Source organism: Chelonoidis abingdonii, chromosome 4 (genome assembly GCF_003597395.2).
Source record: "Chelonoidis abingdonii isolate Lonesome George chromosome 4, CheloAbing_2.0, whole genome shotgun sequence".
In the NCBI taxonomy this organism is placed as follows: domain Eukaryota; kingdom Metazoa; phylum Chordata; order Testudines; family Testudinidae; genus Chelonoidis; species Chelonoidis abingdonii.
In genome coordinates this window covers 147,830,973-148,087,796 of record NC_133772.1, presented here as the reverse complement: position 1 = coordinate 148,087,796, position 256,824 = coordinate 147,830,973, and the positions used below count along the sequence as shown (strand labels likewise).

General features: G+C 43.0%; 1 protein-coding gene across 1 annotated transcript; it reads left to right on the top strand.

The window, feature by feature from the left end:
* The first annotated feature begins 41,396 nt into the window (after positions 1-41,396).
* On the top strand, positions 41,397-200,546 carry PRKCH (protein kinase C eta). Its single transcript, XM_032789194.2, has 14 exons — positions 41,397-41,764; positions 72,312-72,375; positions 112,445-112,595; positions 113,637-113,671; positions 114,947-115,035; positions 117,852-117,981; positions 119,398-119,525; positions 122,894-123,037; positions 123,879-124,052; positions 143,479-143,633; positions 175,312-175,450; positions 176,409-176,597; positions 197,435-197,578; positions 199,564-200,546. Exons 1-14 carry the CDS (start codon positions 41,402-41,404, stop codon positions 199,708-199,710), a joined length of 2,052 nt encoding a protein of 683 aa, XP_032645085.1. The 5' UTR covers positions 41,397-41,401; the 3' UTR covers positions 199,711-200,546.
* The last annotated feature ends 56,278 nt before the right edge of the window (positions 200,547-256,824 follow it).

Sequence of the window (256,824 nt, the reverse complement as noted above, 5' to 3'; positions counted from 1 at the left end):
ACTGCAGCCAGAGATGTAATTTATCTAGCACTAGGTATTTGACAGTCGTCACAGGAAGCCCAGCAGAATGATATTTAGCACAACTGTGCTGCTAATAAATAAGTAGAAGAAGGGATAAAGTACAAAGTGCTAAACACTGCAGGGGAGGGGATAATCGCCTGTACAATATTTTTGAGCACACTGCATCAGGCTTCTCATCTTCAGATTCTCGAGCTGCCAGCAGGGCTAAGACATGAGTGATTCGGAGAATGAGCAGAACTTCAAGCACGACAGGTGGGAGGAAGAATCCGCGAGTGACAGGCACGGGTGGGAACATTGATCTCCGTGCGTGCTGAGGGACGAGATTTGGCGCGGGCTAGTCTGGGCTGCTACTCGTGTATAACAGGACTGTTCAGCGCGAGTGGGCTGCTGTTGCTTGGGCAGTCGCGCAAATTCGGATTCAGTTTGGGTTGAGTACCACTCACATTCTGCTGCAGTGAGGCTGTCTATCATCTTCCTTTTAAGGAGTGGGACAAAGCAGGCGGCAACTCTATGTGTTAATCTATCACGATTCAATCTGCTCTATAAGGTGTTAACCAAGTAGTATATGAGTCTCATATCTTTTAAACTGTATGATTTATTTCCACCTAAACGATTCACTACAGACCGACATTTCAACAGAGCATCGCCAAGCATCAACTGCATCCGTATTGTGTGTCTTCATGAGGTTGAGACTGTTCTGTTATCCACCAGTAAACTATTTTTTTATCATACTCTATCCATCTGCTGTCATCTGAGCTCTCTTCCATTCAATCCCTTCTGCCTAAAGCAGCTACTTTCTGCTACTCTTCTCTCCCTGTCCTACTTGTTTTCGTTTGACAGGCACCAGTCTAGGTTCCGGTTTGTTTAAACTGGAACCCGGCTTTTATCATAAGGTGGTGTTGCAATGCAGTGGACCCAGTTTCATCTTTTACTTTTATCTAGGACAACTCTTTCCGCTTCTGTCCCATATCTTCAGGCACATAGGTAGCTACTGAAGCCTGCTGTTTACCACCAATATTTATAACAGGGGACGGCACATGTATTTTTTGTAGGTTCCTTGCAGTGTTCTTCAGTGTTTACTCTCTTCCTGTACTGGTGTCTCTGGCTGCTCTGCCATCCTGCAAGGGCGGTGGGAGCATTCCAGGGTGTGTAGCTTCTTTGTCTTTTAACTCTTTCTTTGTTCCTGTTACTTGCCCTGCTTTTTCCATTTTGTTTGGTCAGCATGCCAGCATGCCTGTTAAGGCATCTCACTGCCATACGACAGTAGTTGTAAAATTTTTTGCTTCTTTTATTTACTACTGTTTTTCAGACCTGGGATTCTACCATCGCTCATATATGCAGTCCATGTTCCCCATTCTTCATTTCATATGGACCCCCCTTACTGGCAATCCAGCGGGTCCATGAGTTATAAAACTCCATGGGGATGAAAAGGGAGGGGATCAGGGGGTTCCCTAGCTCGAGTTTGCTGCCATGTTAGATTGCGATCTTCTTGCCACGGGAGGTTCGCTTACTCACCCAGATCAGTGGTCGGGGTCACCAGTGTTGTCCAGGGTGTTGTCAGATGCTTACAGTGTGGTGCTCTGCTGTCTCCTGTTGGTATACTCGGCTGCGTGCGTGTGCTCACCCATGTGCTGCCCCAGCTCCTGCAGATAGCTGATGCAGCAGACCCGATGGAACCCCCAGGGACCAAGACTCTAGTAGGTGCAAAGTCACGTCTGCTTAGGTTATTGCGATCTTGGACATCAATGGCAGTTCCCTATAGGTTCTGAGCCTACATTCAGGGCATACTATAGAAAGTGCCTCTTGGCATGGACCGGCCACGTGGCGGGACTTTCCACTGCCCCCTCGGCGGACAAAACATCGCCCAGGGATACATTCTTATACACAGGTACAAACAAGTTACACATCACTTCTGACGTATTGAGGTGCAACCCTCTACACAGTAAGGTACAACCCTCTACGTAGATTGGTTTGATCAAAACAACTCTATCCATCATTTTCCCTTTTTGCCCCTGTCATTGGATGAGTCAGTCTGTTCCTTGTTATCTGTGTGGAATGTGCAAGTATGTGAAAGCTTTGATCTCTTAGGTTGTTAGGTACACTTTAGGTATGTACCTACTATTGTATTATCATTGTACTGCTGTATTATCGCTGTACAATATGTACAATGTGTATAACCTTGCTAAACTGTTTAACCAACACACAGGTAAAAATCAACAAACAAATGAAAGCCAACACCATGAAGGCAAGGAAAAAACAAATTGGTAAAAAAACTAACTTACATAGTAACTACAACTTGGGTAAACAAATTGCCTGATAGTACCAGTCATAATTTGGGTCAGTGACACTGCATCCTAACTGAGGCACATGTTATTCAAAACAATCTTGTTCAGTGTCTGCGCCTGACACAGCAATATTTGATAAATTGGTTACTGTCTGGTCAGTAGGTTATCTGGAAGACAGCATCCATAAGAGACAACTGAATCTACATCAATCAATGGAACAGAGAAGTTACCCACTGCTGTTTCCTGCCCAGTAAAGCTTACCCAAGGGTGACAACCAGCAGCAAGGGTAACCTATAACATGAATGGACAGTACTGTGTAGTAACTAATTACAATATGTTTATATATAAAGGCCCCAGTGGTAGTGTCACTACTCCAAATTTCTGTTTTACTTCTCACACACACTGTGGGACACATTGTCACAATTCCTATCCCAGTATTTTAACACATTCAGCCTACTACTAATAATGAGAGGGGTGGTCACTGGAATTGCCCTAATAGGAGTGTGTTTCTGTCTGTGTCACCAAAGTGACAACAACATGTTACATGCTGACGTTTACAAACTGAATTTTTCATAAAGAAAAGTATAATTGGGAGCTTAGAACAATGAACGTAATAGTTGTAAAAGATAGTAATGCAAAAGGTACGGCCTAATGATGTGGTAACTCTCCATCCCTGGGTCTCCTTACCTCAAGATTAGATGTCTTTCTAAAAGACATGGGGTAAAATTTTCAAAAGTTTTCATACAATTTTCATAAGCCAAAGTCCCATTGACTTGTAATGAGACTTAAGCTCCTAAATACTTGTTACTTTTGAAAACGAGATTTAGATGCTTCTGGAATTTTACCCATGATCTCATTGAACCGCAAGTTGTTGGGCTGGAGTTAGGAATCATTGAGTGAAATTCTACAGCTTCTGTTGTGTAAAAGATAAGCTAAGATGATCGTAGGAATTCCTTCTGGCCTTAAAATATGAGAATGAATCAACTGCTGTGTTTTGGGTATGGAAAAGCCAGCTGAAACAGCCCTGCATTTTTTGTAATAACTGAATTATTATATGTAGTTTCTAAGGGCTGGAAAGTTAAATGATTCTCCATTTAGACTCATTTTGTGTGTAATTCTTTTTCCTTGGCATTCACAGACATAGCCTTGATCCTAACTCCGTTGTGATAGACTATTAATTTCCAATTCCACTCCCACTAATTAGTTTTCCAGGACCACGGCCCTATACTGTCTGATTTTGGTTTGGAGACTGTGATTCTGCAGCATTTTGGAGACATTCAGGACTTGCATGGTACCTGAGTAGGAAGAGTCTAGGCTGCTGTTATTTTTTATTTTATTTTATTGACTGATTCATATTGCTGTAGCAGCTAGGAGCCCAGTCATAGACTAGGATCCCATTGTGCTAGGCTGTGTAGAAGAAACGCAGACAAAAAGATGCTCCCTGCCCAAAGAGTTTACAATCTAAGTTTGTGACTTTCAAAGTCAATTGCCTTCCTTTCCATGACCATGCAGGTTGCTCAAGGCACATGGCTAAAGGTTAAAAAAAGCATTAAACTCTCCTAACCAAATTACAGCTTCTGTGGGAATTTTACTTTAGATAGAAAATTCTAATGAGCAATGAAACAAGACCTGGTTCTCCTCTTACTCACACTAGTGTAACTACATTTCCCTCAGTGGGAGTGACTCCTGATTTATACTAATATAAAAGAGAGAAGAAGAGGACCCACAAAATCATCATCATTCATTATTGTGACATCAGATGTTTGGTGAGAGAAAGTGGGAGGCAGCCATTCGTTCATAACTGCTGCAAAGAAAAGAGAGGCAGAACTGTAATGTCTTGCAGTACCTTTAAAGCAGGATTGTATTCATGTAGCACTACAAGCATCCATGTACCTCTGATCTGCAACCGCTTCCATAATGCTTTCCTCTTGACCTATATTGATACATAAATGGTTAGTCTATATATAACCTGCTGATCAGCATGTCTCCTGCCCCCTCTGCATCCAGTCCACCAAATATATGAGTCTGTTACTGACCTAGAGTGGGAGCCATGACTCTCTAGGTCCAGCAGTAGAAACTCATGCTTTCAGCTCTGGAAATCCCCAGTTCAACTTCCAGTGTGTTGTCCAAGATGGTGGCCACTAATAAGTAGGAGCTTTTCTTCAACTTGACCTGCTTTGGGCCACAGATGCTCAGAATAAGCTTCCTCTGTCCAGAGAAGACTATAACCAACTGGTCAGCATATGGTGGGTGTTCCCCTCTATTCCCAATCCACCAAGGATACATTCCTGCTACAGATATTAACTGTAGAGCCCACTGCTTACTTTCAGGTTGGAGGTATCCAGTTCAAATCATGGCATCTTGACCAAGATGTCAGCCTTCAAATAGACACAGTCCAGTTTTATTTTCTGGAAGTGAGCTGAAAATTCTAATAACCAGACCCATATTCCTATTAGGGTTGGATTGAGAAGCAGCAAGAGTTTGTTATTTTTAAGAGAAAACATGATAAATTAGACAAGAGTTAAAATTAGAGCTGACTGAAAAATGGAATTTCCCTCATGCAGGAAATTCTGATATTTCAATATTTTATTTAGAATCTCAAATAAGCAGGGATGAAAAGTTGAAAAATCAAAAATGTGGGGAAAAAAAGTCTGAAAAATTTCTATTCAGAAATGTCAATATGTTTCATTTCAGGTAAATTCAACTTTAATCTGCGTCTGTCTGAGTCACTGCAGAGCCTTATGGGAGTTGTAGTTTGGATGCCTCTCCTCCGGCAGAGAAACTGTGGCATCATTGGAGCTGTAGCATGTCCAGAAAGCCCAGCCCATAGGGGAGAATAAGAGTGTTAGGTGCCCAAACTACAGCTCCCTTGGGGCACTGTGGTGGCTCAAATACAGAGATTAACATGGATCTGAAATTCAACATTTTTCTGCTAAATTAACATTTTCTTATGGAAGAATATTTCAACAGAAAATTCCTGAACAGCTCTAGTTAAAACACTAGCTACTTCATGAAATAACACCTAAGAATTTCTGAAAATCTCTTGTACCAGCTGATATGTTCTCTTGCTATGTCTAGATTGATGACATTTTGAATGCTGAATAACTTCTGGTGACACCCACCAACCTTCCAGTATTGTAGCTGTGATACTGTCCATATGAGATGGTGGTCAGCAATTCCTACAGTGGATTGGACAAAGCATGCGTTTCGTCAGCGTCAGGGAGAAGTGTCTCCCTCTTTTCCTATTAACCCCCCCATATCTATTGCAATTCACACCCCAACAGTCTGCACTTGTGTCTGAGTTCCCCTATGACTTCCTTATAGTACACTAGGATCTTATAGAGCAGAGGATCTTGTTTCACATGCACATCTGTCTTTTTAGAACCCCCATCACCACAACAGCAAACACTTGGTTCTAGTGACCTTCTGCATCAATAGCTCCATCTCTTTGGGGAGGGATAATGATTTTCCACATCTTGGCAGAGGAACATGCAGAGTCTGCCTCATGTTCCATCACCTCAGAGCCAAGAATTTTAGAACAGGCATTGTGAAGGAAGCAGCCTTTAGGGCATCAGAGAATGAGTCAATATTGTTAAATCTGTGCTAGTTTTTTGCTGCATCTTCATGATATCTAGTGGTTTTTACTGAAATGAGATTTCAGAGATCTGTCCATCTTAGGTAATTATATGGACCCCTTTACCACAGGATGTGAACACCTCAATCTTTCTAATATACCTATTCTCACAACACTGCTATTATCCCTATTGGGGGATAAGGCACCCAGAGACTATATGATTGGGCCAAGGTCACACAAGAACTTGCTAGTGGAATAGGGACTTGAACATAGGTTTCCTAAGTCCCAGGTTAGTGCCTTAACCATTGTATCATCCTTCTTCTCTATAAACACATAATTTTTTCCTGTCTCTCTATTGTTTAAGGTGTAATGGAGCAATGAGACCGTTCCACATGCAATTTGAAAATCAGTAAGGTGGCGATATATAGAGAGGTGCTTTCAGAAGATAGGAATTGGAAAGAACCTCTGGTGCTACCAACAACTGGGCTGTGTGATGGGGAAGAGAGATGGTCATATTGGGGTGAGCAGAGGGCTTGGGATGGGGCAAAAACAAATGCAGGGTTGGACTTCTAAATCCCTGGGTGTTGAAAAAATAAATAATGGCTCCACCTTGTGCTCCTGCTGGATTTTCACAAAGAAGAGCTATTAAACTCTGAATTAGGAGCAGAAAGTGATATGTTAATGGTTCTAGCTTAAACAATATTTGTTATAAATGTTTATCACTCTTGAAGATAGACAATTTCTTGTTCCTAGCAAGGTCACTAGTTTAAATCAAGAAAGTATAATACCTCTGAAAGACACAGTTTATCCATCCTTTGGGAACCACCACTGGATTTTAGAGTAAATAAGGATTAAGAAACATGTTTCTTATTTAGATATGTGTGTGCATGTATTTTCTGCTCCCACATTAGTTACTGCCTACATTTCTGTTGACATGAACAGGAGCAGGGCACAAATATCTCAAGTGGGGATGGGTGGACCTCATGAAGTTTGGAGAACTACAAACCCATCACCCTATTTTTGAGATATGACTAAAGAGCTAATTCACCTTTGCAAACCTTGTGTTGCCTGCCTACCCATTTCCCTTGCCTCCCTAGTTAAGGAGATTACATTTCGAAACAAAAAGACAAACAAGTTTTCTCAGGAGCCTGCAATACAATTTAGGTATTAAAGATGCCATAAATGCAAGGTCAGCTCAGGTCAATGCCCTCTGCACGGTGTGTATGTGTGTATATATATATATAATAGTGTTTATTTTTCATGAGACTCTTTTTCTCATGTGCTGTCTGTTTTTCACAGCCTCTCTTTGCTTCTGTCTCTGGTCCAGTTATCGTTTATTTTTCAATTGTATTTGCTCCTCTGACAACTTCTGTTGCTTTTGTCACAGTCTCTCTTTAGAAATCAGGAATCCAATAATGTCTGACTCTAACTTTCCAGCCTACTGCATTGGAATGGTTGCAAAATTAGGTAAAACAAGTTTTCCCATTCTTAGCTTTGAGAGAAAGGCAGGTGAATAAACCAATGATAACTGTGCTAAAAATTGGGATTGCCTCAAACTGGGGCACCACTGAACTGATTTTCTTCAAACATGCCTTTTTTGTAGATTCCATTTTGACACTTAATAATCAAGCCAAGTCTGAAGACACTGTGTATGGTATGTAAGGTTGAGTAAAAGATTCTAGTTTGCATTATACTAACTGAAAAATAATACATAAAGATATGAGAGGATGTATATTCAGGCATGAGCAAAAGAGGAGAGAGTTGAAGTTGAGTTTGCAATCTTACCTCTGCATTTTCTGACTTCTGTGTACTTGATTTCTCAGCCTTTGGGCTATGGAGAGCGAGGAGGGTAGGCTGTATGGAATTAGATGATTGTTTTTTGCTGTCCCTGAAAGTAAATATTATGAACAGAATTTGGTGACAATATTTTAAATGGGGTTGATTTCAGATTTCCCTCGTTCTCTAAAAAGTGAGAATATTTTTGAATTTTCAAAGTTTCTTTTTTAAAAAGCTACCTGCGGTATTTTTGTTTCTGTTGGAGCTTGTAAACAGTCCATTTTTATTTTACGTTATTCTATAAGTATTAAAATGGAAAGATAATAATTAAAAACCAAGGAGGGCAATTTTGAACATGGTCCTAAAGAGGGAAGTGTTTCCATCTTCTTCACTGAGATTTGGTCTTGGCCCATAATTTGTCTGATTTAAAGATCAGTGAAATCAATAGAAGCTTTTCCACAGACCTCCATTGTCTTTGGTGTAAGCCCAAGGAATGACAAGCCATTGGACTTTTACTTAAAATCTCAACTTATTTTTATGTGTTGTGAATGGACACACCCTCTGCTTCTTTGTTGCCTAGAATAAACTGTCTGCCCTTGAATGTCGACATTTTCCTTTTAAGAGGATGATGGAGACTTTAGCTTTCTGCTTTAGCAGATTGTGGACAATGTCTTTCTGGGCTACCCATTGACCACACATGAATGGCTAATGCCCCCACCTGACTATGTAGAGATACAGAAAGTGCTCAGTCATATTGAATATTGAAATATTGATCAACCTTTGCTGATATGTTCAATTAGCAGGCTTGTCAGGGAGATCCTGATTTTGGTGCCTCAACCTTACTTCATTTAAGTCAATCATTTCCTATATTCAACAGTGGGATAAACCAGATTCCTTTGCTTTATTTGTCTTGGCCTACTGTGTCTCTTTATGAGGAAAATGGTCAAAATCAAGTGCTTCCTCTGTGTACTTTGACAGGAAACACTACTAATATGCTTTCCTTTTGTCGTATGCCTTGCTCTTTTCTTGTTTAAATATTTTCAGTACAATGACATATTTATTAACCCCCTTCTCTCCACATGGGGTCAGACTTTGATTGGCCCATCTGTAAAGACTCTCGGTTAAGGTGGGTTTTCCAACTAGAGTTAATAATATTACTACTATTCACGTAAAACTCTGAGACAGTCTCTTTAAAAATGGAACACGTTTATCTAAAACAGCTGGTTAAGAGAGCGCGAGGGCCCAGTTAGAGTTGGTGAGGTCAGAGGTCAGGGTTAACACCAATCTCTATGGAACTTTGAAGCTGACATTTTACAGATTATACGTGTCTCAGTGCACAGTGGGCATGGCATATAAATTGGACTTAGAAGCCCCTATTTGTTCTCTGTCTTTTTATGAGCCCACAGAGTTCTTCTTTGAAGCAGCACACACAGAAAATAAAAAGTCATTTTAATGTTGTGGAACTATTTGCAGTAAATCATGTTAACATCCTGGCTGATGCTAATATAGCAATGGCACCTTCTTTTAGCCTCATACCGTGACTCAGCTACGACAGACTGCCTATGCTTCCCTCCACAGAAAATCCCTTGGCACTATAAACCGCTTGCTGTTGTATGGCATTCTAGGACTAGAAGAAAGTATCTGATTTCAGAGAGCTTGGATTGAATTCTGGAACTAATTATATCATTTACTTTGTGGAAATGTTCTTTTTAATTGCTAGGTGTTTTAACTGGAAAATGGTGAATGCTGGAGAGCAACAAGAAACAGGCACTCAAGAGAATTCTGCTGGAGGCACGTTTGCCACCTAATTAATTTTCAATAAATGCTTCCAATAGGTAATTTGCTTTTGACCAAATGTAAATCAACTGGAGACAAATAGGGTTAAAATTAGAAATGTGTGATGGGGACAATGTTTATGGACAAAATAACCTGGCACCCCTACAAATAATTTGCTGACAGTACCAGAAAATTGGACCACACAGATGTTAACAAACACTCAATACTGAGGTAGTTAAAAATTTGATGAAGGAGGAAAGAACTGGCTAGAAAAAAGATCTGGTAGACATAGAGTCAGATCTTCCATTGGTGTAAACTGACGTCGCTCCACTGAAGCCAATGCAGCAATGCCAGATTACACCATTTGAACACTTGGCCCCTACAGTTATCCTTTTAATGCTACTATTCAGTAATTATGGGCCAGATCCCCCAGAAAGTCATCCTGTTGACATTAGTGGAACTAGTCATATAAGAGCTACTCATGTGAGGAAAGGTTGGTGGGGGAGGGATCGGTAAATGCTGACCAGAGAACAACCTGAAATTAGAGACTCACTTGACTGCAAGGTACCTTTAATGTATCTTGGCAAGACTGATTTTATTTAAACCTGAACTGTCTTTGATGAGCAAGTTATCAGTTATCTATTTCAATAACCTACTTACCTAAGGAAGCAAGTTCTGTTACCTAACTGTTCGTAAATTGAAAAGGTATTCCTAATAATATAAACTGTATTCTCATTGTCACAGTAGTTACTGGTTGTGACATGAGAAAGGTGAGGCCATCCTCCATAACAAATTCTGACTTTTTTTGGACATTCTGACATGTAAAACACTATATCCAGTTATGGCACTGTATTAGGATAAATTATACCCAATTACATAACTGTTCTGGTTAGTCTAGGTATTGTTCAGAAGCTGAAGTGCTATCAATTAATATCATGATTCAGAGTGGCTGGAATTACTTTACTTGTTATTTTCTGGAACTTTAAAAGACTGTTGAATCCTGCATTATAAATATAAAAAATTTAACCAAACCCACTACATTTGCTGCAATGATTTAATATAGTCAATGATAAAGCACAGGGCTGGGAGTCAGGATATCTGGTCTCTAATTGCTTTGTGAATGTGTGCAAGCCACTTAACCTCTGTCAGCTGGGGATGGTAAGACCCTTTTCACATGGGGGCATAGGTGCTGGAACTAAGCGTGATGGGAGTGCTTCTCCACCCCCTCGGTTAAAGTGGTTTCCATCATATAAAGGGTTTACAGTTTGATTCAATGGCTCTCAGCACACTCACTCTCACTCTCCATCCTCCCAGTGTCCCAGAGCTTGGGCTCCAGCTGAGCCTGAATGTCGACAAAGGGTTTTTCGCCCCTCAACCTGGGCCCTGCATGCCTGAATCAGCTGACCTGGACAAGCTGCAGCCATGTCTTTTATCCCTGTGTAGACATACCCTTAGTCACACTGGGAGCTCATGTTCAGCTGATTATCCACCACGACCCCCAAATCTTTTTCAGGATTAGAATTCCCTCATACTGTAAGTATGGCCAACAGTCTTTATTTCCAAATACATACATTTGCAGTTAGCTGTATTAAAACATATATTGATTGCTTACACCCAGTTTACCAAGCAATTTAGATTGCTCTGAATCAGTGACCTGTCCTCATCATTATTTACCATTTCCCAGTTTTTGTGTCACCTGCAATCTTTATCAGTGATGATTTTATGTTAAATAGAGTAGGGCCAAGAACCAGTCCCTGCAGGATCCCACCAGAAGCATACCCACTCAGTGATGATTCCTATTTACAGTTATATTTTGAGACATATCAGTTAGCCAGTTTTTAATCCATTTAACATGTGCCATGTTAATTTTATAGCATGCTAGTTTTTTAATCAAAATGTTGTGTGGTACCAAGTCAAACGCATTGCAGAACTCTAAGTATATTATATCAACACTATTTCCTTTAGAACATAAGAACAGTCATACTGGGTCAGACCAAAGGTCCATCTAGCCCAGTATCCTGTCTTCGACAGTGACCAATGCCAGGTGCCCCAGAAGGAATGAACAAAAGAGGTAATCATCAAGTGATCCATCCCCTGTTGCCCATTCACAGCTTCTGGCAAACAGAGGCTAGGGACACCATCCCTGCCCATCCTGGCTAGTAGCCATTGATGGACCTATCATTCATGAATTTATCTAGTTCTTTTTTGAAACCTGCTATAGTCTTGGCCTTCACAACATCCTCTGGCAAGGAGTTCCACAGGTTGACAGTGCATTGTGTGAAAAAATACTTCCTTTTGTGTGTTTTAAACCTGTTGCCTATTAATGTCATTTGGTGTCTCCTAGTTCCTGCATTATGAGGAGTAAATAACACTTCCTTATTTACTTCCTCCACACCAGTCATGATTTTATCGACCTCTATCATGTCCCCCCTTACTCATCTGTTTTCCAAGCAGAAAAGTCCCAGTCTTATTAATCTCTCCTCATATGGTAGTTCTTCCATACCCCTAATCATTTTTGTTGACCTTTTCTGAACCTTTTCCAATTCCAATATATTTTTGAGATGGGTTGACCACATCTGCACGCAGTATTCAAGATATGGGTGTACCATGGATTTATACAGAGACAATATGATATAAACCAAATTTGTAATCTCATCAAAAACGTATCCTATTAATTTTACAGGATTTATTTTCCACAAACCCATGTGGATTTGCATTTATTATATTACTCTCTTTTAATTCTTAATTGAGTCTCATCTCAGCTGCTCCATTATACTGTCAGGGATTGACGTCAGGCTGACAGGCCTATAATTACCCAGGTCACCCCGTTCAAGTATTGGCACAACATCTGCCTCTTATTCTTAAAAGTAGCCCTTATTTCTGGGAGTAACCCCACTGAAATCAAAATCTACTGGTGCAAATAAGGATTGCAAAGTCAACTCTGCACTTCTGGGTTTGAGCAGCCACTTACAGAAAATATGGGGTATTGTCTGGCAGCAGTTATTCATGTGAGTAGTCCCTTTGACTTCTGGTTTGAGGAAGGGGTGCTGTACTGGACCCAAGATCTTTTATAGATTGTTGAATTAACAGAGAAAATGGGCAGGTCATTGGTACTAAGTGTTTCCAGTGATCCTTCATATTCACTTCCCCTAGATAAAGAAACGATCCCCTGGGACACAGCCTCGTGTTTCTCTCTCTCGAAGGTCACAAATTGAGTACTGAAACATTGAGAATGATCATGTAAAATCATTGCAAGAAAACGAGATCTATTTTGTATTGTCCCAAAGTGTTTCCTTATAATCATAAACCATGAGGTGTTAAAGGGGTTAATAGGCTCTCAACTCATTGTCAACTAATTATCTTTAAGGTGTTGTCATCACATACTAATCACCAGGCTAAGGCCAGCTCCACCACTGGGAGGTGCCCAAGCTGAAAGTAATTCATTTTGAAGTGACCTTCTCTCACCTAACAGCTGCTTAGTTGGTTAAACCATCACATGCACCCCCCTAAAAAAAGCTTTCAGGAACTTTCATCTTTTTAAAAGGGCAGGAAACCCCCCTCCCCTCCAATAAACTGGTAGCCTGGTTAGCAGTAGGGGATAGCTTAAGGCACCATGGGTGGCTAAGATGTATGAGAAACAGATGTAAGCTCTTTGGTGATAGTCCTGCACTTTCTATTTATGGACAAATGAAGTAGGCAATGGAAGGCAATCAAAAACCAATGATTGCTCTCTAAAGACCCAAACCATAATAGCTAAGAGGAAGAAACATTGTGTATTGGACAAGGGGTGGGGCGGCGGGGAGAAGGAGGAAGTAACTTTGATTTTGTAGGCAAAAGCATGGTTGACACGTAATTTGCTGTAAGAAGAACAAACTAACACAGCTGCTACTCTGAAACCTGTCATAATTTGCTGTGATAGTTGTGTGGTTTTTGTTTGTTTGTTTGTTTTTTAATGTATTGGGTATGAATATAAAGGACTCCAATACTAGTTCTTATTTCTGTCCACCATTGCTTTTCAAATGCTGACTGGGTGCATTCAGTTGTGTTTCATTTGTTTGCATCTGGATGGGAAAACTAGACTCAAACATAAGGGATTTATTTTTTAACTAAAATGATGGGAATGAGAGTAAAAGAGAGAGCCTGGGTAAATGGGGTAATCAGGAAAAGAACTGTCATCCATTGCCAAATTCAAACTTAGCTGGGGTTTGACGTCGACATCTGGATTCATTAACTTTTCCTGGTTTTGCTACACTAGAACCTCAGAGTTATGAACACCTCGGAAATGGAGGTTGTTCATAACTCTGAAATGTTCGTAACCCTGAACAAAACATTACGGCTGTTCTTTTAAACGTTTACAACTGAACATTGACGGAATACAGCTTTGAAATTTTACCATGCAGAAAAAAAATGCTGCTTTTCCTTTATTTATTTTTTTAGAGTTTACGTTTAGCACAGTCCCCACCCCCCCTTTTTTTTTTTGTCTTTGCTGCTGCCTGATTGCGTACTTTCGATTCCAAATGGGGTACATGGTTGACTGGTCAGTTCATAACTCTGGTGTCTGTAACTCTGAGGTTCTACTGTATTTTCTTTACAGAAAACTAAGATTCAAAGCTGAAGAAATAAATTTAAATGCCTTTACTCAACACCTCCTGGCAGGGAGATTTATCCTTTTTACTCATCTTCTGTCCTGAGGATGTAAGTTTGCATGATCATTTATCTCCTAAGGAGCTTGAGGAGTGTGTGTTCTGCCTTGTGGCCTGACCTCTTGACACACAGAATGTGCCGGCAGGTAATGGCATGGAAGAAGAGATTCTCTTCGCAGGCATTTTAACAGCCATTTTATATTTGTTCCTAGGACAACACCTACTTTTCACTTAATATGATAAAAGTGCAAATCCATAGGCCTAATTTAAATGTGCCTTTATTCTGCAAACTACAATTCTGCAGCAGAGACAAGGGGAAAACCAAATCACCCTCCCAGGATGGGTGTTGTGGCCAAGAAGAATCTCATTAAAAATCAATTCCTCATGTCCATAAAACAAGTTTATTTTGTCTTGCAGGAGCCTGCTGTTAGCACTTACACAGTTCCATTGTGTGGAATTCTTGCCTGCTAGTTTTATGCCAAACTGCACACTGAACCATTAATGAGTTTCAATTGTATGCTAAGGTTCTCAATATTTTTGGTGTCATTTACTGCAGGTTATTATGCCAGCGTGTGGTATCTTATTACATATGTTATTAATAATGATCACATGTTTAGGTTCTGAAGATTCAGACAAGACATCCAATATTTACATTTTGTAAAACAGGAAATGATCAGAGCAGGAATGTGATTGGCCACCAATGGCTCCAGCTGTGTAGGTATTCAGCATTAACCCTCACAGGTCAGGATTTACTAGCCAACTGTTACAAAAATATAATGCAAAACACATTTTATAAGCACAAAAAGACAAGTCAATACAAGTTAATTAGATACTGACCTGCCTTTTGCAGGTGAGGGTGAAAGGCACTTGCACTTTGACCTTGTGTTTCCAAATATATACCAAATACCCATACTTCTCAAGTATGACCACACGCATCCCTGCGTGACCTTGGGCAAATCACTAAATCTCTCTGTACCTCAGTTCTCCATCTGGAAAGCGGAGATAATGATAAATACTTCCTTCATCTGTCTTGTGTATTTAGGACTTGTCTACACATGTAAATTAATCCAGATTAAGATAGGATGTGAATTTAAAGAGGATTAAGAATTCCTGATTAACTCCATGTGTGATTGCCCTTATTCTGGAGTGAGAGTGCCTTATTCCAAATTAGTTTTATCCAATGGATCTACCCTTCTTTATTCCACACCCTACCTTAATTTCTTGGAGCTAATGTGGAATAAAGAACTTCGCAATGTATTTCATACAATTAGCCCCAGATTATAAAATCTTTGGGGAAGGGACAGTCCTTCTGTTCTGTGTTTGTAGAAAAGCTAGCACAGTGGGGTTCTGGTGCATGGCTGGGTCTCCTTGGTGCTACTGAAATACAAATAAATAATAAATAAGCTTTTTCTTCCTATCAAGCAATTGGAAGGTAGGTTTTCTAAATTGTATTTTAACAACAAAATAAAATGTACTGCACTCAGAAATACCATACATGACCGTCACCACTAAAAAACACAGTTCATTATGTAAATTTAAGATGCTCTACCAGTACTGGAAAAGATCTAATTATCCCATCTAGTAGAGGGCAGGGTGGCACACGGCTAATGTGTGGCCATGAAACTGATAACATTTAGTCTTCCATTACATCTCTAGACATGCAATATGTTGTAGTTTATTGCTATATTTGCCTTTCCCATTATACAGAATTGTAATTAATCCTTATTACATAGTAAATAAATTATTTGTAAAATATAAATTATTATATTGGTTAATGAAAAACTTAAATGATATTACTTAAAACATTGATATATTTTGTCCTTTTTGAAAAAAAAACCTACAAATTATTATTTAATGTTAATTTACTGCCATAATTTAACAGCACTGAAGTGGAATGTCTGTATTCTGGAGTAGCTTTAAAAAATAAATAAAAAAAAAAACATTTCTGGTTGCCCCAGTGTACGTTTAAAGGATTCACAAAGAAGAATTTGTAAAGACAAGGGTTTTTTTTTATTCTTTGAGAAGAGGCTGAAAATATTGTTCAAATTGTATTTGCTTTTTTTTAAAAAATTGTTCGCAACTTTAAATAATTTGCACCTGAGGCTAAAATATTACATCTAAAATATCAAAATATGGAAGTCTAAAGCTGATTTCAGTGAGTGGCTGGTGATCAGCACCTTTGAAAATCAGGTTATGTTTTGTGGGGGACGCTCTCAAAGGCATGAATGCAAGTTAAACATCCAACTCCTTTCAAAGGGAGTTGAGCCATTTGTGTTTTTGAAAATCTCTTCCTAGGTATCTGATATTGGGAAGCCAAGTTTGAAATATGTGGCCTATCGTTTCTGTTCTGTTAGCATCTCTCCTCTGTTTTCAATGCTTTCTAACCTGCTGATTATTTCACAGGTCTTCCTGTAGAAGATCAGAAGCCTGCACACACTTCCGAGAAGACAACAGGAGCCACTGGGTCAGGTCAGAAAGCTTTAGAGAAGCAGCACAATCCACTCTTTATTGCTGCTACTTTTGCTTGCTTCCGCATCCCCACTCCTAGGTTGGCTTGGGGAACGACTGTTAAGGCTGCCTCTGAATCTTTTCTTCTGTTCTGGGAAACAAGTTAACATAAACTTTTATAGTGCTTCCCTAGAAACATATATTACTTTAACAAAATAAAACTACTTCCCCCTTATCAAGCATTATTCTTTTACATTTACAATTTGCCTGATGTACAGGAGTAATATTCCATGTTTGCTACAACATATACGTTTATGACCCTTCTGTGGCAGATCAGACTAAACATAATTCATTCACAGCTACTCAGTGCTCTGGGAAATAAACCCCTGAACTTAAATAACTATGGTGTGACCTCTGTAAAATATTATTTATGGTTGAAGAACTATTGTTATGTACATATCAAGATGTGCCAAATATTATAAAACAAACACTCGTCAGCAAAGTTCACTGTTTACTGGCCTGTTGCTCATGGCTTTGTTTCTGGTTATAGTCCTACAAATATCTGAAAATAGAAAAAAAACTTGGGTTCCTTGTTAATTGGTAGGCAGTTCCTATTGTGGACTTCTCTGGATTCTATTACAAACCACTCTAATAAAAGGAATGCCACAGTATCGCTAAGCATTCTAGCTGCATGCAATACATGGTGTTCTGTAAGTGGAATACACTGATTGCCTCAAGTCCACAGCCACTGCCAATACTATCAATAGATGACTGTAATTTATCTGCTATTCATTTCTATAAATTAGTTAACAGAAGGCAGGGTAAAAACGCCAAATGCATATGCAAGGTGTCCAAAGGGAACTCTGAGTTCTGTCAAGATCGGTGCCATGATTTTTCCCGTCCTAGGTGGCAGTGCTCCTCCTCTGAGTATTCGGCGGCGGGGGGTCCTTCCACTCTGCATCTTTGGGGCACTTTGGAGGCGGGTCCCGGAGTGAGTGAAGGACCCACTGCTGAATTTCTGCTGAAGACCTGGAGCAGTGGGACCCCCCGCCACCAAATTTCCACCAAGGGCGGCAAAATCCTGCTCCCCAAATCCTGCCACCCTAGGCAACCGCCTAGGGTCACTTAGTGGAAGCACCAGCCCTGGGTTCTGTGTTTGTGTTTTCTTATTAAAATCCAACTGTGTGTGTTTGTGTGTGTGTGTGTGTTGAAAAATTGTAAGAATTTTCCACACAAAAAATTCAAAAGAAACAAAATATGTTCATTTTATTCAAATTTGTTGCATAGAACTTTGCAAGATTTTCAGAGACAAAATTTTAAAAAGTGGTTTTATTGGGGGGAAAAATATGTTCCCCCCCTTTTTGTCCCTTCCTTTTTTCAGAGACAAAAGTTTGAACAGGCCAGGATCAAACAAACAAGGACCCTTCCCCCAGTTTCTCAGTTTTTAATTGTTTAAAAAAATAATGAAAATTCTGTTTTGGTCAAAAAGTAATTTTTCATTTCAAAAAATGGTTTGATGAAGAATGTTCAACCAACTCTAGGCGGGCAATTTTGGCAGCTCTCATGTTTTAGACTATAGCACTGATACTATAGCCATTTTTTTACAATCAAGTCTCCCACTGAGGTCAATGGAATTTAAATGGGACTTCAGTGTTTTGCTCAGTAGGGATAGGCTTACTGGGCGTGTACTTAAGTGTTTTGCTGAATCATAGTCTAGGCTGACCAGTTGATGATCTTTCTTGACTAACTGCCGTGGTGCTGTAGAGAGTCTATATGCACCATCTAGCAGAGCTCACTGACGACTGTATAACTTATTTTTTCCTTTAGTTCCATCCCATTACCCAGCTACAGCCCTTGAACTACTCAAAAAAGTTCTTCTCAGTTGCCACTCTTTTTGCTGCAAGGCTGTTTGTTATTAAGAAACAAAAGGTTGTTATGGGGTTGATGTCCTGTCCTCCATCCCCCCAATATCCTGACTCAGAGAAAAATTGTCCTGTCCGATCCAGAGCTCTCACTAGTGTCCAAGGAATGGCATGGAGACAGAAGAGTGTGAAAGTGAAGACTCTACACAAAAGAATAAATGGACACAAATCTGACATTAGGAATCATAACACTCAAAAACCAGAAGAACACTTCAACCTCTCTGGCCACTCAGTAACAGACTTGAAGGTGGCAATTTTGCAACAGAAAGACTTAAAAAACAGACTCCAAGGAGAAACTGCTGAGCTTGAATTGATTTGCAAATTAGATACCATTAACTCTGGCTTGAATAGAGACTGGGAATGGCTGAGTCATTACACTACTTGAATCTATTTCCTTATGATAACTATCCTTACACCTCTTGTCAACTGTCTGTAATTGACCATCTTGATTATCACTACAAAGGTTTTTTTCCTGCTGATAACAGGTCATCTTAATTAATTAGCCTCTTAGAGCTGGTATGGTATCTTCTCTGTATGTATATATATCCTCTTCATATATGTTCCATTGTATGCATCCAATGAAGTGGGCTGTCGCCCATGAAAGCTTATGCTCAAATAAATTTGTTAGTCTCTAAGGTGCCACAAGTACTCCTGTTCTTTTTACAGATACAGACTAACATGGCTGCTACTCTGAAAAGTGAGGACTGCCAGGCAGATCTGAGAGGAGAAGTTACCAGAGCTAGAAGGCAAATAAAATATTTCTATATGATACAAAGGGAATTAGATTCTTCACCACTCTGAAAGAGAGTTTAATATTTGAGAAAGGGAAATCCAAAGACTTGGTATAGTTTTGGTTTTGTTCCAATCCTAGGAGTTGCTGAGCACCCTCAGTTCCCACAGAAGTATGTAGGCGTTGGGTGTACAATGTCAGGATGAAAAGCAGATGGCTGCGGTAGCTTTATCTACTAGCCTAAATGCTCAGCAAACTTCTGCAAGATGCCCTCAGAATCCTGCAGGTGCACACACAAGCACTAATTTACAGGCATACATATAGTGATGTGAAAATACAGAGCTGTATGTGGAGTGTGAATTGCGCATGCAAATTGATGCCACTTCTGTGGGCACATTGTTATTAACCCAACTGAAAGTGTAGACTTATGTGTATTTGTGATGCTTCTTGTGACTCGCTGTTGCATTCTAACTTAGTTGGATTGTCAGGACCTGATTTTAAGAGGGGCTGAGCACGCACTCATGATTTCCCCCATGTATGCTGCTTCAGCTTCTGTTGACTTTCATTGGTATTTTGGATGATGAACATGTCTGAAAAGCAGGCTGAATACATGTAGCCTTTGAGGCATCTGGATCCAGTGGATCAGGCCCTGGATTGAGACTTAGGAAAACTGGGTCCTATTCCTGGCTCTGCCACTGATGTTCTGTTTGACCTTGATGACTCACCTCTCTTCTCCGTACCTGTTTCCTCTGAGTCTCCCACTCTTTGCCTTGTCTGTTTAGCTTCTGAGCTCTTTGGGGCAGGAGCTGTCTTTACTGTGTGTTTGTACAGCGCCTAGCACAATCATAGAATATCAGGGTTGGAAGGGATCTCAGGAGGTCATCTAGTCCAATCCCCTGCTCAAAGCAGGACCAATCCTCAACTAAATCATCCCAGCCAGGGCTTTGTCAAGCCTGACCTTAAAAACCTCTAAGGAAGGCGATTCCACCACCTCCCTAGGCAACCCATTCCAGTGCTTCACCTCTCTGAGTGAAAAAGTTTTCCTAATATCCAAACTAACCCCCCACTGCAACTTGAGACCATTACTCCTTTTCTGTCATCTGCTACTACTGGAACAGTCTAGATCCTCTTTGGAAGCCCCTTTCAGGTAGTTGAAAGCAGCTGTCAAATCCCCCTCATTCTTCTTTCTGGGTGTAGAGGCTCTCTACACAAACATCCCACACACAGATGGAATACAAGCTGTCGGAATAGTATCCCTGATGATGCCACGCACAACTGGCTGCTGAGCTCTGTGCCTTTTTTCTCACACACAACTATTTCAAATTTGATGACAATATATTCTCCCGATCAGTGGCACCGCTATGGGCACCCGCATGGCCCCACATATGCCAATATTTTTATGGCCGACCTGGAACAATGCTTCCTCAGCTCTGTCCACTCACACCCCTTCACTACTATGCTACATTGATGACATCTTCATCATCTGGACCCATGGAAGGAGGCTCTGGAAAAATTCCACCATGATTTCAACAGCCTCTACCCCACCATCACCTCAGCCTGGACTAATCTACACGGAGGTCCATTCTAGACACCATGGTGCAAATAAGTGATGGTCCATTAACACCACCTATATCAAGTCACCGACCACTAGCCTACCTCATGCCTCCAGCTTCATCCCGGGCACATTACACGATCCATTGTCTACAGCCAAGCACTGAGGTACAACCGATCTGCTCTAACCTCAGACAGAGACCACACCTACAAAACTCCACTAAGCATCTCAAAACTACTACCCGCACGAGGAATAAGGAAACAGATCAACAGAGCAGACGTGTACCCAGAAGCTCCCACTGCAAGACAAACCCAAGAAAGAAACCAACAGGACTCCACTGGCATCACACACAGTCCCAGCTAAAACCCCTCCAACGCATCATTAGGGATCTACATCCCATCCTGGACAATGATCCCACACTTTCACAGCTTTGGGGCAGGCCATCCTCGCCACAGACAACCTGCCAACTGAAGCATATTCTCACCAGTAACTGCACACCGCATCATAGTAACTCTAGCTCAGAACCAATCCAAGAACAAAACATCATACCAACTCTGCCCACATATCTACAGCAGCGACACCATCACAGGACCTAACCAGATCAGCCACACCATCACCGGTTCTTTCACCTGCACGTCCACCAATGTAATATACGCCATCATATGCCAGCAATGCCCCTCTGCTATGTACATCGGCCAAACTGACAGTCTCTACGGAAAAGATAAATGGACACAATCAGATATTAGGAATGGCAATATACAAAACCTGTAGGAGAACACTTCAACCTCTCTGGCCACACTATAGCAGACCTTAAGATGGCCATCCTGCAGCAAAAAACTTCAGGACCAGACTTCAAAGAGAAACTGCTGAGCTTTAGTTCATCTACAAATTGATACCATCAGCTCAGGATTAAACAAAGATGTGAATGCTTGTCAACTACAAACCAGTTCTCCTCCCTGGGTTTCACACTCAACTGCTAGAACAGGGTCTCATCTCCCCTGATTGAATAACCTCGTTATCTCTAGCTTGCTTGCATATATATACCTGCCCCAGGAAATTTCCACTACATGCATCTGATGAAGTGGGTATTCACCCACGAAAGCTCCATGCTCCAAAATGTCTGTTAGTCTATAAGGTGCACAGGATTCTTTGCTGCTTTTACAGATCCAGAGACTAACACGGCTACCCTCTGATCCCATCCCCTGGTTTGGCAGTCTATATAGCAGACCCCACACGGTCACCCTTGTTGCTCACACTTCTATATCCTGAACTCTCGTAGATCCGTTTTCGCACCCGGAGCTCTGAGCAGTTAGCTCTCTACATACAATGCACCTCCGCCACCTTTCCTGCCCTGCCTGTCCTGAACAGTTATATCCATCCATGACAGTATTCCAGTCATGTGAGTTATCCCACCAAGTCTCTGTTATTCCAATCACATCATAGTTCCTTGACTGTGCCAGGACTTCCAGTTCTCCCTGCTTGTTTCCCATGAAACACTGGAGCCCAGCTCTTGTTTGGGCTCCTTAGGTGGAACTATAATACAAGTAATAATATAGCTCTGAAAGTTGGGTGTGTGTATGTGTCTTTCATCACTTTAATAAAAATTTTTTTAAATGCAGGCCTCTGAGGGCTACCACTTCTTCCGTAACACCCCAACCTCCAGTTCTGCCTTCATTCAATTTGAAATTATATCCGTGAAATAAGGAAGAAGCCAGATCTCGTAGTTGAAGGCACAGGTTTATATTGTATGTGCATGTCCATGGGGCTGGTCTAACTGAACAGAATCAAATTAAAATGCTTCATAAAATTACACCATTTTTTTCTGTAAAACTGGATTTTTTCCCTTTTTTTTTTAAGGGGCCTGGATTTCATGTTTCATTAAAAGCAGCATTCAGCAGACTTCCTGTTTTCAAAAATTATGGGGTGATGGTACCCCCTAGTGGAAGATTAAGAGAAGTCCTGCAACAATTTACTGTTTGCAGTGTTGGTCCCAGGATATTAGCAAGACAAGGTGGGTGAGGTAATATCTTTTATTGGACCAACTTTTAAAAGTTGTGCGAGAGACAAGCTTTTGAGTTCTGTGTAGCGTGAAAACGTGTCTCTCTCACCAACAGAAGTTGGTCCATAAAAGATATTACTTCACCCACCTTGTCTTGATTAACTGTGACAGCTTAATCACAGCATCTCCAAGGGAAGTGCAAAAGTTCCACATGCTGGTAGGGTTTTTAAAGCTAATGAGAAATTAGAGAGATGAGTGAGAGGTGTGAGACCTCTTCCCAGCCATACACTCCACCCTGTGAAGGGTAACAGGATTCATTACAACACACCCTCCTGCCTGCTAACCCTCAATTGCCCACTTCTCTTTAAGTGGTCTCCTAAAGCATGTTTGAACCCCTTATTGCTTAACCATCTGTTCCACTTTATATTTATCCTGGGCACCACAGGCGGCTCCAGGTACCAGCATGCCAAGCGTGTGCTTGGGCTGGCAAGCCACGGGGGGTGCTCTGCCGGTCGCTGCGAGGGCGGCAGGCAGGCTGCCTTCTGCGGCATGCCTGCGGAGGGTCTGCTGGTCCCGCGGCTTCGGCAGACCTCCCACAGGCTGCCGCCAAATTCGCAGGACCGGGGACCTCCCGGAAGCAGCCTGCCTGCTGTGCTTGGGGTGGCAAAATGCCTAGAGCCACCCCTGCTGGGCATTCTCGGAAGAAGAGCTCTGTGTAGCTCAAAAAGCTTGTCCCTTCCACCAGCAGAAGTTGCTCCAATAAAAGATATTACCTCATCTACCTTGTATGTCTTGTGGTGTATTTGAGGGACTAGATAGGCCCCCATTTCCTTTTTCTGGGGATAATTTTGCGCTTGCAGATTTGAAGGTCCTGATCCTGCACTTGGATCCATGTGGGCAGATCCTTGAGACCATACAGAGCCCCACGGAAGTCAGCTCTAGGTGGTGCACAAAGCAAAGTAGTCTAAGAAGTAGAACTTCGAGGAGACAATCTGGATCACAGAAAGCAAACAGTTGCATAGATATTGGGAGCCTAGTTTACTCCCCAAAGATGATTGAAAGGTAAAGAATACATTTGAGAATTTATATCTGTGTGTTTTTATTCCACCTGGTCAAAAATTTTCACACTAAATATTCTTCTGACTGATGTCTTTTTTTTTTTTGAAAAATGGAACTTTGCACAAAAATTGCTGACATCCTTCTGAAAAATTTTAATAATTTTAAATAGAATATATTTATTGAAATTGTGTTTAAATCATTATAAAACATTTTTCTTTACCAGAATCACAGGTTTTGGTAACCAAAAATGATCACATAATTAAGTAGAAGACAATATTCATTTACCAGAAACTGTGATTTTTGGTATACAAAAAATGTTCATTGATGATTTTGAACCTGATTTTGGGAAACCTGTTTTAAAAATGAACAAAAATGTAGCTGAAACTTTAAAAAACAACTTGAAAATAGATTCATTTTGAATCTTCTAAAACAAAATTTCCCACAAAACTTTTTTCCATTTCATGATTAGTTCTGTTTTTTTAATTATGTTGTTCTCAATCATGGTATCCAAACTCATGTAACATGATTTGAATTTCACCAAATAACACCAAAAATAGATCTTAAGTGTAGACAATAGACATTTGGTAACAATAGACTGGATCTTGCTTCCACAGAAATCAGTAGAACTAGAGCTGAGCTACTGTCTGTCTGCAGCAAACCTTTAACACAGTCAGTGGTACAAAATTTAATTTGGATTTTCGCTTATGTCTGTGTTTGTTTCTGCAAGCTTCTTTATTAAAAAAAAACATTTCACAGTATATAGTTCAGAATTGGTCAAAGGAGACAACTAGCTAACATATATTTCTTTATACTATTACCAAAGGGTGCTGTACTTCGCTTCTGATGGGTTCCAGCATAGGCAGAAAACTCCAGCAAAGTGGCAGTCATTCAACCACTGGGAGAAGAGTCTGAAAACATAATAAAAGCTATAGCAATTGTAATTCAATTATACAATTTATTTTGATAATGAGATGCACAGGAGGCTGTATTCCCACACTTGGAAATCCTTTTTTTATCACTTTTCCAAGTTATATTTACAAAACACTTCTACTACTACACATCTACCCCGACATAACGCAATCCTCGGGAGCCAAAAAATCTCACCGTGTTATAGGTGAGGCTGTGTTATATCAGGGTAGGGAGAGGAATCGCTCTGCCTCCGCCTCCTCCCTGAGTATGCCACCACCGTTCCACTTCTCCCTCCCTTCCATGCTTGCCACACCAATCAGCTGTTTGGCTGGGCAAGCCTGGAAAGGGGCATGGAGGGAGGGGAGAAGCAGAGCAGTGGTGGCGTGCTAAGGGGAGGAGGCAGCGATGAGCTGGAGTGGGGAGTGGTTCCTCTGCACCCTCCGCCTTGCTGCGGCCCCCTCCCCCCCAGCTCACCTCTGCTCTGCCTCCTCCTACGAGCACATTGCAGCTCCACTTCTCCTCTCTCCCAGGCTTGCCGCGCCAAACAGCTGATTGGTGCGGCAAGCCTGGGAGGGAGAAGCGGAGCTGAGTGAAATGCTCGTGGGAGGAGGCGGAACAGAGGTGAGCTGGGGTGGGGGGCCCCAGGGAGGGCCACAGCAAGTAACGGACGGGCGCAGAGGAACCGATTATGGTAACACAAATTCATATATAATGAAGTAAAGCAGCCCAGTCCCCCGGAGCACTGCTTTACCGTGTTATATCAGACCGCATTATATTGGGGTACAGGTTGTATTAGATTTCAATAGAACAAGTGTGTGAAACACGTTGGGTTTGGATTTTTTAAAGAATGGTAATATGATTATGAGATAGAGTCTAGGGCCAGAGAAAATAAAGAACATATGAATAGCATGTCTGGATCATGGACTCTGATCATTCACATGTACGTTATCATGCCTGACATCCTTTTATTTTGCTCCTTAATTTGCTGTATTATCGGAGTTTATAGGAATATGGTAGTAACCCTTTACATTGTTTGTGACTCCTCTGGTAGTGCTCGCCATGTTCTGTGTTTTGGAAGCCACCAGTTAGAGCAGCGATACAAATATAGCTAGGCCTTTCATGTTTGTGTGCACAGTTACTTGTAACCCAGCTGTGCTGGTATGGTTTCTTCATGTTGTTGACCATTGTGTGAAGAGCAAAAGACCCAAGATATGTTTACAGCTATATCATCCTGATGTAGTTCATGCACATTTGATGTCATGGTTCATTTTGAGAGCTTACGGGCTTGATCCTGAACACTTTGTACTTGATCCAGCAGAGCACTTAAGCACACATTCTTCAATGGATGAGGCTCCGGGGCTATTGAACTGCTGGATGGAGCCAAAGGGCTCAGCACCTTGCAGGTTTGAGCTGTGAGTGTACAGCATTTGCAGAAGGAAGCTGTGAGATTATAATTATCCATAATTAGCTAGTTACAGAATAACTAATATTTTTTTCTTTCTTGGTAGTGGGTGAGTTTTTCTTTGTATTCATTTAGACAAGTGCTAAGCCCCACAATATGTGGATTTGTGACATGAAAACAAGGCTATTTTGTTTTCTTACATTACAGATAAAATAATCTAAATTAACCATTACTTTCCCCATAGTAATGCTACAATATTTTAATATACTACCTTGTATTTTATTTGAATACATCCTTATTTTGACAACTGCTCAAATAAACTAAGTGTAACAAGGATATAGAGTTTTGCACCTCTTTGCTCATTGAGGACACTATTCAGCAAAGCATTTAAATTCTTCTCTAATAAGATATGCTTAAGTACTTCCCTGAAGTCCAGTCAAAATCAATGGGATATAAGCCTCTGCTTGAATGCTTTGCAGAATTGGAATCTAAGTGGTTAATGGTCACCTATTTAAGAGGACCTAGCCAGTAAGCATTTCTGAAAAACCCTAGAACCATTTAAGAATAACTAAATTGGTTGGGATTTTTGTTTTTCTCACTTTACTGTTAATGAATTGCAAGTGTCAGCATCTAGAGTAAACACACTATAGCTGTAATATGAAGAAGGGACTGCTTAAATTAAAGGCATAACAGCAGAAGGCATGGATGTGACAAACAATTTGTTGGTAACTGACTATGTATAATAGACACCATAGCCAACATATGAAGGCATCCTGAGTACACACAATCAGCTGACGGGAAAGTTAGAAAAGACGAAGAGTGAGTAACTAAGGACCTGATCCAACTCCCACTGAAGTCAATAACAATCCTTTCCACTGACTTCAATGAGGGGTGGAAAGGGCCAGTTTCTGCCCTCTCAGCAGCAATATTGACTCAAGTAACTCAATTTAAATCAGTGTGAAAGTGGTGTGTGATCAAAATCAGGCCCAGAATGTTAATTTCAGCGTTTTCTGCTTTGTTTTTCAAGTGGTCTGTCAACTGAACTCACATTGTAAATGAAAAGAATATGCAGGGTGCAATACCAAAGGGATACTGCCAGTTTAAAAATGATAAACACAATATTTACTATTTTATTAATAAAAACTTAGATGGTTAACACAGAAATTTAAAAAAAGAAAACTTTTCACTGCTCAGGCTGATTACTTTTTGCATTTCCCCCAACTTAAAAAAAAGGAACATATAAACAAATGAGCACAAAATATTAAAAATCAAAGAATTAAGCTTAGTGCTTATTCATAGTCAGTTTCACTTTCAGGTTCTCACTGCTTAGCTGGCAAATAAAGGCTGTTTTTATTTTATAAACAATTGTTTCTAGTGGAATGAAAATCATAAAATATTTCTGTTGGCTTTATAGTACTTTTGATTTTTTTAAAGCAAACTTTAAAGGTAGGGCTAAATTTGAGTTCTTGTCTCTAGGACTATCCATTGAGGTTTAATTCTGCATGGAGAAGTGTTGCTAATTGTCCTGGTTTTATCAGGGGTCTTATTACTGATGTCTTTCTTAAAGCCTCAGCTGCTGGATTCATGCTATTTTGCAAGACTTTGTGTTCATTTAAAAAATAAGTCTCTAGCTCTCATACCTGAGGAGAAATGCTGGAAAACATGAACCAAGTGCACCTCAAAGGTTCAGATGCCAGAGGGCAAATAAAGAGCCCCAAATGAATTTTTTTTTTAAATCTCATGATTTATTAACTGATGCCATGATTTCTGGTGATTGACTTATGATTTGTGAATGCTTGGGCTAGAAATACATCTATAGGCCCCAGTGCTACAAACACTAACATAAAATGCATGGGAAGTTCCAGTGGGACTATTTACATGCACATGGATTTTCAGGACTGGGGCCTTAGATTTAGTCAGAGATTCTAAGGCCAGAAAGACCATTATGATTATCTCGTCTGCCATTCTGAATAACATGGGCCACTGAATTTCACCCAGTAGTTCATGCATCAAGCCCAACTGTGGGAAAAATGAAAGACATTTTTATGTTTGAATGTTGGACTTTTGTTAAAAAAAAAAATTAAAAGAAAGACCATGAATGAAGCAGCAGGTCCCACTTCCTTTTGGCTTGCAGTAGGTTATGTAACTATTTTTTATCCCATGGTTCTCTCTGTGTTTAGATTAAACAATTGCTCATCAGAAAAAAACCCAGAAAGAGCTCCAGTGGGCAGCATCTGGAATTTCTCTGGTTTAGTGTGGCAGTTCGTTTGACAGGATTGGTGTAGTGAGCAGGGACTGACTTGCAAGTGTTTCTTAAATTGCTAACTAAAATCTGTTCTCCAGCGTCAGTCACGTTTGGGCTAAATTACAAATAAAGGAGTAACATGTTTTGCTTTAGTAGAGCTTATTTCTTTCTGAGCAATCAGCTTGTTCTCCAGTGTTTCCTGCACAAGCAATTATATCTAATAACTCACTTGCTATTCGCAGTTAATGACCATTGTTTGTTAATGGACCAAGACAAACAAGAGCAGTTTACTATATCAAACAGGCCATTAGCTGTATTGATGATTGGCTTGTAGGAGCTAGTGCTCTGATAAACAGTATTCTGCAGTTGATAATGTGACCTTTTTATAAAATTACATGGTGTTTTGCTAAAAATAAAAAATAATATGGATTGGGTGAACTTCCAATTTAGTCCCAGCAAATATTTATACATCTAAAATGAGTAAAAATGGATATTGGACCAGTTTTTGCTTTCAGTTTGTAGGGGTGTAAATCACAAATAATACCACAACTTCAACAGAATGTCTCCAGGTTCACATGCATCCAAGGATCTGAACCTGAAATACTAGAGTCAAAGGAAGCATTGTCATCAGCTTCAATGAACTTTGGATCAGTTCTGTAATTATTATTATTAGAGAAGAATTTGGTCTTTTTTTCCAGCAACAAATTATTCCACACAAGGGGTAGTTGGTTTAGCAGCTGTCATTATTCAGAGATATAAGAAGCACCATTACAGAAAGAGCTGTGAGAAGGAAGTGGTATAAATAGATTAAAATTAATAGAGGAACTAAACAGAGTTAGTTCCTGGTACCTTGAACTGTGCAGCTGTTTCTATTTGATTGTAATGTATTCAACTTCAGTTCCATTTACAAGAAAGGTCAGTAGCATTTCTGAAATAGTAGCTGTGAGAGCCAAGGTATTCCAGTCACTTACTGCCTCACTTGTGAATGTAACCAGTGTTTTGTATAAATTTAAAAATAGGGCTAGTTGCATACTGCCCTTAACATGCCAAATGGGGATGACACCAAATTACTTGAGAATTATTAGTAAAGGGAACAGCTTACGCTTTGGGATGATAAAGAGGTTTTGTTTGTTTTGTTTTCTAGATGCTGAATGAGCATGCTCTAATTTTTGTATAGCTTCAGTGTGAAATGGGGGCAGAATAAACCATAAAGTTAGAACAAGGCAAAGCCAAATGGTCTGGCTTTGTTCTCAGAGACAAAAAAAACAGGTTTTCTAAATAGCACTAACAATACACATAAGAGGGAAAATACATAAAGTTATATTTAAGATTACTGTGACTCAAAGAGAAAGTGCAAGTGTATTCTCACTACTTCGCTTCCTTCTATGGTCATTTGCACTGAGGAAACAAAAACTAAGCCAGTTTTAAGAGAGAGCATTCCTGAGTAGCTCACTTAAGGCTAGATCATTCCCATTAGGTACAGCCCAGCATAAGGGGATGGGGCAATGCTGCACAAGTCAAATGGAAGCACGAGAAAGTGTTCTGCCTTCCTGGACACTCCTATGCACAATAGGAACATGCCCATCTCTACTCTCCTTCAGGGCTCCTTGTCCAATTCCTTGGCCGCGGATCTCAGCATCTGTTGGAGAAAAATAGACAGGAGCGGTGTTGCCCTGAGTGCACGAGCTGCAGTTCTTCTCTGACTCTGAGCTGTGCGTGGCAAAGTGTTATGGCAGTTGTCACCAGATGATGCGGTTACACACAGTCTTACAAGTTCTTAGCAAAATCTGAGCAAATTTTTAATCTTGGAAGAAATGCTGCATTATTGTTGTTTTTTTCTGAATTTTTTTTTGGGAATATCATAAATATAAAGGGAAGGGTAACAATCTTTATGTATGCAGTAACATAAAATCCCTCCTGGCCAGAGGTACAGACAGAGGTACAGAATCATTTTGCCTGTAATGGGTTAAGCCGTTGAGTTTAACCTAGCTGGCACCTGACCAGAAGGACCAGTGGCAAAAGCAGATACTTTCAAAACCGGGGTGAGCGAGAGGTTTTGTTTGTGCTCTCTTTGTTTATTCCCTCTGGATATAGAGAGAGAGACAAGCAGGTAAACCACCTCTTGAAAAGATACCTTGAAATGAAACATCTAAAATTACAGAACTTGTAAGTAAAGGCAAGGAAATGTGTTAGATTATCTTTTTTTTTAGCTTGTGAATTTTTCCTATGCTAAGAGGGAGGTTTATTCCTGTTTTTGTAACTTTGAAGTGGAGCCTAGAGGGGAATCCTCTGTATTTTAAATATTTTTATTACTCTGTAAAATTACCTTCCATCCTGATTTTACAGAGGTGCTTCTTTTACTTTTTTCTTTATAATAAAGTTCTTCTTTTAAGAACTTGATTGATTTTAGTGTCCTAAAAATAAAGGGTCTGGTCTGTACTTTTATTAAAGGTAATTGGTTGGTATATTATTCTCAAACCTCCCCCGAAAAGGGGGTGAAGAGGTTTGTGAGGATATTTTGGGGAAATAGGAACTCCAAGGGGTCCTTTTCCTGAATCTTTGTCTAAATCACTTGGTGGTGGCAGCAATACTGTCCAAGGACAAGGAAAGGATTTGTGCTCACTTTATATTTATTTTTTATTACAAATACTTGCACTGTAAAAAAGAAACAAAAAGAAAGTGTTTCAATTCACCTAACACAAGTACTGTAGTGCAATCTCTTTATCATGAAAGTTGAACTTACAACTATAGAATTATGTACAAAAAAACCTGTACTCAAAAATAAAACAATGTAAAACTTTAGAGCCTACAGATCCACTCAGTTCTACTTCTTGTTCAGCCAATCGCTCAAACATGTTTGTTTATATAGGTGGGAGATAATGCTGCCTGCTTCTTGTTTACAATGTCACCTGAAAGTGAGAACAGGTGTTCACATGGCACTGTTGTAGCCAGATTTGCAAGATATTTACATGCCAGATGCACTAAAGTTTCATACATCCCTTCGTGGTTTGGCCATCATTCCAGAGGACGTGTCCATGCTGATGACAGGTTCTGCTCAATAATGATCCAAAGCAGTGCAGACTGATGCACAGAGCAGTCCCTAGGGGACAGTAAATTGGGGCGATTGCTCCAGGCACTGCACTTTGGGGGTCCCCACTGGCCAGCACAATTGGACAGCATGGCATGGGCAGCAGGTGAACCGCTGGCTGTGGGAAGCTATCCCCCAGCCCCGCTCCTTCCACTTGAGGGAGAGCATGTGCGCCAGGAAGGTAGGCAGCATGACCCCCAGCACCGGGAAGGCGGGTGGTGCCCCCGAAGCGGGGCCATGGGGTGGACGGAGTGTGGGCAGGGCCATATCTGGCTGTCTGGGGAGGCACCCTAGGCCCTGCACCTCCTTGGGGATGGCCCTGCCCGACGCATGTTCATTTTCATCATCTGCATCAGATACCACCAGCAGAAGGCTGATTTTCTTTTTTGGTGGTTTGGGTTCTGTAGTTTCTGCATTGGAGTGTTGCTCTTTTAAGACTTTTGACAGCATGTTCCACACCCCGTCCCTCTCAGATTTTGGAAGGCACTTTGGATTCTTAAACCTTGGGTCGAGTGCTATAGCTATCTTTAGAAATCTGACATTGGTACTCTCTTTGCATTTTGTCAAATCTGCAGTGAAAGTGTTCTTAAAACCAACACCATGTGCTGGGTCATCATCCGAGACAGCTATAACATGAAATATATGGCAGAATGCGGGTAAATCACAGAGCAGGAGACATACAATTCTCCCCCAAGGAGTTCAGTCACAAATTTAATTAACACATTTTTTTAAAATGAGCGTCACCAGCATGGAAGCATGTCCTCTGGAATAGTGCCCGAACCACGAAGGGGCATATGGATGTTTAGCATATCTGGCAAGTAAATCCCTTGCAATGCCAGCTACAAAGTGCCATGCGAACGTCTGTTCTCCCTTTCAGGTAACATTGTTAATAAGAAACAGGCAACATTATCTCCTGTAAATATAAACAAACTTGTTTGTCTGAGTCATTGGCTGAACAAGAAGTAGGACTGAATGGACCTGTGGGCTCTAAAGTTTTACATTGTTTTGCAGTTATGTAACAAAAAAATTCTACATTTGTAAGTTGCACTTTCATGATAAAGAGATTGCACTATAGTACCTGTATGAGGTGAACTGAAAAATACTATTTCTTTTATCATTTTTACAGTGCAAATATTTGTAATAAAAAATAACAAAGTGAGCAGTGCACACTTTGTATTTTGTGTTGTAATTGAAATCAATATATTTGAAAATGTAGAAAAACATCCAAAATATTTGATAAATTTCAATTGGTAGTCTATTATTAACAGTGCGATTAAAACTGTGATTAATCACGATTCATTTTTTTTTGCGATTCATTTTTTGAGTTAATTGCATGAGTTCACTGTGACTAATCGACAACCCTAATAAAAAAACAATGACTGGGTCTGATACAAGCTCTGCTGGCAGATCAGTTGATTCCATGAGAGAAACAGGGGGGCAACTATTAAACTACTGAACCTGTTACATCTGCTCTCTCGTCAGGAGTGAAGAGGAGCCCTGTGTCTGAAAAGATCTTGAACCTGCCACTCCAGCATGCCAGGTGTTGTGAGAAGTGGAGTGATGGAGCAACTGGAGAGAGTAAGAGAAGAGTGTTGAGGGCAAAGTGAGGATCAGCTAATGGGGAAAGTAGGTGAGGGCGGGGAAGACTGAAGGAAGCTATGGAAGGACCAGATTGAGCGTACAGGGACAGAAAGGCAACAGTCATAGGGAAGCTTTTGCGAAGAGGGCTGCTAACAGGGAGTTTCGCAAGGGAGTTCTCCAGGTGAAGGAGGAGCAAATAGAGGACCCTTGAGGTAAGTGGCTGTTTGTAGTGTGTGTTTGTGTTTGGGGGTTACTTGCTGTGTGCTGAGCTTGTTTGTCTGTCTGTCTGTCTGTTTGAAGGACCATGTACTGTGACTGGCAGTTGGAAGCTGTGAGCTTCAAAATAAGGTTTGAAAGCTAGAAGCCTCTGTTAATTGGCTGAGCCTTAGTCAGTGGGCAGGGCTATCAAGGCGGCCAGGGTTTTATAGAGCAGTGAGCAAGCAGCCAGGAAGCTTTGTGACCAGGGCTGCTAACAGGGAGTTTCGCAAGGGAGTTTTGAAGGGGGCAAGGTTCACTTGCTGTTCTTTAAAACCTGTAAACTAAACTATATTCAAAACGTCTTGATTTAAACAATACCCCTTCATTAACTAGATAACTGTAGGAGAGCACGCAGGCAGAAACCTAGCAGCAGAGTGGGGGCTACCCAGTTTATTGTGCTGAGTGCCTCATGTATGATTACCTGCCCTGTGGGTGGGTGGCATGTGTGTGCATTCGGTGCAAGGAGTTCCTGGCCCTCAGAGACTGTGTACGGGCTTTGGAGGCCAGGATGGCAGAACTAGAGGAGCTAAGGGAGGCAGAGAGGTATGTTGATGAGGCTTTCCGGAACACTGTAGAATTGTCCCACCTCCAGTCAGACAACCCCTGAGCTGTTGAGGAGGATGAAAGGTCCATGGAAGTAGAGCAGTCAACGGGAGCAAAGAGAAACTATGGTCCCATATGAAAAGAGATAAAAGAGGATAGGACTTTTCAGCTTGGAAAAGAGGAGACTAAGAGGGGATATGATAGAGTTATATAAAATCATGAGTGATGTAGAGAAAGTAAATAAGGAAAAGTTATTTACTGGTTCCCATAATACAAGAACTAGGGGACACCAAATGAAATTAATGGGCAGCAGGATCAAAACAAATAAAAGGAAGTTTTTCTTCACACAATGCACAGTCAACTTGTGGAACTTCTTGCCTGAGGAGGTTGTGAAGGCTAGGACTATAACGGTGTTTAAAAGAGAATTGGATAAATTCATGGAGGTTAAGTCCGTTAATGGATATTAGCCAGGATGGGTAAGGAAGGGTGTCCCTAGCCTCTGTTTGTCAGAGGGTGGAGATGGATGGCAGGAGAGAGATCACTTGATCATTGCCTGTTGGGTTCACTCCCTCTGAGACACCTGGCACTGGCCACTGTCGGCAGACAGGATACTGGGCTAGATGGACCTTTGGTCTGACCCAGTATGGCCATTCTTATGTTACCATAAATGTGCAGAGAAAATGAAGAGGAGGAAGTGTGAACTTCCAGATGGGGCAGGGTAGCCCCCACCCCTGCCAGAGCTCAGAGCCCCGCATCGCAGCTGCTGTCCCCCCGGGAGGGCAGGCGGCATGGCCACAGCCTCCCCAGCTCTGAGAACCTAGCTGGGGCCACGACACGGGACAGGAGAACTGGCAGGACGGGGCCTGGGGACAAAGTGTGGGCAGGGCCGCACCTGGCTGTTTAGGGAGGCACAGCCTCTCCCAGCCTATGATACCCGCCACCCATGGGAAGAGGAAAAAAGCAAAAAGTGAGAAAAAGAAAACAAAAGTTAAAAAGAGTAAATGGTAGGAAGGTGAGAGAGGTGGAAAGGAAAGAGTAGAATGAGGAGATGGAAAGACAGGAAAAAAAGAGCAAAACCTCTTACAATTAGAAAGATTTGCTTTATTTACGTACCATTTTCCATTTGCCCAATTATGTACAGTGTCTGAAATGAGGGAGTTCAGTGGGATGGGAGTAATCTTTAGATTAAATGTAGCCAGAGGGCTGCAGGGGGAGAGTTTTGAGGCTGACTGGGGGGGCCAGACTAGGATTCCCACCAACCAAATCCAAGTCCTGGCAACTGTGGATCTGACCTCAAGATTAAATAAACTCCAAGATTCTTGAATCCATCAGAGGCTTCAGTGAGACCAAGACAGAATCAACAAGGGCCTATTTACCTTAATTTGCCATAGCCATTCTACTGGATACTCTCATCATATCTAGCACAGCTAAGCAGAGTCAGGCCTGCTCCTGTGCTTAAACTGGATCCTTCGAGGGACCAAACTTTCTTGTATTGCAAAGATCACAAAGTAAGTCACTAGAAAACTCCAGTCAAACAACTGCAGCAGAGAAGGTAGGAATCCATCCAATTCCCTACAATGAGCTGTGAACTTCAGAACTTAATGAGGAGTATTTAAATACTGACTTTACTGGAGATGATTTTTATTTAAAAAAAAAAAACCAAGCATGCAATATGCCAGTCTAGGAAAAATGTCCCCGCTTGCAGCTTTTCAAAAAGTCCTGTATTTCTAAAGACATGAGCCTCACGCACCTTAACTGACTATGCAGTGTTAATGTCAATGAAATGTCCCCCGAGATCCACTAATCATTGCAAAATCACGAAAGAGTACCCCTTTCTGCTTATGTACTCAGATTTCAAACCACCAGAGGACTGAAGTTCTGGAAAAGCCCTGAAAGGGGAGCAGTGGGGGCAAAAAACCTAACTGGCTTTAAAACTAAGCTTGATAAGTTTATGGAGGGGATGGTATGATAAAACTGCCTTCAATGGTGGATAGCCAATCTGTAACTGCTAGCAGCCAATATCTCCAATAGCTGGTGATGGAACACTAGATGGGGAGGACTCTGAGTTACTACAGAGAATTCTTTCCCAGGTGTCTTGCTAGTGGGTTTTGTCTACGTGCTCAGGGTCTAACTCAGTGGTTTTCAATCTGTGGGCTGCAGACTGCCTGGGGTCAGCATACTACACCTCTACCCAGATATAACGCGGTAAAGCAGCACTCCGGGGGGGCTCCCGAGAACAGCATTATATTCGGGTAGAGGTGTATGTCTAAGGGGTCCACAAAATGTGACTATGAAAATAAAGTTTCAGAGTCCAGAAAAGACATTACATTTCTCTGATCAATCAAAAGTATGTGAATACCCCCTACTTACATGTCAAAATCAAAGAAGTGTTGTAATTACCATAGAAGCCCACAGTTTAGCACCCTTTCTCGTGCTGCCCCAAATGCCATGTCGAGCAGGTGTAACATTTATTGTTGAATTCTGTTCAGACAGTTTTCAGTCTAAGACTTCTATGGTAGGGGTGCATAGACCACAGGATGAATTTCCAAAGGGGTCTGCACCTCCATTTAAAATTGTTTAAATATCCACAAATGAAAAAGGTTGAAAACCACTGCTCTAACTGATTGCCATATTTGGCGTTGGGAAGGAATTTTCCCCCAGAGGTGGACTAAGGCTTCCTGGGGCCCTGGGCCAGAGAAGGTGGAGGGCCCTCCCCACCCCTTCTGCCTGTGGCCCCGACAATGGCCCAACCATATTCTGCCCCTTCTCCCATGGCCCCGCCCTTGTTCCACACATGGTCCCACCTCATTCCACCCCAACTGCGTCCCCCCGCACTGTGACTCCAAGACAAAGAAGCTCTGTCCCCCTGCCCTGGCCCTGGGGCCACAATGGGGAGTGAGAGCTCTCCCAGCACTCAGGCCATGGCAGGGAATGAGCACTCTTCCAGTCGCAGTGCCACAGTGGGGGTCTGGGTGCTGGGGCTTCTCTGCCCCACCTGCGTAGGTGCTTCTGCTAGGGCTCCGGGCTTCCACTGCCCCACAGCAGATTTCTGCTGGGGGCGAGGCACCTATTTTTTCAGGGCCCCCCAATTGGCCAGGGCCCCTGGGCACAGGCCCCATCAGCCCTTTGGATAATCTGCCACTTTTTCCCCCTGGTCAGACTGGCAGAGACCTTCGGGGGTTTTGGCCTTCTTCTGCAGCATGGGGCACAGGTCACTTGTAGATGTAAATTAGTGTAAAGGGTGGATTCTTTGCAGCTTGAAGTTTTTAAACCATGGTTTGAGGACTTCAGTAACTCAGCCAGAGGTAGGGATCTATTACAGAAGGGGGTGGGTGAGGTTCTGTGGCTTGCAATATGCAGATCAGACTAGATGACCACGATGGTCCCTTCTGTCCTTTAAGTCCTTAAAGCAAGGTGTGGGGGCCTAGAATTAGTATATACATACAATCTATTGCCCCACCACAGTTAGGGAGGCCATGTCATTGAATTCATCTTTTATTTCCTGCACATCGCCCAGAATGACAAGCCTGTACAGCTGAATACACTTAGTGCCCTTGCACACTTGCGTGATGCCTGCCCCAACTGTAGATTTTCCAACACCAATCTGATTGCCTAGTGCAGGGGTAGGCAACCTATGGCACGTGTGCTGAAGGCGGCACGTGAGCTGATTTTCAGCGGCACTCACACTGCCTGGGTCCTGGCCACTAGTCTGGGGGGGCTCTGCATTTTAATTTAATTTTAAATGAAGCTCCTTAAACATTTTGAAACCTTATTTACTTTACATACAACAATAGTTTACTTATATATTATAGACTTATAGAAAGAGACCTTCTAAAAACATTAAAATGTATTACTGGCACGCCAAACCTTAAATTAGAGTGAATAAATGAAGACTTGGCACACCACTTCTGAAAGGTTGCTGACCCCTGGCCTAGTGACTGATCGCAATATGATTCCAAGCTTTCAGGGAGTGATCGTTTCTTCACTGTCAAAGCAGCTCTTGTTTTGGTGTCTCTGCACTGGAGAGCTGGGGTGCGCTCAGCATGTATTTATTCCTGCTCCTGTATTTTTCACTTCATGCACCTGATGAAGTGGGTTCTAGCCCACAAAAGCTAATGCCCAAATAAATTTTTAGTCTCTCAGGTGCCACGAGGACTCCTCGTTGTTTTTACTCAAGGAATGTAGCTTTCTGCATCTGAAAGTTCCACGGCCATTGCTGTTCATCCCAGATTGGCATCATGATCAGGTTCCACCACTCACCGCTTGATTCACGGGCCCAGAAATGCTGTTCCACTGTGTGCAGCTGGTCAGTGAATGCCTGCAGCATCTGGTGATTTTTATTCACTGTCCACATCATCCATACATCAGTTTTCCCATTTTCAAAGCTGTAGCCCTGGCCGCTGTGGTGGTTGTTGTAGCTCTGCAACTGTAGCTGTTGTCTCTGAAACAGATGAGACCTTCACTGATTTGTTCAGCATCCATGCGTCTGACAGCAAGATGGTGGAGAGACTGAAAACAGTCATGAGGAAGAGCAGATTACGGAACAGAGGGAATTGTGGAAACTTGGCCACCAACTCCCACAATTCCTTAAGAGAAGCGCTGGTATCCCACAATACACTGCAAAAATTACCTAGAAGGTAGTGTGCCGTAAGGTGGCAATGAGGGCACTGGGATGCCTACCCATGCTGTCACTAAGCATATGTCTACACAGCAACTAGACATTTGCAGCTGGCCAGTGCCAGCTGACTCAGGCTCATGGGGCTCAGGCTAAGAGGCTGTTTCACTGCAGTGTAGACTTCCAGGTTCAGGCTAGAGCCCTGTCTCTAGGATCCTGCGAGGTGGGAGGGCCCCAAAGCTCAGGCTCCAGCCCAAGCCTGGAAGTTTCCACTGCAATGAAACAGCTCCACAGCCTGAATGCCCTTGAGACTGAGTTGGCTGGCACGGGACAGCCGCAGATGTCTAGTTGCTGTGTAGACACATTCTAACATGACCTGGTGCATGGGCAAAGACAGCTAAACGTGAACTCACTCTCATGATATACTGATATTGGTATGTGGGCAGGTGTTTCACCATAAAACTTTAGAGTATAGACGTGGCATAAATGCCAAAGCCCATGGTAATGGTACATTGCATTGTTAATCACAAAATGCAGGCAATGCAACCTTTAAGGCTAGAATAGCAAAAACATTTTCTATTCCTGTTTTTCTGGTTAAATGTGTAGCTTTAATATTACTATTTCTGTTAAAAAATGTATGCAATAAAACACAAGATGTGCAATGCTTTGCACAGGCTAATGCAATGTTGCTGCTGGATGATTTAACTCTTGCAATTCTTGATTTTTTGCATTGATATGGATTGTTGCATATAATTATATAATAGAAATCCTTCCCACTGCAATCTGCTATTTGATATTTCCTGAGATAACATGAGACAGTGTGAAACTACTTTGCAGAATAGCAACAGGAGAAACAGCATAGTTTTGTAATTAGTAAGGTTCATGGGAGTCTTCAGGACACAAAGCATGGCAGGTGCACACACTTCCATCTGGAAATTAAGAAACCCTCCCAGCCACTGATCACTAATGTGCGAATTAAACCATCTTACTTTCCACTACACACCACAAAACCAAAGCTCAGGTTAGGGCACTTTTTGTCAGAGATCACAGGAAAGATTTAGCCGTGAGAGGGGTCAGGAATGAACACTGTTCTCTTTATTCTAATATGAGTAACCTAATGTCCTTGTTCCACAGTCGAAGAAAGTGATTCACCACTGGCACATGGCTCCTCTTTCCCATCTGTGTCCCAGTATGGGCTTTAGGGTCTGGCTACACTGCAATAAAACAGCTGTGGCTGGTCCATATCAGCTGACCCAAACTCGGACTCCAGAGCTCTAAAACTGCAGCTTAGACATTTGGGCTCGGGCCGGAGTCTGGGCTCTGTGATTCTCCCTCTTTATGGGGTCTCAGAGTCCAGGTTCCAGTGTGAGCCTAAACATCTACACTGCAATTGTACCACCCCCAGCAGCGGCTCCAGGTACCAGCACTCCAAGCACGTGCCTGGGGTGGCAAGCCACAGGGGATGCCCTGCCCGTCTCTGCAAGGGTGGTAGCCAGGCAGCCTTCAGTGGAATGCCTGCGGGAGGTCTGCCAGTCCCACAGATTCGTGGGTATGCCGAAGCCATGGGACCGGCGGACCTCCCACAGGCAAGCTGCCGAATCCATGGGACCAGGAACCTCCCACAGAGAAGCCGTCAAAGGCTGCCTGACTGCTGTGCTTGGGGCAGCAAAAAAGCTAGAGCTGCCCCTGACCACCCTGTAGCCTGAATCTGCTGACATGGGCCAGCAGAGGGTGTTTAGTTGCTACATAGATGTACCCCAGCGGTTCTCAAACTGGGGGTTGTGACCCCCTCAGGGGATCGCAAGCTGTCAGCCTCCACCTCCAACATTTATATGTTAAATATTTTAAAAAGTGTTTTTTTTTTAATGTGTAAGGGGGGGTCACACTCAGAGGCTTGCTGTGTGAAAGGGATCACCCCTACAAAAGTCTGAGAACCACTGACTACCCCAGGAGGGCAGAGGTGGCGTTTAGCTGCGGAGCGGATATACCCCAGGAGGACAGAGCTGGCGTTTAGCTGCGGAGCGAACGTACCCGGGAAGGGCAAAGCTGGCGTTTAGCTGCGGGGCGGATATACCCCGGGAGGGCAGAGCTGGCGTGTAGACGTACCTGGGAGGGCAGAGCTGCGTAGCCTTTCCAGGTTGATCACGCTCCGGTCCGTGGATCGGGAATGGTCCTATTCCACGTGGGGGTGGGAGCAAGTCCCTGCCCACAGTACACCAGCGCTGTCTGGCCTGGCCTGCCCTGCCCGTGCAAGGTGCGTGCCTGCACCGCGCTAAGCGCCCAGCACTTGGCTGAGCTTCCACCTCCGCCCTCTTCCTGGCAGGGCTCCCGCCCCCGGGTTACACAGCTGTGATAATAACCCCCTGTCCCACGGGCAAACAATCACCCCGGGACCCGCCGCCCTTCTTCCCCGGGCTGGCTGGGCACAAGGAAGCGGCTTTTCCAGCCGCTCCGGTGGGAAGCGGCCCAGCTCACGCCCCCCTCCCCCGCAGCCTCCCCGCCCCGCTCCGGCCGAGCCGGTTCTAGGCTCCTCCCCGCGCTGTCACACTTGCCTCAGGTGCTTCCTGCCCGCCTGGCGCGCAGGGGCAGGGCCGGCGATGCGCTCTCCCGGAGCCAGGGCGAACCCGGGCGGGCTTGCGGCAGCCGGAGCCCGCCCCCCCCCCAGCGATTGGCGTCCGGGCGGGCAGGGGCGGAGATCCAGCTGCTGCGGCGGCTGGCTGGTGACTGCTTCCCGCGGGAGGCGAACCCGGGCGGGCTTGCGGCAGCCGGAGCCCGCCCCCCCCCCAGCGATTGGCGTCCGGGCGGGCAGGGGAGGGGTGCGCCAGGCGTGGGGGGCTTGGGACCGGTCTCCGGCTGCATGGCACAGAGATGCGGGAGCAGGCGCTGCCTGCCCCACTGAGGAGGAGCTGCTGAGCTCAGCATCCCCGCCGGCGCTCAGTTAGTGCCTGCCCCTTTCGCTGCCCAGCCGGCTTGCCATGGCCGGGGGGGCCATGAAGTTCAACGGGTACATGAAGGTGCGGATCGGCGAGGCGGTGGGGCTGCAGCCCACCCGCTGGTCGCTGAGACACTCGCTCTTCAAGAAGGGCTACCAGCTGCTGGACCCCTACGTGGCGGTGAGCGTGGACCAGGTGCGGGTGGGGCAGACCAGCACCAAACAGAAGACCAACAAGCCCACCTACAACGAGGAGTTCTCCACCCCCGTCACCGATGGCCGTCAGCTGGAGCTGGCCGTCTTCCATGAGACCCCCATCGGCTACGACGACTTTGTGGCCAACTGCACCCTGTGCTTCCATGACCTCTTACACAGCACAGGCAACGCTGACAGCTTCGAAGGCTGGGTGAGTAGCTGTCCTTCCGTGGGGACGTGAACTGCCCATGGAGTGTGTGCTCACATCTGCTGGCATGTACATGCCCACACCTGTACACCTGTATGTATGCACATGCAGCTCTGCGCTCACACACCTACTTGTATTCTCACCAGTACATGCATTCTGCATGCAAGTGTGGCAAGATGTTTCTGTGACTGCCACCATGTTTTCCAACCCACTGGAGATTGAACTGGGGACCTCCAGGGCTAAAAACATGAGATCAAGAGCCCATGCTCCCCAGCAAGGAGCTGTAAAAAACGCATATTCTCTGTGAATATGTAAGTAATGCACACTCACTAGTGGGTTATGCATGCACCTACAAACGCTCATACATATGTGTATGCTTGTAGTTAATTGCAAAAATGCACATGAGAGAGGTCACATTTCTTTACAAATCTATATCCATATACCTGTGGATGTGCGTGCATGCTTTGAATTTAAAGCAGTTACAGGGATGAACTTGACAATGCCTGATCATGCATAAATCACATACATAACAGCATAAGCAAAACATCAGTAGTTGCAAGTTTCCCCCCTTCCAAGTAGGTGCAACTTGCATTCTTCCTCCTCATTCTTTTTGCTGATACAGACTAACACGGCTACCACTCTGAAACCCGTCAGAGCTATAGTTCATGTTTCAACCCTAACGATGGAATAGATGATATACAGAATCATAGAAATGTAGGACTTCAAAGGACCTGAGAAGGTTATCTCCCTCTGTGCTGAGGCTGGATTAAGTATTCCTAGATCATCCCTGACAGGTGTTTGTGTAGCTTGTTCTTGTTCTTCAGTGAAGGGGATTCAGTGGCAGGGATTGAAAAACCTGCCTCAAACCTGATCCAGTGCTTAACTATGCTTGGAGTTAGCAAGTGTTTCCTATTGTCCAATCTAAATTTCCCTGACTGCAGCTGAAGCGGATTGCTGCTTGCCCTACCCTTGGTGGATTTGGAGAACAATTAATTGCTGTCTTCTTTATAAGAGTCTTCAAATATATTAATGGCTCTTATCAGGTCCACCTATTTCCCCCCAGAGTCTTCTCTTCTCTAAACTGAACATGCTCCATTCTTTCAACTTTTCCTCAGAGGTCAGGATTTCTAATCCTTTTATCACTTTTCCTGCTTTTCTATGGAATCTTTCCAGTTTTTCCACATCTTTCTTAAAATATGGTGCATAATAATTACCTCTGTGTCAGTTAAAGGATTTCCTGCTTTCCTTTCCAGAACTAGAATATAGGGAAGGGAAGTGTTTCCATCTAGCAGTAATTTACAGTGGAACAAGAAATGCTTAATGAAAATACACAGCATTCCAAGTAGACAGATTGTGGAGGAGTTTAGATATTCCCAGGAGGAATTACAGTAAATAACTTGTTGAGACCAGACAGTTTAGTGAGCATAGTCAAAAAACCACCACGGTCAAATCAGACTGATACATGGGGAAGAGAGAAGTGTCACTAGAGAGAACAGCTAGATGTTGGGATCTTATCACAAGAGAAGCTGCCAGTGCTTTCCTTTCTCAGTTCAGCATTGTGGCTGAGAAATAACATTATGTATTGAAGTACCAGAGAGACCATTATATGTCTGTAGAAAAATACAACATTGGTGCTCCACATCCTGCTTATTTATTGTCAGCACCAACAGTGTGCTAAGTATTCTCCAGCCAAGTGTGAGGTTTCACCATGTAGAATGAGCAGCTGAAATACATAATGGACTGATGAAAAGATAAGACAAGGGAGGAACCTCATGCGGTGTGACAGCATTTTGGTTCACACCCATTTTGTCAATCTTTTTATTAATATTGGTTATTAGTTTTGTTGTCTGTTTCAATATCACTTGTTTTAGGTGGAAGGGCTTGAGTCCTCCTTCTACAATGTATGGGCTACACACCCATAGATATCTGTGCAAAATCTGTATGTGCTGCTGCAGCTACACCATTGTAGTGTAGACACTGGCCACAGTGATGGAAGGGATTTTTCCATCGCTGTAGTTAATCCACCTCCTCGAGACGTGGTAGCTAGGTTGATGGAAGAATTCTTCCATCGATCTAATGGTGTCTACACCAGGGCATAGATCATTTTTAACTACATCTCTCATGCATGTGAATTTGCCACGCTCCTGAGTGACATAGGGCTTGTAGTCTCTACTGGGGTAAGTCGACCTAAATTATGCTACTCCAGCTATGTGAATAATGTAGCTGGAGTCAACATAGCTTAGGCAGACTAACCCCGGTATCGTCACTGCACTGTATCGATGGGAGACCCTCTCCAGTCGATTTACCTTACTCTTCTTTTCAAAGAGATGGCGTACTGGGGTCAACCATAGAGCACTCTGCTGTCGATTTAGCGCAGGGGTTGGCAAACTTTTTGGCCTGAGGGTCACATCTGGATATAGAAATTGTTTGGCAGGCCATGAATACTCATGGAATTGGGAGTTGAAGTGCAGGAGGTGGTGAGGGCTCCGGCTGGGGGTGCAGGCTCAGGAATGGAACCAGAAATGAGGAGTTCAGAGTGTGGGAGGGGGCTCCAGACTGGGGCAGGAGGTTGAGGTGCAGGAGGGGTAAGGGCTCCGGCTGGGGGTGTGGACTCTGGGGTGGGACTAAGGATGAGGGGTTTGGGGTGCAGGAGGGTGCTCTAGGCTGGGACCGAGGAGTTCGGAGGGCTGGGACTGAGGGATTTGGGCATGGGGGCCAGGCTCGGGGGTGCAGGCTTTGGGCAGTGCTTACCTGAAGTAGCTCCCGGAAGCAGCAGCATGTTCCCTCTCTGGCTCCTATGTGGAGGGGTGGCCAGGTGGCTCTGTGTGCTGCCCTGTTCACAGGCGCTGCCTCTGCAGCTCTCATTGGCCAGGGTTCCCAGCCAATGGGAGCTGTGGGGGGAGGCGCTTGGGGCAGGGGCAGCATGTGGAGCCCTCTGGCTGCCCCTATGCATAGGAGTTGGAGGGGGGACATGCTGCTACTTTCGGAAGCAGCGCGGAAAGCCCCCGACCCCGCTCCCCTGCTGGAGTGCATTGTGGGGCAAACCCTGATCCCCACTCCTGGCGAGAGCTTGAGGACTGGACTAATAGGGCCAGCAGGCCAGATGTGGCCCATAGGCTGTAGTTGGCCACCCCTGATTTAGAGGGTCTTCACTAAACCTGCTAAATCAACCCCCGCTGCAGTTGATTGCAGCAGCGTCGTTCTCCTCATAGTGAAGAAAAGCCTGTAGCTAGGCTGATGCTACTAAACTTAGACTGACCTTTCTACACTGCTGAGGTCTGTGAAAAATTTTGTGCCCTATGCAATATAGTTAGGTCAGCCTAACAACCACTGCAGATGTAGCTAGGTTGATGGAAGAATTCTTATCTAACATATCTTCAGATATGTTTTAAAGAGAATGGTGACTAGTTGTTCTCCATATTCATTGGATGTAGGACAAGAAATAATGGGCTATCTGCAGCAAGGGAGATTTATCTTATATATTAGAAAAATCTTCCTTGCTATAAGGATAGGTGTGTACTGGAATAGGTTACCAAAGGAAGTTGTGGAATCCCCATCGTTGGAGATTTTTCAGAGCAGGTTAGACAAACAGCTGTCAGGGATGTCCTGTGTCAAAATGGGGGGAATGGACTAGATTAGATGACCTCTTGGGATCCCTTCCACACTACCTTACACAGAATCATAGAATGAAAAGTTCTTTATAGCAGTATAGCTTATTCCCCTTCCTGTGTGGACATAAGGTATACTGGTATAAACACTTCTATACCAGTGTAACTGTCCTCACTAAAAAAGGAGGTTGTACCGCTTTAACTACAGCAGTATAATAAAAACTGTACAACTTTTGTGGGTAGACAATGCCTAAGAACTAATATACTCTTGAAAGCCATAGGAAAGCATAGTACACAGTGCAAATCTTGCAGTCTGTAATTAGACAATTTAGGGTGCTTGAGTATCCAGATGTGGAAAGAAAGGCATCTTTAGCAAGTAGTATGTCACTACTACTTGTCCTTGTCAGTTAGTGTGATTATATGTGATTATTTGCTTAATTCATAGCAATTTAGGCCCTAAACTCTTACATATAAGAGTAACTTTATGCATGTGAGTTGTCCCAGTGCTGGGTATCAGAATGGAATACTGTGTTTGGGGTGTATGTTGAATTTCAACATTTGGAGGATCTTAACTTTTCAGATGGGTTGATTTGCCAAAGCTTCTCTGCTAAACAAATATTATTACAACCTGAATATTTCTGTAATTGCATATTCATTATTAAGCAGGTGTGACATTCATCTTGCAAATTTGTCAGAGCATGTTAATAGGGAAGATTTGTAGTGAGGCTCTGCTCTCTTTCTCTTTTTTGTTTACCTTTTTTAGGTATGTTTAATGTCTCCTGTTAAGTGCCAACATGCCTTGTGTATGAATAAAGTGAGCATAGCTATCTCCACTATCATGTACCTTTGGGTGCTGAGTGGGTGTAAAACTCTGCCAAACCTGAATGGCAGCACTTTACGCTTGCTTTACACAGGTGCATACAGCTACACCAGGTGCAAGGCAATGGAGAATCAAGCTCATCGTTATACTCTGGATGCTGTTATGTTGTTATGTGCAGTGTGATTACAATCCTGGTGCTCCAAGAATTAGTTTAAAGCATTTGTTGAGCTTTGCAGACATTTGTTTAAGGATTTTGCTTGTAGCTCAACTACGAAGCCTCGTTTACTTGTCCCTCTGCTGACAGTCAGGTGACAATGAAGCTGTGTCTACACGAGAGATCTTACGGTGGCATAGCTGTACCGATGCAGCTGCGCTGCTGTGAGAACTCTCGTGTAGCCGCTTTATGCCAACAGAGAGAGCGCCCCCGTCAACATAATTAAACCAGCACCAGCAAGAGGCGGTAGCTATCTTGACAGGAGAAGCTCTCCCGCCAACAGCGCCGTGCACACTACTGCTTATGCCGGCAAAACTTATGTTGCTCAGGGATGTGTTTTTTCACACCGCAGAGCAACATATGTTTTGCAGACATAGGTGGTAATGTAGACATGGCCTGAGACACAATAATTCAGAGGTTTTCAAACTGTCTCTTATGGGAGAGCGTAAGAACGTTTGGGGGTCCCAGCGGCAAAGCAAGGCAGCTCTGGATTCAGCCTGGTGTGGTGGGACTTGAAGAGGGATTACCACCTCCACCTTCTGACTGATCTCTCTTTGTCTGGTTTGGGGAGGCGCGACCAAAAATTGTAACTCAAAGGGGGAAGCAGGGGTTTGGCTCAAAAAGTTTGAAAACTGCTGACACACATAATGTAAATACTGAAGTTTTAACTGAATGGAGAAATGTTTACAGTAGCCAAATATCTTAGTACCAAATATCTTCGTATTCATTCCTATGAGACTTATGTAGTAGCTGATATACAGTAACTTTTAAGCATGGACAAATAGTAATTGTAAGAGCATGTTGGAACAGCATTGAATTGTCATAGTTATTAGGGAGGGATTTAATTATTGCTACAAAGGTTGTCAGTCTATAGATTTAGCTCATAGAATTTTCAGCACTTTTACTCACCAGCCTTGTTAAACTACCTCAAACTTTTTGTTAGCTTTGATCTTGAATAGTGTGAAGGCAAGGGATTCACCTGCTTAAACATCTCTAAAACCACTAGGGGAAAATACACAATAGATGGACTGTTAGATTGATGGGCTTGAAACTGCTGGCATAGCTTGAAAATCTTATTTCCATCTGCTCCCATGATGGATGCTTGCACAGTGACTTGTTAGCAGTCCACTTGGTTGCAGTGTGGATGAAAACTAGCCTCACCCTTCTTGTATTCCCTTGAAAAAACCCTTTTAAATTTCTTCTGCAGCCTTTTGTAAGGTTATAATTTTCTTGGAGCAGATACAAAAATTTTGCCCTTGTTTTGAATGTGATCAGTAGAATAATAATTATTTATTTATTAAGCATCAACTGCTAAGTGGTGTGTGAGACCCAAAGGAGGACACAGTCCCTTCCTCAGGTCTTCTACAGTCTAGGTGGGCAGACAGATGACACAGTGAACTGGGTGCCCTAGAGGATGGTTGTTTTAAGACCGAAAACTATGAGCCAGTAGGAAGTTGAGGGTGCTCAGCCTTTCTGATTCAGGCTACTGAGCATAGGTTGTTTGTTGTATATTTGATTTTTGTAGCCTTTGACAGCCTATTTCCTGACATGGGTTGTCATTTGGACTTTGCAGAAGTGGATGCTAATATCTAAATTGTATCATAAAATTTATGAATCTTACTTGGGTTATTGCTGATTATGTACTATATAGATTATATTACTTTTAAACCAACCTTTGTACTGTTGGATAATTTAAGCACTATACCCAGATGTACAGACACTCTTTTCTTAACCTGTGTATTATATAATTTTAACATCAGCTTAATAAAATTTCTGAATCTGTAAAGAGAGATTTGAATGATGGGCAAAATGCAAAATCTGACTGTTGGGTTCAGAAAGAAGTTTTAAAAAGTTGATAGGGTATTTGCTTACCCGTCCAAGTCAGTCTGTTGCCCATCTTTAAAGGCAGGATGACCTCCTTCTTGCAGAGTTGGATCAAATAGCCACTCATTCCATGTGGCAACAACTTTAAGATGAAGACTGACTAAGCTAAACAGAAAGAAAGGGTGGCTTTCGTGCTACTATATACCAAATTGGATCAGAGGGAATATTAGTGAAACTAATTGGAGACCCTGGTTAGAGAGTAAGGGTGTAGTTCTGGACTTTATTAATCTGGTACTGGGGTCAGAACACACTTACACAATAGGACCAGTCATGTCAGTAAAGTCACTTCTGGGATGAATGTTTGCAGGCCTGAGCTGCTGGTCACTGTTTTAGAAGAGTCTGCTTGTTGAGAAAGGGAGCTGAGGTTAGGTTAACAGTAGAAAAAAGCTAGCCAAGCACCTTGGGGTGGTTTCTGTAGGAAACTGAGTTCTGTAGGACTTTTGTAGTCTAATCTGATGGGGCCTCTGTGTGTTTGCATTTATATTAAGCCTTTACCACAGAGGCTTTTTTGTAAGGCTGCATTTTAGCCAGCATGATCTGGGTTTTTGATTTTGAGTGATTTCTGAGAGATAATTTGGTTTTGACTTATTTTGAGCTCCAGGCAATAATGGGCCACCCAGGGGCTTGAACTATTGAATGGCTGAAAAACCTACCAGTTTATAGTGTAATTCAATATGAAAGAGTATCTCCTTACTAAGCTGAATGAACAAAATTCAGTTGTTTTCCCTCTTGCACATTATACAAGTTCCTTCCTTGTTCTATGTTTGAGTGAGTTGTTGTGCTTCACTAATACAATCAAGAAATCCCCAGAGCTTTTGTGTAACCATGGAAAAGGACAAACGGAAGAGACATCAAATAAAATCAGTCTCTAAGTATTCCTGTAAATGGTTCCATACCAAACACCACACTTCTCTGTCCACAAAATCTTAGCCCATTTGGAAATTCTGGGATATACGCAGCAAATAATTATGGCTCATAATCATAAACCTTTAAGTGAGGCAACCTCTGATTAGTGTGAAATCTTGGTTTTTAATATCAAGGAGACAACATCTGAAGTGGTGGGTTACCAACAATAATTATCATGCTCCAAACTGCAAAGTCTTTAGACTAGTCAAAAATTGAAGGATCAAGTAAAAACATCCTGGTTTATTTTTAAGGCAAGGTTTACACTAGAAAAGGTTTGTGATATAGGTATCCCAGCAAACTCTCCTAGTGTAGACGTAGCTTATATTGACATTAAAGTGCTTTTGCTGGAATAACTGCAGTCACACTAGGACTTTTGCCATTACAGAAATGTTACGAAAAAGAAAATGATAGCTGCTGCTCTTTTATATGGTGCTAGAGCCTATAAAGGCTTCAGTCAGCACTTCATTGTGCTAGCTGATGTACCTGTGAATAAAATAAAGACATTCTGTGACCCAGAGCATTTACAATCTAGGGCTATGACATTCTGAAATAGGTGGATAAGCAGACACATGGGAGTGGTGGATGGTGGAACAGTAGAGAGGGCCTGGGTATATTGGACAAATTAGTTGCCTCAGTGGACAAAGTAGTTGCAAGTGGCTGCCAGTGGTGGTTTGTAGGCATCATGGCAGATATAGATATTTAAGGAGGCCCTGAGGAGAGGAGAAGGCAGTGATTCTATGAATTTTGATGGGACATTCTTCCCAAGCATCAAGGGCATTCATTGCCATTAGCGATAAGAACAAGTGGCCTTAACTGGACTGTGACTTAGTAAGCAGTCTCTTATTTTTCATTCTTCCGGAAAGTATTTGAAATGTTTCTCTCACACACAGGACTGGAAAGGACCTTTTGGGTCATCAAGTCCAGTCCACTCCTGTCACAGGTAACACCGTCATATAATCTCATTCATGAATTTATCAAGCTGCATCTTAACACTAGTCAGGTTGTTTGCCCCCACTATTCAGGCTGTTCCAGAACCCCCCTCTTCTGATGATTGCAAACCTAATTTCCTGCCTAATTCTGATTCTGATCTAATCCCCCATATAAATAAGGAGTAACACTAACACAGTTAGTGGTGTAAAACTGCTGTGAGATAAATCAGGCTCTCTGCATTCTTTCTGGCATCAATTTTCTTTCTTTCTGGCATCCATTTTTAAGGCCATCCTAATGAATGTCTTCCTCCTCTTTTCGCACTTCATTGTGAAATGTCAGTCTGTAGAAAGTTTCTTTGTTTTTAGCTAGACGCGTATCATCTGTGGCATGCGATTTCGGAACAGAAATCCGGACACTTGCTTCTAATTTGACGCACATCAGCCTTATATCAGTGTGAACCCATTGACCTCAGTGGAACTACTTCTGTTTTGCTGTGTTGTCCAGATAGATGGGGCAATTTCCTGTGGATGTGAAAGCTATTGTATCAGAACAGAGATTAGGAATTGTATGTAAAACATGAATGTAGACCCTGCCAAGATCCTGATCCTGCAAGCTGATCTGGTGAGCAGAACCCTGCATCCCTATGGAGTCCTGATGATGTTATCTAGGCTCTGCTGGAAAAAAGGATCTGTGTGCGCAGATTAGTTTACAGGACTGGAACCACACATAGGTGCTCATTCATCGCTTTATTAATAATGTAGATTTAACAATAGTGAAGAACCCAGTGCAGAAGCACTGAGCACACTAGAGATAATTACATTTATAATTACCCCCAGCAGCAATAAATAGTAACAAATCAGATCAGTTCAGCCCACAGCATCAAATAATTGGCAGGAGACAAAAAAATTATTCCAGCCAATAAAACAAAATAAAACGAAAGTATCCTCTCTCCCCTCATCCTTCGCAGGAACATGTTTCATTTTTCCCTCAAACCCTTGGAGCATGCCTGGAAGATCATCAAGTCAGGCTGTTTCATCCCAAGGAGGAAGCAAGTTCTAGTGTCCTAGGGCCATCCCAAGAACACCCAGCCAGCTGATTTTTCTCCTTTATTAGCTGTCTGTATCTTTGGCCAGTATGTCATAGTGAGAAAAGTGATCTCTCTGATAGGCAGGTCTGAGGATGATGATGATGACATTATTTGTATTATCATAGCACTTAGCAGCCCTAGTCAGGGACCAGCATCCCATGATCCAGGGCACTGCACAAGCACAGAACAAAAAGATGTACCTGCCCCCAGGAGCTTACAGTCAAAGTATAAGACAAAAAACAACAGATGGACACACGGATGGGGGAGTACCAGGAAACAATGAGACAATATGGTGATCGGCAGTGGTCTCACCACACCCCAGCAGCCTAACTGCTGTTAAGCTTTTTTTTTTTTTTTTTTTTGTAGGTGTGACAATAAAGGAGATTTTTAAGGAGGGGTTGTGAAGAAAGATAATGAGGTTGCTTGCAGATGGTTACTGGAAGCTCTTCTCAACATGATGGGCAGCATAGGAGAAGTAATGGTGATGGAGGCTGACATCATTGGCCAGTTGGAGGTGGGAAGGTGATCTTTTGGTGCAGATGAGAGAGGATAGGAAGTGGGGGTTGAGCTGTGGAAGACAAGTATCTTATGTTGGAGTAGAGCCGGGGAGCTAGTGAAGGAATGTAAAATGAGGAGTGATGGGGTACAGTCGGCTAGGAAAATGTTTTTTAGCCATAGCTTTCTGAATGGAATGCTGGCAAAATTGCATATGTCAAGGGCAATAGAAGGAGTTGCAGAATTGAGATGCAAGACAGTGAGCCTGGATGAAGTTTAATCATGTGACGAGATAGGAAGGGAGTATTTTAAAGAATTTTAGCAGAAAAGAATTGGCAAGATTTAGAGTAGCCTGGAGTGAGGACCTAGCGAGAGTTCTGAGTCAAGATGCTAGAGACAGGAGTGACAGGCAGGTTAGGTGCTGTCCACATAATCAAGAAAGGAGGTGTCAGCAGGCTTGTGGAGGGCCTAAGGGCATGGCCAATACTTAAACTCTTCTTGGAAACTACAGGAAGCATACAGATACTGCAGCACTGTTGTCTTTTTGCAGGACTGGCCCATTTAATTTATGTCTTTATCTTTAGAGGCCATTATCTTGTTGGATTAGCAGAAAACTTGTTTACAGTGTTCTGATGTGTGAATTCTACAAGAGTTCATGCCTACATGTCTCTGTGCTAAGATAGACTGTTGTCTCTCCAGAACATATTCACTATCTGTCTATTTTGAACAGGGCTTTCAAACACTCTTCTAATGGTGTTTCTTGCAACTTCAGGCATAGTGTGAAGTTCAGACTACATTGCTCAGGCTTCCAAATATTTTCAATCCATGGGGGACTCAGATTGTATCCTCGGAAGTTGTTTCGCTTGTCATTTGGTTGAGATTACAAAATGGCCTAGGTCTAGACTAGGAAAATATGCTCTAAGGCAGTTAGCTACATAATTTATATTAATGTCTTAAAGAATAACCTGCATGTAGATAGTAACAAGGTTTAATGTATTAGCTGATCATGGTCAATCCGAGTTCCCCAGGTTAACTATAACTCTATTAATACATTTTAAAATTCACTGTCTTGTCTCTAAGTAAGTGCTAAGAAGGTTTCAAAACCTTAGCCTGTTTTCCAACACACTCACTTTCCTGGGTCAGACCAGACATGGAGAAATATACAGTGTGAAGTATTCTTGCTGGCACAAAATATCAACAGTGACAAGTATTTTTCAACATTAGAACTATGGGGCGGGGGGATCTACTATTAATTTTGACATTTAGGCCCTGATCTAGCAAGGCACTTAAGTAATATGTACTTTAACATGAATAGTCTCACTGAAGTCACTTGGATTATCTGTTGTACTTAGTGCTTTGCTGATCGAGGCTTAGTTCTGAGTTTGTCATAATTCTGTCCTAAGATCAGGCCAGCCACTTAATTTTTTTCTTTTTGTTCCATTCATCAAGAGAAAAGTCAATTTGTGTCTTTCTGGCACCTCTTTTACCCCCCCCCCCCAAAAAAATTCAGTTAAGCTTTTCACAGGAGCCGTAGTTATGGCTGTTTTTTTGAGTGTTCATAATGTGTTTCTGGCATTTGCTGTAACTCTGGCATTTCGTTGTCACGTAGGGTGTATTTGTGTGTAGCAATAGAGGAGATGAGTATATATCTGGTACTTTAAAAAAAGTAATCTTAGTTCTCTTACTACAAAATGAGTTGCATCAAAATGATTTGTTGTGTACCCTATTTTTTCAGCAATGTCACATCTCACTTAAATAAACAGCTTCTGAAGCAGCTGCTGCTGCCTTGAGCAATGTTAGGGGAGGAAGAGATACGGAACTTTGCTTTTTATACAGATTTTAGATGCAGGATATCTCTAAAGTCTGGGGAGAATGATTGCAACATATCTTTTGATGACTAAATTGCCCAGTAAAATGCTCGTCCAATAACACATGGCTTCATTAATAATGATCTAGACAGCGTAGCATCAACAGAGCGTGTAAAAGACAAAATTTCACTTGTGTTCAGGAAAAAATGGCTGCAAAAATAGTTAGCCTCAGAAGAGCTTCAAAGATAACAAAGCTGGATGTTTACTATAAAGCATTACAGACAGAAAAGAGTTTTGTTTAGCCATAAATTAGCGAGCACTTGCGAGTTTTTAACAGCGACCAATCCTCGTATTTCAGCTGGCGTCTTTTACAATATGTTAGGCAACAATTTCACAGGAATGCACTCTTTACATAGACTCTATTGTGGCTTGCTGTGCACCGCAGTCATGGAGAGCTAGGTGTTCTGACACTTGCAGTTGGACCAAATTTTCATCCTTGCTATGTTTCAGTAGTTATTAGTTGTTCAGATCTTTTTATGAAAGATTGTTAATTAGGTGGCTGATATATTATGTAGCACGATCATCCCAACCTTTCAAAGCACTTTTTCACAGTAAGAGGACCTTTGCATAATGAAGGATCAGTTAGTCGAGGTCGTGAGGACTGATTCTGGTGCGGTCTTCAGCATACTAGTAGCGTCAGTGATTATTCCCGTTACATGCTGTGAGGCTTACCTTGATTTTCTAATCTTATCTATGCTCGAAAAATGTAATTCATAGGGTTGTGTGGGGTACTTTGTGTTTAATTTCGTTCTTTAGAAGACTTTCATTAGCGCTATCAATGTGGATTGCAAAGGAGCATTACCATTTGATTTATTTTTTCAGTATTTTAACGGATGATGTACATGCATCTACAGGGTAGATCTAATCTTGCTTATAGGCTGTATGTACAGCATCTCAGTGATCTTAAGCAATTACGGTTGAGTAAAATCTTCTTTAAAAGAAGATTATGAAAATGTACTCTAGAGGCTTCTCTCCTCTGATAATGAAACTCTATAGCTATACTCTAAATGGATTTAGAGGTTTAAAAAAAATTCAGAGATGAAGGTCTTAGGGTAAATGGACAAAATCAGAATCGGAATGGCAATACAGAAACATGTAAGGAAGCCTCAACCTCCTGAAACATTAGAAGACCTTAAGGTGGTATCCTGCAGCAAAAACTTCAGGACAGACTTCAAAAGAGAGAATGCTGAGCTTCAGTCATTGCAATTTGACCTATCCGCTCTGGACTCAACAAAGGACTGTGAATGGCTTGCCATTACAAAACCAGTTTCTCTCCCTTGGTTTTCACACCTCTACTGCTAGAAAGGGCCTACCCTCCCTGACTGAACTAACTCGTTATCTCTGCTTACTTGCTTAGATATATATACTGCCCTGGAAATTTCACTACCTGCGTCGACGAAGTGGGTATTCACCCACGAAAGCTCACCGCTCCAAAACGTCTGTTAGTCTATAAGGTGCCACAGGATTCTCTGCTGCTTTTACAGATCCAGACTAACACGGCTACCCCTCTGATACCAGATTGGGAAGCGTTCCTTCCACGGTGAAATTTCCACTTATTCTACTAGCTAATGTTTAGGAGTCTGTGGGTAAAAAAGTGTGTTTTTATCAAATAAAGGATTGACGCCAAGACAGACTCTGAGCTGCTTTGGCAATACAGCAGGCACCAGCTGTGTTAAGCAGAGCATATGACAGTTTTCCTCTGAAGTATGGAGGTGTGGCAATGAACGCTACCCATCTTCCACTGGGATCAAGGTGGAGCTTTGCATGCTGCAACTTTTGTCCCAGACAAAAGTTTCATGTTAAAGAGGAGAGCATTGGCTGCTGCACTTGGAACTTTGCAGGCCACTCCACAGTTTGGCAATGCCTGGGTTCACGTAGGAATGTGATGAGCAATAATAACCTTACATCCTTCAGTAGCATCAGTGTATGTTAACTCTTCTCAGTCTGCTTTGGACTTACAGAGAGAGCTCACAAAACTAGGTGACTGGGCAACAAAATAGCAGGTGAAATTCAATGTTGATAAATGCAAAGTAATGCATATTGGAAAACATCCCAATTATACATGTAAAATTATGGGGTCCCTCCCGCCTCTCAGTGTCCCAGAGCCCGAGCCTGAACATCTACATCGCAATTAAACAGCTTCTTAGCCCAAACCCCACAAGCCCTAGGCAGTTGGCACGGGCCAGCAGCAGATTTTTAATTGCAGTGTAGACATATGCCCTATGGCTAGGGGCTTTCATTACTAACACCAGTCGTATCTCATTTTTGCAAATGGAGGTTGAACATCAGGCTTACATACACTAGCAGACCTGCAGAAGTCTAGAGGCCCTCTTTAGCCCCTTCCCATCTGAACACAGCCACTAGAGTGGTAACTGTGACTATTAGTTTGCAAAGGCACAATGAGATCATCTCGTTTGTTTTTTCTTGACTACATAACCATGATCCCAGAGTTAATGGTACTAAAAATTGCCTGAGGGTCTTGGCAGTAGTTTCTTATTGTACATCTTAACTGTTGAGGTTCCAGGAATGTTTTAAAACTAATCTTTGCTACAGAAATATGGAGCATAATGTCATTATTTAAAGTTTTCCATGTAGAATATCTTTTTAAGTGTCACTCTCTTACACCTACTTCACTGATTTAACTTTTTAAAAATAAAGAAAGTAGGACAGAAATTGAGTAGACTAGAAATAGCATATTTCCGTACATGGCACAATGGAGATCATGGATGTTGTTAATTGAATATTGAATCCTATCCTACATTCTGGTTACTGAATAAAGACTTAGCTGTGTCTCCTAGAGCCACACCTAATGTGATTAGGACCCCAAATGAGAGGCAACATCTGTAGGCATTAGATCTATAGAGCAGGAACAAACATAATACCCACAAGAATGCTGGGGGAGTACACTCCTTGGTACTCCATCTTTGGAAACACTTTGTCTAAGAGGCGAGATGGACAAAAGTTGCTACAGCTTTAACAATATGTTCTTGAGGACTATCAAGGAGATACCATAGTGCAACTTAAAGATATAGTATAAGGATGAGGAGTCAAAATACAGACTATCCCGTAATATAGTCAAATGCCAGAAAACTGGCAGTAGAGAAAGAATGTAATTAATCCATGACCTGTCAAGAATCACATGAGCACAAATGATTAGACCTCTCCATGCCATCATAGCCCGTATTGTTAGCTAGACGTTAATCCAGCATCCAATAAAGATAGCAATTGATTGCTTCCTTTTAGCTAGCCGAGGGGCGGTTTTAATAATATAGTTAGGCTTTTAAATGGGTGCAGCTGCAGGTCTGAATTGCATATGCAATGTTGTAGGCAGTTTCTGAATACATAGGCCTATGTGCCTCTCCTCCATCATGTGAAACCCCCACTTTTGCCAATAATAAGCAAACTATTAATTTGTACACAAAATCAGACCCTGTCCCCAGAGGATTGCAATAGTGACAGATTTTCAGATAATTCAACTAGAGCAGCATTTTGTAATGATTAGAAAGAGAGAGGTTTGCTTTTTTTCCCAGAAGGGAAGAGCAATTTTGCCTCACAGGCTTTGGGGGATTCTGTGGAATCAAAAAGTGTATTCTATTCATTGATGTTGAAAACCCTTGCAATTGTAAGGCATTGTGGCTTGTCAGATAGGGTACGGTTTTGGGTCTCAAGAGACCTAGGTTCTGTTCCTCTGTCTGCTACCAGCTTGCCTGCGGGATGACCTTAAGCAGATCTCTTTGCTTCAGTTTCCTTATCTGTAAAATTGAGAGAGTGGGATTTGCATCCTTTGTGCTGCACTTTGAGAACTGTGGCTGAAAAGCACAATACCAGAGGTAGATTTTATTACAACACACTGGGTCTGGAAGCATAGCCTAAGCAAGTGATGATCATAGCTGAAATTCATGGTCTCTGCACATATACAAACTGAATAGTTGCCATCCAAGAAATACAATTTGAAATATAGTACTGGTAGCTCATGTAATAACTAATATTCTGCTAATATTTGGGGAAATTAAATCCACCAGACACTTTTTTAAACGGAGCAGCAGTACTTTTTGCACTGTTTTAAAATGTTGCATTTTACTTTCCATGTCATGTGGCCCCCAGTTTCCTTCCTGCAAGATAAAAGTGCTTAGAGATGTATGTCTTTAGGTTTTTTTTCTGTGCCAATCACTGTAGGTATGAAACTCTATAAATAATTTCACTTTTTCAGTAAACTGTGATATACCATGGTAACCTTAATTTTTGCTATAATTAAGATGATGATGCTAGGCTTGGCAAAAACCAGTCAGGTCTCAGTATCGCCTCATTAGCTTAAAGGGAGACCTTTCATCTTTCTCCCTGTGGCATTAACAATTTGGGTGACCAAATCTGGGGAATTCAGGAGACTTACATGTTTGTTGATGTATTTAGTGAATGTTTATTTTCCCAACAGAAGAAAAACTACCGGGCACACACGCAATGGCAGCAATAGATCAAAGTGAATTAAATGCAATGGCTGATTAGAAACTGCTATAGAGGCTATTTCTGAGCGCTAACAGCGATTTGTATAAAAAGAAATCCCAACAAATGTAAGATTATACCATAATCTTGGTACCATAATTGTCATTACCATAGAATCACATTGCCATAATTGTCTTCCAGAATTTTGTATCCAAGAACAAAGCCACAAAAAGTACTCAGTACCCAAGGAAATTAAGTAGGATCACAACACAAATGTTTGTTTTATTCAAGATGTAAACATCTGCAAATATCCTAGGACTCCATAATCACCTGAGTTACATTCACCAGAGGTAAAGATGTAGACATCAAGGTCTTATTTCTCCAGTCTTTCATTACTATTAATCCATGGGTAGCAATGGCGGTGGCCGTGTGGCTAGCAGGCACAAGATGTCCAACCCTATAGAAGCAATGTCTTGTACAGAAGACCCTTAGATCTTAATGCAGTCCTCGTTGCTCAGTGTAAGCTTTAAAGTTGTGAATGACTCCTAGGTTTGTTCAGATGTGCTATTAAAACTCAATTCAAGCCAAAGGAGAGTGCCTCAAGGCCAAGAACCTGTTACTGCTGCTGCTCCTCCTAGCACTTGTGTCCCTCTTTCTCCATTTATTTCTGCAGTTTCCTCTGGAGCCAAATGAACAAGCTTTCTGTTTCTTCCCAGACAGAAAGTTAAAGGGTCACACCTCCAATGGGGCCCTGGAGGAAAGTAGACCTTTATTTGGGATGAGCTGTATCTGAGAATTCTGGGTAGCCCTAAACCCAAAATTCATCCACAAACCCATGCACTTCCTTCCACAAAAGAGTCTGGCACAGGCTTTGCAGTGCTGTTTTAGTACTGAGAAACACCACAAACGTACTCTTTTTTTTGTGGTATTTCAATTGTTTCTGTTCTGGAAAGTCTGCCCACATGCCAGTTGCCTGTATTTTCTTTTAATTATTTCTTTAATTTATTTAGTTTTTTATTGGAAATAGCGAGTATAGCAATTTCCTGGTTTTTGTGCGGCTGTATCCTGAGTTAATGGAGATACATTCTAAACCTCTTGGGGGCGGGGGGGAAGAGGGAAAAGGGGAAGAGAGCGAGGAAGTGGGTGTATGTCTTTTTAATGAGGTGAGGTTTCAACAGCTGCACACGGCATTGTATATTCATGCCTTTCTCTTAAGAGTTGAGTCTCCCTTCCTTTAAAACAATTAGCCAGCAGAGTTTCTTGACTAACCACCACTGTCTGCAGGAGAAATCAAATTGAGTCTTCCTTTATCAAAGCCCCTGGAAGGTCTATCATGAGAACAAATACTCTGGGCCTACTTTCAGATGTGTGTGTTCAATGGCATGTGCAGTTGTTTTGCATGCACATTTACTGTGATTGCACATGCAAACTGGGTGATCACATACACATGGTAACAGTTACGGGATGTTTGGGGGTTTCTTTGTGGTAACAGTGTGCCTGAATATCTGAAAATGGATTTGCAAAACTTCAATTCCGTGGTCCTGTGGCTTTCTCAATTTTCACTCATTTGGAAATTTTAACGATCCCATGATCGCTATTTGAAAAGAGCAGGAGATAACCACATGTCCAATGGTGGAATATGCACAGTGGTGTTTGATGAGCTTTCTCTCATAACAAAATGAGTTCTAATGTGAAAAGTTGTGTGTGGATTTAGCTCCATTTCCCTGCACAGTCACCAAATTCCCATGATCTGATTCACCAGAAACACAAAGCAGCCTTATCCCAACCATTCTGTCCACTGAAGATCTCCTCTGCAATGACTTAGAACCACAGTAGCAAGTGATATGCCACCCTCCAGCTGTAGTGTAGTGTAAGATGTTTGGGAGTATGATTAGGCTGTCTCTGCACCAGGCTGCTATAATGGCCCCTGGGAGCCATTGATGGCTAATGTATTGTTATGAGTTTGGTGGAACCTTGTTATAGGTTGAACCTCATTGAGATTGACTGATGTGAACTCACCTTTCAATTAACATAGGGGCTTATGCTTATAGTTAAGATAGAAGGGATGTGTGAACCTGCCCAGGAACTTTGGGCTGAGTATTGTTTTAGGTGGGGCATGTGTATGTATGGTGGGGCACATGTATATATATGTGCGAGTGCTTGTGGGAAGAGTGTTTGTACAAAAACAGAACAGACAAGAACAGAGTGAGAGGAAGAGGCAAGCAGAAGCCTGTAAGCACAGTGTGATTTGGAAGAAGCTGAAGAGCAAATTCTTGGTTCCGTCTGCATTGAGACACAAGACTTCTTGTAAATACACAAGATTGCATCAAAGAAAATGCCAGACTTCATCAATTTCTACTTCCAGCTGGAATATCCCTAAAATCCTGTACTTTGACTAATCACCTGGGTAAAAAAAAGGGGCAACAGAGTGTTAAAATAACTTTCAACCAGATATGTCTTCACAGTTACAGGTGCAAAGATGGTTAAAACCTCCATTATGTGCAGCCCTCTTCTCTCAGAGCCCCCTCCTGTGGGATTTTCCATAGCGGGAGATAATTTGAGTCAATAGTATGTTAGGCTCATCTGCATTCTTCTGTCAAATATAAAGTGTGAGGGAGAGCGAAATGTTCTATTAGCTGAACACTGAACATTGCTCTTTCCCCAGTTGAATGGTGTAAGAAATGTTTCCCACGGCTGTGTAATGCTGTGCTGCCTGAATGCTGTAGCCACATAGGGCAGGAAGTCACACTCAGTAGCGTGACTGAGCCCAGGCAATCACACAGAATTCTGTGGTAAAACTCCCACCCTGCATAGTGCTTAAAAGGTTATTGATGGCACAACAGCAGCAAGTGTGTGTGTCCATCTAACACTTCTCACCAACATACCCTTACCGTGTAATCAGAAAAACACTATTAACTTGAGAGAGCTAAGAGATCCAGGACCAGATTTTCAACAGAGCTCTGCTTCCCCTTATGCACCTAAATAAGGGCCAGATTTTCAAAACTCTTTCTGCAGCTCCTAGTCTGATGCTTTGGGGCAGATTTTCAAAATGGGTCTGCACCCAACATGATGCACTCCTTTGAAAATTTGACCCTGTTTGTGGATGCTGAGCTCTTGTGAAAGTCTGGATCCTTGTTGCATTTCTTCTTGGCCTTCCCCCCGCCCCCCCACCCCCACCCAGTGATTCACATATAGCATGCTCCAGATATGAAAAGGTGATCTCCCCAAAACAGTCTCATCCTTGGTGACAAAAGATGGTTCAGGAGCTAGGGCACTAGCTGAGGGCCATGAGACCTGGGTGCAAGTCCCTGTTCTCCAGCTAACTCCTGTGTGCTCTTGGGCAGGTCTGTCTTTCTACCTCAGTTCCCCATTTGTAAAATGGTACTTCCCTACCTAACATGGATGTTGTGAGGATAAACTTAGATACTATGGTAATAAGAATATATATGCGCACAATAGCACTACAGTAGGACTGTAGTTTGGGTTTTGATTAGTTTTTCTATTTTGATTTAATCAATTCAGGAATAAGTGGACAATAGTCCCCAAAGAAAGGGACACTGGGTATTGATTTTTTTTCATGTACACTCTCTGTGTAGTTTATATTTGCAGAGTACCTAAACCAGATTCTTCTATTAAACCACAATAAGGCATTCTACTACAGAAACAAAAGACCAGTCACAAGGAATTATAAACAAGGTTCTTTATTCTGGGGTTTGCATTGCATTAGAGGTGTGGTTTTAGAAAAGCAGTCAGCATTGGCTTAACCCACTCCAACTGAAGATAGTGGTGAAACTCCCGTTGATTTAAATGGGAGTAGAATTAAGGCAATACTTTTGAAAATACCATCTTCAAAGTTTTGGTTTATATTCCCATCAAGTAGATTTATCAACAAGTGTTTCATGAGGATAGAATGATTTTACCAGAAATCATAAAACCTTACCTGGGCAAAGGTCCCATTGAAGTCAGTAAGCTTTTTCTTAAGTAAAATGGACTAAAGACTTCAGGTTAGTGATTGGGGTTAGCTATGTTCATTTGTTTTAACGATCCTATTCATGGTTGGCCTATAGCCTATAATTTTGAAAGATTTTAATTTTAAGTACCCATCCTGGAATGTAGATAAGATATTAGAACAGTGGCTAGAATAACTGGTTATAGGAGTTATTAAAAAGACTAAATTACCACCAATATGAATGGGGGGAAAATTCCATTAACTTTACAATGCTATGCAGATGGCAATGAAGTAGTTACTTTAAGATATTTTATTTCCATGGCAAGCTTTGACCGTAACTAAACTCGGAAGGGGGTAAACATTTTTTGAATCCTGATTTCATGATGTCCTTTTATGAGGGCCACGGTTTTGTCATCACTCTGGGGACTGAACCAGGAGTAGCTACAGCCTGAGCTGAAGAGTTCTGGCTTTTTAGCTGGGGCTATAACAGACACAGTCTCTGTAGATTGATCACAGAGGGAGAATGTAACATGTACTGACCAGTGGCTAAGGCCCTTTGCTATCGACATCTAATGATTTGTTTTTACCTTGAAAAATCCCCTCCCCATCTTTTTTTTTTTAAACCCAATATTTGGGTTTTACCCATATTTTTTTTTTCATTCACATTTTTGGCTTTTTGGGGACCCAAGAATTTTTTGCAGGGGAAGCAGATAAGGTTTTGCTGAAGGGCCAGCAGAGTCCAAAGAGGTCTCTGTCTAAGAGGGGGCGTGTTTCAGTACTCACAGGCTGTAGCTTTCCCTCCTCTTCTGACCATGGCCCTTCAGCATGGCCCCATTTGCTTCTTCTCTGCAGTGGGAGAGTGAGAAGGGCAGGGAGCTGCGTCCTGGCAGCCAAGGCTGCCCAATTGCTGCAGGGTGCCAAAGGCTTCTTCACCTGCTAAATGGTGAGTTACCCATCCCCATAACGTCATGGGCACCGCACCCCCTTGCCTGGTGCTTTTTAGTTTTGGTTTTTATTGATTTTCTCCCTCCCCCCTTTGTTTTTAAAATTTTTAAATAAACCCCCAGAAATTAATAAAAAACAACAATCCAGCTCACGACAAAAACTGAAAAAGAAGGGCCTTACCAATGGGTTACACTACCATTTGTGGAAGGGGAAAGCAGCAAGTTATTCCATTTTTGTAAGACTGTTGGCATAACTGCTAATTACATACCCTTTTTCTGGCAAATAAACAGTTTCAGCTTACTGAAGTACTTTGACATTAGAAATTCCATGTCTTCCCTATGACAGTTCAGAGAATTCAATCTCAGATGCTTCATGGTGCGTGCGGTTGTGTCAGTCCTTGAAATGCACGGTGAAAAAAGAATGAGTAATCTAGATGTGTCATGATGGAGGGACAGCCAGGCTAAACCTGAATGGCGCTGTGACCCTGTGTGCCAGGTCGCAACACCCTGAGCAAGGAGCTGGGTCCAGCCCTGTGAGACAGGAGCAACTGCTGCGGAGTGAGTACTGGGTGAGCTTGCTCTCCAACCCTCCTCCTATCCCTTCCACTGGTCTCCTCTTTGTACCAGGCCTGAAACTCATCTTTCTTGGGAAAGACCCGCCATTTGGGAAACACTGTGCTAGGGTAAAAGTCAGAGAGTTGTCCCTGTTCATTGAATCTCATTTCTGCAGGAATTCGTATTTGTGGTGTAAAGACTATTGAACATTCTTCCTTTGTATTCCAGAGGTTTGGTTTACTCACACTCCTCTCAGATTTAGACAGAAACTGGCAGGCAGATAATGTAAATTAAGGGCTCCCTCTAGGTTTTCTCCTCTTCCTTCTTTTCTCAGCCATGGTGAAGTATTCATGGAAGAATGCCAAGCTCTGTCTCGGAAGCTGACTGGCAGTACCTGCTCTTCAGGTTTAGTGGATGCTTCAGATGGGTGTTGATGTGTTGCCTGAGAGATTTTCCTCCTTGGAGATTGTTTTCCGAGCCTCTACCTCTGATGATTCATACCTGACTAGTTTCTGTTATGTACATGAAGGTCTATGACTGAAGAATCCTTCGTTTCGGTCTCTCTGCTTCCTTGTATTAATTGACTTCTAAACTCAGACTTAGGAGGAGAGGCGTTAATAAAGTCTGTCTGATTTTCAGTATAAAGATTTTAATATGGATCTGAGTGATGCCTGTCTCCAGCTTCACCTGGAGGTAGTGGGTAAAATAGTAATTTGGGGCCTGATCCTGTGGGGTGCTGAACACCTTTATCTCCCACTGAAGTCATTTGGAACTAAGGGGACTTAGCACCTTTCAAGATTGGGCCTTGTGTGAGTAGCTCTTGTTACAGAATAGATTATAAAGCCTTATTTAGTTTTATATAGTGCTTTTACTATCAAAGCAGTATATTATGGGAGTGAAGTGACACCATAGCTAAACAAGACAGGCCTTAGGGTTCTCAACAGAAGCACACGCAGTACCTTCAAGGCTATGCTTCAGCAAAGCACTCAAGCACATGTTCAACTTTAAGTTCCACCAAGTTAGAACAGGTGTTTAAGTGAAGTCTGAATCAGGGCTGAAGTATTGTATTGCACCTATTTTCATACAGGGATAATTTGGCCAGGTCACCTGGCATTATCCCGTTTTCATTTTGTAAAGTGGCATAGGCTTTTTAATCTCCATCATAGATACTAGAGATGGAAAAGTCCGATAAGTCAACTAATAATAGGCTGATGGGCATTCACCACCCTACCTGTCTGTTAGAGTCCAGGTTTGTTAACTTTCTGGACACTCTGCCAAAAAAAAAACAACAAACCAACTCTCCCTCTCCCCTGCCCACAACAATTTGAGGAAGGAGTGGATTGAAGATTACAATGTGACCAGGTGGGTTTACTGTTTAGTATTACGTAAGCAAGTATTATGTTACGCACATGAGTAAATAATAAGATGTTATCATGCAGGCAGTCATATTGCATGCCTTGAGTTTGGTTTGTATTGTATACTTAATGTTGTGAGGCACACACAGCTGAGTATAGGAAATCGGTATGAATGGAATGAGAAAATTAAGACTCTCTTTATTTTTGTAGTTGAGGCAATTCAGGATTATTCCCTGTTGTCCATTTTCCACTCTAATTTTAAATGTTCCAAGCATTGTTCCACCACTTCCCTATGGAAACTATTCTGTAGCCCAGTGATCTTGCTGTCAGTGAAATTTCCCTTCTGTTCAGCCTGAATGCTCTCTCTCTGACTGTCACTTCACTTCTCCTACCTATACTCTCTTGTTTCACCCTAAATAATGCTTCTCACTCCAAATATCTCTTGCTCATCTCTTGGACAAATTATACAGGATTCTCCATATGCGTTTCATCCAACTCCCTGATTATATTGTTGTGCTTCTCTGTGCTTCCTGGAAATCACTTGTGGAGAGAGATCTGTATCAGCTTCACCTTCCCAAAAGAATCTGGTTAATCTGATCAGCTCTCACTTTAATAATTTCTAAAGTGATAAAACTGTAACTTCTGTTTCCTCCTCTTCCATAAAAATACAATTTAAGCAGCTACAATTAACTTTGGGATGAAAGGAAAGAGAACATGAGAAGCAAACTTGGTGTATGAATGGCATTTGCCTTTATATCAGCACGGGTGTTGTAGTTACAGTCTTAGGATCCAGTCATTACAACTGGTATTGAAGTCATGGGAGTCTTGCCTGCACATAGTCCTGGCCTGGTATGCTCTGTAACCAAGCATTTGCGGATGTGGTGACACCTTCCATGGCTTGAGGGACTGCCCCATATCAGCTGCTCCCTTTTGAAGTGCTCAAGTCATACTATTTAATAATAGAACACTGTGGAAAAAGTCTTATAATCAAAAATGCACATAAACAATGTATGTATGTAGTTCTTTAGTGACTGACAAAATTCGACCAGAACTTCTGTTGGAAGAAAAAGGCACATTCCTGGGTCTGATAAATAGAGTGGTGGGGGGAAGTCCACTAGAAAGTTATAAACTGCTCAGAATATGTTACCTAAGCTGCTTGTGTTCTCAGTTTACTCTTGCCTTCATAATACCTTGTAATATCAGGCTGTAAAATATTCTAGATGTAGCCTCTAACACTCTTGTTTGTATGGGAGCTCACAGTAATCTGAATGCAATGATTTCCTGCCTTCATCACAGCATGGTGTCATAAGTGTAAAGCACCCTTGAAAATCCTTCTTGAGCAATGCTTCCTTATCCTTTTATAGGCCAGGGGGCATGTGTTTCAAGATCATCTTAAAAAATATCACTACCATGCACATGCCTTATGTTGTGGGGGGGGGGGGGGTTTAGATGAATTAAAATTTGTGTGTCTTGTATGTGAGCATTTTTACTCAAGACAAGGGACTGGAAACACTAGAAAGGGAAGTTTCTCTAATTACATTCCCAGGATGTGACAATTTATATTCCCTAAACTCTTCCCCTGTTTTATTGAAACCATTTATGGGTTCCAGGAGGTGAGGCAAAGTGCAGTTTCTGTATTGCCCTTTGTCCATACTGTGTACATGCCTTGCATCAAGCAGTGATGATAAAGAATTAAATGAGAGCCTGGTCTGCATTAGAATAGTTATATAGGTAAAATTACATTGGTAAGGGGTATGATTTTTTTAACTGATGTAGTTATACCACTATAAGCCCTATAGTGGATGCAGTTATACCACTATAAAGATGTCTTATACTGATATAGTTTACTTTGCTTCCCGAACTGAAATAAGCTATAACATTATAAGCACATTTATACTGCTATAACTGCATCCATGCTGAATATAATTAAAGTAGTAAAACTTTCTAGTACAGTTCTTAGGGAACGCCTTTTACCATGTGCTGAAAATTACCAGATTTAAGCTCTAGAGCCTACATTGAGGAAGGCATTTACATATGGAATCATAGAAATGTAGGACTGGAAGGGACCACAACATGTCATCTAGTCCAGTCCCCTGCACTGAGGCAGGACTCAGTATTATCTAGTTCTAGACCATTCCTGACAGGTGTTTGTTTAACCTGTTCTTAAAGACCTCCAGTGACGGAGATTCCACATCCTGCCTAGATAGTTTAGCACTGAAACAAAATTATCTTACAGTTACTAATGTCTAACCTAAATCTCCCTTGCTGAAATTTAAGCCCAGTGCTTCCTATCTTGTGCTCCTCTTCATAATAATGTGTACTTGAAAACTATCATGCCTCCCATTGATCTTCTTTTCTCCAGAATGAATAAACCCAGTTTTTTCAGTAGGTCATGTTTTCTAGACCTCTAATCATTTTTGTTGCTGTCTTCTGGACTGACTTGTGTTTGTCCACATCTTTCCCAAAATGTGATGCCCAGATCTGGAGGCCTTATGAGTGCTGTGTAGAGTGGAAGAATTAGTTCTCATGTCTTGGTTATAACACTCCTGCTAATATATTCCAGAATAATGTGCGCTTTTTTTGCAGCAGTATTACATTGTTGACTCTTATTTAGTTTGTGATCCACTATAATCCCAAGATCTTTTTCTGCAGTACTCCTTCCTTTCTCATTTTGTATTTGTGCAATTGATTATTCTTTCCTTAGTGTAGTACTTGTTGTTTGTCCTTACTGAATTCCATCCTGTTTATTTCAGACTATTTTTCCACTTTATCAAGATCATTCTGAATTCTAATCCTGTCCTCCAAAGCACTTGCTACACCTCCTAACTTGGTATTGTCCACAGAATGTATAAGTGTACTTCGCAGTCAGACGTGACTCTTAGCCAGCCAGTAAAATAGAGGTTTATTTAGATGGCAAGAACACAGTCCAAAACAGGTCTTGCCGGTACAGACAACAGGACTCCCTTTAATTGGGTCCATCTGGGGCCCCCAGGGAGGCCACAGCCCTGATGGGAAGCCCAAGCCCCATCGGGTCGCTCCTTTCCATTTCCCAGCCAGTTCCAAAACTGAAACTCCCTCTAGCCTCTCACTCAGCTTCCCCCAACCTTTGTCCAGTTTCCCCGGCAGAGGTGTCATCTGGCCTTAAACCCCCCTCCTGGGTTCTCAGGTTACATGCTCAGGTATGCTCCCTTCCCCAAGGCAGGCCATCCCAGCACAACTCCCCTGCAACCTTCCCACGTCAATACTCCCCACTCAGCATTCACATAACACATCAAGAACATTCCCACTTTGTCACTTCACCTTCTTTGCCATTATCCAAATCATTTATGAAGATACTGAATAGAACCAGACCCAGGACAGATTTTTATGGTGTCCCACTCGATATGCAGTTCCAGCTTGACTGTGAACCATAGATAACTATGCTTTGAATACAGTTTTCCAACCAGTTGTGCACCCACCTTATAGTAGGTTCATCTCTAGACTATATTTATGTAGTTTGTTTATGAGAAAGTAATGTGAGACAGTAGCAAAAGCCTTACTTGTGCACAGAGTTAAGCACGTGAATAGACTGACTTAAATGGGATGACTTCAGTGTGGCTCTTCATGTATTTAAAATTAATTATGTGCCTTTCTGGATTGGAGCCTCAACGAGCAGATTCCATAGGCATTAGTCTTCTCCCGAGCATGCCTCATCCTAGAGAGTACAGTTCTAGGAGACAAGCAAGAGTATCCCATGGGATTTGAACTGCTATGACACGGCAGCTTGTCTGTCTATGTCAGGTCTTGTGCAGACTCCTTGGAATGTTGTGCTGGAGATGGAGATGTTTGTTAACACTCTATTTTCCTCTATTACTTCCCCTGGTTAAAGTTTATAGTTTGTTTTCACCTCTTTCCGCGTACCTCTGATTTGGTTCAAATGATGAATGTTATATGGGATTCTTCACCATCTTGCCAAAGGTCACCTTTAAAAGATAGCATTGCAGGTCAAAAATCCATACTATTATAGACAATCTGAGATTTTTAATCATATCATTTCACTGTAACAATTTCTTTAATGAAACCTGAAGTCCCATGTATTTTAAGGCCAGCAGAGACCGTCAGGATCATCTAGTCGAGTCTCCTGAATAACACAGGCCACAGATTACACCCAGCAATTCCTGTATCTAGGCCCATGGCATGGGGTTGAACTAGAGCATATCTCTGTATACAGTGCCTGGCACTCTGGATTGGGACCTTGTGGTGCTACTGCAAAAATAATTTAAGAACTGTATAAGGGGATGAACGTTATATATTTCCAGAACCCACCAGGATGTGCCATGAGAGAGTCTCCCTTCCACATTCTGGGCTCTTGCGGGGGGGCGGGGGGGAACAGGGACATTCTATGACCATGGCTGCAAAATCCTTTTACTGGATTTGAATATCCTTCAACCTTAGAATGGGGAGAAGTTTTGAGGCTCTTTGTTGTGGTAGACAGTCTCCTGCTGTATCTTTTTAAAATGAGTGATAGTGTCAATCTCATAAAGCTGCGTAGTACCTTGGACACACAAACCGTATTTAAAGCGGAGTGCAAAATCACAAAAAGCCCTGCAGAAGATGTTCCAAACTCCATGTTTGGTGCTTTTGTTCTGTATCAAGGTACTATGTAAGGTCCATCAAATATAAATATATAGGGCTAAATCCTGCAGTCTGTACTTGGGCAGGACTCCAGCGGAAAGACTAAGGCCTATAGCATTTGTCCTGTGTTCTACTATTGAATTTCAAGAAGAGAAACAGAGAATGTTCCTATTCTTGGATGTGGAAGTGAAAGCCTGAGGCATCTTCACCTAATGAAATTAGCAGAAAAACAATGCATAGTAACAGATTTTACATTTTTGATTTTACATTTGAAGACCTACTTAGCTCATATTCAAGATAAAATGAAGAATTTATCCACAGAAGCTTGCTCAAAGGCCCATAACTCAGTTTTATTTATTTTAAAAGAACAATTTAGGACAGTTGAAAGAGTGCATAGAAACCCAGTCAGATTGGAATTTAGGTCCACAGGGAACGTGACATCATGGGAGGCGTAGTCCGGCCAGTGTGCTGATCTCATGGGAGAGAATGGAAGCATATGGAACACAGTGGCAGCTGAGGAAGATGCATCGATTAATGTTGACTCAAAATGACACATTTAGCTTAGATTTTCCCAAGTGAGGGTGTGGGGTGGGGTGGGATTTAGCATAATTGACACATTTTTCTATCCAAAAAACCCTTCAGTAGAAAATTCCCAAGCAACTCTGGTTAAACTATTGTCAGGAAACAATGAGTTTCCTTGTCTTTTATTCCTTGTAGGCATGTACCTGTCATTCTTTTTGTCTGTAAAGCACAATGAACCGCTACTGGACTGTATAAATAACCATTGTATGCTAGCTCCCATCCTTTCTTTCACCTTCACTTTGCTCTTTTCCTCCTTTGTGGTGTCTCATATTTACCTGCTTGCACTTCTGAGTGAGAATTTTTAAAAATATTGATTATTTCTCTATACTGGTGCCAAGATCTGGGGAATGAGAGAGGTGTGAGAATGGTGCATTTTACTGTCCCTTCCAGAATATCATTTGCTCCTTGCTTTTCTTAGTCCAGCTGTAATTAGCCTCCCTGGTAGTGGTGATGCACCATTTCTTGGATAGTGCTAACAGACAATACTAATTAATATTAACAACACAACTCAGTAGAGAGACTGGCTTATCAAACACATCTCCTCCCATTTACAATTGTGTGGACCACCTCTCCTACTGTTCATGATGGTGCAGCACTTACATAGTGCCTACAGCAACTGTTAAATGCAAGTTGAACCTATTTTTAAGCTGCATTTTATTGCAGTTCAGCAGCAGGAAATAAGTAGTAGTACCCAGCACCACATGTTCATCCAGAGTTCTGTGAACCACTAGCAATTGTCCTCCAGACCACCCACCAATGGTCCTCAGACCGCAGTTTGAAAACAACCATACTATTCTGTCTTCTATTCAGGCTATTACAGCATGACCGTCACTATGGTATCTGAGCACTGTACAAGCATGCCTTAAGTGATGTGTCACATGTTCTTTCCTTCTCTCTCTCTCTCTCTCTTTTTCTTCCCCCCCGCCCCCCGGGGAAGGTTTTGTGCAGATTTTCTTTATTGGCTGGTGTACATTGTGTTTTTGTTTGTTAGTGAAAGAAAGCAAAGTTGAAAATATGCATTTGACACTTGGAACTAGGGTGACCAGACAGCAAGTGTGAAAAATCGGTATGGGGTGGGGAGTAATGGAAGCCTATATAAGAAAAAGCCCCAAATATCTAGACTGTCTCTATAAAATCGGGACATCTGGTCACCCTACTTGGAGCAGAAGTGGTGGGTTTAGGGATACTTTTAAAATCCTGTGGGATTTGGTCTCACAGTCTTGACCCAACCCCTGAAAACGTATTGTTCTACTAGACTGTATATCAGTCCCACCTACATTTGCACAACAAGGATTGTTAAAGAATTAAGAACCTGATTATTTAAAACATGTCAGTCGTAGGTGTTAAACTTTGTTATCTAACGGTGGCTTGTTAAATCATTTTTTCCTATCTAAAACAAGTTAAGACAAGTACAAAGATAGCTGGAAATTTATCGTGTTTAGTCATTCCTCCTGGGAGCTCTATTTTCAGAATTTTTCTTCTGCAAAGATTATCAATACACATGTGGTGTGAAGGTTGTCTTTAAATTAGCAAGGATAAAATTAGCAAGACTCTTTTATAGACACCATGCGGCAGGCTGACTTGAACTTCAGTAATTCTTTGCAAGGCTGCAATAAATGAGATGAGCTTTCAAGAAATTTTCAAAATAAAAATTCCTTGGCTCCTTCAATGGGAAGGTAATGGGCTTCAACTTGGTCACCATCAGAGGCTGAACCTGGGACCTCCAGAACTATTTCATGTGGCCATCAACAGCTTGAGTTAAAGGACAACATGCCTTGTGTGGCTGGGATAAGAGACTCCTAACTTCTGTGGATCAGGCACAGATGGGGCTTATGTTATACACAGCACTGATGTTTTTCCAGTGACTCTAAAACAAGCACAATATGAAATAATAGAGGACTAAATGAACAAACTTTTTTAATTCACCAGACTAACAGCCATATACCTTGTAGGTTCCATTCTGTCCAAATAACCTGGGGGCTTACTGCCACTGCACGTGCCTGACAAATTATAATAATATTAGATTCTATTGATTATTTCACTCACATATTTTAATGCAAGAATGAGACTGTTCAAGACACTGGATTGTTAAAGAATTAAGAACCTGATTTCCCCCCCCCCTCCCCCCACAGAGGTGAGCAATTGAAGTTGAGGGTGCTCAATATTTCTGAAAATCAGGACTAAAAAAGCATAATTTACATAACATTAAATGTTTGCCAAGTATTGGATTAATTTAACATGTGGAGAGAAGACTTTATTTTGAAGCATAATTTCTCCCCCGTCTCCTAATCTTTTTCAGGTGGATCTGGAGCCAGAGGGAAAAGTGTTTGTGGTAATCACTCTTACAGGCAGCTTCACTGAAGGTAAGAGAAATATTTTGGCTTGTTTTCAAAGATGTTTTAAAATCCATCATTGCTTAAGTTTAAGCTGCCACTCACTAGCGTACTGTAAATATTGGGGATGATAGTATTCTTCATGTAAAACTCACATACCACTGCACACTGAAGATTTTGAGTAACAAGCATAGTTTTGAAGAAACTCTTCTGGACTGCTTATTTTGAATACAACATGGGCCTTTACCAAGTGAGCTGATTCGTGCCTGATCTGGTGCATTTCTCCCAGGTTGTCCTTCAAACTGATTGTTTCATTCACTTGAAATTTCTATGTGAGTACCTTTGACTGAGTGCGCCAAATATGCAAATTTCTTCCTAGTAATCTTCGTTCCATAATTTCACAAGTGCTTCTGTTTCAAGAAAAACACATAGTACTGGACATCTATAAGCCTCTCGTGCAAAAGTTGCTTTGAAAATATATTCTTCATTTGTTCTTTCCCTTCTTATTTAAATTTACTTCTATGACTACCCCTTTTGTGAAATGTTTTCAACTTTCCAGTTGTTTGTTCTGATAACAATTAAAGCATGCTCAGGTATGTATGTGAACAGAGCTGACTGCTTTGTTACAGTAAATCATGAAATCTGGAATGCCTGCTTGGAAAAGACAAAACAGCTTCTTTCCAGCATGCATGTGTGCTTAAGTCGCATTGACTGGAAATGTGAAGGATTTGGGGCTGATCTGTAATAATTTATTAATATTGTATGTGAGCTGGTTATGAGATAGTAAATGTGTGACTATATTGGATTATTGGGATGTTTACTGTATGCATACATTGGTTTAGCTGAGCAGCAGGGCTGTTTGGAAGGCAACATAATAGCTCCAAATAAATAACTTCCCACTAAACATGTTGGGGGTCCTTGACAGACAATGTCTGAGCTATTAGCTGGGAAGATTCTACTTCCAGGTGCCAACCAAGTTACAAGACTTGTTTTCCCAGTGCTCAGAAGGATTGTAAACAGTCACCTGTCCAGAGTAAGGTTGTCAATTTTAGTTGGACATATTCCTGGAGGTTTCTTTGATTAACATAATCTAATCTTTAATTAAAATCTTCAATTCCTGGAGACTCCAGGTCAGTCCCGGAGGGTTGGCAATTCTAGTCCAGAGGCAGGGGCAGCTGTCAGGCAACTATTCACAGGGGAGCAGACTAAGACACCTGGGTGGGAATGTGAAGCCTTTAGGCCTGCCAAAACTAACAGGGGGAATGGTTAGCTTTAGGGAAGACAGACGTGGGTCTAGGCAGTGAGGATATTTAGATTGGATATTAGGAAAAACTTTTTCACTAGGAGGGTGGTGAGACACTGGAATGGGTTACCTAGGGAGGTGGTGGAATCTCTTTCATTAGAGGTTTTTAAGGTCAGGCTTGACAAAGCCCTGGCTGGAATGATTTAGTTGGGGATTGGTTGGCCCTGCTTTGAGCAGGGGGTTGGCCTACATGACCTTCTGTGGTCCCTTCTAACCATGACATTCTATGATTCTGTTTTAGATCAGGGGTCTCAAACATGCGGCCCGCGGGGCTATTTCCTACAGCCGGTGCCTGCCCCGCTGGCCTACCTCCAGGCCAGGGGTGGGCAAACTACAGCCGCAGGATTGCCCTCCCCCTTGAGCTCCACACCGCTCCCTGAAGCGGGTGGCATCATATCCCTGCGGCCGTGGGGTGGGGGGGAAAGAGAATCAGAGGGCTCTGTCTGTGCATTGCCTTAGCTTCCATGCACCACCCCCCGCAGCTCCCATTGGCTGGGAATGGGGAACCGTGGCCAATGGGAACTTCGGAGGAGGTACCTGGAGTCGCGGCAAGCAACATGAGGAGCCCTGCATCCCCCTCTCCCATGGGCTGCAGGGACATGGGTCTAGCCACTTCCCGGAGCGGAGCGGGACCAGGGCCGGCAGCCTGCCCTGGTCCTGGTGTGCGCCACTGCCACCCCGGAGCCTGAAGCCCTCCTGCACCTCAACCCCCTGCCCTGAGCCCCATGCCTGCACTCCAACCACCTGCTACGCTCCTTCTGTGCCCTGAGCCCCATGCCTGCACTCCAGCCACCTGCTATACCCCTTCTGTGCCCTGAGCCCCATGCCTGCATCAACCAACCTGCTACACCCCTTCTGCACTCCACTACCTGCTGCACCTCAACCCTGCCCTGAGCCCCTTCTCACCCCTACACCCCTTCTGCATCCTGAGCCCCTGCTGCACTCAACCCCCGCCTGCACCTCAACCCCCTGCCTGAGCCCCTCCTGCACCCACACCCCATGCCTGCACTCCAACCACCTGCTGCACCTCAACCCCCTGCCTGAGCCCGCATGCTGCACTCCAACCACCTGCTGCACTCAACCCCTTGCCCTGAGCCCCATGCCTGCACTCAAACCACCTGCTGCACCTCACCCCCCTGCCGGCCCCATGCCTCACTCCAACCACCTGTACAGCCCTTCTGTGCCCTGAGCCCATGCCTGCAACTCCAACACACCTGCGCACCTCAACCCCTGCCGTGAGCCAAATGGCCTGCACTCCAACCACCTGCTACAGCCCTTCTGCACTCCAACCACCTGCTGCACCTCAACCCCCTGCCCTGAGCCCCATGTCTGCACTCCAACCACCTGCTGCACCTCAACCCCCTGCCCTGAGCCCCATGCCTGCACTCCAACCACCTGCTGCATCCCAACCCCCTGCCCTGAGCTCTCTGCTGCATCCCACACCCCTTCTGCACCCTGAGCCCCCTGTCTGCACCCCAACCACCTGCTGCACCTCAACTCCCTGCCCTGAGCCCCCGCCACACCCCTCATGCACCCAATGGGGGCAGGGAAGGGGCCGAGTTGAGGTGGGGACTTCAGGGAAGGGATTGGAATGGGGGCAGGGAAGGGATGGGAAGAGGCGGGCCTCATGGAAGTGGTGGAGTGGGGGCAGGGCCGGGGGCAGCGAGGGGGTGTGTGGCCCTCATGGTAATTTGAGTTTGAGACCCCTGGTTTAGATGGCTCCACTGTTCTGGATGCTCTGTGACTCTGCACTTTATAGGACTCCGAAGGATGCATAGCTACTGACCCTGCGTCCCATCCAGTTCCCATTAAAGTTAATGGAAGGATTCCTATTAACTTCAATGGAAGCTGGAGTGGGACTCATAATTTTGCTAGAATAGTCTTTTAGTATCTGGCACAGGTGCTATATTCTGTTTCTTTATTCAAACTCTGCATTTCTCCTACTGTTCATACGTTCACGGAGTCACACAAAGATCTGCTGGTTTTGGTCCTGGTTTTGGTTTGAAAATCCACATACTATTTCTCAGTGGCATCATTTGCATTCAGCTTTTTTCTGGTGTCCCTGTCCATTAAGCCATGTGTTGTGTTATTCCAGACCTTAGTGCATGCTACCTGTGACGTTATCTCATAATGTTTGTTGTGCTTGATTCAGATTTCCCCCTGCTCCCAGCTGTTCCAGAGTGGGAATTCACTCCCAGGATTAGGAATGAGGTGGTAGCACTGCCATTCTTTGCCAGGGAAGGGAAATGTAAACACAGAAGCTGCTCAGAGGATGTGCTGATTCTGCACATCGCCAGGGTGCTCTAGTCTCGCCTCAAACCTAGCTGCCCCCTCCCACTTTGTGGGCTGTGCCAGGCGACTGCAGCCCCTGATAGGCGTGGGAGTTGCTCACAGCTTGGACCCTCACTGTGGGTGGGCCTCACAGCCTGGCTTCTCCCTGTAGAAGTCAAGGAACCAGGCCGTGAACCTGACCCACTATTGATAATCTTCTCATAGTGGATTTGACTTTAATGAGGTATCATCTCCTGCAACAAATTATTTATAAGTGAATTCATCACTCTTCACAAGTGATGGAGAATCATGTCTCAAAGAGCTACAGCACAAGTAGCAGTGCAAGCTTCCTTTTGTGTCTCAGCACCATCTTGTCAGTGTGTCCCAGCCTTCACCTGAAGAGACCGCCTCCAGGGGTGAGGAAGATAGCTTTGTCCTCCTGCCCAGTTATTCATGATTTATAGAGCTCCAGCATTGCGCCAAGTGTCCGGGGCAAAATTTTCAAAAGCGTTTAAGTCTCATTTGCCAAAGCCACATAGGCATTTTCAACCCAGAGTCACTTTTAAATATGGGGCTTAGGTTCTAAATCCCTTGATCATTTTTGAATATGTTACCCCCCTGTCAGTCATTTCACCTCTGTGAGTCTGCTAACAAGAGTGCCACGGCTAAGTGCTGTGATGCAGATGCCTGTCTGATAGGAGTCTATCAAGTCGCAGGTGACAGAAAAAACTTGCAATCGATGATTTAAAAATTTCCATATCCCTGTCAGAGGCTGACTGGCCCTTAAAAAGGAGTTGGCCCCAGCCCTGCCCATGATTTATCAGCTGCCTCCCAGCTGCAGGAGGGCCTGCAGAGTGTAATCCTGCAGGGAGCAGGCTAGGAAGGAGGAGGCTTGCCTTGACACCTAGCCAGATGGCCTACAGAGAGTAACTTTGTAGGGAATAGATGGGGCCTCTTTAGAAGACCTCAGGTCAGGGGAAAGGACGTTATTGCAGTGTTGAACTTGTGGCAAATAGCCTTATTTTGAAGAACTAAAACTAAATGCCCAAAGAAAAAGGGACTGGAATCCTGTGGCTGGACAGTGTTTTTTGGTGTGTGAGCCAGTGAGGTAAGCCCACTGGCTTGCAATACCACCGCCAGTCGCTGAGCTCACACAGACACATGAGTGTTCATTTTCTGCATTGCATAAAAATTCTCACCCGACATCCAGTTAGTCTGTGAAACAACCTTAACTCTGACCTCATTTGGTTACATGTAACAAATAAGACAAGGTAAACGTACCAGTGCAAGCATGTTTGTACCATAAAATCGCCCCAGTTCACTCTAGTTAAACTGGTGAAATTCTCTAGTAAAGGCAAGGCCTTCTTCTAGCTGAGGTTGGAGTTGAGTGGGGAGCAGGGAGACCAGCAACTTTGCCAATGTTCCCTGGGATGTATTTCTAGGCTGTAGTGAGCCTGAGCAGCATGGATCCCAATTTGACAGGGCCGCTAAAGTCCATGACCCAGAAGCCATGAATCACTGGGGTTCACCAGATAAAGAGGCTGCCTGCTTAGCCAGCTTTGGATGTACCTCTGTAGGTAACGGGTGAGGGAGAGGGAAAGACAAATTTCACCCAATGGCCAGTCAGGATTAATTCATCTGGGAGTTCCATGTAATGCCTCTGCACGTCACGGTCATGCACGTCACGGTCATGCAGGGGGGTCAGAGTTTCAGCAGCTTGATGTTGAACTTCAGTCTGGAAATGGTTCCCAAAGAGCATTGTTTTTTTATTTACATTATATAGGTAAAGTAGCTCCCTCCTTCAATTTACTAAACCTATCACGTTATTCCACACGCCTACATAACAAAAATGTTAACCAATTACGCACTGGCATCTATGTGTTCTCCTTCCTGCCCAAGTTCTTTCCATTTTATTTTTCATGCCCAAATTGGAACTTAATTGTGACCTTTATTTATACACATGGTCAGCATAAAGTGCAGGTCAGAGCTTACGTTACCATTTGTTGAGTCTCTTCATGTATCCTCCCTAATTTTCCAGCGTCTTTACAACCTTGGTGGATATAACTCTTGTTAGGGACATTTTTGAGGTGAGGGTGCTTTATCGGCAGCAGAACATTCCTTTTTTCAATTTTAGTGGTGAACTCCAAGTTTCAACCAAGGCTGGTTTAATATGGGGTTGATCAGGTCTCAGGCCTACATTGGGGGGGGGGGGGTGACAGAGAGAGAAAAAATCTGGAGTGCGTGGGGACAGTGGTTTCTTTCTAAAAGAGCATTTAAAAATGTTTCATCTTCAAAAATCAGTAAATACATCACCCAACAAATAATAGGGAAGATTCAAACTACTTTTGTTCTCTCTCTTTTTTTATTTATATATAATTATAATATATATATATATATTTATTTTAAGAGGAGGTGGGTGGGCTGGAATCGTCCACATTTTCCCACCCCCCCATTATTTCCTGCCCAGGTTGAGAACACTGACATAAATTATTATTTGCTGGTGGTTGTTTCTACTGCACCAGTGAACTGTACAGGATTTGGCTGTCCAGTTGCTTATGAGAACCACAGTGGAATACTGGATTATATCATTTCTACTCTAAGGAAACTGTATTAGCTTCCTTGGGAAGGGGGAACACAAGAGACAGAGCGGTCCAGTGACTTCTTGTGTGACCTCTTTAGCATGTCTTAGTGTGTGTACCTCAGTTCCTCATCTGTAAAATGGGGACAACAGTACTTCCCTACTGTGAGAGATATTGAAACTGCATGCAGTGTATCATCTTTAGGGATCATATTGTATTAAGTGCATGAATGGTTTATATATCACTATGGGCCAGTGACTGTATGCAACCTTGGGGGAAGAGGGTTACCACAGTGCACCAGGAACTAAAAGAAGTTGGGAAGTGATTAGGGTGAATCGCTCAGGTTGTAAACACTTCCAGAGAGTTACCACCCTAGGGGAGGCTTGATATACTGGTTCAAACTTGATTTCCCAGAGACCCCAGCAAAGAAAGGACTTTTGGCTAAAAGGGCTGCATTTAAACTGACTAAGAGCCTTCTTGCAGTAAACAGGCAGGATTTTCTCCCCAAAGGCCCCAACCATTGGAGAAGGGTTGGAAAGGGCACCATAAGACTGATGGGTGATCTCTGGTAAGATTTAAACATGTATAGTAATGTTTATTGTTTTTTACAAGTATTCCATGTAATGCTTTCCCTTTAAGAATAAAGGTGCTTGCTTAAAAAGAGCTGGGTGATAACTTGTAACTGCTGGCAATACGCTGTTCATAGCCCTTGGAGAGAAAGCAAGACATAGGGGCTAGCCTGTAGTCAGACTGGCTTGCTGGGGATATCACAGTGTAGGGCAGGCAGCTGCACAGCCTTAAAACCCCAGTCAGCAGGAAGAGAGACATGGATCTCTGCCCAAGAGAGGTGGTGGCTGGGAGCTAGAAACCTTAAGTGGGTGCCCTCGAGTAACTATGGAGGGAGAATTACGTGTTCAGTTATCCTGAACCTGTGACACCTACCTCACAGTGGTGTGCAGATAAATCCCTCCCTATATTGATTACCCTCTTTTAGCCCTAGTGTTACTACTCTATTCTCAGATCCTATTTCCTTCGCTGGACAGCCCATTGATATTATTTAGTGGGGACTTGGTGGAAGGATATTCTTCAGTCAGCTCCAAGTGGATGCTACTGAATATTAATTTAACAGAATAGCATCCTTGTTTTTCTTTGAAGACCTCCTTACTTCCTCAAAGGGAAACTCTTGTGAGGATGGCTCATCTTTCTTTCACCACTGGCTTGCTGTTCTGAGACATGGAAATATGCCTGTTACTCGGGTTAAAAGTACACATCTTTTTTGTTAGGAGGGGAAAATGGTGCCATAGGAAGAGAGAAAAAGGGACTGAGGATAATTTAGCCATGGTCTCTCTGTTTTCTAGCTGCATTGAGTAAATGTGCTCGCATCTCTGTGCAAAACCGGACTTGAAAAAAATGTTTTGCTCTCTCTGCTTATTATTCTGTACAGACTCCACTCCTATTCAGCTTATATTTCCTGTGTGAACCCACCAAGACAGAAATAAGTAACCTCTGTACCTCATACTGTGATCAGCACATGCTTGACACACACATGCTACTGACCGAGTTCCTGCTAGCGCTGCGAACATTGCACAAAGCAACTTACGGCAATTTGTTGCTGCAATTAATACACTTGTGGTGAAAAGAAACGCCTGCATTTTTTATCTATTTCATAGTCCTTTTTCATCTTTTCATGTAAATACAGGTCAAGATTTTCAGACGAGACTAGTGATTTTAAGAGTCCAACTTGAGACACTTCAAAGAACCTTGATTTTCCAAAGGGTTGTGCTCACACTTTCTGAAAATCAGGTCCTTTTAAAGGCGAACACCCAAAATCACTAGTTACTTTTGCAAATATTGATCATCAATGATCTTCCATTTAATGTTACATTTTTTTATTACATTGTTTTTTGAATGGGCTTTTAATACTTAGGTTTTTTTGTTGTTTTCTCCCCACTACTTAATAGTGGATGGTTTCTGCTAGATGCCAATTAATGCCCATTCAGCCTCTGATACATGAACATGAAGCATACGTTGTGGAGCCCTTTTCTTGAGTAGCATGACATAGGGACACTTTGTACACAGGACTTAGATGGAGCAGATACCTTGTCATGAGAGAGTGACTCCATCTCATCAGTGTCTTATGGCTTGGGAAAACCCATCTGAATATTGGTTTAAAGGCAATCACCTGTGTGCCTTTTTTGATACAGCTCCCTAGGCACTGTGTGATCACTTATATGATCCATAAATTTCTGACCCTGCCTATATTTTAAATCTCTTTAAAAAATCCACTTCTGCTTTAAGTCCCTCTGAAGCACACTGTGCTGCCTACAATGAATCTATCTGTATAAAATTACCTAACTATTTCCCCCTTCTCCTAACGTCTGTCTGCTTTTGATCTCTCTGTCCTTATACTGTGAGCTCTCCAGGGAATGGACTGTCCCTTCTTCAGTATCTGTAAAGCACCTGGAATGTCCTGCATGCTACCACAAACAAATATGTTGTATAGCCATGAGACATTGCTGATATAGTTCCATACTCTCTCATCACCCTTTGTAGTCCCCAGCACTTGTTTGATGTTGTGCCTTTTATGGCACTTCACTCAGATTCCTTTGTTGGTCTGTGTGAAATGTGACACTCTTCTTCAGATAAGATGAGTGATACACAGAGTTTGTGCAATTTACGCAATTTACCTTAGTAGTTTTGCAGCTCTGTCAGTGCCCTCTACAGGTATTCTGTGAATCAGCCATGATTCAGAATGAATAGAGATGAGCTATAAATTAAGACCTGCCATCCATTTCCTGTTCCCATCCCCTATTCTACTGAATACTGACTTTGGTTGTAAAAGGGGAAACCAATAATTTTTACACAGTAGAAAGACCCACATGTAGTATATATTAATGACTCTCAATACTAAGTTATCCAATCACACTCCCAGAAATCAGTGGGACACCTCATGGACTTATAGTTTTGCATCTGCTTAAGTGCTTTGCTGAGGTAGTGCCAGAATGAGCACAGAGAAACCCCTAGTATGTAGCTGAGAGATGGCATGAAGCTCATCTCCTTTGGAACTCCAGTAACACAAAGACTGACTCAGTCCACTGGCAGGCTACTTTGCACATGAAGTGTGGCATTATGCTTACAAAATATACACACATTATTATTAATTATTTGTATTACCATAATGCCTAGAAGCCCTAGTGACAAACCACAACTCCTGCGTTTGTGTAGCACGATGAACAAAAAGTCTTGCACCAAAGAGCTTACAATTTAAATATAAAATAAGAGACAACAGATGGATCCAGACAGATGGGGGAATGCCAGGAGACAGGTGCTGTGTTGTCTCACTATCTTGCTTCTTAGGGCTGGTCTACACTAGGGGAAGGGACCGATCTAAAATACGCAACTTCAGCTACGTGAATAACGTAGCTGACGTCGAAGTATCTTAGATCGAGTTACCTACCATCCTCACGGCACGGGATCGACGTCCACGGCTCCCCCTGTCGACTCCACTATCACCGTTCGCGCTGGTGGAGTTCCGTAGTCGACAGAAGCGCGTTCAGGGATCGATATATCGTGTCTAGATGAGACACGATATATCGATCCCTGAGAAAGCGATTGCTACCCGCCGATACGACCAGTAGTGAAGATGTACCCTTATTCCTTTCCATTTTGACCAAGGTTACTTGAAACCAATACTATGAATTCATTCTATTGAGTTGATTTAATAATGCAAACCTTACAGAATATAATAATCCGTGCCATTTTAGTGCTTTGGACTCTTTTGAACTTGCCTTTTTTTTTTTTTTTTTTTTTTTAAATTGCCACTCAAGTGTGTCTTGTGGAAGTGGGATGTTATACAGAGTCCCGTCCCTTTCCACAAATTGCTCAACCTTTTTTTTTTTTTTTTTTTTTCTTAAATTGCCACTCAAAAGCATAGTTCTGTCATAAAATTCCATTCTGGGTTCCCCCATCCTTTCTTGTAATGACTGTCCTTTGTTTTAGAAGAGCCAAGAAAGAAGAGAGACAAATTCAAGCTATAGGCTAGAAATAGAACAAAGAGACTATTCAGTAGACAAGTACATTTGATAGTGCAGATTTGGCACCTGTTCCTGAATATTTAATGAAGGTAGGTGCTCCTGAAGCCAGGACACTAGAACCTGCCTCTAAACCAGAAAAACCTCTGCAATGTGTAACTCTCAATCTTAGGCAGATGGTGTATTTTGAATAGTAACGTATCTTTTTTTGAGCAGGTATCTTTAGTTTCTTTAAAACCTCTTTTTATTCTCAAGTGTTTTTCTTTTATAATAATAATTAAAAAATTGTCATCTTTTCCTCTGTCTGCTCCTTCCCCTCCTCTCCATAGGCACCTGTAGAGGTTTCAAGACAGGAGATATTTAGTTACGCTGATTTTATTGGGTCATCAACACGTTCACCTGACAGCTAGAGACAGTGTTGAGACCACTGCCTATTATGTTGACCGCTGTTGTCTCACTGTTTCCTTGAACTCCCCCATCTTTTTGTATCCATCTATTTGTTGTCTATTGTCCTTACACTGGTCTGGCCAAACTGAAAGGTTATGTCAGCATTGCTATGTTGGTCAGAGGTGTGAAAAAACCAGCAATGCTAACCTAATTGCCAATGTAGATGCAGCTATGTGGATGGGAGAGGGCTAGCTAGCGTCATTGGGGAGGTGGGGTTCCTACACTGACAGAAAACCCCCTTCTGTTGGAATAAGCTGTGTCTACACTATTGGGTTATGCCAGCTACACTATAGCAATGCCAAAGTAGTCTCCGTAGTGTAGACATGCACTTTTATTGTAAGCTCCTTGGGGTAGGGATAGTCTTTTTTGTTCTTTGTTTGTACAGGGCCTAGCACAATGGCATTCTGGCCCATGACTGTGGCTCCTGGCTCTACAATATTACAAATAATAATAATAATATGGACGTGCACAAGGATTGATAAGTTTCCTCCTCCCTGGCATCAGCTCTTGGCTCCCTAAACTTTCACCCACAAATCACATGGAATTTTTTTTTAGGCTTGAAATTATTTCCAGCCCATTCTCGTGGCTCCAGTAAACTGATAGCTCTGAACCTTTGGATGTGTATCTCAACCAGCTTCTGAAAATTTAAAATGTAACCCCTCATTAGTTACAACTTCTGTCTGCTAACATCAAGGTGTCTCATCCTATATTTAGACTGTAAACTGTTTGGGACAGGAACTGTCTTTTTGTTGTGTGTAGAGTGCTTAGTGGAATGTGCTGTTGCAATACATATAGTAAGTAATAGTGTAACTTAACAGGACCCCCTGTATACGCTATGAAATGCCACCTTCTATTGGGAAGTCCACACAAGACAGCAGCACTGGCGCTGTTAAAACAGATTTGGTCTAACAGTAGAGGAATCTGATCTTACACGAAGTGCCCGAGAAGTACTGAATGCCTGTATTTCCCATTAAAGTCATTGGGAGCTTATATGTTCAGCACCATGCAGAATTTGGTTTGAGCTGACCAAACAATGTTTTTGTGCCCATCTGAGTAGAGCCCAAGGGTGTAACATGATCTGAGAACACAATTAAACAATGGTCCAGTTCACTGTGAGCATGTCAAATATTGTCATACTATAGTTGGGTCAGGCACCATGATAGGTTTCAATAGCATAGAAAACCAACGACTAAGACTGCAGCATGATGCAGATCAGCAAGGAGCAGTTTTATTACCATAAGAGGATGGATCTGGAAAAATAAACGTTTAAGTAGTTACCAAGGGAATTCATTAGGCGTTGCTGAACGGTCACTTTACACTGCACAAGAACATGTGCATTTGTAGAGTTGGATTTTCAAATGCGCTCAGCTCTGCTCCTACTGATGTCTCAAAGGTCCGTTGATTTCCATGGGAGCAGAGAAGGGCAGTGCTGAGAGCTTTGGAAATCCCACCTCTATTGTTACCTTGACAGGTCACAAGAAGCTTGCACAACCCGAAAGACTTTCAAGCTCAGCAGATACCCCAGCTCTCTGGATGGCAATAGGAAGCTTGGCTCTGAAGGCCAAACTGTTCATTCATCAAAGCAGAGGCCAATGACAGGGATGGGCTAGGTCCAAAAATTAAGACTGGGGAAGATCCTGGTCCCACAGATTTCAGGAAGATTTGGATTCAGGTTAAGGAGAAGGCAGAACATAAAGAGCCTGATCCCAAAAAGTACTGAGCCCCTGCAACACCTATTAGGGCCTGATCCCGCACTCACTGAACTCCATTGGATTTGTACTATTTAAATTCAATCAGGACTATAATGTGAAGTAAGGGAGCTCAGTGGCTCTGAGATCAGGCCACAAGAGGGAATTTAAAAGGCAGTAGTGCCAAAGGAAATGTATTGTAGAAAATCTCCATCACGGAGGAGCATGACAACTTCCTGAGAAGTGTCCGTTGGGCTGTATGATACCATGAGCCAGAGGGACGTGCACTCTTTGGTCCCCGTCACAGGGATTATTTTCACAGTGATTATTCATTAGCATTACAGTAGCACCAAGCAGCCTCAGCAGGGACCACTGCACCATTGTGCTCAGCACTGTACAACACTAAGGCCAGGTCTACACTACGGGCTAAGTCGACCTAAGTTATGCAACTCCAGCTACGTGAATAATGTAGCTGGAGTTGATGTACCTTGGGTCGACTTACTGCAGTGTCTACACCATGCTGGGTCGACGAGAGAAACTTTCCCATCAACTTACCTTATGCTTCTCGTTCAGGTGGAGTACCAGAGTCGATGAGAGAGAGAGATCAGTGGTTGATTTTAGTGGGTCTTCACTAGACCTGCTGAATCGACCCCCTGTGGATCGATTGCCACAGTGTCAATCCACGATAAGTGGAAACAAGCCTTTAGTTAGAGAGCCCCTGCCCAGAAGAGGAAGATAAAGGGTGGAGACAGGGAAGGATTTTTTTCTTTCTTTTTCTTTTTTTTAGAAAAAAAACCTCTGGGAAATTTCCCAGAAGGAAAAAATATTTAGTCAGAAATCTGAATATTAAAACACTTCATTCCAAAAGCCAAACTGTTTTGTTTTGCAGAGTTTGTTTTTTGGTTAAAATGGAAGTTTTCTGCAGAAAAGCAGACATTTCACCAAATCCCCAAATTTCCATCAAAAACAGTTTTGTCAGGAAAGTATATGACCAGCTAAAACTTCCCTTTTTTATACATGGGAAACTTAGATCAAGAGATTGTGATTGGCCCAATATTACACAGGGAGTCTGACACAAAATAAATATGGGTCTCCTGAGATCCAGTCCTTGGCCTTAACCACAGGGCATCTTTCCTTCCTTCCTGGAAATAATCCACTTAAGTTTAGTAATTATTGGAATAATCCCAGCACGCAGAAAGATCTTCAGATATAATTTAATGTTAGTCATGTTATATTTAAAAAAATAAACATGGGCCACAGACGTGCGCCTACCCAAACCTTGAGGATCTTATATAAATTTAGCAAATATCAGGGTTAAATTATATCCTCAGCTAGCTGTGTTGTGTGATATTGAAGCATATATATAATATACAAGATCACCATCTGTTCAAAGATCTCGGAATTTCTGGCCATAATGAGGAACAGAGTTTTTCACTTCATTTTAACATGTTTTCTTGTCCGGGTGCTGGTGGCTTACTCAACATCATTCCCCTTGAAGACATTACTTTAATGTTAGTGTTATACCACAACAAAGTGGATTGACAAACTATATCCAAAGGGACAAGGGTCTGAATCTGTCAAACTCTGTGATCTTGATAGCTTGCAAACTCTGGCAATGGAAAGCAAAGATACAGAGGATGAGTATTTGCTGGACAGCTTGTGCGTAAGACCTAATAGGCTCATCCAGTATGGAGAGTGATTTTTAGAGAAGAATGCAAAAATAGAGTGTGCCTTCCCTCAGTATACAACTGGGACAAGAAAATACCAACAGCTAATCTTTGTTCAGGCTGCTTGTCCTTTGATAATGTGTTGAAATACTGAGTTCCCCAGCTTGCTTGGAAAAGTTCAAATTGATGTTTAAAACAGGCACATTATTTTCTCAGACTTTAAGGGGATAAATGAGAGTGAGGTGAGACCTAGTGTTGGAGAGGTTGGGGGATTGTTTGAACGCTGGAAGGGGGATTTCTTTCAGGATGGGTTCCCCATCTCATATGAGTTGTAGTTGTTTGATGATACCCTGTATAAGTTCCAGTGTGGAGTGGTAGGTGACAACTAGGGATGTGCAGTCAGAGGGAGGCTTTATTTCTGTATTGAAGCAGGTTCTCTTGGGTATTTGGGGGTCCCTTTCCATGACGCAGTCTAGTTCTCTGGTGGAGTGTCCTTGCTTTCTGAAGGTGGTTTTAAGCGTGTTAAGTTGTGTATCCGGGTCTTTGTCCTCAGAACATATTCTGTGGTATCTGAATGCCTGGCTGAAGAAAATAGAGTTCTTGGTGTGTTTGCGGTATACTAAGTAGGAGTAGAAAGATGATTGTATCTGTGTATATGGCATTGATGAGATCAATACTGCTTAGAGTTCTGGTGTCCACATTTTAGAATATTGTTGAAAATTTGGAGAGAGTGCAGAGAAAAGCTACAGCTATGATTTGAAGTTTGAAGAAAACGCCTTAGAGCAATGGTTCTCAACCCGTGGGCTGTTTGCCGCCCAATCAGAACACAACTGCAGCCCATGTGACATCCTCAGGGCCATGCAGGTGTTATATATAGTGTGTGGATGCAGCCCGCATAACACACAGAGAGCTGCATATGTGATCCACAATAGTGGATAGGCTGAGGACTAGTGCCTTAAACTGAAAGACTTAAAGAGCTCAATCTGTTTAGTTTATCAAAGAGAAGACTGAGATGTGGCTTGATTACAGTAAGTACCTTCATGGGTAGAAAATATTGGGTACTCAAGAGTTGTTTAATCAAGTGGAGAAAGGCATGAAAGAACCAATGGCTGGAAATTAAAGCCAGACAAATTCATATTAGAAATGAGGCACACATTTTTAACAGTGAGTGATAAACCAGTGGAACAAACTATCAGGGGAAGTGATGGATTTCCTATCTCTTGATCTCTTCAGTACTGGATGCCTTCCAGGAAGATATGCTTTAGTCAGACACAAGTTATTAGGGTCAGTATAGGGATAGCTAGTTGAAATTTAATGGTCTGTGATATACTGGAGTCAGACTAGATGATCTAATAGTTCCATCTGACCTCAAAAACTATGATTAATACAGGTTGTAGATTTCAGAGTAGCAGCCATGTTAGTCTGTAGAATTTCACATAGAGATTCCTGAACTGAACCCAAGAACTTGTGATTGAAATAGAGCATATAGTTTAGAAAGACATTAAATCTTGAATTATAGACTTCAAGTGATAGAAAATTTGTGATATCCCTTGGACACCTCTTTCAATGGTTTGTTACCTTTACTGTTAAAAACCTGAATCTTTCTTTCTTGCCTGCCTGCCGCTGGACCTTCTTATGGCTTTGTCAGCTACATTCAAGAGATGTCTAGTATCAAATGTGTGTATATCTGTGTGAATAAGTTTGCCTCTTAAGTTTAGAGTCTTAACCTTCTCTTTGATAAACTAAATAGATTGATCTCCTTTAGTCTCTCAATGGAAGGTGTTTTTTCAGATCATGAATCAATCTTATACCTTTTCGGTGAACCCTCTTCTAGCTAAATGCTTTCTGGCTATATTGGTGGAAGTCTTAAGCAGAAATTGAAAGAAACATGCACCAAATCAGAGCTCTGTAATAGAAGTGGTAACTGCTCTCTCAATGATTTCCTTTCAAAAGAAAAGACAATTTATATATATATATTTGTAGCTATTTTTTAAATTGAAAATAGAAGAGGAATATCATTCTTCTCTTGGTGTTAGTGATAGGCGAACCTTAAAATGTTAGGAGGCTCTGATAGGTATTCAGTGATGTATGAAGCCTTTTCCAAACCTCTGTGGAGTAGAAATGGGGCTCTAAATTTTACAAAATCAGATTGTCTTGTGATATTTCTCATAGTCACTATTTTTAACTAGGCTGGAAATAACTCCAGAGCAGATTTTCTTATGCTGTTTCAGTACTTTTGCTTTAGCTGAAACCAAGAAGTGCAAAAGTGTTGTGAAAATATGATGTGCGGGGGTGTGCCACCTACACTGGATTTGTCTGATCTTCAAAGTAAATAAATAAATTAGGAGCTTGGTTCAAGTTTATTGTGAAGGTTCACTTCAAATTTTGCTGTGTCCAAATCAGTTTCCCTATAGTTCCACAGTGAATTAGGGTTAGAACTGGGATTAGAACTCAGGATTTTGTCTTCCAGGCCCGTTCTCTTTTCTATATCCTATGCTATTCATTTACAAATAAGTAATAAAATCAGTGTTGTCTTAGTCATGTCACTAAAATATTTTTTCCTATTGGCTTTCTTTTGTTAGTTAAGTAAACATGCGATTCTTTTAAATGGGAAACTGTAGCATGCCGCTTTCTTGTCTCACATATTTCATAATGCCTGAGAAGCTTAATCACAAAGCCAGGATGCAATCATTAATTAATACTGTCAGGTGTAACAAGTTACATGCTAATTTTTGTGTTCAGTTCTTCATGTAGCACTTCATACAGAACAAACTACATGGTACAGAGGATGCCTTGCCAGGGAAGGGACCCCTGTTATTAGGAAGAAACAGGTAATAGTAAGGAGGTTTTCAGTTATCTGAAATATAGATAGTTGGGTCTGTGATGACTGGAAGAATCGCATGGTGAATTGCCTGCTGGGTGCAAAAGTTGTGGACCTCTCGAGACATCTAGACAGACTAATGCAGTTCTGGGGAGGAGCCGATGGTCAAACGAAACAGTCAAATGAAAGAGTCCCATTCTCAGGTATATCACATGAAGGCAGATAACTGAGTATTGACAGATTTGATAAGTGCTTGTACACAGATGCAAGAAGTCTAAGTACTAAGATGGGTGAAATTGAATGCTGGGTATTAAATGAAGATCTTGAAATAATAGGCATTACAGAAACTTGGTGGAATGATATTTTATCAATACCAGACTACAAAATATATAGGAATGACAGAGTAGGTCGCACTGGTGGGGGTATGTGAAAGAAAGCATAGACTCAAATTTAGTATAAACCTTAAATCAATCAAATAGTACCATAGAATCTCTATGGATAGAAATTCCGTGCTTGAATAACAAGAGTGTAGCACTGGGAATATGTTACTGACCACCTGACTAGGTTGCTGCTGGTATCTGTAAAAGGCTCAGGGAAAGTAGGGCGGCTACAGAAATGGAAAACCCAATAACAATGAGAGACTTCAGCTGTCCCCATATTGATTGGGAACATGTCACCTCAGGATGGCATGCAGAGATAACATTTCTAGATATCATTAATGACTGCTTCTTTGAGCCATTGTAATTAGGTGACAAATCTCAGGAAATGTCCCAGATTGAGATCTCAGTAGAAGAGGTTTTAGAACAAATTGATACATTAAAAAGTAATAAGTCACAAGGACCAGCTGGTATTCATCCAAGTGTTCTGAAGGAATGCAAATATGAAATTGCAGAACTGATAGGTTACATCATCATACCACAGTTGTTATTTAAATCAGCCTTTGTATCAGATGACTGGAGGATAGCTCATGTAATGCCAATTTTTAAAAAAGGGGTCCAGAAGCAATCCCGGCGATTATGGGCCAGTAAGCATAACTTCCATACAAGGCAAATTGTTTGAAACTATAGTAAAGAACAGAATTATCAGATATATAGATGAACACAATATGCTGGAGAGGACTCAACCTGTTTTTTTATAAAGGGAAACTTTGCCTCACCAATCTATTAGAATTCTTTGAGGGGTCAACAAACATACAGACAAGGATGAACAGTGGATGTAGTGTATTTAGATTTTCAGAAAACCTTCAAAAATGTTAATCACCAATGTCTCTTAAGCAAAATAGGCAATCATGGGATCAGAGGGAAGATCGTCTCATGAATCAGTAACTGGTTCAAAGACAGGAAACAAAGGGTAGGAATAAATAGTCAGTTTTCACAGTGGAGAGAAGTAGATAGAGGGGTCCCCCAAGGAGCTCAACATGGACCACTGCTGTTTAACATATTCATAGATGATCTGGAAAAGTGGGTAAACAGTGAGGTGGCAAAGTTTGCAGAGTATACATACTTACTCAAGATAGTTAAGTCCAAAGCTGACTGTGAAGAGTTACAAAGGGATCTCTCAAAACTGGGTGACTGGGCAACAAACTGGCAGATGAAATTCGTTGTTGATAAATGCTAAGTAATGCACATGGGAAAACATATGTACAAAATGATGGGCTCTCAATTAGCTGTTGCCACTTAAGAAAGAGTCTTCATGCATAGTTCTCTGAAAATATCCACTCAGTGTGCAGTGGCAGTCAAAAAAGCTAACGATGTTAGGACCCATTAGAAAAGTGTTAGATAACGACAGAAAATATCATAATGCCACTACAGTATATAAATCCATGGTACGATCGCACATTAAATACTGCATTCAGTTCTGGTTGCCCCATCTCAAAAAAGATGATATATTAGAATTATAGGTGTAGTTTGACTTCTATCTTTGGGGGTGGGGGGCAGCTCCACTTGGGCCAATGGGGCCATGAAAGGGACAAATTCTATACTTGCGCGAGGCTTGCAGTTTGGGGGTGCAGCACCGCCCTGTCTCCCCCCTCCCAAAAAAAAAATATGCCCATGATTAGAATTGGAAAAAGTACAGAGAAGGCCAACAAAAATGATTACGGCTATGAAACAGCACTCATACAAGGAGTGATTAAATAGACTGGGACTGTTCAGCTTAGAAAAGAGACGACGAAGCAGGGATATGATAGAGGTCTATAAAATCATGACTGGTGTGGAGAAAGTGAATAAGGAAATGTTATTTACTCTTTTACATAACACAAGAACTAGGGGTCTCCGAATGAAAGAAATAGGCAGCGCGTTTAAAACAAACATAAGGAAGTACTTCTTCATACAACACACAGTCAACCTGAGGAACTTGTTGCTGGGGGATGTTGGGAAAGCCAAAAGTATAACTGGGTTCTAAAACAAACTAGATAAAATCACAGAAAATAAGTTAATCAATGACTGTTCGCCAAGATGGTCAGGGACACAACCTCATTCTTTGGATGTCTCTAAATCTCTGACTGCCAGAAACTAGTACACCTCTACCTCGACATAATGCGACCTGATATAACACGAATTTAGATATAATGCAGTAAAGCAGTGCTCCGGGGGGTGGGTGTGGCTGGGCACTCCGGTGGATCAAAGCAAGTTCAATATAACACTGTTTCACCTATAATGTGGCAAGATTTTTTTTTGGCTCCCGAGAACAGTGTTATATCGAGGTAGAGGTGTACTAGATGACACAGGATGGATCACTCGATAAATTGCCCTGTCCTGTTCATTCTCTCGGAAGCATCTGTCACTGGCCACTGTCGGAAGACAGGATACTGGGCTAGGTGAGCCGCTGGTCTGACCCAGTATGGCCGTTCTTATGTAATTGCCTGCTGGGTAGACTGGGTGTAGTGGGAATCCAGAAATTCTTCTTTTAGGTATAAAACAAGAAGGTATAACACTGCAGGAAACAGCCAATAATTTATAATATGCTATGGTACTGAGCGAATCATAAATAATTCTACAGTTGCAATACGGATTTAAAGATGTGACTGATTATTTTTTTCTGCACAATATTATTTTTCTATTCTACATCAATTCTCCACTGAGCATTGTCCAATTATTAGGGATATTAATATCCATTCTTTTTGTAATAGTTTACCACAAAAAAAGCTATTTACTACTTTAATCCTGTGGTTGTCAGTAACAAGAATTGGGAATAAGTCACTTTGTGCATTCGGTAATAATTTCTGTAACGTAGTTTGGTCACAACCATGTTTAAACTGTGCTTAGGTGTGGTTCAGAGGAGTAAAAGGATTACAGAGAGTGATGCAGTGTCTACACTACAGAGTTTTGTCAGTAAAATTTAGTCAACAACGAAAAAGTGCTAAAGAAAATCGATATTGCATGTTCACACTACGCTCCCTCTGTTGGCAGAGTGCACCTGCACGTGGGACACTATCATTGACAGTGAGAGCTGTGCACTTTGGGTAGCTATCCCATAGTTCAGCTCACCACCATCTGTCGCTAGGTCTTGTGGGAAGGCCAAATGGATCTCAGTGCATCACGGGTCCAGTCTCAACATCCCATGATACATTGTTTTCCATCCCAGCATTCCATGTACTTCCAACTTCGATTTGCAGCATTTTTCAATGCTCTTGTCTGCCCCACCATCTCTGTGTGAAAGGATGGATCCTGCACTGCTCTTCAATGCTCTGCTGTCATTAACACATCACAGAGGGCAGTGAAGTTAATCATGAAGTTCCTAACTCAACAAGATTCACTGACATGCTGTCTGATGTGGATAGGAGCAACATTTGATTATTTTTGGCATTCACGGAACGGCTGCACATAGTGGACCATCACTTTGTGGCTCTGGAAACTAGCACTGAGTGGGATCACATCATCATGCAGGGTCTGGGATGATGAGCGGTGGCTACAGAGTTTTCAGATGAGGAAAGCCACCTTCCGGAAACAATTGGAGGTCATTGTAGTAGATAAATCACTCATGAGAGCAAGCAAGGATGCTTCTTATGCTGCTCGCCTGTGTGCCAATTTGGTCTCTGCGCAAGTGATTGCAGAATGGTGCGGGAAAGTTTCCTTCAATGGGGGAAGGAACAAAGCAGCTCTGCCAAGGAATCTTTGGCAAAGGATTGATAAATATCTCCAGGACAGATTCCTAGAGATCTCTCTGGAGGATTCCTGTGAAATCTAAGTGTGCATCAAATCCTGTTCTATCGCACTGCTTAGCTGCACAGGAAAATGTCCTGCACACGTAAACACATTGTACATTTCTATGCCCTCAAACCACCCCTGCACTGGAGAAGGGCTAACATAGTGCCCATCTTTAAAAAGGGGAAAAAGGAGGAGCCGGGGAGCTATGGACCAGTCAGCATGACCTTGATACCTGGGAAACTACTAGAGCAGTGTATAAAACGTTCAACTTTCAGATACTTGGAAGATGAAGGGGTGGTCACCAGCAGCCAGCATGGATTTATTAAACCAAATCATGCCAGACCAGCTTGATTTTGTTCTTTGACAAGGTAGCTGGTTTGGTGGATGGGGGAATGCAGTGGGCATAATATATTTGGATTTTAGCAAGGTTTTTGACACAGTCCCACATGACATTCTGATAAGTAACGGGAGAAATGCAGATGTGGTAGAACTACCATTAAGGGGATACATAATTGGTTGAACAACCACAGAGAGTAACTATTAATGTAATGATGTCAGAATGGAAGGAGGTTTCAAGTAAGATTCCACAGGGAACATATTAATTATTGACCTGGATGCCAGAATAGAGAGCATACTGATCAAATTTGCGGATGACACAAAGCTAGGGTAGGTTTGCAAACACTTTGAACAAAACTAAAATTCAAAGGGATCTAGATACTTTGAATAATTGGGCTATAGAAAACAAAATGAAGTTCAACAAAGACAAATGTAAAGTGCTACATTTAGGGAAGAGAAACCAAATGTGTGCACACATGAATTAATCAGGAGGGGTGAAATGGAAGAGCCCTTGGAAAGAAGAATAAGAATGTATTACTGCTCTTTGACGCCTCTTGGAGAGGGAGGAACACATCCAATGGAAGGCCCGCCTCCATTCCTGCAAGTTCCCACAAGTCGTCAAAGCGTCATCATCAGTGGGATCAAAGGCCACTGTGGAGTTGATAAAATAAGCCAGGGCATTTGCCCCTCTTCATCTCTGGAAGGAAATCATCAACCATTAGTAGCAACTCCATCTCCATATTGTCCCCATCTCTACAACCGTAATTCGTGGAGTAAGGATATCTGGTCATGAAGATGCAAAGGGAGGTGCTAAGCAGCACCTTCTCGATAGCCTTACCCGAAGAAGGGAGGTTGTTGGTAAGAGGGATAGCTCAGTGGTTTGAGCATTGGCCTGCTAAACCTAGGGTTGTGAGTTCAATCCTTGAGGAGGCCACTTAGGGATCTGGGGCAAAAATCAGTAGTTGATCCTGCTAGTGAAGGCAGGGGGCTGGACTCAATGACCTTTCAAGGTCCCTTCCAGTTCTGGGAGATGGGTATATCTCCTATTATTATAGGTTGGGGAATATGTATCAACTAAGGTTTGTTAGAGGAGTTACAATTACAAATACTTTTTTTTTTTAATCTCTCGGTTAATTGGTTTTCTATTCATTTAATATGGCCTATGCTGATTTGTGTATAATGCTAAGTTGTAGGGGGGAGGAATAGCTCAGTGATTTGAGCATTGGCCTGCTAAACCCAGGGTTGTGAGTTCAGTCCTTGAGGGGGCCATTTAGGGATTGGGGGCAAATATCTGTCTGGGGATTGGTCCTGCTTTGAGTAGAGGGTTGGACTAGATGACATCCTGAGGTCCCTTCCAACCTTGCTATTGTATGATTCTAAGGTATCAGAATGATATGCAAAGTCCAGTGCCTTACAGAAATCTAGGTAATTATGTCAACATAATTACATTTTCCCATTTAAAAAAAAGTTTGAACAAAAATTTTTCATTTGAAATTTGTTAGCATTTCTTTTAAAAAATCTGAAACAAAAGTTTGTTTTGATTCTAATCAAAAATTTTATTTCACTTTTCAAAAAACAATCTTTTTTGTTTTGAAATTTTAGATTCAACAGAACCTCATTTTTCAGTGGTAAACTTTTCCTGTTGAAAAATTTTGACCAGATATAGTCATTTGTTAGCCGCATCAGGGATTGTCTGTGGCAGCTATGTTTTCCAAACATTGATCAACCTTCCTGGAATACAGCCATCTTGGGAATCTGCTCTTTTGGAGGTGAAAAGTTGCTTCCAGCTACATTAGCAAAACAGTGGCAAAGTATATGCCATTGTGAAAGCTCTTCCACATTACTGGACAGTTGAAGGCTACCTATGAAGCCAAGCCAATGCTACTGCCACCCTAAAGAGTTGAAGAGAAGTCATCTCATTGTTTATATTTCCAAAATGAAGGCTAGTCTCCCAGTATGAGAAATGACAGCTATTTACTAAAAGTCTTCACCATAGCAGTTGTTTTGTATACAAGTTTCTGGAGAAATATTTAACTTATGCACATGTCTGTGTTATTGTTCTCTCCTTTATATATAGGAGTCTGTGTAAAGGAATAAACTTGTTAATGACCTGCTTTTAGGGCAGTTGCAATCACAGAAATGTTTAGCAAACTCTCATGTGGAAATCTCAGAAGAGGAAGGAACAAACATATATAATCAGTGTTAGTTATGTAGCTATACCACTTAGGGCTATGATGTTGTCAGCTAAGTAGGGTTGGTCCCATTCAAGGATTGGGTGATTGGCCAACTAGGATAATTCAGGTGTTGTAGTAAATGTGTTGATGTTAGTCATCCCTCTGAGGATATGTCTACAGTACAGACACTACAGCGGCACAGCCATGGTACTGCAGCTGTGCCGCTGTGGTGCCATAGTTTAGACACTTATTACAATGATGGAAGGGTTTTTTCTGTTGCTGTAGTTAATCCTTTGAGAGGTGATAGCTGAGCTGACAGAAGAATTCTTCCATCAGACTGGCAGTGTCTATACTATGGTGTAGGTTGGCTTAACTACGTCTTTCAGGGCTGTGATATAGCTAGTTTGATCTAAGTTCTAGGTATAGATGAGGCCTGAGTTAATACTAAAGTAATGTGCCTGCAATGTTTTAGCTTCACGGCTGCACAGTCCCTTCTATCTGTCAGATGAAAGATCTATTTGAGGCACTCATCACTGTGGAAGTGGAAAGTTGTTAACTACCTTGGGCAAAGTCCAACTCTCCTAATTTCTACCCTTCTAAATTCCAATTATACTTTCAGTTATAATTTACTTTCCTTCCTAAAAGCTGTAGTGCTGCTATTGAAGAAGGTCTGCTGTGGTCCACGCTAGAGATGGCTGCATTGTAGTGGTAAGTAGAATGATCACTAGTCACAGATTTGCTAAAGTACATTTGCTCCTTTTGGATGAAAGTTGCTTGACATTCAAATGATCATTAGGTTTATTAATAAATTTAGCCCTTTAAAAAAAAAAGTAGGATTCTCTTTAGGTTTTTGACCATTCCCAATGTATTTTCTTTTCTGCATTGACTTTCTGTCAACTTGAAGGATATTTTCCACGTACTGTGTCTTTGAGATGGATGTTAAGTCCTTGTGTACACAGGAAAGCGGCACTAGTTTAGCATGAAGTGTGAATTTAGATAGAATTAGTTCAAGCAGTGCAAAACCTTGTGTGGGCACTCTTATTTTGACATAAAGGTGCCTTTTTTTTGATTCAGCTCAAGCTGATAAAATAAACCAAGATAAGCCACTTTCAGACTGAAAGAACAGTATCCATTGAGGGGTTTGCACCAGTTTCATTATATTGGTTAAAAAACAGACTTAAGTAAAACTTTCCTGTGTTGACAAGGCCTAAATAAGCACTGCACATTGCAATTCCTATTACAGAACTACTGACCAAATATGATTTGCTGGTTGCTACAATAAGACACCGACCCTGAGGCATCAGGATCAGAGAAAGTTCAGGATCTCCCTGCCATTTCCACAGGATATAAATTCCCCAAAATTTCACCCCACTACTGGCAGCCTTTGCAGGCTCTAGCCAGCTTTCATCTATAAAACTTGATGTTTCACCAACACTTTATAATCTCCAGCCACGTAATATATGAAAGCTTTGAAATCTATGGAGCAGGAACGCTTCTGGCACATGAATAAATTACCAGACACATCAAAGCGGCTTTGTTAATTTTTATTTACCTGTTTTTAATAAATAATCTATTTGAATGGTTTCGGCCCCTAATAAATTGTCTCAAAAATTCTCTGTAGTTGAATAGACAAGAACAACTAAAATGATGTTTTACAGTAGGGGGGCCTCTTGCCTAAGCACAAGGAGATGGTAAGGATTTTAATTTGGGGGGAAGGGGAGAAATCAGCTGTTTACTGTCTCCTGATTCAGGAACTAATAACAACAGTACCTAATGCTTCTTATCTGTACAACTCAAAGTTCTTTACCCAAGAAAAGAGGCTATCATTATCCCTCAAACCAAGGCACAGAAAGTTTAGTAGTTTGCCAAAGGTCACGCAGCAGGGAAATAGACCCCATGTCTCCACATTCCCAGTCCCAGTGTGATGTCTAAATCATCCAGCCTCTCTGATCCTGCACCGTGTGTGTGCCTCCTGCAGGGTGCTGAATTGGAGGGAGGAGAGTCTTAGGGTTAAGGCTACAGTGTGAGACTCAAGAGAGCGGAGTGCAGTTTCAAGCTTTGTCATGGACTTCTGTGACCTTGGGCAAATACCTTCCTTTTGTGCCTCGATTTCCTATCTCTAAAATGGGAATTATAATCCTTCCGTTCCTCAACAGGGCATTGTGAGATAAATACATTAATGATAGGAGGCACTCAGCTGTTCTGGTGATGGAGGCCATATACAGTAGCTAGGTGGAATAGAAGGCACTCAGCATTTTCCAGGAGGTTCTAAGCATCTTACAGGATCCAAGGCCCTAGAGTCTCAGGAATACAGTTGAGAGAAGAGTAATAATAATCCAAAAGGTAAAGTAATTATTGGACCTTTGAAAAGAAGTTTCCAGGGGGAAGGTAGGTGTAACAGCCTGGTGCTGACAACAGAGTCAGCTAAATTAATCAGGTAGTTCCTGTTACCGTTTTTGACTGTCATATTCAAGTACTACCAGTAGTTCAGCCTGCATCCTATCCTGTTTGAGGGTGAGGCTTAGATGGCATTACTCATAAGTTAACTTCTTTCCCTCATGTGGCAAAAATATATAAATAGATATGAAGTGCAGCTAGTCTGCTTTCTTTAACAGCAGAAAGAGGAAATTCAAGGAGGCTGAATGCCTTGCCTTGTGTGTAGAGTTCTGCTTGGTCTTTCGCTCATACGCTGATCGTGGATGGATTGCCTTATTTAGTGAATTTCTACGGCTGGTAACAATCCTTTACAATGCACAAGTGAGCTGCAAATGATTTACTAAGAGACTGATGCTTCTGTGATTTTTCTTTTCCCAAGTATTAGTATTCTATATGACATAGTGTTTATATCATGCTTTCTGTGTTCAAAGCACTGTACAGATATTAATAAATTAATCCTCAAAACTCCTTTGTGAGGTAGGTGGGAATATGTTTAGTCCTTATTTTGTAGATGGTTAAACTGAGACAGAAAGGAGCAATGACTTGCCCTAAACTGCACAATGAGTCAGTGACAGAGCAAGGATTAGAGCTATGGATGTGATTTCTAACCTTAGGTGAAATACTGGCACCATTTGAAGTCAATGGCAAAGGCCCCATTCACTTCGCTGGAGTCAGAATTTCATCCGTTGTGCTCATTCCTCCAGGCAACACTGGAGGGGAGGGAAAAAACCCTTAAAAGACAAACTTCTCTTTTTAAAATGGGCTTGCTGGCTGAAGTCCTAATTCATGTACTGATATCATTATATCTAGTCCTTCCCCTGACTTTAATGGAAGAAGAATGGCTGGATCAAATGAGTTAAAATGGTTGTCAGTGTTTTGTAATATGCCCCTTGTGGGAACTAAACCAGGCATATTTCTTCACAAAGAAACCAAAGGGTGATAAAAAATGTAGAAAAATTTTAAAAAGTAGCACATCAGAGTCAGGAAAGAAATGACAGCATCAGTAGTTCATGATTTTCTCATAATTCATTATGATTGTTGAAGTACTACATGTCACAGTTTCAGAGTAAGTGCACTGCATTCCCCCTGTGTGGCTCTCTTGAGGAGTACCCAGTCAGGTCTTAAATCTCCAGCTGTCACCTGTCTCAGGGAAGGCACCCTTGTCCCTCTCCACCTCACTGGGGTTTTAAGGCTGCACTGGTCCCTGTTGTACACTGCGTTATCCCCAGCAAACCAGTCTGCCTAATAGCCAGCATCTGCGCGTTGCTTTCTCTTCCAGGGCTATGAGCAGTGTATTGCCAGGAGTTACAAGTTACCATGCAGTTCTAAGCAAGCACATTTGTTCTTAAGGTAAAAACATTACAGAGAAAAAATGTTTACCCCCCCCCCATTTAAATTCACATTAAACATACCATGAAACACCCATTAGTTCTATGATGCCCTAGTAGGCCGAAGTCCTACCAGCCCTTCCGTAGATTGGTCCAAGGAGGCCATAAAGTTCATGTTCGTTTGCTGGCTCAGAAAGAAGGCCATGTGTCCATTCAAACTCAGCCATAAACCGAGCCATTTCTTCATGTGAGTTTCTGGGAACTCAGTTTGAACCAGTTTATGCAAACCTCTCCAGTGGGTGGTATCTCTCTAGAGTTGTTTAGTCTTGGTGACTCACCTTAATCACTCCCGCCACACACACATACTCCAGTGTTTTTAGTTCCTGGAGGAGCTGTGGTAGAAAAGAACACATGGAGTAGAGCACAGTCCTATATAAACCATTCATAAATTTAATACAGTGATCCCCAAAGGTACTGCCTGGGGCTGCAATATCTGTCACACCACATTCCCGTCTAGTCAAGAGAAACTAACTAACTTTTTCTTTCCTCTTTTAACACTGAACATCTCTAGGAAATGGAAGGTTGAAAGAAATGGACAGGTGAGATAGATAATGGGGTAAACATACCATAATTTTCATGATTGACAAAACATGATCGCGGCCAAATGTAGGATGCAGACAGATTAGTGTTCAAGAGGTGGTTTTTGAAGCAGAAATGGAAGCCTAATTGGTTGGAAACCTTTAGCTTTTCCCTTATGAGAGATTTGCTTGCACTAGTCAGAAGAATCAGAGTCTTTCTTTAGTGAACAATTATGGCATAAACATAAGATACTTTAAAATACCTGTTCTATTGCCATTAAATTTTGTTGTAGGTAGGATCATCCACGGAAATCACCCATTCCTGTCCTCCCCTGTTACTAGATGCCAAAAGTAGGTAGTAGAGAAGATTAAACATAAGCAGCAATTGAAGATTACAAGCAAATGTAATTACTGGAATGAATTTTTAGTTTGGCAGCACTGAATATATACACTAGAAAATAGCAGTGGGGTGAACTCAGCAGGATATAAGCTCTGGGTATAAAAAAGCTTCAAATGAAAAGAAAGATGATTTTTTTTAATTTGTTTATCATCAGATAAAAATCCTTTGTAGCAAAAGTGTGTTTGAAAGTGTGATAGTGTTCCAAGTGGAAAAAACTGTCAGCAAATTCAATTTTTGACTCCCCAAACCTTAGAATCCTAGAATATTAGGGTTGGAAGATACCTTAGGAGGTCATCTGGTCCAACCCCCCTGATCAAAGCAAGACCAACACCAACTAAATCATCCCAGTCAGGGCTTTGTCAAGCCGGGCCTTAAAAACCTCTAAGGATGGAGATTGACCACCTCCCTAGGTAACCCATTCCAGTGCTTCACCACCTTCCTAGGGAAATAGTGTTTCCTAATATCCAACCTAGACCGCCCCCATTGCAACTTGAGACCATTGCTTCTTGTATTGTCATCTGCCACCACTGAGAGCAGCCTAGCTCCATCCTCTTTGTAATCCCCTTCAGATAGTTGGGGGATTTGATAGCAACCTTCCTCACTCTTTGGCAGACTAAACAAGCCCAGTTTCCTCAGCCTCTCCTCATAAGTCATGTGTACCAGCCCCCTAATCATTTTTGTTGTCCTCTGCTGGACTCTTTCCAGTTTGTCCATGTCCCTTCTGTAGTTGGGGGACCAAAATTGGATGCAGTACTCCAGGTGTGGCCTCACCAGTGCCAAATAGAAGGGAATAATAATTTCCCTCGATCTGGTGGCAAAGCTCCTACTAATGCAGCCCAATATGGTGTTGGCCTTCTTGGCAACAAGGGCACACTGCTGACAGATATCCAGCTTCTCATCCACTGTAATCCCCAGGTCCTTTTCTGCAGAACTGCTGCCTAGCCAATTGGTCCCAGCCTGTAGCAGTGCATGGGATTCTTCCTTCCGAAGTGCAGGACTCTGTATACTTGTCCTTGTTGAACCTTATCTGATTTCTTTTGGCCCAATCCTCCAATTTGTCTAGGTCCCTCTGTATCCTATCCCTACCCTCCAGTGTATCTACCTCTCCCCCTGCTAGTGTCATCTTAGTGTCGTAAGTGTGACCTTATAATTGTTTTAAAAATAATAAACTTTCAGCTTCTGTCAATCTGAAACCAGTTTATTCATAAAATACATAATTTTGAGTATTTAAAAAGACCCTGAATCATAAAGATAGAAGTATTCTTGAGTTGGCTTAAGTGCAAGTTTGGCTAATCTGGAATCCTCCTGTCGTTGTAGAATTCTCCCTTCTTCATTGCTATGTTGAGTTTATAATGTCTTAACTAATGGGTCTTCAGCTCTTTGTGTTCATCAAACTGAAGGATAATATCTGCAGCACTCTTCTGGTTTAAAAGATATTAAGTCTTTGTAGGAAAGTTTGGTCACAGCATCGGTGTTCTCCTACTCAACATCTTGGTTTTGCCTCTGTTTTATTTTCAATAAATGCCTCCGTGTTAATCTAGCAGGAGGAGAATCTTATCCTGGGACTAAACTAGATTCCATTGCCTTATTATTTAAGACTATTCACTTGATCAGATCCACTTATTTTTTTGTTTAGTTTAGAATTCAGCTGAGTGAGTGTGAGGGGAAGAACAATATAACACTGAAGGAATTTTCGTGCATCAAGTTGTCACCATAGGGCTTTGTAAAACCAGCATAGTAATATCAGTAGGTACAGTAACAGTGAGATTGATTTCTGGTCAATGAGATATGACAGTCTTTCTCTATTTCATCCCACATCTCCTTTGAGGCAAACGATTATGCAGCATAACACTTAGAACAATGGCTCTGTGGTTTTTTCTTTTATTGGTGCAGTTATAAAATGAAGATAAGGATTGAACTGAAGCAAACACTCTGAGTAAGCAAATAAACTCTGCAAATGCTGATCAGTCAACTCACTCATTTGCCTTTTTAGCAGAGACAGAATTAATTAAGTTTTCTTGTTTTATTAAGAGGGGGAGTTGAGCCATAGCAGAGAACATTGGGTGGAGGGAACAATACATAGTAACATTCTGAACAGCATGAATAAATGATTTTGTTGGAATAAGAATACAAATGTGAATATATGCTTTTTGGGGGGATGGGGGAGAGGAAATGATCTCTATTTTGAAGCTATGGAATTTTCTTGACTCTTTAAAGTTTATTCACCTAAAAATATATGCAGGAAAAAGAAACAAATCTCCCTTTGAAAGAATTTTAGAATCACTTAATCTAATACAGCAGGTACTCCAGTATCATTACACTGCTGATAGGGTGAATAGCATGCCGTTACATACAAATATCCTCAAATGACTTAGTGATTTATTTATTCTCTGCTCCTCAGCATTCATAATTTCCACTGACGTGACTGTTTGCTGGGCATGTCTGGAGAGAGGAAAAGGGGAAGTATTAGTATCCTTAGTATTCATCTCTGCAGTTAGTTTTACAAATAATCAAGCACAGTAAGCACCCTGTTATTATAGAGGGCTAAATTTAGCCATCAGCTCAGTACTGGCCACTCCCTTTGATTTCACTGGGGAGTTGCTTGCGTGTGTATGATGGCAGAATTTGGACCATACTGCTAGTTGCATTACCAGAAGTTGGGGTTTTATAAAAGTTTACAAGTCCTAAAGTAATCTGCAGTTTTTCAAATCGTGACTTTTTTTGCTTTGCTTTGTAAAATGTTAAATGGGGAAGTGAGTGGGTATGAGAGGAGAGATGCAATGGGAAACTGGCCAGAATACAGTGTGAGTTTTTCTAGATATTACTATAAATTACTTTTTATTTGTAAATTTTTAAAATTATAGACAAGTGGGGCTACTACATCAGCCCCCTGTGTCAACCAAGAAAGACTCTTATGCTCTCTCATTCATTCCATGTACAGTCTCTAGAAGAATGGATACATCGGCAGACACAGTGGCTGTTTGCTGGGATTTTGCTATCTTGATGGAAATGGGTTGTGAAGAAGGAGGTACTTTTGAACTGGAAGGGAAATTAGTGTATTCAAACTTTTTTTTTTTAAATAAATTTGGGCCAGATTTAAGAGCGGCTGAGTGTAGCAAGTATGGCAATTTCCTCAATATCTTGGACAAACCTTATTGAAGTAAGTATCTGAGAAGCTCATTCATATTCGTTGTTATGGTGGAATTGTATGTAACTTATCTAGAAGACATGACTAATATAAACCTAAGGAACCATTTAGGAGCTTCAAAGAACTCTCTAAAACAGTGGGCTAAGACAAGAACGCAGCCTCTCTAAAATAACCAGGCAAAGCTCATGAATGCACAGCTGAATCCCAGTAAATGGGATTAATGAGTTTGACTTCTAAATAGTTATGTTTCTTTTTGCAAAGAACTTGATTGCGTGATGTTACACATCGGATGATTACAAATTGGGATGGCACAGGGGAGCATTTTCTCTGTGCAGATCCCTGAGGAGAACCAAAAGGAAAATAGGAAATACACATGATAAATTCTGGCAAACATGAGTGACAAAATGTGAAGGGCGGGATCTGCTGGATTTCCCAGTGGAACAACTCACGCAGAGCAAGCTGTACATTGAAATTATTCTTTAGTCCATTTAACTATGCATTGAATAAACAGGGACACATATAAACATTAGTCTTTTCTCTTCAATTCACCTTCAACCCCCAGGAGCTGCATTATTAGTTCTGAAACTCTGATGCAGAATGCTTTCCTTGCTATTTTTTTTGGGGGGGGGAGGGGGGGGGGGGAGGAAAGCACTTAAGCATGTGCTTAACACAAGAACAAGGGTACAGTCAACTAAGTTAGAAAATGGCAAACTAAAAAATTATAAAAATATATTTTTTCACACAATGCGTAATTAAACTGTTTAATTCATTACCACAAGAAGTCACTGAGGCCAAGAATTTAGGAGAATTCAGAAGGGGATTGGAGTCTTGTATGGAGATCAAGATATCCAGAGTCACCAGGATTAATGGTAACAAAACATTTGGAAGGGATGTTAAACCTTGTGCTTCAGCTCTTAAACCAGTTGTTAGAAATCAAAGTGAGACAATGTCAGAGGCAGATTATCCCACCTCTGCCTGCTGCAGGGTATTTACTGCTTCCTCTGAAACATCTGATATTGGTCACTGGGTACTGGGTTAGATGGACCATGGGTCCCATTCAGTAAGACAATTCCTGTGTTAAGCCCCATTGACTTCAATGGGAGTTAAGCATGTTTTGGGATAATTTCCTGATGTCCTTCTGAGCAATATCCTTTACGTTAGCTAGAAGACTGACTATAAAGAAAGCAAGTTTCTTTTAAGTTCTTGGATCATACATACCACATCTCTGCTTTGTCTAATGAGCAGATCCCAATTTATGGTGTGTTTTTCATTTTAAAAATAAATTCAAGCTATCTTGAAATGCAGTCCTCAGTGTCCTAGTTATGTCATCAGGTATGAAACTTCCAGTTTGTGCAAGTGAAGGGAAGCATGTGTATAAAAGACTGAAGTATCCAGCAGAAAAAAAAATCTGAGCTTTTCTGATAGTTTTCCTTCTTAAGCTATACAGCAAGAATTCAAAGAGACTGGAGTGTATCATATGGTTGGTATCCCTTTGAAATGGTTGGCTGCAGCACTGATAGCATGACTTTCTCTATCTCTGTTCCTGCAGAAAAGACCATGAAATATGCTTGTGATGTTTAACTCCTTCCCCTCAAGCCTTGATCAAATTGGCAGCATTTTTTGTTGTTTAAAAAAATGTCTAATGAGCAGAACTGGCTGAAAAACAGGAAAATGTTTTAACCTGTTTGTGACATACCCAGGATACAATCCCAACTAATGGGGAGCTGAATCTTCCCTGCCCTCTAACTTGAAGTGCCCTTCACACTGCTTTGCTGTTGTAGCCTCCCACCTGGACTGCTCACAAATAGCCTTCAGCATGTAAGTCACTCCAGCTCTGTGGCTGTGTGTGTGCTGCAGCCAGCCAGCCAGCCACACTTTGGCTCTTACCACCCTTGTTTATAGTACAGAGTGACCCCAACTCACTCCCAGTCTTATTTTTCCCCCAGAAGTATATGTCCCGTACTGCCCACCCTCTCCTGGATGATACAGGTGTGTTAAGTCCGTTATTTCTTTTAAGACGATAATGTGCCAGCTTATTATTTCAAATAGTTCTTCAGACACTTCAGTTTAGACACACTGGATTAAATAAAACAGTAAACCAAGTTTATTAATACAAAGAGAGAGATTTTAAGTGAATCCAAGTAATGAGGCATAAAAGTCAGAAATGGTTACAAGAAAAATAAAGATGATAAAACAACTGGGGCCTAACTTAACAAACTATGTTAAATTCAAAGCAAAGTTTTCTCACCACAACCTCTCAGTAGTCTGACTGGCCCAACTTCTTAGGCCAGGACCCCTTTTCTGTTTAGTGGCTGCTCCCTTTGTCCCTTCTCAAGCAGTGAATTGATGGAGGAAGGGGTTGAGAGAGAGAGAGGATAGGATACCTTGGGGTGTTTGTTCCTCCTTTTAACAGTGTCAGTCCCCCACTTGGAAAACATTTCTAGCTGAGATTTAGGAGACAGACTATCTATATGTAAGGATGTTTCCTGCTGGTTTTGCCACCAGTTTGAACTTCCTTTGTCTCCCTCCCTGCTTGATGACTGTGTTTACTGCTTACGTGCAGGCAGACCAGTTTGCCACATGTTTGAAATGTGTTAATAACATCATATGGGAAAATCTTATAACTTCACATACAGTGTTGCCACACACACTTTATCAGGACAGTATTGACCAGCAAATTATGAATTTTTGAATGATACCTTACAAGATATACCTTGTACAAAGATTATAACAGTAGCGTGTAAGGGTGTGGACCTGGGTACATTCTGTCAGGCCATTCTTAGGAGGTAAATGTGGTGGTTATTACAGTAGTAGCCAGAGATGACCCATACTTGCCGATAGTGGGAGGGGGGCAGAGTGAGGGCAGCGGCTTCAGCAGGTGTTACTGAGCATGTCCAATATAAATCAAGCAGCAAATTGGGGGGTGGAGGAGAAGAGGCATGTGACCCCCCATGCCCTACCCCCACGTGTCACCTCTGGGACTAATAGCTACACCAGGGGCAGGCAACCTATGGCACATGTGCCAAAGGCAGCATGCAAGCTGATTTTCAGTGGCACTCACACTGCCCAGGTCCTGGCCACTGGTCCGGGGGGGCTCTGCATTTTATTTTAATTTTAAATGACACTTCTTAAACATTTTAAAAACCTTATTTACTTTACATACAACAATAGTTTAATTATATATTATAGATTTATAGAAAAAAGAACAGGAGTACTTGTGGCACCTTAGAGAGTAACAAATTTATCTGAGCATAAGCTTTCGTGGGCTACAGCCCACTTCATCGGATGCTGTAGCCCACGAAAGTTTATGCTCAGATAAATTTGTTACTCTCTAAGGTGCCACAAGTACTCCTGTTCTTTTTGCGGATACAGACTAACTCGGCTGCAACTCTGAGACTTATAGAAAGAGACATTCTAAAAACGTTATAACCTTAAATTAGAGTGAATATATGAAGACCGCTTCTGAAAGGTTGCCGATCCCTGAGCTACACTTTCCGATATGATTGGGGAAGTGGTGTTGATGATAAGCTAATCAGAGAAAGAGTCTGCAACTCTACAGTCTCTTGAGTTGTGACTATGCTGAACATCATGGCATACAGAACTTCCTGGTATCAACTTGAATAGAACCTTTAATCTCCTATCCCAAGGCCTGGGCCCTGAGCACTTTCACTAGAGGAGACTCTCCATTAGCATTCTACTGTAAATGTCATGCGATACACAGTTGATCAGCTCTGATTCCATCCAGTAGAGGGCAGCAGTATACCTACACTGGCCTGGTTCACTGCAATATTCATGTCTTTTATCTGATGCAAATGTCTAGTGCCTTTGATCTGAGAAGCTAAGCAAGGTCAAACCTGGTCAGTACTGGGGTTGTTCTAGATGGAAAAATGCTCTGTATACAGGAAAGTGGAAGATCACTATGGTTTTATGTTAGATATCCATTAATATGTGTGAATGGCTTTATTGATAGAGACAGTAGTTCTGTGCTTTAGAAATGACTTAGTGCATGTTTTGCATAACTTTAACTTTGCAGGAAGATATTTTTGTATGGCTAAATTAGTCCTAATTTTTTTTTTAAACTGACTAGTTATTTGGGGTAATTTAGTTTGTGTGCACACACTGAGGGTATGTCTACACTACGAAATTAGGTTGAATTTATAGAAGTTGTTTTTTAGAAATCGTTTTTATACAGTCTCTAGGGTGCTCTAGGTGCATTAAGTTGGCAGACTGCGTCTAGAGTACCAAGGCTAGCATCGACTTCCCGAGCATTGAACTGTGGGTAGCTGTGGGTAACTATCCCACAGTTCTCGCAGTCTCCGCTGCCCATTGGAATTCTGGGTTGAGATCCCAATGCCTGATGGGGCAAAAACAGTGTCACGGGTGGTTCTGGATACATGTCGTCAGGCCCCCATCTCCCTCCCTCCCTCCGTGAAAGCAACAGCAGACAATGGTTTCGCGTCTTTTTTTCCTGGGTTACCTGAGCAGATGCCATACCACGGCAAGCATGGAGCCCGCTCAGCTCACCATCACTGTATGTCTCCTGGGTGCTGGCAGATGTGGGACTGCATGGCTACACAGCAGCAGCTCATTGCCTTTTGGCAGCAGACGGTGCGTTACGATTGGTAGCCATCGTCATTGTACTCCTGGGTGCTCTTTTAGCCGACCTCGGTGAGGTCGGTCAGAGACTCTTGGGCAGACATGGGAATGACTCAGCCAGGTCATTCCCATTTTCTGCCGAGCACCCAGGAGATGACGATGGCTAGTAGTCGTACTGCACTGTCTACTGGCGAGCAGCCAGGAGATGATGATGGCTAGCAATCGTAATGCAGAATCTTCTGCTGAGCACCCAGGAGATGATGATGGCTGGCAGTCGAACTGCACCGTCTGCTGCCAGCCTAAGATGTAAAAGATATATATGGAGTGGATCAAAACAAGAAATTGACCCGGACGAGTGCTTGCAAGAATAATAGGGGTCAGATTTTTCTGGATGTGATAGCGGATGGATTTCTTCATCAAGTAGTTGAAGTACCTACGGAGAGGGTCCAATTTAATTGGCTTTTGTGAGCATGAGACTCGCTAGAAAGAATGGGGTAGACAACCTTGTCTTCGGTGATCAATGAGCTGATCAATTCAAATTAGATGGAAGGATAAACAAACGTAGATTCGGGATTAGCGGTTTCGAACTTCTCGATGCTAATTTAAAGAGTGAAGATAATTTAGTTGGAAGTGGATTGGACGGAGGAACTTGTGATTTAAATTGCGAGGAGGCCTGGAATTACGCTTAAGTACCGCAGCCTGCGAATACTGTCGGAAGCCTGCATCCCAAGAAAGGGGAAAAAAACCATGGGCGGGAGTTGTAGGCCAAACTGGATGACAAGCAACTCAGAGAGGTTAAGGAAAAAAGCAGCAAATTACAGGGAGTGGAAGAATAGCGGATTAGCAAGGAAGCGTAGCTTAGTGAGGTCAAGAACATTGTAGGGATAACAGTGACGGAAGGGCAAAAGCCGCGTAGAACTGGACTCCTTGCAAAGGGAATCAAAACCAATAGTAAAAGTCTACAGCCACATTAGATAAGAAAGAACAAGAAAGAATGAAGTGGGCACTAGACACTGAGATGGAACGAGGTAAGGATACCTAGCATGGCCAAATCAATAAGTACTTTGCGGACCTCTCTTATATAAGTACTAGTGAGAGTTAGGGATGATGAGGGATGTAACGGGAATGTGATTATGGAGGTGGATATTACCTGCATCTGAGGTAGAGGCCAAACTTGTGAACACTTAATGGACAAATCGGAGTGCCCGACCAATCTCTCATCCCGAGATATTAAAGGACACTGGCGTGTTGAAATTGCGAGCCATTATGCCTGAGAATTTTTGAAGGCATCGGTAACCTCGGGGTTGTAACCGTACCGATCTGGAAGAATTGCTAACGTAGTTCCTATTTTAAGAAGAGGAATAAAAGTGTCCGGGAAATTTATAGCGCTGTTAGCTTGACTCTGGTAGTGTGTAACGGTCTTGGAAAATTTAAGGAGAAAAGTAGTTAAGGACATTGGTCCTAATGTATTGGGACGAATTGCAACATAGATTTACTAAAGTAGATCTGCGCAAACCACTCTGATCTCCTTCTTTGAGAAGTGACGAGTACTATATAAGGAATGCGTAGATCTAATTTACCTCGATTTCAGCTAAGCGTTTGACACGGTTCCGCATGTGAATGTTATTAAATTGGGAAAAGATGGGATGAATATGAAAGTTGTTAAGGTGATAAGAACTTAAGGGAACTCCAGCTGTCGGACGAAGGATGAATGTCAGCTGGAAGAGGTTATAGTGAGTCCTCAAGATCCTTTGGGACTATCTTATAACTTTTTGTTACTGACCTTGCAAAAGAGCGAATTGCGAATTAAAGTGTTGCAGATGACACGAAGCTGGTATTCTAACACGGAGAGGACCGTTTTACTATCAGGAAGATCTGGCCACCTGTTAAACTGGAGTATAGTGAATAGGATAAATATAATAGTGAAAGTCAAGTCATGCACTAGGATAATCATAAGGATTTTAGATAATTGGGCCGCATCATGGAAGTGACGAGGAGAGAAACCTGCGGGTATTGCGCGTGTTTTGATTTGGGGTAATTATAGCAGGGATGACTATGACCCAATGATACTGCTGTAAAAAAGCAAATGCGTTAGAGCATTCAGCTGATCTATGTCCACAAGAGAAGAGTTTTAGTTTTTTTTTGTTTTGACGTGTATATACCGCTGGTGAGACCCCACCTGAATATTGTGGCGATTCGTGTCCCAGTTAAGAAGATGAATTCAATACAACAGAGTTCAGAAGCTACTAGGATGATCGAGAATGAAAATCTGCCTTATTAAAGGAGACTCAAGAGCTTGTTGACCCTGCCAAAAAAAGGCTCGGGATTGCTCTCTATATAATATATCAGGATTAACGTTAGGAGTGAAGTAATTATTTAAGTTTAATAACTACATGTAGCACGAGGACAATGGTACAGAACGATATTAGAAGATTTAACTTGAATATAGACAATTTCGTACCATTAGGATGAATTGCTAACAGCCTTCCGAGGAATTGGCAAAAGACTTATCTGGCTTTGTAATTAAGCTGATAAGTATTGGAGGAGTTATGATGATAGTTAATTTGGCAATTGATCTTGATTACGGCATATAAGTCTGCTCAATGTCTTTGAGGATATTGATGGATGGGAGAGGGTGCAACGTGAGCTTACTGGTTCTGCACGAATCTTCTTGGGTTTCTAACTGGGAGTCTTGCCCACATGCCAGGGTAGCTGATCCCATATTTTGCGGTCGAATTCCTCCAGACGATGGGCAAAGGCCCTGGATTTTCCCCTCTGAGCTGGCATGGTCGCTTGCTGGGATTCTCTGCAGCTTGAGGTCTTCAAATCACAATTTTGAGGATTTCAATAACTCAGTCATGGTTAGGGGTTGTTATAAATGTGTATGGGTAGGGTTTTGTGGCCTGCCTTGTGCAGGAGGTCAGACTAGATGATCATATTGGTCCCTTCTGACCTATGAGTCTATGAAGTCAAAGGCCTGCTAAACCCAGGGTTTTGAGCTCAATCCTTGAGGGGGCCATTCTGTGGGACAGTTGTTTGTGTTTCTCCTTAATGCAAAGCCACCCCTTTTGTTGATTTTAATTCCCTGTAAACCATGTCGTCAGTCGCCCCTCCCTCCATCAGGGCAACGGCAGGCAATTGTTTCGCGCCTTTTTTCAGTGCAGAACCAGAAGCTGCAAAAGCAAAACCAGGCGAGGAGGCAACAGCAGTGTGGTGACGAGAGTGATGAGGACATAGACATGGACATATGTGCACATCATGCTGATGAGCTCTGCAGGGTCACCTGTGCTGATCCGCTCGCCACGCTGGCCAAACAGGAAATGAAATTCAAAAGTTTGCGGGCCTTTTCCTGTTAGTGCATCTGAGTTGAGAGCGCTGTCCAGAGCGGTCACAATGGAGCACTCTGGGATAGGTCCCGGAGGCCAATACCATTGAATTGTGTCCACATTACCCCAAATTCGACCCAGCAAGCCCAATTTCGGCGCTAATCCCCTCCTCGGAGGTGGAGTAAAGAAATCAATTTAAAGAGCCCTTTAAGTCGAAAAAAAGGGCTTCTTGGTGTGGACGGTCCAGGCTTAAATTGCGGTAACACTGCTAAATTCGACCTAAAATCGTAGTGTAGACCAGGTCTGAGATAATTTAAAAGGGTCTTATTTTCAGAAAGTGCTAAATGCCAAGCCTCTGATAAACCAGGCTCCTTTAAGAGGCTGCAAGGCAGGCACCAAAAAGTTGAGCCTGCTAAAACCACTGATCACTTCTAAAAATATAGGCCTTTACTCCTAAAAATACTTTAAAGGAAAAAATCCCCCAGAGGGTGATGCTTAGTTGTAGCATGAGAGTACCAAAGGTGACTTAAATAGCATTCGTGAGCAAGTGACAATTTTATAATCCACTGGATAGGATGCTGGACTGGGACTCCGGGGATGTGGGTTCAGTTCCTCTCTTTGCCATTGTCTTGTTCTGTGCCCTGGCACAAATAATTTCTCTCTCTGCAGTTTCCCTGTCTTTAAATTGGGGTTATAATGATTGATAACCTTGTAAAGCACTCTGAGATATATGGATCCAAAGCATTATACAAAATAATAATTATTCTCCTGTTCTATAGATAATCATAAATTCATTTTTATGTTGTATTTTTTTCTGTATAGGGATCCTCCAGAGAGAGAGAATTTTTAAAAATTTTACTCGGAAACGCCAGAGGGCTATGCGAAGAAGAGTACATCAAGTCAACGGGCACAAATTTATGGCTACATATTTGCGACAACCAACATACTGCTCCCACTGCAAGGAGTTTATCTGGTAAGAATGACTTAAAAACCAACAACCTGGGCCTTTCCTTCTGCTGAGGGTTTGTGCACATGGAGAGTGCACGTCAGCCTAGGTTGTGATTGTACAGCTCACTAGTCTACTGCACACTAAGTCTCCATGTGAACCCCACTACTGCAGCAGTAGGTCAAAGTGCACTACGGAACTTTTAGTGCAGGGTCCATGCTGTGAATTAGTATACAACAAGCTAGTGCATTGTAGGTTTATACCCCAGCTTACCATGTGCTAAGTGACCATGTAGACAAGCCCATAACCGTACCTTTACACTCCCTCTAGCAGGTATGCCCCCATGCAGCAATCAATATTGAATTAGTTACATGGTGCTTTACAAATGTTGATTAAGGAGCAGAGCTTACAGCCTGAGTTACGAAAGACTAATGGTTATACAAGACCCTGCACGGCAGTTCAGTTGATGCTGTGGGAATTACTGATGGTGAGAAGAAAGCAGGAATGGCTGTTTGCAGAAGTGGGTTTGAAGGAGGAGCGAGAGAGAGCTGGATGGATGAGGAAACAAAAACCATTCAAGGCATAAAGAGCAGGTTAATAGATGTGGAGCTAAAATGGGTAGAAAGAGTAGGGGGTAATAAGCCATTAAACTGAAATGGTTGAGAGGAGCATGAGCAGAGGGAGAGGTAATTATCTCCCACTCTGTTATGTGTCTCTGTTCCATGTGGAACACAAGGCCTTCAGAGGTAATTATGGAACTCGTGTAATCTGGTCCATCTAATAATTGTTTTGTTTAGAGTAATGTAGAAGGATCTAAGAAAATACAGAGAGAGATTAATGTGGAAAGAAAGATGCATTTTGATAGCCTACCCTGTGAGCCGAAGCCTTCCTTGTCCCTTTGTTACATGCACTGAATCACAGCCAGTGCACTGTCTTCTTGTCACCACTGGCTGTTTGCTTTGGAAATCAGAATACTTGGGCTCTATTTCAATTCTGCCCTCATGAAACAACTGTCAAACTGTTTTGGTTTATGATTGTGAATCATGTTCTGTGTTTTGTTTTGAACAGGGGAGTATTTGGTAAACAGGGATACCAGTGCCAAGGTAAAGTATTATATCCATATTCCGTATATTATAGAATATTCCAACACTGAGCTGCATCTCCTTCCAGCAGGGCCATGCTGTGTGCACTTTTGAGCCAACCAGGAAGGTGTGAATTAGCAGCTTGCAGGCTGTCTGCATGAGAGCATGCTCATACATACGCACGCAGGAGCATCCTCATGCTATGGCCCCAATCCTGTGCTCCATGGAGATGAACTCCCGCCACTTCATTGAGCCCCACTGAAGTCAGTGGAGCTCCTTGTAGCTCATTATCAGTTTGGGACCTGTGTCATCTCAACATAGTGCCCAGCCTTCATTAGGCATGCAGTCTGTAGGCTCCTGGATGGATGGCTTTTCCCTTCAATAATTCCTTTAACGATGCAATTAAAACCAATTGACATTAGAGAAATTATTTCAAAGGGAAACTCTGTGGTTTGACCAACTATTTTTGCCTATTGCCAAGTAATATGCTGAATTGATTCTTACAGTATTTTTTTATGTTTAATGAATTCTCATCGGTTTGTCTTGGCCTCTCCTTTCCCTGTGCCTTTGCACTAGAGTGCTATGCAGTATGACTAAGTTCCTGCAGGAATGGTTTTTCAGTAAGTCTAATAATGAAGCTTGGCTCTTACGAGGTGTGCTGGGACACCAGTGTGTTTACGTGGACCCGAACTGCAGATCAACCAAATGTCTCCTGCCTAAGCTCAACAAAAAAAAAAAAAAGGGTTCACATACTGATAGGCCCTTGTGAGTGCAAGCTAGTGTAAGATGCTGGGGGATCTCTAGACACACACTCATCAGCGAGTTACATTTGGCCTCACAAATATCCCTTCTTGGAGGCACTGTGTCTGAGGTCTGTGACACTTCTTGGACTGTGTCTGAGCTCTTAAATTTATCAAAGCAATGTCCTCTATGGCCTTTGTTTGCATCACCTGTAATAGTCTTCATTGGAAGATTTCGGTGATCATATTGATTTAGTTCATTCTTAGTCATGTTTGGATTGCACTGACATTTCTGCATGTATCTCCCAATATTTATATAGGCTGAGATTTTCAAAGCTTCTTAGAGGATATGGGCATCCAATTTCTGTTAAAATTAATGGAAACTAGATATCCAAATCCTTTAGGTGGCTTTGAAAATCTCAGCCAGTATGTACATTTCTCCTATCATTCCATTATCTGCTGCTGATTTAAATGGAATCTAGCAGAGCCCAGTTTATTGTTTGATATGTTTTTAGTCTTTTTTTATAAGATTCAATATGCTTCTTTTGTTTCCTAGTATGCACCTGTGTTGTACACAAGCGTTGCCATCATCTAATTGTTACAGCCTGCACATGCCAAAACAATATTAACAAGACAGACACCAAGGTAAAGTCACAATTGGTTAGTTGGATCTTAGGACTTCCTGAATCTTCAGGTTTGTGTGGGTGGTAGTGGTTGCAAAATAATGGAATTTATTCTTCTTTGGCTTCTTCTCTCCATTCACAGATTCATAGATTTTAAGGCCAGAAGTGACCATTTAGATTATATGGTATAACCTGCTGCATAACAGATGCCATAGAATTTCATCCTATATTGAGCCCAATAATTTGTGTTTAACTAAAGCCTATTTTGTTTGCATTCTGTCTTGATATGAAGACTTCCAGAGCTGAAGAATCTACCACTCCCCTTGGCAGTTTGTTCCAATGATTAGTCACCCTCACTTTTAAATAATTGTCTTATTTCTAGTTTGAGTTCCTCTGGCTTGGACTCCTTGTTACATCTCTCTTTGCATGATTAAAGAGCCCCTTAGTAGCTGTTTCCCCCCTCCCCTCAAAGAAAGTACTTGTACACCATAATCAAATCACCTCTTGATCTTTTATTATTTTTATTAATTCTTCCTTCTTCCATATTTTTTGCTCTGTTTGGCACACTTTTAGGTAAGATGTGACTGTTTGGTGACTTTTATGGCTCATTCCTAGAGCTTGATAATATTTAGGATGTATTGAGTGAGGTATTTCCCCTAGAAATTGGGAGGTATTTCTGCCATTGTACAAAGCGCTGGTAAGACTTCATTTGGAAGACTAGGTACAATTCTGGTTACCCATGTCCGAGAAGGATTAATTCAAAACTGTCAAGAACCCTGGGCCTGATTTCCCTCAGCTGAGCCTGGTGTTAGCCGGCTCATCTCTCAGGCTGGTTCATGAACCTAGTTGGGTTGAGGCAGCATTGCCTGTTTGGCTGCCTTTCTCCCCCCTCCCCCCCAATTGGCTGCAGGAAGCCTACAGGTCTGCATTTAAGCTCAGCAGCAGGTTGCATGCTGCTGAACATTCACACCAACAGCTGTGATCACCTGCTTGTTTCCAGCCTCGCTCCATACCTTTTCATGCCTTGTTCCTGTCCAGTTCCAGTCTGCCAGGCCTGTGCCCTTGTTCGGCTCCTGGCTCTGACTCCTGCTTCCTGTTCCTGGCTCCAACCACTAGGCAGAGCTTCAGCGCTACCCACTAGGCCATGCACCGGCCCTCACCACTGATTTAGTCCATGATAAAACCAGAAGAAGTTCAGAGAAGGGCTGCTAGGATAATCAGGGGAATATAGACCCCATCTTTCTTAAAAGAGAAGCATAAAATAGCTTGATGTGTTTAACCTAGCAATGCAAAGTCTGAGAAGGGATATGACTGCACTTTATAAATACACCAGGGCGTAAACACCAGGGAGGGAGAAGAGCTGTTTCACCTAAAAGATAATGTTGGGACGAGAACAAATGAGTATAAACTGTCCATGAGTAAAGTTAGGCTGGAAACTAGAAAAAGATTCCAAACCATCAGAGGAGGGAGGCTCTGGAACAATCTTCTGAATCGGAATAGTGAAGACAAACAATCTAATTTTAAGGTGGAGCTTGATAAATTTATGAATGGGATTATATGACAGGGTTGCCTGCGACAGCAGGCGACTGGATTCTGACCCAGATGATCTCTTCTCATCCTATGTCCTGTGTTTCTATAGTATCCATCCAGGACCAAGATCCATGAGGAATATTACCAGTCATGGGGTCAATCTACACCACAAAAGGTGTAATGTAACCAATAATGTTTTTTCCAGAACATGTGAACAGATGCCATTGCTCACTATTTCTTACCAGAACTGTTGAGCTAAACTTTAAAATGACTCCTCACCAATCCTAAAATGTCAGTCAAATACCAACTCTCTCAAGATGGCAATTAATTACTTCAACGAAAAAAGATCTAAGCTCTTAAAAAAAAAAAAAAAGAGAGAGAGGTATAATTGACTTGAAACCTATTGTTCCATTAGCACCTATATTTTTAATTAAGATATGGATTCACCTTACAATCTGCCAGGACCAAAATGTTAAGGCACAAAATAAAATAGGATCCATTTGTTCAACATGTGTAACATTTTCTAAAGTTTTCTGATTCTGCATTTGTGATCTAAATAGTTCACAATGGAAAAGAGGAATAACCCCAGATGTGGGGAAGGGGAGGAGAAGTGGAGATAAATCCAAAATGGAAATAAACATTGATAAGAAGTGGGGAAAAAAGAGTGAGGAATTTTGGAAGGCCTGGGAAAACTGATGCCGTGTACTAAAAATGATAGAGAGATTCATCATTTTTAAAGAATTGTATTTTTGCATGTGACACATAAATTAAACATTTTTAATGCTGATTAGTTAGTAACAAACTCCTATAGTTAGCAATAATTTGTATTCAGTACTTAAATGGTTTCATAGTTAAGTTTGTGATGAAGCTAATATAGGTTTGTGATGAAGCTAATATATGTCCCATCTAGTTTTAATAATTCCAAGTTCATTGTAAGAATGTGAAATTAGCTAATGAATCCTTTGTAAAATCTACTTTGTTCTACTTTCAGAGCATGTCAGAAAATCTGCCAGAGCAGGTTGATTGCTGATTAGAGCTCAGTCAATGCATTGCAGCATTACCATTCGGTAAATTACAATGCAGTGGAGAGCAGAGATGACACTTTCAGAACTGGATTTTTAAAAATAATTCTGCAGTTCTTCTTAATCATAGAAGATTAGGGTTGGAAGAGACCTCAGGAGGTCATCTAGTCCAACCCCCTTCTCCACTCCACCCCCGCTCTTACATTAATGTACTTTTTATTAATAAAATTATCTCTATATATGTACTGATTTTTCTACCCTGTGTTTCTTTTTGTTTCCTTCTCAGGTTTCTGAACAAAGATTTGGAATCAACATTCCCCACAAGTTTAGAATCCACAACTACAAAGTACCAACCTTCTGCGATCATTGTGGTTCTTTGCTGTGGGGGATAATGCGACAAGGACTGCAATGTAAAAGTAAGCAAGCCTGATTCTTTCTTCAGGCTTTCTTAGGAAAATGTCTATGGATGTGTGGAAAATCAAAGAGCTGAGGGGATAATTTCCTATATTTTCTAGCGTAAGCTGTTGAAAGAATATTACATTCCTTTCTAGTCCGTAGATATAAAAGTCATGTATAGCTCTGTTTTCCCAGGCTGCAGAGTGGATTCAATTTTCTTTCAATCACATAGCTGAAAATAACTCATGGATATTGCTACTTCCAGCATTACTCTTGCTATTTACCTGAGAGCCGTTGCTTCAGCAGTGAATACTAACAAAGTAGAAGAAAAAAACATTAACAGGGGAAAAGTCATCAGTATTTGTTGATTAACATGGCTCTTTGTCACACAATTAATTGACTGCAAAAGCTTTTCTGGCATTTAGTTTTTGTTTGATGATGGTTATTGTCAAGCCATTTAAGTAACAAATGCTTTATCTCCATTTGCCTTCACCTCCCCCCAGTGTTCTTTGTCTGTGTGAGTTTAATTTTATGTTGAATGATATAGATGTGAAACTAGATACACCTCTACCCCGATATAATGCTGTGCTCGGGAGCCAAAAAATCTTACTGCATTATAGGTGAAACCGCATTATATCGAACTTGCTTTGATCCACCAGAGTGCACAGCGCCCCCCCTCCCCTGGAGCGCTGCTTTACCGCGTTATATCCGAATTCATGTTATATCGGGTCGCGTTATATAGGAGTAGAGGTGTAGTTGTAAACTAGAGTTGGGCAAAAAATTTTGGACAATTATTTATTTATTTATTTTTGCCAAAAAAAGCAGATTCAAATTGACCAAAACATTTTGCAATTTTATCTCAAATTAGCGGAATAGTTTTGGTTGAAATAAACCTTAAAAAATAAAAAAATAAAATAATTCAGTTTCAACATTTTAGAAGCAAAACACTTGGATTTTTGTTTATTTGAAATGACTTCATTTAGAAATGTTAATGTGGTTAAAATTTTCCGTTTGAAGCATCAGTTATTCACCCAGCCTTTATGTCAGCCACTGTTGAAGTGTGTCACTAAGGTCCATGGCATCCTGGAGCTAATTTGTGCCTGTGGACATAGCTGCAGAGTAGCGTATGTACCCCTTGTATCCACCAGGCTCATACATATACACAAATGGACATCTGACCATGTTGCATCATACTGGGTAGTTTGGTGTACTGTCACTTTTGTTCATAGCCTTGTTCTCTCATAGGAGCTCCGATCATGCCTCCATTGCAAGTCCCTTTGGCAAAAGTCTCCTTGGCTTCAGTAGCACAGGATCAGGGCAATGATGTAGATTTTCAGAAATCCTTTAGTCCATGTTATTTTTCAGCAATAACATTCTGAGCCTTTCTCTCAGCGTTGTTTCAATTGTTCATTTGATTTTATTTTTCACCCCCGCAGTGTGTAAAATGAATGTACATATTAGGTGCCAAGCCAATGTGGCACCCAACTGTGGGGTGAATGCAGCAGAACTGGCCAAAACCTTGGCATGCATGGGCCTGCAGCCAGGAAATATTTCTCCAAATTCGGTGAGACCTTTTTCTTTTCTTTATCAGAGTTCACAGCTGTGTCATTTGTACAAGCACAAGAGAAGTTGGTTAGAATGAAGGACATTGTGGGGTGCACTGGACTAATTGGCTTTCATTCTGTGACATTCAGCAAACACCTGATCTTGGAAACTGAACATACATTTTCCAGCTTATATTGCAGAGGCTTCCATGTGTGTTTCTTCTTGTTAGATCAATGTGAAATGTGGCAAAATCCGTGGCCTGATTTTCCTCTCACACTTACAGCAGTGAAACTCCATTGAACTGTGCCTGAGTGGTGCAAGTGAGAGGAGAATCCAGCCCCAAATCTAGTTTAAAGGGCAATGTTATTCAGTGACATGTCCACTGGCAAATAGAGAGACAATGTTGCCTAGTGAATAGAGCACTACACAGGGACTCAGGAAACCTGGGTTCTATTCCCAGCTCTGCTACTGCTTTTCCGGCTTATCTTGGGCAAGTCGCTGCACCTCCCTCTGTCTCAATTTATCCATCTGTAAAATGGAGGTCATCGTGCTCACCTTTTTTGTACAGTGCTTTGACATTTATGGATGGAAAGTGCTATATAAGAACTAGATGTTGTTTATTGGAGTATATGGCAAGCAGCCCCTGTCCCTTCAGCCGAGAGGTCATGTAATGGTGAGAACTTTCCAGCCCCAGCCCTGCAGACAGTACACATATGCCTAACTTTGAATACTTGATTAGTCTCATTGTGCATAAGAGTTTGCAGAATTAGGGCCCAAGTGTGCACTGTATATTTATGTATTTTAAAGTATTCTATAATCTGTTTAATGTTATAAAATTTAATGTAACAAAGTGTTAAAATGTCTGTAAATATTTATGAAAATAAGGTGGTGAGGGGAGGGCAAATGAGGGAGTTTGCCCTGAGCCCTCCCCCCATTTAAGGGGGCCTCCAAGCCCAAGGAACAATATAATTATTGGATGAAACACGTCTGCTATGCACAACCCAAATATACTACATGAATTCCAAAGACCATAAAATGCAGAAAATTGAAAAAATACTGTAGCAGTGGACCTGGGCCTTGGACAAGATTTCAAGAAGAAAAGAAGCAGAAAGAGGAAACACGCCATGGTGAAGACCGGACCACCATGTATGACCATGAAAACCAGCAAACTGAGTTCAGGATTGAAATTTTTTATGTTGCTTTAGACACGCTTATCCACACAAATACAAGAAGATCTGAACCTGCTTCAAAAATCAATAACATGTTTTCATTTATTTGGAACCCAACTATAAATTATGCCAATTCCAATATCACAAAAGCTCGAGAACTGTCAAAAGGCTATTGAGAGATTTAATAGAAGAGGAAATTCACCTTTTTAAACAAGCAAAGAGAGATGTTATTTGGAAAAATGACTATAGTTAAATTAAACAAGATTTATGAAAAAGAACTGCAGAGTGTTTTCCCACAGGCCTGTGTTGCTCTGAGGATTTTCAGCCCTGATTTAGAAACTGCCTCTGATCCACCATGAGCCAAGAATGCATACATTGGCCTTAGTGATGCTAACAGTGTGTGATCTTGCAAAGACCCCAAATTATGATAGCATCAGAAATGTGTTTACGTCAAGAAGAGCAAGAAAGACAAACATGATGTGACTTGTCTTTTTTGATAATAAAGCAGCTTTAAAGTTTTTCAGCAGTATTCTACTTAAACTATTTCATCTCCATGGTAATTTTTCTGGAAGATCTAGTAGGGCCTTGGTAATATATCAACTTACAATGGGTAGTTTCAATTTTATGATTACTAATATTTCTCAAAAAATACATAAAAAGATAAAATAAAAAGTGACAAAATAAATAATCAGACATGACAAATTTCAACATATAGCTAGAGGAAGTTAACGCTTGTGTATTGGCATAAGTCATAAAACCAACTTTGTCTTCATATAGAACCAAGGTAAGAAAGAAAGAAGGAGAACAGGCAGAAGGAAGAGATGTAGAGGAAAAGACAAACAAATAAGATGCTGATTCTCTGGCTACAAAGGACCTGAGCCAAAGCCCGCTGAATTCAAGGGAAAGATTCCCAGGTCAGATCCTCAGATGATGTAAATCTTCATAGCCTATCAGTGGGACAAGTGGAGGATCTTGCCCCTATTGATTTCAGTGGGCTTTGGATCAAGCTCATAGCAAAATAGGCCTACAGAGATTTTCAAACATCTCATCATCATCCTTCAGTCTGTAGCACAAACTGTAATAGAGTTAACCTTTTATTCTCTGATTTACAGAGCACCTGAAGCACCCATTGATTTCAGTGGGAGCAGCCTGTGCTCTGAATAACCAGACACTACTAGTACGTCCTCTGCATAATCTGCACAGTATATAGATACAACCTATCTGTGCCCTGGTATGTAGTTGGCTTTCCTAATTGTGAGGTAAAGGATGTGATTAAGTTATCAGGATGTGCTGGGAGCTTATATTTGTTAGGGATTTGGGAAGCTGTTCCAAACGGTTTTGTTTCATTCAACTTGGCTGAATTTTCAATTACTGTAACATTGGCCTTGTCAAAGGTCTCACTGTGCAGCTGTGAATTTTGCTTTACTATGAAACAGTTACAAGGTGGAGCTCAAGAACTCTGTGTGTGAATAAGTTCGGGGGGCAGAGGGGAGTAGAGGAGGAGCAAGAGTCTCCTATATTTTGTAAGTATTTGGGGCTTGTCTACTCAACCACATCCGTAGAGCCATGAACAGAGAGTACTGGATATTGACTTGATCTAACTACTGCAAAAATAATAGCTGTTGAAAGATATTGATACTGGCAGTATTCTTGAAAATGTGAAGGGACACCATCAAATTGGATCTTCCCTGTAGTTAGGGAAGAGGAAGCTTCAAAGGAATTTGTGTTGAAGGAGGAAGCCAGCGGCCCAGTGGTAGAGAGGTAGCTAGTAAGCAGGAAGGGAGACTGAGAAGAGGAAGTGACTAGACACAAATCTTTTGGATTCCAAATGTCGCTGATACTGTTCATGCTGCGAGGTATTAGGTAGCCATATTTATTCATATCCCTATAAATTCAGATGGGAGATTCCCAGGTTTTTTCACTTAGCTCTCCCATTTCCAAAGTAGAGTGGTCTGGCTTGCCCATTATGTGTAGGAAAGTGACTTTACAAGGTAGAACACAGAGCAAGCACCAGTTCTTGTGTTTCTTTGTGGCTATGGATGGTGGTGGGTAGTTGCGCATGACACCTGAGGTGATATTGTGCCCAACATACTTCAGCTGCAATACAATGCAGCTGAGCACAGCAGACGTACCCAGACAGATACATCGTTAGTAAACACTCTGGCGTATTGTTGTGGAGATACAATTTTTAGGCAAACTCAGTTATTTTCCTCCACAGCAATTAGTTTCAAGGTCCACGCTGAGGCGCCAGGGAAAAGAGAGTTCAAACGATGGCAACAGTGTGAGTGGAAGTTCAGCAAGCAGATTCGGGATCAAAGATTTAACCTTCATCCGAGTGTTGGGAAAGGGCAGTTTTGGGAAGGTGAGTTTTATTACTGGCTCTTCATGAATTAGTAGTGGTGTTGTTTGTTATTTTAATGGCTCCCAAGTACATGAGGTGCTTCCCAAAACAAATAAAACATAAGATCCCTGTCAGGAGAAACAAGACTGGAAATCAGTGGGGTCTGCATGGGAGCTCAGCATGCGTGAATATCAGGGTAAATATACATATAGTATGCAGCAAGACTATGAGACGGGTTCGGTCACAGAGACCCCCATGGGACTGTCACCTGAAGTGCTGAATTTATCTCTGAGCCCATTTTCCTGCCAGGTTGGGACTGCAGAACCCTGCCTTGTTCAGCCAGACACGCCAGCCTGCTGCAACCCAGACTCAGGGTCTGGTCCATGCCCCCAAAGCTGCAGACTTTAACCAAAAACTGCTCAGCAGGTTCCCTCTCCAGTACCCAGACACCCAGTTCCCAATGGGATCCAAATCCCTAATAAGTCCTTTTTACTGTGTATAAAGCTTATACAGAGTAAACTCATAAATCTGCCCTCTGTAACACTGAGATATATGCACAGCTGTTTGCTCCCTCGGGTATTAATCACTTACTCTGGGTATATTAATAAACAAAAGTGATTTTATTAAGTGGTTTCAAGTAACAACAGACAGAACAAAGTAAGTCACTGAGCAAAATAAAACAGAACACGCAAATCTAAGCCTAATACCTTAAGAAACTGATTACAGGTAAATCTCACCCTCAGAGATGGTCAAATAAGCTTCTTCCACAGACTAGAGCCCTTCCTAGTCTGGGCCCAATCCATACTTGTGTGGGAGAGAGCAGGATTTAGCCCATACGGTTCATTCTCTTGCTTTGGTTTAGGTGATGCTTGCCAAAATAAAAGAGACCGACCAGCTGTATGCCGTGAAGGTGCTGAAGAAGGATGTTATTCTCCAGGATGACGATGTGGAATGCACCATGACAGAGAAGCGCATCTTGTCCCTGGCCAGGAGCCACCCATTCCTCACCCAGCTTTTCTACTGCTTTCAGACTCCTGTGAGTATGGCGCAGCTTCCACATCGCTCCCCGTGCGCTGGGTAGCATGGAGCCTTCCTGAGTATTTTTCCTCCCCCGCTATAAGCGGACAGTTCCCTCAAAACCTGCCATAGTCACAGTTTTTCCATGCCATCATGGAGTTGAAGGCAGGGCAAAGGTTCCAGCCAGTTGCACCTCTAGCATCAACATCTCCATTTGCCTGGCAAAATCCTGCCTCGTTCTCAGTTGCTTAACAAAACTGCAATGATGGGGAAGACCTGCTGTGCCATCCTTCCTGGCCACAGAGCCTGCATGAGTGCCAACCTCCAGACATACTCTGAGCCTCCCTTCTCTACGCAATCCTCTGAACTGGTCAGTGAGGGATCTCAGACCTAGAGATCCTGGTTAGAACATTGAATGACACTTTGCTGTCCCCACTACAGCACAACTCTGCAACCTCAAAGAATTAGATTTTGGATTGGGGAAAAACCTGTTGGCTCTTGTCCATCTTCCTAACTAGTGCGGGGTCTGATCAAAAGCCAACTGAAGTCAATGGAAAGAATCCCATTGACTTTAGTAGACATTGGGCCCGCCCAGTTTAGAATAGCTATCTCCCAGCATGTGGATGTACACTGGATGAGCTAAATCATCCTTCCTATGGAGATCCAAGTACCTTAGGTACTGATGCTCTTTCAAACTGCTTCAACTCATTTCTAGCTATTACTAATCTGTCTTCTACTGACATCTCATGGAGCCTGCCTTTTCCCTCAGAGGGCCATAGAAGAAATTATCCTTTAATCACATGTGCTTCCCTGCTGCTTGGTGAATCCCTAACAGGGAAGGAGTGCGCTCTGGCAGCAACCTGATTGATGGTGTTTGTGTTTAATTTGAGTGGTGCAACAGCCAGCCGGAGAGCTCAGGCACCATACCTGCTTGGGGTGGAGCCCTGGGAAGCTACTCCCACGTAATGGAGGAGAGATTTTTGTTAGAGTTTGAGGTACACCTGTTCCTCAATATAACGCAACCTGGTATAACACGAATTCAGATATAACGTGGTAAAGCAAGTTCGATATAATGCAGTTTCACCTATAACTGGCCTGCACAGCATACGGCCCGCGGAGGCTCACTGTGCGGCCCAGGGCGGGATTCAAAAGGCTCTGGGCTACCCGTGGCGGCGGGGAGCCCAGAGCTCTTTAAATGCCAGCCGCGGCCGGGATTCATAGGGCTCTGGGCTGGAATTTAGGCCAGTTCAACAAATTCCACTGAATCAGCGTGCCCCTAAGAGGACCCCATGCCCAAGCCCCAGTACGGTGTACCGGCAAAAGCCAGTGCGCTGTACCGGGATGGCCCAGCTTCCCCAGGGGGCAATTTAAAAGGCCTGGGGCTCCCAGCAGGGGCTGGAGCCCCAGGCCTTTTAAATTGCCACCAGAGCACCACTCCTGGAGCCCTGGGTAGGGCTGTGGGGCTCTGGGGGCTATTTAAAAAGTCCGGGGTTTCCGTTGCTTCTACTGCCCCGGCTCTTTAAATAGCCACCGGAGCCCCACCACTTCCCTAGGGTTCCTGTGGCTATTTAAAGGGTTGGGGCAGTAGAAGAAGGGGAGCACCGGGCTCTTTAAATACCCCCAGAGCCCTGGGGTAGCGGGGGGCTCCGGGGGTATTTAAAGGGCTGGGGCTCCAGCTGCCTCTGCCGCCCCTGTCCTTTAAAATAGCCGCTGAAGCCACATCGCTTCCTCAGGGCTCCCTCAGCTATTTACAGGGCTGGGGCGGTAGAAGCAGGGGAGCTCCGGGCTCTTTAAATAGCCCCCAAAGCCCTGGGGGGGGTGTCTCCAGCTGCCTCGGCTGCCCTGGTCCTTTAAATAGCCGTTGAAGCCCCACCACTTCCCCAGGGCTCCCACAGCTGATTACAGGGCTGGGGCAGTGGAAGCAGGGGAGCCCCAGGCCCTTTAAATAGCCCCTGAGCCCCGGGCTGCTGCTGCTGCTACCATGGTGGGGGAGGAAGGAGGAGGGAACACTCACCATACAGGATGGGCTGTACCCCCTGTAGCTGCACCAGCTGCCCGCAGCCAACTCCTGCTGCACCCCCTGCCCGCACCAGTCCCGCACCTCCTGCCCTGCCTGCACCATTCCTGTCTGCAGCCAGCCCTGCACCCGCTGCCGGCAGCCAGCCCATCTCCAGCCAGCCCCACACCCGCTGCCTTGCCTCCAGCCCTGCACCAATCCCTGTCTCCAGCCAACCCCTGCCGCACCCCCCTGCTTCAAGCCAGCCAGTTCCGTACTCCTTTGTCTCCAGCCCTGCCAATCCATGCTGCACCCCTCCTGTGGCCCTGCCTGAAGCCAGCCAGCCACCCCACACCTCTTGCCCAGCCTGCAGCCAGACCCTACCTCCAGCCCCCTCCCCACCACCTCCAGCTAGCCCCACGTCCACTGGTGCCCTGCAGTTCCTAGGAAAGTAATCCTGCATACCTGCTTCAATGAGGTGGGCAGGAAGCAGCTGAGACCCACACATGTGCACCCTAGCATGCCCTCAGGGAGTGGCAGAGCTCATTTCTAGTTCAGACCTATCCTTTTAAAAAAGAACTTTAGCTAGGGTTAACATACATCTGTATTTTCCCAGACATGTCAGGCTTTTTGGTTCTTAAATCGCCATCCGGGAGGAAAATCCGGACGTATGGTAACCCTACTGGTACAAAAAATACATACTGTGGCAGAACTTTTTATAGGGAACCAGTTGCTAAGAAATGAAAGGCTTTTTTTTGCATTTTTTTTTCAGTCATCCCTGCCGGGGCCCCGCCGAAAATGTTCGAATTGGGCCCCACACTTCCTAAAGCCGGCCCTGCCAGCCGCAGATGGGATTCAAAGGGCTCTGGGCTGCCCACAGCCATGGGGAGCCCAGAGCCCTTTAAATCTCAGCTGCGGCCAGGAATCAAAGGTCTCTGGGCTGCCCGCAGAGATTCCCGGCCGTGGCTGAGATTTAAAGGGCTCAGGGCTCCCTGCCGCCACGGGCAGCACAGAGCCCTTTGAATCCCGGTGGCGGCTCCAGCGGATGGGCTGGGGCTGGGATTTAAAGGGCTCAGGCACCCCTCAGCAGCAGGAGCTCTGAGCCCTTTAAATCCCTGCTCCAGCCCCCCAAAGCTCCGGGTTCCCCCAGCTGCCAGAGCCCCGGGCCCTTTAATTTGACCCTGAGGGCTCCTAGCCACCTCTTCAGCTGGGAGTCCCTGGTTAATTTAAAATCAAGTATCGCCTCCCCATCCCCAACCATCCTTTTTGGCCCACAGCTGTTTTGGTGTGGTGGCGCTGGGGAAGGAGAATTTGTTTCTGCAGGGCTGGGGGGTGCTGGGGCAGGGTGTTTCCACTGGGCCAGGAGGTCCTGGGAGGGGGGAGGTGTTTCCGCGGGGCCGAGGGGTTTCGGCCCTCAGCTGTTTTCTTTGGAGTAATGTGGCCCTCGCCGCTTTACGAGTTGTGCAGGCCTGACCTATAACATGGTAAGATTTTTTTGGCGCCTGAGGACAGCGTTATATCGAGGTAGAGGTGTATTTCAAAGTAACCTATCCTGAATGGAAACAGGGTTTATATATCAGCCCTGTCACAAGTACAGAGGGGCTTGGATGAATCTCCCTTTGGTTTTCATAGCACAAAGGTACAAGGGCCCAGGTTAATATCCTCACTAATGGATTGCATAGATTGGAAAGGTCTGATAATATTAGATATTACTAGAGCTCAGATCTACTTTGACAGGACTTTCTGCCAGTAACAGCTACCCTACTTTGCTGTGACTTTATTTAATTAAAATGTTTTTCTGGGAGAATTCCCCCGAATTGAGAGAGATTGGTTTGTTATCAGGATTGTCCTGATAGCAGTGGTAAACATCCATGCGCCTATAATAAATTAAAACAAAATAATAGAGAGACTAAACAATAAATAGATTTCAAATTAACATGGTTAATTTTGATATGTAGTGCTTGGGCCAAATTCTGTCCTCAGTCACGCTAGCTGTAACCCACAATAACAGGATTTATGTTAGTTTCTTAGACCATGATTGGGTCCTTTTGCTACAACAGAAAGACATGTATTGACTGGGGGTGAAATTCGCTCCTGTGCAAACAACATTTAAATGATCAAAACAGGGCTTAGTGGGGCTAAAGTGATGTATAGTCTTTATGTTCACTCTCTGCACAGGGGTGAATTTCCTCCTGTATTCATTTCTGTTCTTTCCATGCAGTTACATTAATAAAGCTTAATTGCTTTAAGTTTTTAAAATGACATTCATTCATTATTCATATGCATTTTCAAAACTTGGGCCGTACATTACAATAGAGAAGTTGCCAGGCCTCTCATTAGAAATCTTAAAATAACTACCCATTTTGAAGGCTTGTCATATTTTAAAGAAAATGAAGAGCCTGATCCTGAGAAGTGCTGAGCTCCCACATCTTCTCTGGGGTGCCCATTTTACATTTCCCTGCAGGGCTATTTAACATCTGGAATAAGCATAGGGTCCGACCCCAGTGAGAGGTGGGGATGCTCAACAGCTCCCTTTTAAAAGATTCAAAGCAAGTTTTTTTTAAAATCCATTCCTCATCACAGAGTTGCATCGTTTGAAAATTACAGCAATGAGCATCAGAAGCACAAATGTACGTGAGGCTGTGCCAGCAGTAGTGCTTTCTGGGGTGATGGAGACTTTACTGTAGAAAAGTGCCTGAAGTACCCTGAAGCTTTGAGAGTGGGTGGGCAAGAGAAGCGTGGGGAGGTTGATGGACACAGGCCCCATTTGATCATCTAGACCCCTATATAATATTTGGATGCAGTGAAACAAACTGTACTGTCCCAAGTTAGGAGCAAAGCATAGATAACTGCTTTGCTGCCGATCAGAGAGGCAGTTCATTTCTTGATAAGAACCCCTGTGTCTACTGCAGATAATTTTCTGTCTTTCGGTCTGTTTCAGTACAGCACCTAGCACAGTGAGATCCTGATCCATGACTAGGGAGCCCAGGCACGACCGCAAGACAAATAATAAATAGTGGTAATAATCCTAAAAAAGGCCCAGCTCTGTTATCAATCTTAGAGTCGGCTGACCCCGAGGCAAATCTACTTGCTGTTTTAAAAAGGAAATGTTTGTACCACTAGGTGGCAGGAGGTGCCAGTGTACCTTTAGCCACAATGGGTCACATGTTTTTGAAGTCTAATGAAGAAATGTTAGTAACACAGCAGACTGGCTGAGGAAATCCATCCATGCTGCTCCTTGCTTACCTTATATCTTGTCACTCCCACAAACTGATGAGGAGAATGAAGGACCTTCTTTTTTTTTTTTTTTTTTTTTTTTACTTTATTCCCTGAATTCCTTTCATCTAGAAAAATAAAATGCCATGGGCTTCCTTTAATTGGATGATTTTTAACCATGTTGAAACTGGGCCTGAGTGGATGGATGTTTGCTTTTTGAAGTCCACCTTTCCAACTGGTATTTTTAATGCTGTTCACAGATTTTATAATCACACATCTTTACATGAGGGGTGATTTCTGGTTAGCCTAATGAAGTTATCTTTCTGTACGTTTTTTAAGCCATCCTATCGAATGGCATACAGGATTATACCCCTGTAATAGTATCCTGTACAGTATGCTAACAGATCCTATAGCGATCTGGGCTTCTCACAGGGAACCATATGTATTAGTTCCTTAGTGTCAGTCATCACTAAAGAATATTCTTATTTCTGTATTTATTTCTATCATGTCCACGTCATCAAATACCACAGTGACGAGCACAGTATAAATACTTTCCTAGCCTGAGTGAGAGAGATTATAAGGATTTAGACAGGAATTTAAAACAAGGGAGTTTGTTTTCCCTGGAATGTATTAATCACATATATTTGCACAATACACAACCTCTTTTCTTGGGGGCTGAGGAACCGTTATTTCTTTGAGGATGGTTGATTTTAAATTCTTTGTCCCAACACCCGTGAAAGTGATTGGAGTGATCAGATTCCCATGCAAATGGTGTCAAATGGCACCCAAGTTAACGCCTCAAGGTTTTGCTCCTACTGTCCTCATCCCTTTCTCCTAGTCAGCACAGGATACTTTCAGAGTACTCTCTCGTCCTGGGATGCTGTTTCAGGCCCTGTGCTTGTTAGTGGGACAGCAAATCCAGTCATCCTGTGGCTTTATTTTCCATGTCCTTATGCTGCCAATTGCTGAAGCAAGGAGCCTTGAATGTGTCATTCAAAAAACAGTGAAACCTGAGTTCTTGGCATTGGGACGTGCTTTTCTGTAATGAACACCTTCTCAAATGATAGCCTACAAACAGGGATACTCTTGAAGTCAAGAGAATCCAGGAATTCCAGAGAACTAATCACTGAATTGTACCATTTTGCAAAGCCAGAAGGTGTTGTAAGGTGTACACACATCTGTCCCTTTAAAAGAGGCTAGCTGATGTCATGCCGTGAAAATGACTGAACAGACTGGGAGAGTTACTCATTTGCCTCTAATGCCTCCCATGGTATTCAGCTTGTTTTGTCTAGAATGAACATGACCATTATGTCACAAATCTCCCAGACGTTTAACAGATGGGCCTGTCCTCAGCTGCTGTGACGTTTAAAAATTTAATATAGGAAGAGATCAGGCTAAACTTGAGCCTGTGCATATGTTACATAAGGGATCTAGCTGTGATTACTTTTTAAGGGGACACCTTCAGTTTTGTTTTCTCCAGGATTACATAACATATGGAGTGAACACTGAGGCAGCTTTGTAATCTAGCAGCTACCTGGAAATCAGAGGTTGGGCACACTAAAGCAGTGACAGTCACTGGGGCAGAGCCCTAAGTAGCAGAGATGTGGAACTCCAGAATGCCACAGTTCGCTCTCCCTCACCCAGAGGGAAAAATGTCATGACACAGGCCATGGAGGGTGCTAGTGGGAAAGTAAATCAGAAAGAGAAGGGACATATTGGAGGTTCTGCCTGAAAAGGGTTTGTAGGAGCCACTTTAGAGTATTAGGTCTAAAGCTACAGCTATCGTGGTGACTTGGATCCACTCCTGGTGTTGTAAACATCCATCCTTTTCTCTCTAGTGTCTTGAAATAATTGGTAGATTTGAGTAATTTACAGATTCCTAAAGTGCAGATGTACTTGTTGGATCCTTTCTTCTTGCTGACTGGATCTTTAACTCCTCTATGGCAGCAGCGGGCAGTGAGTCTGCTACCCAAGAGGCAGCTATGTTAGAAGACTGCCAGGTGTGGGTGTTCACTGGGCAGGGCAGATGAGGGGAGGGGAAAGGAAAATAGGTAGAAGAGCATTTGCCTTCTGTGGCATGGCCTGAAAATGGTCAGTGATGAGGGCTTTAGCATGTGACAGAGGCTGATTACCTGGGTCGAGCAGGGTGATCAGAAATGTATAAGGGGTGAGCAGACAGTATGGGTGGAGGGAGGGAGACAGTAGCTGGAGGCTTAGAAAATCTCCTAGCTCACATCTGCCTAAAATGAATGGGGCACCTGTAACAGAAGCTATCATGGCACTACAGCACATTGTAAATACAGATACTTACATGCTGAAATTCCCTCCAGAGGATCTGCCTCTTGGACCCCAGCCTGGGTTTTTGGCTGGGATTTGAGCTCCATTGTTGCAGGGCAGGAATTGGATTGGCTTTCTACCTGGCTGGCATCAGAGCCTGGTTCTCAGGGGACAACTCTTCATGCTCATCCTCCAGTGAGTGTTGCTGGTTGTCCTTGTGGGGGATGGAGAAGAGTGGTCAGAAGATTCCACAACCTTTCTGGGTTGAGTGGTTATGTATTTATGCAAAATCCTGTCCAGTTCTTCAGAAAATGGGTAGGTTACAAGTCCCTTGCCAAATTGTTTCTGGTAATCCTTGATTTGAATATAGATCCTGTTGAGCTGCTTGCTCATTATCTGGCTCTGCTTGACAGCAACATTGTGTCTAACTCAATTTGCAGAAAATGTAGTCCATTTTGGAAGAGGATTCCAGAATTTGTGATAAATGCAGAGTTTGTATGCTGTGATGGATTGCACTGGGTGTATGCAAGCATTTTCGAACTGGATTAATTTGACTTAATCCGGTTTAAACCCCTTGTGTAGACAAGCCCTCTTCCACAACAGTTGGCTTTGGCTGAGAGTAATGTTTCTAGCACTGCATGTTCTGAGAGGCTCAGTAATGCTGGGCATTCCTTTGGGTCATAAGTAGAGGCCAGAAAGGGAAGCATCCTTAGGGACCAGCTACAAAGCCCTTTGAAGTCAGACTGTAGCTGAGGTACTCAAGAGTAGGGTGGGTAGGTTACTGCCTTCCTTCCAGGTGTGGAATAGTATTTTCTGAGGCCGTCAAAAAAGTACTAGATAAATTCATGAAGGATAGGTCCATCAATGGCTATTAGCCAGGATGGGCAGGGATGCTGTCCCTAGCTTCTGTTCGCGAGAAGCTGAGAACGGGCGACGGGGGATGGATCACTTGATGATTACCTGTTCTGTTCATTCCCTCTGGAGCTCCTGGCATTGGCCACTGTTGGAAAACAGAATACTGGGCTAGATGGACCTTTGGTCTGACCCAGTATGGTTGTTCTTATGTTAATCACTAACACTAGAGTGTAGATTAGTTTACAGGATACTCCATGAGTGTCGAAAGCAATGCAATTCCTGTTGGCAGAGCGAATTTCCTCCAATCCATGGACTATTACAGGAAAAATCAATCTGATCCTGCATGTCCTGATTTAAATTGGTGACATGTAAAATATGATCCTCTCCATACAGAAATTAATATGGTGTTAGCTGCATCCATGCTTTAAATACCACTGCTATTAGCTGGGTTGACTTTCCTGACTTGTGTGGACAGGGAATTTTTGATAGGAGAATGATGTGAAAGCCATTATATAGGCCCCCATCTACAATGGTTTGTTACACGTTTTAGCATTTAGTCAAACACAAACTATTATGTTTCATCCAGGGGTAACTGGATGATATTTGGTCTGTATCATGCAGGAGGTCAGACTAGATCAGGAGTTCTCAAACTTCATTGCTCCGCAATCCTCTTGTGACAACAAAAATTCATACACAACCCCAGGAGGGTGGAGTGAAGCTTGAGCCCACCTGACCCCCACACTCCAGGTGGGGGGGGAGCCAAAACAAAACCCCAAGCCCCCACTGTCCCTTTGGAGGGGAGATCAAAGCCGGGCGGTGAGGCTCGGGCTTTGGCCCCAGGCCCCAACAAGTCTAAGCCTGCTCTGGCAACCCCATTCAGACAGGGTCGCAACCCACTTTGAGATCCTGACGCGCAGTTCGAAAACCACTGGACTACATGATCGAACAGTCCCTTCTGCCCTTGAAATCTGTGAATCTGTGGCATAGAAGGGATTGAAACTGAACCAATTTATTAACAGCCTGTGTGGCCAGGGGCCAGCTCGTGGTGAAATTAGTGCTATTGTAACTTGGCTGAGAACCAGCCAGCTGAGACTCAGCCTCACTGAGGCAGGGGTAATGCTTTTTTGGCTGAGGGGGCAACCTGTGCTGCTTTCTAGGTGATGTTTAAGATGTCGGCACAGACCTGACCAATCAAGCCCTAAGGTCAGCACTTTCAAAATGACTGTTGGGTGTCTTCATTCTTGGATCCCCCACTGGAAAGATCTTGAGCCAAGTTTCCAGAGGTGTTGAGTGCCGACAACTCCATCTGAAGCCAATGGGAGCTGCAGGCACTCTACATCTCTGAAAATTGATCCAGAGTTGTCTCCAGTCACGTGCCCACAAACTGAGGCACCCAAATTCAGTGGCTGCCTTTGAAAATGTGGCTGCATGCGGTGTGGTCTCAGTTATCCTTGGAGAGCCCTCTCTCCTTGTGCGATCCTATGGCAGCTGTGGTAGCTGAGATGCATACACTCACAGGTCCCTGGCTTGAATGGGAGCGGTTGGTGGCTCGACATATTCAATCAATTGTCCTTGATTCTTAAATTTATTCCCCTTCTAGAGCCAAAAGGACCTGACTCTTTGACCTGCCAGACATGCTGCCAGAGCTACATAACTTCCCACACTCCTCACAAGGGGACATATGTAGCAGGGGAAGAATATTTTGTTTATAGTGGGTGGAAGTATTTACTTTATGGAGAAGGACTCAGAGGATTTTTTTTTGTATGTGCTTTTATTGTTTAACTCCATGTTTAGACCCCTAGATTTTGAGGTTCGTTCTTTTTAATGAAATAGAAATGAATAAATAACAGCAATAAAAATTATCCCTTTATGTGCATTCTGGGTAGAATTTTGTGATCATGTAATGAGTTCACCATGGAACCTTCATGTCATTTAAGATGTACTTGGACTGACAGGAGTGGGATGAGCAACATATAGTTTGAAGGAGGTACATGTCACAGGGTGAGTGGCCCTTTAAGAGGAGTTGGGCCCAACCTCACCTGTGACTGATCAGCTTCCTCCTCGCTGAGATTGATCAAGTGATTATAAAAGCCAGCAAGTGGTTCCCTTGAAAAGGAATGCTGCAGGAGGGGGGTGGTTTCCTGTTGCTGGCCTCAGGAGGAGGGGGAGGGAGAAGCAGAGGAAAAGGCTTTTCAGCCTGCTTTGGTCAAGAGAATAGCTTTGGTAACTTTTGTATTGAAGAACAAAACAATGGCCCAAAGGAAAGACCTAAACAGACTTTTGGGCATGGTGTTAGCCCTTCCTGGACTGGGGCGACTGGCCAGGAGCCCTCTGGTACCTCAAAGGGTCCAGTGTTCCAGAGAGATGAATGAGATTGACTTGAAACTTCATAAAATTGCTGCAGCAGACAAGGTTTCCAGTACACGGAAGGGGTTAAGAAAATACACAAACACTGTGATTTGTCTGGGTGCATTTTCATGCACTGGGGAAGTGTTAACTGATTCTCAGAGGTGCTCCCATTGACTTTAACTGGAGTTGTTGATGCTCAGCACTTCTGAAAAATCAGGCTTAGTTTTATATATACACACACATCCTTCCTCAGAGAGATGCTGAGAAATGTTATAGGAAGCTGGAAAGAATCAGTTTGTCTGTGCCTCAAGGGAGCTTCCTTACGTAATGTTCAGTTGTTTTAGGAGTGCGGTGAATGGACGTTTGTCTTGTGTCTGCTATCAGCCGGGTAAAATAACAAAACACTGTCAAATGATGACTCAGCAGTTCCGGTAGCTGGGACTGTGACGTCAATAATTCATTGTTGTAAGAGTGGGCCCAGAGTGAGAAACTGATGTGTGTTTCTCAGAAATGTACTCACTAAATATAAGACAAGCAAACCTCTAGATTAAATTCTTCTAGTGACAGGAAGTCTGTGCCCTCTCAAAGGACAGCCGCTATGCATGATTTTGCTTGCTTTGGAGAAATAAATGCAACATTACTCTGTCATTTCTGAAATGTGTTGGTTATTCATTGTGCCTTCATTAGCGCAATAAAGATAACAAAAACATAAAAAAAAAAAATATCCTAGCAGTTCACTGCCTTTAGGTTTACAGCAGCTTGGCTACAGCAGTTCACTGCCTTTAGGTTTACACAGGTTTGTGCTGTACCAGTACCTCAAAGGCTATATAATACTATTTGTGATATGCTGCAATTTGATTTCTCCTACTCATAAATTGATGCTGATAGCAGCATGAACTTAGGGACTGATTGAAGGCTTAAGCATGCAAATAAAATGTCCAGTGAAATTGCAACAAAAGCAGTTTGCAATTAACTGTTAATTGCTGAATTTTCATAGTCCTTGTCAGTGCCCACAAGATTTCCAAATGGCTAGCTAAACCATGTGCCACTGGCTATCATCAATTTGACTGTATTTAAGAGCCATAGCTAATGTAGATGAACAATTCCTATGACAAAGTTTGGAGTGGACATAATGGCTTATCTCCACTAATTATTCTGACTTGAAAGCAAAGGCCTTGACGGTCAGTATAGCTCCACTGCAGTCAGCTGGGAATCTGACTCAAAAATTAAATCTGCTCCAGAACACTTTTCAAAGAAAGATTGTTTTAGTGACTTCTCTCTTCATTTCCCCCCTCCACTGCTGCTGCTAATCCCTTCTTACTCTGGACTACTGCCCAGTACTATCCATTCTATCAGTTTATCCTCCGTAATTGTGTAAACCTCTTACTTTAGAGTGTCAGAGGTCATTAGCCTTCAGGACTGGTTTAGTGGGTGCAGTGGAGGGGGGGGGATCAGCCACATTGACTCAAATAACATATTTTGGGGGGGGGGAAATTGTGAAATTTGTCAAATAAATCGTTTGGCCTGTTCCTGTTCTAGCACATCTGGACTCTGCTATAGTTAGAGCACTGCAATGCTGGTGAAGTTTGACTTGTGTTTTTTTATCAGCATTGTATTTGGAAAACTGTGGTTGATTTCCAAGCTTCCAGCCAAGACTTAAAGGGAGTCGGGTTGTGTGAGGTTGCAGAACCATGCAAAAAGAAATAAATAAATCAGGAGTTTTGAGGAGCCCTGAGGCAAACTAACTGCCCCTGAGGTAGCATTATAATAATACTTTTACCAGCTGTCCAACCCATACACTTATTTACTACTTATTTATTTATGAACTAATAAAATTCCGTTATTGAACCAAGACAGACCTGACCCTGCATGCAGGCAGCTTTTATGCATTGGTTTCCACTGCAAAGAGTAAATTGCTGAGTACTATTGTAAAGCACTTTCAACTAGGGAACAGACGGTGAAAATGTCCCTTGCTCTCTAGTGGCATCTTTTAACTTTGATTTGTTTCAGATTGGGCCCTAAATCTGCCTGCCAATGAATCACATGCAGCAGCCGTATATATGGAGATTAAATGCTTACACAGTGTGGAATTCCACATTCAAGTGGAATCTCTGAACATGCTGGATAACCATATATCAGAGTTCAGTCTCCTGCAAATGCTCCCTTATATGGATACTACAAACTTTAAAGTCTTTGGACAAAAAGAATAAAATTACTTGTAGTTAAATTTTGTTAAATGAGTAATTAAGGATCTAATCCTGCAAAGGCATCCACATGAGTCAGTAGGTATAAGAGTCTCCCTGCATGGATCTGTTTGCAGGACTGAGGCGTTTGTCAACTTCAGGGTGAGATTCTATGCTCTGCAGCCTAAAGAGAGAGGGGTCTAATGTGGCTTTAAACCACCTTTGTACCCTTTCAATCTGGGGCCTCTCTGAGGGCAGGAGAGGCCTCAGTGTAACTTATACAGCTCTGGAGGCCTATCTAAGTAGGGCAGCCTCCTTGGGGCTGCTCTGTGGGCCCTATCATGTCTCAGAATCTCTACAGCATGCTCTGAGCATCCCTGCTCTGACATACTCCTGGTATGCCCCCTACACAAGGGATTGTGAGGGCACTTTCCCCGAGCCTGCCTTACTGCTCTTTCAGTCCATTTCTGCATCAGGGGAATTGTCTCCTGTCCGGAACTGGGATTTTTAGGGCCTATTTATGCTACTCCAGCCCTTTGACTCAACATAAAGGGACCCAAGCATAGGTGAGGGTTTCATGCCAGAAGTCTTTATCATTGAGCTACAGACAGATAGATTGCCTAAGGCAAGTCTCTGGAATGATGCTGATCTCACACAGCTTGTAACCATTTTGTGTGTGGACACAAACTGTGTTACAGCTGTGTTATGTTATAGCTAGAGTCGGTCAGGAATTCTCCAACATTTTTTTTGACAGAAAATGTCTGTTTTGCAAAACTGAAATGGTAATTGGAAAAATTACAGTTCTGTTGGAATAATTTGGGAAAATTGAAATCAGATTTCCTCAGCCGGAAGGAATCTTGTTAATTTCATTTTCTGCATGAAAGTTTTGTCCTGTTTGAGGATGATTTTTTTTCCCTCCAAGAACGTGAAATTTTTCACAAGAAAGGATCTCCGTTTTCCAGCCTGCTCTAGCTGTAACAGTTTTTGAAGAGTGTTTCAGACATGGTTATAGATATGTGCCAGGCTTTGGAGAGCAAGTGCATCTCATTTGCTGTTCCATGCTGTGCAACTATAACTTATTTTCACAAGCAGATTCCACACACTTTGGTGCCCCAGACAGTCCTAGGAATCAGTGCCCATATTCCTGCCTGAATCAGCTCACTCACAAAAGAGCTGGTGTCCCAGCCACTAATCTCAAGGGGTATGACTACAGAGCCTGGTTTAACAGACTTGGGCTAGTCGGGCTTATGCTAGCACCCTAAAAATAGTTGTGTGGGCAGCACTTGGATATTTGGCTGGGCTGTGGCTCGACTTCTGAAACCCAAGAGGGTAGGAGGGGGTAGGTTTCAGAGCCCAAACTCGATCCAGAGCTGCATCTTCAAAGCACGGTCTGCACACCTATTTTGAAAATGCTGGCGCGAGCCCTGCTAACCCAAGCCTGTCAGCCTCGGCTGTATGGCTCACTCTAATGGGCTGTGTAGACATAGTCATAGAGTATCAGGGTTGGAAGAGATCTCAGGAGGTCATCTAGTCCAACCCCCTGCTCAAAGCAGGATCCTCCTCAACTAAATCATCCCAGCCGGGGCCTTAAAAACCTCTGTGGAAGGAGATTCCACCACCTACCTAGGTAACCCATTCCAGTGCTTCACCACCCTCTGTAGTGAAAAAGTTTTTCCTAATATCCAACCTAAACCTCCCCACTACAATTTGAGACCATTACTCCTTGTTCTGTCATCTGGTACCACTGAGAACAATCTAGATCCATCCTCTTTGGAACCCCCTTTCAGGTAGTTGAAAGCAGCTATCAAATCCCCCCTCACTCTTCTCTTCTGCAGACTAAACAATCCCAGTTCCCTCAGCCTCTCCTCGTAAGTCATGTGCTCCGGCCCCCTAATCATTTTTGTTGCCCTCCGCAGGACTCTTTCCAATTTTTCCACATACCCTTAACCCTAATCGTAATCCTGCATGATGCTCAGTACCTACACAGAGGCCCCCTGGAAATCTACCCAGAGCAGCTTGCAGAATCAGGGCCTAACTGGAAGGAATTCTCTTCAAAGCCTCACAGTGCCTTTCCAAACAAAAAGGAGGAGGTGCATTTGAGTTACATGAGGCCCTCTCCTTAGGGACAGAGCATGTAGCTCCCTCAGTACTCTTGACTAGAGCTGGGGAATTTTGTGTGTGTGCATGAATATTTTTTTCTCCCAGAAATGCAGATTCAGGTCGACCAAAACTATTCACAAACTTGGGTTGAATTCAGTGAATCGTTTTGGCTGGAAAACAGATTGGGGGAGGGAAAAATGCAGAAAAATTTAATTTGTGGTGCTATCCAAAACATTTTGGTTTGATCTGAAACTATTTTTTTTTCAGGTTTTTTTGGTTTTGTCAAGAAAAACTTTTTAAAAAATTGTTTGTCTGATCTCAAATTATTTTTGTTTTTTTGCTTTGACCACCACCGTTATTTGCCCAGCGCTGTTCCTAACTCCTGTGAGCTTAGCAAGCAGGATGAGAAATAAACTGAATTATCCTGCAGAGGAATCTACAGCACTCATGTCTGGACACCGGCGAGCTGCAAAACAAACCCGTCTGACCCAGATCACTTTATTTCACTGAGTTGTTTCTTTAATTTACAGTAACAGTTGGCACTGTGGCTTTATTGATTGTTGATTCCAATCCAAAATGGTGCAACAGGATTTCCTGTTGTGGCTGCTGTTGCTGTGAAGCCTCTAACGTCACTGTTTCCTATTGACACACATTCTTAATTTCTTCTTATTGCCAGTGTTAGACAAAGATAACAGATCAGGGAAATCTTCTGAGACACAGCATGTAAAACACTGAGGAGGATTTCAGCAGTCTCTCTCGGTCAAAAGCACAGTCCAATCCTCAGCCCATCCTAACTCCCATTTGTACCTATCCAGCAACTCACAGTGGACTGAAAGCTGTCTTAAACTAGCAGATGAAGACTTTTCCCTCCCCCTCTGCCCCACCTCCATAGAGGGGACATTCCCAAGTGAAGAGTGGGCAGTCGTGGCCTGCGGAGTAGCTCCTTGGGAGCCTTTATTCACCAGTATGAGTTAGAGCTGCACTGAGACTGCTCTAACTTGTGCCGAGAGCCCAAGGTCAGGAGAGGCAGAACAGTGATATAAAGCTCTCTATCCCTGCTCATCCTCTAGGCGTGCCAAGCATTGCTGTGGAGTGCCAGATAATCTACCCCAAACTTTATTATTAAAGCCATTTTCTATGTAAACCCCCGCCGCCCCCCTTCCTGGTTCATGGACGTTTCATAATATGCTGGTCCCTAATTTTAAATCCTGTGAATCCCTGTTCTTAATAAAATGTCATTGTTTCAGAATGTTTATTTTTCTCCTCAGGATACTTTTGGAGAGATTATTTAGTTGGTCTTTGCAGTGTAGCAGGTTGATGATATTCACAAGTGGGGCCAATAGAAAGTCTTATATAATTCCTCATCCCCCAAGCATACTCTTTACTACTGATCTTTGTAATATATGCTACCATGCATGTAAGAAGTCAATGCACAAATGCTGGATAGTGAACACATTACAATACCTGCCCCATCTCTTCTACTTAGGCCCACAGGACTGAAAAGTGTTAGTAAACTGGGCAATTAGCAACCCTGAGGGAAAGAATTAATTTGGGTAGGCAGAAGTTATGCTGAAGGCTAAATGGGAGAGTCTCAATAGTGAAACAATCCTGATTATAGTCTGTGCATGTGAGCATATGCAGAGGTAAGTCTCTAGCTGCTACGGTTGCGAAGAAAACCTTCAGACTGTGACCCGAGTGTAATGCATGTAGTGATGTTTGCCTGAGTTTGCGGAGAGCCTGAAACAATAGCTGTGAACTGCCCCATTCGTTTCAATATCTGATAATTCAGATGCCAATGATGATATTTTAAATATTGCTGTTTCAGTGCACCTGTAAGCATGTGAAAAAGGAGGGAAGTATTAGACTATGAAAATCTGCAGCAACGTATCCCAGAGTGTGAGGTATGCCCCACAAAGAGATCAAGACGCACTAGATGGGGTGGGGAAGCAGAGCATGTATGAATTAAGATAGGAGGGGATTGCATGGTTTCAATTTCCTGAAGTTCAGCTTTACAAAAAACAACAATGGCAAACACTGCACTATTGCAATCGCTATGTTCCTAAATAAACATACCCAAAAAATATGGTGCTGGTGAATTAAATAACTTCATGTAGGCAATGTGGCAGGAAGGAGTTTTAAGGAGGAATTTGAATGAAGAGGTGGGTGATAGCCTAGTGAACTGACCTAATTTCTATAAGATTTCACCACAGTATATGTTCCTTATTCTTGCTCAATGTCCTTTTAAGGTCCTGTCTACATTGAGGTTCTGTTGCAGAATAAATTAGGATGTGATTTTTGACGTGTAACAGCTATGCCTCATTAACTTCTTGTGCGTGCACGCTTATTCCATATTGAGTACCTTTTATGCAGTATAGCTTAATCCAGTGGATCAAGGAAGCGTCAGTTTACGAATGTTAAGGCTAGGTTCTTTTCAGGTCAACTTTTACCTTGACAGTATTTCTCAAATTGGGAGAGTTGGTTATTCTTATTTGATCGGCAGTTTATTACTTCACCCAGAACGAGGTACATATGGATTAAGGTAAACCACACAAAGGCAGTCGTAAGGAATAAGATTGTCCTCATGGGGAACTAGTGTGCAATACCTATTCCAGGCTATTTCTCCATATAGACGAGTCCTAATATCAGACCAGAGGGAAACAGGAAAGGATCATTGTTGTTTGTATGGATTTCAAACAGCAGTTAAGGCTCTTGTGGTGTGATTGTTTTCCCCACATTAGTTTCAAATGATGGCTGAGTATTTTCAGACTCCTGGGTCTGGGGGCACATCTATCTTAATTTTGCTCCTTCTGGAGAGAGCTGAAAGTTTCCATCAACTCTAGCAGCAGATTAACAAAGGCCCATGATGGTGATGAGAGGAATGCTGTTATCGCCAGTCACAAGCCATTTGGCTTCCCTCTTATGTCTTCAGCACCAGCTGTAAAATGAAAGGATTCCTGGTTTGCTTTTCTTCTGCTGCATGCATCTCAAGATGTTAATGCCAGTGGTCGTTTCAAGCTGGCCAGATGCTAGAGACTGGAGAGAACAAAACACCCAGAATTTAGAGATGAGATTAAAACCTCGGGTCATCGATTAGTAATGCTCAATCATAGGAGGGGGATTTGGAGAAGGGCAGGTCAAAAAGCATCATAAAGAAATCAAACTTTCTCAAGTTAATCCTCTACCTTCCAGACAGGACTTTTCTGTGGTTCAGAATGAAAACTTTAGTGATGAAACAATTAGAAGAACAAAACATAATGATGTTTAAACATGGAGGCAAATTTTCAGCTAGGCTCAAACAAGTCTTTGATTTATTTTCAGATGCAATTTTTCTGCATTCACTGGACTGCATTTTCTCCTCCCTGTGCTCCCCAAAACAGGGCATACACCAATCTTGCACATGCAACATTTTCATTTTTGTGTCCAGGTTGCTTAATTAAAGACACAGCTGCATGAACTGCATATACAACAGCTTTCTCCACATTTATGGACCTCTGCAAAAATATAGGAGCTCACAGAACAGCATCAGTTCAGTGAATCTCTGCTCATTTACTGCAAGGAACTATGTATTGCACTTTCACACAGCAAAATCTTTACTGTATACTCAGTCTTCATCAGCTCCTACATCCACAGAGGTCTGTAGATTAATCAACAATATTATGAAAGGCTGACATTTCAAGATTTTAAAGACCATTTCCATGATCCTAGCATGTAAAGCAATAATAATTATCTGAAGCAGATTCTAGGGATTCTGTAGATGTGATATCATTATTGTTATAACCTTTACTTTAAAATGGTAAAGGTATGCCCTGTAAGCAATCTGAGCAAACATGGCACACAAATCTACTGTATTTAGGTCTTGAGTTTGACAGTCAACACCTATTTCCTGAATAAAGGAGAAATTGAAGTCCTAGAATTGAAAATATTACAATATGTACATCTGTGTTACTTTTACTGCATCATGTGTACACGTAACTGTGTGTCAAATCCCTATGGAATATAGTAGGGGTAAAATTAGTAGGTGATATATAGAAATTTGAATACGATTCTACTTTAAGAGGCCACAACATCTAATAAAGATTGAGATACTATCTATAGATAGAGCCATCCAGATAAATCCACAGAAGGGGTGTAATTCTCTATTAAATCAGATGGGGGTGGTTAATAAAAACCTATAGAAAGGTTATAATTATCTATTAAATTCTCTAGGAGTCTTTTCGTAAGCTTGCATCTGCTTATCTGTACACACCAAATGGGCATATTTGGTTATTGAGATATTTGGGAGGGTTTTTTTGACAGATCTTCTAGTTTTTGACTTAACCTCCCTGGAAAGATCACATTTTTCTGCATCTCTTGGTGTTTTTTCTGGTATTGTTTTGGGGAGAATAGTTTTGATTTGAATTCATTTCTGCATGGGACAGGATATGTTTGTTAATGTTCTTTGTCCATGTTATGTTTTTGTGTCTGTGAAGGATCGCCTGTTCTTTGTCATGGAGTTCGTGAATGGTGGGGACTTGATGTTCCATATTCAAAAGTCCCGTCGGTTTGATGAAGCTCGAGCCCGCTTCTATGCTGCAGAAATTATTTCGGCCCTCATGTTTCTCCATGAGAAAGGCATCATTTATCGGTGAGCTCTGGATTTCATTTACCCTCCTCGTCTAAGCTGCCCTTTTTGCACATGGGTGAATAATCCCTCGCTAACCACTGAGAATAAGTTAACAAATGTAATGACAATCACTCTGTTTCCTTGCTACTTATTGTCAAAGGTGCTCACAGCCTGTAGGAGGCAGGGAAACTACCTGATACAATATTTACTATGGGGGGCGGGGGAGGAGAACCATCATTGCAAGACCAGTTATATGTCTAGGAACAGATATAAAAATAGCACCCTTACATGTCCAAGATATGGGGCCAAATGCTGAATTGGTGTAAACTAGTATTGCTCCACAGACTTCACTGAAGCAATGCTGATTACCACCAGTTCAGCATCTGGCCCACAGACATTTGCACTTGTCAAGGCGCCTGTATTAATGGGGAATTGGATAGCTGCTGAGTGTTAGCTGCTGAAAAACAGAAGCCTCCTCTCAATAGGAATCGGCCTAACCTGCCGCTGCTCAGTACAAATCAAGGTCACAACAAAGAGGGAGTAGATTAGGTGACAGCGTTCTGTGTTATCTAGGGCATAAATTCAATGGGCTGTATCCCCTGCCAGTGAGTGATTTGTCATTTATAGCTCTCTCCGCATGGCCTGAATCCACCCTGGGCTGTTGTTCCTCTGCATTCCTCCTCAATGCCCATTTATGCTACAGACAGAACAATGAGTCCAACATAGACGTCTAACATGATTCAGCACGTTCACATGCATTTTTTTGTTCCTAACACAAGTATCAGACATCATCTTTATTTACCTGTCCACAGCCACCACTTTGCACAATTGTATTGCATCAGTGAGGTCTAGGAAAATCTGAGCTTTGTTCCCACATTGCTTCCGATGCTCCTGTCAGGCTAGAGGATTCTGGGTGTTTTTCAAGATACCATTTCCCACTCCATGGCTACATAGCATTCCAATCCCAGAATCCATCAGAGTCTGCAGGGCCAGTTTGCCTATTGACTGTCCCTTGCGTAATGCCCCAACGTTTCCGAACTGCCAATCTGATTACCCTGTGATCATCAGGCCAGAGTGGATCACTGGTTCTGGATCATGGAGGTTGCTCTGGCAAAGATCACGATGCCAGAAATTTTTAAGAATTCAAGCATGTATGCAAGGGAGCAGAATATATGAGACACTTCATAGAACTGGATGGAACACTAGTGCAGTGAGCATATAAGATACCAGGAGGACATGATTAAAGAGTACTGTCTATTAAACTTGGTGCAATGCACTTCAGAATGTCCTCCCATTCAGAGGGTAGGAGGACTGGCTAATTAGATTACACAGATTCTTTCAGGGGTTCCCAATAGCAAATATGTCATGTTTCATATCCAAGTATGGCCTGATAATCCTGCCACAGCCCCACTCTCTAACCAGGCTTTTACATGGTATGCCAGTACTGTTAGGAACTATGTGGGGGTGTGGACATGCTCTATGCCAATTCAACCACATTACGTTACAGTCTGGTTACAAACTTGTGGCTAGATCTTGCAACAGGATCCGCATGGGTAGACTCCTGAGCCCACGCAGAACAGCCCCATTAGAGACAGTGGCCATTGGTATCATTTTGTACTATAGGTTGGGCCAAACACCATTTGATCATTGGCTCCTAAGGTTTAGCACATCTGAGTCTGTTCCCCAGTTGTTTCTCATACTACCAATGTTGAAAAATCGTTTTCAAAACCAATTTAACTTGGTGCTCAACAATCATCTGTTCTTCTTCGAGTGCTTGTTCATGTCAATTCCAATCAGGTATGTGCATGACAACTGGAAGATTTATCCCCTAGCAGCATCCATAGGGTCAGCCTGAGTGCCCCCTGGAGTTGTGCCTTCATGGCACCCAATATAGGGCCCTGCCAACCCGTCACCCTCTCAGTTCCTTATAACTGCCGGTGACAACTAGCTGAAACAAACTATTGCTCTTGCTTTGCAAGCATGTTTGGGCAGTGTCCACTCTTTGTGGTTATATGTTGCTGCAGAAGTGAGACACATTTCTTCGATAATGATAGTAAAATCAACTGAGATTTAGTTCTCAAGTCAGCACCTGCTATTTATAGCTTCTTTCTGAAGAATGTTGATAAGTATATTGCAGTTCCATATCGCATCATATAAGACGGAAAAATTAGAATGAAATTCAGCCACAGAATTAAGGACATGCTTTTTCAGATGCCAAATCATAGTTCTTTGCTCCCCAGACTATACTAGTGTTGCAGATTTTGAGCAGATTTTGTGTCAGTTTGTGCTATATATTACTAGGCAAAAGTATCATCACAGTTAAGGTTGTTGCATGTAGAATCCTCTTTTATAGTGCAGCAGTTGTGCACTCTTCTTTTAAAAAATCTACATCCAAAGGAAAACACGATCAGCTTGGACAAGGATATATGAGTTTGCTCGCAACTCTGTGTAAAGCGTGTATGTAATATTCTTCTTTAGGTAGCTTATTCTTAGGGCTTGTCTACACTGGCAGTTTACAGTGCTGCAACTTTGTCACTCAGGGGTGTGAAAAAACCCCACCCTGAGCGCAGGAAGTTTCAGCGCTGGAAAGTGCCAGTGTAGACGGTGCACCAGTGCTGGGAGCTACATCCCTTGTGGAGGTGGGTTTTTTTCAGAGCTCCTAACTACACAAGCCACATTAAAATGCTGCAGTGACAATGCTTTAGCATTGCCAGTGTAGACTAGCCCTTAATTTGCATTTTCCAGCTCACTCGTTCTCGGAGGGGAATAAAGCACACTTCAATGTTGTGCATACTTTAAAAAAAAGAAAACATGATATCAGTATTATATTGGAGCTACAGAATGCTGTACTACAGTTATACGCGCTGCCATATATACTAGCCTTAACAAATAACAGAAGGGATTGGAATGAGTTAGTTAGTATTAGTGTCAGCTACTATTAGTAGTAGTCCATAAGTTTCCTTTCAGGGGTTCGCCATCCAACACTCCCCTGGTACTAGGGTATGCCCTGGTCCCCAGGATTCAAGCTCTGCAAGGACTGTGGAAAACGTATGCCTAAGAGCGACCTGCATTCTTCCTGCCTGACGTGTCTCAAGGAGAGCCACCAGAAGGAGAGGTGCAGAATTTTCAAAGGGTTCTGCAGTAGGGCCTTAGAAGACTGGGTGCAAAGGCTCAAGATCCTTCTAATGTAGGCAGCACTCTGGCCACAATCCAACCCAGGATCAGCAGAACCCATGCCCAGCACCTCCTCGTTGTTGCGCAGTCTCTGGCACCGACAGTGCGTGAGCCAATACCGAGGAAGGACCCCAAGGAGTCACGGCACTGCCACAGCTCTGCCCATAGACAATCTTCTGTGAGGCCCCAGGAAAAGAAAAGGCCAGAGAGGGGTCACTGTCCACCATCCAAACCCAAGGAGCCTGCAGCAGGGAGACCCGATTTGGGCCATGTCAGCTCAACTCCTCCGCCTTTTAGGGTCTCGTCGACTCCTGCCCCCCCAGGGTCCAGTTGAGTCCGAACCCTTACCACTCTCCAGACCAACATGGCGGGCAGCTCCAGCTCCCCTCAAGGCCAGAGGCATTCGAGGCGGCTCAGGACCGTATGTGCCTCACAGCACCGTCCTCCCCACAGAGGAGAGACAAGTTGCCGCTGACCACCCAGCCCCCGATCCTATCAAGGTGCAAGTCGGCGATGATGACGCACCAATCCTCATCTCCAACGCGCCTCTCCCGGATGTAGTGAACTCAATCTTCCATCAGTAGAGTCTTCCCCAGATAAACCCGTTCGCCACCCAATGCAACAGAAAGTGTCAGAAGTTCTGCTCCTTCCTGAATCACAGCCCGGGCTCCATCATGGGCACGTTCCTCCTCCCATTGGGAGGCCGTCTCCTATACATGTTCCCACCTGTCCCTCTCGTTCACAAGGTGCTCCTCAACATTCGGAGAGAACAAGCTTTGGTGATATTGATTGCTCCAGCCTAGCCCTGCCAGCACGGGTACATATCATTCCTGGAAATGTCCGTGAAAGCCCCAGTCACCTTGCCGTTCTTCCCAAAATTAATAACTCAGGATCACGTCTGTCTCCAACATCCAAACCTTGAGTTGCTCCACCTCACGGTATGGAAGCTCCATGGCTGAACCCAGTGGAGTTTTCTTGCTCTGCTCAAGTCAGACAAGTTCTCCTGGACAGCAGGAAACCCTCCACAAGAGCTACTACAAGGAGGTACCTTGCCAAGTGGAAGAGATTTTCAATCTGGTTGGCGCAGCACCATTCATCTCTGACGCTCGCCTCGGTGCCACTAATACTGGACTCCTTCTCCACCTCAAGCAGCAGGGACTGTCGATGTCATCAATAAGGGTTCACTTGGCTGACATCTCTGCCTTCCATTCAGGCGTGGAGGGATACTCAGTCTTTGCCAACCCATTGGTCAGCCATTTCCCTAAAGGTCTCGAGAGGCTATACCTGCAGGTCCAACAGCCTGTTCTGGATTGGGACCTCAATTTGGTCCTATCCAGACTTATGGGGCCACCATCTGAGCCCGTGGCAACGTGCTCCCTGCTCTGTGTCTCAGATAAGGTGGTGTTCCTGGTGGCGATAACCTCAGCTGGGAGAGTGTCTGAGCTCAGAGCCCTAACATCAGAGCCCCCTTACACTGTATTCCATAAGGACAAGGTTCAGCTTAGGCCTCGCCCAGCTTTTCTCCCGAAGGTTGTGTCACAGTTTCACCTCAACCAGGACATCATCTTCCCTGTATTCTACCCAAAGCCACACTCTAGCGGCAGGGAGCAAAGACTTCACTCATCAGATGTCCGCAGAGCACTAGCCTTCTATATTGAGAGAACGAAACCGTTCCAAAAGTCCGTCCAGTTGTTCGTGGCAGTGGCGGACAGAATTAAAGGCCTTCCTGTCTCCTCTGAACGTATCTCGTCATGGATCACGTCCTGCATTCGTGAGTCCTACAACTTGGCAAGGTGCCTGCTCATTCAGCCTCTGTGCACTCCACCAGGGCTCAGGCCTCTTCAACCGCATTCCTGGTGCAGGTCCCCACCCAGGAAATCTGCAGAGAAGCAACCTGGTCCTCCATACACACTTTCACCATGCACTACGCAATCACCCAGCAGGCCAGAGACAATGCAGCCTTCAGACGAGCAGTGCTCCAATCAGTGGACGACTTCGACCGCACATCCTGAACTTGGGCTTGTGAGTCACTAGATTGGAATTGACATAAACAAGCACTCGAAGAAGAAAAAATGGTTACTCGCCTCATAACTGTTGTTCTTCGAGATGTGTTGTTCATGTCCATTCCAATACCCACCCTCCTACGCCTCTGTTGGAGTAGCCGGCAAGAACTGAAGGGGTGGAGGTTCCTCAAGGCCCTATATTAGGCGCCATGAAGGTGTGAGTCCAGGGGGCGCCCAGGCTGACCCTATAGATGCTGCTAGGGGGAAGATCTTCCGGCTATTGTGCACGTGGCACGCACGCACACACCTGATTGGAATGGGCATGAACAATACATCTTTAAGAACAGTTACGAGAAGGTGAGTAACCATTTTTTGTCGGGCAAGACAAAACAATAAGTTAGAGAAAGGGTGATAGAGCTCTTTCTCTTTGCAGATGGAGCTCCCAGAATATGTGGAGAGGCAGATACAGAGCAGAGTTTACTGTATTTTTTTAAAAAGTACAAAATGATCTGCTACATGAGCATGTAAAATGGAAAAGAAAAAAGGATATCTTTTTAATATTTCCCAACTCCAATATAGCACAGGCTTTACCTGTGGTATTTACAGCGCATATTGCTCTTCTAAAGTCCTGTGACCTACATGTAAAAGCAAGCCCACTCATCCCATGGCTAGTTTTCATTCTAATTTTTCCCTTGTGTAAAATACCAGCCCCAAAGGGGAGGCCCTGACAGATAATTACACAACCAACATTGTTTTAAAATAGTGACCTCCAATAGTCATTGTCAATCAGTCCCTGACAGAACCTTGTCTGCACAGAATCTAATACCTCACCCTCTCTGTGGTTTTAATGTTTTCTCCTGCTGCCTGTACCTTGGACGAGAGGAGTCAATCTGTTTATATCTAGGAGCTTCCCACATGTCACTATAGTTCATGATAGAAAACCAAACCTCAGTATTAGAGATGTCCAAAGGCTGATCCAGCAATTAAACTGATTTAGACGTCAGTGTTAGAAAATATAAATGTGTATGTGGCACACAGATCCCAGCAGGATGGGTGCCTTATAAATGCATGGTAGATTATCTTTGTTTAGATAAGGATGGCAGCCAAAAAGAACAGTGTGCTTTTGTGTATGATGTCAGATTTATTAAATATGATCCCTCCATCTGGTCTGAAAGTCTCAGCTTTCTCAATTGTTGAAGCCAGTGAGGAAATCAGTCAGTCTTTTAACTCATAAATTGCTCTTTGGAGGGTCATGTGACATAGTGACTCATAGGAAGTTTGCAGGACAGAGGAAAATATTCAGCAGGGAGCCATTTGAACTGATGTTAGAATGATTGGTGCTGTTTATTAACAGAAAAGACATTGAAACATCAAGGGAAAAACTTATTGGCAAAATGCTTTCATTTCATAGTCTTTCTAACAATTGTCTTTGGTCTACACTAATTAATTATCATTAGAATAAAGTAGTAACTTAGAGGATGACCCAGAATAGCCCCACATAATTAGCTCTTCTTTCCAGGGTAGCTTTAAATGCAACAATACTGAAATTTTCCATCTTTCAAAATTAAGCATTTCAGGATAAAGAACTTCAATGGTAGCCTTTTAATTTTCAGTGGCTGCTCAGATCACCTCATTTTGAAGCTGTCACTGGATAAAAGTCTGTTTTTTGTTCCTAACTACAGACTCAAGAATAATTCCCATAAACTTCAAAGAGTCCTGTGGCACCTTATAGACTAACAGACATATTGGAGCATGAGCTTTCCGACGAAGTGGGTATTCACCCACGAAAGCTCATGCTCCAATACGTCTATTAGTCTATAAGGTGCCACAGGACTCTGCTGCTTTTACAGATACAGGCTAACACGGCTACTCCTCTGATATTTGATCCCATAAACTTGTGGCTTTGTTCTTTTTTTAGAAAGTTTTCAGTTTCATGCATGTTCTTGTGTTGCTGCAGAGGTAGGACATTTTACTAGCATTATCAAAGAAATATCAGCTGAGGTTTAGTTCTCAAGTCAGCACCTGCTATTTATAGCTGCTTTGTGAAGAATGTTGATAAGTATATTGCAGTTCCATATCACATCATACAAGGGGAGGAAATTTAGAATGAAATTCAGCCACAGAATTAAGGACATGCTTTTTCAGATGCCAAATCATAGTTTCTTGCTCCCCGGACTACTCTAGTGGAGTGCAGAGCAGGGCAGACCCTGACCCCGCTCGCAGTGGGAGCTTGAGGGCCAGATTAAAAGGTCCAACAGGCTGGATGTGGCCCTCAGGCTGTAGTTTGCCCACCCCTGTTCTAGTACATAGCTTCCTTTCTTTCCAAGTCAAGAGATTCACCCTCCTCACACATTTTTTACTTTTTCAGTTTTTGCAAATGGTGATTTTATTTCCCTTTTGTCTGTGTTGTTGGTTTCAGATCCTGATTCCCCTAAAGCAGTGGTTTTCAACCCATGGTCCGAAACCCCTGGGGCTTCACAGATTATGTCTGAGATCTGCAAAAGGTTGTTACCATAGAACAGTGATTTTCAACCTGTGATCTGCGGATTCTGGGGGGTCTGCAGACTGTCTGAGATTTCCAAAGGGGGCTGCACCTTCATTCAAAATTTTGTAATGGTCCGCAAATGAAAAAAGGTTGTAAACCACTGCCCTAAAGTTAAGGGGACTTTTGCTAATGTCTTAAACAAGGATGAGATTGGTGCTGCTGATGAAGTCAGCACTATGCTGCACGTGAGGCTGTATTATTCACCCAGCAAAGGGAGCCTCAAAGTGTAAGACATTCCTTTGCCTAGATCAGACACAGTTACGATTGTTTTGCTTTTTCTGCATTCTTAACACAGAAAGATAGAACTTCTGCTTAATGAGATATTTAGAATCCTAAATGCATCCCAACTAATAAACCATCTAGAGACCAGGTTATATTTTTTCATAGACAGTTTATTGGTGATGGCTGCCATCTTGGTTGATGTACTGGGGACCTCCAGAGCTAAGCACATGAGCTTTTGTAGCTTCAGCTAAAAATCTCTAGCGAGGGTTTGCAAGAATTCATGTAATATGTGGATTGGTACAAAGGGGGATTTGTAACACACACTCACCAGTGGGTTACACGTCCACTGTATTGTATTCCCCTCTAATCCCATAAATATGTGTATACATATACATGTCTGTATGCCAGTGGGGAAGCTATGGATGGGATGGGAGCAGAGCTATCCCAATGTTGAAGCACTTTTGAATCCACACTTGTACATTCGTTGCAACTCCAAGAATCCCCAGTGACTGAATATGTCCAGTATTGCTGTAATCTTAGAGGCCCTGATTCAGGAAAGTATTTTAACACAGGCTTAAGTGCTTTCCTGAATTGGGGGCCAGAAAGAGTATTTAGAGTATGCTGAAATATACATGATAGCATAGGCAGGGACTATGCTCTGTTATGAGGGTAGTAAAAAGAATGGAAAATAAGCAGATTTTATTAGGAACAAAGAAAGCTGATAAGTTAAAAGCTGTAAAATGGCATAAAGCATGGTAGCTTACAAGTAGCTTTGCCCCTTGAGCAGGAGTTTGTATGCAGCAGACCTAAATTCTCTTCATATCCTCATCCCTTTTCTGCAACTGAATAAAGGGCATTCAGACATGATAACATATCAAGGGCCAGGGAGTCTAGTAATATCTGCGGGCATACAATTGAGAGAGAGCTACATATAACTATTTCAGCCGAGATTTTAAAGTATGCAAGCTTGAAGTTAAACACCTAAATCCATACTTAGCAGAGATGGTGGACAATTTTTGGTCAAACAGCCTCTTCTGTAAGTAAGAACTCCCCCTACCCTTTCCTTTTTTCCCATTTTGCTACTGGGAAAGTGGTGGGTAAATTGAAAGGAGCCAAAAAAAATAAATAGTTTTCATGGGAAACTTCAGTTTTTTATTTTTACTTATTTATTTTTAAAAATTTCCTACAACAAACCATTGTCATCTTTCAATCAGCTCTAGTATGTTGGCGCATGAATAAGTGATTTTCTAAGGTGCTGAGTACGTAGGTGCCTAATTATGGATTTAAGAGCCTGATTTTTTTGGCGACTAGCTTTGAAAATCTTATATCTGACACCCCTAAAATTGTCCATTATTAATACAATAATTGTTTTGTCAATTTAGTACATATCTGTCATCTAAAATAAATTGGTGACATTGAATCATTTCTGAAATTTCTGAAGGAAATTTTCAACATTGATACTGGAAGATATAACACTTAGGTTTGCATTAGGAGAGGTGATACATTTAGCAGAGGAAAAGGGCTCTGTCAACCCTAATTACAATGAATGCTTGGTATATTTTTAAAAACAAATAGTATACCAACGGAATTTCATTTCATTGACTCTTTCCTACTTGCTGAAATAGAAGAATTGTTGCAACATGACATGTTACAGAAAGTGAAACAACAATATATGTAATAGTGGCAGCAAGAAAATCAGCAGTATTGATATTTAGTCATTAGCAAATAGAAAGGCTATACAGGGAAAATCTGAATTAGCTTTTCAGAGTAGCAAGGTCCAGTTACTGAGGTTTCCTTGGTCTATAATTCCTGTTCTGTACTCCAGTTAGTTTTAAAACGTTTTGTGTGTGTGCTTGAATGCGCGTAAAATTATATACACACACACACACACACGGAGATGAATTGTACAAGCCTTTCTTTCTAATTCTGTTATTTCAGAGGCTGCTTGGCATACCTGATTTTCTATTCTCACTCTCTTTTCCTTATTGCCTACCTCTCAGTTATAGTAGCCCTCTGTGTAGCATGTGACTTTTTTCTCTTTATGCCTATGTCAGTTATTTAAAGTTCAACTTCAAAACAAATTTTTTAACAGGACATAAATGAAGTTACCAGAATTTGATGTCACTGATTCCTTTAAGCCTCAGTGTGAGCAATAAGCCATAGAAACAGAATAACCGTTGTATGTGCAGTATATTACTCGGCTTTACTATTTACTTAGATTGTAAGCTCTTTGGGGCAGGCGCCATCTTTCATTTCTGTGTTTGGACAACGTCTAGCTCAGTTGGGTCCTGGTCAATGACAGGGAGTCCTTTGCGCTATCTCAGTACAAATGAATCATAATAATTCTAATACCACTTAGTATTTATCAGACACTTTACATTCTTGAATTAACTAATGAATAGCCAACATTTTTATGAGTTGCAGAACAAGAATTTCAGAGTGAGGTGTAGAATTGTTGCTATGGAATTTTCTTCTCTCACAAGTGTTCTAGGCAGTATCTTCATCACTAGTAGTACCTGTAATACTTGCTATAGCGACCGATTGTGACTTGGACTCCATGCTTATGCAGGTGAGCGGGAACCCCACTGTTACCTAGGCGTGTGGCAATTCTCTAAAAAGCGCCATGTTTTTGGAGCTTACTGTACCCACCTTATACATACCTACATCATAAATCATTTGAAAACATATTTTAAGTTTGTTTTGATGAGGTATGTGGAGCTGTCAAGTGGTGCTATAAGACTGTAGGTGAGGGGAAACAATGGTACCCAAAATGACAGTGCATCATTGTTTTTGCATGGTTCCAGAAACACTGCAATATGACAGACTGCCGTTTTAACTGATTAAGTTAATTTCAACAGCTTGATGTCTGGTAGCTTTGACAAATAGACACCACAACAATGTATCAGAGCATTTTTATTGATTTTGCATGGTCAAGTATTATTTTTTCCCAGAAATGTATAAATTGTTTAGCATGTGGCAAAAATGCAATATACTAACATGAAAAGTTTTCACACATCATATTCTTAATTGTCAAAAGATTTCGCAAGCGAGTATAATAATTTTATATATTTTCAGTTGAATTTTGCTGACCAGATCAGTCTCTCGCTGCACCTTGTGCACCAGTAGCAGTAGATTGAGTGCCTACAATTTGTACTGCATAGTGGGTAGGCATAAATGTACATGAATTCCTGATGTAATACTTCCCCATTTGTAAGCTTTTGTACTTACAATGTAACATCTAGTCTGCCTGGTAGAAGGTTTTAATTTGTAATTGTGTATGCATGTGCTGCTAGCCTTTGAAATAGTCTTGGAACTAGCTTTTTTAATTCAGTGACACTTATACACAGCTCAGTATTAGTGTTAGAAGTGACAATACCCAGTTTTACATTATGAGCATGCAAAAGGGATGAGAGAAAGAAGTGACCTAATGAAGATTTATTCCACAAGCAAGTCCTTGCCTCTGCATTGCAAAGAAGAAGTTACAGCCCTTGCCAACCATGTCATCAACAATATGACAAACCCATTTGACCCAGAATCACATCCAGAGGTGCTTATCAACATATCTACTAGACTGCTTGTAACATCAGATGTAGAAGCGTGTCTGCTGAAAAAACAGATGTTGGTGAAAAACAAATGTGAGCGATGTGCTTGATTTTGATGGGACTGGTCAAGATATCTGGCATCAAACCAGTTGCTGCCATGACCAAGAAAACCAACTTTAAGTCTGGCAAGGGAGGGACAATCCCAGCAGCTATCAGTCCAGAAATGTGTTTTCTACAGAGCCCTGTCCTTAGCAAAATGCAGAGTGTGTGTTTCAGTGGCAACTGTTCTTAGTCACCCAAAAGGACCTTTCCCTGTGTCTTTCTTCCATGCTGATGGAACAATGGAAAAAACAGACAATGCTGAATTATGGCATCAGCTGGAAGTTTAAAGAGAGAGAATCCTTGAGCTAACAGCAGGCAGCAAAGAAACCGCAAGGTACATCAGAGGTTCCATGACTGTCATACAATGGATGTCTGGAGACAGTTTCCACACATTCATTTAATTGGCTTCTGAGTACTTGAGACAGGTCCTATAAGGATTTGACAAAGCTAATTCTCTAATCAAAGTCTTTGACAGATATGAGAACAGTAATGCCGTGAAAACTGCAGAAGGACAGCACTGGACAGGATCTAAGGTTAGATGTAAGAAATACCAGGTGAGTGGTGGACACTCTGTGCCTCCAAGGAAGACCTTTCTAAATGTGGCATCCAACATGTAGTCACTTGTAAAACTCTTCTGTGAATATATGGTTCAAAATGCACCCATGTGTGTAGAAGCACACCCAAACAAACACTCCCTCTTGCAGGAAGCTTTTCCAATGGCCGGGAGAGGTGTTGAAGCCAAACACTTGTACAGTACTCAAGAGGAAGTGGACACAAGGATACTTCAGCATACTGTATGTGCCAATATGGCTTTTGGGTCTCTTGGTGTCAAAGGAGCCGTAGTAATTAGATCACCTGATATAGATGTTTTGGTCCTTGCTGTTCACTGCTTTCCAAAAATGGAATGCACAGATAATGTGGATTGAAACAGACACCATTACCATCATAACTGACAAGTGTCACTTCATACCTGTGCATGCAATTTATGATGCACTCACTCCTGATTTCTCCAACGTATTTCCTACTGTATGTGCATTACTGGGATGTGACTCTGTGTTATCCCTACTTGGTACTGGGGGCGGGAGGGAAATCTGTGTTTAATGTTGTCAAAACAAAGGGTGCTTACTGGTTCAGAGATCTTGCGAAATTGGGAGAAAATGACAACAAGCCATAATTTTTGCAGTAAAGTAGTTGGTAGTAGTGTTGTATGACAAGAGTGAGAGAGAAAAGGAGACCCACAGAGACCTCAGTTGCTTGTGCTTCAGTCTAGCCATCAAAAAGGACACGTCACTGGCCAAACTCCCACCGTGTGAGCACAGTTTTGAAGAGCATGTCAGAAGAGCATCTTGGCAAACAAAGTTTTGGATTTCTTCACACACAGGTAAACTAGATATTGGATTACCATTGCAACAGGGATGGCAAAATGTATTCATCAAGAGCTCAGTGGCATCTGAGTTTCTACAAAACCTTATTTGTGCCTGTATTAGTAAGGGTCGCTGCACAATCAACAATGTCTGTAGTCAGAACAATCTTCCATGCACAGAACTGGGTACATGCCAAGGCAATGAAGACTGTGGTTACCCACATACACTCAACAGAGATCTTAATGTTGAACAAGATGTTGACTAGAAATGTTACCAGCATTACTGATACTTGTACAAATTTATTATTAGATTTTGTTTTACCCTTTAGATTGTTATGGTGCTTTGAGGTCACAAAGAAATCCAACGTTGTGTCTTGAAATAATGCACAGAGTCAGTAAACTAAGAGAAACAAATGCAAATATTTCCAAGTGGTCATTTTGACGTGTTGATGGTGTTATTGTTTATCCCTGTCCCTATGGTAACAGCACCACTAGACATCTCCACATCAGACCTCCTCTTACATTATTCAAAAACTTATGTCTAATTTGTGATGTGCATGTATGTAGAGAGGGTACATGAAGTTAACACAGTGGTTGGTTGTATACCGCTCACCTAATCCCTGCAGTGGGCAGGGCAAGTGTGTAGAGAATAGGTATAGCCTTGTTTCCATCCCATAATACACAAGCCAAGTGCAGCTGAATTGATGCATGGAGTGTCATCACTTGCTACTGGTATAGACCAGAATTCAAATTGCTTAACCACTGCCCCGGCTACAGAGCAAATTGAGAAGCGTGCCTCATAGGTGTGTCACAGTACCTGCCGGGATAGTGCAGTTTACACACCACCACCCCTTGCTTGGAGCTGTACCTAAAGGCACAGTCTACTCCATAAGTTGCATTTCCTGATCCTTATCCCACTGATGCCAGTGGCAAAACTGTTTGACTAGAATAGGAGCTGACCTCAGAAACTAATAACAGAGTTATTCAGAGTCTAATTTCAGATTTATGAAGTACATCCAACGTATAATATCTCCAGAAACCACAGAAACGCTTATTTCAAATTCTGAACAGGCCTCATTTGAATCAATTGTTTATATCCATATCAGAGGCATAAATTATAAATATCTAGAGCTGTTTCATAAGTCTCTCACTCTTTCTCTCAACAGCTTAGAAATAGCAAAGAAGTACTCCGGAATCAGGAAAATGACTTCCACCTGGGAAGTGCTTTCCTGCAGCTAAATCCCACTTCCAGGCATCCTGCCATCACAAAACTCATCCAAGAATTTTAACATTCAATATGAGCTGCTAAAGCAGTGGGAGAATGTGGCATTGTGAGGTGTCCAAACTCACTGGATACATGCCATCTCAGTCAGAGAAGCCTTGCCAAAATGGCCATGGCTTTTTTGTATTTTGCAGAGTAATTGAAATTTGGGCCGGAGGTGGGAGGGAGAAATGCAATGAGAGCTAGGACTTTGGAATGCAACAGTCGGGAATTTTATCACATGCAAGTTTGTGAGGAAAAAAGAACTTTGAAAACAGAAATCATTAATCCAAACTCTCTTCTTTAAATATGCCTCTATGTATACAGGAAAGCTGCAGAGCATTTCATTTGCAGACTCCAATGCACACAGGTTCTAGCACGTTGGAAGCAGTAGCTGAGCTGATGTGTGGCACGTAGCATACAGGCTTTTTTCTCCATATGAATCCGGTTTGGTCTCTTGAGAGAGTTTCCTAAGCGAGAAAATATAACAGAGGTTTGTCATGTGTCCTGACTTAATTCTGGAAAAAGGGTTTAAATTTGGTGTATTTTATATTTCAAAACACACCAAGTTAATGAAATTTGAAGAATGTGTAAATTTGTGTCTATGTTCTAGCATTTTAACATAACCCACAATCATAGACTCATAGAAATGTAGGGCTGGAAGGGACCTGGAGAGGTCATCTAGTTCCTCCCTCAGTGCTCAGGCAGGACCAAGTAAACCTAGACCATCACTGACAGAGTGTCTAACCCAGAGGTTTTCAAATGGTGGGGCATGCCCCTCTTGGAGGGCCTGGAGGAATGCTGCAGGGGTGCGATGTGCAAGGCATTTTTTACTTTTTAAAAATTATTACTAAGGCCCTACTTAATTTGCAATATTGTCGAAATTGCAGATCCTGCAATATTAGGCTTCCGCTGCAATTTTGTCAGCTGCCTTGGGCTGACAGTGGGAGCCCTGGCCACCAGCCAACAAATTGCGGTGGAAGCCTGATATTGTGAGATCCGCAATGTTGCCATTTAAGTAGGATCTTAAGTATGAGTAAACATTTTGCAACTTATTTAATCAGATGGACTTTTTTGGCTGATACAAGGCTGCTGATGCAGTACACAGGACTGTGTAACAATGTATTTAATTATAAGCCGACGATCATTTCTGTAGCCACAACTACCTTTCCTGCCTTCCGGTTTAGTATGTCATTTCCTGTTGTTACAGGAAGCAGTTGTGCAGTGCTTATTCTGCTGGTGAGTTTGATATTTTTTCATATAATTATGTGGTCAAAAATGGATGGGTACATATTGCTAAAAGATACTCATGTTTTGAAACAAAAGGCAGAAGCTGAAACTAGTAAAGTTGACATAGAGGAAAAATCTGTAAAAACAAAAAATATGATGAAGCCTTTTTGGATTTTGGTTTCACTTCCTTTGCAGTTAACAGAGAAATTAGGCCATAATTAAGACGCCATTTTTAGAAACAAAACATGGTGATTTGGTAGGAAAGAACAGATTTTTTTTTTAACAAAATCAACAAGAAATTAACAAAAAACCACAGTGAAAAATGTGGTATCCACCCTTGCAAGTGCTTTAAATGCTCATATCAAGTCATGTACCACAGTGCCAAGAATAAAAAGCCTTATGTAATTGAGGAAAAGCTGATTCTCCCAGCAGCAACTGACATTTGGAGGACGATGCTTGGTGACAGCATGGCAGAGAAGTTTAAAAATGATTCTGCTGTCAGCCAACACTATCAGTCACCAAGTCTCTGACATGTCAGAAAATATCAAGGCACAGCTGATCTCTCAGTTGCAATCCAGTTTATTTGCAATCCTGTTGGATGAAGCAACATGTGTGTATATATATAGATCAAAAGAAGCTCATTTAATTGCTTACGTTTGGTACTCTCATGAAACATCAATACTGGAAGATTTTTTGTTCTGTAAGCCAATTAAGATGTGTGCAACTGGATCTGCACTGTTTAACATTTTAAACAACTTCCTAATTTCTCACATGTTGAAGTGGGAAGCCTGCATCCAAATCTGCATGGATGGACCCCTTCTATATCTGGAGGTAGGGCAGGCTTGAAAGTCAAAGTTTTTGAAACTGCTCCACAACTTGCAACTTGAAACATGGATCAGGAACTTGCTGAGGTTCTGAGTTCTGCTATTAAAATCATGAACTTTATCAAGATTCAGCCCACAAGGGCACATCTCTTTGCAATGCTTTGTGGAGAAATGGGAGTAGCTCACAATGCTTTGTTGTTTCAGATGGAAGTCAGGTGACTATCCGGGGGAAAGTGTTGCAATGCGTTTATAAACTGAGAAACGAAGTTCGATATTTTTCTAGTGGATTTGAATTTCAGCAACTGTGACTCATTAGTGGGATTTATTTGAATAGAGGGGTGAGCTTGTCTGCTCTTGAAATAGACCCATCTGGATGTCTAGAATGCTGTAATCTCCTCTTATGGCTGTTTTGATACCTCTGTTGGTTTTAATAGGACACTGGTGCCCTAATTCCTGCCATGTAGCCTCTTTTCTTGGGAACCACAAGTGGTTTGAGTCTCCTCAAAAACAAATAAAAGTGTCAGCAGCTGTCACCAGTAACAAGCCACATGCCACTAAAGTTGCAATACTGGCATGGAGGAGCTCGCTGCAGAAGATGTGGCACAGACTGTTATCCAACCAACTTCTCTAAACCCTTCATCACTACCTCTCTGGCTGTGTCCCCTACAGGCAGTTTTTCACAAGGAGCCTCTAATAAGGTGGGGGTGATTTTTTTTTTTTTTTTTTTCTTCACAGCCCCCAGTGCTTGCATGTGCAACATTTTATTTGAACTGAGGCTGCCACAAGAATGTGACCCCTTTTTTCCTCGGCAGGAAATTGCAACTGAGTGTTTTGCACCAGTGCTCTCAAGCTAGTAACTTGTAGCAAGCTGACTTTTGAACAACTGGCATCCAGAATGATTAGAAAGAGTGCGATTGAATGCTGTGTGATTATATAACCTGTCCTGCCAGATGCTGAGCTACTTTTGATAAAGTTGTGTTAAAGTGCTAAAATATGGACACAAACTTACACATTCTTTACATTTCATTAATGTGGTGTGTTTTGAAATATAAAATGCAACAAATTCAAACTCTTTTGCCAGAATTAAGTCAGGACACATGACAAACCTCTGTTCTATTTTCTCACTTAGGAAACTATCTCAAGATAAAAGCTGACCATCCTCTATACTTACTGAAGTCATAGAATTGAGAGTGCTGAGCATCTCCGAGTGGAAACTCAGTATATTTGTAGGATCTGGCCCTGAATGTGAAATTTTGATAGGAAAAAAACAGCTGATAAAAGCAAAAGACACCGGAGTCTGGGATTTTCAAAGGCATTTTAAGTAGTTTGGTGTCCAAATCCCCTTGGAAGCCTGGATTTGAGGCTCAGATCCTCAGAGGTATGTAGGTACCTATCTCCTATTGGAATTGGCCTTATAATAACTTTAAGGGTCTGGGTCTGTGTGGCTAACTCCCTTAGGTTCCTTGGAAAAATCCTACCCCCAGTGCACCACAATATATACACCTAGGGATGCCATGTGATTATAGATCACACAGTAATGCTTCAAGGCATGTTGGGAGCAGGGACTGTCTTTTTGTTCTGTGTTTGTGCAGCACCTACCATAATGGGGCCCTGAACCATAACTAGAGCTCCTGGATAATAAATAGCTGTTTGTGCTTAATAAAGGTGTCAGCTGGCTGAGAGCCCAATTCTTTACTCTTACTCCCCCCAAGTAGTACCCAGTGGAATGCTGTAAACAAATACAGAATTAAAGCATTGTCCTGGAGGCTTTTTCTACAGAGATTTTTCAATCCAGTAGGTTCGGGGCTGTCCATACCTCCCAGAACATGTATTTTTTTTTTTGTGATTTTTTTTTCAAGACCTACCTACCTCCTTGTAACACTGAAACAAACATACACAATTAAGGACCCACCTATCCCCTAATGCATTACATAATTTATAAATAGCCCCTTCTTCCTGTAGCCAGAGAAGCCTTTAAGCATGCTCGCTCTCTCTCTCCACATCCATTTTTTCCAGTGACTTTCACTTCATTTCCCTGCCATGTAGAAGTCACATGGAGCTTTTTCTGAGCAAGCTACTGTAAAAGTTTGTTTAAACTGCTGAGGTTTGGGAATTCCTATCAGCTGAATAAAAAACCCTCAAGACCTGCCTTAGCCTCCTTCCTTATTCTGTCCTTATAGATGCAACTGATGAAGTGGGTTCTAGCCCACAAAAGCTTATGCCCAAATAAATTTGTTAGTCTCTAAGGTGCCACAAGGACTCCTCGTTGTTTTTGCTGATACAGACTAACACGGCTGCTACTCTGAAACCTGTCCTTGTGGAGCTACTTCAAACAGGCAAGAGCAGCAGGCTCTTGTCTGGTGAGTAAATGCTGTGAGATTATAGTGATGGGCAAATTTAACAGATGCCTGCACGGATTATGTTCTCATTGTAATAGGGTCACTGCCCCCCCTTTGTAGTGGAAGTCATTAACCCCATATAAGTTAGCCTGGAAAACACAAACACACACACACACACACAAAATTTGTTAGTCTCTAAGGTGCCACAAATACTCCTGTTCTTTTTCCACACACACAGTAACAGCTCAGGATGTTTTCCTCCAGAGAGGCAGTTAATCTTTCACACATTCTCCTTTTTCTCAAGATCAGACTAAAGCAAATAGCTGAGCAATAAAGATTCCTCCCTTGGCAGAGCAGTCACATGAGTCCAGCCCTCTCTTGCTTGAGGGCAAGGGAGGTAAATTGCTCCTCTCCTGTCTGGAGTGAAGCGCCAGTTTCCTCCTATGAGAGCACCTTCATCCCAGTGAACGCCCAACTTTCTGCAGTGCTGCTGCTCCTGAGTCATGTCTCTTGACTCAGTCTTTTGAGGTGCCACAGCTGTCAGCCCTTCTCTGCAGGCTTTACCTCCTGGGGCAGTGTTTACAGATTGGGTTTTTCCTCTCAGCCCTAGGAAGGGGCTTAACCCCTCCATGGTTCCTGTGAAGATGGTGTATGTACATGCAGCCCATACCACTCAAATTGGCTGCCAATCTGGGTTCCGGGTGGTAGAAGGATAATCACATGAGAATATAGCATTCATGTGGGGGCAGGTTTTTGCCAGCCTTTCTCCTCTTGAGCAGTACCTCACTCCAGAAACAGCCCCACTCAATGTGATGAGAAAACAGTGTCAAGTAAGGCACAACTCAGCACAAGAAAGAGTGGCAGTCTGGCAAAGAGAGAGGCATGAGTGCAGGGGTGGCCAACCTGTGGCTCCGGAGCCACATGAGGCCGTTCAGAAGTTACTATGCGGCTCCTTGTATAGGCACCGACTCCGGGGCTGGAGCTACAGGCACCAACTTTCTAATGTGCCAAGGAGTGCTCACTGCTTAAGCCCTGGCTCTGCCACAGGCCCTGCCCCCACTCCACCCTTCCTGCCCCCTTCCCTGAGCCTGCTGTGCCCTCGCTCCTTCCTCTCCCCCCACCCCGAGCCTTGAGCCTCATGCACGCTGAGAAACAGCTTATCGGGAGGTGTAGGGGGGGAGAGGGAGGCTCTGATCGGCTGGGCTGCCAGTGGGCAGAAGGCGCTGGGAGCAGGGCTGAGGGGGAGCTGATGGGGGATGCTGATGTATTACTGTGGCTCTTTGGCAATGTACATTGGTAAATTCTGGCTCTTTCTCAGGCTCAGGTTGGCCACCCCTGCATGAGTGGATGAGGAAAGAAGCTGACTTAAATTCCCAGAGAGCGCCGCTTCCCCACCCAAAGTGTGGCTCAGAGTAACTTACAAAATGTTATTGTTTGAGATATTTAAATGCCTATTTTAAAAATCTTCCCAGCCGGAAGCCTCTGTTTACACTATATGCAATGCTTCCAGCTCTGCAAAGGGAGTTTACAGTAGGTGCATAAAGGGCTTGGGAATTGAGTCATGTAATATTTGATTTACAGAGCAATGCATAGATGTGTGCTGCTTTATAAACACCACATGAGGCACAATCATTGCCCCAAACAGCATGCAAGCTAGCACAGGCGGGATGAAACACAAGTGACAGGTATAGGTAAGGAAAGTATGTGGCAGCACCATTGGAGAGGAGACCAGAACGTGAAGGATCATTGACTGCCATGACCGTATATCTGAAAACTACCTTATTAAAAAAGAGGCCTGTTGGTGACTGAGCAGCTGGCCAGAGCCAATTTTGTATCTTAACATTTTCTTTAAAGGTTAAGAAATTAAACCAGCAGCTGCTTGGTTCACTATTTAGTTTTTCCACCTATGTAAGTCAGTACAGTTGCCACTGAAGTGCCAGGAAGAGCTGCAGCTAAGTGCAGAACTAGGTGCAACTGAGGACAGAAAGAATCTATCCTTCACCGCATGTTTTAGTAGCAAGTCACTGGTGGCCAGGTGCCAATTTTAGCTTTCTGTCGTGTAAAGATGCAATATGGCCTCTGCAGTGTTCAACCTGTAGAGCACTTTGCTTTGAGATAGAAAGTTGAAATTAAAAGTGCTGGGTAAGGCAACCTATCAACCTTCTGCTGCTGGTGTCTGCTGTGATATATACTAGTCCCCTGCTCCCAGCTCATTCCCAATCGTTTGGGTGAGAGGGGAGCTTTGCCTCTCTGCAGTGCTCCTGGCCCTGGGCCCCTAAAGATAGTGTCAAGAATTCCTCCCATGCACCACTCATTTCCAGGACTCTTTCCTCTCTATCCATTTGCCCTTTCAAACCCTTAAAGGGCCATGCCATGTGGCAGGGAGGGCTGATCATTAGGCAGTACTGCCTATAAGGGACCAACTATCCCATCACAGGAGGATTCAGGGTAACAAAGGGCGATTTGTTACTAATGGTTGTGAAGTCCTAGACACGCTCAGTGAAAGTGCACTGGCCCAAAATTCATAGGACAAAATGATGCACTTGTCTCCATTACATTGCTATCTTGTAACTGGATGATATAGTTGCCTCAGGCAAGGTGTGGGGCTGGGAGGGAAAGAAAGGATCTCTGTTTTAAGATTAGATCCAATGTGGGAAAAGTTTGAGAGCCAATTGTGATGTGAAATATGGTTGATTCTGCTTGTAAGCAGAGGCGTGGGCTTCATAAAAGTAAGTGTGTGTGTGTCTCCAAAATGCAGAGACAGGAACATAGCATCCTATTCTTTCCTCTTGCCAAGTGCTCCTTGCCCTTAATAATTCCGATAATTCATTAGTTTATGTGGTGGAATGAATGACCTCCAGAATATATTGGTACCAACACTTGAATGTACTGTTCAATTTGGTGTACTTGTTACTGACAATACCTATGTATACAGAACTTAAGAGCTGCTCAGTTTCCATTGTACATAAACAAAGCAATGTGATGGGAGAATGATGGAAAAAATAGGACTTCTGAGTGTTGTGCATTAAACTTTAATCAGGACATGAGTGAAATACAGTGCACTTTAGAGTTCACCTGGGTCATTATACCTAAAACCATCATGGATCAGAAGTGCTTTGAAAAACCTTGTTTAAAAATGGATTCAATCCTCAGATTATAATAGGAAATGTTTATGGTGATGCAATTCTATATTGTGCAAACAGGGAAGGGTTGAGGGTAAAATATGTAATCTCAGATTTTGACAGGTGTTTTCTAGTCACCCATCCAGCAGAGATTTCTTTTCTTCTTGCCTGTTGTTCTTAGATTAAAAGAAGCTTAAATAAAACATTTTTGGAGTGAAGAAAAGTGGCTCACAGTGCAAACACCTGACTGCATGTCCTCAACTGAGGGCTATATTGAAGAAGGATTCATCTGAAAATTAGGTCTTCCTTGGTTTTAAATAGTCTAGTCTGAGAACAGTAGACCCTCAGTTTCAATCTGGTGAAGAGTGAGTGATAGACCTTCACAGTTACCCTCTGTTAATCAAAAAGGTCTACTTCAAGGGGGTAGAAATGTGAACCTAGTAGAACCATGCAATTATTGACTCAGGATGAGCTGGCAGGCAGGCGCATGTTACTCATGGATGGTGCCTTCAAAATCCCCGTCTTCACTGTATGCCAGTTAATCACCAGTCCCAGTATTGTCTTATAGGCCCTATCCGCTGTTCCTGTTACTAGAGGGACAAATCATGGTCAGTGTAAAAACATACATTCCCCATACGCCACTCTCTCCTCATTGAGTCCTGCTTCAAGACCCACCTCCGCTGCAATTCCTACAAAGGGAAAGGAGGATCAGCCAAGACAGCTTTGTTTTACTGAATGAGTCACCTATTTATTATACATATTTAATCTGTTTCTAAAACAGCCAGTTGTTAAAACCACCTTTGCCATGTAACCTGTCCCCTTGGTGGCAACTCCCACATCACTGCTTTGCTTCATAGGTGTGGCATTTAGAATCAAGGCTCTTCAGGACTGGCATCTCTTTTGTGTGTGTCCGTGTGGCATTTTTGGGCAAGCAGAGTGAAATCTGCCTCAAGTGTGGAGGGCTGACGGAAATCCAGTTGCCCAGCTACGTGCAGGCTGCCTGAGCAGGCGTTCCTATAGATGTAGGATGGGCTGCACAGTAGCCCAGCGTCCTGGCACTGCGGTGGGTGGGGTGAATTTCATCTCACTTTGTTCCACCCATAGAAAGCCAGGATATTTGCACCTTGCTTGGGGGTGGAGTGAATCACCAAATATTTCTCCACTTGAGTTCACTAATGAATTTTAAGCGATTTCTGTGGCGAGAGAGCTCAGAGGAGACAGGAAGATTTTTTTTGTTTAGCCACAGCTTCCACAGAGTCTTTGAAAAGAGAGTACCAATAATGCCAGTGCTGGTCTTGGGTTTTATTGTAATTGGATCTGAAGACAGGTTCCCCCAGTAAATATTTTAAAATGTTTGTATGTCTACACAGCAGCAGCGAGTCTCAACAGACTCAGGCTTGCAGGGCTTGCGCGACTGGGCTAGAAATAGCAATGGAGACAGTCAGGCTGGGTCTGGAGCCCAGCTTGGAAATCCAGCGAAGGGGAAAGGTCTCCAAGCCTGGACTCCCCATCTTCGCCTCCCCAGCTCGAATGTCTGCACTGCTAGTTTTAGCTTCACAGCACAAGCCCTACAAGCCTGAGTCAGTTAACCCAAGCTCTGAAACCTGCTACTGGGGAGGGGATTGGTTGTTTTGTTTTGCTGTATAGATATACCATAAGTGCATTATGCCCCAGGTGCCATGCTCTGTAGCCAGCAAGAATGTATCCTAGCGACTGTTCTTCCTAATGTAAACAGAAGCTGTACGCAAAGGGGAGGGAGGATTTTCAGAAATAATGAGTGTTTAGCGTGACACTGCACCTATTGAATTAGGAAGTAAAGTCTCATTGGCTTCAGTGGAAACAGGCCAAAACTGAGTGTGTTTGAAAATCCCACCCAGAATATTTCATAATTTACCATCCGCTTTCCTGCTGCTGTATAGAAAGGGGTAATAGAGGAAGTGCTACTAAACAGCCTGAAGCCTTGAGAGCTTGCAGTGTTGTTGTAGCTGTATTGGTCCTAGGATGTTAAAGAGCATAGGTTGGGTGAGGAAATACCTTGTACTGGACCAACTTCTGTTGAAAGAGACAAGCTTTTGAGCTTACACAGAGCTTTTCTTTAGCTCTAAGGAAGGTCTGAAGAAGAACTCTGTAGCTCAAATACTTGTCTCTTTCATCAACAGATGTTGGTCCAATAAAAGTTATTACTTCTCCCACTTTGTCTCTCTGAAGTCTTTATAGGTATATCAGAGCCTCAGTAATGTTTGGGTTTTCTTGCTTAAGGACCTGATCCAAGCCCACTAGGGTCAATGGAAGTCTTTGCACTGATTTGAGTGGGCTGGGGAAGTGAGGACTGCAGGTGTATATTCTGTGGGTGTGGAGAGACCTGTTTGTTTGGCCAGACATTTAGGTTCAGTTCAGGATTTTCTCCTTCCCCACAAAACCCTATTAGTCATTACAAATATTGGTACAGGTTAGTTTACTGTCCCGGCTATTCCCAGCAGCAGTCAGCACACATGATCCAGATCAACTCTGCCAACTGTTTTCTGCTTCTTCCAGAAATGAAATATTCCTTCTGTTACTCTGGGCCTGGGGTAGGTAGATTTCACAGGCAGTTGTGTGATTAGTGATCAGGAAGCAGAAAGAACTGCTTTGACTTGAGCCATCCTCTAATTTCAAAATGACAGGCTCAGGCAAAAAGGGGCCATTTCTCTCTCCCTCAGTGCAATCAGAATCCTTTTCAATAAACCAGCTCTGATTCTACCAGGACAGAGCTCTGGCTGGGCCTTTTAGCAGATACTAACTACTAGCTGGGCTGTGGCTTGTTACTGGACAACTTGTTATAACTGGGCTTGATCATTAATCATTCATCTTGTCAGGTAATTCATCCACCTCATCACTCCCAGATGTACAACTGGCACAAGTGCCGTTTCATTTTAATTACCCAGGATTCAGTGTGGGTCCATTTCGTTCACAGTGACCTAACCAGCTAATGCTTTGTAATCTCTCTCCCTCTTTCTCTCTTGGCGCCATCAGTCATGAATCTTCATCTTACTCTTGTTGGTATATTTATGGCTGACGCTTACTGTGCACCTACTATGAAGATTTCAGGCAGGAGGATGGAGTGTTTTTTTTTTTTTTTTTTAATTAGTTTGGCAAGCATAAAATAGAAGCTCTGTTAGGAAAATGGCATTGCCTGGGCCAGCAAATTCCAGGTCAAGGCTGTCAGTCCAATGGCTGAGGATCCAGACAGGATGTGTAGAGCATACATACCATGAACTTGAACTAATGACTTTTTTCCGTCGCTTTCCTGCACACAGTAAATGACAGAATGTTTTCATTGGAATTCTGGGAAATGCCTCAAGTGGACCTCTTTTTCTTCTGTTTCCTGAGGAGACTACCATGAAAATGTGCGCAAGTAAATCTGTGCTAAACTGCTATATATGTACGTTCAGGTGGATTGCACCATTGTTGGGGTTACCCTAAGGCAGCAATCTCTAGCAGCGTCTGTGCTTCAGCAGTAATGTTTTTCTGCTGCCTAATTTCATAAACCAGTTATGAAGTTCAGTTCTTTTAAGGCCACTTTTTGAAACTGTCATTACACCGTCTCATAGCTGCCATTGGTATAATAAGGGTACCGGTTTTATTGGTGGACTTGATCCTGAAAGATGTAGAACACCCACCGCTCCCCATTGGTTCTGCACCTCTCAGGCCCAGTAGCATCAAGGAAGCTTTGTGATTATATACTGTGATGTGCCAGATTTTTAGTCAGTGGCTGTATATTCTATCCTTCCCGCTCAAATTTAATTGGGAGCAGAATCAGGCCTCATTCGGCTCAGTAAAAATTAAGCCGTGTTAGAAATAGTTACCTTCCTTAGGAAACTCTTCTGAGCAATTACTGTCCAAAAGGGGCTGAAATGGGGAAGCAGGGGTTTAAAATGAATGCAGAGAGGTCTCAGAAGCAGGAAACGTCTGATCAGTGTTTGCATTCCTTCACGTATTATATCTGCAGTTAGCCTCTTGGGCATTGCATTTTTGTAAACACCATCCTGGGAAGCCAAGCCTTCCGGGTCGTACAAGTGCTGTTGTGTAGTTATACTGCAGGTGTAACACAGAGTTACAGATACAAGGCAACAGTATCAAGCGATGTGAGGGCAAAACTGAGAGCCAGGAGCTCCTATGGTCTAGTCCAAGATCTGTTGAAAAGTGAATGTCATTGGCATGACCTGGACAAACAGCTTGCAAAAACTTATCTGTGTGCTCTAAGTGCTAGTTGGCTTTAAGATTATGAGGAATACAATATTTCTATGTATGAAGATACTGTTTCATATAGCTCAACAGACGCAGCAGGAACTAATTCTAAAGCTAAATCAGATTTATCCCATTGGGTACATAAAACAAGATAAACCTGATGGTTCCCTGGACCTTGCAGAGGTCCACAAGTGGGGGAATGTGCAAGGAGCCTTTTCTCTTTCTCTGTCTCACTCACACACACCACTCTCTTTCCCACCACAAGGGCTAGGTCTTTCCATACACTCCTGAGGGCATAAGATACATGAAAGAGGGGGTGGAGAAAAGATGGGGCCATCTCATGACTCTCTTCTCCCCCCATCACCTGCTACTTTCCCAGTCCTGGCCTCTGAAACTGACAGGCTTTGCGGTGGGGGAGCGGGCTGTACAATCCCAAGGAATGGAGCGGTGTGCACAATCACCGTGCACAGAGGAGGAGCTCCAGAGGGACTGTGTTTCCTGAGGGACAGTCCTTCCCAAAGGGCCTTTTCTCCCTCCCCCCAGCTCTACCCAGACTCCATCACGAGCAAGTAGTTTACCTGCCATCGTCTGGCTCTAGATGAGGGCTGGTGTACATATTTAATGGAGTTAAACTCACTTATACAAGGTCTGGATTTGACCCTCTGACTTCATTGTGTATTCAGTATTCAGGAGAAATGTGGAGATCTAGGTTGGAGCCTTCACAATAATGTTCCCCATTCCTTTATCCTAGGGTCTGGTGAGCATTTCAAAATGGCTGTCTGCTATCACTGCAACAAATGGGGCATTTCATTCACAATCTTTACATTAAGTTTAATGTACACATCATTACATTTAACTCCTCCTTTTTTTTAAAGTTGTGTTTATTTTTAAGGAGCCATGACACCACATGAAGGCTCGTCCTTCATTTCATTCTGGTTTTATCGTATTTAAAGTTGCAAACCATTCCGTGTTCCATAGCTATGTTGGACCAGCCATCTCATTCAGTGCGCTAGTGATCTGAAACAGAATTTGCTCGTGCACTACAGGGGCTTTTAACAGACACTTGGAAACTAGATAGAGCATTTCACTCACCCAACAAACAGAACATTTATCTAGAAAACTGGGGGTTGGTGAACTAATGTATTGAACGCTTTATTTTGATGCTTCATTTTCAAAGATCAGGAGGACTGTGCACATACCTACAATATCTATTGTTTCCTATTTTAAATAAGGGAAAGTAGCAGAGAAGGCTGAAATTAAATCTTGATTAGGTTTGGGGATCATGTTCTAGAAGCACAGAGCTATAAAACAATCCCAGCTTTCTAAACTTGAGCCAGGCAAGAATACTATGGCCAGGTATGGGTACTGGATTTCTTTAGCTAATCAACCTAATGTGTCACCTTCAGTATTCCATTTGTCTCTGCACCAAAAAGAAAGTGTTCCTTCTCTGAGCAGTGTGGACCCCATATTTACTATTTATCATTACAGAATTGTTCTGACTCTGCTGATTTTCCTTTTAAAGTTCCACAACAGTAGATTTAGAGGAAGCATGCAAAGCTGAAAGATAGTGATACTTCTGTCTTTTATTTTACAGACCTGAAACTGTCAAGCTGTTTTGCTCATGTTAAAAACAGTTGGATCTATTTCTCATCTCCATTTTGTGGCTTCCTTTTTAAAAAAAACAGCATCCTGGTTTTCCATTTGTGATTTCAATCTCTCGCTAAACCTACTGATGTGGTAACATTGACAAAAAGAACAGCAGTTCAGACTGTTTTTTCTATCTGCATTCCAGTGTAAGAGATGCAGAAGTCTTCCTTAGACTCTATTTGCTACTGTTTGCTGATGCTTACTCAGCTTTACTGGTGCTCTGGAAATTTGCAAAGCATTCTCATGATGCAGTGTAATAGGTAATTCCTGGTTATAAAAATATGCATGGCCACATGCATGCCTTATTATTGGAAAAAATCTGCAAGAGATGAGATTTTCCTCTTAAAAAAAATATTACTCAGTAATGACTTCTCCATGATTTCAAGTTATGGGTTTGCAAATACCATTAGTAAAATACCATAGGGTAAAGGATCACTTGAGGCCTGATCCAAAGCCCAAGGGAGTTTTTTCCATTTACCTCAGTGGGCTTTGGCTCACGCCCTTTAACGTGTCACAGGGTGAGACAAAATGAAGTCTCAGTACAAATATTGGGCCAGATTCTGCTACCCCTATTCAAGTGGAGTGCAAGTAGCCCCTGTGACTACTTTCAGAGTAAAGTACTGCTCAGAGGGAGCAAAGGTAGTAATAATGCAGTAGCCACCTTTTGAACTATCCGACTTTACCCAGACTGACCGGCATTCACTTGTATAAGGCATGTGCTGCTCCCATTGAAGTCAATGACAAAATTCCCAATAGTGCAGAGGAAGCCAAAATGTGTGAATGTTGCAGAGAGGACCAGGCAAGTTGCACATTTTTTTTCTGGAAAAATATTGATCTTTAAAATGCCAAGATAGCAAATGCACATGTTGTGAATCAAGAGTCTAGAACAGCTCCCTTTTTGTCACTTTTTCTGTGCCTAAAATAAAAGGATGCGTTTAACTGACACACTGTAACTACATGTAGAGACAAATGCTTCATTCCTTAGTACGCACGAAGTCCTTAATTCCAGTGGTAGTTTGCCTGCAAAAGGATTGCATCAAAACTGCATACTGACCTTCGAAAATATCCCTCCCTTTATTGCTGCATGACACTACTAAAAAGGTTGACTGGAAAATGCAAGCATTAAGGGAATCTGAGGTAGATTTGGGCTTTGTGAGTGGGTTACTTTCCAGTTTCATCAGGTTCCTGGAGTTCTTGCTGCTGAACTAAAGAGCGTCTTGTAAATCTTTAGAATCCTGTCCGTTTTTTTTAATGTGACCTCATTGGTTCATTTGGCATAAAGAACAGTAGGGCCAGTGAATGCAAAGTAGCAAGTATACCGATTAATACCATTGACATCACTTGAGAAAACCACTGACTGCGGATAGGGTTAGTGAAGAGTGAAATAAATCCTTTTTGGCATATCCTACATTGGGAGCCAAACTTGGAGCATCTTGTGACCAAGCAAGGCTCAATTAATACCCCATTCTGGGCCACCTGAAATAATAAAATGGGAACTTTAAATTTCACATCACTTAAAAAGATGCCAGTACGTGCAAATGTCCATCTTGTCACAGTGTGGGGCAGACGTTATTAACAGGATTAATATGCAGCCTGAGAGAGCCCACAGACTGGAGCTTTGCCTTGGTGTAGTTAAAACTGTACTTGCTTCCAGAACATGAGCGGGCAGCAGCTGGTTTAAATTTAATGGGAATTACGCAAACGGAGATTCCTTTGGGGCACACAATGAGCTTGTACCTGTAAATGCTCCTTTCATATTGGTGCTCTAATGATCATATTGTATCTCCCAGTTAACAGGGAGCCCAGGGCTGCTGTAGCTCGTTGGATAGGAGGCAGTGGAGATTCTAGACATGGCTTCTAGGCAGAACAGGCTCCGGTGTTGCAGCTCCACTATAAAGCCTGATGCTTGCTTAAACCTCACAGCCTCTGATAGGGACTAAAGCCTTCAAGGACCATGGCTGTACCTGGTTTCTCCCTCCCTCTCTCATGCATCTGTCTTCCCTGAACCTAAGTAGAGAGTTTCCATTCAAGCTGTTTCCAAGAAACATAGTAAATAGTGAATCTACAACAACTTGGATTTTATTTGGGGTATCTTCAAGGCCTTCATCTATTCATCAAAATGCCTTGCCCACCTGTAGTGGCCCCCAAGCCAGTCTTGCCTAGAACCAGCAAGGATTTTACTGGATAGAAAGAATGATCTGCTGTTTCAACCACTTTCCTGCAAATTTCTGGTAAACAGAGCTTGCCTTTATGCTTGGAGATGTTTCCTGATGTGCCAGTAGCGCATGGCAGAATTCCAGGAGCTCTAACTGTAAACCACTCTTTAAGCCACACTGTAAGGTTGTCGTGACCCAACACACACATAATATGTCTCTCTGTGTCCTCCTAATCCCTTCCAGGGTTGATTTTGGCCCATAAGGCTTTATGACCATTTTTCGTTTTAAAAAGAAAAACTGCTACTTGCTCGCATCCCATCCAGAGCAAACGCTACAATGTAACTCAGGAGATCAGGTTCATTCCTGGTTCTGGTGACCTTGGGCAAGTGACTTAATTTTTCTGCACCACCGTTCCCTGTCAGCCAAATAGAGATAATAATTTTTCCTTTCTCCCACTCTCTTGTCTATTTGTAAGCTCTTTGGGGCAGGACCTGACTCTTACTAACACAGTTGCCTAGCACAGCGAGGCCAGTTGCTCCACTGTAATAGAGATAATAAGAAACTCTGTGGTCACCCAGTGCTAGTTTAAGAGATGTTTCCTGTGGTGGTTCTGGTTTTAGGACTTCTGAGACAGAGTGGGATAACTGGCCTTCTCATTTTCAGGGCACCATAGTAGAGAAGAATGGTGGCCCAGTGGTTAGAATGCTAGCCGGGGACCTGGGTTCTAGTCCCTTCTCTGACATAGGCTTCCTGTGCTTTAGTCTTTCTGTGCCTGGGTAAAATGGGGTAATAGCCCTGCTCTACCTCCTCAGAGTGCTGTGAGGTGCCCAGATGCCATGGTGATGGGGACCATATAAGTACCTACATTAGATAGCCAGAATGCCTGTCCAGTTCAGAGCTGGTGTGTCTGTTCTGGCAGAAAACCAGAATATTTGGGTTGTACCATACCAGGAAAGCACTGGCTTATCTGACAATGCTTTGCAAGCAGAATATATTGAAGAGGCCAAGTCACATATGTTTTCCCCAAAACCCAGAAAGAGGAAACACAGCCCATTCCTATCATGTACACAGGCGTCCTGCTTTTGATGTTAACATCACTGGGGCGACTCTCTGACAGTGGTTGCTTCCCCTCATCTGCGAGTGTGCACAGGATAAGCTTGACAGTTGAAGGGGCCAGATGCCAAGAGTTGGAGTATATTTTTAGGAGAGCATTGCCTGGGTCTGCAGATGGCTCCAGTGCTATCTGGCCAGGCTCCTGACTGCACTTATGACTGTGGAATATTCCCTGGGGCCATCTCAAGGTCAAACTGCTGACAAGCTTCCTACACTGCTTGATCTTCTAGAATCTGTTTCTTGGACCTAGCTTAAACTATGGGCTTCCATACTGATAGATGGTTAGGTAGTGTACTGGAAAGTGCATAGTTCCTATTCTATCAGGTGCAGCCGCCGGCCATTTTGACAATAACATAGGGACAGGACACGAAAACATAAATAATAAGATCCTTGGCAGCAAATTCTCCTCTTGGATACACTAGTGCAACCTCACTGAAATCAGTGCAACTAAGAACATTTAGGCCTTTGTCTATGTAGAACTATCACTCTGCTCAAACACATCTCAAAACTGAATTAACCAGGGGTTCTGCAAGTCAGACTTGTGGTGCGTTGGGAAAGCCATGTAGCGAAGTTCATACAAAACCTGACCACATTAAATCTGGCTCAACCCAACATTATTAGTTCCTCCCTTCTACAAGTGCCAAATTCCTGCACACCGTTTGTTTTTTCAGAAGATGATGGTGCAGTTGGCTGCAGGATCCAGCGATACGTGTTTGTCCAGGTTTTATTTTAAGTCCTGGAGAGTAGCGACTGTTTCTTTGCTTGGGTTTGAAGAGCTCCTAGTATGCAGCAATTGAAATAATAACAATAATAATTGTTGTTATTGCAGGGATCTGAAGCTGGATAATGTGTTGCTGGATCACGAGGGCCACTGCAAGTTGGCAGATTTTGGCATGTGCAAAGAGGGGATTTGCAATGGAATTACTACAGCAACATTTTGTGGCACACCAGACTACATTGCTCCAGAGGTACAGGAAACCCTTCTTCATTGGAAAATCCATTGAGCTGTTAATAGATCTGGTTTAAAAGCAACACTTTATTTGGCTGCATCTTATGGGACTGAGAGGTGGAAAGTTTGGTCTCAGAAGCACACTGAGATTTACTACTCCATGGGCTACCAAAAGCTAAACAAGTCTGCAGGTTGTTATGGGCTGACACAGGGGAATTAGCTCCACTGGGGGGAAAAGAAAATGCATCTTGAAAAACATAGATGCCAGATTGTAGCTGCCAAAATACTGGTTACAGCAAATGTCATAGGTACCATCCTAGTGTGGTTGAAAGCAGGCTGCTGTCTCCTTCATTCCCCAACTCCCTTCTATGCCGCTGTTGGTCCCTCCACCACCCTGTCATTCATCTGTCTAATTTTAAAACGAATAAACACAGCTTTAAGAAGCACCTTCCCGCCAGATCCTGCTAGATCCTGTAGGTGCTTCCGTAACGCTGCTGGATTTATGCTCTGTGGTCATGCTTCCTCTGCCCCACTCCTCACACTCATGCCTTCTTTTGCTCTCACACCCCTTCCCTACTCGAGCTGGAAATGTGGTTTTGGAGCCATCTAAGCCTTTCCTTCTGGGAGGCAAAGGGGAGTGAAGAGTCTCAAGCCACAGACCCGGCTGATCCACCTTACTAGAACAATTTGACTGAAAAACTCTTCAGCTCCTGTTCAGTACATTATTTTAAAGAGTCTGTTCCTAAGCACATCTGGTAAGTGAGTACAACCCTTGTTTACTGGAGATGTTGCCAGCTGGACATACACATCACATAGGGGCTCTGAGAAAGGAGGAATGGCAAGCACAGAAGTGAATACCCTTAGTTAATATGTTTTGTTCACATTAATATTCCATAATCCATTTTCTCCCCACCTTAGGAAAACAATTGTTAAGCCCAGTGAGTAATATTTATCCCCCTTCCCCATCCCCATTGTAGATTCTGCAGGAGATGCTCTATGGTCCTGATGTAGACTGGTGGGCTATGGGGGTGCTGCTGTACGAGATGCTATGTGGCCACGCCCCTTTTGAAGCAGAGAATGAAGATGACCTCTTTGAAGCCATTTTGAATGATGAAGTTGTTTACCCAACCTGGCTTCACCAGGATGCAGTAGGAATCCTGAAAGCTGTAAGTTCCCTTGCTTTAGTGTCCTCTGTGCCCTTCATGCCAGCTCATACCAGCCTGACATGTTCTTTAAAATAATAGTTGATATAATTGATGCAAATAGAGCTGTGTGAATAATTGATGTTTCAGTTGTCTGGCAAATCCCAAAAATGGAAAAAAATCATTAATATTTTGGCTTGGGTTTAACTGAATTTGAAAATTCTGAAAAAAATGTAGGTGAATCGGGTCGAACAAACATTTCATTCAACGCAAGACATTTTATTTCTGGGAGTTTATAAGCAACTAGATTCACAGAATGGGGAAAGGACTGGAGGAGAAGGTAGTGTCTCCCTTATAAGAGAGCTTGGAAGGGTTAGATTTGTCAGTAAACGTTGATTTCACCATGCACCCACAAACCGACGTAAAAATATTTCCATCAGTAATAACTGAAATTTCCAGTAGGCAAAGTAAGAAATATGCTGCTCGAGAAGTCATTAGAGTTTTGATTTGAAGAGATTTCTTTTTGTATGTTGTGACATGTGAAGTTGTGTTTGAACAGTCATAAAGCTTTAACTTGTTGAATTTCAGTGTCTGCTGACATTAATGAAGTATTGTGTGACACACACCCCATAATTCCTCACAACTGTGAAAAGCTAGATTGATAAAAATTAAAAACAAGCTTAAAACCCGTAATTTTTGCACAACTGTGAAACATGTAAATCAATAAAAAACAATCTTTAAAAGGCTTAAAAATAACCATCAGTGTTATCCATCAAGATTATAAAAATTGAATTCTACTAGGCTTACGTATAAGTTTTATCCCAGTGGTGAGGGCACTCATCTAGTATATGGGACACCTGTGTTCAAGACTCCCCTTTGCCTGACGTATAATTCAATAATAATTGAAGCAGGGATTTGAGCTTGGGTTTCTCACATTTCAGGAGAGTGTCTTACCTGCCCAGCTATAAAGTCACTCCCTCTCTCTGGCCCAATTATTGTATAATTGTGTATACAAAGTGGAACAGCCTCAATAGGAGGGAGTGAGAAAGGTCTACCCTAGGCTGCCCTATAGGACAGGGGATACTGCACTCTCCTGCAGTGTGAGTTAAAAAGCATCCAAAAAAGTTAAAACGAGCAGGGACAGACACACTGGAAAGCAAGCTGATGAGTGGAGTAGCAAGAGTCATGGTTATGAATCTAACATGATCCTTTCATTACCTTGGGGTGAAGGGTAAGAACTGCAATGCTGACGTGTTCACCCACCACTTATATTCCTTAATTGGTTCAACAGCCAGGCTGGCAAGCAGCATGCATGCTCCCTCTTAGACTACGTGATTTAGCACATGCTCATCTTCCAGAACAGAAGAGATACCGTACTCAACATGTGCCATCAGATACCACGTTACTTCTATGTGAGCGAAGTAGGAAATATCTTCAGTATCTCAGATACTCCTATTGCTTACTGTAGGTAATGTTGACTTTCCCAAGGGGATCACTAGAAAATTCTCATTTTTGAATGTTTATAATGGAAAATCCCTTACCTGCCCGAAGACCCGCTTTGGGGAGGTCCCAACAAACAATGTGCAGAAGAATGATGTTGCGTTTAAAGCTCTGGCATGGGACTCAGGAAATCTGGTTTCAGTTTCCACCACTGCCACATATCACTGTGTGACTATGGACATCTCAGGTCTCCACCTGTAAAATGGGAATAATAACTCTTCCTTTGTTTGTTGAGTTTGTAAAATCTTGGTGGCATGGACTGTCTTTTACTGTATGTGCATACAGCACCTACCACATTGGGGCTGCTTGGCACTGCTATAAGGAGTGGAAGGATAGTCCAGGGGTTAAGGCACTCACCTAGGATTTAGAAGACCTAAATTCAAGTCCTTTCTCCACCACAATCTTCTTCTGTAACCTGGGGCAAGGCATTAAGCCTATCAGTGCCTCCATTAATTCCTTACCTTGCAGCAGCATTGTGAAGGTAGATACATTAAAGATTGTGACGTGCTAAGATACTCTGTTAATGAGGGGGAACCATATAAATACCTAACATAAGTAATTAATAGTTTGTGAAACATTGGCTTAAATAAATGCAGCACCATAGGAACAACTCTATAAAGGAAGGTAATCTAGTAACGAAACTCTGGAAATTAACGTGGAAGGTTTCTGTGGGATATAAAGCAGATAATACAGTTTACAAAATTGCCAGCACATCCATAATATTCCTAAAAGCACCACTAAAAACAAAATCCATTTCCTGAGGAAGGATTGTGCTATGAAATACATAAGTCCTGGCCAGAGGTGATCACTTTTCTCATTGAAGGTGCTCTCGGGCTTGGAAATCTCTCAAAACAATTTAAAAGAAAAAAAGTGTGTTTTAAAACAGTGGAAATTCAAGAGCTGTATTTGTTGTGCTAGATCAGTGCTCTTAAATGCTTAGGACAGTTTATGTCCTGGAAAGGATACCTCCTCAGGTGTGTAAGTGCCAGCTAATCAAAAAACAATTCTAAAATAGATAAAGTTGTACTTTCATACATTGCAGGACTCTTATGTAAGCCTGAGACAGAGTTCAAAGGGTGATACGACCTATTTTGTGTCCGAACAAGGTGAAGGGAGGGTTAAACTTATGACATTTATTTCACTAATTACAACAGACACCTCAGCACACCAGCTGGTGCAAGTTAGATTCACCCCCAAGTTATTCTGCCCCGCCAGGGCTGGGGCAAAGAATCAGGGAGCCATAATCATAGTGATTTCACAAGAAGTTTTCAAATGTGTTACTTTAAGTGATCTTCCTGTAACTGCAAATAGTAGCATGATGAGTGGAACTGGAGAAAGGGTCAGGTTTCAGGAGGGGCTTAATTCAGTAAGACACCAGAGTGTTTAGGAATGTAATCGGAAGCCAGGCAGCTCCCTCAAACTGTAGACCCTTGACATAATGCATAAAGATCTCTCTCCTACAACACTTCCTCACCCTAGCATTGCTTATTGCTCATGAAAGAACCCAGAGCATTTTCTGCACTTTACAAGCATTGCTTACAGAAAGCTGTGCCCTGAAAGGAATTTCTGCAATGGGAGAAAATGGGGGTGGTGGTGGAGGGAGAAGACTTTAAAGTACAGAAGTTATGAGCAGGTCGGTTTCAGAGCACTAACTAGGAGTCTGTGATGAACTGATGAGAGTTTGCATCACAGAATTTTATATATGCATTTGGTTCAATTCCTTACACAGCTATCACTTTCCAGGTGTCTGCTGCTTCAGGTGACTGCACCAGAAACTTTTATTTATTATTCAAGAGACCAAGTCACTTTTTGCAGCACTAAGACACTTTGTATTTCTTGAGCATGAGCTCTCTGCAGCCTCTGATTAATTGCTTTTGGTTACAGACCATTTCATCAGATAGTCGCATTGGTCGTTTCTCTGTCTCATGTCATACTTTCAATAGTACCACAGCACATCCACTTTAGAGGAAAGGCAACTCTTTTTGTAACTAGATACAAAGGGATGTTTTTGGCCTCTAAATTCCAATGAATTGACATGCTTGTTTTCTCTTTACCTATTTTTTGAATTCTAAGAAGGAATTATAGTGCTAATAACTGAATCTATATATTTGCCACAGATATTAGCTCAGTTCAATATTTATATATGAAGTTCCCATATAACACACACTAGTACAGTAACTCCTCACTTAACTTTGTTAATGCGACTTTAAGCAAAATGATATTAAGCAAATCCAATTTCCCCCATAAGAATTAATGTAAATGGGGGAGGGTTAGGTTCCATTTTTTTTCACCAGACAAAAACTATATATATTATAGATATACACACAGTATATTTTTAAACAAACAATTTAATACTGTTCACAGCTATGATTGTGAAGCTTGGTTGAGGTGGTGAAGTCAGAGGGTAGGATATTTCCCAGGGAATGCCTTGCTGCTAAATGTTGAACTAGCACTCGGCTGAGCCCTCAAGCGTTAACCCAACCCATTGTTGTTAATGTAGCCTCTCACACAAGGCAGCACAAACACAAGGGAGGGGAGACAGCGTAGCAGACAGACAGACACACACCTTGTGTGTGGGAGAGATGCACACTGTCCCTTTAAGTAAGCTGACCCACTCTTATATGCATTGTCTTTTTAAGTGGAGCAGGAAGTTGAGACCAGTAGCTGCTGCCCCAAGCTCTCTCTGTCTCTCTCTGTCAGTGTCCCCACCCTGCCTTGTATGGAGAAGAAGGGGTAAGTGAGGTGTAGGAGCAGGGGGGAGGGGAACACCCTGACATTAGCCCCCTCCCACCCCCCGACACAGCAAGCAGGAGTCTCTGGGAGCAGCTCCAAGGCAGAGGGCAGGAGCAGCACATGGCAGTGTGGAGAGGGACAGCTGAACTGCTGATTGCTAGCCTGCTGAGCGGCTGCGGCACAGGGAACTTATGGAGGTGGGGATCTGATGGTCCACCCTGGTTACAAGCCCCACCAGCTAGCTGCAATGGGCTGCTCTTCCTGCAAGCAGTGGACAAAGCAGGCAGCTGCCAAACGACATTAGAAAGGAGCATTGCACAACTTTAAACGAGCATGTTCCCTATTTGATCAGCAACATAACAGTGAAACAATGTTAACGGGGATGACTTTAAATGAGGAGTTACTGTACAATGTGGATCTTTGTTCCCCTCTAGTGGCTGGTCTTTATGAAAGGATAATAGCTTACTATAGCTGCTGGTTAAGAGACTTGCTCAGGTGGTAGAGGACTCTTGCTTTTACCGTTCTCTAAGTTACTTACATGGCTTCTATTACGATAGTGTCTGTATTTATTTTTCCAGCAAGGCAGGAAACCATTAACCCCATTTTACGGATGAGGCACTGAGAGACTAAGTGATTTGCCCACGTACTCTGCCATTACAGTGATGAGCGTGGTAGAAGAGCCTATACAGAATGGAACAGATCACACGTGAAGTCTGGCAGAGCGTGAATTGAACCTGGGTCATCTTAATACCAGACCAGCACCCAAACTACTGGACTATCCCTTCTCGCTAATGGGCCTGGCTTGAAACTTTCAGCAGTTCTAGTGATACTAATGAATGCAGAGCACAAGTGACACACATACCTGAAACCAAAATCAAATTCTCTCTCCAGCCAGAATGACAAAGGGTGTCAAATTCACTGTGATATTTGATCTGCTGAACAGTTGACCTTCTGAGATTTTTTTACAAGTTGATGCGTAGGATAAATGAGCACAGAAGCAGTTTATCTTTGTGTATGGCTTTACGCTGTGATTCAGCATCATGAAGTTTGGGGCCTATTTCAAGTTGCTTTTCACCACCGTTCTGCTTTGCCCAGCTCCCTCCGCCCTAGAAGTCATCTGTGCATGTATCCTATGAGGTAGGCTGCATCCTGTGCATCTCTATAATTTCCTGAAGGTTGCCACTATCCATTCTCAAGTGCTTGTTTAGGACATAAGGTCTTGTTTGGTCAATGGCTGTTCCAGGAGTATTTTTGAGCATTGCTGCTGTAGGGAAACAAAAAACAACCTAGATGCACGTGGAGCCTGTGTAGAAGCCAGAGCAGAAACCATTTTGTGCTTTAAACAGGAAATTGTTCCTGATTTCCCCTTCGATGTTCTGTCATTTTTAAAATATCTGTAAAGGGCTGGAAGGAAGGGCAGGCTGATTCTGAGCTGGTGTAAATCAGCAAAGCTGTGCCGACTTACACTAGCTGGGGACCTGGCCCATTAGCTGTGACTAGAGCTGTATGAGGTTCATTTTCCAACTTCCATCCAGGAGCGGCTCTAGCTTTTTTGCCGCCCCAAGCACAGCAGGCAGGCTGCCTTCAGTCCCGCTGCTTCGGCGCACCCACCACCGAATTGCTGCTGAATCCACGGGACTGACGGACCTCCCGCAGGCAAGCCGCCGAAGGCTGCCTAGCTGCCACCCTCACAGGGGCCTCACGGGTTGCTGCCCCAGGCACGTGCTTGGAGCGCTGGTGCCTGGAGCTGCCGCTGCTTCCATCTCCCACTACTCATTATCAGCCCTAATGTAATTGTTTACCTATGCCAGCAATGAATCTGACCCCTGCTCCTGCTGTATCAACTTCTATAAAATATACCCCCTCAAAATTCTCCTTGATATAAGCTGACCTAGTTACTCCCATCTTCTACGGAGGACTCTGAAAAGGAAACTTAATTTTTGGTTGCACTGGAAATATCATTATGCAAGTTCCTAGATAGTGACTCACGTTGGCTGTGTATAGCTAAGGGTTCATTTTAACACAGAAGGCTGATGTCTGATTTGTCACTAGTGGACAATAACATTTAGAGTGGAGCTAGTGGTATTCCAAGCAGCTAGAGATCTTGGAATCCCAGCTGGATGAATTGCAGTATGAAATATGACTGTCTCTTTCATCGTTTTTACCCCAGGAGCAGCATGGTATATCTGATTTCAGCACCATCACTATAGCTCTAGTTGAGTTCATATCTGTGTGCTTTTCTTGGATATGGCCCAACCCTGCACCAGCTTGCTGGAAGTTTGGTGAGATAGGGAAAGTCATGTTAAAAAGCAAGGCTCAAGGAGCAACCGTCTAAAGGGGAGGTAAAACCATGAAAGGTACAGAGGGAAAAATGCAGAGATCTTCTTTTCTGCACTGGGCTTCAGGGCAAGGGGAAGAGGAATGCTTGGTCTACACTACCAAAATCCACCCCCTTGAGCGAGATAGTTATATGAACCTAACCCCTGATGTAGACAACACTATGTCAACAGGAGGGCTTCTCCCATCCACATAGCTACCTCCTCTCAGGGAGGTCAATTAATTACGCTGATGGGAAAAGATAGTCTTCACTAAGCGCTACAGTTCTGTAAGTTTAGATGAGCTCTAAGACAATGGAGTCATTACAAGGGATGATGGTGTAGGGAGTAGATTGAACTGGTGATCGGTGGGCCAAAGGCTTGGAGATTTGAAGTCTAGATGTTTTCTGGAGAGTACCAGCTGTACTAAAGCCTCACTCTACAATGTAGGTAACCTCAAGGGTTAAGGCATGGTAGCACCCTAGGAGGGGAGGGATACCTCAGTGGTTTAAGCAGTGGCTTGCTAAACCCAGGGTTGTGAGTTCAATCCTTGAGGGGGCCACTTAAGGAGTTGGGGCAAAAATCAGTACTTGGTCCTGCTAGTGAAGGCAGAGAGCTGGACTCAATGACCTTTCAAGGTCCTTTCCAGTTTTAGGAGATTAGTATATCTCCAATTATTATTATTATAGCTTTATCGCTGCCTTCTCGGCCCACAGCTTCTAACCATCAGGCCCTCCTCACATTTGACAGTCAAATGAGAAAAGTAGTGCTCACTGGGAGCTGACGGCTAGCTCCTGTGCACAATGTGAGCGTTCAGACACTCCAAAAACTGGTGTGTGGGCAGCTCTGCCTTATTTTTGTGGATCACAAATTAGACTTCAGGCCTGCTGGCGACATAGTTGCTGGAACTGGGAGTGCTGCCACTCCCCCTAGTTTGAAATGGTTTCTATCATGTGCAGGGTTTACAGTTTGGTTCAATGGCTCTTCGCACCCCCACTGTAAAAATTGTTCTAGCACCACTGGTTGGACATGCACATAATGGAGAAAAAGTATTATTTAAACACTGCTGTTGTCCACAGAGGTCAAACTCAAGACTGAGGGTAGGTGCCTGCAATGCTGATGTTGAATGAAGAGTGAACAAGCTGAAAGGTACTGGGAGAGAGGGGTCAGATGCTGGAAGGACAGCCTGAGGTTTCAGTATTCTGTGTTCAACACTTAGTTTGGAAATGGAGATGAAAAAAGACGGAAGTTGATCTGTGTTTAAAGATTACAATTATCTAGAATTGACACTGACTCAGAAGGCAAATTCTCTGGTTTACCAAACTATCTGTTGCCACAAGTCACTGAGTTCACTTCCTGCTGCGGTTATCTGTGTAACCCCTTTGATGCTGGTTAACACTTGCAGTTGTCTGAACCCAGCATTAAAACAACAGCAGCAAAGTTGAGTAGCTGTCATGAAGAATTTCTAATGTCAATTCCTGAACAGAGTAGTCAGTGTTATCGCTGGGTCCTGCATGTTTCTCTTTATCACTTATTTTACTGAATTATTTTGAAAAATATAAATAGATCAAGCAATGGGAAAAGCCACTCTCCCAAGCAGTAGCTACCATATTTTGTCCCATATCTTTCCTTACTATTCCTCATATTGACTCACTTCCAGAATATTTTCAGCTGAGTGGTGAGCCAATTTGGAGGCCTTGCTAGGTTGTTTCCATTAGGAGGAGAAATTGATGATGGGAGTCAGGTATCTCTTTGTTCAGTCCTGGTTATTCACAAAGAGTGTACAAAGTTCTTCACTGTGCACAGTGGGAACAAACAATAGGAGGCTGTTTCCTTGCTCAAAATTTCTCAGCCTATCTGTTCAGCCAGTATTTTGCCCAGAAGAAACTCTCTTTAGGTTTCCTCCTAGGGCTGCAATCACACTGCTTATCTTGCTGTCTGTTTCAAACACACACAGCTGCAATCCAGTCAATACCCCAACACCTGTTTTGCAATCAATCCTCAGGGAAACTCCTGATTCTACAGAGTTCTTGCTCAGACCTTCCATGTGGCCAGTGCTTTGGGCGGTGGGATCTATTGTTTCAGTTATTTTACTCCATATAGGTGCTTAATTGCTTATTTTATTTAGCCAGGATGAAGGGTGGTTACCCATCAGCTTCACTGAAGTGTGCGATTGCCCAAAGATCAGTGACACCCTTGCTTGCAGCTGCCCGCACTCTCCACTACGCAACATGTCGAGAGCTTGTAGAGAGACAACTGGATAGGGTATCGCTCCAAACCCCATGACCTCAGGAGAGCGTCCGTTAGTGGCTGAGCTCCATCAGCTGGGATTTGTGTCCTGCTCTAGGACATGAACACATGACTGGAGGGCAAAGGCCCCTGCACTGACCCCAGGACCCTGATGTGCCCTCTGAACCTGTTTTCAAGAGGAACCTTTTAAACAGCAACTACTGGTTTAAACGTGGAACCAAGTATCTGAGCCCACCCCGTAGCCCCAGAATAGTGTAGTTTGGGATACTGACTGAGGCTTTTTCAATCCCACTCCAGAGGGACTTCTCATTTGGGGGCCCAAAGACAGGATTCCATACCAAAGTACCCCAGAGTGACAGGCCAGGGTGATTGGAGCAGATAAAAGCCCTGACCTCCTTCCACAGTCAGTCAAGGCTCTGGAGTCTTTCAGAGTACAGCACAAGGAAAGTCCCTTAATTTTCAGTAGAGGGAGAGAGTCTTTTGTGTGGAACTCCTAACAGCTACTTAAAAGTTTCATTGTTTATTATTATCACTACTGTTTGTGTTCCAGTTCTGCCCAGTAGACCCCAGTCATGATCAGGGCCCCATTATGCTGGGTGCTGTATGTTCCTACGAAGGCACAGTGCCTTCCTCTGCCTCCCCCAATTTTAATCTTATTAATCAAAAAAGCAGGGTACAATTTTCTGTAAAGAGTTTCATTCCACTGCAGCCCATAAGAGCAAAAGATCTGGGGGTAGTTCAGAGCCACACAGCCACCTTGTAATTGTTGGATAGCAATGAGCACACCCAATTTCCCAGAATGCCCTGCTGCCAGCATGCCTCTGTTAGCCTGTTACTTTGAGGTGTAATTCAGCCATCCTTACTTACAGTGAGTAGTTCCACAAGTAGTTTCACTGAAATCAGTGGGGCTGCTCCGAGTTAGGTACTACTCAGGGTGCATAAGGATGGCAGAATTAAGCAGCATGCTAAATAGGGGAACTCTGGTAGTGCATTCTGGTCAATGTTTTATGTATTCATATAAATAACACCATAACTGCACCTTTTAAATCAAAGTCTAGTGCAGTGAACCAGTTTATTTTTATAGATAAGATAGATAACCATGTATAGAAAACAGGGATTTTCCTAGTTTGCGAGTGATACCAAGTAAGGAAGCACAGAAAATGGTGAGGCCCCCTCCGTACAAATGCAATTAAAGCAGAGCTGAGATCATTTTAATATCTTGTGTGGTAAGTGCTAAATGTGATTCAGTCCAAGTAAATGGAGGATAATCGCTCCAAAATAAAGCGCTCAGAGACTGAATCTGTGCTAAATGAACGTACCCAAATCTGGCCAGAAACTAGATCTGAGAGAAACTGAAAAAAAATTCCCCTATGGCCCTCAGCCCAGGCAACCTGTAGTAAAGAAAGCAATGAGAATGCAGGAGAAATAAACTGTACATCCTAGGGGATGTCAACATTACTAGCTATATTGGTTACAGCTGGTGTAGGACACCTTACACTTGCTCATCAACATACTTTTAGGAATGCCTTCCCGAGTCCATGAGAGAGAGCATGCAGCCAGATGAGTCTCAGTCTTATCCCAATCAACAACTTGAAAATGTCATTAGTTAAGAGAGATGGTGGGAGAGGGTTCTTGCAGTAAGAAGTTTTTATTTTTATTTTTTTTTATGAAGCAGATTTTTTTAAAGAACATAATACAAGCAAACTGCTACCACTGCCAGGGGAACAGAGAAACAAATACATAGGACTGAGTTCAGCTTTCTGCCACCTTTCTGCCTCATCCCCCAAATCTTAGGGCTAGTTTGGCCCCTGGGCAAGTCAGAGCAACCTTGTGACTGCTGTAACTTCTGCTGGCTGCTGTGCTCTCCAGCTGCACCCCAGAATGCATCCTACAGTGGACTGGAATGTGAGAGGAGAGAACCAGGGCTGGCTTATAGCTGACTACACTGGCACATCACCCAGAGAACACATGGAGTGTTACCACAGTGCTCTCCCTTATTTGCACTCATGGTCCATGGATCCAGCCCAAGTTCTTTGTGTTAAGAACAAATAGAAGGCAGCAGCTAATCTGTTTTGCACACAGTACCAGAACAACAAGCGTGAACTTGTTTGTGCAACAAACCGGGTACTGTAAGATTTTAGACAAGGATTAAAGGAGAAAGGATGAACACTATGGTGGACACAACTGAAATCAAAGAGGAGCCATGATGAACTCATTGCTTCTTCTCAGAGTCAAGGAGCCTGACTAACAGAAGCAGATATTAAAAATGCCTTCAAATATGCAAATACATCGTTCCCTTTTGGCATCCTTTCTGAGTTGGCAGACCCAATAAATTCTGTCTCTATTATATTAAGCTTTGGCTGTCAAAGCCACACTAAAATATTTCACTCACTTTCTGAAACTCTGTGCTGGATCCTTGTAAACAACTTTTATTTACTTTGCATCTTACATTTCCTGAGCAGTTCTCCAGCTCCAGTCTCAGAACCATCATTCTGGAATCCCTGTAGCTTCCCAGCTGAGAGAACTTCCAAAGGGATCACACTAAATATTCTCTCTTCTTCAAGTCTATGAGAAACTTGTCTACATTAATACATTATTAGTAAGGCTGTCAATTAATTGCAGTTAACTCATGTGATTAACTGAAAAAAATGAATCACAATTTAAAAAATGAATCACAATTAATCTCAGTTTTAATCACACTGTTAAACAATAGAATACAAATTGAAATTTATTAACTGTTTTGGATGTTTTTCCACATTTTCAAATACGTTGATTTAAATTACAACCCAAAATACAAAGTGTACAGTGATCACTTTATATTATTTTTATTACAAATATTTGCATTGTAAAAATGATAAACAAAAGAAAGTGTCAAGTATCTTTTTAAAAGAAATAGTATTTGTCAGTTCACCTCATACGAGTACTGTAGTGCAATCTCTTTATCATGAAAGCGCAACTTACAAATGTAGATTTTTTATTTTTATTATTTTGGTTACACGACTGCACTCAAAAACAAAACAATGTAAAACTTTAGAGCCTACAAGTCCGCTCAGTCCTACTTCTTGTTCAGCCAATTGCTCAAACAAACAAGTTTGTTTACATTTACAGAAGATAATGCTGCCTGCTTCTTATTTACAATTTCACCTGAAAGTGAGAACAGGCATTCGCATGGCACTTCCGTAGCCAGCATTGCAAGATATTTATGTGCCAGATATGCTGAACATTTGTATGCTCCATGCTTCAGTAACCATTCCAGAGGACATGCTTCCATGCTGATGACACTCATTAAAAAAAATGCATTAATTAAAATAAACACTGTACACTTTGTATTCTGTGTTGTAATTGAAATCAATGTATTTGAAAATGTGGAAAACATCCAAAAATATTTGTATAAATAGTATTCTATTATTGTTTATCGGTGCAATTAACTGTGCTTAATTTTTTTAATTGTGTGATTAATTGCGATTAATTTTTTTATTTTAGGTACCCAGGTTTGAAAATTTTGGCCTAAGTCGATCCATTTTTGTGTTGTGTTTGTGTTGATGGGAACATCTGAAAAAGTTGAGGGGAAGCAAGCAGATTCCAGTACAAGAAGATAGTTTGAAGCTAAATGATCAGTATTCTAACTTCACCTGGAGCAGAGAGCCACCTTTTGGGACCAGATTCTCTGCTGTGTGAATGGTCAAAATTCCACTGATGTCAATGAAGCTTTACCCATTTACAGCTGCAGAAAATGTAGCCCAGATGTGTCAATCACTCACACTGCTTCCTCTTTCTACTCTGATTTATTTTGCGCATCCATCTTCCTCAAGAATCTTCACAACAGAGTAATCTTCTTTGTTCTCTATAGCCTTTGGAATTGTCAGCCCCTCGATCAGTGGTCCCGTGATCATCTAGAGACCAAGCAGGATTGAGACCAAACTTATCTCAGTTTAATATCAGTGAAGTTAACCTCTGCAGGACTGACATTTTTATCCTTGGCACTGGGGGCGGTAGCACTAAAGCTGTTGCTAGATAGATGTTAAGTTTTACACTCCATGTGGCTTTCGGGAATAGCAGAGAGCAGTGATTTAGTCTTGCCCATATCCTCTTTACTTCATAGCTGGAAAGGGGAAATAACCATGAATTTCCCCCCATTTTCAAAAATGCATTTCAAGTATATTTCTACTCTCTAGACCTAATACTGCATTCTTCAGGCCTTGTCTACATGGGAGAATTTGCCTTGATTCCTGCCATCAGTAGCCAGAACCCCAACACAGACAGGCAACATTGTTATTTGCATCAATGGAGCTCACCCCTGCTTAAAACTATGGTAAACTGGTAGGCATCACAGCTTATAGCAATTTACCATACTGCGCAAGGAGCCAAGCAGCAGTACTGCTACTGCTGCATCTGGCCACCGATAGCTGAAATCGGGGCAAATCCTAAGTGTGGAAGAGAGTTGACATTTTCAAAAGTGCCTCATTGACTTGGAAGTCTAAATCCTATGTTCAAAAAATGACTTCAGCACTTAGGAGCCTAACTGTCAGTGACAGTCAGTGGATCTAAGTGCCTGCGTCACTTTTGAAAATGGGATTACGGCTTCTGAGCCATTTAGGCACTTTTGGGAGTTATACTCCTGGTCTAATTCAGGCAGTGCTCTCATGGTAGGTAATGGGAGTCTTGTCCAAGAAAGGAGCTCAGGACTGAGCCCCATAAGAGCTGCTAATGAAGTGCTCCTATGCTATGTGTGTGCCTCCTAACTTCACGTCATTAACAAATGTAGAGCCATCTTTCTTCCCCTTTGTTTAGGGGCTGCTGCAGGCTAATGAAATCATATATTGTTGGTTTGTTTTGCTTATATAATAGTCAAACCACGTTTGCTACAAGTCCAGTGTTCAGTCACAAGATTCATGAAGGGAAGCCTTAATTAGAGTAATTACTCTATTTATATAACGATTCCTCTTTGTCTAAAATCAGACAGATCTTTGAGAAACCCTCCTTTAGAGTTCATTTCTATTTTGTTGTTCCACGCCACTCCTCTGAATGAGCCTGAGTATCCTGGAGAGCCCATTCTGTTCTGTCTCATTCCCAAGGGAGCTGTATTTTGGTTCCATTAGTCTAGTGCAGTCTTGCTTTTCCTTTTTGTGTTTATCATACTTCACTAACAACAAGAGGGAAATGCTAAGAAAAAGTACAAGGAAATATTGCTTTTGCTTAACATCTTGAAGGCAAGAGTTGGATTGGGATGGTCTGTCTCAGTGTCCATTTGAAGAAGGGTGGTCATGTGGTTAAGAGATGGGTTGGGACTCAGGAGATCTGTCATCAGCTCTGGCACAGACTCTCTGTGTGTCTTTGGGCTGGTCACTTAACTTCTCTGTGCTTCAGTTCCCCATCTGTAAAATGGGGATAATAACACTTCATTAAATATTTACCTGCTTTATGTCTCTCTCTCCTCTGTTTAGATCGTAAGCTCCTCAGGGCTTCGATTCTGTCTTGCTAAGTGTACATAAGCAACCTAACTCAATGACCTGAGTTGTGACAGCTACACACTGCTGTAATACAAGTTGTGGCTAAAGAAGACATTTTCATTCCTTATCCTTCCAAGTTCCTGAGATGCTTTTCCCCTCACCCCTCGTGTTTGGATTTTTTACATTTCCCCCCACTAAGAAGTAACATACTCACCACAATATTATGTGTGAAACTAATCACTGATGATAGATAAATGCAAAATAGATATGTTAAAATAATGCTGCGAGTGTGTGTGTGACAGAGAGATCATTATATTTAAAACTCTGAAAGGCAAGGAAAATATTATTAGAAACCTAGTTTGTGCAAACATTTCTGCACATTCTCAAGTCTCTAGACAAGTTTACAAGCCATGGTTCTTTATAAATCCATTGCAGTGCTTTGGAGCAAGCAGTGTACAGAATAGTCCACCTGTCTACAGATTTAACTCTGGTAGGTGACAAAATATTTTCCCAGTGGTGAGCTCCCTTATCCCTGCAATCTCTGTTGTAGCGTCGCTGGCAGACTAATCTTCCACTCTTAACTGTATGGAGTGATTCATTACATGTTCTTTCAGTAAATATGTATCAATAATTCCATGGAGGTCAGGTGTTCTGGCTCAGTGTGCTGTTTTTGGCTGATGCGCCTGTGGGAAGTTCAGATGAGGTCAGGTTCAGTCTAACTGAGTTTACAGCTTTACAAACCCATGTAGACAGAGCCCGTTGATTTCAGTGGAAGCAGGATCAAGTGACATATAATTTTAACCTGTTTTGCTTTTGCTAAGGGTTGTCTCATTCTTTCTGTGTAATTCTTCGATGGGCAGTTTGTTGATAGGGCTGGGTCCAGAGGCAGATATTCATCTTAGTTGTCTAGTTATTGATGAAAAGTACAAATACTGATTAAGTACTAAATGACATTTTCCAAGGGAAACCTTTTATCTGTGAGTCATGTCTCATTACCTGCCAAAACACAGAAGAGTTGGCCCTGGAAGGCCCTGTATGTCTTTCAGACCTGGGCCTGATTATGAATGTATATTGGCCTAAGTCTTGTTTCTCTCTGGATTCTAAATGGAGCCAAGACTTTCCTCTTCCAGAGTTTATCATTTCCCAGTACAATCCTAGAGGCCAGGCCCTGGATTTTTTAAATGTCCTTATGTGTTTTCCCTTGTCCTATTAATGTCTCATCTGGTATCCAGAAGCCCTCAGAGCTCTCTGGTGGCCTAGCATGGCATCCTGCAATACCCATCCTGCCACTGACTAGTTAGGAAGGTGTTGGATAAATTTTTGAGCCATTGGCACAGGCTTCAATCTCCCGTAATGTCACGTAAACACTTTAGAGAGGACGTCTGGTCTTTGTGGTTAAGGCATTGGATTGCGACTCCAGAGAGCTGGGTTTAATTCCCTGCTCCGCCACAGACTTGCTCAGTTACCCATCAGTAAAATGGAGACCATACTTTTTTTCATCCCCCTTTGTCTGTCCTGTCTATTTAGGGGCTGTCTTTTCCTGTGTATATGTATAACACCTAGCATACCGAGTCCCTGCTATTAGGCCTCTAGATACTACCATAATACAAAGAATAAATAATACAACATTTTTACTGAGGTTCTAAGCTGCCTAGGGAGTTTCATAGGTTTTTAAGGCCAGAAGAGACCATCATAATCATCTGTTTGACCTCCTGCCTTAGAATTTCAGTCAGTGAATCCTGTGTGCACCCCATTACTTTGGGCAGAATTAGAGCATATCTTTTAGATTATTAAATTTAATGAGAATCGGGCACCCAAATCCCTTAGGTGGCTTCGAACATTTCAGTCTTTAATTTGAAGTGCATTGTGTGCTACGATATGTAACTAATTATGGCACAAAATATTAACATTGACACAATTAGTAAGAGGCGCTGTTAGCATTCTGTTTTTCCTGGGACTCGGTTGCCAGATACCTACTGTATTTGATGATGTTAAACCCAACTATTTCCCACATAAAACATGCAGACTGTATCCAATCTGCCCCAAACACACCATTTCTAGAAATCACAATAAGATTTCGTGCACTTATAGACTTTAAGGTCAGAATGGACCTTTATGATCATCTAGTCTGACCTCCTGCACAACGCAGGCCACAGAATCTCACCCACCCACTCCTGTAACAAACCCCTAACCTATGTCTGAGTTATTGAAGTCCTCAAATCATGGTTTAAAGACCTCAAGGTGCAGAGAATCCTCCAGCAAGTCACCCGTGGCCCACGCTGCAGAGGAAGGCGAAAAACCTCCAGGGCCTCTGCCAATCTGCCCTGGAGGAAATTCCTTCCTGACCCCAAATATGGCGATCAGTTAAACCCTGAGCATGTGGGCAAGACTCACCAGCCAGCACCTAGGAAATAATTCCCTGTAGTAACTCAGATCCCATCCCATCACAGACCAGACTGGAAATGGCAAACAGCATGGTGTTTGTGACAGCCCCTGGGTCATAGAGGCATGAGGACAGCACATCTGCCTATGTAACTGGGGAGGATGTTCTGGGGTGTCATGAATATAGTAACAGTTTGCAGGTACTGTATAATAACATCGAAGGACTAGAATTTCAGAATGATAAATCACACACTGAGCTGTATTTGCATGCAAAATGCCTCAGTACAGTATAAAAGAAGTCAACCAGAGATGGATGCACTTATGTGTGATGATAATAAATGTGACTGTCCTTTCAAATTGTGTCCTTCCTGTTTTAAAACAGAATATTTTGGGCCTGATTCTCATTTAATACAGCTCTTTGCCAGGGCCGGCTCTACAGTTTTTGCCGCCCCAAGCAGCGCGCTGAATTGCCACCACAGGTGGCAGGGGCAGTCAGTGTGCCCTTAGGGCAGCAGGCGTGTTTCCGCAGCGGCGGCAATTCGGCGGCAGCTTCTATGTTTAGCTGAAGCCGTCGCGCACAGCTAAACATAGAAGCTGCCGCCGAATTGCCGCCACCGCGGAAACGTGCCTGCTGCCCCAGCGGCACAGAGACTGCCCCTCCTCCCCGCCCGCGGCAGCAATTCGGTGCGCTGCTTAGGGGCAAAACAATAGGGACTGTCGTCCCTTGCAGATTGCTGCCGCAAGCACCAGCTTGGAATGCTGGTGCCTGGAGCCGGCCCTGCCCTTTGCTATCTCTCTGGTCATGTAAAGGTGCCTTTGGAAAATTGAGTTATCTACACTCACTCTTAAGGCCCCACCTACTCTGTCAAAGTGGTGTAAAGGGGCCTGACTGTAAATGAGATGAGGGCCCTTTATTTTTGAGAGAGACATAAAGATAATTGTTCAGGCTTCTGCATTATCACTTGAGCCCCTGTGCCTGTGCACACTGAACACACACACTTCCAAAGCCAGACAAAGTGCAGAACAGGACTGAATTTATACATCAAATATGAAGCACAAGAGAAGGAGGCTCTTTGATCAGGTATCCAGTGGTTCGAATCATTTCCAAAGATATTTACTCATCTGAAACAAGGATCACTTCAAAAGGATTTTCGCAGCAGCCCAGCCATGAGCTTGGCAGTAATTATGCATCTTCCCACAACTGTTCCAGGGGGCAGGCAGTGAGAAGTGCATTCCATAAATGAGCAAATGGGAAGGACTGATTCCCTTCCTGCCGCCTCTGGATACCAAAAACCAGATACATTCAGGTTTGAGATACCTACTGTCTTGTGTCAGCTATAATTCCCTGAGGAGGTTCAGGAGAGGCAGGAAGCTACTGTGCTAATCAGAGCCAGCTAACAGAACCAGAACAGTTGGGTGGATGTTGATTTGTTGCACTGGATGCCTTTGCTTGATGCAGTTTTGGCATAATGCTTAATAAAACAAGCCAGTGAGAATGTAAGCACACTCCTACTTCCTAGGGCTCTGGGTTGGTTTTGTGAATGGACAGACCCATTCTGATTTTTATTGGTTACATGGCTTGAACCTACATGTACCAAGCCTTTAGAACATCAGAATGGCTATACTGGGTCAGACCAAAGGTCCGTCTAGCCCAGTATCCTGTCTTCGAGCAGTGGTCAATGCCAGGTGCTTCAAAGGAAATGAACAGAATGAACAGAACAAGTGATCCATCCCCTGTTGCCCATTCCCAGCTTTGGCAAACAGAGGCTAGGGACACCATCCCTGCCCATATCCATTGATGGACCTATCCTCCATGAGACTTTGCTGTGACTTGAAAATTTTTGTTATTTTTCATTCTAAGCAGAGGTAGCATAGTGATAGTGTAGTGGATAGGTACTGGGCTGGGAGTCAGGAGACCTGGGCTCTATTTCCAGCTGCTGTGTGACCTTGGACAAGTTACTTCATCTAGATGTGCCTCCATTTCTCCTTCCCCTCCTTTGTCTTGCCTATTTAATCCAAGTTTTTTGGGGAAAATACTGTCTTGTACTATGTGTTTGTACAGGGCCTAACACAATGGGACCTGACCATGGTAGGGGCCTCTAAGAACCACTGTAATACAAATAAGAAAAAGAGTAATTTTTACTTTACCTCTGGGTTCAGAAGTGGGTCTGCTAAAACAGTATGAGAGATGTTCTCATCTCTCCAGCATGACTGGAAGCAACAGCACAGGGAATCTCACAAGCGAGTCTGTTATCATATGATTTCCAGCCACTTTTGCAAACCTAAAAGTTCATATAAAGGCTCTGAATGGGTTTCGCTTTGCCCCTCACTGATTTGTATGTGGATTGGAATCTGAGCGGTCATGGAAGATTTTACAGAGAAGTAGATCAAGGGGAATCCACTAATCCCAAATTAGAGTGTTTTGGGGATGCATACTTCCCTTGAATTGTGCTGGCAGAGATGAACAAAAGCAGGTAGAATAGGAGGGGGCGTTCATAGGAGGTAAACAGCCCCTCCACTGCATTTTGTCCCCACCCAGGATATACCACATAGCTGGAGCTTTGTGGTACAGAAGAGGCATGTTTAGGGCACAGCCATCTGTGAATCCAGATTATCAGCTCCAGTAAACTACATTAACTCCCCTTCTGCATCTTCTGGCAGGGTTGATGGAAAACAGACATAGGATGGGAGAGCCAGTGACACGTTAGGAGATCAGAGAGCTCCATACAGGAGCTGGCTCCCTGTGCCTGAAGTCCAAGAGGGTGGTGGCTGGTTTATTTGTGGAGCTGAGGGTCCTATAGGCTTCCCAGGCTGCAAAATCCCCCACGCACACTTACATGAGGTCAGAAAGGCCATCCCATTCGGGGGGGAAATGTGGAGGAAACTCCTCAAAGTGAATCTTACAGAATTTCCAGTGATCTCCATCCCCTCTCATGGGTCTGTCCAGGAGAGGGAATGACTGGGCCTTTTAGTAACTCTTCTTCAAGGAATTCCAGCCTTCTGAAAGGTTCTTCCAGTCAGATTCAAGAAGGTTTCTCAAAGCTCCTCCTGCTCATTTTAATTTTCTCATTGCCGAGGATACAATAGACTTAAAATTCTATCAACAGTGACCAGATGCCTGGTGTGGCTGCTGCGGTATTTACTGAATGTAGTGCTCTTTCATCATCGAGAAACGCATCTGGACAACTCAACCAATGACCCTGATGTTCCTTTCTGCTGCCATTTCAACTCTCCCAGCAAATTGAAGTGGCTGGTTTTTTCCAATCAAATTGAATTGGATTTCTCTTACTCATAATAAATCATATGTTTGTGGGGGTGGGGTAGAATTTTGATTTGGTTTCTTCCATATTTTAAAAAATTAGGTCCTGAAGTTTAAAAGCAAAAGAAAATACTCCATCCCTCATATGAGAAAAGACTTCCCAGCTGCTTGAAAATGCATTCTCACTTGAGCATTTTTTCTAAATCTGAAAGGTACAAGCCATATCCCTCTCACCCCAGTACTGAACCGGTTAGATGATCCATAGCTTTTCTTATTACTTTCCTCCAGATCAGAACCCCTAGCTGAAGTTTGATGCTGCTCTACAGAGGTTTCTTCCTCTCATAGCAGAGATGGGAGAGTCCTCCAATGGGTTTCACACACACAAGGTGATGTCACTTGTATGAATTCATATGTTCAATTTTCTTTGGGTTGCTGCTTCCTTCTTAATGATCTGTGACATTCAAACCCCTCCTCATTCTCCTCAGCCATCTCCGATTTCTGAGAGACTGCAAGAAGCTCGTTGCAGGTTTCTGGCTTCGCTTCAGCAGGCTGAGGTTTAGGAAAAAGGCACCGTTAAAAACTGACTCTAATCCAAAGCCCAGGCACCTGGCAAATACCAACCTTATAAAGAGCTTTTGTTCTTGAAAAAGAAACCCCCTAAAACACTGTGCAGTGTCAGTAGTGCTGCAGATGATGCACTTTAACCTTCTTTTATTATCATGGTAACCAAGGATGTATCTGAAATATAAGTGGCCAAGGACATAAATATACCTAGGCTCCCTCCCTAAAAGAGGAGTCAGGATCCCTGCATGCTCTTCCAGTGTAACGAAGGTGGAAGGTCTGGTCAGCAAAGTAGGCTCAACAATAAAGCTGAGGACCGGTGTTGTGTGATTGCTAGTAATAGGTGTCTCTCCTGTCTCCCTGCTGGATGTGAATAAAGGACTAACCAGGTTCATTTATTTTGCTCTGCAGTTTATGACCAAGAACCCCAACATGCGCCTGGGCAGCCTGGCTCAGGGTGGAGAGAACACTATCCTGAGGCACCCCTACTTTAAAGGGCTGGACTGGGACCTGCTGAACCAGCGCCAGATGGAACCACCCTTCAGACCTCGAATTGTGAGTGATAGGGAGCGAGCAAGAGAATCTCCTTTTGTTGAATTCTTTCATTAGCTGTATAACTACTGGGGAAAAGGATACAGTAGAAGGGTGGCTTTGTGATTAAGGCACTGGACTGGGATTTAGGAGAAGTGGGCTCCATTCACAGTTGTGCCACAGACTCCTTCTGTGATGCTGGTCAAGTCACTTAATCTGCCTGGGACAGAAAGATACTTAAGCATCTAAAGACATATTTTCAGAAGTGTCTAAGCAGATTAGACACCTAACTCCTCTCTGTGCTTTAATTCCCATATACAAAATGTGGGGTAATAATTCTTCCCTTCCCCCAGCTTAATCCTGCCTTGTCTATTGAGACAGTGACCTGTCCAAGGCAGGGGCTGTCTCTCACTGGGTATTTGTACAGTGCCCAGCCCAGTGACACAGTGATCCATGCTGAGGCCTGTGGGTGCTGCTGTAATGCCATTGAATAATTACAGTGACAGGGAGCACAGAGTGCTGGTCCTTCTGTCCCCTGATACCGTACTGCCCCAAGGATGCTCCTTGTGATGCTTTCACACTCATTCTCAACGGAGATTCTCTTCAGTTCGCTTCCTATGGCACCACTGCCTTTTAAATTCCCTTCTGGGGCCTGATCCTCAGGGCTGCTGAGCTCCTTTATCTCACATTGCAGTCAGTGGGCCCCCTCCTGTTCAAATCCCAGTGAGTTCAGTGCATGCAGAATCAAACGCAGTGGTCCTTGAAGGTGCTCAGTACTTTTCAGGATCAGGCTTTTTATGTTCTGCCTTTTCCTTCACCTGAATCCAAATCTTCCTGGGACCAGGATCTTCCCCAGTCTTAATGTTGGGACCCTGGCCCAGCCTTCCCTGGTATTTAAGGTGACCAGATGGCCCAATTTGATAGGGACAGTCCCAATATTTGGGGCTTTTTTTAATTACTCCCCACCCCCATCCTGAATTTTCACACTTGCTATCTGCTCACCCTACTGGTACTTGGCTTTTGCTTCGGCTAATGAGGAGTTCGGACTTCAGAACCAAACTTTCTATTACCATCCAGAGACCTGTGTGTCTGCTGAGCTTGAACATCTCTTGGGTTGTGCAAGGTTTGTGAGACTTGTCAAGGAAACCATCAAGGTGGGATTTTCCAAGGTTCTCAGTCCCCCCAGAAGTCAATGGTGAACTGCCCTTTTGAGTCACAGGTGGGAGCAGAGCTGAGCCAATGCTGAGTATGTTTGAAAATCCCACTCTAAACATGCACGTGTTCTTGCACAGTGTAAAGTGACCATTCCGCAGGGTCTAGTGGATTCCCTTGCTAGAGTGGACCTGGAAAAATAAACTCTCGTGGTAATAAAACTTCTCCTTGCTCTTCTGGGGCAGGAAAAATCAGCGTTGTGTCAAAATGTACCATAAGCCAACTTTGGGGTCTCTATTGAAAACAATCACACTTTGTACTGGGTGGGTAGGAATCCGGCACCTGGAGACAGGGTGTTTGTTCTTCCTGTGGCATTACTAATTACTTATTGTACAAGTATAATGGCTTTTGAACAAAGGAGAATATCCCCCAACTAGGCCGTTTCAGACACTGCACAGATAAGGAAAGACTGTGTAGATTCAGCTAATTGGAAACGGTGTGTATAATTACTGTGAATGACTGAGTCTGTACAATGTGACGCTTAAACAAAGTAAGGGATTACTGCTCCATGGGGTCTGCCATTCAGCGACAGTGCAGCCAAAACTCCAGCTGATGTCAATTAAATCAGTGAGTGGTTTGCCTGCAAAAGGCCTATGGGGGCTTACAAAGGACAGGCTAAGCAGGGCTACTCAGCATCTTACAGGATGCAGCCCAAAGTCAGTTACAGAACAGCTGAGCACTCCATGGAGGCAGTCATTCATCTCGCTCAAGACGAGAATAAGTTACAAACAAAGAGAATAGAAAAGTGATGGTGCAAGTTTTTGACCTTTCCTCTTTTTGTCTTTTTTGTTTGGCAGAAATGCAGCGAAGATGTTAGTAATTTTGATCCTGATTTTACAAAAGAAGAACCAGTTCTAACCCCCATCGAAGAGGGGATTCTTGCAATGATTAACCAAGAAGAATTTAGAAACTTTTCATACACTGATCCAGAATTACAGCCATAGCCACATGGAAGGTGGTGATAGAACCTGATGGAAGAAGTGAAAATTGGGTTTACCAGGAATTTCATTCTCAAGGAATACACTGAAACGGCCTTATATTATGCAACAGAACCAACAACAAAGTTACCTTAATGTGAAATAAAAAAGAAAAAATCTGTAGGATTTGTGCAACTCTGATATCAAATATTTATAGGGCTGGAATAAACATGATATCATAAATAGTCAATGCAGACTATTAATGCTGAGATACTTGGTTCAGCACAGATCTGACTAGTTGCAATTTGCAATGAGTTTGGGGAGTTGGTGTGAGCATGAAATGAGCAGAGGTTTGCAGCTCTGAGCCAAACAGACATTTTACAATACTGACCTTTGCAAGACTGAGCTTTGAGGGATCCAGCACTGCCTCTCCTTTGGAAACATGGGAAAGAACCAGCAGCCACTGGGCTCATTGAGCAAGATGGTCCATGTGGTGCTACCTGTTTCTGGAGTATTTATTTCTATCCTAAGGACAAATGGCTCTTTGAACCTGTTTTGGGCTTCCATGTAAAATACTTTACTGTGCAGACTAGCAAAAAAATGTCACCCCCACCTGTTCTTCCAAACCGGAATGAAGCCACTTATATGTTTGGTATTTTAGTATGTGTGATATGAAAAGTTTTTGCATTTGCATTCTGTGAAATGCCTTTTTGCATCATGCACTCTCGATGCTCCTTTCTCTGCATACCAGCTGTTTTCAACTAAAATATTGTGTGTGAAACCTTGCCATTTACTTAGATTTTATTTAATTATGTTATACGGAGCCCCTTTTTGTGAGTTCACTGGCTCATTAAAACTTTGATGGAAAAGGGTAGCTCATATTATTTGTAGTGTTGTTGTGATGGGAGCTGCAAAGCTGGCAAGCTGTTTGAAAGCAGAATTATCAAATAAGCAGCAATGATATAAAAGGACAACACTCTCCCCCTTAGAAGGATAAACCTTCACTAAGATTCAAGGAGAGGTGACCTAGTTGGGTTTGGATTTAAGAGCTTGTTATTCAGAAGGGATGCCTTATCAATTGTAGCCTTAAGCATGTGAGCTATAGTCAAGTTGATACAATGCTGAAAGCAGCTTCTAGAAACCAGTCTCTCCAGTAGGAGATTCAGATGTGCTACTACACCTTCACTTCTGGAAAGCGGACACATCCGTTTCCAATGCTGACTTCTTCAGCCATTGCTAAGCTTCAGCCTGCATGTCAGGATTAGAACTTTTTTCTTGAGGATTTAACCACCTCCTAGGCAGATACCAATTAGTGGGAAGGGAGGTGAGTTTTAAACAGTTTGCGAAGCCGCTTTGTGTTACAAGTCACAAGTTTAATCTGGAAAAAGGGTGGTCTGGGAAGGAGAGTCCATGTTCTCACATCTGGTCTACACACTGACAATATGCCTGCAAAACTATATTGGTTAGTGGTGTGATTTATTTTATTTTATTTTTCTAGTGATAGAGCAGCACACAAGCAACCCCTAGTATGGATGCAGTTCTACCAGTATAAAAATGCTTGTACTGGTATAGTTTATTTCTCTTCCTGTACAGGAATAAATTATACTGTTGTAAGGACTTGTATACCAATATAACTTGCATCCATACTTGGGGGTTGTACTACTTTAATTGTGCTGGTCTAGTTAAAGTGGTACAAGTTGTCTATGTGGACAAGACGTTACAGTCATATCCAAAGCCTTTGGAAGTCAAGTGGTATCCTTTCTTTGACCTCTGTGGTCTTTGGATCAGGCCACACCCACCACAGCAGCATCTAAGCACTGGTGAAAACAGAGATTCTCTCTTTAACAAGCAATAAGCACGTGGTGGTGGGCACCAAATGAATAAAAATGATCATTATAAAAACCTTACTTTCAGCACTGGAAGGAGTGGTCCAGCGGGCAACTGATTACAAGTTCTCTGTGGGCAAGCCCCTTTGGCAGTTCGTCCCACTGGAGATCATTGTAGAGTAGCCTCCTGGGGAGACCTGTGCCATGAGGGTGATTTGTGACATGCCTCCTTCACCAGATGCCTGATATCATCCCTCTCACTTTTATTGGTAGTGCTGCTCCTCTGAACATCCATGCGCTTCATGGGATACCATTCTTGAATCCCTCAGGAGTTAGAGCTGCCAAATCACCCATAAACATTGAACCTTACTGTTGCATCACCATGCTGACCAGACTCCAACAATATTACAGTAGCTGGTTACATCACTGATTGCAAGATAATGTGGAAAACCCAACTTTTAAGACTTGTATTGATGTACCCGCTAGAAATCTATATTCTGAGTGAATCCAAGGAGCAGGCCATTGTGACATGGTTTCTGATTTACATTTCACAAAAATCTCTGCTAAAAGTTGAGAATAGGAGTAACTCTAATTGCAGTAACTCTAATTGCAGTTAACACTATGGTGAAGGGAGCCCACCAGGAAAAAATCTCCCCTTATACAGCCAGTTTCTGGTTGATCAATCACCAGGGGAAATGTTTTTGGACGGGTGAGTAGAATGTCAGGGGTGAAGTTCTGGCCCCATGGAAGTCGATGGCAATTTTGCCATTAATGTTAGTGGAGCCAGGATTCACCCCATAGGACCTTTTACATTATCCTCATCATTGTAAAAGCATGTATGTGCAGATCTCTTGCCTGGGCTGGAAATCCCATGGTAATTTTCAATTCTGCTGTGCTGTGTAAAATAATCATGCTGATTTTCACAATTCAGAATAACCATTCATCTCTGCTGGCTTCCTGGAACTAGAATGGCAAACAATAATTTACCTGCCACAGTCAGCAGATGCTGAATCAGCTGCAATTGGCCAGCTTCCCCAAATTCTGCCATTCTTTTAGAAGGAATTGATATTTCGCTTTCAGTCCTTCAAGACCAAGTTGGCTGCAGAATGAATACAAACTCATTAGGAAGTATCCATGCAATAATTTTGGTTTTTGCAAAAGCAGATCTAGCGTTTAGGCTGTTGTTGAATAAGCAGCTAAAGGTTGATTTTTCAAACAAAGCATCCATACGAAGAAGCTCCTGTGTGAGTTGCTCTGCCAATTATTTTGACAGCATGACCAGCTTGGGTGGATGTGATTAGACAGTTTTAGTATATTAATTTTAGACTTTGCATTGGGAGTGTATTAAACTAGCAGCCACTGGTTTCCAAAGATTAAAGTATAGAAAGCTTGTATTCTCTCCAGTATGAAAATTGGCTATGGAGCAAATTATTATTAGGCAACTTTGCCCTAAAAGGGTAAATGCAGGCTTTTTAATACTTGCATTAAAAAGAAAAGTGTCTTTGATGTCTCAGCTCTGAATTCTTGCTATAGACTATCCTTTCATTTTCAAAGAGATGCAGGAGATTTAACCATAAAATTCAATGGGCTAAATCTCATACAAGGCCTTTGAAAGTTTAGAGGAAGATGCAATTCAAAGAAGGCAGATGGCTCAAGATATATGACAAGTAGGCTGTCTAAGGAATCGTTTTTAATGCAACGGCCTGGCAGGCAAATGAAAAAACATTGTCACTAGCCTTGAAATATTTCTAGGAATTTAATTTTAAAATAAAATGTAGCAATTGTCTAAAGATGCTTTACGTAAGTTATAAAATCCCACATCATGATTTCACTCCTTTTCAAACTGCAGTGCAAGAAATGACTGCATACAGTTGAGGTTGCCTAAGCATTTCTTTCCTAATCTCCTCATTACCTTCCATACCTTTCAACTTCTAGGATGAAATTTTCCGTATTTTTTTTTCAAGCTTGAGAACAAGCAATTTTGAGAACAAGGGGATGGGTGAGGAGTAAAGTTCACTTTTCCCATTGCAAAAATACTGTTATCTCAAACTAAACAATTTGAATTGCAAAGCCCTTATGGAGTCAAAGTGCCTTTCACAGTATTGGCAATCCTTGCAATTGTATTGGGAGTCTCACAATATTGGTTGTTTTATTTAAAGCCCTTGCTCTTGGAGTCATGGGATTAGGTGAGAATCTCAGGTTTTGTTTTTTAAAAAAGTTTCTGGTCCTCATGGTTGCAAAGGAAAGCTGAAAAAATGTGACCCAGATATTCCCAAAAGGCTCAGAAACCAGAAGACCAAAAAAAAAAAAAAAGACTCAGAATGATTTTTTTTTAATTCTATGATTTTTGAGCCAACCTGGTCATTTTGGGGGGGCTGGCTCATGCTTTTTGAATATGTGGGTGGGAAATACTGCTTTTGTTTCCCTGGCAAAAATTCTATTGATTCAGCCGAGTTATACGAGCTTGACAATTATAGTGCAGGTGGCACTGAAGTTAAATAATATAGTGAACCCTGTCTCGTTCAGTGTAGGAGGACACAGGGACAGAATTAAGGGAGCTCAGAATTTTTGCAGGAAAGCAACTGCAAAGGAGCCTTTCTCTTGCAAGGCTCAAAAGCTGCAGCTGCCAAAGAGTGGAATGTGCCTGCAACGAGAAGATCTGTTTTGTACATTCTGCAGCTTACACCCTCTGCACTGTGAATGAGGCATGGGCTGCCTGCTGGTTGTTAATGTACCTAACAATAGATGAGGCAGAGGGTTTATCAGTGACGTCTTATGTTCTTGCTTGCCAGTCATGGCTTACTGGATGTTACACTTACAGTGTTGTCAACTCTCGGGATCTGCAAGTCTCATGATATTTCTTAGAGCCCCAGCTCCTGCAGTTTTGTAAATATGAGACTCTTAGCTTTCATTTTTAACAAAAACGTAGTTTTCTAACCTTTCTGATCGCATTAAAAATGGGACTCAAGGGCATCCTAAAGACTCTAAAGATAGGAGGAAAGTAAAAAGAAACCAAGATATATTGCCTAAAAATCATGGAATTTAACCAAAAAATCTTATTATTTGGCAGGGAGGGGGCTAATTCATGATCTTTAAACGCTTGTGGTTGGCAGTACTACAGTTACTAATTACATCCCATTGCTGCTTAATTGAGTGCCCGTGCCTTGGCATATAGTTTTCTACATGAAACGGCAGGCACCTCTTGCTGTTGGCATGTTCATACACGTTTTCATCATGGTGGCGCACAGACCTGGTTTTATTTTTTGCATTGTGTAACAGGGTGTGCTGGTCCTTTAAGCCCTGTTCCCAGTTCAGCCCAGAATGAGGGAACTGGGAGAGTTGTAATCTCCACAGCTGATTGGAATAAGAGCTGTCACATCAGGAGATGCTGGGAGGGTGCGCGAGGGGGTGGGGGAGTGGAATATAAGCAACCCATTCACTCAGAACAAGAAGAGAGCAGGAAATGACCCAGAGCTCTGGGCCTTGCTAGTTGGGGCCCTGGAAGAGGCTTGAACTGTGCCCAACAAAAGAGGTAGCCTTGAGAGAACAGAAGCAGGAAAATGTGGTCAGATCTGATGTTTTGGGCCACAAGGACTTAGGTGTGTAAGTTCCATTAAACGTCAATGGGAATGAGTCATGTAGGAGCTTTGGAAAAGTTCTACCCCAGGACTTGAGTTTGTGGAAGAGGGAGCTCCCCTTTGATTCTGGGGGATCGGCAGGGGGTCATTGCAGTTATAACCTAGAAAGGAGAGAAGACTGTGACCCTGATTAAGAGAAGATGAAGGCGAGGATGGAGATTTTCAAGCGGTTTAACCCTTCAGTTGGAGAGTTAATATACCCAACCAGAAAAGCCTTCCTCAATTGTGTGATGGTGGGGCATCTAGTAAGGTGTTCTTAAATGATTCCCAATTATCACTTGTTGTCAGCTGGCGTGTGCATTTTCTTTCCCTGAGCTGTCCCACCTCTGCACAGACCTTGATAGTACTACCAGAAAAAACACAGACTCGGTTTGGTGGAGAAGATGTTCACTCAGGTTTATTGTTGACAAATCACAGTCCTACTGCCCATAAGTGCTACAGGTACACTATGATTTCTCTTTTATACATTGATACAAACAAGTTACGTATTACACTCCTGACGTGGTTAGTCACCAACCCTACGCCTTATAGCTGTTGATTTGAACAAAACATCCCCCTCCATTTTCCTGTCCTCCTGCCCTTGTCTTACTTGGGGTTAGTGTGTTCCTGTACTATCTCCCAGGATTGTGTTTACATGAAGAGCCAGTACGTAGTAATTGGGAGAGCCTGTGTTTTAGCAACACTTGCCATACCTTTGCCAAGTTCATGTACCAGACAGTGAACTTGTAAGCAAATGTCTGCTTTATGACAGGGCCTGACTTTGGCTCATGGCATGGTCTGGCTTTGCTGACTGGGCTTCAGGTCTTGCACCAGGCCCCATGCTCTTTCTCTCTCCACTGAGTCATTCACATTTTCCACATTAAATTCTTCCGCCCAGCTGATTTGGCTCATAATTGTTTTCAGCTTTGTGAAATTGGCCCTATTAAAGCACCAAGTAAATCTATTATTAGTCTAGGCTTTGTTCGGCTTGCACATTATAGATGTGATCACTTGTACTTAACCTACCTTAACCTTTCAGCTCTGTGATCAGTTCCTCTTTATCTGCTAGGACATGGCTGGAAAACTTTTTGAGTTAGAAAACTGTCATCTACAACATTTAGAAATTCCAAGGATGTTTTAACAACAGGACCACTTGTGGCACCTTAGAGACTAACAAATGTATTTGAGCATAAGCTTTTGCGGGCTACAGCCCACTTCATCGGATGCATAGACTGGAACATACAGCAAGAAGATATTTATACATACACGGCTGCTACTCTGAAACCTGTCAAAGGGATGTTTTAGTACTGGCAGCATGAGACCTCCACTGTATGTCACTCAAGTTGAAATCCCCCATGATCACGCAGTATTTTTTCCTACACCTTGAAGGTGTGTAAGGAAGTAGCCATCCTTTTCCACGCTGTGATTTAGTGGTCTGTAGCAGACACCAACTAGAACCTTACCTTGAGCTTTATGTGTTTGGACATGGATCCATAAGTATTCAAGATCATCTTCTTCCATGTGATCAGTGACTTTGAAACAGGTGATCTGGTTTTTGACATAGTGCCACTCCCCCTCCCCTTTTCCCACTTGATCCTTCCTGAATAAGTTACAACCATTGATTTTAACATTCCAGTCGTGCAACTCATGCCACCAGGTTTCAGTACTATGAACTAGATCCAATTTATGCTCATAAATGAGTGATTCTTCTTGTTTATTATCCAGGTGCCTAGCATTAGTATATAGGCAATTCAGCCATGCCTTCTTTCCATGTCCTTTGGTTTCTTGATTTTGTTCTCAACATCTTGATTTTGTGCTAAGTGCTCATATCCTCCTGCTTTTCCCATTTTGCTACTGGTTTAACTCCTTCCTGACTACTCTAGCCAGCCTGTCCCCAAGGAAATTGGTCTACCTTCTACTGAGGTGAAGGCCATCCAAACAATTCATCCCCTCTCCCCATAGAAGGTGGACCAGTGTTCCACAAAACCAAAGCCCTGCATCACTTACCTCTCCTTTCCTTCTGATCTCGAGAGTTATCTTCTATAGTTTCAATTTTGAGGGCCTGGTATCAGTTTGAAACTTGTAACTGTGCAGAATTTCCTACATAATTCTTTTTGGTGGCTACAGCCTGCCCATCCTCCTGTGTCTCCAACTATGAAGAATGCTGTGGTGACGTCTTGCCTGTGGTGATTATTAACTGCTGGGCCTCCTCTCAGACTTTCTCTCTCCCTGATTTCTTTGTGCCCAGCTCCATTCTTTCTTGAAACTGGGGTACTGGTGTTCCCCAAAGGCTGTGGAAGGTTGTGCCAGCAAATATCATATTTATTATTTCTGTAGGGGTCCTGACTCTGGGAAGCTAGACCGGACATTCTGCCATTCCCACCCACAGCCCACTTCAGGGGTCCAAGCTGGGAAAGGGAAGAAATCATATCCCCGAGCCACTGGCAGAGCTCCTCTGGTTGCTAACACAGTTTCTCACACAAAGGGAGGGGTAAATCAGTGTGTAGCCCCATTTTGTCTAGGAAATAATGAAGGTAGTTGGAGGGACTTTCCCCCCATGCATTAAGAGTTGATAAACAAGGCATCCGCCACACTCAGGGTGGTCTGAGATGAGCCCGGATCAGAGAATTCTGGGAGTTGTAGTTCCCAGGGTTGGTGGGCATTAAAGGTTGTCACAACAAGGGATGCTGGGAGGGAGTGCCAGAAGATATAAACAACCTCTTCTCTCAGAACAAGGAGAGACCAGGAAAACACCAAAAGCTTTGGCTCTGTCTTGTAAGATCTATGGAAGAAGCTTCTGCTATGCTAGAACAAAGGATGTGGCTGTGGAGTAACAGAAGCGGGGAGAATTGGTGATCAGACCCAGTGCCTTGTTCACTAGCTAGAGACCCACAATTAAAATTTTTGAAAGTGCCTAGGTGACTTGGGTACCTAAGAACTGTTTTCAGCACAGCCCCAGAATGCATTCTTCTGGCCAAGGATTTGAAACAGCATTGCCTTGTCTACACTTGCAGTCATAATGTTTCAGTTCTGGTTGAGGAAAACCCATTCCTGATAAATGGGGAGTGATTTATGTTAGCTGTGTGGCTGTTTAATTCCAGGGCCAGCCAGAGAACAATTAGCCCCTACCTGCCTATCCCTCAAGAGCCCAATCCATTAACCAGGAACAGCAGGCCACAAAGTCTACACAGCGTTTTTCCTGGCCACATCCCCCTATAGAGCAACTATGGGGCTGGATGGGTGTGTGAAGCCGCTATTCCAGTTCCGTGCCACCCCCAGAGTCCCTTTTCTGCCAGGGGCTTCCCAAGTAGCCAACTTAACCTAGCTTGACAACGTGATTGTGCTCTGGGAATAGTGCAAAAGTAGCCATTGCAGACCTAAGAACTGGGCCCTTGCTTTTGTGAAAGCCAGAAATAATTGTGATTTTACTGACAACTGCAGTGATTTCTGCTGGAATCTGTGAAGTGAGAACAGCCCCCTAACAACACCACTTGCAGCTGGAAACTTTGTGGCCTAAAGCAAGAAGATCATATTGGAGATGAATAAGCATAGTAAGCACATTAGAGATGAGTAAGGCTGACTTATTTGGTTAAAACTCTTTGAGCTGACTTTTGGGCAATAAGTTTCAATATCCTTGCCTGATAAAACAGATCTGAACACGTTGCTCTCCTGAGGTGAAATTGTTCTCATGGGTGCCACCCATGCCTCTTATTCTTGCCTGTTACTGAACTTTATTATGCAGGTTTTCTAACCCATTCCCTATCAATTAAGTTATGACTATTTTTGCCTCTAATGAGTGAGCGTTTTTTCTTACAGCCCCAGGATGCTTCTCCAAATCCCTGATCTCAGGGATGACACCTTTAATCTTTATTCTGCTACAGTAATGCACTATGGGCCAGATTCTCCAGTCTGCTCTGGCCACGTTGCACCACTTAGTCATAGGGAAACTCTCCGCTGGCATAAAACTTATCTAGTACCTGCCTCCTGTTTCAGCTATCCCCCTCAAATTTTTGGCCTAAGACTCTTCTCTGGGAAGGGATGAGGAGGTGTTGCAGAGCTTCAGTATGCCTATTCTCTGCTAGCATAGGATCACTTAGGGACCTTGCACTGGTGATATGAATTAAGGTAGCTCTTCAGCTGTCCTAGGTTATGCCAGGGCTAGGTGGATTAGGATCAGGGAGCACCAGCCAGCTCCCAGGAGAATAGAGCCCTATATGTTGAGTTCCTCAGAGGTGTATGATTCCTATTCATTATAACGCTAAAGTGCTGTGATGAAAGGGGAGCAAGAAATTCACAATGATTTGGGGGGTACGGTCGGTGGTGATACACCCTATGGTTTAGTTGCAATACTTCTACGTTGAGGCCTTCAAATTAAGGTGAAAACTTGCTGTAGTTTTCTCACCATCATAATATAAATGATGACTGCTTTCTGTGACGGGAGGAGAAGACTGCGATGAACCAAGCGCTGGGTAATCTTACCTTAGTTGGTGTTGCAAGGCATGTTTTTCCATTTATCTAAATAGGAAATACACCCCCTCAGCTGCTGCTTAGATACATATATTGAGATAGGTTTCAGAGTGGTAGCCGTGTTAGTCTGTATCAGCAAAAACAAGTCCTAGTGGCACCTTAGAGACTAACAAATTTATTTGGGCATAAGCTTTCGTGGGTTTATGCCCAAATACCTTTGTTAGTTTCTAAATTGCCACCAGTACTCCATATAACGAGATAGAATGCTAATCTGTCCCATTTAGAATCAATTAATTAGGCAATTAGGTTTATAGATGCATTTAGCATAAATATAAAGGAGATATTTAAACCATATGCTGCACTTAATGATTATCATGCTAAGTGATACTATATGCAGATCAGACTATAGATGGGCTATTGTAATCAGATCACTACTTAGTTTGTGGTATTGCTAATTAGGCTGTTTCACCTTTGGGCCCCATTGCATTCAACCAAACCGAGAATGAAGGGAAATGTCAAGGTCACGGTGACCTAAATAGATTTTAAAATGTATTATGTATCCGAGAATGCGTTAATCTATTTCAAAGGAGTTGAAAAGCTCTTGCAGAGTCACAAACGAACTAGCCCTTTAATGAAATACTGTCTTTCTGTGATGACTCCCATCCAAATAAACTCTCTGCTGGCAGATATAAACTAGGGCAATGCTAATTGTTCACTAATGGTCGAATTCTGCTCACCTGCCATGTCTATCTCCGTGGGTAAAGTGGTCCTATGTCAAACTCAGCAAATGTCCTTCAGTTTCATACTCTGTCTCAGCCTGGTTTCAGAGAAGCTAATCCCCCAAAACTCCAGTGGAAGTCAATGGCAGGTGCTCAGCAACTCTGAAAATCAGACCCTATGGCTCAGATCCTCAAAAGTATTTGGTGCCTAACTTCCACTGGAGTCAATGGGATTTAGGCACTTGATTTACCTTTGAGGATCTAGGCCTAGACAATTAAATAGAAGGGATGTCCCAGAGCAACGGCTAAACACTAGGGTATGATATAGTTACACTCAGTAAAAAATCTGCAATGGGTATAAATCATAGTCTGCTTAAGTGTTTAAACCTTTAAGTCACTGGTGCCGTTACCTTAAAAATTCACAGCATTTCTCAGGCTATCCCTTTTAAAACTGACCTAGGAACTGCTATAAAGCAAAAACTCCTGATATCTCGAGAATACCTGGGGAGTAGACATATGGCTATTTCTGGGGCTTGCTTGGAAGGTTAGAGGATGTGTCAAGGAAGGAAGCTGGGTGGGAATCCCACAATGCAGTGTAGGGAACTGGAATTGCCTGAGTGGGGAAGGGAGGAAGATGTAAAATGGAGTTCTAGGGCCAAATTCTCTGCTAGATCTAAGCTATATGACTCCATTGACTTCAGTGGAGCTATGCTCGTTTCCAGTATATCTGAGAGTGTACGCCCAATGGGGCTATGATAGAAAGCAAGGGAAAGTTGGTCAATGTGTAACAGTCCCTGTACTGAGAGGTGTGACTGGTGGCTCTGCAAAGCTAGCAGAGCATTCCTGTCCTATTCCCCTCTCAAGCCCTGATCAAAAAGTCCAATGAAATCCATGGAAAAATTCCCAATGACTTCACTGGGTTTTGGTGCAGGCTGTTAGACTAGGAGGGAAATGATGTGAAAGCGGATCTGGTCTTCATTACATCTCCTCCCCTCAATGGTGAGAGAAAGGTTGGGAACCTCCTTGTGCGGAGAAGATGCTCTCCCACCACTTGGCAGGAGCAGGTAATTTTACTTTGATTTTTAGGGGCTTCTTCTGCATCCACAAGAATTGTGGGTGCCTAATCTGCCATGACTGTATGTGTGAGAGGCCACAGCTGCTGTCTGAAACAAAAAACACTGGGAGGTCCGGCTGTGGGTGTGGCTAAAAATGTGACGGCTGCTTTCAAGGACTGGTGCAAACCCATTTATCCCAAGGGTTTCAGCAGCATCCTCAAACATGGAGCTGGATGGGGCTCTGGTTCCATTTATTTAGATGTGTTTTTCTTTTGCACGTCTTCAGCTACTCCAGGGGCAGCCCAGAAACCAGACCCACAAACAATTATCATCAAAAATGTCAAGCGATGTTCAGAGGAAAACAAAGCTCCTGAGCAGCCCATCCCCACAACAAGCTCCTGTAATAATAATCATAATAATAATTAATAATAATGGGGTATTAGTATGTATCATTTATATTACTGAAGTACCTAGAGGCCTGAGTCAGCACCAGATCCCCATTTTGCTAACTACTATACACGCAGGCACATGTAGTAAAGAGACTGTCCTTGCCCTTCAGAGCTTACAAACCCAGCTATTCTCTAATCAGAGATTAATTCAAAATGTGCTCCAGTTCCATCATAGGCTAGGAAGCTCGCTGCAGGAATCCCTGGGTGAAGTTCTATGGCCATTGTTAGACAGGAGGTCAGACTAGACCAGTGTTTCTCAACTTGTGGGCTGCATGTGGACGCAGCTGTGGCCCAGCTGTGTGCTAAAGAGCAGCAGGGGCCAGGGCTGGAACTGCTACATGGCGGGATCTGGAGTTGGGGTCAGGGCTGCCACCCAGGGCTGGGACTCCTGCATAGCCCCACAAAGCAGGTTCCAGGGTCAGGGCTGCCACCTGGCCCCATATGCCAGAGTCAGGGCTACCACCTGGCCCAGCACAGCAGGGTCCAGGGTCAGGGCTACCACCTGGCCCAGCACAGCAGGGTCCAGGGTCAGGGCTGCCACCTGGCCCCATATGCTGGGGTCAGGGCTACCACCTGGCCCCTCACACCAGATGCCGGGGTCAGGGCTACCACCTGGCCCAGCACAGCAGGGTCCAGGGTCAGGGCTGTCTCCTGGCCCCATGCAGCAGGGTCCAGGGTTGGGGCTGCTGCCGGCCCCACACAAAAAGGTCTGGGACTGGGGCTGCCGCCAGGCCCCACACAAAAAGGTCTGGGATTGGGGCTGCCACCGGCCCCACACAAAAGGTCTGGGATTGGGGCTGCCGCCAGGCCCCACACAAAAAGGTCTGGGATTGGGGCTGCTGCCAGGCCCCACACAAAAAGGTCTGGGATTGGGGCTGCTGCCAGGCCCCACACAGCAAGTGGCAGGCTCAGGTTGGCAGCAGGGATGGGTCAGGGCTGCCGACTGGCCCTGCACAACAAGGTCTGGGGTCTGGGGTCTCTGCCACCCAGCCCCACCACCAGGGCTCTGCTCCTGGCTCCACTCTGTGGATGGGTCTCTGGGCGGAGGGCATTGGGCACTGTACAGACAGAACAAAAAGCACTTGGGCTCTGGCAGATGAAAGGGAGAAATGAATTCCAAACTGAGACTGTTCTGCCCCCAACCATCTCCTATTTAAACCAGGCGGTTCTTAGCACAGATGCTTCAGATGGTCACAACAGCTGAGCTTCAGGGGAAAGTGACACTTGTGGAAACATACTGCAGTGTGGGAGAGAAGAAGGTTTGGCTCGTCAGGGTTTGTACAAATGGAGGCTAGTGTGTGATGTGTTTCTGCTTCTTTGCTCTGGGATGTACAGGCTGAATTGCTGTTTCCAGTGGGTGTGATTCACTGGCTGGGTTCCACCAGTGGAAGCCAGCAGAATCTGGACTAATGAAAATCTGCCGCAAGGGTGGGTGGAGCCAAGGTAAGGGAAGCAGCCACAATCCTTACTTTGAAGGGGGAGCTGGAGCCAGTTGGTGCACCCCAGAAGCAGGCTGGGGAAGGGAAAGGACCATGGATCCCAGCCCAGCAGTTGCATGTCTTGGGACAGTGCATTTAGCAAAGAGCTGGGCAGCCTCTATCCATGGGGCTCTTTGGATCCCAGGATAGAAGGCAACCCTGCCTTTGCTAACAGAACTCACAAGGGGTTTCACTCCTTGCCCTTCCATGGGAGGAGGGGTGCACGTAATCCTAGTGAAAGTAACACAAAAATCCAGTCCAGCATATGCATTGTTCTAAAGAACATACATGCTTTAGCATGTTAATTAACATGTTAACAATGTGACTAAATCTTTGTGTAACCAGGACACAAACCCAAGCAGGGGCATGCACGGGAATAAAAATTTGGCTGCTTTTGGAGGGGCACTTTCTGTGCCCCCCATAGCCAGAGGAGCTGGCTCTTCTATGCCCCAACTCCAAGGCCTGACATGCTCACAGTCGGAGGAGGTAGCTCTCCCCTGCTCCCCCATCCAAGGAGCTGCCTCTCCCCACCATGGCTCAGGGGCTGGTGGAGCTTGCTCTCTCCCAGCAGTTGGAGGAGCTGGATCTCCCCTCATGGCCCCAGGGCTGGAGGAGCTACCAATCTTCTGCTCCAGCTCAGGGCCGGAGGAGCTCACTATCTTCACCCTGGCTCCAGGGGAGTTTTCTGTCCCCACTGATTGGAGGGGTGGAGGTGTGCCCCTGCTTGTGCCCTGCCGCCCCCCTCTGTGCATGCCCCTGAACCCAAGGGATATACTCAGCTTAGCAGCAAACATCTGTGGCCTTAAACAAACCTTGTGGTGTCTGCACAAGTTCTAAAAGTTCTCAAATAGTTCTATGTGCTTGGAATTTTCCTGGAACAAATGAGAGCTGTATACGGGTCCTCCAGCCTTTAGCTTAGCTAAAAAGAGAAAGTTAGTCGAGTCTGTCCCTGTATTTTCCATGTGCAATATTGCAAAAACTCAGGCAAAATAATTTAGTCCTATAAGGAAATGGCAAGATGTTGACTTTATCTCAGCTGCAGAACAAGTTCTTGCATCACCAACTGAAATAACTGTAATTGTCTGTGGTCACTATAACCAAAAGGATGTTCAGCTTTCACTGACAGGGTGGTTTAAATGTTTGGGGAAGAGAAGGAATGTGAATGTTGTTCCCTATACTGTGCTGAAACTGTATCTCAGCAAGAAAACACCACCAACCTTCCAGAAGACTGTGGGCCACTAACTAACCAGGCAGCTTGAGACGTTATGAAATTTGCCAAGAGACTTAGATGCCCAGTTCTTATTAATTTTCATGGGAATTGCATGTTAAAATCCTGTCAGTGGTTTTGAACATCTCAGCCCTGTTTCCTTTACCTTCTAGAAGAGACACTACTTAGCTCAGGGAGTTGGAGTTAGGTTCCATCTCCCATTGGCCTCTTACCTCCTGGGCAGCAGTTCACACTGAAACCAAACTCCTGTAGGACCGGCTGGAAGTTGTTAGCATTAGCAGGCTATTCGGGAGCCTACGTGACATGTCTGCCAATGGGTACGTGCCTCACAGAGTAGGTACAGCATCGTATTATCCTTCAACTCTTCCCCTCTTCTTGTCTGTTTGTGGCCTTTTCTTTTAGAGTGTATTTGGTTATCTTTCAAGGAAAGAGAAGACTAACTTGTTGGGGGTGGGAGGGTGGGAAGGCAAGTTTGATTATTTGGATCCTGATCTATAAAGTAGCTTGTAGCCACTTATTTTTATTCCTTTGTCTGGTTTGCAAATTATTCTGAATTCAAGTAGCGCTAGCAGCCAGATCTGCAGCTGGTGTAAATGGGCATAATTCCACTGAAGTCAGTGGGGCTATGCTGATTTACATCAGCTGAGGGTCTGGCCCTGTGACTGTGTTGTGTGAACAATGGTAAAAGTTGCCATGGTTGTGGAATCTCTCTTTGATTAAGACATTATTACATAGTCTGTGAATTCCCCCCGTCATTCATTGTGGAGAGGGGAAGAGGGAGGGGGAGATTTCTCATTCAGCAGCATTGTGGCTAGGAGACTGTCACATTTTCTCATGAAACTAGATAGGTTTCAAAAACAGCCTCTGTTGTTTAGTTGTTCCCAGCTTAGGACACTATTCCCAGTCTTATCCACATTGTTTTTGCATAGCAGTTTCCCTAGCCCTATTGTGTGTGAAATTCAAGCCCATAGACAGTGTCTCCTCTCTGGGCTGTCGCTAGGATCCGATATATATGCGTGTTGGAGCAAAGCACATGTTAGCAGACATGTAGGCTTAGTCATGAGTTTATTGAAAAAATCTAATGCAGGGTACAAAGTTCCAAAAGAGCTGGAGGGCTGAGTATTGGGCACAGACAAGATCTGCATAGGCTTCAAACTTGTAGGTGCTTTGTGATGCAATCTGAATAACTTCCTTGATCTCTTATTGCCCTGGTAAGTCATTTACTGACTACGCCTTTTTGCAAAATCTGCTAATAATCCCTCTACAAAATAGTTTATGATCAGTTCAATTCAACGAAGGGTGACAAACCCCCCATATTCCTACCAGGAAGCTAACTGCTCCACTGTGATGCTTGTAAAAATCCCAGCTCGAGCTGTAAAAAAGAAGCTTAAGGGATTTGGATGCCCAAAATCCACCGCAAGGGAGAATTTGAAAATCCCAGCTTCTCTCCCTCCCTCTGTGTCTTATGTGTGGAGACAAGCTTGCAGGACAGATCCAAAATCAGGACTATCTTGCTGTTGTGCGGGCTGGGGCAGGTGGTAACGAACCATATTTTACATGTGGATCTGAGAATACAGAGGCAGAGGCAAAGATTTTCGAAAGTGACCAATTATTATATTAAAGAGGCCTTGTTTTCAGAGGGTGGGCGTGTAACACTTGCTGAGAATGAGGCTCCTTCACGACAAGTTGGGCACCCAAAATGAAATATTTGAAAAATCTTGGCCAAAAGGCTTTGAAAGCTGTGTTTGCAGTGAAATGTTGCGTATACAAAAGGCGTTGGCTTGACATCCATGGAGACCTCCCAGATGAAGAGCTGTGGCAGCAACCTAGGCTCTCCCAAACTACCCACCAATGTGCCTCTCCTTGAGCCTCAAGCCACTATCGTGCCTCAGGTAAGAGGCCTTTGAAGGGAGAGGTAAGTCAGTCTCCGTGCATTCTGTGCAATCCCTTGGTCTCTGATATTGCCAACAAGGCTGCAGGTTAGTGTTTGTGTCATGAAGACTTGTCCACCACTGGAAGGAGACCAGCAGCTCACTTTCCATAGGACACCTCTCTCAGCTACTGACCATGGCAGGCTTTGAATGGCAGCCTACAGGTACAAGCCTCTCTAATCCATAACCACCCAGAGAAACAAGGGTGGTGGGGTTATGGTAAACTTAAAGCAAAGCGCCTATTTGATGGGAGTGCTCTTAAGGCGTAAGCAACTCCACAGAAGTTTGAGCTGTGCTGTTCGGCATGGAGGTCAGCGCACTTGCAATCTCTGAACCTGACCTCCTCCTCCTCTTCCCTTTACTCAGGAGACAGAGTTCTTTTTGATCAGCCTCTTTCTCACACAGCTGGCGCTTTCCTGACATCAGGTAAGTGCATTGGGCTTTTCTTGGTCACCCCTGCAGAAGCAACTTAGGTACTGCAGTGACAGGCACTAACAAAAACCGCATCATCACTAAACGAGGATTAAAGACAGGCCTGCCCTTGTCTGAGGAGATAATTCAGGAAGTCACAATAAAGCTACTCTTCCATTTCTCTCCTTTTCATTTCGACTTAGCTGAAATTTATAACTGAAAGAGTCTGTGCATCTTGCAAAATCTTGAAGAAACATTGTCGTTTGTATTGGTGTGATGCCCTACAACACCATCAGCATCAGTTCCCATTGTACCAGGCCTCGTGCAAACACCTAGACATGCAGTCTCTGCTCTGAACAGCTTACAGTCTAGTTTAAACTATAAAAGTAGCTCTCTCGCAGCCCTCCAATAAAGAGTAAAAGGGCAGATGGCCCTACCTTTCAATTAGTGGCCTTACTAGATACAGTAATATGGGCTCTCACCACATCACCTGAGGCTGTGACCTTGCCAGAGGTCACAAGCCAAACACTGTCAGGAATCCACCTTACGCTTCCCTCCTTCCCACCTCCCCATGGCATCTTTAATCGTAGCATTCTTATAAAAGATTTTGGTTGCAGATCCATTCATCCCTCCTAATACATGTCGTGGGCCACTATACATGCATTGTTTGCAGATCTACTATGCATTTCAAAGCTCTTCATTTTGCAGATCCCTGGATCTTTCATCTTCTCTTTAATGCTTTCAGTACAACATCTCCCTTCCTTTAGACTCTTGCCAGGTCTGACTAATTCTACCTCTGAATCACACGTACTATTCTAAGACTTAAACACGTTCAGTTACTTAGATTGCCAACTAAGTCAAGGTTACGAAGTCAAGAAAGAAAAAGGTGCACACGGATACATTTGGCTCTCATGCATGCTGTCTTGATCCTTGGCTATTTTGGGTTGCCATAGTATTCTAGTCCTGGTTTGTCCCATATATTTTTCAGAAACAGTTCTAGGGTGGAAAACTTGTATATTTCACCCATCGTGCTCACAGAGAAAATTAAGTCTGGGAGCAGATGTTTCAGATATTTGCCAAGGCTGGGTAGGTCATTGCATCTGCTTTCAGGCCACTGGGAGAACTACGCACTTGTTTTCAAGAATGTTTGTGCCAAGTGATAAATTAAGTAAAAAAAAAAAATCTCCAGGAGCTAAAATGTCTGGAATTCTCTCCCCATGTCCATCATGGGATCTGGATGTTGATGGATCTGCAGAGAATATGGCTCCAGCCTCACAGATCTTGGGACAAAACTTCCTAGTCTGTAGTTGTGCAGTTACTAGACCACCCCCCTCAAAAGATGGCAGGGGTTAGAACATCTGCTGGTGCAAATTAACCTCTCTATTGAAGCTAAGAGAGCAATCCCATCTGAGGAGTGGGATGTTTAATGCTGTTCTGAACTGCATTATTGTACTATGTACACAATACAATTACCATCACAGAACATCTCTAAGGTGGAACATCTCAAATGGCTAACAGCTCACAGGAACAGCACATAAGAGTTTAAGACATGAACCAAATCCAGTTAAAACTGCATAGGAGATGTTTGCCAGCTTTCTGGTTGTTGGTGCATTTACGCTTCAGCCATCTCTGCAGCCACATCTGGTGGAACTGAGGCCAGCTGAGGTGGAGCCCCGAACAGTAATTCTGAGACCCATTCGATCATGCCCTTCCATAACAGTTTGGAACACACTGGAAGCCAGAAGGGCAGCTGAGCTCTTTCTCTGAAATTACTGCCAAATGCTTCTCAGTGAACTGGCTGACAGAAGGCATCCTGTTCCCCTAGTGCTGCTCACGTCACCTTGGCAACATACCCATGTTCCATCTGTCCCTGGAGCTAAAGATCTAGGATTTTACCCACCACTGGATCATCCTGCACAGTGACATGTATTGCTTCCAAGCTGCTAAGCCTGGGCGGTTGTCCTTTTCTAATGGTGCTGTTGCAGTTTATACTAATATCTGAATCCTTTCAGGCATAGTAATGTGAGATTGCATGATATGCAATGGTCTTTCTTTTTAAAAGGTTACCAATTCATACCTTGACATTCAGTAAGAGGCAATCTCTACCTCATGGCACCCTGCTGCAGTTGCAATCCATGGGTTTGTGGCAAATAGATCCTGTCAAACTAACTTGATTTTTTTTATGTGTTTAAAAGTTTGCTTGATAAAGGTAATAGTGTTGATCTTATATACTTCTGCAAGACATTTGACATGGTGCTACGTGACATTTTGATTAAAAAACAAGAATGATATAAAATAGATTAAAACCTGGCTAACTGATAGGTCTCAAAATGTAACTCTAAAATGGAATTGTCACTGAGTGGGGTCTGTTTCCAGTGGAGTCCCACCGGGATTGGTTCTTGGCTTTGTGCTATTTAACATCTTTATCGAAGACCTTTAACAAAACAAATTATCATTGATAAAGTGTGGAGGTGATACAAAAATTGGGGGAATAGTAAATAATTAAGAGGACAAGTCACTGATTCAGAGTGATCTAGCAAAAACTATGTGTTTTTAATATAGCTAAATGTAAATGTATACATCTGGGAACAAAGAATGTAGGACATACTTAGAGGGTGGGGGAAAACTATCCTAGGAAGCAGTGACTCTGAAAAAGACTGTGGAACATGGTGGATAATCAACTGAACATGAGCTCCCAATGTGATGCTGTGGCCGAAAGAGCTCATGTGATTCTGGGATGCATAAATAGAATAAACTTGGGTAGGAGTAGAGAGGTTATTTTACCTCTGTATTTGGTACTGGTGTGACCATGGCTGGAGTACTGTGTCCAGTTCTGGTGCCCACAATTCAAGAAGGATGTTGATAAATTGAAAAGGGTTCAGAGAAGAGCCAGGAGACTGATTAAAGGATTAAAAATCATGTTTTATGGGGATAGATTGAGGTCTTTGAGTCTATTTAGCTTAATAAAGAAAAGGCTAAGGGGTGAGTTGAACACTGTCTGTAAATACTTACATGGGGAACAAATATTTAATAATGAGCTCTTCAGCCTAGCAGAGAACTTATAACATGATCCAACGGCTGGAAGTTAAAGCTAGACAAATTCAGACTAGAAATAAGGGGTAAATTTTTAACAATGAGAATAATTTAATCCTTGGAACAATTTACCAAGAGTCGTATTGGAGTCTCCTTCACTGACAATTTTAAAATCAAGACTGGATGTTTTTCTAAAAAATCTGTTCTAGGAATTGTTTTGGGGAAGTTCTCTGGCCTCTGCTATACAGGAAGTAAGACCAGATGATCACACTGCTCCCTTCTGGCCTTAGATTCAGTGCATGCAGGTGCCTTAGCTTAAATTCCACTGGTATCAAAGAGACAAGGTAGCTGGGCAGGCATTTAGCTTTGAAGCCCCACGTCTTTGTAACTCACTTTTCCACGTGATTCATAGCAGCCTAAATTTGTAAACTGTCAGGGCTCATCTCTTCTAACCGTCCCCAGCGAATGGCACAAGGGATGAGTTTGGGATGCTGCTGGGGTTTATTATTCACTGTTTGTTATATCGGTGATATTGCTGGGGTAGTGCTCTCAGCGAGCCAGTGGCCTAACTGTGTTATGTATGAACTGGACTTCAGGGGTGTCCACAGCTGGGGATGGGAGCTCTTTTTTATGGAGTTTTGATGAATCTCAATAAATAACCAACAATTCTTTAAGGCCCAATTCTGCCACTTCACTTCCACTGAGCACTATGTTGCTTTTTCAGTAGTGCCTTTGAAACTACTTATCATGAACCGGGCCCTAATTAGGCCAAGATTTTCAATAGTACCTCAATTTTCTGGGTACCCAACTTGAGACTCTTTAAAGGTGCCTGATTTTATTTATTTTCAGGAGGTGGATGCTCAAGACTGAAAATCTGCTTCTCTAAGGTGTCATGTTGGACACCCTAAAATACACTGGTTCCTTTGAAAATCATATCCTAAATAATCTCTCTTTATAAAGTTTTAAAGAGTTGACTTTGTTTTACCAAGGAATGTTATCAAGCTGAAATAGGTTAAAACCGAGATGGGTATAAACCACAAAATTCAGACCCAGACCTGAATGAGAATTTCAAAAAACTTCTCTCCAAGTTCCGGATTGAGTTATTTATTTTGGTTCAGGCCTGTGTCATCTCTGGTAAGAAGGAAGTTGTTATGGAGTATGCACACCCTGTATCTGGGATAAATCTAGATTTTCTTTCAGCTGCTCAACCGTTTGTTTCCTGGAACTACATAGTAGTTGAGGCAGGCATGACTATAGACTACTGCGTATTGAGACTTGACACTATTCATCTCAAACTTGCTTTGATCAAAATATAATTTGCTGGTGCGAATTGTTTTACAAATATTGCTTTTGTTGGGAGATGTCTTGCAGTTAACCCTTCCTTCTGAGCAGAAACAAGCTACATCCTAGGAACTAGATCCCTTCCCTCCCCCCCGATTATTCATGTAGAGCAGACCTGCACAACATGTGGCCCGCGTGGGCTCACTCTGCGGCCCGCGGCAGCGGATGAGGGAGGGGGGCTGAGGAAGTGAGCGAGTGAGCAGGTGGGTAGTGGAGGGGGGGCAGGTGAGCCGGCGGCTGGCCCCAGCTCACCGCCGCTCTGCCTCTGCCTCCGCCTCCTCCCTTGAATGCTCCGCCTCTCTTCTCCTCCCCCCCTCTGCTTCCCACAAATCAGTTGTTCCCACGGGAAGCCTGGGAGGACTCAGAAGCAGTGTGGTAGCTTTGCGCTAAGGCCCAGGGAGGTGGAGGCAGAGGTGAGCTGGGGCGGGGAGCATTTCCCCTGCGCACTCCCCAGGTTACAAGCTGTGGCAGGGGCGGCCCTCCTTGCGCCCCCCCTGCCCCAGCTCACCTCCGTCTTCATCTCCCTGGGTCTGAGCATGAAGCCGCCACTTGCTTCTCCACCCTCCCAGGCTTCCTGCACAAACAGCTGCTTCACGGAAAGTGGGGGGGCTGCGAGCTCGACCTGACCTGGTGCTCCAGGCACTGCACGGCAGCGGTGTGGCCCAGCTCCAGCCGAGCGGCACGGCTGTAGCACTGCCAGCCACCTCCAGGCAGCACAGTAAGGGGGCAGGGAGCGGGGAGGATGGACAGAGGGCAGGGGAGTTCGGGGGCGTGGTCGGGGGCAAGGGAGTTGATGGGGTAAGGGTGGTCAGAGGGTGGGAAACAGGAGGGTTGAATGGGGGAAAGAGTCCCACTGTCAGGAAGGAGGGGGATGTTGGATGGGGGGCAGTCAGGGGCAGGGGTTCTAGGGGCAGTCAAGGGACAGGGAGAAGGGGTGGTTGGATGGGGCAGGGGTACTGGGAGGCCATCAGAAATGAGAGGAGGGGTTGGATGGAGTGGCGAGGGGCAGTCAGGGGACAGGGAAGGGGGATGGATGGGGCAGGAGTCCCGGGGGGGCGGGGGCAGGGGAAGGGGCAGGGGCAGACCACAACCCCCTTGTGGGGTGAGGAGGGAACTGGTTGCTTAGATTTTGGCAGCTCATCACTGGCCGGATGGGCAGGGGGCTGAGGAGGCGAGCGGGTGGGCAGTGGCAGGGGGTGAGTGGGCAAGCTGGGGAGAGAGGAGCTGAGAAGGTGAGCAGGGGGGCAGGCGAGCCAGGGTGGTGGCGGGCTGAGGAGGCGAGCGGGCAGTGGGGGATTAGGAGCTGAGGTGGAGAGCTATGAGTTGGTGGCTGACCTGTTCTACTCATCTGGTCCCCTCTCCAAGGGTTGCAGCTGTCTGGAGGTGCTGCCTTCCATGCCTCCCTCATCCACAGCTCATTCATTCAACAGGGCAACTGATTACAAAGTGGGGGGAAGATCTTATTCTATTTCTAGCAAAAAGACATTTTTCTTTTACCTTAATTATACTACCTTAGGGGCCCACTATAACATATTACCAAGGTTCAATACCACTGTTTCGGCGGGGCAGCGCTGGAGAAGAAGGGTTTGTTTCCACGGGGCGGGTGGTGCTAGTAGGGGGGTTGTTTCAGGGGGAGTTCGGCAAGGCCGAGCGGGTTTCAACCCTCAGCTGTTTTCTTTGGAGTAATATGGCCCTCGACACTTTACGAGTTGTGCAGGTCTGATGTAGAGCACTAATTTAGGCTTTTAGTATTCCCATTGAAATAAATGAGGCTATAGACTCAGTAAGGGCCTGCACAACATGAGTAAGAGTGGCAGCATCAGGCCATTAAGTAGCTCTGTCTTGCTGCAGCACTCTATATTTGATATGTTAGTGCACAACAAATTACAGTGAGATGGTTTCTTTTGTTTAACGAAATCAGAGTAATCATTGAACCAAAGTTATCTTTGGTGTAAGTGGCCACAACTCAGTTGACTTGATGGAAAAAGCTTGTAATAAACCCAATTCAACTTTCATATGCAGCTGCAGACTTAAACAAGACTTGGAAGTTTTGCTTTGCAGGGATTCGTGTGAGCACTTCCTTCTGTGGCGATTCTCTTGTGGTCCTGCCCCAAAGTTTCCCTTTGAATTCTCAGTTTGAACAAGCCACGGCTCTCAAAGGAAAACTCCCAAATTTCTCTGGCTTTGAGAGTCAAAATGACACGTTCTACGTGATTGTGGTCTGAAACCATTAATCTGCCCCGGGACAGTCAGAGGGGTTCATGAACCCATACAAGCTCTCTGTTGAATATGGTCTGTTTTGTATTTGAAACAAAACCTGGAACCATGTCAGTTCTATTCTGGTTTTGGCTATGAACATTCCTCATAGCTGTAATTATGACTTGCCGAGCCAAATTCTGCTCTTGCATTGATGTAAACATCAAGTACCTCCATGAACTTCAATGGAGTTACTTTAGGTTTCCACCAGAGTAACTGAGAGCGAAGTTTGGCCTGCACTCCTTTTTTGTTTTGTGTGTTTTTAATACAATCGTCAATGTTCGGCAGATGTCAGCATAAAGGAGAATTCCATATTACAACATTGCAACATAAATGCAAGCGGCACTTCTGTTTGTACTGCTTACAGATCATGGAAGCATAACTTTTTAAAAGTCAAGCAGATGGAATATGAAACAGAATTTTTAAAGGGTCCCTCCAGGGTAATCTCCAGGTGCAAGTATTATTCATCATAAATGTCACATCTGTTTTTAGGTCCAATTCTGAGAGACCCTAAACATCTCCTGTGAAATCTCTCACTGAGGTTAATGGGAGTTGAGGGCACTCAGCTCTGTGCAGGATTGAACCCTAATTAATCTTCCTGCGTCTAGAGGACACAGTGAGTGACAATGTACTGAGGTCAAAATATATAGGGCCAGATTATTAAGTGGTGTAAATCAGTAGAGTTCCACCGAAGTCAATACCAATTTACACCAGCAGGGAAACTGGCCTGTAAAATCTAGGGAGTAAAAACTCCTTTTGTGCAGGTAAAATTCACACCTATGCAGATCACGCACAGAGCATCGTGCGCACTGCTTAAGCTCTGAAAATAGGGCTTATGTGGGACTCTAACTGGTGCTGAATCTCTGTAGAGAGCTGAATTTCTCACTAAATGTAACAATGGTTCACATATTAAGTAAATTTCCCCCTTTTCCCCTACAGTTAAATGGATGGCCTTGGCCTGAGGGAAAGCTCCTTCTAAGTCTGTCAGACCATGGCAAACTGCTAGGGTGTGATTGCACTAGTCTGATGACTCACTGCCATTAGAAGAGACACTCACAGACATTTTTGTCCATATTTATTTAGAGATGTAAAATGAAAAAGGGTTCAGAACAGACAAGCTCTGGCTGGCCATTAACAATGATTAGTTTTTACATAGTGCTTTTCATCTCTGGATTGCAAAGATGGGTGAGTGTTAATATCTGAGGTGTTGTTTTCTATGGGGGCAGAGAGGCAGTTGTCCCCATCCCCTGACTTTTCATAGCACCTCACCAGCCAGCACTGTGGTGCCTGCCCTGGGCTATGGGTGCTGCTGTCGCGTGGGCCAGGCCAGGGCTCCTAATCACCTCATTATCAGCACTAAGGCCAAGCCCTTTCCCCCACCCCCACCATGGTCAGACAGGAAGCAGCAGCCTGAGCTAGAGCTAAGCACGGAGCGAGCCAGGCCTAAATCCCTGGCCAGGCTGGCCACCAGTGAGATCCCCCCACAGGCCACTGGCCCCCCTACACTTGGTATAGGGCCAGCGCACCACCTTCCCCCCCCATTTCTGCATGGGAGCAGCCCACTAACCCCACGGCCTCACCCAGAAGGCAGAAGTGGGGATGCTGACACAACTTTCCAGGCCACTCTGAATTTTTCTGCCCCATTTCACAAATGAGGAACCTGAAGTGCCTGACGTGAGATCACAAAGCAAGCCAATACGCCATCTGGGAACAAAGCATAGGACTCCTTCTTCCAGTCCGCTGCACAGTGCGTGGAGAATCCCAGAAATGTAAATTGCCATCACCATCCAGTAGGAGTTAAGGGCCCAGTTGCGCAAGGTGTTGAGCATCCTCAGCAGCTCCATTAAATTCAGCTGGTGTTGAGGCCACTAATTAGCAGGATTGGCCTGTAAAAGGAGGCCAGGCCCAAACTGTGAATCAGGGAGCCATCATGAGTCCTGCATCTCTAACAATCGCTTTTCCCTGCTTTAATTGCTCAGCTCTTACTTCCCTTTTCTCCTTCCTGGCCATGCCATCAGCAGGTTGAGACAACTGACATGTATAAATAATTAATTGTTACTTCACACTTGGCATCTTGTCTTTTAGGCTACTGGTTATTATGCAAGCCTACATACAGAAAGCTTAGGAGACTGCATCTGGGCTTTACATAGCTTTAATTTATCAGGATTTGATGTATCCACCTGATGGCTTTTGAACATGCCATAAAATGGAATTAATTTGGACATGCTTGCTAAAATCTTCTAATGATTTCAAAGAATAGGGCCCCCGGTCAGAGTTAGAGCTGGTCAGGAACTTTCTATCAAAATTTTTGCAATACAAAATGCAATTTCTGCAAAATTGAAATTTTCCACAGGAGTTGCTGCAGTGCCTCATAGGAGTAGTAGTTCAAGTGCATCATGTCCCCGTTCTCCTCTAAGGGCTGGGCTCTGCAGTCAAACTACTTCTCCCATGGTGCACCACTGCCACAGGAATCCCATGATGCACCATGGTGGTTCGACCAGAGCTGAGACTACAGTGCTTCATGGGAAATGTAGTCCAACCAGGGAGCAAAGCCCAATAGGAGGTATCATGTCCCCATTCTCAAACTACAACCCCCATGAGGCACTGCTGCAACTAAGGCTGACAGAGTTCAATGTCAAACTAACTGGAAATGAAATACTTAAATTGTGGGATGTAAAAACATTTATTTTCTGAATCAAAAATTTTCAGAGCTTTCTGTTTGTTTTTTAACTCAAAAAAATAATTGCGATTAATTGCACTTATAACAATAGAATACCAACAGAAACTTATTACATATTTTTGGATGTTTTTCTACGTTTTCAATATTGATTTCAATTACAACACAGAATACAAAGTGCACAGTGCTCCCTCTATATTATTATTTTTTATTACAAATATTTGCACTGTAAAAATGATTAAAAAAATAGTATTTTTCATTCCACCTCATACAGATAGTGAAGTGCAATCTGTTTATCATAAAAGTGTAACTTACAAACACAGATTTTTTTTTTGGTTACATAACTGCTTTCAAAAACAAAACAGTGTAAAACTCTAGAGTCCTACTTCTCTTTCTGCCAATCGCTAAGACAAACAAGTTTGTTTACATTGATGGTGGCTAAGACACATAAGGGTTGGTTACAATTTGCAGGAGATAATGCTCCCTGCTTCTTATTAACAATGTCACCTGAAAGTGAGAACAGGAGTTCCAATGGCAGTTTTGTAGCTGGCAGTTGCAAGGTATTTATATGCCAGATATGCTAAACATTCGTATGTTCCTTCCATGCTTTGTTCACCGTTCCAGAGGAGATGGTTCCATGCTGATGATGCTCATTAAAAAAAATAAGACATCAATTAAATTTCTGACTGTACTCTTTGGGGGAAGAATTTTATGTCTCCTGCTCTGTTTTACCCATATTCTGCATATTTTTCATGTTATAGCAGTCTAGGATGTTGAACCAGTATATGTTCATTTTAAGAACATTTTCATAGCAGATTTGACAAAACACAAAGAAGGTATCGATATGAGCTTTCTAAAAATAGCTACTGCACTCGATGCAAGGTTTAAGAATCTGAATGACTTCCAAAATCTAAGAGGGATGAGGTGTTGGAACATGCTTTCAGAAGTCTTAAAAGAGCAACACTCTGATGTGGAAACTACAGAAGCCAAACCACCAAATAAGAAAATCAACCTTCTGTTGGTGGCATCTGACTCGGATGATGAAAATGAACATGCATCAGTCCACACTGCTTTGGATCATTATCAAGCAGAACCCATCATTAGCATGGAGGCATGTCCCCTGGAATGATGGTTGAAGCATGAAAGGGGCATACAAATCTTTAGCGCATCTGGAACATAAATATCTTGCCACGCCAGCTATAACAGTGCCATGTGAATGCCTGTTCTCACTTTCAGGTGACATTGTAAACAAGAAGCAGGCTGCATTATCTCCTGCAAATTGTAACTAAATTTGTTTGTCTGAATGATTGGCTGACCAATAAGTGGGACTGAGTGGACTTGTAGGCTCTAAAGTTTTACATTTTATTTTTGAATGCAGTTTTTTGTACATAATTCTATATTTATAAGTTCAACTTTCATGATAAAGAGATTGCACTACAGTACTTGTATGAAGTGAATTGAAAATTTTTCATTTGTTTTTTACAGCGCAAATATTTGTAATAAAAAATAAAGTGAGCACTGTACACTTTGTATTCTGTGTTGTAATTGAAATTAATATATTTTAAAATGCAGTAAACATCCAAAAATATTTAAAATAAATGGTATTCTATCATTCTTTAACAGTGCAATTAATTGTGATTATTTTTTTAATCGCTTGACAGCCCTAGAAATAATTTTTTCCCAATTTGGGATGAAAACAAAGGTTTATGGAGGGGATGGTATGATGACACTGCCTACAATGGGATGTAGCTGATCTGTGACTACTAGCAGCAAATATTTCCAATGGCCGCTGATGGGACACTAGATGAGGAGGGCTCTGAGTTATTACAGAGAATTCTTTCCCAGGTGTCTGGTTGGTGAGTCTTGCCCATATGCTCAGAGTCTAACTGATCTCCATATTTGGGGTCTCGAAGTAATTTGCCCCCGGGGCAGATTGTCAGAGGCCCTGGTGGGTCTTTTTGGTTTTTTGCCTTCCTTTGCAGCATGGGGCCTGGGTCACTTTCAGGTTTAAACTAGTGTAAATGGTGGATTCTCTGTAACTTGAAGTCTTTAAGTCATGATTTGAGGACTTCAGTAACTCCGCCAGAGGTTAGTGGTCTGTTTCGGGAGTCGGTGGGTGAGGTTCTGTGCCCTGTGGTGTGCCGGAGATCAGATTAGATGATCAGGACAGTCCCTTCTGACCTTAAAGTCTGAGTCTATGAGTTGATGTATTGGAATTTCTCACAGGATGGACATTCTGATCTCTAGCCAGAGTGAATTGCAGTGCCAGATCCAGCAGCACTGTGCATTTTGCCTTAGAGCACTGGAGTAGAAAACCTCACAATGTCATATCCAACATTTAGGGCTAGACTGTAACTTTACAGTCTGGCCTAGGCAAGGGGTGGTATGTAGCTGCACTGCCACAGGATCAGATTGGGGAGTGAATTGGGATTCTGAGTCATGATTCCTGCCCTATTTCCTGTTTGCTATGGGGTGGAGAGTAAATTACTTCCTCCTTTTCAATGGAGCTGCTTAATTGCTTCATGTGCCCAGACAGTGTGTCAGGCTGGTGAGCGGTAGGGGTGGAGCCAGCACTGCTTCCACTTACCCCTACTTTCCTTCAGAGAGAAGTACTAGGCAAATATCCCCTGCTTTTGCCATTGCAACTAGAGTCATAGGTCTAAGCAGGGGAGCAAGTTGCAGGGGGGATTCACTCTGTGATGTTCTGTACCCAGAAGGACACCCTACACCCCCATGTTCATCCTTATAATATGATTATGTGGTATCTAATGCAAAGTTTGTCATGTCGGGTGTCTTCAGAAGGCTCATGATGCACTGAGTATTGTTGTTACAGTAATGTTATAGGTTGTAATTTCATGTACATAGTTATGAGGCTGAAAAATGTGTTCTCATGGCTTAAAACAAGGTCAGGCAAAATTCTCCAGGAGCAGAGGGGCAGTTCAAACTTCAGCAGGGCATTTATGGGACAAACGCAGCCCAGTGCCACAGGAACAAAGGACGCTGGCCTAGGCAACAACAACAGATCTGTTGGACTCTTGAGTGAGTCACCCCCCTTTCTTTGGTCAGTTTGGGACTGCAATGAGGTAATGCTCACCTGACCCTGGATTCAAGAGGGAAGAAACAATGTAATAAAAGGGGGAGACATTTGCCATACTCTCTCTTCCACCTCCATCTACAGACATCACCACCAAGTGACTGAAGCACTGCTCAAAGGGGAGAGCCTGGCTGAAGGGCAACCAGCCAGCTTGCGGTGAGAAACATCTAAGTTTGTAAGGGCATTGAAAGTGTTAAAATCAGTTTAGAATGCGTTTTGCTTTTATTTCATTGGACCAAATCCGACTTCTTGTGCTTTGACTTATAATCACTTAAAATCTATCTTGGTAGTTAAATACATGTGTTAGTTTATTCTACCTGAAGAAATGTATTTGGTTTAAAGCATGTCAGAGACTGCCCTTGGGATAACAAGCCTGGTACACTATTATATTGACAAATTCTTATAAGCTTGCAGCGTCCAAGTGGCCGTAACTGGACACTGCAAGATGGAGGTTCCTAGGGTTGTGTCTGGGACTGGCGATATTGGCTAGTGTCAGTCAGTTGCAAGTAGCTGGGAGCAGCTCACATGCCAGAGGCTGTCGTGAACAGCCCAGGAATGGGGGTTCTCACAGCAGAGCAGGGTAAGGCTGGCTCCCAGAGTTGAGGATTGGAGTGACCTAGCAGGTCACCAGTCCAGATAACACCAGAGAGAAACATCACACCCTCCCATGTGTGGCTGAGTGAGGTCTGTGCTAATACGGTCCTGAACCAGTAAGTGCTTTTGTTTTAGTGAACAGAGGCTTATCAAGGGATGTCAATAGCAGTAAGTGGGTGGAGTCGTAACAAAAGGTTGATCTTCTGGTTGGCTAGCACAGCATGCATCCCTCACTGCTCCTAATCAAGAATGGTGAAAAACCTCAGGAAATGATTGCTGAGCATTCTGGGAAATATTACATTTATGTTTGTTGAACATTACAGCAAAGTACTATATTGTTGGGTGTGCAAAAAGAAAGAGCCAAGATAGTGCAATATTCAGGTTTTAGTCCTTCCTTCATGTGTACTGTCCTCTCTTGGCAAGCACTTCCTGAAAATAGAGTTTTCTAAGTTTCTAGACTCTTTTTTCACAGCAGGGTCAATCAAGAGCATCTGCACTGAAATCAATAGAGTGACCCACCCCACTCTCAGTAGAAGGAGGATCTGGCCATTCTTGTCTATCATGTTGTGTAGATGTGTTAGCCATGTGCTTTTACAATCTGTTGGGGAAACTCTAGTGTGGTATGATCTCTGGCTACCTTGCGCAACAAGCTGTAAGCTCTCAAGAGGTACAAAGAGAAGAGCCTTTCACTCCATAGAACTTCCTCTCATCTCCGGCAGCAGTTAAATGAGGAAGCCATCTGGCTGTCCTCTTGGCTGAAGGTAAGACATTACATTGCAATTGCACTTGGGAGATATGGTGAAAAAATGCCAAGCCTGGCAGAGCAGGAGGCCCATCAGTCTTTTCTCAGTGTAGGCAGCAGAGCAAGAAAACTCTGTGTTGGAGCCTAAAGGGAAAGGATAATTCTACAGATATTCAGATTAGGAGTATAGCTGGATGGGGTGGGAAAGTCTGCAGAAAATCCAGTACAATGTGATGTTGGAATCAATTGTGACATATAGAGCAGCTTTGCTCAGATCTCTGGCATGCATAGATTACATTACCTGGACGTTATTAGAAAAAGTCAGAGGGAAGGTTTCCTTGAATTGGATAGTGGTGTTTCCTCTTATGTGATGCTGGTGAATTTCTGTTTTCTTTCCTTGTTTGCAGGAGTGAGGGCAGGCTGGTGAGATCAGATTGGAAACTTTTCGGCACCTAACTCCCTCTGAAACCAATAAGAGTTAGGTGCCTGAATACCTCTGTGAATATCACCCTGGATGTCTAGAACAGTGTAGACCATGCATGAACATGATAAGGGAGAATACACCTGTTCCCTCTGGCTTGGATACATTGAAGAAAGTCCTGAGAAGAGCAGCAAAAATGATGAAAGGTCAAGAAAACATGACTTATGAGGAAAGATTGAAAAAATTGGGTTTGTTTTGTCTGGAGAAGAGAAGACTGAAGGGAGGAGAGGAGGACATGATAACGGTCTTCAAGAAAATAAAGGGTTGTTATAAAGATGAGCATGATAAGGAGAAAGTTATCCACTGAGGACAGAACAAGAAGCAATGGGTTTAAATTGTGGCAAAGGGAGATTTAGATTAGACATTAGGAAAAACTTCCTAACTGTAAGAGAAGTTAAGCACTAGAACAAATTACTTAGGGAGGCTGAGAAATCTCTGTCATTGGAGGTTTTTAAGAACAGGTTAGACCAGGAGTGGGCAAACTATGGCCCGTGGGCCAGATCTGGCCCCTCAGGGCTTTGGATCCAGCCCGCGGGCTTGCCCCCCGTGGGGCCATGGGCCCTGCGCTGCTCTCAGGTATGTGGGGGGCGAGGGATCTATTTGTTACCCTTGCCTCCAGGCACTCCCCCCCCCCCGCAGCTCCCATTGGCCAGGAACAGGGAACCGTGGCCAACAGGAGCTTCGGCGAAGGTACTTGGAGGCGTGGCAAGGGCAATGCATGCAGAGCCCTCCCCTCTTTCCCGCCCTCCCGGGGCCACAGTCCTTCCTGGAGTGGTGCAGGGCCGGGGACAGGGCAGGCGTGCAGGGAGCCTGCCCTGGCCCCAGTGCATGCCGTGCCACCTTGGAGCCCAAAGCCCTCCTTGCACTCTGCCCCCCAACTTCCTGCCCTAAGCCCCCTGCCTACACCTCAACTCCCTGCCCTGAGCTCCCTCGTACAGCCCACACCCCTGTGCACCCCAATCCTGAGCCCCCTGCCACATCCTGCACCCCTGTGCACCCCAACCCCCTGCCCTGAACCCCCTCATACAACCCATACCCCCCCTGCCCCAATCCCTTGCCCTGAGTTCCTTCTTGCACACCACACCCCCTCCCACAGCCCACACCCCCTTCCGCACCCCAACCCCCTACCCCAGTCCTGCATACAATTTCTCCACCCAGATGTGGCCCTCGGCCCAAAAAGTTTGCCCACCGCTGGGTTAGACAAACTTCTGTCTAGATAACACTGAGACCTGCCTCAGTGCAGGGGACTGGACTAGATGACTCGTCGAGGTCCCTTCCAGTCCTAAATTTCTCTGATTCTATGTTTTAAAGGGGCTAGAGAGATCTGAATCAAGTTTAAATTGAAAGCACGAAAGCTCATGCTCCAAAACGTCTGTTAGTCTATAAGGTGTGTGGCAAATTGCCGGTACTGTTCTGCTGGGTCTCGCGCTTTCTCTTCTCTGGGGTAGGTTCAGGGCGCTATTGCTTGCTCCTGAACCAGTTCTTAATCACTCCCCTAGTGTCCTTGGAGGAGGGGAGTGGAGAGGGAGGGACCTGGGCCCGCCCTCTACTCCAGGTCCCAACCCAGGGGCCCTGGGGTTGTGGTGAACCACTTGACTAGCGGTTTCTTCCCCTGGGTTACTTCCCTCTCATACCCGTCAGCTTGTGAAGGGCTTCTCGCCTCTCTTCTATACAAGCCTGGTGCCCCTTACCTAGGGTTTCTGTTGGGCTTCCCAATCCACCGCAGCACTCCTCCAAACCTTCTATTTCTCTCTGGACAAACTCTTCTCTTCTGCAATCTGCACTCTGCTCCAATCCAACCTTTCTCCTTCAACTACCACCCCCTGTCTGACTGAAGCAGGGGTTTATATCCCATGACTGGAGTCAGGTGCTCTAACTGGAGTCAGGTGCTCTAATTGGCCACAGCTGTTCTAGTTAATCTAAAGCAAACCTTCCTCCCTTGGCAGGGAATAAGGCCCCCTGCTAACACTCTTATGCTGCCCTCTGGCCATGCTGCTTTTACAGGATTCTTTGCTGCTTTTACAGATCCAGACTAACACGGCTACCCCTGTGATACTTGAAGTTTAAATTTGACTTTTAACAATCTATGCTGACCACAACTGACTGGTAAGCATAGACAAGGACAAGTCACATTCAACATCATGTCAGCTAGTTGTGGATAAACTGTACTGGGACAGGGGTTATGTATGACTAGCTAAACACAACTTCTTCTTATCTGCACTCACCAATCAGCAGCATGTTGGCTAACTTGAAATCATTTTTAAACACAACTGAGTTCTTTGTGAAGATGAAGCCTTACTGGCTGGACTTCAAGGGCAGGAATATAGAGGAAGTCTCAAAATGTCAAAAACTTCAGTGTGTGTATTATTTAATTCTTAATACATTCCCCTCTGTTTTTGTGTAGAATGGGTTTGAATTTATGAAAGTCCCATAGTGGGCAGATGACTAAGGAGTCTGTTAATGTTTTGTTGGATAACTGGTTTGATATCTTAATGCCAGGTAATCCACTGAGAGTGTAGAATAGACTCAGCTAATCAAAGCGATGTGGTTTATTTCTGACAATCATCGTACAATGCAGCAGCAGTGCAGTCTAGGGTCTAGACAAAACTGATTGCGCGTCTTAGTGGCTGCTCTTTGTCTGGCTGTAGACAGCTTTCCACATTGGCCCTGCGAAGCTGTGCAAAACATTTATACCAAGGCAAAACATGCAGGTTAGGGCTAAGATTCACCAAGGTTATAGGGTCATTTGAATCTGAGTCACAGCAACATTTACAGAGAAAGGTACAGAATGGAGCATCTACATGTGGATTTGGCACCACGTTCCAAAATCAAATATCCGAAAGGGAGACAAGGAACGAAAAATCCTAGAATGCAGGGACTTTTGGGAAAGCATCTGATAGGAAAATAATCAAATTGATGATAAAGCCAAACACTGAAAATCTGAGTATTGGGAAGCATTTCTGCCTCCAATCAGGTAGGTGTTTCTCCTTGAATCCCGGGTGGGACGGAAGTCTGAAGAATGTTTGAAAACAATCACTGCTTGTCGTGTGTGTAGCTGTCTGTAACTATTACCCTGGTGGGATAAAATAAACTGCCTAGTGACAGTGCAACACTATTGAAACACCACATTTATTATTTGGAACTCATTTGCAGTACAGAAGTGGTTAGAGCCTCAACTGATATTGGGGTCCCATAGTGCTCGGTGCTGCATAGTAAGAGACAGTCCCCTCCCTGAAGAATTACCCAAAAGGTGGGAGAAAGGAAGTGTTGTTCTCCCTGTTTTACAGAGGAAATCACACACAAATTCTGTGGCAGAGCAAGGAATTGATCCCAGATCTTCTAACTCCCAATCCAGTGTCCTAATCAGAGGCCCTTTCTATATTTACATCTTCATTTCCTGGTGTTGTGTGACTGCATGACACTGTTGTGGTGTGACACCGTGGTGCAACATCACAACACTACAATACAAATAAATAGAAGACTAACCACCCTGCAAATTGACAATATCCAACAAATCTGAGGAGAGGGGATGATCTTGTGGATATGCTTGTCTCTAATTCTGTCTCTCTATGGCATTTATATTTCAGGCCATACCAAATTCATGACCGTGAAAAACAGGTCCAAGACAAAGAAATCTGGTCTTCCCTGTGAAATCTGTTTTGTGCGTGTACTTTTACCCTATAGTAAAATCCAGTGCAACTATATGTACTGTTACAGGTTCCAGATACGATTATCAGCTTGTTTCAATATAAAAAGAAGAAAGGTCATGAACTTGACAGGATTTGTTGATTGACACTTTACAGCAGCAATAACACTCAGGGCTCAACTCATTGATTGGTAGAGAGGGGCATCTGCTGCGGTTTTGTAACATAGTCATCTCAATTGGTAGCCTACCGTAAAAGAAGTGAAATTACTTTAAAATGAGTGTCCAAAGTAAATCAAAAATTTCTACAATCATGGCTTCAGTGGATCTTGTGAAAGAATTTGGAAGCCAATGGTGACAAACTGTTTGTACAAGCTGCCATGTTTCATTGGATCACACACAGTGGGCAATGGCTCAGCACCACTTAAACTCGGAAAGCTACCGAAGCACCAAGAGGGCTGCAGATAGCACATTGATAGCAATGGAAAGTTAAAAAACAAACAAACAATTTATTCTGTTTTAAGAAGACATCAGAGAGCTCTGAGGCCCATCATTTAGCTAGAATGGAACTTGTGGATGCATTTGCAGTGCTAATGTACCATTTGAAGAACATAATAACCCAAAGTTGCATGAATTTATTCAACAGAATGTACAAAATGCCGGTTGCTTACCAAGTGTGAATAAGCCATGACAGGACTATCTTCCAAAGGTTTTGCAACACATTTTGAGGAGATGATGTCTCCAACTCATGTGAGTCTTTTGCAATCATTTCTGCTGAGTCCACTGATGAGCAGGACGGCTTCTGTTTGATTTTATTTCTGACCAGGCCAAAGAGGTACCAACAGGAAAGCTAACAACACTGCTCGTCAACTGCATTTACTTGGATGCTGTTAACTCCACTACAGTTTCTCAAGCGATAATTAAAAATGTTTCAAAATACGGTGCGGACTTTGACAAAGTATCTGCTTTCACAAGCAACGATGCAACTTACGTGACAAAATCTTTCAAATCGGTTCTCCAAGGTCTAATGCCAAATGATATCCATATTACATGTAATGCGCATATAATTTCTCTAGTCAGTGAGGTGTGGAGGGACGAGTTTGGTAAAGATAATAAACTGGTCTTTTAAAAAGATCTTTAAACAGTGCCCTGGCTGCAAACTTTGATACAGGCAGTACATTGCAAATCCAACTGAAATTGTGGAACAAAAATTGCACTTCCCCCAGAGCAATTATTGGAATTCCTGGTTTTGGGCTGTACAATGTCATGCAGCTCACCTGAAGGACTGCTCAGAGTTTGTCTCAGAAGAACTGACTCTGACACCAAAAACGCAGGTTTTAACAGAACTCAGCTGAATGAGGAAGTTCAGTTCATTGCCAAGAATGCCACAGGACTGATGGACTTAATCACTTGGTTCAAATCTTGACATGTCATAGTCCATGAAGTAATGGATGCGCTGTTCTTGGCTGACAGTCAAATGAAAATCACTCTGGCAACGCTGAGTTAAATGCCAGTGCTCAGCAGGTGTTTTCTTGCACAGCAAAGCAACTCAGATAATATTACTGCTATGGGGAAGAGTCAAGTGATGTAAAAAAAAGACTCAGAAGTTTCAGCAACCTGCAGCAAGGCTCCTAAAAGCTGTGTATGTTTTTGACCCTGCACAAATGCCCGTGTTGATGAGGGATTTAACCGCACTTAATGCAGTTCCTGGCTTTGACAAGAATTGTTAAGCGGCAGGTTCCTGCTTGCAAAAATATCAAAAGCAGCAGACGGAACTTTGCTTGTGCTATGGGTCTGGATCTCAGTGGAAGGCAGAATCCCCCACCTTGCAAGGCCAGCTCAGCGCTGTCTGACAATTCCAACCTACTCTCTGCATGTGGAGAGCTGTGACTTAACACAGACAGGTGTTTTCAGCACAGAGACAGGGAATGAAGAAAGACACAGTTGCAGGATGCTCTATGCTCACATTCAACTAATGACATTTGAAACCAGAACTTCTTTTTTCCTCGTCTGCTTTTGTTAACTTAAGGGCTTTACATGATTATATTTTTGCTGTTTTAAATACATATTCACGCTTTGTTACAACACCGTGAAGCTTAAGATTTGAATATCTGAAACCGTGAAATTCAAGATTTTTAATAGGCCTTGACTATGAAATATACAAAAATGGGCCGTGAATTTGGTAGGGCCATGTTTATATTGCAGTGTATCTCTTGGCTGGCTACTTATGGTGACAGTGCCAGATATAGACGTTCACAAGCGAAATGGGGTGCTTTCTACACTCATTGACATGCCAAACCCCAGCAGATTCTTCCACCTCTCCCCTATTTCCCAGCCGTGCTGGTGCCTCATAGCTGCAAACAAAAGGATTTGTGCACTGATTTCTTCCCCATGTGCAACATGTGAAAAGGACCAACATCCTCTTCCAGCCAAAGCTAACTGTGCCAGTTTCCACTGATCTTTCCTCAGGCAGCTCATGTCTAGGGAACCAGCAAAGAATGTAATTAATCTGATTAATAATTCAGGTAGCAGGTCACAAATGTATATATAAGACAATCAGAAATTGTAGCTTCTTTTGCATCTCCATATAAAGCAAGGAGGAACAGTTAGTCTTAGGAAACATCACACAACTCCCACACCAACATCCTCTTTGACATTCTCCTACTCACTTTTTCTCTTCCTTACAGCAATGTTCACAAAGGGAAATATTTCCTTTTGGTGCAAGGTGATGTGGAAATAGCCCATTAAAAGTAACTGAAATTCAAAATTCTCAAGCCCTATTTTTAAATATAGCTTCCCTGACTTCAACAGTGTATTTATAACACTTTGTACTGGAGGAAGTGTGGGGCCAGGCACCACTTTCTTTAACGCAGAAATTCACTTGTCAGAATAGATCACATGAACTGTTGAATATTATGGGATGTCTCCATGTTCAGATACAGTTAAAGAGAAAAGATAACTGCGTTCATTCTTATCTAAGGGAGATGAGATCCAGTATAGGAACAGGAGATAGAACTGGTGCCAGCTTCATCTGCTAAAAGGACAAGGTGGACAATAAGGTAGGAGTTGAATTGAAATCTGAACTGATGGCTGGATCCAGTCTCAGTTTATAAAGTTGTCCACAAAATAAACCTTAAGGGCCATATCCTCAGTTGGTGTAAATCACTGTGGCTCCTTTAAAGTTTGTTGATTGATGCCAGCTCAAGATCTGAGCCTTGAGGTCAGATTCCCCTTTCACTTCTGCTAGCTTTACACCAGTGTAAAGCCATTGGCTTCTACTCCTGGTTTACCCCGGTGTAAATAAGAGGAGAATCAGACCCTAAAGCTGTCTGTCTCTTTAAAGAAAATTTAGCCTGAAATTAAAGGCTTCTGCTACCCATACACAAGATGGAGTTTTCCCACCATTCTCACTCGTTAATGTCCATCTCTGGAAAAAGATAGAGAACTAACATTCAAAGTTTTTCTAACAGCTTTCTGCCTTTTTTTTTATGATTTCAAGACAGTTGCTTGATACATCAATATGTGAATGAATTAATCCTTGCCAGAGGGCAAGCAGAGGCTTAGGCAGCCTAAGAGCAATCAAGGTCAGCGTTTCAGCTCCAGAGCATTTGGAGCAGTTAGCTCCACAGCCCAGCAGTCCTCGGCTCTTCACATTGTTTTATCGCCTTATTCAAAAGTACTGACCCGCGAGTGAGACCAATTGAAAGCCAAAAAAATAAAAGGCAAAGGAAGCTAACTTCTAGATCTCTTGGGTAGATTATTGGGGCAGGGACAGTATTTGGCGGCCAGAATTTAGTCACTATAAAACAATCGATTGCATAAAGAAAATTAGAATTCTTTCACTGACATCTCAGATCTCCTCAGGGGATAAGTGAGGGGTAGAAAGAACAAATTTAAGACCTGGATTTGTATCTCTTGATAACACTTCCCAGAATATCACTAAATTCATGGAAAAGCAGCTGAGCTAAGAACTGATATTAGAACAGTGGGGTCAGACAATGGGAAAGGAACATTGGCATCCTTCACGGCTCAATCTGAAACGTAACCCTTAAATCATGTAGAATTACACTGGATTCCTGCTCTAGAGATGACAGTTAAGATCATATTGATTTACTCTCTCCAATACATTATAATAGCATCGGTCAAAGATCCATGATTTGTTATATTTAGTCTTGGAACAATGCACAAAAAGCACTGATAGACTAGGACACCTGTAAACCTACATGCAGAAGGAAATGGTCCATTCCAGTTTGGCCCCAGCTGAATCTTCTACTTTCCCAAACAAGCCTTTCTCCATTTCTGTCACTATTGAGTAGAAACCACCAGATCAATGTTGCTCCTTTATAATATTGTCTTTGGTGCTACTGACGTCCTTTCTCCTTGGCCCGGTTTTCAGGATTTCATTAGCGCCACCGGATCATGATGCAGAATTAGTGACACACCTCTTGGAACAATAATTCTGAGAGAGTCCTCTTGGAAAATGAAACCAGCAAGTTTAAAGCATAGCAAGCACACAGATTGCTTCATGCTGCAGCAAGGGGGAAACCCTGAAGATCTTGCAACAATAGCCTGTCTCCTTTCTTTGTCTGACTTCGTCTTTCCACATCCTGCAACAGCAACAAGAGCTGAATGCTATCGACTCGATCAGGCAATTAAACACTCTGAAAGATGTACAGGATCCATTAAAACTTTACTCTTTATTCCCAGCTCATTTCTGCTGTTCCTGCTCACTGGCCTGGCACAAGGCCTCTTCACTACACGCAGCAGGCTCACTGGTGGCAACAGGGCTGGCTCCAGGCATCAGCTTATCAAGCAGGTGCTTGGGATGGCAACTCCGGAGCGGGCGGCGCTTTCAAGTATTCGGCGGCAATTCGGCGGAGGGTCCCTCACTCCCGTTCGGAGCGAAGGACCTCCCGCTGAATTGCCGAAGATCATGATCGCGGCTTTTTTCCCCCCTTTCTTCTGCTTGGGGCAGCAAAACCCTGGGAGACAGCCCTGGGTGGCAAATACACAGTTTCATTTTTTTAATAGGAATATCGGAAAATTTGACACCTGCAGGAAACTGGTTTTGGTGATTGGTGAATGGGTTGGATAAAATGAGAATCTCTCCTTGGGAATGAATCCCAAAAGGCAAAGGGAGTCTCCTGGAGATGCGACAATGCCTAGTTAATGGCATTTACCTACAGCGGCAGGTCCTATTGGGTGTGGGTTGGTAGGTGGGTGGGCAGCAAGAAAAGGCTGACTTCTCTGTTAAGGCAGATCTCATCCGAGGGTTTGCAGTCCATTTTTATTCCCTCTCCACCCCGGTCTTCTGCAACAGGACCCACTAGCCTCCCATGTGGGGGTAGACCCCATTGCTGTATTATTTATATAGTGCCCTAGGTATGCATCCCCTGGCGATAAGTGAGTCCTACAGAACTTGTAATGGAGGAATGAAACAATTAGGGTTCTATAGAAAGGTAAGAAGATTCCTTAAAGGTCACTGCAAAGATCTACAGGCCCAGATCAGCATGCAGACCTCCCCTGTCCATGAAGGCTCAGCTACCACCACAGTGTAGAGTAGAGACAGAAATAGGATGGGCCAGGGGGAGGAAGGGATTCCAGAGGATAAAGTCCTGGGATTGTCTCCTCTTCCAACATTGATTTCTTGTTTGTTGTTGGCGACTTATATTTGAAGAGCATCTATTCAGGCATAAGCTCAGGAGTAGGTGGCCCTGGAAGGGAGGTTGGCAGTGGAAGGGTGGCTGGGAGATTTGAGCTTGAAGGAGAAGAGCAAGATCCCTTTGTGCCCAGGAGGAGAACAGTCTATTTGAGGCACAGAGGGGTGACAGTAGTTAGGATTTCTCTTACTACTTTACAGTTTAAAAGGGGAAAGGGAGGCTTTTACGTATTAGGGTTTCATAATCAAGCGGGTGATTCTCTGGGGAAGATAATTGTGCTGAAGACATGGAGGGCCTTCTAAATTTTAAAGCAGGACCCACAATGGAAAGGCTACTGAGCCCCATGCTGAAGACTGAGGAAAGAATTGGACTGTCTACACAGCCTAATGAGAATTAAGTTGGGCTTTTTGCTGCCTTTGTGCTTCCCTAAAGGAAAGGCCGGTCTATAGGGATAAGCTGATAACTCATCTAGTCAGCTCTCCATAGAGGAAAGCTATAATCAGCAGGGGGGTAAGCAGGCCAGCTGACAGTTCCCTGCCCCCTCAAGAGAACAACAGAGCAGGGAATGAAGGTCATTGTAATGTCCAGGCAGTTCCTCCTACATAATCCTGATCAGGACTTTGGAATAGCCAAAGAGGAGGCCATTTCCAGAGATGATTCATCCTAGGTTTTACACTGAGCCCATTGCATGCTGAATAGGATTTAGGGGGTTTTAGTCAGTGCTGTTTGGATTCATGTCATTCAGTGGAGCCTATAGCCTGAGTCTCGGTGGTTTTTGAAATAAGCAGTTCCCTGTCACTAAGGACCAACAGCAGCCAGATCTGGTCCAGACTGTTTGGAAAAGCTTCAATTAAATATCTGCATCCAAGGAACATTTTTTCTTCTACTATTTTCTTTTCTTCAGTGACAAAATGTCAAATTTCTTGCTCATTATTTTACTACAGCTCCACTTCTCTGCCTGTGCCCTTTTCTCTCTGTTTGACTGAGCTTTAGGCACACCTAGAAAATATCTTCTTCTGGGAGCTGAGGGATCCAGAAGCTATTTCCATGACTGATTGTTTTAGGAATGTTGTTGCTGGCTGGGGACAGTTCTTAGGCAGGGATTTACCAGCATTATTTCCCTTTCACTTGAAGAACATTCAGAATCTACAAACCTCTATTATCAAAACCAAACAAGAGTTTTCCCAAGAAGTTGCACAATTGAGTGTTGTTCTGACTTGGAACTATTTTGTTCCAACTCCCCCCCCCTCCCCCAAGCCTGCTGGCTTTCAGCAGTGTTAAAGAAAAAATGCACAGAGTGGTTAAAGGTGGCCCTGAATAAACTTGATCCTATCAGTTCATAGGAGATGACACCCCCACTCCACCCAATGATTTGCTTTGAGCTCCACAGAGCTTTTAGGTTTCAGAGTGGTAGCCGTGTTAGTCTATTTCAGCAAAAATGAGGAGTCTTTGTGGACCTGTGGCAAATTGCCAGTACTACTATGATGGGGCTCATGCTTTTTCTTCTGTGGAGGGGGGATTCAGGGCACCATTTCTTGCCCCTGAACTGGGGTATTAACTGCCCTACTAGTGTCCTAGAGGAGGGGAGTGGAGAGGGAGGGACCCGGGCCCGCCCTCTGCTCCAGGTCCCAGCCCAGAGGCCCTAGGGATAGTGGTAAACCACTTGAACTAGCGGTTCCTTCTCCTGGGCTACTTCCCTCTCCTGCCCTTCAGCTTGTGGGGGATTTCTGCCCTCCCTCTGCACAAGCCATGTGTCCCTTTACCTATGGTCTTGATCTTCTTAGCCTACTGCAGCACTTCTTCAAACTTTCCTCTGCTTCCCTCCAAACTGCTCTCTGCTCCAACACCTTCCCCTGTCTGATTGAAACAGGGGGTTTATATCAGGTCACTGACTTCAGGTGTTCTATTTGGCTTCAGATGCTCTAATTGGCTTCAGATGCTTTAATTAATCTATAGCAAACTTTCTTCCCTCTACAAGGAATAAGGCTCCCTTCTAACCTTCTCCTGCAGCCTTCTGGCCATGCTGTATCACACACCTTAGAGATTATCCATGACTGGTGCTGGTATCTCCTGATAACAGCTGCCATCTTACTTCCCAGCAAGAAGTCCACAATGATGAAACCGTAGGAGACAAAAATGCGCTTCACCACTGCAATGCTTGGGAGAAGCAGGACACTTTAGTTTCAAAGTTCCTATCAAGCAAGTTCTGTTATTTCAGAATCATTCTCTCCCCCTCTTCAACTGATTTAAACCATGTAATTCACAGCAGCTTGCAATGAGCTCTGTGTGCGCGCTTCAGTTGTCATCTGAAAATATCTCTTATGCATCAGTCCTGTTTAAAAAAGGGCAGAAATGGTAGCCACATATTGCTAGAAAATGTATTTGAATTCCTGTTCACCTTTAATATGAAGAATTGCCTGTTCTTCCCACTTTGCATTTAGACTTCAAGATTCATGGATATACCCAACTCGGAATATTTGATTGGTGTTATCCTGGCAACTCATCGACAGATTCTCCTCTCACTTGGTCTGGTTTTACACCAGTGTAATTCCATTAACTTCAGTAAAAAGAACAGGAGTACTTGTGGCACCATAGAGACTAACAAATTTATTTGAGCGTAAGCTTTTGTGAGCTACAGCCCACTTCATCAGGTGCCACAATTACTCCTGTTCTTTTTGCAGATACAGACTAACACGGATGCTATCTGAAACCATTAACTTCAGTGACGTCACTCCTGGCTTTACAGCCCATGTAGATGAGAGCAGAATCAAACCTAATGATGATAATCTTTCAATACAATACACACACAAGTGTTTTGGACAGTTCTACTTAGGACTAGTACTTAAGAAATGACTCTTTAGCCAACATGTCTGTAGAAAGCATCTGATTCATCCAATAGGTGTCTTCTGAAACCCGACTAAAAAGGTGCCAGTTGTTTCCAATTCATGCAAAACCCAGACGCAAAAGAGATTGAGAGCCACTAACACAGCAGAACACTTGACCTTTCTGCTCCACCCCGCAACAGTTCTCTTAAAAACCCCAAACAGTTGCTTCCTTTGTGTTATGGTTATGCCTTTTGGTCTTGGTGAGATACATTGCAGCTGTATGTCTGGTTGTGTGGAATCTGTGATTCCTAGTATCTTGCAATTTCAGTCATCTTAATATCTCTGCTTAGGCACATGCATTAATGTCAAAGGCGCTTAATGCAATGGAAACATCCGTTGCCAGAGCAATCGCTCTTGTTTGCACAAAGTATAAACTGTGTGTGTAGAATTTGCTAATGCAAGTTTGGATAATGAATTATCCAGGAATTTTGAGCATAATTCATATGGCCTCTTCAGCAATCAGGCCATCTATGGAAAACATACTGCCCCCTGCTTTCCCAGAATCTGATAACAGCAAAGCCTGAATCTGGAAAACTCTGTAAATCCAAAAATATTTCTTCTTATCCAATCTTGTTATCTTGGTTTGTGTTGCTGATTTGAAGTGATAAGATGGAAACTATGCTACACTCTCTCATCCATTAAAGTGACACTCAGGAATGTGTTGTTTCAAGCATCTTTGTGAAGAATGACCTGTTTTGCTTTAGAAGCTAATTGGCGTTGGAAAATGAAGGGTTAAATCTGGTAGTCTGTCATTGCTAGTCACACTTGGTACCTCACTTCTGGAACAGTCCCACTGAAGTCATTGGCGATGCTCACAGAGTAAAGTACTAAGCAGTGTATCCAGATCTGGTCCTAAAATAACATTGTTCTCTCCTAAACAAGGAGCCTTTTTTTGAGGTACAAGCTCCTTTGTAATAAGTGGTGAAGCACCAATTTAAAATACATCCATGTCCACTTTGATGAAGGTATTAGAACCTTGGTGCCCAGCCTTCATGAGTAAGTTGATATTTTTTAAAGTAACCACAAGTCCCTTTTGGGTCTCTCCTGAAGCAGACAAAGACAGAGTTTGGCTTGTTTGCTTCTCTGAAATGTTTACTTCATGAGATTTTTCCAGCTTCTGCATCTGTTATGCAAAGGAAACAGATGTGAGAAATTGGAAATTAAAGTTGAAGATGCAAAACCTGCTAAGTGATTCTGAAAGATGATGGTGCAGAGATTTTCATTTTCTTATCTCCTCTTTTTCTCTTGCAATAATAAATGTCAGCGAGCTCTGTGGTTTAGATAGTGCATCTATCTTCAGACCTGTGTGTGTAAATACATGCATACAGTGCAAACACACCACTTTGCTGTTACCCATCGTCTTCCAAGCCACTCTCCCTGTGCAGGTAGCTCATGGCTTGCTCAGTTCTCACACCCCAGATCTCGGCACAGCCACTCAGATCAGTATGTGCCCACATCCACAGAGGCAAATATTCAATTGCTGCAAAAAGAAAAATGCAGAAAATAAAGGACTTGCCATTCTGTGTGCGCATTTTATACTGATTCTAACATCAAATCTAAGGCACAGCTATAAAACCCTGGGAATAAATAGGATGGCAGGTATCCCTAACTAACAAGCTAAGTGTAATCGCTGAAGTACTGAAGACACAGATGTACCCTCTGAATCAAATCCCATTCTAATGGCTATGTCATAAAAATGTTCTTTGCCCCACTTTACGGGTTTCGTGGGTGCATAGAGAGAACTAACAACCAGACAGTGAACATGAATTCCCCAGCAGGGGACTAGCATCTGGATATTAGCATCTTCTGCCTTTTGTCTTCATTCCGTGTTGAGGCTCTCTCTCTTCACACCTTGTTGGAGTCTCTGGTTCCTTCACTCCATCCCAATTACCCTAACACAATGTGTCTCACTATTGTCTCTTCAGTCTTCAAAGTGTGGTGTTATTCCAGGAGACTTTCAAATGGATTTGCCTCAGGCTGGTGCCTGGCAAAGTATTATCCACCAGACTGAAAGGGCCATTCATTAAAGAGGCTGAAACCTAATGTGTTTATAGTAGAGAAACTGACAATCCTCTTTAAAAAGGCCAGCTCAGGTGAAGAGCCTCATGTGTGAACAGACAGAGGTCTGCAAAGTGTTGAGCAGGATGTAGGCAGGGTGTACCTTGAGTGCAGAGTTAGCCCGGGAGACTGGGCACCTGGTCTGGGCTAGTCTAGCTTGGGTTGAATGTCCCCTCTGCAAAGCCCTACCCAAGCCCAATCCATGTGGCTACATCTGCAGTGGTGCTGCACTCACTCATGTGTGGCACTAGGACTTCTGGAGGGCATCTAGAGAGAAGGCATGGTTCTTCTTTCCACACTAAGGACAGAGAGAGGGAATTATGGACAGTACTTCCCAGTGTCACAAAGAATATCAAAGACCAAAGGCCTGGAAAGCTGCAGTCCTTTACAGACCAGGCCCAGCTGGCCTCTTGCACACCCTGGTATAAATCAGTAGTGACTCCGCTTCAGTCAATGGTGTCACACTGCTCTGAGTGCAGAATTCTGATGTTTCATCTGTGGCAAAAGCAAGGATTTTTACAGCCTGCTGTTTGTACAGCATAATGCCGTGGCACAAGACACACCACAAGATACCGGGGGTGGTAGCATACCATGAACCCTGGCATTTTACAGCCTCGTGGAAAGGGATTCATGTTTATGGTTTATCTAGTGCTTTACATTTTCAAAGCACCGAGCAAACATTAGCTACCTAATCCTCCCAGCATCCTGATGAGGAAGGCGTGTAATCCCTCATGGACATTAAGAGTTACTTTAAGAATTAAATTACACTTCATTACTAATATCAAATGCCAGCCTAAGCAAAGGAAAATACCGTTCAGTCTTTAAACTTCTTTTTGGAAATCTATTTCCAGTTTATTTTACCTATGCAATCAAATTACCTCACTCGCTACAAGCGCTTTGCGTCAACGGTGGTTTCTTTTTTTTTCTGGGGGAGGAGGGTAGTGCTGTAAATTCCTGTCCCCGCTCCCTCTCCTTCCCGCAGGGACCCCAGGTCTCCCTCACCTGGCGAGTCTCGTCTCCTCATATCCATTCAGTGTGTGAGCTGTTGCTTCCAGGAGTCAAGTTCTTGGTGGGATCATCTGCACTCCACCGAACCCTGTGCACCAGCTCACAGCATTTGGCCTGGACAGAGGGGGTGGTTGGGTCAGATTTCATGTGTGTTGCAACCCTTCAGCTGGAGTGATGCTCCAGGCCGCCCTGGAAGCACTCGTACTGATTTAGGATGGGACCACTGCTTAAGAGAGGTCAGGCCACAGTCACTCCAGCTGTGCAGCCTATGGAAATCTGAGCAAGTGCAGAAACCTTGGGTGGAGGGCCTCCTCATCTGGTGCCACAGGTGGTCCCTGAGCCATGCTGTACCCTGGCAGCCCAAGCAGTGGTCTGAGAGCAGCAGCAGGGAAGAGAGCAGGAGTGAGTGTGTGCTAAATAGAAAGTAGAGGAAGGCATAAGGCACGAGCAGTGGCAGACTCATGGTGATAGAGCTGAAGAAACTGGTTTCCCACCTTCAGCTGATTCTTCCCTTTCTTCTATCTTGGGAGCCTCCGCTTTTAATTTCCTGGGTTTGTGTCTGAACCACAGACACGCAGAACTAGGGAGCCCTGTTTGCTGCGCTCCCTTCCCACCTGGGCTCTGAGGAAGAACCAAAAAAAAAAATATATCACCAGCTCCTCTCCCTTCAGCATGTTGGAAGAGGGGGAGGTGAAAGAAGTCTTGGTGCAATTCCCTGTGCAGTGGGCTCTGGTTACAGGAAAAGGAGGTATGTTCATACTTAATTATTCTCTGTGAATGACTTTTGTGATGCTTTCAGGGCCAACACACTGATAAACTGTATGGCAGGTTGTGCTGGGGAAGAGGAAGTTTCAGCAGTTTTTGGAGTCTGAGCCATAGTTCCCTTATCATATTCTAGGGAATTCCCAGCATCCCTTGCTGTGGTCAGTGCAGGCACCGATTGTCTGGAATTTAGCTCACAGAAGCACTCTGCAAATGAGACTGACTGCAGGCAAGGCTCATTGAAAGACTGCCTCTTATTATCAGGATACCTCCACAAATAAATCCCAGCTTAGCTGTCCCCACTGTTCAGTACATCTGGGAGTGAGCAAATACAAACTGCAAGGAAACAGGGTATGTCTTGACATTGCATTGGACAAATTTAACCATATGGCATCACACAGGCATCACAGCAGTTAGCACAGGAATAGCTGGAGACCAGAGACTAATTAACAAAACCTTTAAATAGTTTCTCCATGAGTGGTCTTGTAAAGAACAAAAATGCTGACGCTTGAAATGAGGAAATCTGGTTTGTTCCCTATGAGCTCAGTCCCCTAGTCTCCCTCCCATTTCCTGCCATAAGGACAGATGTATTCAGCTTCTGTTGTTTTTCCATTGCAAACAGTTACAATGGCTAAGCTATGCCAACAAACCATTCTTACCCTGTGAAATAGATACCTTAACACTGATCATCCCTGCCAATGTTTAATGTGCACTTCTTGTCAAAATATAGCTACCATTGAGCCACTCGTGGGTTTTTGTGTAAATTGCTCTGAGAGCCTTGAGCTGCAACGGAAGTGCTAAGTGGTATGGTGATGCTGGCAATAGAGATTCATGTATGACCTTGAATGTAATGTCATGTAATTAAACTATGCAATATATAGGAAAGCAAAACCAGGCACGTGTAGTATATCAGCATGTTCAATGCAGAGAACTGACAAATCTGCTGGGTTTTAGGTACAATGGGCCAGGCTCCTTCCATAGGCCATGCCAGTGGAAACTGGGGCTAACCCTTGTGGAGGCTAAGTAGCCATGGCCAACTTGGTTGGGTAGTGGAAGCCCTGTGGCAGTGTGAGGCATTGCCAGTCTCACTCTGCAGGCATTCACAGAGAATCCACCAGTACTGTGGCCTGGGAAAGGTGGTATCTTTGGGGGCTAGGAAATGGGCTTATTCAGTGCATCCCTGCTGCAGCCTCAGCTGATGAGAGATGTTAACAGAGATCAAAGCTGTCTTTCTCCAGCAAAATCTTTGCGGGAAGAGCAGTGGTAGGAGGTGACACTGGTAAGGACAGAGATCAATATGAAATCAGAAGCCAAATAGAAAGTGAATATTAAGGTTCCCTTTAAAAAAAAACAACCTACAAACCCTGATAATCTAGCTGCATCTGCTAATTACTTAAAACATATTCACAAAGCTTTAACCGTGATACTGTAATGGAAAGAGTTGGAAACGCTAGTTATGAAGCTCAAAAATTCTAGATGTCTTGTCCCAAAACCTGATGAGGATATGATGGAAATTCCCATTGTAGGGGGAGTCAGTTTAAGCACTGAAATTAGTTTCAGTTCATTATTGATTAGAATGAGGTTTCTAAGAGAACTGGGCAGATGCATTGCCAGCTACAGTCACCTTATATGACCCTGAATAGAAGGCAGAAATCTAACGCTCTACTACCCTAGAACACTGAACTGCTGTTGACAACGTTAATCAGTCCTGACTTCCCCCTGCAGCTCCTGTTGAAAACTGTTTGGATGCCAGCACAGAAGGGACAAAACCTGTAGAAAATGCATCAGGTTCTGCTTGGTCTCTTATATTTTATGTAATGAAGTTACAAACAACTTGGCCCAGGCCTACACTAGCTGTCAAACAGCTTCCTAATGAGGATCTGGAAGGATACTCAGTCTGTTACCGTTGTCAGAAAGTGTTTGTGTTCCTAGCGTAGACAGGCCCTGTTCTTAAGTGGAGTTACTCTGGAGTATGGCTACGTAATCAAGAGCAGAATGCAGCCCTAAGCATTCACATGGTTATAGGTAATTAGTCATTTATAAAGCTTAAGGCCCATATTGTGAGTGTGTATACAGGGGTAGGGACAAGCAAGTAATTTCCCTAGCTGTTGCACACAGACCACTCACAACATGCACTCTGCTCCCCTGGCATTTGGGGAGCAACTGCTCACTCTTACGTCCCCTAGATAGCAGATTTCCGAAAAGGGAGTGGGGACAAATTGGGCCCACCAGCCTGTGGAGCAGAGCCAAGGAACTGTGTGTGTGTGTGTGCGGGGGGAAATCTGCTCCATCCTCATGTACAAAGCAGAATGAGCCCCCCACCTATGCAAGGAGCAGCACTGGGAGCAAGTCTGAAGTTCTGAAGCCTTTTGTGTGTTTGCCCTTGTGCTCTCAACACAGGATAAAAAAGGGGGCAAGGTGTGTGTGTGGGGGGGTGGAGATGGAAGTACAAGTATGATCCTTCTCATAAAGAGTACCCTGGCTCCATTGAATCCAATAGCAAAACTCCTATTGATTTCAAGGGAGCCAGGATCTTTCCCAAACTGCTTAGTTACATTAGCTTACCTTCTTCTTTGGCCATATTCCTGCCACAAGGCAGAAGTAAGTTCCTGATGGTGCAGCAGCACTCTCATTAATGCAGGATCAGGTTCCCATGTACTCTCTGTCCTGTACGTTACTTGTGCTTATACATGTGATTCTTCATCCACATTTTTCCTGTGCAGGATCCAGGCATTTCTGCATACCTTGTTTTAGCCTTTTATTAAAATGGTTAAGTATTTCTATAGTGTGCCTAGCCCTTAGGATGGGGGCCATGAGAAAACTGGAATAGAATAATAAGCATTGTTCAGACACTCTGTAAACATGGAAGAAGGTAGACCTGCATTTGGTTACATACATTTTATACCCTGGAACAACCTCAGAACTGCCTATAAGAAGTATTATAATAGGTCTGAGCAGTTTCGGTCTCGCTGCTTGCATTCTGTATAGCATCAAGCCTGCATTACCTCAGACAAGCCTGCATTACCTCAGACATGTTCTACAGTGTTTTCTGGTTTGCAGTGACAGTTGAGTTTTTATGATGCTAAAGAGGGGCACGTGCTTAACAGGCCTGCCTCCAGACCCTCAGCTGGTGTGCATTGGCTTAGCTCAACTGAAGTTAGTGGAGCTTGGGCAATTTACACCAGCTAAGGATCTGGCCCACATTCTATTTGTTGCCAGTTGTGATTAGAATTTGTACTTTGAAAACTTTCCAATATATCAGATGAGATCCAAATCAATGTACCTGTCACACACACACACACACACACGTGGTTTGGTAATAGCCAGAGATATTTGAATAGGTAGAAAAGATGAACTTAACTACAGTCTTGCCCTAAATTTTAGGCCCTCAGGCTCTATCCTCAATTGCCATGGGAGACCCAGTGAGGCTCAAAGACAGTACCAGATATGCCTCTATGTATGTGGAAAGGACGTATGTTTAATGCGCATAGGTCCCAATTCTGCAAAGCTTTGCTGAAATCAATGGGACTCTGCTTGAGTTGAGCGTAGGGTTCTGCTCATACAGTCACATTTTCAGGATCAGGGCCATGGGTTGTAAGTAATAGATGTTCTACATATTATTTAAGAGTGAAATATAAAAAAACGCCACTTTTATATTCACATACAAGTAAATATATGATCTCATATCCAGACATAAAATGTATGGCACTAGTGGAGCATTTGCATGGCTGTGATAATGTTATAAAATTTTGCTCCAGATGGGTAAGAAAAAAAAAGGCTCTTTCTTCCCCCTCCCCTTAATCTACCCACCTAAACTGAAAAAATTGCATCTACTTTTAAGACTTTGAGCCAAATTCAGCTCTGGTGTTAGCAGACAGAGTGCCACCGAACATGTTTTTCATAGAAACAAAAGTGCCTCAAAACGGCTTATATTTTGGTAACATGGACAGATGCTACATTGTCATATTAGTATTTACTCTAGAAACACTTCTTTCAGGGCAACAAACCATGATCCTTTGCAGCAGGAATCCTAAAATATCTTTTCTGTAGAAGTCCATGCTGTTTGAATAGCTGCCAGAACAGAAACCACTTAGGAGCAAGGACACAAACAGGAATTTGAGCAATGTCCTCAATTTCCCCTTAACAGGTCACATTTATTTTTAACATAATCAACAACGAACTAAACGAGTCAGATCCTAGAACATTTCAGAAGATGATTGCCACCAAAACTCTCTGGACCATCTTGGCTGGCGGGAGTTACATAGCTCCTGTAAAACCAACGGAACTGTACTCATCGCACCAGCTGAAGATCTGCTCCTTAAAGTTTAGTTTGGGATTTGGTTTCTGTTAGAGTCATATTAGGCAACATTATTAATGGAACATAGAAAATTAAAATTATATTTTGCCAACAGAATCTTTGTTTGACTCCCAGGTACATTACAAAGAGAACGCAGAAAGCAACAGAAAGGAAATGCTCATTTCAGTGAGCTCAGATGTTTGACTTCAAGTCAGTGGCAGTACAATATTGGTCCCTTCATTGCCTACTGATTAAATGGAAGGAAAACAAAATCTGCTTTGCTTGGAGCAATTTGGCTTCTGCTCAAAAGCTTTTTCATCAAAATGAAATATCATTTGCCGTAAAACTGTGAGCAGGGAGATAAATATAGTTACCGGAGCAGCCATTAGAGCTCCCAGTTTTGTTTCACAAGACTGTCGCAAAATGCTGTTATTTAAGGGAGGAAAGTTCAGCAGAAAGTCTTGAGCACAGGTAATACCTTCCACAAGGACTAAGTATGTCCAAGATTAACCACTTGTGTCTGTTCAATTGATTGTATCTGTGTACATTCTGCATGCACTGGGAATATTTATAGCACCTAAAAAAAAAAGGGCCAGTCTTGTCACTGCTGATGCTGTCAGTTTCTTGGCCAGCCTTGCCACCTCAAAATGGGAAATCAGAAAAACTAGAGCATTGGTTGGGTCAGGGGCTTGTAAAGGGATATGGAATCTTCACCTCTAGATCCATGATTTGAATTCAACCTGGATCAGTAGTGTCCAAAACATTGGTATGGTCTAATTCAGGGGTGAGCAAACTGCAGCCTATGAGCCGTTTTAAGCTGGCTCGTGAGCCATACCATGAGGTTCAGCCCCACTCCGGACCTTTGGCCGAGGCACTGGATCTGGGGCCGCACCATGCGGCTCCTGGAAGCCATGGTAAGGCCCTGCTCTGGCTCCTACACACTCCAATGGGAGCTGCAGGGACAGTGCCTGCAGATGGATCAGTGCACAGACCCCCTGGCCATGCCTCCGCATAGGAGCCAGAGAAGGGACATGCCACTGCTTCCAGGAGCCACTTCAGGTAAGCGCTGCTCAGATCCTGCACCTCCTGAGCCTCTCCCCACACCCCAACTCCTTGATCCGCCTCCCACCCTCCGAACCCTTTGGTCCCAGCCCAAAGCATCCTCCTACATGCCAAACTCCTCATCCTCAGCCCCATCCCAGAGCCCGCACCCCATCCCACACCCCAACCTCAATTCTGTGAGCATTCATGGCCCGCCATACAATTTTTATTCCCTGATGTGGCCCTCGGGCCAAAATGTTTGCTCACCCCTGGTCTAATGGCTGTCTGGGTGCTTATGTTAAATGACCTGTGCACTCAGTCTAGATCTTTAAGGATGTTGCAATTAGTGACATTCTGTGTAACAGAGAGCATACCACAGTTTATTTCATTTATTTACATGCATTGTTGCCTTAGCAGAGTCTGAAGCTGGACTCTTTAGCACTAGCACCCTAGCACTTAACTACTGGAGACCTCATGGAAGAGGCTGTTTTAGTATTTGGAGCCAGCTACTAGAGCGAGGCATGATCAGATGCACAAAATCAATGTGTTAACTCAGCAGAGAGACCAAGGCTTGACGTTGCATGGAGGTCATTATTGTCTTTCCTCTTAAAGACCTCCACCAGGCCGCATTAAGGAATATAAAAGTGTGTCAGGGGAAAGGTTTTTATTTTTCTTAACTTTGCTCTATATGCTCTGTTTAAAAAAAAGATGTTTTCCAAGCGCAGTCAGGCCAGCATGTCTTATTAGTACTAAATTCACTAACATTAAACAAGCAACTCTCCTGCCTAAGAGCTACAAATCCAATGTTCTTTTGGGTTTTAAATTAAGAACACTGGGGACCTGAACAGAACTTTTAGGAATCAGTTTATCAATATGCCAAAAGATGCTGGTGTCCCCTTCGAAACAACATCTATTAGTAACGGGAATGAATTCAGTATAGCCAAGTAACAGTGAGGAAAAAAACATTAGCTCTCCTCTTACGTAACTGCTAATACAGTATTTGGCTTAGTCCAGTAGTTAGTCCTCAGGGATTTTAGACCTATTTACACATAAACAAACCAATGGCCATCTGAAAGTCATCTGGACCATGCATTCTGCAACCTAAAATAACAGCGTGATTGAAATGCACTCAATAACTGCTGGGCAAATTGAGTGCATGCCAGATTGGTGCATCAGCATTAATCTACTTAGATCGACTAACACAGTTGTAGAATAAAGTAAATTACATCATCTAGCAAAAAGCTATTCTAAACTAAGCATGCGTTCTAACCTTGAGGGCCAATCCCGTTCAGCTGATCATTTCAATATATTTACAAACAGAAGGGAAAACATCTTTATTTTCTTTTGTGAGCAAGTGGAATTTTGGAGATATTTTTATAGAGCAAAATAGAATCTGACTAAAAGATGATAAAATAATCACTAGGCCAGATTGAAGCTCAACTGAAGTCATTGCAGTTATTAATTCTTTGTATTTCAGTAGCAGCCAAAAATCGAAGCCTCGTTTGTGCTAGGCACTATATACCCATACAGAGAATGAGGAGGATGATTTTGCTCCATTGTATTTAATGTACCATCAGTTCATTTCCGTAATGACTTGGTGTTTCAGTGAAACCTGTTGCTACCTTCACCCTTACCAGAAGATTAGAAATGGAAAACCTTAAGGGTGGAGGAGAGGAGGGACGTTAGAAAAGTGCAACTCACAGCCACGTAGTGAATGGAATGTCAGATGGGTAACCGAGGACATAAAATGGCCTGCTGGGCAGACCTTGGCTGTGTTTGGGAGGGACTTGGACTTTGGGCTGCTTACACCACACACTTCTCATGAGTTGCATCATTTCCCTTTAAGCCCCATCTACATAACAAAATCCACTGTAGTTAAGCACCACATTTAAACATGGGAATGGCCCAATCATGGTATGACAGGGGTCCCAATCCTGCAATCAGTTCCACATGGGTGCGAGGGTCTGCTTACATGGACATTATTGTAGGATTGGGGCCATGTTTGGCCTTGCTTCTGGATAGAATATTTAAACCATGTTAAGAAACCCTGCTTTCAGCCCTCTTTTTAAAAAAATAGCTGAGAGAAAAGCTCCTTACCGCGGCTACATCACAGTTTGATTCCAAATTTAAAAGTACTCTGCTTAATTCCTGGAGGACTAAGCTGAAAGCTATAATATGGTTGGACTCACTGAAGACGATTTTTTAACATGGTAGATTTTCTAGCCTTGGATGAGTCTTCAGTGTGTAAGAAATCAGGCCTTGACTGAGCTAATCTCCAGGAGGCACAAGTAATTCTTTGTGCCCCTCCTCCACCTGCCCCAACACCCATCTGACCAACTTTCCCAACTTTTAAAAGCACCCAGATACTTAATTTTTTTAAGAATGATCTTTATTCACTACCTTTCCCTCCATCCCTTCTCATCCTTTTTGGTATCAGACCTCTGTTTGAGTCTGATTCTCCTTTCACTGAGATAGGTGTCAAATATGAGTTGCCCTCTTGAAGTCAGTGGTAATAAACAAGTGTAAAATTGATGTGATGCTAATCAGGCCCCTTGAGACATCACCATTTGTCTGAATCTGACTGGGAAGAGGAGGTTATTAATATTTTAATTAAAATTAGTTTACTTTATGGGTGCTATATTCTGGCTTATACATTATTATATTTCTCCCTGCCTTGGAGCAGGGGGATGGAGTGGTGCTTTATAAATACAGTATATAACACAGCTTATGAGATGAGCTGGAGAACATGATTGAGGGACTATATATTTATTACCTTTCCATCCCCTCATTTGCCCATTTTATCTCCTTCCCTTTTTTAAGCTCCTCCTCCCTCATTGAGCTTTTAGAGGCTGATCGTTTAGGCCCTGGTCCCGGAAAGGCTTATGCACATGTAACTTTATCCACAGTGGTGTGCGTGTCTGGACTGTCCTCAGTGGAACTACTCACAAAGCATAAAGTCAAACATGTGCAGGATCAGGACCACAGTATATTATACATTGTATTATTATTATTAATTATTATTATATACAGCACTGAAAGTGCTTCAGTTGGGGAGGGTGGGGAAAAGCCCTTTACAAGTTCTATTATTTTTTACAGTTTTATCACATCAACACTGCTAATCAGTTTGTGTGTTCCATAAATATTTTAAGGCCTCAGATCTGTTTTTTCTCTGCCGTGAATGAGCTGATAAGTGATTGCAGCCTGTTTAGATTATCATTTGAACTGACATACAAAAATTGCTCAAAGTCCATCTGTTTAGGTTACATAACATGATCTGAAGCAATTTTAGAAGCAGGATTTACTGCATAAATAGAACAATTTCCAGTAAGGTAATTAAGGCTTTTTTTTTTTTTTTCTGGTAGGAAACAGAGAAATTACCAGAAAAGCTGTCATTTCAGTGAACACAAACATTCCAAAATACACAGAAAGAGAAAGTCATGTCACTGAGCACTTTCACTCTGAGATGCCTGCTTCAGCTGTAATTCCATCATATAGAACAAAAATTTTCAGTTAAATATTGATCACCTTTTAAATATTTATGAAACTTGGCTGCTGAATTTTCTGAATTTTAAAATGTAGGTTAATTCTTTAAAATCAGTGATGCAATTATTAATATTTTACATTTTGTGTTTTTTAGTCCCAGCTTTAAAAAAAAACGACAACACTTGCTTTATGTAAGTGCCAGAACTCAGTAAATTCCCCCCTCCCCCTCCCCCCCACACACTAGGAATAATAAAATAACCTTTTCTACCAATGTTCACTAGAAGGAGTATAAACAAACTGTAACAGAAGTTTAAAATGCTACCACATGGTAATTCTGTGGTAGACTGAACTGTGTTACTGAGGCCAGGTCTACACTGTGACTTTAAATCGGTTTAATGGCCGATATACCGATTTAACGCTGTATCCGTTCACACGACGTCGTCATTAATATCGAGTTAACCGCCTCCTTAAATCGATTTCAAACAATGCGGTCTTCACCAGTTCTGTGCTTTGTTTTCCCTGTGCCTAATTCGGCGTTCAATGGGTAGGAATGATGCCCCGTTAATAGATAAAAAAAACTATGCTCCAAACGCCTGGACCAGCGGTTATGAGAATCTTGCCTCCATCTCGCATCGCTGTCCTCGCGCTCGCAATAGCTGCCTCCTCCTCTCCTCCTGCCTTTGCAGTTCATTGTTCAGTATTAGTCCGCACGAGAGTAGCGAGGTGTTGACAACGGGTCAGGATACCGTTGTGATCTCAGGGTCCATGATTGCTGTGCTATGGCGTTTGCTCAATCACTCGCCGAAAAGGCCAAAGGTTGCTGCTGCCTTCACAAAGGGGTGAGGCTGTACCAGCACCACCCGTGGCAATGTTTTCTGCCCCATCAGGCACTTGTGCTCTTCAAA

Bases quoted from the DNA above. Each gene is read 5' to 3' on its own strand.
- PRKCH (XM_032789194.2), top strand. From the start codon at position 41,402: ATGGCCGGGGGGGCCATGAAGTTCAACGGGTACATGAAGGTGCGGATC. The intron at 113,672-114,946 runs GTAAAGTATTAT...TTTGTTTCCTAG, and splicing joins ACAGGGATACCAGTGCCAAG to TATGCACCTGTGTTGTACAC. The intron at 175,451-176,408 runs GTACAGGAAACC...TCCCCATTGTAG, and splicing joins CAGACTACATTGCTCCAGAG to ATTCTGCAGGAGATGCTCTA.